Source organism: Oncorhynchus mykiss, chromosome 22 (genome assembly GCF_013265735.2).
Source record: "Oncorhynchus mykiss isolate Arlee chromosome 22, USDA_OmykA_1.1, whole genome shotgun sequence".
In the NCBI taxonomy this organism is placed as follows: Eukaryota; Metazoa; Chordata; class Actinopteri; order Salmoniformes; family Salmonidae; genus Oncorhynchus; species Oncorhynchus mykiss.
The window spans coordinates 24,121,645-24,398,786 of NC_048586.1; the positions used below are offsets into that span (position 1 = coordinate 24,121,645).

At 43.3% G+C, this 277,142-nt stretch overlaps 6 protein-coding genes across 13 annotated transcripts; 3 read left to right on the forward strand and 3 right to left on the reverse strand.

Moving 5' to 3' along the window:
- The first annotated feature begins 4,248 nt into the window (after nt 1-4,248).
- LOC110502026 (ubiquitin-conjugating enzyme E2 A) lies at nt 4,249-16,281 on the forward strand. Of its 4 annotated transcripts, XM_021579932.2 has the most exons (8): nt 7,426-7,667; nt 8,267-8,384; nt 8,492-8,535; nt 9,245-9,325; nt 15,021-15,046; nt 15,254-15,343; nt 15,436-15,524; nt 15,778-16,281. In XM_021579932.2, exons 1-8 carry the CDS (start codon nt 7,624-7,626, stop codon nt 15,904-15,906), a joined length of 621 nt encoding a protein of 206 aa, XP_021435607.2. In that variant the 5' UTR covers nt 7,426-7,623; the 3' UTR covers nt 15,907-16,281. The 4 variants fall into 4 exon arrangements, with proteins under 4 accessions (XP_021435611.1, XP_021435609.1, XP_021435608.1 ...); XM_021579936.2 differs by lacking the exons at nt 7,426-7,667; nt 8,267-8,384; nt 8,492-8,535 and adding an exon at nt 4,249-4,610; XM_021579934.2 differs by lacking the exons at nt 7,426-7,667; nt 8,267-8,384; nt 8,492-8,535 and adding an exon at nt 6,215-6,341.
- A 738-nt stretch (nt 16,282-17,019) lies between these two features.
- LOC110502019 (inhibitor of growth protein 1) lies at nt 17,020-19,953 on the reverse strand. Of its 3 annotated transcripts, none has more exons than XM_021579923.2 (4): nt 19,802-19,953; nt 19,349-19,513; nt 18,803-18,951; nt 17,020-18,628 (listed from the first exon to the last, which is right to left on the reverse strand). In XM_021579923.2, exons 2-4 carry the CDS (start codon nt 19,485-19,487, stop codon nt 17,993-17,995), a joined length of 924 nt encoding a protein of 307 aa, XP_021435598.1. In that variant the 5' UTR covers nt 19,488-19,513; nt 19,802-19,953; the 3' UTR covers nt 17,020-17,992. The 3 variants fall into 3 exon arrangements, with proteins under 3 accessions (XP_021435598.1, XP_036815463.1, XP_021435599.1); XM_036959568.1 differs by having other exon boundaries at nt 19,664-19,803; XM_021579924.2 differs by lacking the exon at nt 19,349-19,513 and having other exon boundaries at nt 19,802-19,926.
- A 240-nt stretch (nt 19,954-20,193) lies between these two features.
- naxd (NAD(P)HX dehydratase) lies at nt 20,194-26,342 on the reverse strand. Of its 3 annotated transcripts, XM_021579897.2 has the most exons (11): nt 24,721-25,882; nt 24,145-24,618; nt 23,781-23,928; nt 23,553-23,598; nt 23,379-23,467; nt 22,697-22,805; nt 22,546-22,596; nt 22,340-22,444; nt 22,158-22,278; nt 21,942-22,062; nt 20,194-21,575 (listed from the first exon to the last, which is right to left on the reverse strand). In XM_021579897.2, the coding sequence occupies exons 1-11, from the start codon at nt 25,220-25,222 to the stop codon at nt 21,425-21,427; spliced, it is 1,917 nt and encodes a 638-aa protein (XP_021435572.2). In that variant the 5' UTR covers nt 25,223-25,882; the 3' UTR covers nt 20,194-21,424. The 3 variants fall into 3 exon arrangements, with proteins under 3 accessions (XP_021435572.2, XP_021435576.1, XP_021435574.1); XM_021579901.2 differs by lacking the exons at nt 24,145-24,618; nt 24,721-25,882 and adding an exon at nt 26,213-26,342; XM_021579899.2 differs by lacking the exons at nt 24,145-24,618; nt 24,721-25,882 and adding an exon at nt 25,900-26,079.
- A 57-nt stretch (nt 26,343-26,399) lies between these two features.
- On the forward strand, nt 26,400-35,740 carry rab20 (RAB20, member RAS oncogene family). The gene is made up of 2 exons (XM_021579928.2): nt 26,400-26,884; nt 34,069-35,740. The coding sequence occupies exons 1-2, from the start codon at nt 26,695-26,697 to the stop codon at nt 34,668-34,670; spliced, it is 792 nt and encodes a 263-aa protein (XP_021435603.2). The 5' UTR covers nt 26,400-26,694; the 3' UTR covers nt 34,671-35,740.
- Nucleotides 35,741-36,348: 608 nt separating this feature from the next.
- Nucleotides 36,349-142,643, reverse strand: LOC110501998 (collagen alpha-2(IV) chain). Its single transcript, XM_021579872.2, has 47 exons — nt 142,453-142,643; nt 141,962-142,098; nt 141,814-141,865; nt 92,458-92,538; nt 60,357-60,491; nt 60,196-60,240; nt 59,913-60,029; nt 57,799-57,867; nt 57,683-57,718; nt 55,941-55,994; nt 55,804-55,839; nt 55,642-55,683; nt 55,424-55,495; nt 55,276-55,320; nt 54,506-54,553; nt 54,366-54,401; nt 54,157-54,201; nt 53,945-54,008; nt 53,602-53,712; nt 53,273-53,422; nt 53,066-53,137; nt 52,803-52,954; nt 52,547-52,619; nt 52,320-52,426; nt 51,913-52,096; nt 50,436-50,483; nt 48,722-48,796; nt 48,488-48,586; nt 48,053-48,274; nt 47,765-47,926; nt 47,498-47,668; nt 47,110-47,253; nt 46,852-46,977; nt 46,557-46,738; nt 46,354-46,417; nt 45,851-45,925; nt 45,536-45,643; nt 45,305-45,412; nt 44,982-45,179; nt 44,751-44,867; nt 44,448-44,609; nt 44,171-44,269; nt 43,893-44,039; nt 43,631-43,747; nt 38,818-39,009; nt 38,323-38,609; nt 36,349-38,195 (listed from the first exon to the last, which is right to left on the reverse strand). The coding sequence occupies exons 2-47, from the start codon at nt 142,027-142,029 to the stop codon at nt 37,941-37,943; spliced, it is 5,052 nt and encodes a 1,683-aa protein (XP_021435547.2). The 5' UTR covers nt 142,030-142,098; nt 142,453-142,643; the 3' UTR covers nt 36,349-37,940.
- A 43-nt stretch (nt 142,644-142,686) lies between these two features.
- LOC110501999 (collagen alpha-1(IV) chain) lies at nt 142,687-203,113 on the forward strand. Its single transcript, XM_021579873.2, has 48 exons — nt 142,687-142,968; nt 175,970-176,029; nt 178,821-178,910; nt 179,117-179,161; nt 179,355-179,399; nt 179,522-179,584; nt 179,734-179,787; nt 180,001-180,027; nt 180,184-180,258; nt 181,752-181,814; nt 181,968-182,003; nt 182,146-182,184; nt 182,429-182,524; nt 182,765-182,800; nt 182,919-182,978; nt 183,074-183,109; nt 183,275-183,319; nt 183,449-183,481; nt 185,174-185,234; nt 185,374-185,409; nt 185,549-185,695; nt 185,872-185,958; nt 186,099-186,182; nt 186,419-186,489; nt 186,912-187,103; nt 187,217-187,385; nt 187,503-187,595; nt 187,703-187,905; nt 187,988-188,420; nt 188,642-188,731; nt 188,834-188,986; nt 189,114-189,212; nt 196,272-196,361; nt 196,576-196,715; nt 196,911-197,037; nt 197,220-197,300; nt 197,469-197,567; nt 197,793-198,029; nt 198,125-198,258; nt 198,345-198,417; nt 198,509-198,580; nt 198,761-198,889; nt 199,108-199,206; nt 199,363-199,575; nt 199,660-199,837; nt 199,966-200,080; nt 200,206-200,378; nt 200,473-203,113. The coding sequence occupies exons 1-48, from the start codon at nt 142,897-142,899 to the stop codon at nt 200,552-200,554; spliced, it is 4,935 nt and encodes a 1,644-aa protein (XP_021435548.2). The 5' UTR covers nt 142,687-142,896; the 3' UTR covers nt 200,555-203,113.
- The last annotated feature ends 74,029 nt before the right edge of the window (nt 203,114-277,142 follow it).

A 277,142-nucleotide genomic window follows, 5' to 3' on the forward strand; every position in this document is an offset into this window, starting at 1 on the left:
TTTTAGAGAATTTGGCAGTACATTCAACTGGCCTCACAACCGCAGACCACGTGTAACCACGCCAGCCCAGGACCTCCACATCCGGCCTCTTCACCTGCGGATTGTCTGAGTCCAGCCACCCAGACAGTTGATGAAACTGGCTTTGCACAACTGAAGAATATCTGCGCAAACTGTCAGAAACTGATGCTCATCTGTGTGCTTGTCGTCCTCACCAGGGTGTTGACCTGTCTGCAGTTCGGCTTCGTGCCCAACTTCAGTGTGCAAATGCTCACCTTCGATGGCCACTGGCACGCTGGAGAAGTGTGCTCTTCACGGATGAATCACAGTTTCAACTGTACCGGGCAGATGGCAGACAGCGTGTATGGTGTTGTGTGGGCAAGCGGCTTACTGTTCAACATTGTGAACAATGCCCCATGGTGGTGGTGGGGTTATGGTATGGGAAAGCATAAGCAACGGACAACGAACACAATTACATTTTATTGATGGCACTTTGAATGCACAGAGATACTGTGACGAGATCCTGAGGCCCATTGTCGTGCCATTCATCCGCCGCCATCACCTCATTCAACATGATAATGCACTGCCCCATGTCGCAAGGATCTATACACAATTCCTGGAAGCTAAAATGTCCCAGTTCTTCCATTGCCTGCATGTTCACCATGTCACCTATTGAGCATGTTTGAGATGAATCGACATGTACGACGGCGTGTTCCAGTTCCTGCCAATATCCAACACCTTCGCACAGTCATTGAAGAGGAGTGGGACAACATTCCACAGGCCACAATCAACAGCCTGATCAACTCTATGTGAAGGAGTTGTCACACTGCATGAGGCAAATGGTGGTCACACCAGATACTGACTAGTTTTCTGATCTACACCCCTACCTTTTTTTTTAAGGTCTCTGTGATTTACATATCTGTATTCCCAGTCATGAGAAATCCATAGATTAGGACCTAATGAATATCTTTCAATTGACAGTTTTCCTTATATAATTCAGTAAAATCTATGAAATTGTTGCATGTTGCATTTATATTTTTGTTCAGTCTACAGTGCCTTGCGAAAGTATTCGGCCCCCTTGAACTTTGCGACCTGTTGCCACATTTCAGGATTCAAACATAAAGATGTAAAACTGTATTTTTTTGTGAAGAATCAACAACAAGTGGGACACAATCATGAAGTGGAACGACATTTATTGGATATTTAAAACTTTTTTAACAAATCAAAAACTGAAAAATTGGGCGTGCAAAATTATTCAGCCCCTTTACTTTCAGTGCAGCAAACTCTCTCCAGAAGTTCAGTGAGGATCTCTGAATGATCCAATGTTGACCTAAATGACTAATGAGGATAAATACAATCCACCTGTGTATAATCAAGTCTCCGTATAAATGCACCTGCACTGTGATAGTCTCAGAGGTCCGTTAAAAGCGCAGAGAGCATCATGAAGAACAAGGAACACACCAGGCAGGTCTGAGATACTGTTGTGAAGAAGTTTAAAGCCGGATTTGGATACAAAAAGATTTCCCAAGCTTTAAACATCCCAAGGAGCACTGTGCAAGCGATAATATTGAAATGGAAGGAGTATCAGACCACTGCAAATCTACCAAGACCTGGCCGTCCCTCTAAACTTTCAGCTCATACAAGGAGAAGACTGATCAGAGATGCAGCCAAGAGGCCCATGATCACTCTGGATGAACTGCAGAGATCTACAGCTGAGGTGGGAGACTCTGTCCATAGGACAACAATCAGTCGTATATTGCACAAATCTGGCCTTTATGGAAGAGTGGCAAGAAGAAAGCCATTTCTTAAAGATATCCATAAAAAGTGTCGTTTAAAGTTTGCCACAAGCCACCTGGGAGACACACCAAACATGTGGAAGAAGGTGCTCTGGTCAGATGAAACCAAAATTGAACTTTTTGGCAACAATGCAAAACGTTATGTTTGGCGTAAAAGCAACACAGCTCATCACCCTGAACACACCACTGTCAAACATGGTGGTGGCAGCATCATGGTTTGGGCCTGCTTTTCTTCAGCAGGGACAGGGAAGATGGTTCAAATTGATGGGAAGATGGATGGAGCCAAATACAGGACCATTCTGGAAGAAAACCTGATGGAGTCTGCAAAAGACCTGAGACTGGGACGGAGATTTGTCTTCCAACAAGACAATGATCCAAAACATAAAGCAAAATCTACAATGGAATGGTTCAAAAATAAACATATCCAGGTGTTAGAATGTAAAGTCCAGACCTGAATCCAATCGAGAATCTGTGGAAAGAACTGAAAACTGCTGTTCACAAATGCTCTCCATCCAACCTCACTGAGCTCGAGCTGTTTTGCAAGGAGGAATGGGAAAAATGTCAGTCTCTCGATGTGCAAAACTGATAGAGACATACCCCAAGCAACTTACAGCTGTAATCGCAGCAAAAGGTGGCGCTACAAAGTATTAACTTAAGGGGGCTGAATAATTTTGCATGCCCAATTTTTCAGTTTTTGATTTGTTAAAAAAGTTTGAAATATCCAATAAATGTCGTTCCACTTCATGATTGTGTCCCACTTGTTGTTGATTCTTCACAAGAAAATACAGTTTTATATCTTTATGTTTGAATCCTGAAATGTGGCAACAGGTCGCAAAGTTCAAGGGGGCCGAATACTTTCGCAAGGCACTGTAAAAGCAGTTTTTTTTAAGTGTGTAGCAACAGACGGAATATCCAGAGTTAGTCATCATTGTGATTGGGTATGGTAACTCTTACATCTATGGATAAGTAAAGATGTCAGGTAACGTGAGAGTTTATAAATTAATAAAATGTAGTGTTTCAACCTACTTTCTGATAGAGCGAGCAGTGATGAGTACAACATCTGTCACACTTAGTGCACTTTGTTTTATCATGTTAAATTGCATCTAAAGGCTTTAATGAAGTGGCGACTGCATTAATGTAGATTACAGTGCATTCGGAAAGTATTCAGACCCCTTGACTTTTTCTACATATGTTACAGCCTTATTCTAAAATGGATTAAATAAATCAAATAAAATAAATAAAAATCCTCATTAATCTACCCACCATGACAAAGCAAAAATATATATATATATATTTTTTTATAATTTCTTTAAAATAAAAAACAAAAATACCTTATTCACATAAGTATTCAGACCCTTTGCTATGAGACTCAAAATTGAGCTCAGGTGCATCCTGTTTCCATTGATCATCCTTGAGATGTTTCTACAACGTAATTGGAGTCCACCTGTGGTAAATTCAAAAAAATACACCTGTCTATATAAGGTCCCACAGTTGACAGTGCATGTCAGAGCAAAAACCATGACATGAGGTTGAAGGAATTGTCCATAGAGGTGTGAGATAGGATTGTGTCGAGGCACAGATCTGGGGAAGGGTACCAAAACATTTTTGCAGCATTGAAGGACCCCAAGAACACAGTGGCCTCCATAATTCTTAAATCGAATAAGTTTGGAACCACCAAAACTCTTTCTAAAGCTGGCTGCCTGGCTAAACTCAGCCATAGAGCAGAAGGGCCTTGGTCAGCGAGGTGACCAAGAACCTGATTGTCACTCTGACAGAGCTCAATAGTTTCTCTGTAGAGATGGAAGAACCTTTCAGAAGCACAATCATCTCTGCAGCACTCCAGCAATCAGGCCTTTATGGTAGAGTGGCCAGGCGGAAGCCACTACTCAGTAAAAGGCATATGAAAGCCTGCTTGGAGTTTGCCAAAAGGCACCTAAAGGACTCTGACCATGAGAAACAAGATTCTCTGGTCTGATGAAACAAAGATTGGAGGAAACCTGGCACCATCCCTACGGTGAAGCATGGTGGTGGTTTTCAGCGGCTGGGACTGGGAGACTAGTCAGGATTGAGAGAAAAATGAATGGAGCAAAGTACATTGAGATCCTTAATGAAAACCTGATTCATAGCGCTCAGGACCTCAGACTGGGGCGAGAAGGTTCACCTTCCAGCAGGACAACGACCCTAAGCACACAACCAAGTGTTAGATGAATTTAGTTATGTGTAATGTGTTCATTAACCAATTCAATTAAAACACTAGCGTTTATTCTCAAGAGCTCTGCTCAAAATACCATGTACATTAGTTTATATATCACACATAGCGTCATAGCGTCCTAAATGTCCCTCCTCTCCGACAAGGACATAGCTGCTTTCAAAAGTCCATTCCAACACACACATATTGCTTATCATATGCTACCACAAGTTGCATAATCTACTGCAAGCCTAACGGTTTGGGGAGACTTTCTTCCTGGTATCGGTTTCACAGTGGTCACAAGTTGTCTGTTAACACTTCCTCTTTGCCTATGTAGAACCATTCTTTATCAGACAGGATAGAATTATATTAGTTATAATTCTACGTTAAATGTATACATTATTTAGTCATTACTGATAAAAATATTTCAACACCAAGACAACGCAGGAGTGGCTTCGGGACAAGTATCTGAATGTCCTTGAGTGGCGCAGCCAGAGCCTGGACTTGAACCCGATTGAACCTTTCTGGAGAGACCTGAAAATAGCGGTGCAGTGACGCTCCCCATCCAACCGACAGAGCTTAATTAAGAGGATCTGCAGAGAAGAATGGGAGAAACTCCTCAAATACAGGTGATCCAAGCTTGTAGCGCCATACTCAAGAAAACACAAGGCTGTAATCGCTGCCAAAGGTGCTTCAACAAAGTACTGAGTAAAGGGTCTGAGTACTGTAAATGTGATATTTCAGTTGTTTTGTAAAAATGTCTAAATACCTGTTTTTGCTTTGTCGTGATGGGGTATTGTGTGTAGAATGATCAGGGGAAAAAACGATTTAATCAATTCTAGAACAAGCTGTAACGTGACAAAATTTGGACAAAGTCAAGGGAGTCTGAATACTTTCTGAATGCACTGTATGTCACCATAGACTGGGGTGGCGGGTAGCCAGGTGGTTAACCAAAAGGTTCCAAGATCAAATCCCCGAGCTGACAAGGTCAAAATCTGTCCTTCTGCCGCTAAACAAGGCAGTTAACCCACATTTCCTAGGCCGTCACTGAAAATAAGAATTTGATCTTAACTGACTTGCCTAGTTAAATATAGGTAATATACAAAAAATGTAAGTCTAGGACAGGAAGGAACGTTGACATTCTGCTATTTAGTGAGAGGCATGTCCTACACTACCCGTCTGAATTATTAGGAACACCTACACATTCAAGGATTTTTCTTTATTTTACTATTTTCTACATTGTAGAGTAATAGTGAAGACATCGCAATTATGAAATAGCACATATGGAATCATGTATACCAAAAAAGTGTGAAACAAATCCAAATATATTTTATATTTGAGATTCTTCAATTAGCCACCCTTTGCCTTGATGACAGCTTTGCACACGCTTTGCATTCTCTCAACCAGCTTCATGAGCTAGTCACCTGCAATGCATTTCAATTAACAGGTGTGTCTTGTTAATTTGTGGAATTTCTTTCCTTCTTAATGTGTTTGAGCCAATCAGTTGTATTTGGTAGAAGACCAAGTCCATGTTATGGCAAGAAAAGCTCAAATAAGCAAAGAGAAACAACAGTCCATTACTTTAAGTCATGGTCAGTCAATACAGAACATTTCAAAAGCTTTGAACGTTTCTTCAAGTGCAGTCGCAAACACCATCAAGTCCTATGATGAAACTGGCTCTCATGAGGACCGCCACAGGAATGGAAGACCCAGAGTTGCCTCTGTTGCAGAGGAGAAGTTCATTAGAGTTACCAGCCTCAGAAATTGCAGCCCAAATAAATGCTTCACAGAGTTCAAGTAACAGACACATCAACATCAACTGTTCAGAGGAGACTGTGTGCATCAGGCCGTCATGGTCGAATTGTTGCAAAGAAACCACTACTGAAGGACACCAATAAGAAGAGACTTGCTTGGGCCAAGAAACACGAGCAATGGACATTAGACCGGTGGAAATTTGTCCTTTGGTCTGAAGTCCAAATTGTAGATTTTTGGTTCCAACCGCCATGTCTTTGTGAGACGCGGTGTGGGTGAACGGATGATCTCCGCATGTGTATTTCCCACTGTAAAGCATGGTGGAGGAGGTGTTATGGTGTGGGGGTGTTTTGCTGGTGACACTGTGATTTATTTAGAATTCAATGCACACTTAACCAGCATGGCTACCACAGCATTCTGCAGTGATACACCATCCCATCTGGTTTGGGCTTAGTGGATCTATCATTTGTTTTTCAACAGGACAGTAACCCAAAACATCTCCAGGCTGTGTAAGAGCTATTTTACGAAGAAGGAGAGTGATGGAGTGATGCATCAGATGACCTGGCCTCCACAATCCCCCGACGTCAACCAAATTGAGTTGGTTTGTGGTAAGTCGGACCGCAGAGTGAAGTAAAAGCAGCCAACAAGTGCTCAGCATATGTGGGAACTCCTTCAAGACTATTGGAAAAGCATTCCAGGTGAAGCTGGTTGAGAGAATGCCAAGAGTGTGCAAAGCTGTCATCACGGCAATGGGTGGCTATATATTTGGATTTGTTTAACACTTTTTTGGTTAATACATGATTCCATGTGTTATTTCATAGCTTTGATGTCTTCACTATTATTCTACAATCTATAAAATAGTAAAAATAAATAAAAACCCTTGAATGAGTAGGTGTTCTAAAACGTTTGACCGGTAGTGTATTTTTATAGAAGAAACCAATTTTTATTAAAATAAATGTTATTTAACAAGTAATATTTGTTTCAGAATTATAGGGGTTAAAATTGACACCTGTTTTCAATACCTTACCTTGTGAGGATAGACCGACACAGCCTTTTTCTAGAAGAAAATATGAGATTGGAGAACACATTGGGAGGGCTCTTTGACCATTCCTCCATACAGAATATTTCCAGATCTTTGATATACATAGTCTCCCTTTTTGGACTGCCCTCTTCATTTCAAACCCCAGGTTTTGAATGGGGTTCGAAGTCCAGAGACAGATGGGCATTGCAAACTGTTGATTTTGTGGTCAATTATTATTTCATTGTAGATGTTAATGTGTGCTTGGGGTTATTGCCTTATTGGAAGATCCACTTGCGGCCAAGGCTCAGCCTCCTGCCAGAGGCAACCATGAATTTTGCAAAAATGTCCTAGTATTCCTCTCCGCTCCCTTTGTATCTGGAAAATGCCCACTATTTCACCTGTGCGAACACCCGTTTGTCACCTGTCTCCAAGACCGAGGTTCATAGCTGGAGTTTTTTTTTACATAACCGTACAAATGCTACCTTACTGTAACCACGCCCCCCGTCAAACACGGTCTCAAATAAAAAATAAGGTGAGACTAAGTCAATAGATACGTATTAAATCGTTTATCAATACAAATGTAATACAATAAAGTACAATTATATTAAAACCTAAATTATCGTACGTCTCGGTTTTCTTTAGAAGACTACGGAAACGAAGACGTCCCCTATTAGCTGAAGTGGTATCGCCTAATATTCCACTTACCAGCGGCTAGGGTAGGACTCGGAGGATATCGTTTCACCGAGGCGCCAGCGGAAAAAAAGAGAGCTGAATGTTGTTGTAAACCCGACATTAACTAGCTATATTATAAACACTTTTGTTGTAAATAAAGCAGTATATTTGTGTTACCGTTATATATTTAGTTTACGATGTCTACTCCGGCAAGAAGACGATTGATGAGAGATTTTAAACGGTGAGATGAACATTTTTCACGGATGGTGTTATTGATGTCTGAAGAAGCTAACTAGCAAAGCTAGTCAGCGAAGGTTACCAAGCAAGCTAGCAAACGTTAACCAGCAAGTCACACAGCCGTCTGTTTCCTGACATTTTGGGGTTTACCTAGTTTACAATTCTCAAATGTGTAATGTTGCGTTTGAAAATAGCTCATGCCGAGAAAGTCGTCGAACTCTAAAACAGTCGGCTACGTTAATTATTTAGCTTGCCAGCCAATACTTGGCTACAGATTAGCTAGCGAAGAAAACAACTTGCTCTCCCAATGCGAGTCACCATAGCTCACTCGCAAGCGAAACTGGGTTAGATTAACAATACGTCATAAGATTACTCGGGTTGGTTTTGCGATGTCCCGTGCTTGAATGCATAACGTTAACCGTTACGGTTTGTGACTGACGTTTAGTTTCTGCTATTGGATATTGGCGAACACACAATTGAATGTGCATCCCGCCACAATGCGGGGTGGAAACAGGGTTCCCCCCAAAAAGTGAACAAACTACCAAAATAAAATAAACACATTTTCTGTAAAAAATAAATAAAACAGATCTGTTCCCTACACAGGCTCAAGGGGAACCTGGTGAGGGCGGGTCTTCCGGTGCCAGTACCCCATGCAAGTTTTCAGATGTCAGTCTTAAGTCCAAACACAAAATGGCCAAATCTTTTACATCCTTACACTCAGGTGAAAGCTCTTACTGCGTATCTTACGTAACCAAGCTTCACATGCGTAGGTAATTGCTCTTTATCAAAAAACAACAGGCCCGACAGACGTTTTTCTTGTTCACCCAGGAGATCAGACGCTGTGCATCAACCACACCAGGAATTCAATTCAGGTATTCCACCTGAACATCTGTCGTCACCCCTGAGATGACTCGGTTGACAGGAGCTCTACTGCGAAGTTCAGAACACAAAAATTCTGTTGTCCGGTTTCTTTTTAGGCCCACAGCAATCTTCCTCTACTCTTCAGAAATACAATTAATCAAAATAAAACCACTACTGGTCACTCTCAGACTTTTCCAAGCGCGCCCTTCACCATTTGACACCTCAAATGGGTTTCTCACATATGCATCCTTGCTCAACAAATGCATCCCAACAAGAAGCGATTCATTATCATTCATACACGTATCCTCCAATCCAATTTTAGACAATTTCCTTTTCGTTCCAGTTTTCAATACTACTGTTGTCCATTCGGAACATTTGTTTTCAACCAAATTTGCTCAAAGTGCTGCTTGATTCAAACTCCGCATCCACTTCCGCCATCTTCCCACTTACGTCCCTTCTTTGAGGTTTATTGGCAGACCACACTCATAAGGTGTGTAACCACCACCTACTGTACAGGGTAGTACTTTGAGCTAGCTAAGTAGCATTAACACTTTTATGGGCTTCTGCATTGGTTGATAATATTGCAAGTAAGAGTGAGTTCAGTAATGTGTCGATTTGTAAAATAACTATCAGTTTGAAAGTAGGGTTAATAAGTATATATTAGCTAGGTAGCAAGCAATTTTGACACGGAACTAAAGTTGTTTTTCTCGGGCCCCATAGGTTACAAGAAGACCCTCCGGCTGGCGTCAGTGGTGCCCCTTCCGAAAACAACATAATGGTGTGGAATGCAGTCATATTTGGGTAAGATGGCGAAGCGCAAGCGGTCAGAGGTGCACATTCAGACTGTCACAGATTTTCTGTGGAATATTATTTATAACCCCATGCTCTGGCAGCAAATATTGCAGAGTTAGGGTTCAGAAACAGCCTTCTGTCTTGGTAGTTTCAAATCATATTTTATTGGTCGTAGACTTTACCGTGAAGTACTTATGAGCCCATTCCCAACAATGCGGAGTTAAAAGGTAAATAGTAATACAAATTGAGACACTACAGAGGGTAGTGCGAACGGCCCAGTACATCACTGGGGCTAAACTTCCTGTCATCCAGGTCCTCTATACTAGAGGTCGACCGATTATGATTTTTCAATGCCGATTATTGGTGGACCAAAAAAGCAGATACCGACTAATCGGACGATTTTTATATATATTTGTAATACTGACAATTACAACAATACTGAATGAACAATGAACCCTTTTATTTTAACTTAATATAATACATAAATAAATTATATTTAGTCTCAAATAAATAATGCAAAGAGAAGAAAGTAAAGTAAAAGTGCAATATGTGCCATGTAGAAAAAAAAGCTAACGTTTAAGTTCCTTGCTCAGAACATGAGAACATATGAAAGGTGGTTCAATATTCACAGTTAAGAAGTTTTAGGTTGTAATTATTATAGGAATTATGACGCGTTGACTATTTCTCTCTATACCATTTGTAGTTCATATACCTTTGACTATTGGATGTTCTTATTGGCACTTTAGTATTGACAGCCTAATCTCTGCAGTTGATCGGCTTGAATTCATAAACAGCGCTGTGCTTCAAGCATTGCTAAGAGCTGCTGGCAAACGCAGGAAAGTGCTGTTTGAATTAATGCTTACGAGCCTACTGCTGCCTACCACCGCTCAGATTGCTCTATCAAATATCAAATCATAGACCTAATTATAATAAACACACAGAAATACGAGCCTTTGGTCATTTAATATTGTCAAATCCGTAAACTATCATTTTGAAAACAAAGCGTTTATTCTTTCAGTGTAATAAGAAACCAATCCGTATTTTGTCGAACGGGTGGCAACCCTAAGTCTAAATATGCTGTTACATTGCACAACTTTCAATGTTATGTCATAATCATGTAAAATTCGGGCAAATTAGTTACGGCCTTTGTTAGGAAGAAGCACAGTTCGCAACGAGCCAGGTGGCCAAACTGTTGCATATACCCTGACTCTGCTTGCATTGAATGCAAGAGAAGTGACACAATTTCCCTAGTTAATATTGCCTAATAACATGCATTTATTTTAACTAAATATACAGGTTTAAAAAAATATACTTGTGTATTGATTTTAAGAAATGCATTGCTGTTTATGGTTTGGTACATTTGTGCAACGAATGTGCTTTTTTTGGGAATGAGCTTTTGTTAAATCATCACCCGTTTGGCAAAGTTGAAGTAGGCTGTGATTCGATGATAAATGAACATGCACCGCATTGATTATATGCAACGCAGGACAAGCTAGTTAACTACACATGGTTCAAATCAAATTTTATTTGTCACATACACATGGTTAGCAGATGTTATGCGAGTGTAGCGAAATGCTTGTGCTTCTAGTTCCGACAATGCAGTAATAACAAACAAGTAATCTAGCTAACAATTCCAAAACTACTACCTTATAGACACAAGTGTAAGGGGATAAAGAATATGTACATAAAGATATATGAATGAGTGATGGTACAGAGCGGCATAGGCAAGATACAGTAGATGGTATTGAGTGCAGTATATACATATGAGATGAGTATGTAAACAAAGTGGCATAGTTAAAGTGGCTAGTGATACATGTATTACATAAAGATGCAGTAGATGATATAGAGTACAGTATATACATATACATATGAGATGAATAATGTAGGGTATGTAAACATTATATTAGGTAGCATTGTTTAAAGTGGCTAGTGATATATTTTACATAATTTCCCATCAATTCCCATTATTAAAGTGGCTGGAGTTGAGTGGTGGCTGTTTTAACAGTCTGATGGCCTTGAGATAGAAGCTGTTTTTCAGTCTCTCGGTCCCAGCTTTGATGCACCTGTACTGACATCTCCTTCTGGATGATAGCGGGGTGAACAGGCAGTGGCTCGGGTGGTTGTTGTCCTTGATGATCTTTATGGCCTTCCTGTGACATCGGGTGGTGTAGATGTCCTGGAGGGCAGGTAGTTAGCCCCCGGTGATGCGTTGTGCAGACCTCACTACCCTCTGGAGAGCCTTACGGTTGTGGGCGGAGCAGTTGCCATACCAGGCGGTGATACAGCCCGACAGGATGCTCTCGATTGTGCATCTGTAGAAGTCTGAGTGCTTTTGGTGACAAGCCGAATTTCTTCAGCCTCCTGAGGTTGAAGAGGCGCTGCTGCGCCTTCTTCACGATGCTGTCTGTGTGGGTGGACCAATTCAGTTTGTCTGTGATGTGTACGCCGAGGAACTTAACTTACTACCCTCTCCACTACTGTTCCATCGATGTGGATAGGGGGGTGTTCCCTCTGCTGTTTCCTGAAGTCCACAATCATCTCCTTAGTTTTGTTGACGTTGAGTGTGAGGTTATTTTCCTGACACCACACTCCGAGGGCCCTCACCTCCTCCCTGTAGGCCTTCTCGTCGTTGTTGGTAATCAAGCCTACCACTGTTGTGTCGTCCGCAAACTTGATGATTGAGTTGGAGGCGTGCGTGGCCACGCAGTCGTGGGTGAACAGGGAGTACAGGAGAGGGCTCAGAACGCACCCTTGTGGGTCCCCAGTGTTGAGGATCAGCGGGGTGGAAATGTTGTTGCCTACCCTCACCACCTGGGGGCGGCCCGTCAGGGAGTCCAGTACCCAGTTGCACAGGGCGGGGTCGAGACCCAGGGTCTCAAGCTTGATGACGAGCTTGGGGGGCACTATGGTGGTAAATGCCGAGCTGTAGTCGATGAACAGCATTCTCACATAGGTATTCCTCTTGTCCAGATGGGTTAGGGCAGTGTGCAGTGTGGTTGAGATTGCATCGTCTGTGGACCTATTTGGGCGGTAAGCAAATTGGAGTGGGTCTAGGGTGTCAGGTAGGGTGGAGGTGATATGGTCCTTGACTAGTCTCTCAAAGCACTTCATGATGACGGAAGTGAGTGCTACGGGGCGGTAGACGTTTAGCTCAGTTACCTTAGCTTTCTTGGGAACAGGAACAATGGTGGCCCTCCTGAAGCATGTGGGAACAACAGACTGGGATAGGGATTGATTGAATATGTCCGTAAACACACCAGCCAGCTGGTCTGCGCATGCTCTGAGGGCGCGGCTGGGGATGCCGTCTGGGCCTGCAGCCTTGCGAGGGTTGACACGTTTAAATGTTTTCCTCACGTCGGCTGCAGTGAAGGAGAGTCTGCATGTTTTAGTTGCGGGCCATGTCAGTGGCACTGTATTGTCCTCAAAGCGGGCAAAAAGGTTATTTAGTCTGCCTGGGAGCAAGACATTCTGGTCTGTGATGGGGCTGGTTTTCTTTTTGTAATCCGTGATTGACTGTAGACCCTGCCACATACTTCTTGTGTCTGAGCCGTTGAATTGAGATTCTACTTTGTCTCTATACTGACGCTTAGCTTGTTTGATTGCCTTGCGGAGGGAATAGTTACACTGTTTGTATTCGGTCATGTTTCCGGTCACCTTGCCCTGGTTAAAAGCAGTGGTTCGGGCTTTCAGTTTCACACGAATGCTGCCATCAATCCACGGTTTCTGGTTTGGGAATGTTTTAATCGTTGCTATGGGAACGACATCTTCAACGCACGTTCTAATGAACTCGCTCACCGAATCAGCGTATTCGTCAATGTTGTTGTCTGACGCAATACGAAACATATCCCAGTCCACGTGATGGAAGCAGTCTTGGAGTGTGGAATCAGATTGGTCGGACCAGCGTTGAACAGACCTCAGCGCGGGAGCTTCTTGTTTTAGTTTCTGTCTGTAGGCGGGGATCAACAAAATGGAGTCGTGGTCAGCTTTTCCGAAAGGAGGGCGGGGCAGGGCCTTATATGCATCGCGGAAGTTAGAATAGCATTGATCCAAGGTTTTTGCAGCCCTGGTTGCGCAATCGATATGCTGATAAAATTTAGTCTTGTTTTCAGATTAGCCTTGTTAAAATCCCCAGCTACAATGAATGCAGCCTCCGGATAAATGGATTCCAGTTTGCAAAGAGTCAAATAAAGTTCGTTCAGCGCCATCGATGTGTCTTCTTGGGGGGAATATATACGGCTGTGATTATAATCTAAGAGAATTCCCTTGGTAGATAATGCGGTCGACATTTGATTGTGAGGAATTCTAAATCAGGTGAACAGAAGGACTTGAGTACCTGTATGTTGTTATGATCACACCACGTCACGTTAACCATGAAGCATACGCCCCCGCGCCTCTTCTTACCAGAAAGATGTTTGTTTGTCTGCGCGATGCGTGGAGAAACCAGCTGGCTGCACCGACTCCGATAGCGTCTCTCCAGTGAGCCATGTTTCCGTGAAGCAAAGAACGTTACAGTCTCTGATATCCTTCTGGAATGCTACCCTTGCTCGGATTTCATCAACCTTGTTGTCAAGAGACTGGACATTGGCGAGAAGAATGCTATGGAGTGGTGCACGATGTGCTCGTCTCCGGAGTCTGACCAGAAGACCGCTCCGTTTCCCCCTTCTACGAAGTCGTTTTTTTGGGTCGCCGGCTGGGATCCATTCCGTTGTCCTGGGTGAAAGGCAGAACACAGGATCCACTTCGCGAAAGTCATATTCTTGGTCGTACTGATGGTGAGTTGACGCTGCTCTTATGTTCAGTAGTTCTTCTCGACTGTATGTAATGAAACCTAAGATGACCTGGGGTACCAATGTAAGAAATAACACGTAAAAAAACAAAAGACTGCATAGTTTCCTAGGAACGCGAAGCGAGGCGGCCTTCTCTGTCGACGCCGGAAGTAAGAGGGAGTACGGTTGACGATATTACTAGGTTAACTAGTGATTATGTGAAGATTGATTTTTTTATAAGATAAGTTTAATGCTAGCTAGAAACTTACCTTGGCTCATTGCAGCCCCAAGGTCCTTTTGACGCTGCACTCGCGTAACAGGTGGTCAGCCTGCCACGCAGTTTCTTCGTGGAGTGCAATGTAATCGGCCATAATCGGCGTCCAAAAATGCTGATTACCGATTGTTATGAAAACTTGAAATCAGCCCTAATTAATCGTCCATGCCGAATAATCGGTCCACCTCTAGTGTGGAGTGCAATAGAGATTGCATCATCTGTGGATCTGTTTGGGCGGTATGCAGATTTGAAGGGGTCCAGGGTGGCTAGGGTGATGGTGTTGATGTGAGCCAGTACCAGCTTTTCAAGGGATTTCATGGCTACAGATGTGAGTGCTATGGGGCGATAGTCATTTAGACGGTTACCTTGGCATTCTTGGGTACAGGGACTATGGTGGTCTTAATGTGTAGGCATTACTGACTGGATCAGGGAGAGGTTGAACATGTCATTGTAGACACTTGCCAGCTGGTCAGCGTAGTTATTGGTAATTCTGTGAGATCAAGGTCATTTCAATACCTTTCTGGGCCAATGATACCAAAAATGTGAAGTGATTCATCTGCTCATCACAATGTTCCTCCTTCATCTGTTAACTTATTTACTGGGAAATGACACATTTTTCACACATACAGAGAAAACATTTAAACATATTTATTTCCCTTTACAGCCCAGAAGGGACACCTTTTGAGGACGGTGAGTACAGCACTGTGCACCCCATTCTTTATGTTTGCATACTCTACGGAGCTACGGGTTGTGTGTGACGTAATTGTTGATTTTATCAATTTCACATAAAGTAGGCTAAAGCAGTCAATCATCAACTTCCTGTTTTATCTACCGGCAGTGTTATGAACTAGAGCCATGGTTCTAATTCTTCTTTCCTCCCCATCTTTTATGTTCCAGGCACATTTAAGCTTACTGTTGAGTTCACAGAAGAATACCCTAACAAACCCCCCACAGTACGATTTGTGTCAAAGATGTTTCATCCAAATGGTATGTTGTCACAACGACAGTAGCAAAACAGCCTGATTATGGTTAGTACTGCAAAGGTTAATGGTATTTTAACCCTTCTGTTTTATTTACAGTGTATGCAGATGGCAGTATATGTCTAGACATTCTGCAGAATCGATGGAGTCCAACCTATGATGTGTCATCCATTCTTACCTCTATTCAGGTAGGCAAATATATCTTGTTTTCCATAATACATTTTATATGCCATGTATCCTCCCTTCCCTGTCAACATTTAGTCCTACTGTGACAAAGCAGAGATTATAAAACACAACAGATGTTAGACTTCCCATACTGAACATCCTGAAGTGTCATGGTGCATGCCCACTTTTATGTCTTGATCTCTGTGCTGTAGAAAGTCTGTCTCGTCTACTCAGTTGGCTCATTATTCATCACCTTGCTCCCTTCCCTTCTTCCAGTCTCTGCTAGACGAACCAAACCCCAACAGCCCAGCCAACAGTCAGGCGGCCCAGCTTTACCAAGAAAACAAGAGGGAGTACGAGAAGCGTGTGTCGGCCATTGTAGAACAGAGCTGGAGGGACAGTTGACCACATCCTCTCCCTTCTGGCCCTCTCTATCCCCAGCGCTGAGCTGTGTGTGATGCGAGTTTGAGTAGTACATCTTAATTTAGATTTTTTTTGTTTCTTCCTCCATTTTAATTTGACATTTATGCACTTTACCTGTCCCTTGTTGAACATTTTTTTCCCTAACACGCTTGGAGTGGCGTTTTTGTTATTTTTTCTGTCTCTCTCCTGTTTTGGCTTATCAGGGGACTTATGTGCTGAATCTTGTTTTTGTCGCCACCGTCTTCAATTGAGGACAATTTTTGGACGTCAATTACATGCCGCCTCCCTTCCCACACTGAAATAAATTAGTTGGACTGATGTGTAATGTTTGGAAGAAATATCAATTAATCATGTTAACCTGCTTGTAGGTCCTTTCTTTGGTGTGCTCCCCTTACCCTTTAATACATAAGCTCAATTTACAAAGCAGCATCTGAGCTATCAAGCTCATTACCTTTCTTTGGAAAATTGTTGCGTGTGTTCATCCTTAAACAACCTGATTCAGAACTAGACCCACATGCTTAACCCATGTCTTTGATGTGTTGTGAGCTCTGTTACATGCATGACAGTGATAGTGTGTTCTTGTTCTCTGTTCAGTAAGTACTCGTGTGTATATAGAACATCCTGATTGTACAGATTTTGCACTGGTTGTCCACCATGTCACTTTTTCAGCAATTGTAAATAAGTCGTCAAAGCTACCTTTACTATGACAGTAGTAATGTTTCTCTTGGCTGGTTAACCATGTGCTCCCTACCTTAGTCATCCATCACCTCTATATTTAGCTTTCGCTATCTGGTAAATACTGTGAAATCGGTAATCTCTTGCAATGCTGAGAAACTAGCTGCACACTTCCATCAGTTAATGCCTCTGCAGCATTGACATTTGACACCAACTTAATGAGAATATGGTTTATTGGCAAGGAATTCTTTAAACATCAAACTAATCGCAGACATGGCATGATGGTGTACACATGAGTTGTTGCTTTGCTATTTTTGACACAGTAAGCACAGACTAGGGACCAAAGGATTTCATGATATACAAGCCAAGGCCTTCAAGAATACTATCATTGGACCAGACACAATGAGCTCCAGGCCAAGATGCATTTAAATAACATTTTTTACTGGTGTCACAAGTGACTGTCCTCACAACTACAGGCCCCATGCCATCAGTCAAACATGAGTATTATCAATTTAACCATCTCAACAACTTTTGCTGCTAGAGCAGCCCTTACTAATGGCTCTTGTCACATCCCATGGTAAATACAGATGATGCAAAGACAATTCAACATAGGAAGCACATTGCATTCATATCTGTAAGCCACCTTGTAATATAGTACATGTCTAAAATGACTTTCAGCACGCAATCTTGGTTAAAATGTTTTATTTGTTCGTATGGAGCAATATGGCTAGTATGGTTGCATGCATGATACACTAGCGTCAATCATTGGTGTGGCTACAATAATCTGTATTACATATCTGCTCTAAACCAGTGGTACTGAACTAGGATGTCCATCTTACAGTACAGCCTTTACTAAAATGACAAGTCCCTCTTTCTAATTCTTCATTTGTACTTTTTAACCCCATTCTCTCCAACTTTGTGATATCCAATTGGTAGTTACAGTCTTGTCCCATTGCTGCAATTCCGTACAGACTCGGAAGAGGCGAAGGTTGAGAGCCATGCGTCCTCCAAAACACAACCCTGCCAAGCCACACTGCTTGCTTAACCCGGAAGCCAGCCGCACCAATGTGTCGGAGGAAACACCGTACAACTAGCGACAAGAGAGCGATGGGACAAGGACATCCCGGCCGGCCAAAGCCTCCCCCTAACCCGGAGAACCTGGGACAATTGTGTGCCGCCTCATGGGTCTCCTGGTCGCGGCTGGCTGCGACACAGCATGGGATTGAACCCGGGTCTGTAGTGACGCCTTAGACTGAAGTGCCACTAGGGAGGCCCCAATTCTTCATTTTCAAACAGCATTGATACTAATTGGGAGTAGAAAATACAATAACAAAAAACAACACTAACATGACCACAAACAACGTTCACTGGGCCAGGTAGAGCAGCTAGCTAGCTACCTGTTGTAGGCCCTCTCCTTCTTCACCCTCTCCAGGGCCTTGTCCATGATCTTCTCATTCTCACCCCTGCATTTGGGGCAGAACCACTTCCCCTTGGGCTTGTGATGTAGCCCCACACAGGAGAAGTGGAACCACTCAATGGGACACTCGTCGTTATCACAGCCAATCATCTCGCCGTAAGACACCTGTTCACACAGGCAGTAGGTGGGCTCATCTGGGTCGATGGGCAGGTCTGGGGGTGACACCTCCCTCTCTGATTTGCCCTTTGACCTCTTCTTCTTCTTGGACGATGACATTTTGGCCCTCTTTTCCCTGGCTGCCCCCATGCCTGCCTCATCACCATGATCCATGCCTCCATAGCTCTCCCGGTTCTCTCCGTTCTTCTGCCGCCGCGAACGTTTCCCGCCAGACTTTTCCCCTCCACCGACTGAGCCTGGCGTTGCCTCGTCACGCCTCTTGTCGTGGTGACCCACTTTGCCTGGTGTGGTTGTCACTGCTAACGTTGACATGGAGGCTGTAGTCGTCGTCATAGCAGTTGATGTGGGTACATGGATCTCTGGGATCTCCTGGGAGGTGTGGAGGAGCTCAGAATGCCAGTCCACCTGCCGGCTACGGTTCTCCACCAATTCCACCTGGGACAATACAGGGTTTATTTGTTTATACTGTGTGGGTTGTGATCAGTGGGGTAACATAGGTTGGTCAAGGAGAGTGACCAATGTGGGGCTACCTCATCTATATATTATTGTTATTTTCAAGCTGGACAGGAATTCAGCAAAGTATACAGGCAGCCAGCCACGTTTACCCACCATCTGCCCAGCAATCTGGATCTTCTCATCTCCTAGCTCCTGGCTGCTGATGAGCGCTCTCTGGATGGACAGCTGCATTCTGCGCCGCTGGAGAGGGTCAGACTCCCGACGGTAGCGTTCATAAGCATCATCCAGCTCCTGCAGGACATCTGAGAAAAACAAATTTTGCCAGCCTAGTTAAATAATGTTTTTTTTTATAAAATGTAACAAACATAGCACATTAGTAAAGTGAAAAACAATAGTTAATTAGGTAAACAATAGTTTTACTGTAGCTAGCTAAATACATGTACATACTTTGGAACAAATATAGTTCATAACTAAGTGACAATGTGAATAAAGGGTATCTACTACTATTCCAACTACATTACAGATGCATGCACAAGCTGGTACAGCTGAATGCCAGCAGTAGCCAGGTGCTTGCTACCTACTAAGTTACTGTAGCTAACGTAAGTTAGCTGGGCTACCAGTTTCGCTGGCTAACGTTAGCTAGCTACATTATGATTAGAGGTATGTATACAGTCGGTGGATGAAATGTGAACAAATTGCCTTGGTATTTTGCGTCAATTTCTTTCATAAGAGACACGCTCCTCTGTAGGTCGAATGGTAGTGACTCGACCAAGTCCAAATATTCTTCCACATAATTTGTAACGACGTGGACCGGGTCACCGTTTGCCGGATTTAGCATGTTCTTCTGTCGAAGTCCACACAAAGCTGTCCACAACGAAATGAGAGATATGTTATACAGAACATCCGAAACTCATAATCCTAAAGATATGCGTTGAACTTTTATTTAAAAAATATGTATCTAGCAAACTCCCTCAGCTTACTTTTGACACGCTAACGTTACTACTGTTAGCTTACCTAGCTTTCCCATAAACGAGCTAACAGCCTGGAAGCGAACTAACGACAGCTAAGCTAGCAGTGACGTTAGCCTTCAAACTAATTATTGTCTGAACACGAAAAATAAAGCTACGCAACTAGCGAGCAATTCTTACTCACCAGCAACTTTATATTTGCCGTTTAATGAACTTCATACAATGTATTCAATCCAACTGGAGAATCTTGTAACTCAACTATGTATTGATTGCGTCTGGTCCAACGTGGAGAACTGTACATGTGTATGCGCATGCGCATCATATCAGAAACAAATCTGCCATTGGTAATTTCCTTCAGTGAGTTTAGATCCTTTAGGCAGTCGTTCTAAAACATTTAATTAGGACAGTGATGCAGATCTAGTGAAAATGGTCCATGCTTGATGTTACAATTTAGCTAGTTACAGTTGCACATGTTCGTACTGTTTGAGCAAGACAGACATTGATTGATACGTTATAGACCAACTCTCTGCTACACTGTTAGGGAGACCGATGAAGAGTAAAGACATACAAAATAAGTGAACTCCAACATTTTAATATAGGGTGGTTGACAAAAACAGGAGACAACACATCACTTAGATTATATTATTGATGACAGTAAAGACAGGAATGTCATTATGGAATATATTTAACTGTCTGGAAACAAATCACAGATTCTAAATAATTGTATTCTCTAACTTTCACCAGGAATTGCTCAGTGTTACACAGTATGTGTACATTGGGTAGTCTGATATTAAGGTATGTAATCTCAGCTCACCCTCATGTGATCCATTAATTATGAAGTGCTGGCTTTCACACCTTTTTGAATAGCAAAGGAGACACTAAGAAAATAAGACTCCAGTGTAAAGGAGACATTTTTTGTCATTTTTTGTTTCAATGGGTCCAGTGTATGAGAGACAACATAGCCAGAATTAATCAAGGTCTATAGCTTATTGAGCACAAATAAACTATGAGTCATACCAGTGGGTAGTAGTTAATTAATGCATTTTTTTATTTAGTTTTTTCACTAAAGTACAGCACTGGGCCTTTACTAGTCCGCATTAGCGAACCGATATAGCCTTCTGTAGCGTGGGCAAAAAAAAGTGCAGCACTCCCAAACATCTTCCTGTGGCTATGCTAGAAGTGGTTTCATATGTTGGAGTCATTCTTTTTTATGTGAATTATTTCTTATTAACTCAATCCGATCGAGGGTTGTCAACAATGCAGCTTTTAAAGGCAATGTTACCGCGCTTGTGAATATTGCATTCATGGTAAAACGATGCAAATGTTGACTCAATCGGAAACTACCTTTAAATGGCACATTGTCGACAGGCGCGATCGGATTCACTTCCGGGCTTTAGCTTTTCTGTCTGAGGTAAAGACTAGCTACATTGATAGTTGGATTCCCATGGAAGAAAGGGTTGTTTGTGTGTATGAATGTAATACTTTATGTATACATGTACAGTAAAAGTACATGACCAAAAGTATGTGGACACCTGTTCGTCAAACTGAAATTTGATGAACCGACTTGTTGGAAGGGTGGCATCCTATGACGGTGCCACGCTCTTCAGTAAGGCCATTCTACTGCCAATGTTGGTCTATGGAGATTGCCTGGCTGTGTGCTCGATTTTATATACCAGTCAGCAACGGTGTTGCTGAAATAGCCAAATTCACTAATTTGAAGGGGTGTCCACATACCTTTGTATATATAGTGTATGTACAGTACATATGTTTGTGAGTTTATCTTGGACTCTGCTCCTATAGACTGTTCTCAGCTCTCAAATAGTTTTTTGAAGGCAGAGCTGATCTCCTGGATCATGTCTGTTGTGGTGGTGGCTCGGCCATGTTTGTGAAAGGCCTGTTTGTTACACTGTCTGGTCAGAGAACAGGCCCCAAAAGCTGCCACCACTGATGGGTTCACACTTAGGCAGAAGAAGAGATTGGAGAATACATAACAGTTAGATTAATGACGAATACACTTTAAAATTAGACCAACTAGGTTACATATGCTACAAAAACATTTTTTTTAAATTCAGGAAATTGAAAAAATTGCTTTCGTTTACAATTAACAAAACATACTATTTCAAAACTTCAGAGGCTATTTTGAATAAATGTTCTTGGTCCTAGAGTCAAATGTTTGGAGCACATTGATGAAAGTTACTGCTTTCAATACATGAAAATTGAATGACGAGGTTTTTCATCATACAGCGACGATATGTTATCATAAAGCTATATTCATTTTGGTCGTGTCAGTGTTTAATCACAAAATGATGAGATAAATATGGTACCTTTTGGTCATGTCTGCTGAGGAGGCGTATGCCCAGTGTGCCAGCACTCCCAGAGAGCCAGATAGGAGGTCTCCTTGCCCCCCACACCGCCGCCCGCTGCCCTCCTGTCTGCACAAGATCACTGGACACCACAGAAACACCGTCAGATTTTTTACAGGAATATTTGTGAGTGTAGCACTTACTTTGAGTGTAGCTGTGTTTGTTTATAACACTAACCCTTGTTACCGTCGGTGATTAGGTCTTCCTCCCCCTTGAGCACCACGGTCAGGTTGCCCATGGCAACACTGAGCTCCATGGCACTCCTCTGATGGTCACTGCTATCCAGAGGCTCATGGTACTGAAAACACAGAGGGTTAATAATGAACAAACACACACTGCGCTAGCACTGGCAGACTCACCATAGCCTCATACAACCGGGTGAACTCCATGTAGTTGGGAGTCAGGATGCCCTTCTGGTACCCTTGGATGACTGATGGCTGCTGAGCAACCAGCCACAGCCCATCCTATTGGTGGAACACACACAATCACTGAACATCCTTGTAATATATATATTTTTTTTTTATCTACTACCAAAGCAAAAATTGGTTGTGTGTACAGTACTTACTGCATCAATAACTATAGGGATATCTCTTGCTTTGGACTTCTCAATTACTTCCTAAAGAAAAAGACTCATAAGAACATTGGTAATATCATGTGGACTGTCTAATCTAAAATTGACTGTGTGTATATATATTTATATTCAGTGTCCCACGTGCCTTGGCGTTTTTCAGCAGCTTGTCGTCTCTGCCTAGCCCCGGTCCCACCACCAGGCTATGGAGTCTGGGGAGCCATTTCTCTATCTCCTCCACTGCATTGGGGCTGTCCCTATGTACACAGTTATCATCAACATCATATACACACTGTTTACAAACACTGAGTGTACAAAACATTAGGAACATCTGCCATTTCAATGACATAGCTTTCACAGGGATTCACCTGGTCAGTCTATGATCCCTTATTGATGTCACTTGTTATATCAACTTCAATCATTATAGATTAAGGAGGGAGACAGGCTAAATAAGTATTTTTAAGCCTTGACACCATTAAGACATGGATTGTGTGTGTGTGCCATTCAGATGAATGGGCAAGACAAAATATTGAAGTGGTAGCAGGTGCCAAGCACACCGGTTTGAGGGTGTCAAGAACTGCAATGTTGCTGGGTGTTTCACACTCAACAGTTTCCCCTCTATCAAGAATGGACAACCACCCAAAGAACATCCAGCCAACTTGATACAACTGTGGGAAGCATTGGAGTCAACATGGGCCAGCATTCCTGTGGAACGCTTTCGACACCTTGTAGAGTCCATGCCCAGGCGAATTGAGGCTGTTCTAAGAGCAAAAGGGGGTGCCACTCAATATTAGGAAGGTGTATACACTGGCTTTTAAGATGTAACTTACAGCACAGGATGAACTATGAGCTCCGGACTGTAGGATTTGATCACTATCGCTGCGTCTTTAGTGCAGAACACGTGTGACAGGTCGGCCCCCTAAGAAGTGACAGAGGTTTTATCATATTAATGTCTCCAGCAGAGAACAAATTACACAGAACCAATAAAGCTACTCTGTGCTTACCACTTTCAATGCAGAAATAGCGGCAAAGTACGGAGCTCCTGTATACCTTACCATGACAAGAACAATTGTCAGAAGGAAGGGTGGATGGAATGAAAGGACACAAAGAAGAGGAGAGAAAAATTGTAAATTACTTTGGTTACCTCACACAATATTGGTATAAGGCAGAAAACCTTCATTTAGAAATCAAAGTTGATGGTGGAGTTAGGTTGGGTCACTTGGGTGACTTACTCTTGACATCCCCCAATAATCCCAATCCGCCCGTCTTGGCCTTTGTGCTTTTTAGATGTCAATGGAGGGACTATATTTTTCACCAGTGGAAGGATATCATCCATGCCTGTGCGTGCGGCTGTCCCAAGGGAGAAGGAGCGCTCGATGACTGAGAAAGAAAAGAGAGAAGTATTCAGAGTTCTCCTTAAAATGTGTAGCTTCCCTGCACTAGCTGCTTGTGTGTTGTGTGTGCTTTTAGGCTTAGACATCTTTGTGCATCTGTTTCCGAATTATTCAGTTCTGTTTGACCTGCTTTTCGACAGGCAGTCTCACCAGGGCTGGCCATTGCTCAAACACAGGCCAACTGAGTGAGAGAAGTGAATACCTAAAGTCTGAGAACCTGCGTTGGACTGTGGCCGAGTGTGGTAGCTGGGCCACTCAGCCTGGGATTGGGGCGAGCGGACTCGGAGGTGACACGAACGACCACGCATCATATGGCTGGAGGCGGACATCGGCACACCGGGCTGCATGGTAGACTCCATGGTATTCCGAGCAGGTGGCATTGCTGTGGTTGCGGGGGCGACAGGGTTTCTGGTAGCGATGCTGGAGAACATCTGTCCCAACACCTGGAGCATGTGGAGCTCGCGGGCATGTTCAGCTTCTCGTCGCCGGTCCTCGACCTGCAGACGCTGCTCCTCCAACTGGTAGAAGCTCTGCTCGGCCTCAGCACTCTGCTCCAGGAATCGCTCCATCAGACTGTCCAGGGGCAGGTCGGCGTGCCGCTTCTTGGGCCGCTTGGGTCGGCTGGAAGACGGCCCACTAGCTGACTGGCTGCTGCTGGTCTGTCTGACTGTGGTGCCTGTGGAGGAAAGTGGATTAAGGTTTTGAGGGCTGTGACTGTGGTAGTATCTGCATACAATATGATAACAATGTAACAACATGCCATATAAATGGTACTTACCATTTCCCACGGTCACAGGGATAGGGATGGGAGGGTATTCCATCTTCACTTGGGTCTCTGGATAGGAGCATTCCCCTGTGCTCTCCAGGTATGGGTGCTGTGGAGGGTCTGTGTCCTCTTCCTCCTCTGTCCCATCCATGGTCTCATCCCCCACAGCCCCACTGTCTAGCAGCTCCTGGGGGTCAATCTGGGGACGGCTGCTCAGGATCCTCTCCATGGCATCGTAGAATTTGCAGATCTTGTGGTATTGTCCATTGTTCCTCAGGTTGCCCTCCTTGGCCAGGAGGAACTGCCTTTTCAGGCTTTTGATTCGCACCCTACACTGCTCTGGGGTTCTTTCGAACCCCATCTCTCCCAACCTTCGGGCGACGTCGCGGTAGACATGACTGTTTCTGAAGTTTCCATCCAACGCTGTCTGGATGTCCTGCTCGCCCCAGATGTTAAGCAAGGTTCTGGTCTCGACATCCGACCACAGAAAGCCCCGTGTTGAAATGGCGAGCATAATTAGGTGCGAGTTCAACGTGATTATTATTTTAAAGCATGAAGAAGTTTGAAAACCAAAAAAAGTTAGCTAGCAATTCTGCTAGTGAAATGTCCTAACGTTAGCTATCTAGCTAGCTAGCAACAGCCTGCATCAAACCTTGAAGCTCGACATTCAGACTGAGATTGATACCAGGTAACAATTTACCTAGACGTGGAAGAGGCACATTCAGCAGCCTGTTGTTGAGCCTGATGTTGAGTTTCAGACAATACACTTTCATATAATGGAGATTGGTGTGTCCCACAGTCTGCAAAGCTGAATGATTATAGATCCCTACCAGTACACCACAACACAAACGTCAGGGGCAGAATGTGTACTACATCACAGGGATAGACACCGAGGAGCTCTGCTGGGTCCTAAAGGAACTAAATTAATTCAGTGATTATTGTGATTTATACAATTATAGTGCCAGGGGTGTAATGTTAAAGTACAGTATTTGTTGTTTTTACTATACTTTCCTCGTTTAGATACAGAAGTGTTACAACAATCGTCAGCGCAACAGTACTGAGGCAAAATACAACCATCCAACTTCCATTTTGCATGATTCTGACATGCCCTTGCGAGCCTATTTAGTGCCACTAGATAAACAGTGGTATTAGGTGTGACAGACAGCGCGCACTCACACTGACGGGTCTTACCTAGGCACGAACTGTGCGTTACTGCTGAAAATAGGATAGAGAGACGGGTCACTGGGATCATGAAAGCTGCTAAAAGAGCCCAAACCAAAACAGGAAGTGGGTTGGCGAGGAGATATGACCAAACTCACCAAAGATTGTTCTATCTGTGATATGACACTGGAATCTGATTGGTTTTTTAAGCTCTTAAAGAAGCAGAGGTACTTTATGCAATTTAATATAGGGCAAAGTTCACAGTCCATTCTACATAGGATATTGAATGTCCTATTGAGTTGTAATTTGTTTACGTCATTGAAAAGTCGAATGTTACACTTACATTGTTACTAGCAGCTCATCACCTGTCTCGTCTAAATGCTAGCAATAAACAGGTTTGCTCGATTTGCTCTCCTGCGCGCAGTGGTGTTCATTTAAAAATAAATGATTTGCCCTCAAGGTGCGCAATGCGAGCTAAATCAAGTGCACCTCATGTATTGAACCTCCCCAAGTGTTTAAATCAACTTCCGGTTTCACCACAACTTTGAAATTCACTTTCAACAAGTGGACGAGAGAGGGAAGATCGGTGTTCTTCCGATTAGTCGTGCTTTTTGGTCGTATTGATAATCGCTTGAGTAATATCGAAGACCAAGGACGATGTATGTGTGTTTTAATCTGTTTATGTTAAGTAGCTATGTTTTTTAATGGCAATCTGTACCTACATTGCTCTTTATCCGTAAACTAAAGGAAAGTAAAGCAAAGTTAGTTTGGAGTGTGTCTGCTACACGGCTGAGGAAGGCTGTCAAGCGGCGCGGGGCAATAACCATGCCCGAGCTTTCCAAGATGAGGAAGCCCGATGTCAAGGTTGTCATTCTGGGTGACATGAACGTTGGGAAGACCTCACTGCTCCACAGGTACATGGATAGGAAGTTTAAAGACACCATGAGCACCGTCGGAGGGGCGTTTTTCCTCAAACAGTGGGGACCTTACAATATCTCAATTTGGGACACTGCTGGTAAGGTGTTCATTATTGACTGTTATGAGTAGGTCTCGTTTATCGTAGGTCTTACGTTATTTTCCTCATTGTTTTAATATCCACAGCCTGTTTGGAGTAGGGCCCCACACGTGTAATAATCAGTGTAGCCTGAGTAACCTTTGTCACTTTACAAGGGTCAGCTCTGTTGTTGATTTCCACTGTGTTTACCTGTGGAGAGTATGTGACTCCACCACCTGAGGGTTGCTTGGCAAGGACAGTCCCTTTCATGTGACTGTGGCCAGATCAGATTAGTGATCTGGCCTACCAGGTTAAATGGGCTACTGGACAAGAATTACAGATGTTGGACAAGTTGATTACTATTATGTTGGACTAGGTCATATGGTACAGATGCAGTTAAATTGCCATTAAATCATGGTCAATCTGAAATGGGTCTATTCTAATTCTACAAAACCCATCTCAAATTCTAGTTGGCACTGTGGATGAGGTCATGTCACATGATTTTTATATAGTGCTACACTAAAACTTTATGATGTTGCACATTTTCAAGGTTCAAGATGTTCAGGGACAATAACATCACATTATGTATCTCTATATTTATTCCATCCACCAAGGTTAAGGCTATATCCTTCTTAGACCAATATTGGACTAAAGGAGCCTAACATTACTCCTTAGTCCAAGGACCTTACATGTTCTGTTTAACCATTTTACATGTTCTGTTTAACCTTTTTTCTCACTGATATGAAAGATAAGCAACTTATGCTTCCAAAACCATGCCGCAAGTGATGCGCCGCAACGCTTAACAAAACACCTCCTGCAGAAGACTCCTTCAGTGACTCTTATGTGTAATGTAATCGAACTGAAAGTCATGATCAAGGGCTGTATCCTTCCAGATCTGGTGTTAGATATTGGGCTGGGGGCAATCCCCAACAGCCAACACTGTTGATTATTACCATATTTTTAAAAAACTGGTTGGTATAAGGGGTGATGAAAGGGAGACAATCAAGTCAACATAATGACGACGAATGTACAGTTGAAGTTGGAAGTTTACATACACTTAGATTGGAGTCATTGAAATGTGTTTTTCCACCACTCCACAAATTTCTTGTTAACAAACTACAGTTTTGGCAAGTCTGTTAGGACATCTACTTTGTGCATGACACAAGTAATTTTTCCAAAATTGTTTACAGACAGATTATTTCACTTATAAATCACTATCACAATTCCAGTGGGTCAGAAGTTTACATACACTAAGTTGACTGTGCCTTTAAACAGTCTGGAAAATTCCAGAAAATTATGTCATGGCTTTAGAAGCTACTGATGGGCTAATTAACATCATTTGAGTCAATTGGAGGTGTACCTGTGGATGTATTTCAAGGCCTTCCTTCAAACTCAGTGCCTCTTTGCTTGACATCATGGCAAAGTCAAAAGAAATCAGCCCAAAAAATTGTAGGTCTCCACAAGTCTGGTTCATCCTTGGGAGCAATTTCCAAATGCCTGAAGGTACCACGTTCATCTGTACAAACAATAGTACTCAAGTTTATACACCATGGGACCACGCAGCCGTCATACCGCTCAAGAAGGAGACGCGTTCTGTCTCCTAGAGATGAACGTACTTTGATGCGAAAAGTGCAAATCAATCCCAGAACAACAGCAAAGGACCTTGTGAAGATGCTGGAGGAAATGGGTACAAAAGTATCTATATCCACAGTAAAACAAGTCCTATATTGACATAACCTGAAAGGCCGTTCAGCAAGGAAGAAGCCACTGCTCCAAAACCGCCATAAAAAACCTGATTATGGTTTGCAACTGCACATGGGGACAATGTGCGGCCCTTGACCAGCACAAAAATATCCTGTGGCGTTCTGCATTAGCATCGACTAGCCCCCGTGATATGCAACTTTTCAGGGAAGTTAGGAACCAATATACACAGGCAGTTAGGAAAGCTAAGGCTAGCTTTTTCAAGCAGAAATTTGCATCCTGTAGCACAAACTCAAAAAAGTTCTGGGACACTAAAGTCCATGGAGAATAAGAGCACCTCCTCCCAGCTGCCCACTGCACTGAGGCTAGAAAACACTGTCACCACTGATAAATCCACTATAATAGAGAATTTCAATAAGCATTTTTCTACAGCTGGCCATGCTTTCTACCTGGCTGCCCCATCCCCGATCAACAGCCCTCCACCCCCCACAGCAACTCGCCCAAGCCTCCCCATTTCTCCTTCACCCAAATCTAGATAGCTGATGTTCTGAAAGAGCTACAAAATCTGGACCCCTACAAATCAGCTGGGCTAAACAATCTGGACCCTCTCTTTCTAAAATGATCTGCCGAAATTGTTGCAACCCCTATTACTAGCCTGTTCAATCATCTGAGATTCCTATAGGTTGGAAAGCTGCTGCGGTCATTCCCCTCTTCAAAGGGGGAGACACTCTAGATCCAAACTGCTACAGACCTATATCTATCCTACCCTGCCTTTCTAAGGTCTTCGAAAGCCAAGTTAACAAACAGATTACCGACCATTTCGAATCCCACCATACCTTCTTCGCTATGCAATCTAGTTTCAGAGCTGGTCATGGGTGCACCTCAGCCACGCTCAAGGTCCTGAACGATATCATAACCGACATCGATAAGAGACATTACTGTGCAGCCGTATTCATTGACCTGGCCAAGGCTTTCGACTCTGTCAATCACCACATTCTTATTGACAGCCTTGGTTTCTCAAATGATTGCCTCGTCTGGTTCACCAACTACTTCTCTGAGTTCAGTATGTCAAATTAGAGGGCCTGTTGTCCGGACCTCTGGCAGTCTCTATGGGGGTGCCACAGGGTTCAATTCTCAGGCCAACTCTCTTCTCTGTATACATCAATTATGTCGCTCTTACTGCTGGTGATTCTCTGATCCACCTCTACGCAGACAACACCATTCTGTATACCTCTGGCCCTTCTTTAGACACTGTGTTAACTAACCCCCAGACGAGCTTCAATGCCATACAACTCTCCTTCTGTGGCCTCCAACTGTTCTTAAATGCAAGTAAAACTAAATTCATGCTCTTCAACAGATCGCTGCCTGCACCTGCCCGCATCACTACTCTGGACGATTCTGACTTAGAATATGTGGACAACTACAAATACCTAGGTGTCTGGGTAGACTGTAAACTCTCCTTCCAGACTCGCATTAAGCGTCTCCAATCCAAAATTAAATCTAGAATCGACTTCCTATTACTCAACAAAGCATCCTTCACTCATGCTGCCAAACATACCCTCGTAAAACTGACCATCCTACCGATCCTTGACTTCGGCGATGTCATCTACAAAATAGCCTCCAACTCGCTACTCAACAAATTGGATGCAGTCTATCACAGTGCCATCCGTTTTGTCACCAAAGCCTCATATACTACCCACCACTGCGACCTGTACACTCTCATTGGCTGGCCCTCGCTTCATACTCGTCACCAAACCCACTGGCTCCAGGTCATCTACAAGTCTCTGCTAGGTAAAGCTCTGCCTTATCTCAGCTCACTGGTCAGCATAGCAGCACCCACCCGTAGCACGCACTTCAGCAGGTATATCTCACTGGTCACCCCCAAAGCCAATTCTTCCTTTGGCCGCCTTTCCTTCCAGACCTCTGCTGCCAATGACTGGAACTAACTGCAAAAATCACTGAAGCTGGAGACTCATATCTCTCTCACTAGCTTTAAGCACCAGCTGTCAGAGCAGCTCACAGATCACTGCACCTTTACATAGCCCATCTGTAAATAGCCCATCCAACTACCTACCTCATCCCCATACTGTATTTCTCTATGTCTCTTGCTCCTTTGCACCCCAGTATCTCTACTTGCACATTCATCTTCTGCACATCTACAATTCCAGTGTTTAATTGCTATATTGTAATTACTTCGCCACCATGGCCTATGTATTGCCTTACCTCCCTTATCCTACCTCATTTGCACATGCTGTATATATACTTTTTCTACTATATTATTGATTGTATGTTTGTTTATTCCATGTGTAACTCTGTGTTGTTGTATGTGTCAAACTGCTTTGCAAATGAGAATTTGTTCTCAACTAGCCGACCTGGTTAACTAAAGGTGAAATAAAATAAATGAAAAGATTGTACTTTTTGGAGAAATGTCCTCTGGTCTGATGAAACAAAAATATAACTGTTTGGCCATAATGAACATCGTTTGGAGGAAGAAGGGGGATGCTTGCAAGCCGAAGAACACCATCCCAACCGTGAAGCACGGGGGTGGCAGCATCATGTTGTGGGTGTGCTGCAGGAGGGACTAGTGCACTTCACAAAATAGATAGCATCATGAGGATGGGAAAATTATGTGGATATATTGAAGCAACATCTCAAGACATCAGTCAGGAAGTTAAAGCTTGGTCGCAAATGGGTCTTCCAAATGGACAATGACCCCAAGCATACTTCCAAAGTTGTGGCAAAATGGCTTAAGGACAACAAAGTCTAGGTATTGGAGTGGCCATTACAACGCCCTGACCTCAATCCTATAGAAAATGTGTGGGCAGAACTGAAAAAATTTGTGAGCAAGGAGGCCTACAAACCTGACTCCGTTACACCAGCTCTGTCAGGAGGAATGGGCTAAAATTCATACAACTTATTGTGGGAAGCTTGTGGAAGGCTACCTGAACCATTTGACCCAAGTTAAACAATTTATAGGCAATGCTATCAAATACTAATTGAGTGTATGTAAACTTCTGACCCACTGGGAATGTGTTGAAAGAAATAAAAGCTGAAATAAATCATTCTCTCTACTCTTATTCTGACATTTCACATTCTTAAAATAAAGTGGTGATCCTAACTGACCTAAAACAGGGAAGTTTTACCTGGATTAAATGTCAGGAATTGTGAAAAACTGAGTTTAAATGTATTTGGCTAAGGTGTATGTTAACTTCTGACTTCAAATGTAAATGCAATATTGCATTGACCAGAGTTTCAATTAATTAGGTTTTGGGTTATTAGACCTAATTTTCAGAAAGACACAGGCCTAGGCCTAATCTCGACATTCAGTGTTTTTGAAATTCTAATTGGCACACTTGTGGGGCTAAAGCCCTCGTCTCATTGGAGGTTGTAACCTGGAAGTAATGATATGCATTGTTTTGGTCATCTGTATCAAATGGGCACTTTCTGATACTCTATAATAACAGGTGAGATGAGAGGTTGGGATATATCAGTGCTTTGAACTTTGGTAAACATTTATCAAAATCAACTAAAATCACAGCAGCTGAAAGAAAGGTGAATTGGTTATATGACACAAGGAATATTATGACTATTAGAAAAAGCTACATTATTTTGGTTGACTTACTGTAAGAAACTGGTGACAGAATGCTAAAACGAGTGTGTTTGCTTTGCACACCATTGTCAAAAGCATGAAGGGGCTTAACTCCAGAAAGATAGAAAAACCCCTGAGTCACCAAAACACAATTTCCCGTCCCTGCTTCTTATCCCCATGACCTCTCAGCAGTATGCTGTTGCCTGCTATGTCCACATCACAGGTTAAAATAGGAAGTATTATGATTGCACAATCAAGTCCGAAGTTCTTGGGGAAGGTTATGAGCCTTGTAAGTGAATGATTTACAGTATATAGTAGGGCTCAGACATTGTTGTAATTTCCCCGAAATCCTCCAATTCCGGCCAGACATAATGCTATATACATCATGCTATACCCATACTGGTGTAACATCTGATTCTGCAATCATGGAAACCAGAGGTGTTTTTTTCCCCTGTATTGTAATTGAATGCAAGGAATGAATATCAGAAAAGTCTATAGTATCAGAAACTAAGCAAATGAAAGGGGAACAGAACAGAAAATACCATTGTCAATCAGCCACGGTATTGGTTCCTTATTTTCTATGGGAGTTTCAACTCTGATTTATTTCACTGCTTACTTGAATTCCTATGACTATTGGGGAGGGTTAGCTTTTTAGTAAACAGTAGCCTACATTGACCTAGGCCTACTTCCCAACACATACTACTTACATTGTCTCACTTCAACCAATGGCTGTTTCAGTGGTAGGTGGATCAACTTCCTATGGAAGTTATAGAGCCAAGAGCCGGTGGCTGCCGTCGTCTTTAGCCCTTAAGTCACATGACATGAAGACTCCGTCACGAGGAGGGGGTTTGGGGTGACCGCATATGCTTCAACCTCCCACCCATTTACTGGACCTAATATAACCCTGAAGTGTCGAGTCATCTCCCTAACTAGCACGTCTTCCTGACTGGCCCTCCTCCCTACAGATGTATCATCTCCTGTTTATGACACTGCCACATCCTGGCTGTTTCTGTGCAGAATAGGACCCTAGCCCTGCTGCCCCACAATGACTCTCTACCCTCAAACAAAATCTTCCTCAAACTCTGTTGATCCCAGGAAAATGGATGTGTCAGCATAAACTAGACTTTAGCTCAGCTCTCCTTATTTGGTGGGTTATGTATCAGGCAAGTTACTTCTGGATAGGAAGGCCTAAGGTTTGTAATTAGATATCTTACGACCTCTGAAACATTTCATTTGGACCTAGTTCAAAGGTTCCCGGGATTTCTGAACATATTTGGCTGATGATGTTCTAAACACTGGGAACAAAGAGCTCTCTCACACACTCCACACTTGCACAAAGGCTCCCAGATGAGATTGCTGTACTGAAACACACACACACACACACACACACACACACTGAAGAGCTTTTGCGTTATTCTACAACAATGGCTGCTTCTGTTTTTCGGCTACTGACTGTCTCGCTCTCTTTCTCTCGCTGTCTCTTTATATCTCCCTCCCTCTCCCTTTTGTAATATGTAGGCTATAGGCTACCTGTAGTTTGGAAGCCCTCCCTCTCCCTTTTGTAATATGTAGGCTATAGGCTACCTGTAGTTTGGAAGCCCTCCCTCTCCCTTTTGTAATATGTAGGCTATAGGCCTTTTTTGTCTGTGGTTAGTTTACCTTTTATAGCTCACTTGGGAGAGCATGGCGCCTGCAACGCTAAGATAGTGGGATTGATTCCCGGGACCACCCATATGTAAAAAGAAAATCATTTTTGTTAAAAGCATCTGCTAAATGGAATTTATTATTGTTATTAATTGGTGTTCATTGGTCTATATAAGAACATCATGAATCTATATCAACTATTATGTGTATGCATATACTCTCCTGTGTGTTTCTAACGTTTTCTGGTCATCCTTCCCTGTGTGTCCCCCAGGTCGGGAGCAGTTCCACGGGCTGGGCTCCATGTACTGCCGGGGCGCTGCTGCTGCCATCCTCACCTACGATGTGACCAACTGGCAGAGCCTGGCTGAGCTGGAGGAGCGCTTCCTGTCCCTCACCGACACGGCCAATAACGACTGCATCTACGCCATCGTGGGCAACAAGGCTGACCTCACAGACCCCCAGGCCCAGCTGCTAGCCAACCAGGATGGCCTGACAGCGGACCAAAGAGTGGGGGACTGGGAGAGGACTGGGGAGCCCAGGGTGCCTTCTGCTTGTCCCACCCCTCCAGCCTCCCCCATCTCCCTGTCAGGGGTGTCAGTCAACAAGCAGGTGAGCCGGGAGGACGCAGAGGCGTTGTATGGGAGGATCCTTAGATACAAGGGTCTGGAAGAGACGAACAGCCTGCCTGCGGACAAGATGTGCTTTGAGACTAGTGCCAAGACAGGCTACAACGTAGACGCTCTGTTTGAGACGCTGTTCGACATGGTGCTTCCCTCCGTCCTCAAGAAGAGGACTGAGAGAGAGGGATCGTCCACCGTGGACCTGGAAGAGTGCAAAGGGACAGGAAAACGGGCTAGGGCCGCCTGCTGCTAGGGATTAGGGGTAGGTGGGGAGGGATGGATAAACTGTTTGGGGGTTTTAGACTGACCGTAAAGAGAGGAGTTCATGTCATCTCTGTATTGGTCTCCCAGGACATTCTGAGAATTTTCAGCGGTGACTGTTTGATATACACACACCTGCACACACATTCTTTCAATCAAGCTGTCAATCAAATTAATAATTAAAACAAGTCATTTAATTATTATTTCAATGAGCCGGAAAGTACTATATTGGAGAGCTGGAGTAAGGCGTTCTTGGATTTTAAACATCTTCGAGAGGTTCTGTATGGACTTGAGTTCAGGCCAGAATTTCTGTATGTGTAGAGCAGATTAGCGTTTTATGTAATTAATCTTCTCGGCAGAGTGGTCACTAGCTGGCGCAGCCACAAAGTCATAAAATCAGATTTTTAAACTTAACCACACTGCTAAACATAACCTTAAATTAAGAGCAAAAAGCTATTTTTTTGTTTTCATGAATTTTTATGATATTGCCCATTTTGACTTTGCAGGTGGCCAATCTATTGGCTCTAGGGCAAGATGCATGACATGTCAACCTGGATATGGGAAATAGACTACTGGTTCACCTGTTTATAAATCAATCATTTAATTCTTGTTCATGTTTTGGAATGAGAATGTCACTGACTTTGTTTCCATCCACAGTTTTTATGCGAGTAAAGTCATTCTGTATCCCCAAAACAATCACGACAACTGTGAGGGAAACAGGACGTTTCGGTACAGTTTTATAAATGCCAACAGATTTGTTCGTTTGACATGGTGGCATCTTTCTGTCGGCGAAATTAATTGTGCGAGAAATGGAGTTGGAAATGCCTTTATGCGCAGATATTGTTACAATAACCAGCATATCGAAGTAAACTTGGAGTCACGCGATATGATGTGTGTGGTCCCCCAATACGACTCGGGATAAGATAAGTTATGACGAACTTTACAGGGTGGTGAAAGTGCATGGTGATGAGAGAGCTGGTCCTTTTCAATAAATATCAAGTGACGTGTGACGTGATTATCGATGCTTGACTGCCGTTTGACCAATAAAAATATCCATAATCTCATCACGTAGACTAAGCCTACCCACGCTGTCTCTGTGAGCTGTTGGTTAGAGCACACGTGCCAAGACCAGAGTAGCACATTTGCTATTTTAACGCAATAGTTTTTATGAAAACTTAAGCGAAAGTATATTTTGTGTGCACTACGTCATCACGCACAGATGTTTAATTTTTATCCGCAACAAATCTGTTTGGTAAAAGCACACCACGGGTGAGAAAGTATTCCGATTTTCTTTTCTTGGTTAGAATATTCACATGAGAATTTGTCATCAAATGGATGGAAACCTAGCTACATATGCCATTGTTCAACAGCAGTAATTGTTTGACTACCAGGGTGGCCACACTGAATCGTGTAAATGAATCCTATTTTAAAGATGTTTTAATGTGTTTAACAGTCAGGCTTTACATTTGCATCAGGTGTGTTCTGTTGCATGTTTTTTTTACTGATTCCCTTTTTCATGTAATTTGCACCAAATCTACACTACAATATGTGTAAGATACAAGTTCGATATTTTCAAATATACGATAAAAGATTATTCTCATTTAGGAATAGGGGGATATAGTGTGTTTGAGCTAAAGTGAGAATGTCAATGCATGTACCACCAGCAGAAGTATAACAAACACAACATTTAATTTTTTGTTATGACTCAATTACAATAGAATTCAATGGATTCATAGCACATCGAACTCATGGCCAATTTTACAAAATATATTTTTTGTTCTGAGAAACATAAAAATCAATTTCATTCAGTGGATATAAATATACGTAGGAAAGTAAATCAGTGCATTTTGTGACCAAAACAATATATGAATGTAAGATTAGGGTTATATATATTGATACATTGCTAACAAACAGTTTGCACTGTAAGGCCTCTTGATGCATAAATGTTATGTTACGTGAGAAGACTTGACGTAAAGCAGATTAATACTGAATGTTAAGAGCATTTCTTCTCACTTAAACCTCAACCAAACCTAATTTACAATTGGTAGAGGGTCAGTGTTAGTGTCGTGGCATTACTGTATACCTGAATAAAATGTAAGCGCACTTAAATCTAAACTGAAGCAGTGCAAGCAGTGCACACACACACAATCAATATTATCAATCATTAGCTTCATTGATAACTGAAGCAGTGTGTACACAGGCATCTTTGGTTCTTTCAGCTGTATGTTCTTGGTATGGTCAGTTAAACATGTTTGGTACAGTGCATTCGGATAGTATACTTTTTCCACATTTTGTTACAGTACAGCCTTATTCTAAAATGGATGAAATTGTCCCCCCATCAATCACACACAATACCCCATAATGACAAAGTGAAAACAGGTTATGAGTGTTTTTGTATTAAAAACAAAAAAACACATTTTACATTAGTATTCAGACCCTTTACTCAGTACAGCCTGGAGACACTACAAGCTTGTCACACCTGTAGTTGGGGAGTTTCTACAGACAATTCCTTTGACCTCATGGCTTGGTTTTTGCTCTGACATGCACTGTCAACAGTGGGGCCTTATATAGACAGGTGTGTTTCTTTCTAAATCCTGTCCAATCAATAGAATTTACCACATGTGGACTCCAATCAAGTTGTAGAAACAGGATGCACCTGAGCTCAATTTAGAGACTCATCGCAAAGGGTCTGGATACTTACGTAAATACGGTATTTCTGTTTTTTTGTGTGTTTTTTAATGCATTTGTAAAAAATAAAAAGTTAACTTTTTGCTTTGCCATTATGGGGTATTGTGTGTAGACAGGAATTTGTTTTATTTAATACAGTTTAGAATAAGGCTGTAACGTAACAATGTGGAAAAAGTGAAGGGGTCTGAATACTTTCTAAATGCACTGTATATAACATAGCTGAGGTAATAAGTTAGAGCACCATATCAAATAGGACAAACATTTTAAAAATAACATTAACATGTATATTTCATATCGCTGTTGACTTCATGCCGGGGATTCTTTTCCAATTATCACCACAGGACACCTGCTCTCCACTTGAAGCGTTCACACAGTCCTTCAGTCATCACAAGATGCTGATCTAAGGTCTGTTTTGTGTTCTCCCCATTATGGCTAAGGTTAAGATTTAGGGAGGGTGAGCTAATCCTAGATCTGTGCCTAAGTGTAATGTCTACCTGAATTGCGTTTGGTGGTGGGGGGGTACGGTCACAGGAAATTACATCACAGGGTCAAAGGGGACTAAGTGAGAGCCAGGTCACAGGTTCTTCATGCAGACCTGACAGCGGCTGATGCGTGAGAGGAACTGGCCTGCTTTCAGGGTCTCGGAGGCAGGCTCTGCCTGGAAGGACTGTTCGATGGAGGTCAGCCAGAAGCTGTGTTTGTTGGCGAAGTAATGGCAGGTGCCCTTGGCCCCGTTACACTCGATGAAGGGAGTGGTGCGGAAGTCCTCTAGACAGGAACCAGGGGACGACAGAGACTGACCACCGCCCTCGTCACCTGCTGCTGTGTGCTGTGGGGAGACGAGGGAGGGGAAGAGATTGCTTTCATATGTCCTGTGTTTTCAGATCAATAAAGATGAAAAGGAGACTAGAATAGGCCACTTTAGACTGTATTAGAACAGAAAGCAAGAGACTCACCATAAGGAAGGAGTAGCCAATCCACAAGCTGCGCCAGCCCACAGGGCATTGTGGGATGGTGATGTCCTGGCTGTGCACGGCGATGGCGACGGATGGCGCCTCGCACACAGAGCAGCGGCTGATGTAGGGTTTGATCTCTTCCTCTTCCACGGGCATCATGGGAAGGGGTGCGGTGGTGGACAGCCAATAGGACTTGTCATTGCGGCTGGCATAGTAGCAGACGTCTCCGGGATTGCAGTACAGGAAGGGCATGGTGTTGAAACGAGGGAGGCAGGAGCCTGCCAGACCTGGGATCAATAGAAACATTTAATTAATCAATACATGTATTCATATAAAAGGATGACACAGTGGTACAGGCAAAATTGAGAGAGCCTAATTGGTTCTATCTGCCAATGAAATATCAAATAAAATCTGAATAGATACAAGTATAAACTAATAATTGTGTGGTCTTTTTTACATTTCCTGTCTTTTAGGTTCTCATCTTCTCTGTCTCACCTAGGTCCTGGTTGTGGGCCTTCTCCTGGCCCTCAAAGTACAGTAGACTGTAGCCATCCCACAGCTTGGACATGCCCACGGGGCACATGGGGGTCTGCTCTGATTGGCTGTGCTTCACCAGCAGATATCCCACACTCACACTGCGTCCAGGCATGCCAGGCAACCCTGTAGTACCTGGGTTACCACGGTGTCCTAGGGGTCAGAGAGAGGTTAAAATGTGACTATTAAAACCTACCCAAACCAGAAACTGTGGATAGATGGCAGCATTCGCGCAAAACTGAAAGCGCCAACCACCGCATTTAACCATGGCAAGGTGACTGGGAATATGGCAGAATACAAACAGTGTAGTTATTCCCTCCGTAAGGCAATCAAACAGGCACAATGTCAGTACAGAGACAAAGTGGAGACGCAGACACGAGACGTATGTGGTAGGGTCTACAGACAATCACAAACTACAAACGGAAAACCAGCCACGTCGTGGACACCGACATCTTGCTTCCGGATAAGCTAAATATCTTTTCGCCCGCTTTGAGGATAACACAGTGCCACCGACGAGGCCAGCTACCAAAGACTGTGGGCACTCCTCTGTGGCTGACGTGAGTAAGACGTTTAAGCGAGTTAACCCTTGCAAGGCTGCCAGCCCAGACGATGTTCCTAGCCACGTTGCTCGGGTTGTTGTTGTCCTTAATGATCTTTTTTTTTTTTTTTTCTTTTTGGACATCGGGTGCTGTAGGTGTCCTGGAGGGTAGTTTGAACAGCATTCTTACATAAGTATTCTGTCATCATGAAGTGCTTTGAGAGACTAGTCAAGGATCATGTCATCTCTACCTTACCTGACACCCTAGACCCGCTTCAATTTGCTTACCGCCACAATAGATCTACAGACGATGCAATCGCCATCGTACTGCTCACTGCCCTATCCCATCTGGACAAGAGGAATACTTATGTAAGAATGCTGTTCATTGACTATAGCTCAGCATTCAACACCATAGTACCATCCAACCTCATCATTAAGCTCGGGGCCCAGGGTCTGAACCCTGCCCTGTGCAACTGGGTCCTGGGCTTGCTGACGGGTCGCCCCCAGGAGGTGAAGGTAGGAAACAACACCTCCACTTCGCTGATCCTCAACACAGAGGCCCCACAAGGGTGTGTGCTCAGCACCCTCCTATACTCCCTGTTCACCCATGACTGTGTGGCCACGCACACCTCAAACTCAATCATCAAGTTTGCAGACGACACAACAGTAGGCCTGATTACCAACAATGACGAGACAGCCTTCAGGGAGGAGGTGAAGGTCCTGGGAGTGTGGTGCCATAAAAATAACCTCACTTAACCTCTTCAAAACAAAGGAGCTGATTGTGAACCTCAGGAAAGAGCAGGGGATGCACACCCCTATCCACATTGACAGGACCACAGTGGAGAAGGTGGAAAGCTTCAAGTTCCTCGGCGTACACATCACTGACAAACTGAAGTGGTCCATCCACACAGACAGTGCTACTGCGCCTTCTTCAGGAGGCTGAAGAAATTTGTCTTGGCACCTAAGACACCTCACAAACTTTTAGAGATGCACAATTGAGAGCGTCCTGTCGATTTTTGAACCATTCCATTGTAGATTTTGCTTTATGTTTTGGATCATTGTCTTGTTGGAAGACAAATCTCCGTCTCAGTCTCAGGTCTTTTGCAGACTCCATCAGGTTTTCTTCCAGAATGGTCCTGTATTTGGCTCCATCCATCTTCCCATCAATTTTAACCATCTTCCCTGTCCCTGCTGAAGAAAAGCAGGCCCAAACCATGATGCTGCCACCACCATGTTTGACAGTGTTCAGGGTGATGAGCTGTGTTGCTTTTACGCCAAACATAACGTTTTGCATTGTTGCCAAAAAGTTCAATTTTGGTTTCATCTGACCAGAGCACCTTCTTCCACATGTTTGGTGTGTCTCCCAGGTGGCTTGTGGCAAACTTTAAACGACACTTTTATGGATATCTTTAAGAAATGGCTTTCTTCTTGCCACTCTTCCATAAAGGCCAGATTTGTGCAATATACGACTGATTGTTGTCCTATGGACAGAGTCTCCCACCTCAGCTGTATATCTCTGCAGTTCATCCAGAGTGATCATGGGCCTCTTGGCTGCATCTCTGATCAGTCTTCTCCTTGTATGAGCTGAAAGTTTAGAGGGACGGCCAGGTCTTGGTAGATTTGCAGTGGTCTGATACTTCTTCCATTTCAATATTATCGCTTGCACAGTGCTCCTTGGGATGTTTAAAGCTTGGGAAATCTTTTTGTATCCAAATCCGGCTTTAAACTTCTTCACAACAGTATCTCGGACCTGCCTGGTGTGTTCCTTGTTCTTCATGATGCTCTCTGCGCTTTTAACGGACCTCTGAGACTATCACAGTGCAGGTGCATTTATACGGAGACTTGATTACACACAGGTGGATTGTATTTATCATCATTAGTCATTTAGGTCAACATTGGATCATTCAGAGATCCTCACTGAACTTCTGGAGAGAGTTTGCTGCACTGAAAGTAAAGGGGCTGAATAATTTTGCACGCCCAATTTTTCAGTTTTTGCTTTGTTAAAAAAGTTTGAAATATCCAATAAATGTTGTTCCACTTCATGATTGTGTCCCACTTGTTGTTGATTCTTCACAAAAAAATACAGTTTTATATATTTTGTTTGAAGCCTGAAATGTGGCAAAAGGTCGCAAAGTTCAAGGGGGCCGAATACTTTCGCAAGGCACTGTATATATTCTTAATTCCATTCCTTTACTTTAGATGTGTGTATTGTTGTGAAATTGTTAGCTATTACTTATTACTGCACTGTTGGAGCTAGAAACACAAGCATTTTGCTACACCCGCAATAACATCTGCTAAACACGTGTACGTGACCAATAACATTTGATTGAAATGCCTCTGTGAATAAGAGAGAAATTGTGTGCAATTTATTCATATGGTTCTTTTTAATTTGTGAGTGGTTAAAATGAATTTAATATAACATGAAATAACACTTTCAGACAGTAGGGAACCGTGAGGGCCTTCTATGTATATATTGTTATTTTCATCTTTACAATCATTTTAATGATCTTCTGATTTAATCTCTTCTGTTTGTGATGGAAAGAGAAGGGTTAGGTTAATACTGAGGATAAAGAAATATCCAGCATTGTTCTTTGGTGGTCTCTGTGTAGAAAAGTCGAGCTGGCTCAACCAGCCAATGGCCTTCAGAAGCTGGACAGAAGTCCTCTGCCATTCAACTGTATTAGAACAGAATTTTGGAGTGACAGTGGAATTAACCAATCACATTTTGACTTGCAATAGGTAGCACAGATTTGTTTATTTTTAAAGTGAGCGCAAAAGCAAATAATCAGTGGTGCAAGCTGTAGTTTTCCCATAATGCAAGTAACATTACCTAGATTGTGTTGTGGTAATGTGACAATGGCCACAGCGTCTGCAGCAGCTGTTCCCAACTTTAATTTGGATGTTGTTGCTCAGTTATTAGCATCACCTTTTTCAAGATTATCTTTCAATCTTTCAAATGATCATCATCTGGTGAGTGGCACTGTTTTTTGTTGCAGCTTGCTTGCTGTTAGCTACAGTATCTCTTGGATAATAATGACTGAGAAATAATGACATTGGTGCATTTAAACTTTAGATCACCGGTTAGTGGGATGACCGTGATACAATATATGTATTTGCAATGGGAAGTAATAGATAAATAATAAATAAATAAAATGTATACTGTGTGTCACACGGCAACGTCTGTGCCGGTTCTGTCTCTGTGTGCAGCAGCCCGAAGTGCAGCCAGGCCTGTTTGATTCATTCATAATGCCATCAAAAGGAACTAGAACTAGAATGGTCTGACTACAGAAGATATCATGTCAGGTGCATTAAGTGAAGCTATGTTTTCTGTTATATCCTAGATGTCTTATTTTTTTTCTTCTTCTTCTTATTTTTTATTTTAATTTTACCCCTTTTTCTCCCCAATTTCGTGGTATCCAATTGTTGTAGTAGCTACTATCTTGTCTCATCGCTACAACTCCCGTACGGGCTCGGGAGAGACGAAGGTTGAAAGTCATGCGTCCTCCGATACACAACCCAACCAAGCCGCACTGCTTCTTTAACACAGCGCACATCCAACCCGGAAGCCAGCCACACCAATGCGCCGGAGGAAACACCGTGCACCTGGCCACCTTGGTTAGCGTACACTGCGCCCAGCCCGCCACAGGAGTCGCTGGTGCGCGATGAGACAAGGACACCCCTACCGATCAAGCCCTCCCTAACCCGGGCGACGCTAGGCCAATTGTGCGTCGCCCCACGGACCCTCGGTCGCGGCCGGTTACGACAGAGGCTGGGCGCGAACCCAGGGACTCTGATGGCACAGCTGGCGCTGCAGTACAGCGCCCTTAACCACTACGCCACCCGGGAGGCCCATATCCTAGATTTCTGATACAATGTATTGGAAGATTTTTGGTCCCTCTGAAGGCCTAAATCCTATAGTCACGGTTCGCCGATGCTTTCAGGTAAAACAAGAGAACTATGAGAACTGTCAATGGAATACAGGTTTTAATTCATTTCAGATCAGCCACCTAAAATCCTGGCCCCTTCAGCACTAAACTAATTACATAACTAATAATCCCTACAGACCATGGGTAATTTCTCTCATAAAACACCTGCGGCTCATTCAGACAAATAACACTCTGACCCAAACCCTGGTGGAAACTAGCTCCCTGCCTCACTCCCATTCTTAATCCCTTAATCCAGGCCTGATTGCTGTAATCCTTATATTCCCTGGCATGGCTGCCTTACTGTACCTACCTTCCATGCCCTGAAGACCAAGGTGGCCCCTCCCTCCGTCATTTCCACGGTACCCAGGGGTACCCGGTCTGCCACCCACCCCTGGCATCCCCCTCTGCCCCTGGGGGCCCAGGTAGCCTAAATGGGAAGGGGGGGGGAATTCAGTGAAGAAAGTCAGCCAACCCTACAGAAGCACTTGTATAAAGAACAACATTTGACATAGAGAAGTATTCAACAATATTGTTACACAATATAAGGTAGTTGTGCTGCTGGATCCTCCTACCTGGAGCTCCAGGGGGTCCTTTCGGGCCAGTCTCCCCTCGTACCCCCTCAGGTCCTCGGATGCCCTGAGGCCCTGGAGCACCCCTTTCTCCTGGTATCCTGGGGGGGACTGGGGCTGGGCCCTGGTTACCTGGGGCTCCCGGGTAACCTGCAGGACCAGACCAGGTCACACACATTTTGTACGTGTTAAACAGGCAACTTTAATAATAGTGTAGGTGATTTTCAGGTGAATTATAGTGAGATGCAGATTGATATCAAACCGAGGGAGATGATGTCTACCTATGAGTCCAGTATTTCCTTTTGGGCCAGAAGGACCTCGGTCTCCTTGGAAACCAAACCTACCAGGAATTCCCATCATCCCTTGCTCTCCCTTCACACCTTTGGGACAAAAACCATGGCTGTTACTAATTTTACTGTTTCAGTACAAAGTAACCAGCTCAATAATCCCTCCTTGCCAAATATGAAACAGACAGCGATCTACGATGGATAATAAAACTCAATTATGGATTGTATTTTGGAATTCCCACTCGGGCTACTATAATTCTATGATCTGTACCTTTCTTCCCAGACACTCCACTCTGTCCTTTGTAGCCTGATGGTCCCTGATCCCCCTGCTTTCCTTTCAGACCAGAGAATCCAGGGAAGCCATAGTGGCCAGCTAAACCCTTCTCTCCGTATGGAGAGGGCTCACCAGGATATCCACGGGGCCCAGGGAAACCTATGAAACAGAACAATCATTATTAGCACACCAAATACACACACCAAGGAAACACATCCCACACACCATGCACACCACATCCCAGAGGATAAATACTTAGTTAATCTACTGTAAATCCACGCATTCCCCATTCTACTATACCTGGCAGCCCTTTGGGTCCAGGGAAGCCAGGGTCTCCTGATGGTCCAGGTTTGTCTGAGGTGCCCTGTGGTCCTTGGGGGCCCTGAAACCCTGGGAGTCCCACCTGGCCCTGGTCACCTGAGTACAAGGGATAAAAAATAAAGGGGGAGGTCTTAAATACTTTGAAACACGAAATGTCCTCCAAAACTTGTAACAAAAAGATGCCATGTGTCTTTTGGAGCAATGACTAACCTGGTTGTCCTTGAACGCCCTTCAAACCCAGCGATCCTGGGGTCCCGACCTCTGAGTTGGGTATACCTGTCTCACCCCTCGTTCCCTTAGCACCAGGAACACCTGGGGTTCCCAAGTTATCCTGACCTGGAAGTCCAGGGATGCCCTTCTCACCCTTCAGTCCATCCAGTCCCAATATACCCTTCAGTCCAGGAAAACCTGCAGAAAGGAGCAGATCAAACACAATGATAAGGCAAAGGTGTTGTGTGTGCACACCCATGCTTTTGTGTGTGTGTGTGTGTGTGTGTGTGTGTGTGTGTGTGTGTGTGTGTGTGTGTGTGTACCTCTCTGTCCTGGGAAGCCTGGCCGTCCATTTGTGCCTGATTCTCCGGGGATCCCAGGCCATCCCTTCGTACCCTGGTTGCCTTGAAACCCTCCTTGACCATCAGATCCTGGAGACAGCAACCACAGTCAGACACAAACAACAGTCATATACAGGCAACAGTCAGACACAGGCAATGAATGACACTCATTTAAAAAATGTGACCAACATGGTAGGAAGTCAAGTCTCTTACCTAGAGGTCCTCCTATGCCAGGCTCTCCCAGCCCCCCTTTCATGCCATCAATACCATGGAAACCACCACCGCCCCTGTCTCCCGGATTCCCAATGTAGCCCTTCTGACCTTTAGGGAGAGACAGAGGGCATCAGGAACACTGCTACCATGTTAACGCATCTCAGACAGCATCTTAGTAAAACTAGACTCCTTTTCTTCATCTGTTCTGTTATCAATATGGTGGAGGCCTACCACCACCAGGTGCACTGTGTTTTCTCTCACCAGTCCACAGTTCCTAATGCAAATGAAGGAAGAAAGCCTCAATGAGTGACTCACCTGGAACCCCTGGGAAACCATCCTCCCCCCTCAGTCCTGTGGATCCAGGCATGTCGATTATGGGACCCTCCTCACCTGGAGAAGAAAACAATGAGGCGTATTTCAGCCAGTGCCTTTCACTACTCACTCTTCTATTTAAATGTTAAATAGTCCTGGGACTTTTGCTTCGAATCCAAGTGCTTAACAAAGACAAGCTTAAACTGATTTGAAACAGCTGGAAAGTGAAGTTTGGATGACTACTGGCGTCTACGGCAGTGGAGGCTGCTGAGGGGAGGACGGCTCATAATAATGGTTGGAACGGAGCGAATGGAATGTCATCAGAAACCATGTAGAAACCACGTAGAAACCACGTAGAAACCATGTGTTCGATACCATTTCACTTATTTTCCGCTACAGTAACTACCACTAGCCGTCCTCCCCAATTAAGGTGCCACCAACCTCCTGTGGTCTACGGTACTGTACTTATCCATCTGTGAGATTTGGGAAAGACAGGGGTGTCATACCTTTGACACCCTTCACTCCTGGATCTCCTAAAGATCCGTAGGCACCCGGGGTACCTTTCTCCCCCTAAGAAACAAACACAAGAAACACCACATTAGATCGGACAGAGATGTGTCTAACCTGTTTGTAGGACATGATTAGCAACAACAATAAAGGGGGCTGGCTGCAGCAGAGATACAATTGGAACCAGACTACATGGTCTCACCCTATGACCAGACATCCCAGGAAAGCCGCTGATTCCGTTTGATCCAGTCGGACCTGGCATTCCTTTTGGCCCTGGAAGTCCCTGCGCCCCTGGGTTGCCTGGGAAACCCTTCTCATCGCTGGGGTCTCCGGGAACGCCATGGTAGCCCTCCATACCCGGAACTCCGGGAAAACCTTTCGGACCTGTAGAAGAGAAGTGGGGAAGGTGAAGAAGGGATGAGAATGAGAGGAGTGAAATTAAAAGGAGAGAAGGATGAGAGTATGTGAATAAAGAAGAGCGGGAGGATATGAATCACCTCTGGGTCCAGTAAATCCGATTTGTCCTAGGGTTCCATCTTCTCCCTTGGTCCCCTTCATGTCATTGATGATCTGACGAGGGATGAGGGGTTTCTCGCCTGGCAGGCCACTCAGACCACGTTCACCTAGGAGACAGCTGGTTTAAGTGTGAGTGTCCAATCAGATAGAAGGATCTGATAAAGAGTAAGAGAAAGACAGGGAAAGAGAGTGGTAGAGCACAGAAAGACACATCATTCTAATTGACAGTTCAGTCTCACCCTTTGAACCATAGTCGCCCATGATTCCTTTCTGTCCAAATCCGCCAGGTATGCCATCCTCTCCCTTCTGTCCAGAGAAGCCCTTCAGGCCCGACTCACCGGGCATACCTCCAAACCCTGACATGCCACGAGAACCTTTGATACCTGGAACAGGAAGTGACATCACAGATCAGGAGGAACGTCCTTACAGCATGTGGCTATTATATATTTCAGCATTACTCACTGCAAAACTCCAGTGCGACATTGTATCCTCATATCAACTCTTCATCGGGAAATGACGTGGAATGTGATCAGAGTATGATCATACTGTATATGACCACGAACTCTATAATTAGAACATTGGACAGAACATGACTCCACTGAGTATAGTATGTGTATAGTAAGTCACCTTTGAACCCTGGCAGGCCAGAGTGTCCTGTAGGTCCTGGCTCTCCAGGGTCACCCAGGTGTCCGGTGTTTCCCTCAGCACCCAGACCTCCAAACTCCCCTGGTGTCCCCTTCAGTCCTATTGGCCCCGGGGCGCCAGGGTCGCCCTGATCACCCCTGCTTCCGCTCAAACCTGGAAGATACCAATACACAGTGTATTAGCTGTGAGTCAAAGAGTTCCTCTTCAAAGCAAATAAAAAAAGTTCAAAAAGAGAATTGTGTGTCTGACCTGGTTGTCCGATGCTTCCTGTTGGTCCATGGACTCCCGCCTGTCCGGGTACACCTTTCCAGCCGTACTTCCCAGCATCTCCCGGTCTTCCTTGCTCCCCTTGTAGACCTGAAGGACCCACGTCGCCCTTGAACCCAATCATCCCAGGCATGCCACCCATCCCTGAGAGAGACGGGCAGAGAGAGAAGCCATTACAATAGCTATACATTACCACTCTTGAAAAGGTGGAGACATTGTAGTTTATTGAATGTCAACTTCAGTACACTGGCACGTTATGGTAGTGCCCACCTGGGTAGCCCTCGTTTCCAGGCTCTCCGCTAAAACCTTTAGGTCCCTGCTCTCCAGGAAGACCCACTTCTCCAGTTTGTCCGGTTGACGCTCCCCAGATCTCTCCGTGTGGTCCCTTTTCCCCGGACTCCCCGTCCCGGCCCTGTTGGCCTGGCAGACCTTGATCTCCAGGTTTACCCTTGGCGCCGGGCTGACCCAAGTCTCCACGGGGGCCAGTGAAACCTGAGAGAGGACCAGACCATCAGAACTATCACCATCAGCTGGTAGGAGGTTAGAACCTGGACTAAGATGTAATAATTATTAAAGCACTATAGTACTCTATAGTGTATCCATTACAAGTGAGAGTAAATGTACCTGTGTAGAGGGATCGGATGTTATGTGTCTGTAACTAGAGCAAAAAGACTACTATTACAGCTAAAGCAGCAACATGATTACCTGGCTGTCCGGGAGACCCTCCTATGCCTTGCTCTCCTATCTCTCCTTTGGCCCCGTCATCTCCAAGTGGACCTGTGAATCCATTTTGACCTGGGATGCCTGAAGCACAGACAAAAGGACATACAGGAAGTTAATCATAAATGTGGATCTTGACAGGAAAAGACCATGCAGGGCATGTGACACATTTTCAGTTTTGTAATCTAAAGCTCAAACTGAACTTAAAGGAAATGTTACCTGGGAAACCCACTAACCCTTGGGGTCCTGGTGGTCCTGGCATACCGGGTGGTCCGGGTACGGCATCACAATCGCCTGAGTAAAAATAACACACAATGGACATATTTAGATTGTATCAATAATTACGATGAGAACGGTCCTCCTTTTATAACTGCTGTTTCACTACTGTCTAATGAAGCTCTACTCCACATCTCATACTGTACATATCTGTGGAAACTTCTGTGTGTTTGCCTGCTTGTTGCCTTGGTTCGGCGATACTGTTGCCCAGTGTGGATTGTGGATCAGAGCATAGCGAAGATAAAATAATTTATACATATTAGCCAATTAACCAAAGACAAGACTATGACGGGAGAAACCAGTTACAAAATAGTAGTGAACTTAACTCTTACTCTATACACAGTGAGCACGGTTACATGCACACAATAATACGGTTATTGTGAATAGTCAGATTAATATGCTAGTTTGATTTAAACATTTCATGCTTTGAAGAATGATTTCCCTACTAATCCTGTTTACATGGACACATCTGAAATCAGGCCACCTGATGGGACTTGAAATCAGGCTGCCTGATGGGACTTGAAATCAGGCCGCCTGATGGGACTTCAAATCAGGCTGCCTGATGGGACTTCAAATCAGGCTGCCTGATGGGACTTCAAATCAGGGCACCCGATGGGACTTCAAATCAGGCTACCCGATGGGACTTCAAATCAGGCTACCCGATGGGACTTCAAATCAGGCTACCTGATGGGACTTCAAATCAGGCTACCTGGTGGGACTTCAAATCAGGCTACCTGGTGGGACTTCAAATCAGGCTACCCGGTGGGACTTCAAATCAGGCTACCCGGTGGGACTTCAAATCAGGCTACCTAGTGGGACTTCAAACCAGGCCACCCGATGTGACTTCAAATCAGGCTACCCGGTGGGACTTCAAATCAGGCTACCTGGTGGGACTTCAAATCAGGCTACCTGGTGGGACTTCAAATCAGGCTACCTGGTGGGACTTCAAATCAGGCTACCTGGTGGGACTTCAAATCAGGCTACCTGGTGGGACTTCAAATCAGGCTACCTGGTGGGACTTCAAATCAGGCTACCTGGTGGGACTTCAAATCAGGCTACCCGGTGGGACTTCAAATCAGGCTACCTGGTGGGACTTCAAATCAGGCCACCTGGTGGGACTTTGATAAATGCAGAAAATCACCAATCAAAATAAACGTTCTACCACTGCGACCATGTTATTTTTGTGAAGCATATTTGATTCTGAGTTCGGACATACAGTATACAGTTTGTATGTGAAAACTATTTCTAAGATGAATACTTTTCTTTCTGAACTCACTTCATTTGCGCAAAAGAAGGAAGCTCGCACTGCTTGTGCAAGCACATGCGCAGAGCATATATGCACCATTGTTACTCTGATTAAGGCATTTACATGTCCTAATAATTTGAAAGATTGCCTAGAAAACCAGGTCTTTTTAATTGGCGTATCCTTACATTGATTATGACCTTATGCTGATTAAGTTAAGCCGAGTAAAGTGTTTACATGACTAATGCAATACTTGGCTTACTACCATAATCAGTTTAATATCAAATTATTTGTGTGCATGTAAACATACTCACTGACTGTAAACAAACCCAAGACAGAAAGGCTACGGAAGCAAAGCACCAGTAGAAAAGTAGAGAAAGGTTAATGTAATGAAAATGCTGTTACTCCAGCTACCTTTGTCATTCAGTCGTCCATCTCCTCTCGGACTACAGCCAGACACTCCTTTCAATGGCAATAAGAGCGATTGGAAAGAGAGAGGGAGAAAGAAAAAGAGAGACATTCAACATAAGGGTTAGAAAAGCTCAAGCATGATCTCATACAAGCACTGTTGGGGCTGGTTTGAGTGATGCAGACAGACTGCATCAGGGCTCATCTGGAGAGAGAGATGAGGAAAGTGGAAGCATCATTTCAATCATGGACACAAGCAGGGATGGGCAAAAATGTGAAAATACAATTACAAAATACCATAAATATTAATGTATCAAAATAAACTTAAAAATACATGTATTTTGTATTTTCAAATGCAGAAATACATTTGCAAGTAGTCGGCCCGAACAGCAACAACATTCTCAGTAATGGTAACAGAAACGTTTTACTTGCTATGACTGTGATGTGTTGTTGATTATCTACCTTAGAATGCACTGACTGTAAGTCACTCAGGATAAGAGTGTCTGCTATATAACCAAAATGTAAATATATGTGTGAATATGAACGTACCAAAATGAACTGCAAATCACACTGGGTATTATGATTGGCCTTGTTTCTGGGCAGAACTCATTACAATAATACTAAGCATGCTTTGCAATTGTTCATTTTTACATTCTGACTTACATTCTACGTTTATATTTAGTTAATTTAGCAGGTACTCTTATCACACCATAGTGCCATCAGACTTCTGATACCAATGCAGGGTGAAAGTTTAAAAAAAAAATGTTTTAACCTTTATTTTAACTAGGCAAGTCAGTTAAGAACAAATGACGGCCTACACCGAACGACACTGGGCCAATTGTGCGCAGCCCTATGGGACTACCAATCACGGCCAGATGTGATACAGCCTGGATTTGAACAAGGGACCGTAGTGACGCTTCTTGCACTGAGATGCAGTGCCTTAGACCACTGCACCACTCGGGAGCCCTAGTTCAGCCCAGTGTAATACAAATGACTCAAAATACTCAGAAGTAATTGAAATACATGTAACAGAAATCCTGCCCATCTCTGGACACACAACCCATTCATGACAAGGCCTTGGAGTCTACAACTATGGGGAAAGGGGATACCTAGTCACTTGCACGACTGAATGCAGTAAATCAGAGAGGTATCGAGGGCTGCATTAATCGATGTCATCGGCACCCGGGGAGCACTTGTTTTTTGGGGTCAACTGCCTTGCTCAAGGGCAGAACTTAATATTTTTTACAACTTGCCGGCTCGGGGATTCAAACCAGCGAACTTTTGGTTACTGGCCCAATGCTCTTAACCACTAGGATACCTGCCACCCCCTACTACAACTAGTCTTTCTGTTTTCCCCACAATTAACGGAGGAGGAGAGAGGGTAGATAGAGAAGAAAATAATGAGAAAGTTCAAGAGAGATAAGAGAGTGATTGGGAAAGACAGCGAGAGAAAGAGAGATAAAAGAGGGAGAGGGTAACACACCTGGATCTCCAGCTCGACCTTCGACACCAGCGTAACCCGGCTCCCCATCATCGCCTTGTAACCCTCTGACCCCTTTAGTGGCACCTAGAACCCGTCCCGGTTCTCCCATCTCTCCAAACAACCCAGGGAGACCCGACCGGCCAGGATAACCCTTTTCTCCAGTGAGTCCCTCAGGTGCGTCCCCCTAGAACAGAGAACACAGGACAGATAGCTCAGAACATATCCCTCCCTGTAATGCTAAAGATCTACACAGCTGCATTGGCTTGAACAGCTAATATTATAGACACATTATCAGGTAGAAAGTGTTTGAGGTGCTTGAACAGCAGGTTATCCATGAGAAAGTAGGTAGTGGGAAAGACAAGAATGGGTCTTTAGTGGGTATTATGTTGCACTAGTAGGCCACTTACTGAAAGACCACGGTTCCCAGGGAATCCATTGATCCCACTTGGCCCAGGGAAGCCCTGCAATCCTGGTTCACCAGTCGCACCCGGGTCTCCTGGGTCCCCAGCATATCCTGTATAGTTCACACACAAACGCACTCATTTACACATACACTTGCTTAATGGTGTCTCACACTCACCAATGTATAAAGGATATACAAGTGTGTGAAAAGAAAGAATAAGAAATGCTCCACCTTTCTCTTTGGCCCAAATTAACTCGCCCTTCCTGCCCTTTGGACCCGGTTGTCCTGTGGCACCAGGGAACCCCTATGGAGGAAAGAAATACGGGACAGGGGAATAGGGGAATAGGAAGCCAGTGAGAGAGAATTGGAGAGGGAAAAAAAATATTAAGAGAAATGTTTAAGATGAACGTTGCCCTACTGAAAGTGATGTGTGATATTTTTTACGAGGTAGACGTTGTCAAGCTGAGGTGGTTTTAGTTGTTCTTACAGGCAGTCCGATGACACCTCGGGGTCCTGGCTCGCCTGGATCGCCCTGCTGACCAAACTCGCCACTCATTCCAGGGTCGCCTTGGCTACCAGCAGGGCCAGGCAGGCCCGGAGGAGAGTGGACAATGTTGCACTCACACAACCCGTGATCACCTAAAACACATACACAACACAGATCAGCTGTACTGTAAGACATAACATGTGAGCATTCAGCGCACAAACGTACATCCCGGATTACATGTCTGAATAAACACACACTCTAACCTTTCAGTCCTTTTCTCCCCGCAGAGCCTGGCCGCCCTCTCGACCCAGCAAATCCCTTGTAGAAGTCCGCCCCTGCAGATATTTTGACACATACACATATTAAGAAACACATTTAAAACTCACAACAATTCCTTTAATATCATTCCATCATACTAAACAACCTTTTAATAAAATATCCATATGAATCTCTTTCATGTCCACACTCACATGATCCTGGTGGTCCAGGTGGGCCCCTCAACCCAGATATTCCGCCGATACCTGGGGGTCCGGGGCTGAGAGCAGGGATACCTGGCTCTCCAGGTGGGCCCGTCTCTCCCTTTACCCCCGGTTCCCCGAACGGACCCCACAGGTACTCCACTGTTGGCGCATGAGGGATAAGGGAGATAAAACAGTGCACAACTTGTTAACAATACAATTATAAGAATTGTTATTATACCATATTAACAAGTACAATAGATCTACATCACTGTAACTAGTGTAAAAAACCTTCTAACACTACTGGCCTCTGACTAGATAAGTAAGGGTTTGGTACTGACCTTGTATTTGACTATCACTCTTCCTAGCAGGAGGTCCAGCCCGGCCTGGCAGACCTTTCTCCCCCTGCAAACCCATCTCTCCCTGGGGTCCCAGCTGTCCAGGGGGACCAACTACATCCCCACCCCAACATGGACATCAATCAGTAGCAATATAAAAATCAGTATTATAACAATAAAACAGTAAGAAATATATTATAACAACTCTACAAGCTAGTCTTTAATGTTCAACATCATTTTCAATGAAAGGCTGACTACGTGGAGAAAGACGATACTATATATTGATAGTTGATAGATAGTTGATGCTGATAGAAAAGTGATTGATGAGTTGATTGGCTAATCATACCTCTGTTAGGCCCTCCTGAGGGACCTTCATAATAGATCAACTCCCCAGGTTCTCCGATGGCACCCTAAAAATAATCCCCATCTGTTAAAATCTACCACATGTATATAGCTTGCGTGTTCGGATTTGAATGAAAGTTTAGAATGGACCACTGTCCAAGATCAAGATCTGATAGTATCACAGTGTTTTGATGTGTGTATCAACTGTAGGATCACCTTTTGGCCATCTCTGCCCCTAAATCCTGGTTCTCCAAGGTCCCCCTAAAGGGAAAGATGGCGGGAGAGAGTTTATGAGAAAGGTGTCAAGCTCCATCAAGAGCACAAAATATACAACTGTAACATCTCTATTAGCCCACAAAGACCAACACATAATACTGACTGCAATAATATGGAGATCTTGGCATTGTTATGCCACACAAACATACCCTTAGTCCTTGCTCTCCATCCCGACCAGGGACACCCTGAAAGAACACACAAGGATATTCAACAAGCAGCAAAGAAGGGTTCAATAAGGTATAATAATGTATGTGTAATTTGTACAGTATAATGTTTGTGTGATACTAACCCTTTGCCCAGGCATCCCCATAATCCCAGTCTCTCCTTTGTTGTCAGCCTGATAAGTATTGATTCAATCGCATTTTATTTGTCACATACTTCGTAAACAACAAGTGTAGACTAACAGTGAAATGCTTACTTACGGACCCTTCCCAACAATGCAGAGAGAAAGAAAATAGAGAAATAATAGAAAAGTAATAACAGGTAATAATAAAATGTATAATAAATACACAATGAGTAACGATAACTTGGCTACACAGGGTACCAGTACCGTGTCTATGTGCAGGGGTACGAGGTTATTGAGGTAGATATGTACCTATAACTAGGAATAAAGTGACAACAGGATAGATAATAAACAGTAGCAGCAGCGTATGTGATGAGACAAAAAAGTTAGTGCAAAATGGGCCAATGCAGATAGTCCGGGTAGCTATGTAACTAACTATTTAGCAGCCTTATGACTTGGGAGTAGAAGCTGTTCAGGGCCCGGTTGGTTCCAGACTTGATGCATCGGTACCGCATGCCGTGCGGTAGCAAAGAGAAGAGTCTATGACTAGGGTGGCTGGAGTCTTTGACAATTTTTAGGGCCTTCCTCTGACAACGCCTGGTATAGAGGTCCTGGATGGCAGGGATTTTGGCCCCAGTGATGTACTGGGCCTTACACACTACCCTCTGTAGGGTCTGGTAGTCGGATGGCAAGCAGTTGCCATACCAAGCGATGATGCAGCCAGTCAAGATGGAACATGGTATTATAGAGACCACAGGAGAAGTGAGGTCACTTACCTCAACTCCAGTTTCACCTTTCAACCCTTTTTCACCCTTTCTGCCCTGGAGGAGACAAAGCAGAACATTGTTAGAGTGATTCAGTTCACACACAATCAAAATATTTATTGTTATTTTTCAACATATTAAAGTGTGGAGCTGTACTGACGTAGGGTCCGGTAAGTGGGCTGGTATGAGGATGGGTGGAGTTCCCTGGGGGACCTTGCTGTCCAGCCTCACCCTGTGGTGAGAGAGGGAAGTGCAGTGAGAATCATACAGCTGAGATGAGGACAGCATTGACAATCATTATTTTTTGAAGTCAAACACATTAAGTGCTGGGCAGTATAAAACTATTTGAAACATACAATTGTCCCTGCAGTCACATACCGCTTCTCCTTTGACCCCCTTCAACACTTTGGTCATGGTGCCCTGAGCAGAAAACACACCAGGTTAAAACCCATCTTTATTATTTAATTTTAATCTCATACACTAGCCATTTATTTTTATGAGAGATGAAACATAGTACAAATGTTGATGTGAGAACCTTACCTTTGGTCCAGGAAGGCCAGGGAACCCTAATGGGCCCTGAGTCAGGAAACAAACCAGAATAATGATTGGGTATCTATCTAGTACACAGAAGTGTGTATATGGTACAACACATTCATATGCACGCACACACCCCTAACCTGTGGTCCTGGTAGTCCTCTGTAGCCCGACCGACCTGGGTAACCTTGAGGACCCTGAGAGAGAGAAGGGAGGATGGAGAAAGATAGAATGTCAGAGTGCAATGTCATTTTTGATACGGAGTAGTTATATATATACACTGCTCAAAAAAATAAAGGGAACACTAAAATAACACATCCTAGATCTGAATGAATGAAATATTCTTATGAAATACTTTTTTCTTTACATAGTTGAATGTGCTGACAACAAAATCACACAAAAAATTATCAATGGAAATCAAATTTATCAACCCATGGAGGTCTGGATTTGGAGTCACACTCAAAATTAAAGTGGAAAACCACACTACAGGCTGATCCAACTTTGATGTAATGTCCTTAAAACAAGTCAAAATGAGGCTCAGTAGTGTGTGTGGCCTCCACGTGCCTGTATGACCTCCCTACAATGCCTGGGCATGCTCCTGATGAGGTGGAGGATGGTCTCCTAAGGGATCTTCTCCCAGACCTGGACTAAAGCATCCGCCAACTCCTGGACAGTCTGTGGTGCAACATGGCGTTGGTGGATGGAGTGAGACATGATGTCCCAGATGTGCTGAATTGGATTCAGGTCTGGGGAACGGGCGGGCCAGTCCATAGCATCAATGCCTTCCTCTTGCAGGAACTGCTGACACACTCCAGCCACATGAGGTCTAGCATTGTCTTGCATTTGGAGGAACCCAGGACCAACCGCACCAGCATATGGTCTCACAAGGGGTCTGAGGATCTCATCTCGGTACCTAATGACAGTCAGGCTACCTCTGGCGAGCACATGGAGGGCTGTGCGGCCCCCCAAAGAAATGCCACCCCACCCCACACCATGACTGACCCACCGCCAAACCGGTCATGCTGGAGGATGTTGCAGGCAGCAGAACGTTCTCCACGGCGTCTCCAGACTCTGTCACGTCTGTCACATGTGCTCAGTGTGAACCTGCTATCATCTGTGAAGAGCACAGGGCGCAAGTGGCGAATTTGCCAATCTTGGTGTTCTCTGGCAAATGCCAAACGTCCTGCACGGTGTTGGGCTGTAAGCACAACCCCCACCTGTGGACGTCGGGCCCTCATACCACCCTCATGGAGTCTGTTTCTGACCGTTTGAGCAGACACATGCACATTTGTGGCCTGCTGGAGGTCATTTTGCAGGTCTCTGGCAGTGCTCCTCCTGCTCCTCCTTGCACAAAGGCGGAGGTAGCGGTCCTGCTGCTGGGTTGTTGCCCTCCTACGGCCTCCTCCATGTCTCCTGATGTACTGGCCTGTCTCCTGGTAGCGCCTCCATGCTCTGGACACTACGCTGACAGACACAGCAAACCTTCTTGCCACAGCTCGCATTGATGTGCCATTCTGGATGAGCTGCACTACCTGAGCCACTTGTGTGGGTTGTAGACTCCGTAGGAAGCATAGGAACTGAGAAGTGGTCTGTGGTTACCACCTGCAGAACCACTCCTTTATTGGGGGTGTCTTGCTAATTGCCTATAATTTCCACCTGTTGTCTATTCCATTTGCACAACAGCATGTGAAATTTATTGTCAATCAGTGTTGCTTGCTAAGTGGACAGTTTGATTTCACAGAAGTGTGATTGACTTGGAGTTACATTGTGTTGTTTAAGTGTTCCCTTTATTTTTTTGAGCAGTGTATATATATAGTATAATGACGCTGGCTATCTTGTACCATAACTTCAGAGTGACAGGGAAAGGCGGCGGCGCCATACTTACAACAAATCCAGGATATCCGGGCTGTCCTGAATCTCCCTGTAGAAAAGACACACATTGATAATACTGTAGTACTGATAGCAGGTCTATCCCACAGTTCTCTAACCCTCTTCTCTTACCCTGAACCGCTCCATGAACACACTAAGCTCCAGAGTGTCTCCCTTCTGTCCCTTTCTGCCTGCCTGACCCTGTGGAGAGAGAGAGAGAGAGAGGAGAGAGAAATAAAGAGAGAGAGAGAGAGAGGAAGGGGTGGGGGTAAAAAATAAAATGAAGGAGACAGAGTTATTCAACGTCTCAGACTACAAGGTGGAATCCTTGATATCTCTACAAACGTCTCTGGTGACCTGTCTTTCAGGGCTCTGCCCACCTGTTTAGAACTACACCTTTTTAGCAGAGCTCAGTTTCAGCCTAGCTCAGTGCTTTCTGTGGTGGTGGGGCAGCCAGCGGAAAATACGGAGTGTAGGGGTTGGTAATGTTCTCTAGTTGCGCCGTGATTGGGTAATAATTGGGTAATATTCTCTAGTTACACAGTGATTGGCTCAGTGTTCTGTCACTCATGGGGACACTATGTCACCGCCAAATCTAAGGGAAGAGCTTGAAAATGCAAGCCCCTTGGGTGCTGCCATAGAGTTACATTAGAAGTACCCATCCAAGAAGGGTCAAGGTCATTGGCCACAGATAAAATTACGTCAAATCACATTATATCTACAGTAGCTTTGATTGGCAAGCTAGCAGTCATCATCATGAATCAAGTCGACAATCTACTGGCAAATGCTTTTTAATCCTTGTCATAAGAAGAGAAATGATGACGAGAAATGTTAGTTAAAACGTATCGGTGCTCATCAGCCATAAACATTGCACAACAAATTGGAATTCGCAAATTCAACAATTAGTGGTTTGGAAGGAATCAGTGGCTAACTGCAAGCATTGCAAAGCAATCACTAGCCTGCTATTCAGTGGAGTGGGTGTGTGGTCCCAAGTCTGGGTTTAAGGGTCTCTTTTCCAAGCTTAAGATAAACATTCAACTGCAGCCTTACTGTCTATCCAGCATGACTTCTGCCACGCTCAAAACAACTGGAAACTTGGAACTGGGAAATCTGACCTCGGTGAGTTCAAGACAACTGGGAACTCTGAAAAAAACTAGCTCCGACTGGGAGAAAATGTTTTGAATGGTCATCCAACTCGGAATTGCAAGTTGGGAACTCGGGGCCTCTTTCTACAGTTTCGACCTGAAGATCACTGACGTCATCATGTTTCCGCCTTGTTTTTTTCTGAGTTCCCAGTTGTCTTGAAAGCACCATAAATCCAGAGAATGACAGACTTTGATGACAAAGTTTGATGACAAAATGTGCCTATGAAGGACCGCCGCGCCACCTTCCTGTTCAAGTGAGCACAGCACAGCAAGGCGAGTCCAAAAATGTTTGGTACGCTGCTGCATAAATTATATAATATACCAGGGAGATATGTATACTGTAGCTAAGAAAGTAATACTAAGTGTATGTTGTGTAGTAAGATGTTAGTAGCCCAGGTGCCTCACCCTAATAATTTGGTCCCTTTTCCCTCTTAATTTCACCTACTGTTCTGACTTGGTGGTGCACATGTAGCCTATAGCCTGTTTTAGAGAAATGTAATAATCAAATATTGTAAGAGCTTTCATTGTCTGCTTATAAGCCTCCTTTATTTATCCTACGGTTCTGACTTGGTGTACAGGGAGAATACTGTAAGGACACCTCATGTTCTGAATTCAGTCGCTGTATATTTAAAAAATAATGAACAAATAGTTATATTGGCTATGTCCGTCCGAGCTCACTTAATCGAAATTACGGATTGCCTCTTATCCGCTCGTCGTCCCCTTATGCCATAGCTTGTACATCTCAATTGTCACTAGAAACCACATTAGTTTCAGCAAGTCAGCCATATCAGCTATGTTTTTTTAAATGCAGTAAATGAGGCTGAATGAACTGCCAGACAAGGCTCCGCTGATAGCCAGGTGTAGTAGTGGTAAGGTGTTGGGACTGCTGTTGGGACTCTGCTGTTGGGACAGCTTTATGTAGGCCCCAACAGTTTGTGGGCACTGTTTGTCACCATTATAGTGCAATTAATGTATTGTTTAGTGTTGTGTTGAGTAGTGGCTTTGCTGGCATACATGTAAAACATATTTTTTTTTTTTTGCCCACCAAGATGTACATACTAAAATCGCAACTGCTGGTGACATCACTGGGTTCATACGTACATTATACCCGGGCTGGCCATCGTAGCCTGGTTTCCCTGACAACCCTGAATCTCCGTGTGTTCCGTTGCACCCGTCTGCTCCAGGTTTCCCACGAGTCCCTGCCTGTCCTGGATGGCCCTGGAGATGATATGGAGGAGTTAATGACAAACCTTTACAACATCATTGCATGTTGTATTAAGACTACTTACAGTATTAACAAGACAACAATAGATTATTTATTGGCATGGGTGTGTCTGCTATTTATTTGTTCGGAGAAAAAAAATCCCAATATTATCCCACTTACAGGAATACCGTCAGATCCAGAAAACCCAGGAACACCAGTCATCCCCTGAGGAGAAATGAAAAACACTTATACAAGTCCATACCAACACTTGATGGGTGGACACACTACTAAGCCAGAGTCTGAGATCTCTAGTGAAGAATTCTCCAGTCAATGTTCCTCACCACAGAACCCTTGGGGCCGATGAAGCCTCCTCTGCCCCGGTCGCCCTTCTCTCCTTGGACTCCTTGTACTCCTGGATCCCCTAGGCCCCCTGGAGGCCCATGGGGTCCCTGCGGGCCAAGAGGACCAGGTTGGCCCTGAGGAGGAGGAGAGAGACATGTTAATCAACAGAAGAAAGGAGACATGAAACACATCAAGGGATGGAGAATGATAAATATTAGTGCTGAGCGATTAGTGCTTTTTGAGGTCGGTTCAGTTTTGGTTCGTTGTTAAAAAAATATTTTCGGTTTCAATATAAAAAAAAAAATGAAATGCTCTCTGCATTATGTGGGTTGAATGCTGTAACAACACTGAATAAAACAATTAATAAAAGTCCCATGATGGTAGTGACTGCCCATTAATGCTTATCACGTATTAACCATCATTTATTTAAGCCAGAGTCTGAGATCTCTAGTGAAGAATTCTCCAGTCAATGTTCCTCACCACAGAACCCTTGGGGCCGATGAAGCCTCCTCTGCCCCGGTCGCCCTTCTCTCCTTGGACTCCTTGCGGTCATCCCCCTCTTCAAAGGGGGGGACACTCTTGACCCAAACTGCTACAGACCTATATCTATCCTACCATGCCTTTCTAAGGTCTTCGAAAGCCAAGTCAACAAACAGATTACCGACCATTTTGAATCTCACCATACCTTCTCTGCTATGCAATCTGGTTTCAGAGCTGGTCATGGGTGCACCTCAGCCACGCTCAAGGTCCTAAACGATATCTTAACCGCCATCGATAAGAAACATTACTGTGCAGCCGTATTCATTGATCTGGCCAAGGCTTTCGACTCTGTCAATCACCACATCCTCATCGGCAGACTCAACAGCCTTGGTTTCTCAAATGATTGCCTCGCCTGGTTCACCAACTACTTCTCTGATAGAGTTCAGTGTGTCAAATCTGAGGGTCTGTTGTCCGGACCTCTGGCAGTCTCTATGGGGGTGCCACAGGGTTCAATTCTTGGACCGACTCTCTTCTCTGTATACATCAATGAGGTCGCTCTTGCTGCTGGTGAGTCTCTGATCCACCTCTACGCAGACGACACCATTCTGTATACTTCCGGCCCTTCTTTGGACACTGTGTTAACAACCCTCCAGGCAAGCTTCAATGCCATACAACTCTCCTTCCGTGGCCTCCAACTGCTCTTAAATACAAGTAAAACTAAATGCATGCTCTTCAACCGATCACTACCTGCACCTACCCGCCTGTCCAACATCACTACTCTGGACGGCTCTGACTTAGAATACGTGGACAACTACAAATACTTAGGTGTCTGGTTAGACTGTAAACTCTCCTTCCAGACCCATATCAAACATCTCCAATCCAAAGTTAAATCTAGAATTGGCTTCCTATTTCGCAACAAAGCATCCTTCACTCATGCTGCCAAACATACCCTTGTAAAACTGACCATCCTACCAATCCTCGACTTTGGCGATGTAATTTACAAAATAGCCTCCAATACCCTACTCAACAAACTGGATGCAGTCTATCACAGTGCAATCCGTTTTGTCACCAAAGCCCCATACACTACCCACCATTGCGACCTGTACGCTCTCGTTGGCTGGCCCTCGCTTCATACTCGTCGCCAAACCCACTGGCTCCATGTCATCTACAAGACCCTGCTAGGTAAAGTCCCCCCTTATCTCAGCTCGCTGGTCACCATAGCATCTCCCACCTGTAGCACACGCTCCAGCAGGTATATCTCTCTAGTCACCCCCAAAACCAATTCTTTCTTTGGCCGCCTCTCTTTCCAGTTCTCTGCTGCCAATGACTGGAACGAACTACAAAAATCTCTGAAACTGGAAACACTTATCTCCCTCACTAGCTTTAAGCACCAACTGTCAGAGCAGCTCACAGATTACTGCACCTGTACATAGCCCACATATAATTTAGCCCTATCAACTACCTCTTTCCCAACTGTATTTAATTTATTTATTTATTTTGCTCCTTTGCACCCCATTATTTTTATTTCTACTTTGCACATTCTTCCATTGCAAAACTACCATTCCAGTGTTTTACTTGCTATATTGTATTTACCTTGCCACCAAGGCCTTTTTTTGCCTTTACCTCCCTTCTCACCTCATTTGCTCACATTGTATATAGACTTGTTTATACTTTATTATTGACTGTATGTTTGTTTTACTCCATGTGTAACTCTGTGTTGTTGTATCTGTCGAACTGCTTTGCTTTATCTTGGCCAGGTCGCAATTGTAAATGAGAACTTGTTCTCAACTTGCCTACCTGGTTAAATAAAGGTAAAATAAAAATAAATAAAAAATGTACATTAATTTAATAAAATATTTGTTTTAGTTGATGACTTTATTACTTAATTCAAAGTCATCATCTCATCTCTATAGCGCTATTTTAGTAGTTCTTCAAAGTAAATAAGGCATACTTTTATGTTTGCTGAATACCAACTATGAATCACTTAGATCATGTCGATCCCGGGTTCTATCTTCTCTCCTCGTACAACCCGCTTCTCACCGCTTTCCTTCCATTGAAAATGAATGGGAAGCGGTGTTTCACTGTGTGGTGCACCCCGAGCGTACATGGGCCGTCTCCATGTCTGCTCCACACAAATTGGGCATGTTTAAGCAGGCGTGCAATGGATTATGGTCATTGTAGTTAATTACCACGTTTTCTGCACCTAACTATGTAGAATATTGGCCTGTTGGAAACGACAACTTCCTACTACATTTCACAGATCAGGCTTGATCTGATGTATCTTTACTGAAACTGCACATTGAGCTCACAGAAAAAAACTTGAACCAAATAGAATTAAAATGATTGAACTGACGGTCAAATAGTTGAACTGACGTCAGTGAATTAGTTGTTTAAAAACCAAAAAAATAAAAAAGTAAATGTACAGATAGATAGGGGCACATTCCAACGCATAATTTACAAATGAAGCATGTATGTTTAGTGAGATGTTCTCTTTATGTGTGTGAATTGGACCATTTTCCTGTCCTGCTAAGCTTTCAAAATGTAACGAGTACTTTTAGGTGTCAGGGAAAATGTAGTGGAGTAAAAAGTACATTATATTCTTTAGGAATGTAGTTAAGTAAAATTTGTGAAAGGATACCCAAAATAACTACTCAAGTAGTACTTTAAAGTATTTTTACTTAAGTATTTTACACCACTGGCACTTTAGACACACCGTTGTTGTAAAAAGAACATGGAAAGGCCATTCACTCCCCTTATAGGCCGGTAACAGGGCTTTAGTGTTGAATAGAGGTGAAAGCACCACAACAATGTCAAATGATATAAAACAACTACAGCAGCTAAACATGTTGCAGTGGTGGTGAGACTCCACCCGGTGGTGTTTTATGGTTTTATTACAACAACCTACATGGAGAAACAGTTTTTCCACTCTGGGGGAACAGTAAAGAAGCAGAGAGATGGATTCCAGGCAAGGGTCAGGGTGAGGGATATTAAATCCAATTGTTAGATGATAACACCAAAGATGGTGGATAAATGAAGATGTCTTACTCAGGCCGGTTACCAATGAAAAAAAGAGTCACAATTCCGGTCTACTTAAGGGGTGGCTCTCCCATAGACACCAATGCAATAGCAGCTGGATCTGGTCTACTTGGTTCATTGACTGTATATGAACCAGAAAAGACGAAGGAGTGGCATGTCTCACTTCCTCTTCCGTCTCTGCTAACAGCACCCTCCAAATCAAAATCAAACATGGATTTCCTGTTGTGTTCTCACTTTGTGTGAGCACAACTGTCTGTGTTTCACACCTGTTTGTCCTTACTAGTCAGTTGCTGTACGGGCACCAGAGACGGAAGAGGAAGCGAAACACCCCACCCGCTGTTTTTTTCCTGGTTCAATGCTGCCACAGACAGGAAGCAGACAAGAAGTAGAATGGAGTGTCTGCACGTAAACATGGACATCCATGTTTGGTTTTGATTTGGGGGGTGGGGTGGTAGCATCTAACAATTGGATTGAATTATTTCCTGGGCACCGCTTAGTGATGTAATGGACAACCTATCAAGAAGAACTGTCTACCGACTACGGATAAACACTGAGTGTACAAAACATTAAGGATGCCTGTTCTTTCCGTGACATAGATCATATACTGACCAGGTAAATCTGGTGAAAGCTATGATCCCTTATCGATGTCACTTGTTAAATCAGTGCAGACGAAGGGAAGGAGACAGATTAAAGAAGGATTTTTAGACCTTGAGACAATTGAGACATGGATTGGGTATGTGTGTCATTCAGAGGGTGAATGGGCAACACATTTAAGTGCTTTTGAATGGGGAATGGTACTAGGTGACAGGTGCACCGGTTTGTGTCAAGAACTGCAATGCTCATGGGTTTTTCACGCTCAACAGTTCCCCATGTGTATCAAGAATGGGTCACCACCCAAAGGACATCCAGGCAACTTGACACAACTGTGGGAAGCACTTTTAGTCGACATGGGTCAGTATCCCTGTGGAATGCTTTCGACACCTTGTAGAGGCCATGCCCCAAAGAATTGAGGCTGTTCTTGGGGGGGGGGGGTTGCAACTCGATAATGTACAGTGTACATTGAGGCGTAGAACACATGCTGCTACACAGTTACAGATTTGGTTGTGAGTTCTCTCGAACACATTCACTATGGAATGCAATTAGACCTCGTCTTATTAATAAATGAAATAAATAATAAAGAGGTCTATGTGTGGGCTAGCATACCTTCAGAGTGAACTGGAAACACCCAAAACCTTGTTTAGACTTTGTAGTATCAATGTATGTCCACCAGGGTGAGACGTGCATCTTCTTGAGTTTGTAAAGTTATGCATACTGAAAAACTGCTCTCTTCTACCATCCAGTGTTTAAGTGAGAGACAATTTTACTGTGAAAGAAAACTCAAATGTGTTCTACTCCTAGGAGTTATGCTATTTGAGAGTGACTATGTGAATGATGCATACCGTACTTTGTATCTGGTAACTCTGCCTGGGAGCACGCCAAACTCTGCATTTTTGAGTCTGATCTGTGATAACCACTCAGAACAAGTGCTTTCATGCAATGTACCTCTGAAACCTACTATTTCTCACACACACACACCTCTTTCTCTTTCTCTTTCACACACACACACACACACACACACACACACACACACACACACACACACACTTCCTTTAATCTCTCCATCATATACACAGAGCACACAGTCAGATAAGAGGCTGACTTGGGGCAGGATGTTCTGTCTGATGCAGAATGTTCTGTCTGGTGCACTGTGTTCTGTCTGATGCAGGGTGTTCTGTCTGATGCAGGGTGTTCTGTCTGAGGCAGTGTGTTCTGTCTGATGCACTGTGTTCTGTCTGGTGCACTGTGTTCTGTCTGGTGCACTGTGTTCTGTCTGGTGCACTGTGTTCTGTCTGATGCAGGGTGTTCTGTCTGATGCAGGGTGTTCTGTCTGGTGCACTGTGTTCTGTCTGATGCAGGATGTTCTGTCTGATGCAGGGTGTTCTGTCTGATGCAGGATGTTCTGTCTGATGCAGGGTGTTCTGTCTGATGCAGGGTGTTCTGTCTGATGCAGGGTGTTCTGTCTGATGCAGGGTGTTCTGTCTGATGCAGGGTGTTCTGTCTGGTGCACTGTGTTCTGTTTGATGCAGGGTATTCTGTCTGGTGCACTGTGTTCTGTCTGATGCAGGATGTTCTGTCTGCGGCACTGTGGTCTGTCTGATGCAGGGTGTTCTGTCTAATGCAGGGTGTTCTGTCTGATGCTGGATGTTCTGTCTGATGCAGGGTGTTCTGTCTGATGCAGGGTGTTCTGTCTGATGCAGGATGTTCTGTCTTCTGCAGGGTGTTCTGTTTGATGCACTATGTTCTGTCTGATGCAGGGTGTTCTGTTTGATGCACTGTGTTCTGTCTGATGCAGGGTGTTCTGTCTGATGCATTGTGTTCTGTCTGATGCAGGGTGTTCTGTCTGATGCAGGGTGTTCTGTCTGATGCAGGGTGTTCTGTCTGGTGCACTGTGTTCTGTCTGGTGCACTGTGTTCTGTCTGATGCAGGAGGTTCTGTCTGATGCACTGTGTTCTGTCTGATGCACTGTGTTCTGTCTGATGCAGGAGGTTCTGTCTGATGCACTGTGTTCTGTCTGATGCACTGTGTTCTGTCTGATGCAGGATGTTCTGTCTGATGCACTGTGTTCTGTCTGATGCACTGTGTTCTGTCTGATGCACTGTGTTCTGTCTGATGCAGGATGTTCTGTCTGATGCACTGTGTTCTGTCTGATGCAGGATGTTCTGTCTGATGCACTGTGTTCTGTCTGATGCAGGATGTTCTGTCTGATGCAGGGTGTTCTGGCTGATGACTGTTTAAAAAATAACAACAATAAAGTGTTCACAATGATACCCATGTCGGAGTTGAAAAAGGGAATCAGAGCGTTACTCAGACCAGCGTGTTTTGGTTGTTGGTTGTTTGAAACTACACAAAGTCTAATCTACCAACTAAATATAATGGTCTGATAAAGGTGCTCTGTGTGCAGAAAAAATATAAAACAGTGATAGAGATGGTAAAAGGAGTGGAAGAAGGTAGTGAGGACAGTAGTTATGTCCCCGTTTCTTTATCCCGCTCCACCTCTTCGCTGTCTCTCCCTCTCTCTCTTCCTGTACTGTAATCATTTTCTATTTTAATAATAAAACAATAGGACTCTAGTGATAGTCATGGCATACATGAAGAGACACACACACACACACACACACACACACACCTGCAGAGCCTAATTATTCTCAGTGATCAATTGATCTGATCCTGGGGATGCATGCTTCCCAGCCGAAAGAGTTAGTGCATACAGTGCATTTGGAAAGTATTCAGACCCCTTGACTTTTTCCACATTTTGTTACATTACAACCTTATTCGAAAATGTATGAAATAGTTTTTTCCCCCTCATCGATCTACACACAATACCCAATAATGACAAAGCAATAACAGTTTTTAGACATTTTTGCACAAAAAAAAGAAAGTGGAAATTCACATTTACATAAGTATTCAGACCCTTTGCTCAGTACTTTGTTGAAGAACCTTTAGCAGCGATTACAGCCTCAAGTATTCTTGGGTATGATGCTACAAGCTTGGCACACCTGTATTTGGGGAGTTTCTCCCATTCTTCCCTGCAGATCATCTTCAAGCTCTGTCAGGTTGGATTGGGACAATCGCTGCACAGCAAATTTCAGGTCTCTCCAGAGATGTTTGATCATGTTCAAGTCCGGACTCTGGCTGGGCCACTCAAGGACAATCAGAGACGTGTTCGGGAAGTCACTCCTGCATTGCCTTGGCTGTGGCTTATGGTAGTTGTCCTTTTGGAAGGTGAACCTTCACCCCAATCTGAGGTCCTGAGCGCTCTGGAGAAGGCTTTCATCAAGGATTTCTCTGTACTTTGCTCTGGTCATCTTTCCCTCGATCCTGACTAGTCTCCCAGTCCCTCCTGCTGAAAAACACAGCATGATGCTGCCACCACCATGCTTCACTGTAGGGATGGTGCCAGGTTTCCTTCAGATGTGACACTTCAGGCCAAAGAGTTCAATCTTAGTTTCATCAGAGAGTCTTTTAGGTGCCTTTTGGCAAACTCCAAGCGGGCTGTCATGTGCCTTTTACTGAGGAGTGGCTTCCACCTGGCCACTATACCATAAGGCCTGATTGGTGGAGTGCTGTCCTTCTATAAGGTTCTCCCATCTCCACAGAGGAACTCTGGAGCTCTGTCAGTGTGACCATTGGGTTCTTGGTCCCCTCCCTGACCAAAGCCCTTCTACCCCGATTGCTCAGTTTGGCCGGGCGGCCAGCTCTAGGAAGTCTTGGTGGTTCCAAACTTCTTCCATTTAAGAATGATCGAGGCTAGTTTGTTCTTGGGGACCATCAATGCTGCAGAAATGTTTTGGTAGCCTTCCCCAGATCTGTGCCTCAACACAATCCTGTTTCAGAGCTCTACGGACATTTCCTTCGACCTCATGGCTTGGTTTTTGCTATGACATGCACTGGCAACTGTGGGACCTTATATTGACAGGTGTCTGTCTGCCTTTCCAAATCATGTCGAATCAATAAAATGTACTACAGGTGGACTCCAAGTTGTAGAAATGTCTCAAGGATGATTTAAGGAAACAGAATGCACCTGAGCTCAATTTTGAGTCTCATAGAAAAGGATCTGAATAATTATGTAAATAAGGTATACCTGTTTTTTTTATACGTTTGCAAAAAAGTTTTTTCAAATGCTTTTGCCCCTCGTCATTATGGATTATCGTGTGTAGATTGATGAGGAAAAACATTTATTTAATCCATTTTAGAATAAGGGGTCTGAATACTTTACAAATGCACTGTATATTATGAGCACATTTTGTGACGTTTTTGTTCGTTTTGCACTCGGCTGTTTGGGCACAGAACATGTTCTTCTGGAGGCAAGCTGAAGTTCGGAGCCGAAGTCTACGCCCCGCTGTCGGTAATTGGTCAACAGTAGGGACTCTTCAATTACGTTATTGTTGTCATTCAACGACTAGTTATCGTGTACATTTTTAAATTACGAAGTCCTGCACCAAACTGCTTCTTGACACACTGCTCGCTTAACCTGGAAGCCAGCCGCAACAATGTGTTGGAGGAAACACCGTCCAACTGACGACCGAATTCAGCTTTCAGGCGCCAGGCCCGCCACAAGGAGTCACTAAAGCACGATGAGACAAGGAAATACCAGCCGGCCAAACCCTCCCCTAACCCAGGCAATGCTGGGCCAATTGTGCGCCGCCCCATGGGGCTCCAAGTCACGGCCGGCTGTGAAAGGGAAGGTATTTTAAGGGAGTATGCTAGCACACACGTTCGGTTCGCTTATTTTTTACCCCCTTTTTCATCATATCAAATTACGATCTTGTCTCATCGCTGCAACTCCCCAATGGGCTCGGAAAAGGCGAAGGTCGAGTCATGCGTCCTCCAAAACATGACCCGCCAAACTGCGCTCTTTAACATCCGCCCGCACCAATGTGTTAGAGGAAACACCGTTCAACTGACGACCTAGGTCAGCCTGCAGGTGCCCGGCCCGCCAAAAGGAGTCGCTAGAGGGCGGTGAGCCAAGTAAATCCCAACCCTAAACCTTATCCCCTAAACCTAAAATATACTTTTTCCTTGTGGGGACTGGTGAAATGTTCCTATTTGTCTGAATTTTCCTAGTTTTACTATCCTTGTGAGGATTTCTGTCACCACAAGGAGAGTAAAACCAAACACACACACACTTAATTCAGTCACAACACAATCATCGCCGGTCTCTCAGCTTGACAGTGTGTTTTGACAGTCTCCATGTCTTTCCCAAGGCCTGAGTGGGGTCATAAGGTCGTAACCTGTGAGGTTCGGTGTTGACCATGTTACTGAGAACCAACAAACACACAAACAACTCAAGTCCAAGGGATGTTTGTTCTGTGTACCGAGACAGTTGGGGCTATGGGCTAGGACAGGGGTTCACAAACTTTTTTCGTCCACAGACCCATTTTGATATCTGGTCTTAATGCAGACGAGAGCACTGCTGAATCCAGCTTCACACATATATGAGCTGGCAAAGGGTACCATGAGTTTTAATGCTCTGAGGGAGATGGCAGGGTATTATTCCCTCTGAGTCAGGAACCAAAACTCCTCCGTAGTGACCTGTGAATGCGTTGTCTGTAGTGTTCGGTCACATGACAGCTCGAAAGGCCCCACTTGACTGTTGCACTTTAATCCTTCCGATTCAAGCGCAACAGTCAAGTGTGGTCTTTTCCCACGATCGGGGCAATCTGGGCCCATTTAGAGTTTCAGGTTACAATGATTTTGAGATACGAAGGCGATATATTTTGTTTTTTTGGGGAGTATTTTGGAAATTCTCCCGCGACCCCATTTTCATACACTACATATACAAAAGTATGTGGACATCCCTTCAAGTTAGTGGATTTGGTTATTTCGCCACACCCGTTGTTGACTGGTGTATAAAATTGAGCACACAGCCATTCAATCTCCATAGACAAACATGGAGATTGCCTGTGCCTGTGGCACTGCCATAGGATGTCACCTTTCCAACAAGTCAGTTGGTAAAATTTCTGCCCTGCTTGAGCTGTCCCGGTCAAATGTAACTGCTGTTATTGTGTTATTGTAAAGTGGAAATGTCTAGGAGCAACAACGGCTCAGCTGTAAAGTGGTAGGCCACACAAGCTCACAGAATGGGACCGCCTTGTGTCCTCGGTAGCAACACTCACTACCGACTTCCAAACTGTAAGCAATGTCAGCACAATAACTGTTCGCCAGGAGCTTCATGAAATGGGTTTCCATGGCTTAGCAGCCACACACAAGCCAAGATCACCCTGTGCAATGCCAAGTGTCGGCTGTAGTGGTGTAAAGCTCACCGCCATTGGACTCGTGTTCTCTTGAGTGATGAATCACACTTCACTATCTGGCAGTCCGATGGATGAATCTGGGTTTGGCGGATGCCAGGACAACTCTATCCGTCCAAATGCATTGTGCCAACTGTAAAGTTAGGTGGAGGAGGAATATGGTCTGTGGCTGTTTTTCATGGTTTGGGCCTCTTAGTTCCAGTGAAGGGATGTCTTAACTCTATAGCATACAATGATATACTAGACGATTTTGTGCTTCCAACGTTGTGGCAACAGTTTGGGGAACGCCCTTTCCTATTTCAGCATAACAATGCCCCCATGTACAGAGTGAGGTCCATACAGAAATGGTTGTTGAGATCGGTGTGGAAGAACTTGACTGGCCTGCACAGAGCCCTGACCTCGACCACATCAAACAATTTTGGGATGAATTGGAACACCGACTGAGAGCCAGGCCTAATCGCCCAACATCAGTGCCCGACCTTACTAATGCTCTTGTGGCTGAATGGAAGCAAGTCCCCGCAGCAATGTTCCAATATCTAGTAGAAAGCCTTCCCGGATGAGTGGAGGCTATTATAGCAGCAAAGGGGGGATCAAGTCCATATTACTGCCCATCATTTAGGAATGAGATATTTGATGAGCAGGTGTCCACATACTTTTAGTCATGTAGTGTATCAAGTGACCCCACATTGGGTCGCGACCCCTTATTTGGGAACCTCTGGCCTAGGAGCTGGAGGGAGCAGAGAGAGCGTAAACAAAGTCAGACAACAATGTAAACAAACTCCCTAACCCCATTATCACAGAGTGATAAAGTGGCTCATTGTGGATTAGTCATTGTGGATTAGAGTCTGTCGTGTATCTGACCACCAAGTACTGCACTTGAGAGGGGGAGTGTGTGTGTGTGTGTGTGTGTGTGTGTGTGTGTGTGTGTGTGTGTCATCGATGCATGTGTATGCATTGTGTAGGAATTCGAAAACAACATGACCATAAACAGGTTTAATGGTTAGATGTCAAAGGTCAACATGAGCCCTAGTCAAGGGAAGTATAAAGCTTGGAATGTATTCTGGGGTGTTTTGGGTGAGACGGTTTTGGGGTACAAGGGTTGTTTTGACCGGGGGGGTCTCGGTCCTGTCCCAACGTCAACCGCTGTTCTCAATTAGAGACAGACAGATCGTCCTGACAAAACAACATGGGCCCTCTTCCCTTGAACAGGGCTGGTGACGTAAATCTCAATCACTCAGTTGTCATTTATACTGCAACACACAGGATGTAAACCATGGCTGCTTGGGGTGCAACCAATTCAACAGTTGGAATAGGAATTTGGAAAACAACAATAAAACAGAAGTGTTACACAACTGCTAGAAACAAAGTATTTCAAACAAACTAGAGATGATTTCAAAACCATACACCCATTGGATGAGTGCATTCTGGTTCAGTAAGAGGATGGTGTTCTTTTGTAGTTTTATGGGAGTAAAGAAACATAGCCTCGTCCGAGCCGGGAACAACCCATAGGGGCAGGAGTCTCCTGTTTCTGTAGAGTGAAGCAGCTCTTCCAGCTCGTCCTATCCAAGTACACCCTATACTAATTGGAGTTAAGATAAGATGGCGCCGGAGAAGAAGGCAGACATTTTACGTGCCCCCAACCTATTGGGTTTTTTTGTTGGTTAATTTGTATTGATTGTAATTATTTTTTAAACGTATTTTGTACATTATGCTGCCGCTACCGTCTCTTATGACCAAAAGTAACTTCTGGACATCAGGACTGCAATTACTCACCCCCGATTGGCAGAATCCTTTTTGTCCTTTAACGAGTCTGATGAGACCGATGCGAATGATATACTGCTTTCTCGGGAACAGGCCCAGATCCCCGTGATTTGCGTGAAGAGGAGGCGGAGAAAAAGGGTCCGGAGGTAGGGGCTGCCTTCTGAGAATTCATAGGCGATCGAATAAACCCACAATTCCTTCTATTCTGCTAGCAAAAGTGCAATCTTTGGAATAAAATAGATGACCTAGGCGGAAGATGAAACTACCAACGGGACATTCAAAACTGTAATATCTTATGCTGCCTGCTAATTTTTTGTGCGGGATTATTTGCTGTTGTTGCTCTGTTAGGGGTGCGTGTTTGCGCCACAGGGTTTTGTTTTCTCACGGTCGTTGTACCGTTTGGACCCTAATTTAGGAGTAGAGGTTTCTCCTCCGGGTGTGACGTTATTTCCCTGTGTGTGGCGAATTCGTTGGGGGTGTTTCCCCACTTGTTGTTGTTGTGTTGGGACTTTCAATAAACGATTGTGCTACTGCGACTTCCTTGCTCTCCTGCTCCTGACCCAGACACATACAGTGGGAAGAACAAGTATTTGATACACTGCCGATTTTGCAGGTTTTCCTACTTACAAAGCATGTAGAGGTCTGTCATTTTTATCATAGGTACACTTCAACTGTGAGAGACGGAATCTAAAACAAAAATCCAGAAAATCACATTGTATGATTTTAAAGTAATTAATTTGCATTTTATTGCATGACATAAGTATTTGATCAACTACCAACCAGTAAGAATTCCGGCTCTCACAGACCTGTTAGTTTTTCTTTAAGGAGCTCTCCTGTTCTCCACTCATTACCTGTATTAACTGCACCTGTTTGAACTCGTTACCTGTATAAAAGACACCTGTCCACACACTCAATCAAACAGACTCCAACCTCTCCACAATGGCCAAGACCTGAGAGCTGTGTAAGGACATCAGAGATAACATTGTAGACCTGCACAAGGCTGGGATGGGCTACAGGACAATAGGCAAGCAGCTTGGTGAGAAGGCAACAACTGTTGGCGCAATTATTAGAAAATGGAAGAAGTTCAAGATGGCGGTCAATCACCCTCGGTCTGGGGCTCCATGCAAGACCTCACCTCGTGGGGCATCAATGATCATGAGGAAGGTGAGGGATCAGCCCAGAACTACACGGCAGGACCTGGTCAATGACCTGAAGAGAGCTGGGACCACAGTCTCAAAGAAAACCATTAGTAACACACTACGCCGTCATGGATTAAAATCCTGCAGCGCATGCAAGGTCCCCCTGCTCAAGCCAGCGCATGTCCAGGCCCGTCTGAAGTTTACCAATGACCATCTGGATGATCCAGAGGAGGAATGGGAGAAGGTCATGTGGTCTGATGAGACAAAAATAGAGCTTTTTGGTCTAAACTCCACTCTCTGTGTTTGGAGGAAGAAGAAGGATGAGTACAACCCCAAGAACACCATCCCAACTGTGAAGCATGGAGGTGGAAACATCATTCTTTGGGGATGCTTTCCTGCGAAGGGGACAGAACGACTGCACCGTATTGAGGGGAGGATGGATGTGGCCATGTATCGCGAGATCTTGGCCAACAACCTCCTTCCCTCAGTAAGAGGATTGAAGATGCGTCGTGGCTGGGTCTTCCAGCATGACAACGACCCGAAACACACGGCCACTAAGGAGTGGCTCCGTAAGAAGCATCTCAAGGTCCTGGAGTGGCCTAGCCAGTCTCCAGACCTGAACCCAATAGAAAATCTTTGGAGGGAGCTGAAAGTCCGTATTGCCCAGGATCTGGAGAAGGTCTGTATGGAGGAGTGGGCCAAAATCCCTGCTGCAGTGTGTGCAAACCTGGTCAAGAACTACAGGAAACGTATGATCTCTGTAATTGCAAACAAAGGTCTCTGTACCAAATATACCAAATATTAGTTCTGCTTTTCTGATGTATCAAATACTTATGTCATGCAATAAAATGCAAATTAATTAATTAAAAATCATACAATGTGATTTTCTGGATTTTTGTTTTAGATTCCGTCTCTCACAGTTGAAGTGTACCTATGATAAAAAATTTGAGACCTCTACATGCTTTGTAAGTAGGAAAACCTGCAAAATCGGCAGTGTTTCAAATACTCGTTCTCCCCACTGTACATGTCTGGTGTGTGTGTCTGTGTGTGTGTGTGTGTGTCTGTGTAAGTGTACGGGTGTATGTATGTGTGTGTGTGTGTGTGTAAGAGATTACCGTCTAGTGCAGTGCAATGGTATATACACTGGGCTGTATCTTTCTGCATGGCTAAAACACAGAGCAGATAATTGCCAGTCGTTATGTGAAACTGATAAAGGTGGGGGGAGCTATTTATACAGGGTGTGCTTGTATGAATCAGGGGAGAACACCTTAACCAAAACAAGAGGAAATCATCACAGTGGACCTGAACAAACAGCACAATATCTGACAGTTATGTCTAAAGCAAATGAACCCCATGACCTTACTCCTACTCCCTTTCTCTTTCCCTCCTAACTCTCCTAACTCTCCTGCTCCTCCTTTTCCTCATTTGCCAATCTTCCTTTGTCCACCCTCCCCTACATTAACTCTCTATTCTCCTTCCCCCCTCTCATATCTCTTCTATCTATTCGCTGTCTGAATCCTAAATCTTCTATTGCAATTCACCTTTCTCCTCTTTCTCTGTTCCTTCTCCTCCTTACTCTAACACCATGTAACACATCTCCTGTCCTCTCACCCTTAGTGACCTAGTCCTCTCTGTTATATCTGAAGCCCAGCTCCTTCACAAATAGAGGGACACATAAAGTAGTAGTGAGGATGGATATCAGTCCCAGGCCAACCTCTTTAAGAAATACAATGAGAACAGCAGTAGAGAACTAATACCAAACAGTAAAGGCCAGCACATTGGCATACATACTGTAGCAGTGAGATGTTCCTCCACCACAGCTATGAGAGACAGAAAGAAAACATCTGGACTGTATTTTAAAAAGTAGAGTTATAAAGTGAATGAGCAGCCCAACCTGCTTAGAGCTATGAGACGGTTCAGATACAGAGGTGTTTGAAAGCAGCTTTAGTGTACCATAGACAGTATAGACTCTCAGAATATCCATTAAAATGATATAGACCCACTGTGGATTAGTACATACACAGCTAAAATTGCTATTTTAAACCCTGCCACACTAAACCACGTTAGTACACATGCATATCCCAAAAAGACTCACGCCTCTACAACTGCTTCCAGGTGGAAAGGGGTCTGCCCTCAATCATACTTAACAGATGTCAAAGGAAGGGCGAAAGAAAGAGAGATGACGGGAGAAGGGAAAAAAGAGTACAGGAAAAAGAAGGAAAGACAACGAGAGAGAAAGAGAGAGAAAGCATTGACTAGCCAGGACAACGGCAATAGAGAAAACAATATATATACAAAGCAAACATTTTACTTCATAGCTATCAGATAGCTAGCTATATGTGAATCGTTGTAATGTAGCTAAACAGATAGTATAACAGGCAAAAATGACCAAAAACCAATGTTATCCAAGGTAGATGTCAATTCTTCGTAGGTAGCTAGCTAACAATTCTTTGTGGCTATCTGGCTAGCTAACAGTAGTAGTTAGCTCTATTGACTTGACCTACGGGCTTACTACCTATGCGACCTACGGGCATTGTAGGCAGGTAACCATACCAAAATAAACAAAGCATGTATTTATTAACATATCAAGATAAAATATTGTAGTCAGGCAACATATGAGATGTGAATAGGCAACATTTCATTCTGAAGTTGGAGTGTATTTTCTCTCGCTTCAGTTCAAACAATGGCCGCCATTCATTTCAAGAAAAATGTCTTAATTTTATGTGGTTGTGTCCCATTTCATTGCATACTTTCCATTTAAGTTTGCATCAATGCATGCTTCAAAATATGTACAAATGGAGTACACATTCCAGAAGTGCCCTCCGTGCTCTGTTTCGCATTTTTCGATTTGGACTCATACTCCGATCCTCCCATGCTCCAATTTGCATGCTCGGAGCATTTTGAAAAACACCCCTTTTGAGCTTTGCTCACTCAGTCTTTGAAGGCTGGTTATGGATATAACAGAACTTCCAGCATGACAGAGATATCCGCTGCCCTGCACCTGCTGATTACTCCTCTGTCTTTTTCAATCCTCTTGTCTCCCTCCGTCTCATTTCATGAGAAATCAGGCCTAAAGGGACACAGCCAGCTGTCAATTAGGATACAAATCAAAAGAAAAAAAAGGAAGACAGGAAAAAAGAGAGGGATGGGCATGGTCTGTAAAGAATGGATGGGGGTCAATAGTTCATGACCTGACCTGCTGATTGGACCTTTCTTCTTTTTGCCCTCTTCAACTCTTTCAACTGCACCTCATCTGAATCACAATCTCTTTTTCTCTCTTTCTCTGTCTGGTATTGTTGTCACGCATTCACTACTGATCACTCCTCTCCTTGTGAGATACTGTACCTCTGTCCAATCTTCCCACTCTGTATTTCTATGCCTTGCTCTCTCTCTCTTTCTTGCCTCATCCCCCAAGTATTCTAATCAAAGTATTAGAAATAAAGGGAGAAAGAAAGAGAAACATGGATAAAGAAAGAGAGAGAGAGTAGAAGATATGAAGGGCAAGAATGTTTCTCCTATAAAGATGTCTCTTATTCCACACCACCACCATGGTCAAATGATCCTATGTCATATATTGTGATCCAACCAGGTGATGATGCTACAAAGAACCCCTGTGCCATTAACAGCGAGAATAGTTACATTCTGCCCATAACACAGCATATCAACACACACACAGGGTGATGATAACTGACCTTGGGTTTTATGATGTGATGATGCAAAGGTTCCAAATGAACAACGTTACACATTCCCAGTTACCTCACCATAGGGGCATTAGGGGGGGGGGGGGGCATTAGCACTGGTGTGTATGCTGTATGTGTGTATGAGAGAGAGAGAGAGAGAGAGAGACAGAGAGAGACCAGCCACGCAGGCTTCCCTTCCTACCCTTCCATACCACTGGTCCATGTTTAGAGCCCGGTGGTAGTGTATACTAAGAGAGAAAACGAGGCCTGGCTTTGATTAGTGTGTAACTCTGTAAACCCACAGCAGTAAACATGCTATGGTCCCAAAACAGACACCCCCTGAAACACATACACTGAAGTCTTCTCTGTACCCCCACCCAGAAACACAGGCCCAGGCCTGCCATGGGAACAGGACGAGCAAATTACCAGACACACAGACAGAGAGAGTAACTAAATAAAAACGTGAGTGAGATAGGGAGAGCGCTAGTGAGATGGAAAAAGAAAGAAGAGAGAGAGCAAGAGAGAGAGCGAGAGAGAGAGAGAGAGAGAGAGAGAGAGAGAGACGTTAAAAAACACCATTCCTTCCAGTTCTGGATTAGATCTACCATCCACTGTCTGCTTTCTGTCTCCAAGTATCAGATCGCCTCTCACTTCATCAGAATGGCATTAACCACACACACACACATACTGTCAGAGGTGAGGAGTGAGTGGTGTGTAAAGGTGTGTGTCGATGGGTTACTGACAGAACTCTTAACAGCACTGAAGCCTCTTCTCCCCTCTCTCATCTCTCTCCCTCTTGCAGCTGTTCTGTCTGCTTGAAGCAGAGCCTCAATGAAAGCTCATAAGCCTCTGCAATACTGTAATAGCTGTGCCGTGTGAAAGTAAAGATCAGGAGGGATCTCTATTGGAAGAGAGGGGACTGAATCTAACCCACTAACTGAACAAAGGCCTGGTCTAAGCTGGTCTAATGAGAGGAAGTCCACTTTACACCCAGTAATGAGAACCAGAGGCCCAGGTGTGACACACACAAACATACAGTACATACACACAGTGGCTCTGACATTCCTCAGACTTGGATCTCTCTCTCTCTCTCTCTCTCTCTCTCTCTCTCTCTCTCTCTCTCTCTCTCTCTCTCTCTCTCTCTCGCTCTCTCGCTCTCTCTCTCTCTCTCTCTCTCTCTCTCTCTCTCATTGTGTTTATTGGCAGCCATTATTTCTGTAGAAGAGCTGGAGCTCACATTTACCTTTTAAAGACAAAGACAAGGGGCCTCGGTGCATGACTAATTGCTTACATACTTGTGTGTGTATGTCTGTTTGGCCTACTTTATACAGAGATGTAATTGAAGTCACACACTCTTCTGTAAGTGCAGTGTATCATTCAGCATGCCCTCATCAGAGAGCTGCTCTGTGCATAGCTGACCAGGGCCCAGAGATGCCAAACTAGTTCTGGACAAGCTCCCAGACTATCACTTATAAACAGTCTGCCACTTCTAGTCCACAGGCCTGCTTCAGCACAAGGGCAAGACAGGGGGTTAAGATTTGTGTGTGTGTGTGTGTGTGTGTGTGTGTGTGTGTGTGTGTGTGTGTGTGTGTGTGTGTGTGTGTGTGTGTGTGTGTGTGTGTGTGTGTGTGTGTGAGAGAGAATGCTAGTTAGCTGCTAATGTGGCTATCATAAAGATCTACAAATGCCATGAGGATCTGGACGAGACTTCCAAATTGAGGCGAAGGTAATAATCGCTGGATTAACAATCTGTTAATGTTAGCTAATTAATAAATTGGCAAAACGTTTGTAAATAGACAATTCTGTGAACTGTATTGTGCAAGTAAAAAAATGGACACAAGACCTGTTAGCAAAGATGTCAGTTAGAGATCACGTGCAGGAGCTTGCAGGGAATTGTAGTCTTGCATGATGTCTACGTTTATCAGCATTTTTGAATCTGAGAATAAATAGAGCCAAATATATTGATAAAAATCACCTTGTCCGAGAGATTTATATGGTTATCAAAACTTCACGCCAGGGTGAGCCCACATAAAACACAGCCCTTCTTTGAATTGTTTCTAAAATTACCTATGAGAAAAATGAATGGTGAAAAAAAAAAAATCCCTGCTTGACCGCTAGGTTTTATGGGTATTATGATGCCTCCAATGAGGGGCATTATGTTAGTATAATTACCACTTAGTTATAATATTTAAATAATAATCTTATTAATTTTACATAAAAATATATGTCATGTGCAAAAATATTGAGGGAAAACTTGAATTTGCCATGTACAAACTTAAAGGTGTAATATGCAGGAATCGCTATGCCAGTTCCTGGTTGCTAAAATTTGAACAGTTCGCCTAATTTCAGTTTATGTGACAAAACAAGCAGTTATTGTGTAGAGAGAGATTCATTGGTCCATCTAAACCGCGGTGAAATATATTTTCCATAACCAAAAACATTGTATTTTCAGCTATTTGAAGCTCGTGTACAAAACCAAAAGACGCAAAAACAAAACTTAAGAACTGGAAGCATAGAAATAGCACCCATAGAACACATTTACCACTCCCTAGACTTGCTTTCAATGAGAATGATATACAGTGCCTTGCGAAAGTATTCGGCCCCCTTGAACTTTGCGACCTTTTGCCACATTTCAGGCTTCAAACATAAAGATATAAAACTGTATGTTTTTGTGAAGAATCAACAACAAGTGGGACACAATCATGAAGTGGAACGACATTTATTGGATATTTTAAACTTTTTTAACAAATCAAAAACTGAAAAATTGGGCGTGCAAAATTATTCAGCCCCCTTAAGTTAATACTTTGTAGCGCCACCTTTTGCTGCGATTACAGCTGTAAGTCGCTTGGGGTATGTCTCAATCAGTTTTGCACATCGAGAGACTGAAATTTTTTCCCATTCCTCCTTGCAAAACAGCTCGAGCTCAGTGAGGTTGGAAGGAGAGCATTTGTGAACAGCAGTTTTCAGTTCTTTCCACAGATTCTCGATTGGATTCAGGTCTGGACTTTGACTTGGCCATTCTAACACCTGGATATGTTTATTTTTGAACCATTCCATTGTAGATTTTGCTTTATGTTTTGGATCATTGTCTTGTTGGAAGACAAATCTCCGTCCCAGTCTCAGGTCTTTTGCAGACTCCATCAGGTTTTCTTCCAGAATGGTCCTGTATTTGGCTCCATCCATCTTCCCATCAATTTTAACCATCTTCCCTGTCCCTGCTGAAGAAAAGCAGGCCCAAACCATGATGCTGCCACCACCATGTTTGACAGTGGGGATGGTGTGTTCAGCTGTGTTGCTTTTACGCCAAACATAACGTTTTGCATTGTTGCCAAAAAGTTCAATTTTGGTTTCATCTGACCAGAGCACCTTCTTCCACATGTTTGGTGTGTCTCCCAGGTGGCTTGTGGCAAACTTTAAACGACACTTTTTATGGATATCTTTAAGAAATGGCTTTCTTCTTGCCACTCTTCCATAAAGGCCAGATTTGTGCAATATACGATTGTTGTCCTATGGACAGAGTCTCCCACCTCAGCTGTAGATCTCTGCAGTTCATCCAGAGTGATCATGGGCCTCTTGGCTGCATCTCTGATCAGTCTTCTCCTTGTATGAGCTGAAAGTTTAGAGGGACGGCCAGGTCTTGGTAGATTTGCAGTGGTCTGATACTCCTTCCATTTCAATATTATCGCTTGCACAGTGCTCCTTGGGATGTTTAAAGCTTGGGAAATCTTTTTGTATCCAAATCCGGCTTTAAACTTCTTCACAACAGTATCTCGGACCTGCCTGGTGTGTTCCTTGTTCTTCATGATGCTCTCTGCGCTTTTAACGGACCTCTGAGACTATCACAGTGCAGGTGCATTTATACGGAGACTTGAATACACACAGGTGGATTGTATTTATCATCATTAGTCATTTAGGTCAACATTGGATCATTCAGAGATCCTCACTGAACTTCTGGAGAGAGTTTGCTGCACTGAAAGTAAAGGGGCTGAATAATTTTGCACGCCCAATTTTTCAGTTTTTGCTTTGTTAAAAAAGTTTGAAATATCCAATAAATGTCGTTCCACTTCATGATTGTGTCCCACTTGTTGTTGATTCTTCACAAAAAAATACAGTTTTATATCTTTATGTTTGAAGCCTGAAATGTGGCAAAAGGTCGCAAAGTTCAATGGGGCCGAATACTTTCGCAAGGCACTGTATCTATTACTCACATTTCTATGATCATTTGGTCAGGGTGCCCAAAATGTATTTATTTCAGCTTGAAAATGAATGACATTTACTCTCACAGGATGCCAAAAATAACTATCTGAAAGCTACACCTTTGGATTGCCCAAACATGAGTTAATTTATCCATCAGTTGGGTTTTTATTCAATTTCATGCGGGGTTGACCCAGCAGATGGCTATTTTTTAAATGTAATCCATAGGTTATTTTCAGGAGGCATGGCTTTCAGTTAGGTATTTTTGGCCACCCACGAGGGTAAATATCATTCCTGTTCATCATGTTATTTTTCCCTTAAATATTTTTGCACAGTACATATTTGAATATACATTTAATAACATTATTATTTAAATATAATAACAAAGTAATTACTGTATACTAACATTGGAATACACATAGGCACTTGAAGAACTCAACTTGTGTAAGCCTCATTAAACTACAAAAGTGTCAGCGATCAACCTTAATATGTTTATAATACAACCGAAAGATGAGCCAGAATGACATGTTACGGGTGACCAAAAAGAACCATCTGAAAGCCACGCCCCTACTAAACCACACCTCCAGTCTTCTAATTTGACCCAGTGGATCATAGCTCAATAACCCAACTAAGTGACCCAACTGGCTGGGTCAAAAATAATCCAGTGTGTGTTCTGTCCACTATTTACCCAGTGCTGGGTTGTTTTTAACCCAGCATTTTTTAGAATGTGCTGAGAATGGAACGAGTTTCATGTAGAGAGTGAGATCTGTGGGGTGACTGATGGTGCAGTAGAAACCCTGAGGCTCTAATGGTTCTGTAACCTGAAGCTGTGGGTATTGTCTCTTGCCTGAGCCTCTCTGTATACTTAGAAAATTGACCTGTTTGTGATGGTATCAGGTTTCCACCCTACACTGCTTTCACCTATCCAACCTTTTCAGGTCTCAGATCCTTTTCAGCATTGCATCAAGTAAGTATGAGTGAGGGAGTAAGCAAGGGGTGAGGGAGGATGTATTTAGTAAGTACCAGGACCATGTGTTCTGTTGCTCTGCCTCTCACAGCCCTGACCCAGACTCAGAGGGGTTCTGGTGGAGTACAGCCCCTCTGTGCCCTGTCCCAGCCCCCATGTTTCTCTTGGACACACTCCCTGAAAATCAACATCCTCCTTGCCTCTCTCCATGGTGCCCAGGGGGATGTTGGGACTCAGTGTGCCCCTGAGGGGGTGAGGAGAGGAGGGGTCCCAAACTGGCTGGCCCGAGGAGAAATCAACCAGCATGAATAAATGTCTGGGGAAATAATGTTTTCATTTGAGAGTGTGTTTAGATCTCAGTGATCCAGCCAGCGAGAGGTTAGCAGATCAGCTTCCCGTCTTTCCCTCCCCATGGCTACATGGCCTAGTTCTGAAAACCCTCCCAGGACCTGTTTATATAAAAATGTTTGTGAAAGGATCACATGCAATATGGACAAACAAAGGAGGATATGATACAGTATATTATATGAATATGTTTGGCTGTTGAAAATGAAATAGTCTGGAAAACACAACAAAAACTGCATCCAGGGGGAAAGAAGGGGGACCAGTGAGAACATTTATGTCAACACCTATCCCCTCTGCTCTCATCCTCCTAAAACACACAGTTCTTCTGACTCATGATCCCGTGTCTCTCCCTGCAGAAAAAAACAGGGGGGTGAGAGGAGGAGGATAGACAATGTGTGTCATTTGTCATCACCCTCTCTGTTTCTCATGGAGGAGTGAAGGAGTGTTTAACACAGGGACAGTACATCTGTCCAGCTGCTGTGGGCCGTTTACATTAGCCTTAATGTGTTTAGACTCAGATCTCATTTCTACAGATGCATCACTGTGCAGCAATAGGGCGCACGTGCAAACACACTTAACTGAAAGGTCCCAGATAGAGAGGGCCCAGATAGAGAGGGCCCAGATAGAGAGGGCCCAGAGAGCGATGCAGAGATGAGATAGAGGGATGGAGAAATCTACACATGATGCAGTTGACCAAGAAACATTCTCCCTCATGGGGACATTTCCAACAGGTTGGGGTATAGAGGTTAGTGGTTGGGTTGGAGTTAGGTTTAGAGTTTGGGTTAGGGTTACAGGTTAAGGTTATGGTAGGGGTTAGGGAAAATAGGATTTAGAATGTAAATATATTTTAAGTCCCGACGAGGATAGAAGAACATAACATGTGCGCGTGTGCTAAGTCTCAAGGCTCTGGGGGATCTCAGGCTGAGAACAGCAGGGCTTGGCCCTCCAGTATCCCAGGGGTCTTTGGGAGCCTTACACCTGTGTGATTGTCTCACGCTGCTGGAATGAGACATCTGTGGTCTGAGGCCCAGACACATGTGTGTGAGAACTGGACCCAACTGCAGTGTGTGTGTTTAAGGGAATCGAATAGGGGCGTGTGGCCCCTAAAAGCCATTGTTACATTAATCAGCACCGTTCTAGGGCCATTTCAGCTCACGTCCTTCCATGCAGTCTAGCCCCCCAGGCCATCGTCTCCTTCTGTTTACCATAGTTCTCAAAAGACACACTCCATTTCCTCACATAGCCACAATATGGCATTAACTTCATATGACACCACAGAGGATAGAGTAACATATTAAAATGACAGTCTTAAAAGCCACATAATACTCCATAAATAATGGAATAAAATATGGGACAGAAGTTCTAGACTCAGGAATGCATTCATAAGGAATATTTCATGCATAGTTTAAGATGATGATACCATCATTAAATGGGCGTATTTGAGCGGTAACGACAAGGCGGGAGTATCCCAACGTTTTGCGTTGACTGACACATGGACAACAGCCAATTACATTATAGTCCATTATTGTCACGTTCGTATACATAATGAGCGGACCAAGGTGCAGCGTGAGTAGAGTTCCACATATTTATTAAAGTGAACCTTCAAAAAAACAACAAAGAATAAACGAACGTGCAATTCGTAGCGCACATAGCACTAAACCAAAACGAAACAATATCCCACAAACGCAAGTGGGAAAAGGACCACACTAAGTATGATCCCCAATTAGAGGCAACGATCATCAGCTGCCTCCAATTGGGAACCATACTCACACCAACATAGAAATACAAGACTAGAACACCCCCTAGTCACGCTCTGACCTATTGCAGGTCAGGGCGTGACAGTACCCCCCCCCCCCGACCGCAAAACCTGAACCTGGATGGGGAGGGTTAGGGTGGGCAACTAGCGTTGGTGGCGGGCCCGGTGCGGGACACATTCAAACCGCGGATCTGACCCTGAAGCCGGGCTGAAAGCCACTGGGCACCGGAGCAGAGGAAGGCTCTGGCCATGGAGCGGGACTGGACGCCGTGCCTGGACTGGGCAACGGCGCAGAGGAAGACTCCGGCCATGGAGCGGGACTGGCTAGCTCCTCTGAACATCAGTGTCCTGACGAGTGAGCGCATTTTCTATGCCCGGCGAAATCACGCCTCATTAGCTCATTGCTATGGATGTACCAAATAAACGTCACTAGAAAACATCTTAAACAAATGCAAATGCAGCTACTTTTCAGTTATTCTGGCTGCACTTTTTGACATGACTGTAAGTTAGCTGTAGTTGGCTAGCAAGCAAGCAAGGTATAAGAACTGGCAATGGAACATTTAGAACAAACGACTGGGTCACGTCCATAGATACAGAACAAACAAAAAGACTGAACGACTGGGTCCCGTCTCTGGCAACCGAACCGACAGAACTAACGACCAGCCGGCTTTAGTAGCAACCCTAGATTTGTGTCAGGACTTAATCTTGTGGAAAGATGAAATAGTATGAATAAATTCATCAAAATCATGTTTTTAATGAAAATATGTCATTCATTATTTGAATATGTTTGTAACCCGTTGTATAAAAGTGATAATGTCCTCAAAGCCAGGATTATCACTTAAATAACACCACAGATGATACGATTACAAATTGGAAAGACTAGAGAGGAGTGTAACACTTAAATACAGGCTCCATGACAAATTGATAAGATATGGTATGCATTCACATGGAATGATTTTGATGATGATACCAACCATCAAATACCTGAAGACTGCATCATTCGTAATGATGAGAGACTGAAATGGACCACAAGGGGGGATTAACCATCATTTTCAGATAATTGACATGGACAGCCAATCCCACTCCACTCAGAGATACCTCTATAATCCACCAGTCTGAAGAGCCTTTGCCAGCTGGCCTGTCTGAAGTGTCCATATGGGTCAAATGTTCCGATTCTGGAAAACTCATACTTTCCCAGGCTGGAGTAAAGCCGCCTCTCTCTCCCCAGCTGTGAAGGGCATTCCTAGACTGTTGCACACCGGACAAACGAGCCAATCAGGGCAGAAGTCCAAGCGTGGGCAGTAGAATGCGTTGAGAAGTTGACCCATCATGAAGTTGACCCATTATCAGGATTTGCTACACAAAGGCAATGTGATGGGGGATCCCTCTGCAGGTTAGGTGTCTTAAACTTAGCTTGGACAATGGGGAGATATGAAATTGAGGTTGAGCTGAGCACATGGAATATTCACTTCATAAAACACACACTGTGTATAGACCATTGACACAGACGCCTATAGTTGCTAACACACAACACTGTATGCAACACCACCACCAGTAACGTACCCTGCTCTACTGCTCTCTCTCACTGAGAGGTAAATTAGAGTGGAGTAACAGCAAGACTTATTGTTTCCTCTGCAGCCAGTAGGCCCCTGCCCCGCGCTCTAATTGGCCCATGCCCTGGGCTCCAACCAGCTCCAACAACAGGCCTCAACAGGGCTGACTGATGGAGAACATATGGGGTTGCCATGTTGACCCACCACTCTGGTCACATACCACAACAGACCCCAAAGACCCTTTCTCTACCTGGAGGACATTCTAGTACCTCATCAACACCACAGGAAGGACCTTTCACATTTAAGACACATGTAAAGCTAAATACCAGCGGATTAGGAGGAAATGTAGTTAACACTTTGACCTGTGTTGGGTGTGTGTGTGTTGGGTGTGTTCATAGAAAATCGGTCAGTGTTACCCAGTGTTTGATTTTTTTGTGTAACATTTCTAGTGTTGATTCAGGTGTTAAATTAACTCTGTAAGTGTTAAATGAACACTCATTGGTGTAAAAGAAACCCTGTGTTGGTGTTAATAACCAGTGTTAAACCAAAACCACGCCCATCATTATCATATTTCCCAGTATGCTCTATTGCAGGTAGATTTTTTGAATTGTTTGATTCAATATCTATGTTTTTGCATGTATATTGATTGAATAGTAAATGTTATGCTACTCAAATATACATAAACATTTTTCTAAACTAATCCAATCTGTTACTTTGATTTATTGCACCCTTTGCTGAATGCTTTAGGTAGTCTCATATCTTAGTCTTCCCAGACCGGCAGCATTCTGAATGCAGGTTGCAGGGGAATAAAAATAAATGGTTGGAAATGTCCACTCGGGATGGATTCCAATAGAAATGTCACATCACTTTGCAAGCCAGCATACTGTGACTTGCAGGTCTGACTTTCCCTGTAAACCATGAGTTTCAGGCCACTGTACTGTATTAGGCTAAAACTAGGCCTTCAAAATAAAGGCTTACAAAATATGTATTGTATTACAGAGATTTGTATTTGAATGATAATATATTTGCTTAGAACCTCACTTGATGAAGATCACTGGACAGAAAATGAATGAACACAACAACCATGTCTCTGTCACTAACAAATACAGTCATGAGTGGTAACTCTACAATTTACTCAAAAGGGAAGGCACTCTGGGAAATATGCAAATAATTAGTGTGTACAGTTAACATTGATAAGTGTGGACATGTACAAACACTGGACGAGAGTTCAATTAACAAAAAACCCAGCTGCTAGGTCAACCCAGCATGAGAGTAAAAATACCCAACTGATGGTTAAATGAACCAATGTTTGGGTAATCCCAACAACCCAACTTATTCACGCAACCCAGCTGACTGGGTCAAAATAACCCATTGGTTATTCTGTACAATATTTAGCCAGCACTGGGCTACCAAATAACCCAAATTGGTGTATAGGCCAATAGACAAGATGTCTAACCGGTCAGCGAATCAGTCCAGATCACATCCCACCTGATCCTGCTCTGGTTAGGGGTTTATCTCACTGTCTTAGGCTCAATACACTGTGTCAATCAAACAGTCGTCAAAAATAGTTTCTTTAGTTTTTGATGAAGTTCAATCTATGCTGACATTCTCTAATAACGCCTAATCAAAAGGTTCACCAAGGTTGTCCCTCCTGCATGCGTGCACACACACACGCACACACACACACACACACACACACACACACACACACACACACACACACACACACACACACACACACACCCACACACACACAAGTACTGTAAATAGAACAAGTGGCCTCTCAGATCTTCCCTCAGAGGGACAGGCCATGGCATTCCAGACTGTTCAAATATTCCATCCCTATGGAGACAGAGAAGTTGACGACGGGCGAGAGTACGGAATTTGGTATGTATATATGGCCCTTGTTTCATGGAACAAGGAAATCATGCCATTTATAGACACGCAAACACACACTGTAAACACCAAGGCATTTTTAACTCAAATGCCTTTAGTAAGTTGAACTCAAAGTCTTTGAAAAGCCATTATTACTTCAAATGTGTATGTGGTACTGACTCAAAACTAAACGAGAAGTCACATCAACTACATGTTTAAAAGTTATGATAACAAAGGTACTTTTTACCGAGCATACTCTACTGCAGGTTGATTTTTTAAAATAGTTTTTAATATCTGTGTTTTTGTATGTACATTAAGTGACTGATTCATCTTACGCAACACAAAGATAAACGACGTGTCCAAAGTCCTCAAGCTGGGCTAGCAGCTGGGTCTTTTTTTATGTAATCTGTATTTTCAGGAGGCATGGCTTATTTGGGGTGTGGTTTTCAGATAGATCTTATTGACCACCTGTGAGAGTAAATGTCATTCCTCTTCAACATGTTAAGTTTATATTTAGTTCTACACCTTCTGGAATATTATGATTATTTATTACATATTATATAAGGTATGCCTTATTGCGTCCCGAGAAAGGGATTTACAGAGGTTTTTAGGGAATTCATACATTTCTGTAAACCTCATCAAAGCAAAAATGTCATATCTTAACATGTGATAACTATACAACAGAACAGATGAACGGGCATGACATTTACTTTCGGGTGGCTAAAAAGAAAGCCACAGCCCTACTAATCCACGCTTCCAGTCTTTTGATCTGACCCGCTGGGTCATATCTCAATAACCCAGCACCCATAACCCAGCACAAGAACCCAACATTGCTCTTTTTAAAGTAAATAACCCAACTAAGTGACCCATGCCTGCAATCCAGCAGTTGGATCAACCAAACAACCCAGCATTTTTATTTTGTGTGGCGCTGGACTGCACTCGACTGGACTAGGGCCTCTGGCCTAGAGGCTTTTGGTTTAATTTGTCCTTCAAAAGTCAAAATACCTCTCAAATATCCCTACCTTGCAATCACCAACCTGCTATAGACACAAGTACATCATCTATTTTTGGGCTTGTCAAACCCTTCACATGCATTTGTCAACACTTTATAGTCTTATGGACACAAACACTTTTTGGACTGGCATTACAAGATACAACCCACAATAGCTGACTATGAAACAACTATGCGCTTGTATCAGTGCCTAGAGGAGTGTGATATTTTCTTGAACGCCCTCTGCGTATAAAACCCTCCACAGTCTGCTAGGGGGAGTGGGCGATAGGAGTAGAGAACAACCCTGCCAAATCACTTCTCTGCCCGATGCTAAACAGCCATGGAATTACCATCTCTGGAACAAAACTTTCCCTCACACAATCAACTCCTCTCTCTGCTCTCTGTCAGTCTCTCCTTCCTGAGAAACCACAGCCTCTGTTTTTCCTACAATAACGAGTTCTGGAGGAGATGTCAACACGCTGAAGGACCATGGCGTTTTGGGAGATTAGGGTTGTTAGATTAGGGTTGTTCCTCAGTGTAGTCATCACACAGATGTCAGACCGATGAATACGAGAAAGTGTTGGTCGATGCGCTTCTACAACTGCATTGCCACATCCACATGGTGTCGAGCAGCCGCAAACACAGAACAATGTATGAATATGATCGACCCCTGGGAGGTGTTGATATTTGCGAGGTCACCAGTTAAGCCGCAGACAACTGTCATCCATTCTGAAAAGACGTGGTCCAATCCAGGGGTTTATGAACCGCCAGCAAAAGAACGTGATGAGTCCACTGCTGCGTTATCTAACAACCCCGAGAGAGATAGATAGATGGAGGGAGAGGGATATAGGGAGAGAGATAGAAGATAGAAACAATAGATGGAGGTAGAGAGAGATAGACAGAGAGAAATAGATAGTTGGAGAGAGAGAGGAAGACAAAGAAAGACAGAGAGTGAGAGAAAGAGAAGGACAGACATCTGGGAGGAGAATCTTTTCTGTTTGGTTCATGGACTAATCCATCAACCTGACGAGCAGAATATGTGGATTTGGCTCATGGTCTAGAAAATGTAAGGTGCAAATAGGAAAGCAAAAAAAGAGTAAAACAAAAGACAAAACAAATTTAGAAAATAAACGAGGATTGTGAAAACAGACTATTGCCATTTTAGGATATTCAAACAAAATAGTAGGCCAAACCTGCTATCCCACCTCATATAAACATTAGAGGACTCAGCACGAGTGTTTATAATGTTAAACACAAATTAATAACTTACCAATCTACAGTATACACTTAGTACCTTTTTCTCTATCTAGATTCTAGAACGTTAAAGGGATCTTTGGCTGTCCCCATAGGACAACCCTTTGAAGAACTGTTTTTGGCTCCAGGTAGAACGCTTTTGGTTCCAGATAGAACCCTTTTGGGTTCCATGTAGAACCATTTCCACAGAGGCTTCTCCTATGGGGACAGCCGAAAAAACCCTTTTGGAACCTAAAGAGTGTAACTAGGTCTACTGAATGTGTGAATGTGAGGGTGTGAGAATAGGGAGTGATAGAGACCAGAGGATGTTTTTCTTTTGTTTGCTGCAACAAAGGTCAGGGGAACAACATTCCAAGATGCCAACTAGGGAGATATCCCCTCTTACAGCCTTGGGAGAGAGAGAGAGAGACAGCGAGCGAGAGAGTGAGAAAACATAGACGGTCTGACCCTCACTCACAAGGCCTTCGCATCCTTAAAGCTGTGGAATGTTCTTCCTGTCTCTCCCATCTACTCCTCCTTATGGGGTTTCCTTTAACCACAGTGACCGTAAAGGTCAGAGGCATACTGTAAAGTCGACCCGGTAAATTCCCAAGTCCCAACACAGCCGGGTCAGACTACAATTCCCTCAAGCCACATTCTTTTCTTTTTAAGAACTCACTAACAAAGCATTCTTCTTCTCACTGGCCCTGTGTTTTATGAACGGAATAACTTTGTCCTTGTGGTTTAACGTCACATAAAGGTTGAACTGGGGGGTTAACAGGGGGGTTAACAGTTCCTATGAGAATACTTTGAAGATGAGTGGAAAAGAACCAAACTGGGCACTGAGCACATTGTAGGAGATACTACACAGCCTTTGATCAGCAGATTTATGAGTGAAATCTTTGGTTTCAATAGTTAGCATTTCTTTGTCTGAGTTTAAGCATGCATGGTAACAAGGGCTCTGTTTGAATACAACTCTTCCCATATTATCAGTTAGACACTGTGTCGCCTGTGACTTTCTAGCTGGTCTCCATGGTAATCAACCACCCTCACTCCTAAGAGATAACACACACACAAACCGTCAAGGGGATATCAAAGCTCAATGCCAATAAGTGATTGGTTCCTCTTACAGATCCTCTCTCCTTATTGGTTTATTGTGAAGCCCCTCTGTCTCTCCCTCTTGGTCCATTATGTTATTATGAGCCTGGTGTTTAGCGTTTCACTTCCTCTCTGCCTTCACAACATCTGTCATGGATCTCCCCCACGCTCCTCCCCACCTCACCCCTATCTCCTCCCCACCTCACCCCCTATCTCCTCCCCACCTATCTCCTCCCCACCTCACCCCTTATCTCCTCCCCACCTCACCCCTATCTCCTCCCCACCTCACCCCCTATCTCCTCCCCACCTCACCCCTTATCTCCTCCCCACCTCACCCCTATCTCCTCCCCACCTCACCCCCTATCTCCTCCCCACCTATCTCCTCCCCACCTCACCCCCTATCTCCTCCCCACCTATCTCCTCCCCACCTCACCCCTTATCTCCTCCCCACCTCTCCCCCTATCTCCTCCCCACCTCACCCCCTATCTCCTCCCCACCTCACCCCCTATCTCCTCCCCACCTCACCCCCTATCTCCTCCCCACCTCACCCCCTATCTCCTCCCCACCTCACCCCCTATCTCCTCCCCACCTCACCCTCTATCTCCTCCCCATCTCACCCTCTATCTCCTCCCCACCTCACCCTCTATCTCCTCCCCACCTCACCCCCTATCTCCTCCCCACCTCTCTTCCTGTCCTCTGTTCCTGTCCTTCCTCTCCTCCATTTTACTAACAGGGCCCTGACCCTCTAGAGGATCCAGTTCGCCACCCACCCACCGCCTCTCTTTACTGTTAAGTTAATGGTGTGAGTTTCACCACTTTCCCTAACAGCATGTGTGGTGAGGTGATAAAGACGTGAGACAGAGGTTGGACAATAGCCCATTAGTAGATATACTGGGAGTCAAACAGTAATGGGTCTGAGTTCATGTGTTACGCAGATAGAGAGGTCCATATTGATGAAGGTCTGGTTGGGTGTTTCCACAGTGGCACTGTTATGGTGCTTTCATACCTCCTGAATAGCCAATGAATACCTTCATTATAGGTATAGAGTTGAGGAGAGTTGTGTAGAGATGGAGATAGAGCTGGGGGCACATAGTGTTGTATAGGGGTTAGACAGCCAAACAACGAAGAAAATATGACTTACCCTGGCGCCCTTCTCAGGGAAACATTTGCATCCCCCGCTGCAGTCTCTTCCTCCACATGGCCCATTGTGCTTCTTACCACCCTGGAGAACATAACACAGAGGACTGGGTTAGAGACAACAAAAAAATATAAAAAATATAAATATATAAAAATATAATAACTCACCACATGAGAGGAATACAGTAATGACCGCAAAATATACTGTATATCAAACCCAAGGAACAATTTGTTAATGTGTAGCTTAAAGGTGCTCTATGGTATATGGATGTGAATAGTTGAACAGGCATGTCATTTAATTGTTATACAGCAGTCTATATAGTCATAGGATCTGCTGTGCTGTGAATGTTGTATATATATAAATATTTATAAAATGCAGAACTGTCTGTGTGTGTATCGCGTGGTTGTACACTGTCTGTATAGACTAGTTGCTAATGACTGTCGGGTCATTGCATGACTGCGTATAATAGTCTGAGTGCTGTCTGGGATGTGTACTTTATAGTGGTCTGTGGGCTTTATAGTGGTTCATATGACTCATTTCAGCCATTAACCCCCCTGGACTTCCAGTCATTAACCCCCCTGGACGTCCAGCCATTAACCCCCCTGGACGTCCAGCCATTAACCCCCCTGGACTGATATCTTTATTCTGACAGTGAGAATGGGCTTGTGAAAAATCCCCAGACTCCCCGTAGAAACGTTAGGCTGCATACCAGTACTACTACAACAGGGCAGCCTGTGCAGGACTGGACACAAACACGGACAAAACTATGAGGTCAGTGTGGACATGTCACATGACACGATCAAAGACAGAAGTCCCGTAGCCTATGGTGGGTAATATTTATACATTACTAGCTCAAAACAATGAATCTGTTTAAAAAAAGTTAATTAGTGGGTGATGGTTATTTCAAACGAACTGTGGGGACAAAAAAGCACAGGCTACATTGCCCCATCCCCCACTAATCTGATTGTGGTAGTGGGGTGGTAGATGCCTAGTCTCCCTTATGGCTCAGCTCAGGACCCTACATAGTACGTACACCATAGACATACAGGAAAGTATTCAGACCCCTTAACTTTTCCACATTTTGTTACGTTACAGCCTTATTCTAAAATGGATTAAATCATTTCCCCCCCCATCAATTTACACACAATACAAAGCAAAAACAGGTTTTTAGTATTTTTGTATTAAAAACAAAAAACTGAAATATCAAATTTACATAAGTATTCAGACCCTTTACTCAGTACTTTGTTGAAGTGCCTTTGGCAGCGATTACAGCATCAAGTCTTCTCGGGTATAACGCTGCAAGCTTGGCACACCTGTATTTGGGGAGTTCTCCCATTCTACTCTGCAGATCCTCTCAAGCTCAGTCAGGTTGGATGGGGAGTGTCACTGCACAGCTATTTTCAGGTCTCTCCAGAGATGTTTGATCGGGTTCAAGTCCAGGCTCTGGCTGGGTCACTCAAGGACATTCAGAGACTTGTCCCGAAGCCACTCCTGCGTCGTCTTGGCTGTGTGCTTAGGGTTGTTGTCCTGTTGGAAGGTGAACCTTCGCCCCAATCCTGAGCGCTCTGGAGCAGGTTTTCATTAAGGATCTCTCAGTAATTCGCTCCGTTTATCTTTTCCTCGATCCTGACTAATCTCCCAGTCCCTGTTGCTGAAAAACATCCCCACAGCATGATGCTGCCACCAACATGCTTCACTGTAGGGATGGTGCCAGGTTTTCTCCAGACATGACGCTTGGCATTCAATCTTGGTTTAATCAGACCAGAGAATCTTGTTTCTCATGGTCTGAGAGTCTTTAGGTGCCTATTGGCAAACTCCAAGCGGGCTGTCATGTGTCTTTTACTGAGGAATGGCTTCCATCTGGCCACTCTACCATAAAAGCCTGATTGGTGGAGTGCTGTAAAGATGGTTGTCCTTCTGGAAGGTTCTCCCATCTCCACAGAGGTAGCTCTGTTAGACTGACCATCAGGTTCTTGGTCACCTCCCTTACCAAGGCCCTTCTCCCCCGATTGCTCAGTTTGGCCGGGCGGCCAGCTCTAGGAAGAGTCTTGGCGGTTCCAAACATCTTTCATTTAAGAATGATGGAGGCCACTGTGTTCTTGGGGACCTTCAATGCTGCAGACATTTTTTGGTACCCTTCCCCAGATCTGTGCCATGACGCAATCCTGTCTGGAGCTCTATGGACAATTCCATCGACCTCATGGCTTGGTTTTTGCTCTGACATGCACTGTCAACTGTGGGACCTTATATAGACAGGTGTGTGCATTTCCAAATCATGTCAAATCAATAGAATTTACCAATCAAGTTGTAGAAACATCTCAAGGATGATCAATGGAAACAGGATGCACCTGAGCTCAATTTGGAGTTTCATAGCAAAGGGTCTGAATACTTATGTAAATAAGGTATTTCTGTTTTTTTTTATACATTTTCAGAAAAGTCGAAAAACCTGTTTTCGCTTCCTCATTATGGGGTATTGTGTGTAGATTGCTCAGGATATTAAAAAAAAAATCTATTTTAGAGTAAGGCTGTAACGTATCAAAAATGTGGAAAAAGTTAAGGTGTCTGAATGCTTTCGGAAGGCACTGTATTTAATGGAAAAGAGATGTTTTATGTTTCTGGACGATGCACCATGCTGCCTTGTTGAAAACATGACCGAGTGGCGCAGGTTACTGTTCCATTTGAGAAGGGCGCTCCTCCCTCACCGCTTATGCCGTTTACGTCAAGGGCCATAGACTGGTGACCCGCAGCTCAGCATAATCCAATATGCCCATTGAGTCCATAGTGGACCATGCAAGGAGTCTCTAAGGCTGGTTTATCTTCTGACATCATTGGACTGTGTCCTCCTACACCCCCCACCTACACAGTTACACCAGGGCCTGCTTAGACAGCAATCGTCAGCCTCAATCCCTCAACCCACCTTTCAAAAAACTCCCAAAACGGTAAAAACGGTCACTTTATGTCCTCAGCAACACAAAGTGGCAGATCTAGACTGGCAAGAATTGTCCCTCATTACTGCGACACAACATGTTAGGCACAGATCTGACAAAGAGCACATTGAGACCCTCCCCGGGCGCACAAAGAGTCTTTCACCATGCAGACGACGTCCTTTCATGATCCCCTATCTGCCCCAACACAAAGGACCTTGTTCTCGTCCCCTATGGAATGCATGGGGCTCAATTTCCTCTCTAACTGGCTGTATCTATCTGAGGATCTGTGAATCTAAAGGAAACCCGTCTTTAGCAGACCATAGAGCTGCAGTAGAGCCATAGTGTAGGGAAGGAATAGCCCAGAATGAATAATTGCTGAATGGTAGGCCTACACCAAAGACTTGACTTGAGACAGTGTCATTCAAATCTATATTCCACCTGCTTTTAAAGATCAAAACTTAATCTGCACAGACATTACAGGACTGGACAGGTGAAAGCGTATCTGGTAGTCAACCAGCATCCTCCATATTGCTTCCATCCAACCTGTATTCTCGCACCAGTACAGGTGCAGCAGAGGATAAGGAGAGGAAGCCACGTCAGACTATTGGGATGGACCCTTGCTGAGATGTGACATCACAGAGGCATTGCGTGAATCGCCTGGACAGTGGACTGGAAACCCCACAAGCTACACAATAGGATACATCACTTCCGGACAGACACAAAGGACAAAGACGTTTCACCTCCAAAAACGGACAAAAACATAACATGTGCCTGTGGAATCCATTTGGGTTTGCTGTTTGGCCTAAAATAGTTGATGATTATTTCAGCTGAAGACAATGATATTGTGTTACAGTACATCCTGCCCCATCACAACAACCTGCACTTTCCGACGTCACCTTTTCCAGGCGCTACACTAATTACCTAAACATCCTTCATAGCATAGCGAGGGGGCGCTTAGGGGCGGCTTGGAGGCTTATAACATGGTCCTGTCCATGAAGTCAATGGTTAATCGAGTTAGTTAACAACTATTCACATCAAATGAAGACGTGATTTATTCATTATTCAATTCATTATTCATCGGGGCGGCAGGGTAGCCTAGTGGTTAGAGCGTTGGACTAGTAACCGGAAGGTTGCGAGTTCAAACCCCCGAGCTGACAAGGTACAAATCTGTCGTTCTGCCCCTGAACAGGCAGTTAACCCACTGTTCCCAGGCCGTCATTGAAAATAAGAATTTGTTCTTAACTGACTTGCCTGGTTAAATAAAGGTAAAATAAAAAATAAAATAAAATAAAATTTCATAGACTTGCAACTGGGTCAACCAAAGGAGGTCAAAGGTCAATTGAATTAATTAGTTCACAAGACACAAACCACAAAGGTATTTAATTTCCTCACCATTTGTTCTCTCTATCCTCACTCCTGTTCCTAGAGGAAGTACAGAGTGTGGAGGCTTTTGTCATAGCCCAGCACTAACACTTTTACTTCAGCTAGCTAAGCATGGTCTTGAGGATTAGTTAATTGGGTTGGGACAAAGGCCAGCATACACTGCAGCTGTCCAGAACCAGCGTTCCCAGCTCTCCAGAACCAGCGTTCCCAGCTGTCCAGAACCAGTGTTCCCAGACATGAAGCCAGACGTCCTCCTAGAATGTTGTCCCTGAACAGTTGATCAGACCAGACCACCCACGTACCCAACACACCAGCTGAGGCTTTGGCTCAGGGACAAGCATTTGGATTATTACCATTTATCTGACACCTACATTATTTAAAGCCATTGGGCCAGAGGACCAAGTCCCTGGTTCGTCAGTGACCTAATGAACAATGGAACCAAACTCAACACTATAGCAGTGTGCAGGACAGCCAGGGTGACAGAGGAAAGCTTCAGAAAGACTGCCTCACACGAAGATCCAAGATGGAGGACGGAATGGTAATCTGTATGACTCTATGTCTGTGGAGTGTAAAACAGAAAACTTCAGACCTCCTATGTTAATGTACAGTAAATCTCATATAAAAATTGACATGATGAATTGAGACAGGATCTGATCCGTCTTCTCCCCTATTCTGAATGAATTGGACAGTCTGGGACTGCTATAGTGAATGGCTGAGCTATAGTTTCAGTGCCTATCCTGTTTGTTTCTAGGAAACCCAACATGACAAGCACCAAAGGGAATCCAATAAGAGAGACTGTATAATCTGTAAAAACGTTTGTAGTTGTCTCTGTGACTGTCCAATGTTAATTATCTTTCATGTTTCATGCTCAGAACTGGCTAGACTCTGTTGTCCGCGAGACCCTTCATGGTCACAACCATCTACTCTCTGTGGGCTGTCTGATCAGAACACATGCATGAAAATTGGAACCATGTGAAGGGCAGGTCCGTGGCACTTAAATCCAGCACTCTATGGGACTATGTTTTGACCAGGGCGATATCTAAAAGTCTAAAGAGCATGACCGTGACAAAACACCAAAAGAAAAGAAAATGGAAAACGTTCCCATATTTCTGAATCCAGAATATTCCAGACAACATTGACCGCAACAATAAACAAACAGTCAGACATGCTGTCTTACATGGGAATGAGACAAAAAAAAAGAGAGTCTGGGATAAATTAGACAAGCATCACACACATGCACGCACATACACACACACACGGTCAAACTGTGATGTATTTATTTTTTGGGACATGCCTACGACTTCTTGTATAAAAACACGTCTGTCTAGTTGTGGAAGTGGTGCACATCGTAACTCACCCAGATAAGCGTTACGAGCAAAGTCAATAGCTTTGTTTCCTGTACAGTCGATCTTTCCCTGAAACAGGTACCAAGAATCTCTTCCCATTGAAACACACTTCAAAGACTGTGTAACACATGATGATTTACTTTGTCTGTGCCTAAGCTATCTCTTACCATACTAAGACTGGAGAGATGTGATGTAAGCTGAAGTCTACTTTAACAGGAAAAACTGGACAAAAAGTGAATTGATTTGCCACAGTTTTTGCAGTATTACTTTACTGCCTTTGTTGCAAACAGGATGTATGTTTTAGAATATTTTTTTGATGACAGCCTTCCTTCTTTTCACTCTGTAAATTAGGTTAGTATTGTGGAGTAACTAAAATGTTGTTAATCCAACCTCAGTTTTCTCCTATCACAGCCATTAAACTTTGTAACTGTTTTAAAGTCACAATTGTCCTCATGGTGAAATCCCTGAGCGGTTTCCTTCCTCTCCGGCAACTGAGTTAGGAAGGACGCCTGTATCCAAAGTGTAATTAATAACTTCACCATGCTCAAAGGGATATCCAATAGGTGCCCTTCTTCCCTAGGTATTGGAAAATCTCAATGATACTTGTGGTTGAAATTCAATGCTCAACTGAGGGATCTTGAGCTAATTGTATGTGTGGGGTACAGATATTAAGTAGTCATTCAAAAATCATGTTAAACATTATTATTGTACACAGAGTGAGTCCATGCAAGTTATTATGTGACTTCTTAAGCAACATTTTACTCCTCCACTTATTTAGGCTTGCCATTACAAAGGGGTTGAATATTTATTGACTCAAGAGCAGTGGTGTAAAGTACTTAAGTAAAAATACTTTAAAATATTAAAGTACTATTTATATTTTTGACTACTTTTACTTTTTACCCCATACATTTTCATTGACACCCAAAAGTACTCGTTAAAACTGCTCTTTTCCCCGTGACTGCAAGAATTGTTGTGCAATGACTTGAATGTAAGTTTCCCTCCATGTGGCATTCATAACTTGAATGTGCCTCGAGAGGAATATTTATCTCGTATAGAACATACAACAACCAGCTGACTAGGTAAATGGATAAACTATTCTACTGTGGGAATGTCAGATTTATCTATTCATTACTTGTTTTGTTTTCAGTTCCAACCCCGATAGTGGAGTCTACTCATGGATTCCAAGGAAAACCAGGCTTCCCCAAAAAATGTAACAAGAAAAAATACATATACACTGAACAAAAATATAAACGCGACATGCAACAATTTCAGCAATGTTACTGAATTACAGTCATATAAGGAAATCAGTCAATTGAAATACGTTCATTATGCCCTAATCTATGGATTTCACAACTGGGAACACTGATATGCATCTGCTGGTCACAGATACCTTAAAAAAAGATAGAGGCTTGGATCAGAAAACCAGTCAGTATCTGGTGTGACCAACATTTGCTTCATGCAGCGCGACACATTTCCTTTGCATAGAGTTGATCAGGCTGTTGATTGTGGCCTGTGGAATGTTGTCTCACTCCTCTTCAATGGATGTGTGAAGTTGCTGGATATTTGCGGGAACTCGAACACGCTGTCGTACACGTCAATCCAGAGCTCAATGGGTGAAATGTCTGGTGAGTATGCAGGTCATGGAAGAACTGGGACATTTTCAGCTTCCAGTAATTGTGTAGAGACCCTTGCGACATGGGGCCGTGCATTATCATGCAGAAAAATGAGGCGATGGCAGCGGATGAATGGCACGACAATGGGCCTCAGGATCTCGTCACGTTATCTCTGTGCATTCAAATTGCCATCTATAAAATGCAACTGTGTTTGTTGGCTGTAGCTCATACCATAACCACACCGTCACCATGGGGCAGTCTGTTCACAACGTTGACATCAGCAAACCGCTCGCACACACAATGCAATACACGCTGTCTGCCATCTGCCCGGTACAGTTGAAACCGAGATTCATCTCCAGCATGCCAGTGGCAAGCATTTGCACACTGAAGTTGATTACGACCCCGAACTGCAATCAGGACGACGAGCACACAGATGATCTTCCCTGAGACGGTTTCTGACCGTTTGCGCAGAAATTCTTTGGTTGTGCAAACCCACAGTTTCTTCAGCTGTCCGGAGGATTGATCTCAGATGATCCAACAGGTGAAGAAACCGGACGTGGAGGTCCTGGGCTGGAGTGGTTACACGTGGTCTGCGATTGTGAGGCCGGTTGGACGTACTTTCAAATTCTCTAAAACGACGTTGGAGGCGGCTTTTGGTAGATATAAAATAACATTAAATTCTCTGGCAACAGCTCTGGTGGACATTCATGTAGTCAGCGTTCCAATTGCATGCTCCCTCAAAACTTGAGACATATGTTGTGTGACAAAACTGCATATTTTAGAGTGTCCTTTTATTGTCCTCAGCACAAGGTGCACCTGAGTAATGATCATGCTGTTTAATCAGCTTCTTGATATGCTATACCTGTCAGCTGGATGGATTATCTTGGCGAAGGAGAAATGCTCACTAACAGAGATGTAAACAAATGAGTGCACCACATTTTTTGAGAAATACGCTTTTTGCGTGTATGCAAAATTTCTGGGATCTTTTTTTTCAGCTCATGAAAAATGGGACCAACACTTTAAATGTTGCGTTTATATTTTTGTTCAGTATAAAATAATGTATCTTTCCTCTCGCTGTGTTTCATAATTTTCCTTCAATTTGCAAAAGGCTAAATGTATTTCATCGGAGAAAGCATCCGAGCAAGCAAAACAGCGCCCCTCTCTTCCAATGTGTGTCGCCCTATCTGATGCTGTCTGGTCAAAAAGAGTATTATATTGTTGCCGCCCTCAGCATTGAATGCAAATGAAGCCAGTTAGCTTTTGGCCTCCCTTGATAAAAAAGATATAACATAAAACAGTGTCAAGGGAAGCCAGTGTAGATTTGGCCTCACACCAATTACATCACATCAAAAGAAAAAAGTAATTTATAGAAAAATGTACACTTGAATAATTGCATCTCGTGTCGTTGTCCTCCAGTGGCTAGCTAGCTAAAATGTTCCCTTTCCTAAATTAGCCATGGATGGAGATAAGGATTTGGACTTGGCTTTACTTAATTCTCTGTACAGGCCAATGACTAAAACGGCGATTATGATATAACCATAAATTCATGCATTGTGCCCCTGGACTGAGAGGATGGAAGTTCAATATATAGATAGATAGATAGTTAACTAGCTAGCCTGGCGTTTCTCTACAAGTAGTAAACATGTTTTTTCTACTTGCATGCGCACGCACGCACGCGCACGCGCACACACACACACACACACACGCACGCACACACACACACACCAATCAGTACCATGGACAGCTACGTCATACTGTATTTACTGTAGCTTACGTTGATTGGACTAAATTGTTTTTGGTATCTTTTAGTTGTCTCTGTATTAAACTAAGCAGCGGTGATTTGATGATGTTGAAATGTTGAAGTTGAAATGGTGCTGGAATAGTGGAGGCAGCTCCTGTTTTCTTTTTCGACTTGCGGTAACTCTCTGTGGTGCTAAATCAACAGTTGTTTAGTATTCAGAAAATGTCGGGAACATTAACTTGCTTGACCATGCTGTAGGTCATGTAACTGTTTGTTACAGTACATACAAAATGCTTTGTGGACTTCTTTGTGATGAAACACAGGTGTGGTTGAAATTATTATGCCACTGTGCCTTCTGGTGTTCTCAGGCTTAGGCCTACAGTATATCTCGGTGGCAAGGCATATGAACTAATAGGTTATAGCGCAAACAATGTAATTATCACAACACATAGGTTGTAATATGTATTTGTTGCCTGGCTTGGCTTCCCCAGTGATTTTACCCATGCACCGCTACTGAAACCCCAGTGAGGAACAGTGTTCCACTGTACAGCCCACGCTGTCCCAAAGCATCATGGGAGGTTTACAGCACCTCAGAGAAAACCAGACCTCTGTCCCCCGATGATGAGGTCCTCGTTGGATCAATGAAGACATACCCACGTACGTACGTCTCCCTGGCCCATACCCTAACCCTGCCGATGCACATCTGTGCACATATGCAGGGCACATCATTTCCTGTGACATTTTGTAATCCATATCAGGTCATTAATCTGTCCCACACTTATAGACTTTAGATAGAGACATATGGAGAAGAAACATAAAGATAGCTTTTTAATTTAGGGAATGACAGCTGGACTTTGGGGAGAGGACAATGACGGCATTTCTAATTAACTAATTGAATCTCCTGTTTCCACCTGTACTTTACCTTTTTCTAAATAGGGGTATGTCTCTGTGCCTTTTTTAGGATGACTCAAGGTGAAAGGGGTCCTTAACCACAGATCAAGGAAAATACCTCACATCCTAGCTATACCACGAGGGCGACCCTGTATCAGTGGTTAACTTCTACCGTCTAACTTCTAAGTCTCACAAAGTGGTAGTTACATATATTCACAGATCATGACCGCCATGTCAAAACAGTCATAGAGATCAATCAACCTGAAGTGAAGGATATGACCAATATTTCTTCAAAGATGGCTTCTCATCTTACACACATGAAACGAAATGGTGAAGTGGAGCACAAATACTGCTCTCTTTGTGACTCCCCATAGCTCCAGGAGATCAGATGAACCCAGATCACAGATCAGAGAGGACAGGAGGTCAGAATCACTGTTTGATCTGCGATCGTCTGATCACCACTGACACTGTGTTCAAAGGAAACACTAGAGCAAATAACAGTCAAATACTGCTTCACTAATAACTATTGATATTCTAATATCAGTACAATATAGAGGAAATACATCTGAAGTCAGACGCAGGCAAACTATAGCTTCTCTAAGTACACCAATCTCAGCCAATCTCAAACCAATCTCAGTGCCTTTGGTGTTGACGGTAACTGCATCTCCTGACTTTAAACCACAGGAACAGACTGTTTGGCGACTGTAGTTGTTCATGCTTTGTGGAGTACTGAACTGTGACTTTTAATCCCTGAACCTGGCCCAGAAGAATGTCTGATCTTACTCCACTCTACTGTTGAGTTATGGCAGGGGCTGAACAGGTTGTTGTCATGGTTAAATGCTCCAAAAGCGAAGGATAAAGTTTTAATGGGCCATCAACCTTCAGATCAACTCTACAAGAGTCATAATACACTTTCTACTGAACTGAAACCAGCACTATTAGTCTATAGACCAGTGGAAGCAAATTATAGCCCATAATATCAAAGATCCACCACCATATTTTACAGTAGGTATGGGGTTATTTTCTGCTTATTCATCCTTATTTCGACGCAAAACCCTCTACTGGTGTGCAGCGCCAAAGAGCTCTATTTTCATGTCATCCAACAAATGTAAATGCCTTAAGTTTGCTAAAACAGAATTGGAACTGGGATTGGAACCGATACTATGGTCAGATGACATGAAAATAGAGCTGGCTATGTGATCTGGGTATGAGATCTGGGTATGTGATCTGGCTATGTGAGCTGGGTATGTGATCTGGCTATGTGAGCTGGGTATGTGATCTGGCTATGTGATCTGGCAATGTGATCTGGCTATGTGAGCTGGGTATGTGATCTGGCTATGTGAGCTGGGTATGTGATCTGGCTATGTGATCTGGCAATGTGATCTGGCTATGTGATCTGGCTATGTGATCTGGCTATGTGATCTGGCTATGTGATCTGGGTATGTGAACAATAATGCAGGAATCAACGGGAGTGACGTTTCTTTCACTTAACTGATGTTCAGCGATTTATGTTTCTGGCTGAAGGAGACAAATTAAATCTCTTAAATGGAAACAGGAATGTGACCCACATGTTGATGTCCTAGTTCAGTACTGCTTACCAGCCATGACCAATTCATTGGTAAAATCAGTACACTCCAACAGAGACTGGGCTTGTGTCAGTCAGTCAATGACTGTGAACCAAACATTCAGGTCAATCAGATGAGGTTAGTTCCATGGGTCAGAGTCTCCTAATGCAAGAGAAAGTTAGATCACCTTCTTGAATGTCAAAGATTGGAATTAAAAACCACACAGACTCAAGCACTACCTCACAAATGGCCTGTAGGGCCTGACCAAAAGGCCAATGTTACTGTGAGAAATGCCAGTAATATTTTAGTGGGACAGAACTGTAGAGGAAGAAACAAGGTGGTATATTGTGTTTGATTCCAGACGTTATCTCTTACATCCCCATTGCTTCTCTTGGATGTGGCACGGGAATACACATACGGAAATACACACACAAGTATGTCTTACATTTAATGACCCATATGTTGCAGATAGGGGCATGTTATGTCTGAGTCTCTCTCTCTCTCTCTCTTTTTTCTCTCTCAGCCTCTGTCACTTTGTCCCTGTCTCTGTCTCTTTCACCTCTTAGCTAACTACCTCTCTCAAATAGTGCAGTGTATAAAGTCAGAAAATCTGCTGTCTCAGCCACTGCCTGTCACCAAGGAAGTACGTCAAGGCTCGATCCTAGGCCCCACGCTCTTCTCAATTTACATCAACAACATAGCTCTGGCAGTAGGAAGCTCTCTCATCCATTTATATGCAGATACAGTCTTATACTCAGCTGGCCCCTCCCCAGATGTTGTGCTAAATGCTCTTCAACAAAGCTTTCTTAGTGTCCAACAAGCTTTGTCTGCCCTTAACCTTGTTCTGAACACCTCCAAAACAAAGGTCATGTGATTTGGTAAGAAGAATGCCCCTCTCTCCCACAGGGGTTATTACTACCTCTGAGGGTTTAGAGCTTGAGGTAGTCACCTCATACAAGTACTTGGGAGTGTGGCTAGACAGTGCACTGTCCTTCTCTCAGCACATATAAAAAATGCAGGCTAAAGTTAAATCTAGACTTGGTTTCCACTATCGTAATCGCTCCTCTTTCACCCCAGCTGCCAAACCAACCCTGATTCAAATGACCATTCTACCCATGCTAGATTACGGAGACATAATTTATAGATCGGCAGGTAAGGGTGCTCTCAAGCGGCTAGATTTCCTTTACCATTCGGCCATCAGATTTGCCACTAATGCTCCTTATAGGACACATCACTGCACTCTATACTCCTCTGTAAACTGGTCATCTCTGTATACCCGTCGCTTTAACCCACTGGTTAATGCTTATTTATAAAACCCTCTTAGGCCTCACACCCCCCTATCTGAGATATCTACTGCAGCCCTCATCCTCCACATACCACACCCGTTCTGCCAGTCACATTCTGTTAAAGGTCCCCAAAGCACACACATCCCTGGGTCGCTCCTCTTTTCAGTTCGCTGCAGCTAGTGATTGGAATGAGCTGCAACAAGCACTCATACTGGACAGTTTTATCTCAATCTATTCATTCAAAGACGCAATCATGGACACTCTTAGTGACAGTTGTGGCTGCTTTGTGTGATGTATTGTTGTCTCTACCTTCTTGCCCTTTGTGCTGTTGTCTGTGCCCAATAATGTTTGTACCATGTTTTGTGCTGCTACCATGTTGTGTTGCTACCATGTTGTTGTCATGCTGCTGTCTTGCTATGTTGTTGTCTTAGGCCTCTCTTCATGTAGCGTTGTGTTGTCTCTCTTGTTGTGATGTGTGTTTTGTCCTATATTTATATTGTATTTATTTTGAATTTTTAATCCCAGGCCCCCGTCTCCTCAGGAGGCCTTTTGCTTTTTGGTAGGTCGTCATTGTAGATAGGAATTTGTTCTTAACTGACTTGCCTAGTTAAATAAAGCTTCAATAACAAAATAAAACATAAAAAGCGTATTTCTCTCTCCGAGTGTGTGTCCCATCCCAAGATCGTTTTAGATAATTTCCTTAATATATCCTCATGTGTGTTCATCTGAGGCCAAAGCAAATTATGGTTCCTGCAGTTCACAGACATGCCTACACAATTTGAGTAACACACACATAGCACAGTATATGTGGGCTGTAAAGCAGACTTACTGGACATGTCCTGCTGCTCAATGCTTACGTCTGTCTCTGTGATTCACATAAGGGTCGTCAACGTGAGCAAGACAAAGGAGCTGATTGTGGACTACAGGAAAAGGAGGGCCGAACACACCCAGGGTTGTAGTGGAGCGGGTTGAGAGCTTCAAGTTCCTTGGTGGCCACGTCATCAACAAACCATCATGGTCCAAACACACCAAGACAGTCGTGAAAAGTGCATGACAACACCTATTCCCCCTCAAGAGACTGAAAAAATTTGGCATGGGTCTTCAAATCCTCAAAAAGTAATTTAACTGCACCATCGAGAGCATCTTGACCGGTTGCATCACCGCCTGGAATGGCAAGCGCTGGGCATCCAACCTCAAGGCGCTACAGAGGGTAATGTGTACGGCCCAGTACATCACAGGGGCCAAGCTTCCTGCCACCTAGGACCTCTTATACCAGGCGGTGTCAGAGGAAGGTCCCAAAAAAATTATAAGACTCCAGTCACCCAAGTCATAGACTGTTCTCTCTACTACCACACGGCAAGCGTTATCGGAGCACCAAGTTTAGGTCCTAAAGGCTCCTTAACAGCTTCTACTCCCAAGCCATAAGACTGCTGAACAATTCATCAAATGGCCACCCGGACTATATACATTGACACCCCCTTGCTGCTACTCGCTGTTTATTATCTATGCATAGTCACTTTACCCCTACCTACATGTACACATAACTAGAACCCCACACATTGACTCAGTACTCAGTACCCCCTGTATATAGCCTCGTTATTATTATTTTATTGTATTACTTAAAAAAAAAATAATTAAACTTTAGTTTATTTAGTAAAGGGAAAGTACACTCTTAGAAAATATGTGTTTGATTTTTAACAAATCCATGTGTCTAGTTAGGGATGAAGTCAAAACCCTTGTCTTAATGCTCTGAAAAGTGAAGTAAGAACTGACAGCCTGGCGTGAGCCTCAGCCAGCCAGCAGGAGGAATACGAAACAATCCGAATGAGGTGACCATTTAAGGCTAATGCGGAGCAGACACGGCAACATTTTAGCCCTGATTTACAGAAATATAATTTGTCTCAGACAAGTTTTCAAGAAGTGAGGCTAGTTAGGCAAAAAATAAATGTTGCAGAAAAAGACAATAACACAAATGAAACTGTTGGATAGCCTAGCACTGATTCGATTCCAATATGAATTATGCATCACATTGTAAAACAGCATAATGTGACTTACAGGAAGGGTTGCAAAAGTCTGTTAACATTCCCAAGTTTTCCAGCATTCCCAGTTGGAAACTTCCTAGACGTGGGAGGGAATAGGCAGAAAATCTGGACTTCTTCAATCAGGGTTTCTGGGAACTTTACTGGAATTTTACAACCTCACTTGCAGGCTGATGTGGCCTATAAACCATGAGGTTGAGGCTACTCTATAAACTGGGCCTCACAATACGGCCATATAAGATATGTAATTGTCATAATAAGTAATTTAATTGACTGTCACTTCCAAATACAGTCATGGGTGGTAACTCTCCAATTCACTTGAAAAGGCAAGGAACACTGGGAAATGATACTGGAGGCGTGGCTTTCAGTGTGTAATTTTTGGCCACCCATGAGTGGAAGTGTTTTACCAGTTTAACTGTCTATGGTAGAGGTACATTTTGTACTTTAACAAGGATCATATCTAACAACAGTCTGTTCTCCTCCATCTCAAATATAACATTGTATGTGTAGGTTTTCCCTGGACTGCATACATAACTAGCACTAACATGTTTCAAAAAGTATATTTTCCATGTGTAGAATTTGTTTTGTGTAAGATTTTGTATATGAAGTGATAAATGAATTGAAAAAATTGACACAAAATGTGTTGGAACATTTGCAGGAGTCATGTTGTGCCAACACGGTGATTGGGTTAAAAGTAACAATGTGTTGTCCCTAACAAGACACACAGATGTGTTAAGAAGTACATATTTTATAAGAGCGTAGGGTAGGAGAATAGGGTGTAATAATGGCACCGGAGGGATGGCCACCATTTTACATGTTCAATTTTGTGTGTAGCGCTGATCATAACTTTTGTACATAATGTTTCGACCATCATTTAATTTGACCATAAAGAGCTACTGGACATCAAAACAATGATTACTAACCTCGATTTGGATGAAGACTTCTATTTCAATGAATCGGAGGTGGAGGACTTAACGCTCAACCCAGACCAGGCCCAAATCCCCATCACTCGGAGGAGACGGTAGCGGCAATATAGAGGTTGGCGTGCGGGATATCTAACAAGACTTTGACGGCAAGTGGATCATTTGCCATTACCCTACATTCTATTTGCGAACGTGCAATCATTGGAAAATGAACCGGATGAGCTCAGACTATCCTATCAACGTGATCTGAAGAACTGTAATATCCTATGTTCCGCAGAGTCATGGCTGAACAAGGACATGGAAAATATAAATCTAGCTGTTTTACTATTCATCGGCAGGACAGAACAGATGTGTTGTGTAAACTGAGGGGAGGGTGTATGTGTCTCTTTGTCAACAACAGTTGGTGCTCAATCTCTAATATTAAGGACGACTCAAGGTTCTGCTCGCCTGAGTAAGAAGACCTCATGATAAAATGTAGACCACACTATTTACCAAGAGAGTTTTCATCTATATTTCTTGTATCTGTCTATTTACCACTACAAACCGATGCTGGGACTAAGACAGCAATCAACGAGCTGTATAAGGCCATAAGCAACCAATAAAATGCTCATGTGGTGCTCCTAGTGGAAGGGGATTTTAATGCAGGGAAATTGAAATTTGTTTGACCTAATTTCAAGCAGCATGTCTCCTGTGGAACTAGAGGCAAAACAACTCTATATCATCTCTACACACAGAGACGCATTTTGGCAAAACTGACCATAACTCCATCCTCTTAATTCCTGCTTACACACAAAAACTCAAACAGGAAGTACCAGTAATGCACTCAATACAGAAGTGGTCCGAAGAAGCGGATGCTGAGCTACAGGACTGTTTCGCTAGAACAGATTGGAATATGTTCCAGGATTCATCTGATGGCATTGAGGAGTTTACCACATCAGTCACCGGCTTCATTAATAAGTGCATCAAGTTCCTCAGTGTCTACGTCACTAAGGATCTATCAAGGTCCAAATACACCAACACATTCCCCTCAGGTGACTGAACAGATTTGGCATGGGCTCTCAAAAAGTTCTACAGCTGCACCATTGCGAGCATCTTGACTGGATGCATCACTGCTTGGTATGGCAACTGCTCAGCATCCGACTGCAAGGCGCTACAGGGGTAGTGCTTACGGCCCAGTACATCACTGTGGCCGAGCTCCCTGCCATCCAGGACCTCTATACCAGGTGATGTTAGAGGATAGGCCATAAAAATTGTCAAAGACTCCAGCCACCCAAGTCACAGTCTGTTCGCTCTGCTACCGCACGGCAATCGGTACCGGGGTGCGGTACCCCAAAGCCATAAGAATAATGAACAGTCAATTAAACGGCTACCTGGACTTTATGCTACCTACATGTACATAGTACTTCAATCAATCACGTAACAAAACCTACATGTACATATTTCCTCAATCAATCACTCCAACTACCTCGTACCCCAGCACACTGACTCGGTACCGGTACTACCTATATCTATCCTGTATATAGCCTCATTATCGTAATTTTATTGTGTTACTATTTTCTTTTGATCTATTTGTTAATTTCCATACTTTTTTACTTTATTGTTGGGTAAGGGCTAATAAGTAAGCATTTCACGGTAAAGTCTATACTTGTTGTATTCGGTGGCGCATGTGACAAATAAAATTAGATTTTCATTTGAGTTCAATTGAGTGGTCTTATAACATTTTAGTAATGTCACTGTACACCAGTCAACAGTAGCTACTGTAAATGTAATTTCATAAACAAAGGCTTAAAATAACATCTGATACAAATCTGATGCTAGAGTCTATTCTCAATTGTGTTGAACACACACACGCATGCACGCGCACACACACACACACACACACAGACAGACACAGACACACACACACCAACAATGCAATACATCAAACATATTGATGTTTTTCTTGGCTAATGTTTTGTTATTGAATCATATCTTGAAGCAACAATGCAACTCCCATAAAAGCCCTCCATTACATAGATAAGGGGGGAATTTCTAAGGGCCACTCTCCACTAAGGGCCACTTCATGTTGACCATTTTGTCTCCTTCAGTCGCATTGTTGCCCATCTGTCTTCACTATCGGTCGTGTTCAGCACATTCAACTTCCTGCTCCATCACCATCCACTTCCTGTGGGACTCAGGAGTGTTAGATAGGAGTGTTAGATAGCCTAAGTCCAAAACACCTCAGAGACACTACACACAGTGTTGTGAAAGAAGATTGATGATTCATCAACAGATGGACCAATTAATAAATTATGTACAAATAGGGAGAGGGTGAGGAAGCCTGGAAATGAGTTACGGGTGAAGAGAGGGAGAGAGAGGGAATGTGAGTGACAGAAAATTCCATGAGCTCCAGTATGGGAACAGCTGTGGGACTGGACTGTGGGACTGGATTGTGATTTAATAGGTCCCCACGGACCATTCCTGGAAACCATTCAGAGCAGAAAAGTCTGAGAACGAGGATAGATGAAGCGAACGTAGAGAACGAGAGAGAGGGAGGGAATGGTGGGAGAAAATCATAGGAGAAGCGCAAGATAGTGGAACATTTTAATGTGAATAACTGATAATTGAAAAAGCAAATGAGCGAGACTGAGAGCAGAAAGAGTGTGTGAATGAGAGAAAATGATAAAAATGAGAGAAGAGAGAGAGCAAGAGTCCCTCACTGTGCTGTGACTGACTGTGCTCCAGAATAAACACAGGTCTGGTTTCTGCCCTGGGCTCTTCACAGCTCCAACCCTCCAACCCTCCACACTAAACCAGCTCTGGGTCACAAAGAGCCTCCACCTCCCAGGGGGCCGCGCTTCTAATCAGCACTTCCTGCTTTTGACTGAGGTAAATGGACGTGGTATTAGGCTCTCTGGTGTGCCTTCCTAGAGCTAAGGCACTAACAGGCAGTGGTGTAAAGTACTTAAGTAAAAATACTTGAGGGTACTACTTAAGTAGTTTTTTGGGGTATCTGTACTTTACTATTACATTTTTTGACAACTTTTACTTCACTACATTCCTAAAGAAAATAATGTACTTTTTTCTCCATACATTTTCCCTGACACCCAAAATTACTCATTACATTTTGACAGGAAAATGGTCCAATTCACATACTTATCAAGAAAACATCTCTGGTCACCCCTACTACGGATTCACTAAACACACATGCTTTGTTTCTAAATGAATGTCTGAGTGTTGGAGTGTGACCCCGGCTATCTGTAAATAAAAAATACATACAACAAATTGTGCTGTCTGCTTTGCATAATATAAGGAATTTGAACTTTTACTTTTGATACTTAAGTATATTTTAGCAAATCAGTTTACTTTTGATACTTAAGTATATTTAAAACCAAATACTATTACACTTTTACTCAAGTAGTATTTTACTGGGCGACTTTCACTTTTTCTTGAGTCGTTTTCTACTAAGATATCTTCATTTTTTTTCTCAAGTATGGCTATTGAGTACTTTTTCCACCACTGCTAATATGCTAACCTGTCTCTCTCTGTCACCTCAGCTGGCTAGCTTCTCACCCACCTAATCAGTTGATCAATGACATCCAGGTGGTGGGGATTCATTCAATAACAACACTAGGACCTGAGAGCCCTGGGAACTGTGTGTGCATGTGTGTTAGGGCTGTGACGGTCCTGGAGTTTTAGATGACGGTAATTGGCCAGCCAAATGATCGCGGTCACCATAATAATCATTTGAATAGCGAAAAACATTTTCTCCTCTCCTACACTCCTGACTGCATACATCTGCCATAGAAATAAAATGAATTGAAATGGCATCCCCATTCAAGTTAATTATGGCTTAATTGGTGGACTGGCAGCCATAGTCCCACTCTGTATTAGATAGAACGTCGCGGCCCCGCCCGCCTGTGGGGAAAACAACCTGTGGTTACCTAGGTTACCCCATTGGCTCACAGCAAAAACGTAACATTTTTCAGATGCTATTTGTTTTTGTCTGCTCGTTTTAGTCAATTATAAAACTACATTTAAGAAAAGTAAAAAAATATAACTTTTCAACATTGCCGGCTCCCGAGCGTTCTCACTACTTAGAAAATAACATATTGTAGGGCTTCCCTCGTTCTAGCTACCGACCAAAACATTGAGCTAGCCAAGATCAACACAAACAAACAGACTATACAGCTTCAAGTAGTGAGCGGAGTTACCAACGGACTATGCTAAACAATCTTTTCCTGCAGTGGGCTAAATCAGGGTAACACGGAGGGTTCCTTGGTAGTATACACCTCACACACATGGTTATGGGCTTATGAAAAAGAAGACAACTGTAGCATGTCAAATATAGGAGTTGAAATGTATTTTAGCTTGCATCCCAATATCACACTTTATATACATCACAGAGGACAGAATCACCAGATTTCCAGTGTTTTTATTTTATGAAAAATATTAATAACGTTCCACCCATGAGGCCACTAGGTAATTTGACTGCAGGAAAGGGCTACGTGTCGCCAGGTGTATGGTGCTTCCTCCGACACATTGGTGCGGCTGGCTTCCGGGTTAATTGGGTGTTGTGTCAAGAAGCAGTGCGGCTTGGTTGGGTTGTGTTTCGGAGGACGCACAGCTCTCGACCTTTGCCTCTCCCGAGTCCGTACGGGAGTTGCAGCCTATGAGACAAGACTGTAACTACCAATTGGATACCATGAAATTGGGGTAAAGAAAGAAAATTAAAACATTTAAATATATTTTTTAATACATTTAAAAAACAAAAAACAAATATTAAACAAAAAAAGAATGATAAAATCAATGAAAAAATTAAAACACGATTTTGCAACTTGTTAAGCAAATTTTTACTGCAGAACGTATTTAGGCTTGCCATAACAAAGGGGTTGAATATTTATTGTCTCAAGACATTTCAGATAATTAAATTGTAAATTAATTTAGAAAAACACAATTCCACTTTGACATTATGGAGTATTGTGTGTAGGCAAGTGACCAAAGAAATCCTAATTGAATCCATTTTAAATTCTGGCTGTAACAAAACACAATGTGGATAATCGGAAGGCACCGTGGACAGTAATTGTACCAGCCCCAGAGTGTGTGAGTGTGTTTGTGTGTGTGATTCCTGAGGCCTAAGAACCAGACAAGATAAGACAGAGGGAACTGGCAGCCATCTTGCCATTCAGCTCTTTGTGGTAGTGTCAGGAACACAGATTAATTGGCCTACTGTCAGGTGGCTCTCTACTAGACTGTGGTGAAGAAGGAGAGAGAGAGAGAGAAAAGGGGGAAGGAAAGACAGAAAGAGGATGTGGATTGGGCCGTGTTATCAGAGATAAAACAGACCTGGTGAGGGTTATGCCAAGAAACGGTGTATGAGTGTTTGTGTGTGTTTGAATGTGTTTGTGTGTCAGCGTTCTTGTTCTGATAAGACATGATTCTATCGAATCAGTTCACAGTACATCGTCACATGGAGTGAGATGGCCTATCTCCAAAGCTGAGTGGAACGGGTGAGAGAAACAGCCAACCAATCAACAACTGACCGCAACACTACTGCTTCACCCCCTCTTGTCTGCACATGGGGGGCTAGGGGAGGCTTGGCATGCACTTCTATCTTAAATACAAAGGTACTGAGAGAGGAGCGACTGAGGGTGTACTAAATAAAGGTTCTAATTTATTTCAAGGGATTTATGACTCTAGGTTAGTATAAAAAAAGGGCTTACTGTACATGCCAAAATGTCGCACTATCCCTTTAAGGTACTGTACTGTTCGTCATTCAGTTTTCAGCGCTAACAATCAGAACATGACTTCAGGGGATATGGAACATCACTCTGAATTCAAAACATCTGCAGATCATGCATAGGTTCAGTCTGAACTATGGAGTCAAACAAATGACAACCCCATATTCAGCATAGGACACCTGCAGACAGAAAAACACAGCATTCAGCAATGTCCAGGGCATGAGTGGGTGAGTGTGAGGTGTGTGTCCTACATCCAAACATAGCTGAAAAAATCCTTCCATCTGAGCTCATTCTCTTCAGTCATCCCCATTGAGGAGACACAGAAGACCAGACCTTGACGCGGAGGAGCGAGAGAGAGAGAGAGGACAGACAGACTCCCAGTTCTCCTGCCCCTCTGCCAAGACTGTACCAGTTTGAAAGATAAATGGAGGGAAACAGAGGAGCGAAAGACGACGGCATAAACAAGACTATAAAAGGAAGAAAGAGGGAGAGATGGAAAGGAGGGGAATTCTGCTCGGAAGCCCAGGAGGATTGGGGAGAATGAGGTCTTGGAATCTCTTCAGCTTAGCCTGAAGAGACCCCATAGTCTCTCTATCAATCACTGAGAGAGGGAGAGAAAAAGGGGAGAAGGGGAAAAAGAGGGGGGGGGGGGTGTACTGTATAAAGAGAGAGGAGGCGAGAAGGGGAAGAGAGAAAGAGGGAGATCGACCATGGAGCAATACACAGAGGAAAAAGAAAGGGAACATGGGAATGGTAGAGGGAGAGAATTTATTTTATAATTTTTTATTTCACCTTTATTTAATTAACCAGGTAGGCTAGTTGAGAACAAGTTCTCATTTACAACCGCGCCCTGGCCAAGATAAAGCACAGCAGTTCGACACATACAACAACACAGAGTTACACATGGAATAAACAAACGTACAGTCAATAATACAGTAGAAAAAAAGAACATCTATATACAGTGAGTGCAAATGAGGTAAGATAAGGGAGGTAAGGAAAGGAGGAGAGAAAGAAAAGAGATTGAGAAAAAGAGAGGGAGCTAGGAAGTCTGTAGAGATTGTAAAAAGAGACAGACCACACAGAATCCATCTCAATTTCTGTTTGACTAATCAAAAATAAAAGCAACTTATAACAGAATACAGCTAAAGATGTTCAACTAGATAGGAGGCAGCTATCAAAAACCATTAAGCTACCATATAATATAACTTAGATCCACATACATAAGCCAACCGCAGCTTATAAGTAGTTGGGTTGAGGTTTCCCAGGCTTGGGTAATCTAGTTTCCTATGGAAAAGTGAGTGTGATGTGTAAGAGCAGGGATGGGCAAAAATGTCAAAATACAATGATCAAATACAGACACATAATACCATAAAGATCAATGTATCAAAATAAACTACAAAATACTTTGTATTTTGTAATGTGTTTCATTAACATCTATATACATTTGCAAGTAGCAATGGACATTTGCTCTGGACCTCAGACTTGGTCAAAGGTTCACCTTTGTCCAACAGGACAACAACCCTAAGCACACAGCCATGACAACGCAGGAGTGGCTTCGGGACAAGTCCCTGAATGTCCTTGAGTGGCCCAGCCAGAGCCCGGACTTGAACTCGATCGAACATCTCTGGAGAGACCTAAAAATAGCCATGCAGCAACACTCCACATCCAACCTGACAGAGCTTGAGAGGATCTGCAGAGAACAATGGGAAAAACTCCCCCCATACAGGTGTGCCAAGCTTGTAGCGTCATACCCAAGAAGAATCGAGGCTGTAATTGCTGCCAAAGGTGCTTCAACAAAGTACTGAGTAAAGGGTCTGACTACTTATGGAAATGTGATATTTCCGGTTTTTATTTTTAATAAATTAGCAACAATTTCTAAAAACATGTTTTTCCATTGTCATTATGGGGTATTGCATGTATATTAACGAGGGGGAAAAAACAATTTAATACATTTTAGAATAAGTGTCACGAATCCCGCCGAAGATGGTGCCTCTTCCTGTTCGGGCGGCGCTCGCCGGCCTACTCGCTGCCATCGATTCCCTTTCCTTTTGTTTCTGTTAGTTTGGTCTAATTAGTTACACCTGTTTTGAGTTTAGTTTTGTTTGTAGGCTATGAAAGGGCACTAGGCCCGCTGGCTATTGTGCGGGCTTGTTCTCTGTTTTATGGTGTTGGTTTATTTTGTGGTCTCTATTTTTCCGGACAGTTTTAGTCCTGTTTGTTTGGACGGGTTGTTTCATGCGCCCTTGTGTTTTGCATGTCAGTTTTTCACTGTCATTGGAATAAAGATCAACGTACGGAACTAACCTGCTCTCTGCGCTTGACTCCTCCACCCACCATTCATAGAAGCCGTAACAATAAGGCTGTAGCGTAACAAAATGTAGAAAAAGCCAAGGGGTCTGAATACCTTCCGAATGCACTGTATAGGTCCTGGATGGCAGGAATCTTAGCCCCAGTGATGTACTGGACTGTACACACTATCCTTTGTAGCGCCTTACAGTCGGATGCCGAGCAGTTGCCATACCAGGCGGGGATGCAACAAGTCAGGATGATCTCAATGATGCCACTGTAGAACTTTTTGAGGATCTGGGGACCCATAGCTTAGTGATGAGCTTTGAGGGCACTATGGTGTTGAACACTGAGCTGTAGTCAATGAACAGCATTCTCACATAGGTGTCCCTTTTGTCCAGGTGGGAAAGGGCAGTGTGGAGTGCGATTGAGATTGTGTCATGTATGGATCTTTTAGGGTGGTATGCGAATTGGAGTGGGTCTTGAGTTTCCGGGATGATGGTGTTGATATGAGCCATGACCAGCATTTCAAAGCACTTCATGGCTACTGACGTGAGTGCTACGGGGCGCTAGTCATTTACGTAGGTTACCTTCGCTTTCTTGGGCACGGGGACTATGGTGGTCTGCTTGAAACATGTAGGTACTACAGACTCAATCAGGGAGAGGTTGAATATGTCAGTGAAAACACTTGCCAATTGGTATACACCTTCCTCTGAGTACACGTCCTGGTAATCTGTCTGGCCCCGCATGTTGACCTGTGTAAAGGTCTTGCTCACATAGGCTATGGAGCGCGTAATCACACAGTTGTCCGGACCAGCTGGTACTCTCATGCATGATTCAGTATTGCTTGCCTCGAAAAGAGCATGAAAGACATTTAGCTCTTCTGGTAGGCTCATGTCACTGGGCAGCTCGTAGTTGGGTTTCCCATCTCTGTGTAAGTGTGTGTGTGTGTGTGTGTGTGTGTGTGTGTGTGTGTGTGTGTGTGTGTGTGTGTGTGTGTGTGTGTGTGTGTGTGTGTGTGTGTGTGTGTGTGTGTGTGTGTGTGTGTGGAAGAGCAGTTATGGCCATTCGGATTAAGGTTTGGATACATACAGAATGGACACATCTACAGAGGGGCCTCCCAGGAAACACACACTTACCATTCACACCATAAACACTCCCCAGAGTCTCCTCTCCATAGGAGGTCAACAGGGAAACACACTGAACAGAGGACTTCCTTCATAATAATACTGTCCTTTCAAGAAGCAAAGAAATACATTGCACAGTACATACTGTATAACTTTGAGCTTTTACGGGGAAAAGAGAGACAAAACAGGACAAGACAGAAGAACAGGGGCTATACAGAGGGAGAGACATTTAGAAGAATGTACGGTTCTTCCTCAGCTCTTAAGGTTCTTTTGAGAACTGTTGCCCGATAAAGAACCTTTGAGGTAAGTGTGGGGTTCTTGACATGGCATCTACGGTTCTTCAGAATTCTAAAATATTCTTGAAATGCATGGAAGCCTGCAGATGTTTCCCTTTTGTAGCACACAGCAAATTTGCCAGTGTTAAACTTTGTTGATTTTTCAGTGTAACATTTTTAGTGTTGATTCAGGAGTTAACACTTTAATGAACTAAATTAACACTCAGTGGTGTAAAAGAACCACAGTCCATCATAATATTTCGCAGAATGTTCTATTGTAGGTTGATTTTTAGAATTGTTTATTTCAATATCTACATAATAATTCAATTTTCCTGTTGCTGCAGGATGTTTTCCTGGTGTAGTAAACTGGCTCAAATTACATCTATATTCTACTCAAATAACATACATTTTTGAAAACTATTCCAATCTGTTACTTGGACTAATTTGAACCTGTTAATGAAATGGTTGGTCCAGTTAAGTTGCTTTAGTCATTCTGAAAGCAGACTGCCAGAATAATGTGATTCATAGTCGTGATGGGTCGTTCACGAACGTTGGTGAACGTTGGGAGCTGGCTCACATATCAGAAGAGCCAAATCTATTTAGAAAAATATTTTAAAAATTAAGATATGAATAATAGAAGATTTAAATGAATATAATTAACTAATTCAAAGAACGAAAAAAAAAAAGAAATAATATAGGCCTAAATGCTCAAGTGCACACACATTCGTTCTGCCTGCCGTTCTGCTCAGACTAACAGCCTCATCTGTTGTTCCTGTCAATCAGACACGCAGTGTCAACCATTGAACCAAAGATGTGTGAGGGAGGGCTGAGCCAACTCACTCACAGTTACACAGTTAGCAGCCGAGGAGAGAAAGGAAGGACAGCTGTGAAAACAACAGCTGGAAAATGAGTCGTAAGCATAGTAGCATTTGGATGCATTTTAATAATGTAGACAATGTCAGAGCAGTGTAGAATTTGCCAAAACAAAATCTCATATAAAGCTGGTTCTACGCAGAACCTACACCGACATATGTGAACTGTGCACCCAACTGTGAAGATAGCTGTAGCAGAGCTTCGAGAAACTAGTATCCACTCAGTCAAGTAGGCCTACTCCGCAACCCACAGCAACACAGTCTTCTATAGACCAGTTTATACCAAAGTCTATGTCTGTAGCAATACAAGGCCAAATTGATATCAATAGACGAGAACAGCTCAAGGACAGAACTACATACATAAATAAGGTTCTTGAGAGCGATACCATAAGGGAACAATTTTAGGGTCTCTGAAGAACCATACATGGGATGGTTCTTTGAAGAACAATACATAAATCCAAAGCCAGCAATGTTTCGACTTTCCAGGACAGGAATTGAATAGACTTGCTACAGGGTTTTAAGCCTTATTTGCATATTTCCCAAGGTGCCTTTTGTGTTAATTTTAGTTGCCACTACTACCCATAAGTGTCTTTGCTAGTGACAGAGACATGGTTGTTGCATTCATTCACTTTCAGTGCTGTGACCTTCACCAAGTGAGACCCTAAGTGAATATGGTGACAGTTAAATTATTTAAGAGAACACAAAACATATTTCATGAGGCCTTCCTTGAGTGCCTAGATTTACCCTAATTTACCCTAACAACTAGTTTACAGCAGTGATGTTACATTTGATACCGGAGCTCCGGAGCATGTGTCAAAATTACTAAGCTGCAAACTTCGGAGCAGTGGGCCGATGCACGCATCACTTTATCGGAAGTATGTCATCAATGACATCCGAAGCTTTGTTGTGATCTAACAAATGCTTTTCAAACCACGTGTTTCAATTGCAAGATCCCACTGATTTTGCTGGGGTTCCAGTGCTTTCTTCCATTCCAAGCTGCTTTTAAACACCAGCCTCTACTGGACAGTGTACTTACAAATATAATTAGGATTTTGTACAAACATTTTCACCTGACTGGTAGTTTAATTGGTAGAGCAGGGGACTATGGAACAGTCAGGGGTATGAGGTAAAATCTTGTTGAAGGCACACTATTTTTAAAATTATTTTATGTGAAACCACACTTTCTGTTGTTGTTTATTTCGTATAGTATAAGCTTCTGTCTTAAGCATCATAAATAATGCCATAGATTCAGTTTTTGAAAACTAGGAAACTTGAATGCAAAAAAGGGAAGCTACAAACCTGGTATTCCAACTGATTGTAGACTACTAATGCCAAAAATTAACCGCTGCGCCAAGGAGTTTTGATGAAAACAGTGGGGGGAAAAAACGTCTATCTGATAATCACACACTGTTATCTATTACTGACTAGCAGATGTCACTTATTTGCATTCTGAACAGATAATGAATCTCAGAGTAATGAACTGATTTTCAGCCCAATTTGTCGAAAGCGCAGAAGCCTACAGAAAGCGCAGAAGCCTACAGAAAGCGCAGAAGCCTACAGAAAGTGCAGAAGCCTACAGAAAGCGCAGAAGCCTACAGAAAGCGTGGAAGCCTTTGGGAAGCCTTGTTTCCCATCACTAGATTATATGCCACTTCCGGCCTGCAAATCACATTATGGTGGCTTGCAAAGTGATGTGTAATTACTATTAGAATCGAGCCAGAGCGGAAATATCAAACATTTTGAATTTTTATTCATTCACAAACTGCATTCAGAATGACTGCTAAGGTTGGGAAGATTATGATATGAGCATCCTGGCATATATTATTTTATTATTAAATTATAGATTCTAACCTCCTGTACTCTACAGACGGGTCCATTTCAGCACTTAACCCCTTCTCTTAGAGCCCATATGTCACACCCTGACCATAGTTTGCTTTGTATGTTTCTATGTTTTGTTTGGTCAGGGTGTGATCTGAGTGGGCATTGTATGTTACATGTCTAGTTTGTCTACTTCTATGTTTGGCCTGATATGGTTCTCAATCAGAGGCAGGTGTTAGTCATTGTCTCTGACTGGGAACCATATTTAGGTAGCCTGTTTGGTGTTGGGTTTTTGTGGGTGATTGTTCCTGTGTTTGCACCAGATAGGGCTGTTTTAGGTTTTCACGTTTCTTGTTTTTGTTAGTCTGTTCATGTGAAGTGCTTTATTAAAGAACCATGAATAGAAACCACGCTGCGTTTTGGTCCGCCTCTCCTTCAACTCAAGAGAACAGTTACACCATACCCCTTTTGCTGTTCAGAGATCAGAAAATAATTGTTCGGTGAAATACATATACCAGAAGAGTCATCATATTCTTAACACCAATCAGTTCCCATAAGATCCAAAAATTATATAAGGCATTGGAGCTTTGGGAAGGTACAAGAGGTGGAAATGGAACCAGGCCCCAAAGACCACCCAACACCCAGGTGACCTTTCCCCCAAATGAGAGGAAAGGTCAGATGAGGTAAACCCAAGTCACATTATGCTGGCTTGCAAAGTGATGTGTAATTCATATTGGAATCCAGCCTGAGTGGGGATATCCAACATTTTGAATTGTATTAACTCTAGTTATCAACTCTATTTATTAACACTAACATTGGGGTTATTTTACACCACTGAGTGTTAATTTAACTCTTTACAGTGTTAATGTATCTCTTTGAATCAATACTAGAAATGCTAAACTGAAAAATCATCACAAGCCAATTTTCTGTGTGCTATGAAAGAATCACACACATCTGCAGGCTTCCATACATTTCAAGAACTGTAGATGCCACACCAATAACCCTACACTTAACTGAAAGGTTCTTTAGAGGTCTCCAATGAACCTTAAGAGCTGAGGAAGAACCATTTTATTCCGTGTGTGCTCAAAGTATGTGTGTGTCCAAACCCAAAGTATGTGTGTGTCCAAACCCAACGTGTGTGTGTGTCCAAACCCAAAGTGTGTGTGTCCAAACCCAAAGTGTGCGAGTCGGACCATTATGAAGGTTGTCACACAAGACTGAGGTTGAATATGAGGCATGAAGAGAAACGGGTATCCATGGCATCAGATACCCTGGAAATCTCACACCCATCTCTCTCTACTGTTCGGAGAATAAAAGCCCCACTCCCATCCATTCCCTTTATGGTCTAACACACAGTCACATGCTATGCATCTGCAGAATATGAACCTCTCACGCTACACAACACATCAAAGACATGAATACATAATGTACAGTGACATAAATATATAAATGAATCCACAATGCATGCCTGTGTTAAGGTCCAACAGGAGTTTTCTTACTGGTTTAGATCAGACATGTGTTTCCAACAGGATCTGCCTTTCACATATCTTGTCGTATATTACTGAGGTTTTTCTCAGAAATGTCTAAGTTAACAACATCTGTAGCTACAGGACTATGTCACTAGCTCACTAATCTAACACCCTGTACTAAACACCCTGAAATGAACCATGGTCCAGTTCCATTTTGGCCCCTGACCCCTTCTCTTAATGCTCAACTCCGTCTTTTTCCCCCAAATCCGTTTTGGACCACTGACTGTCCAAACAGCAAGTTACAAGTGACCAAATCAGATGTGTGTGTGGTCAGACAGCAGTCATTTACTGACAACGGTACGCTGGTTGTCATAGTAATGATGGGTGTGTGTGCAGTGATGTAGGCTGTTGGGGGTGGTGCTTGTGCTTCCTATCACTTCCTATCACTCAACATGATCCAACGTTTTTAAAAATATAATATTTGGCTAGCCACAGCAGTCAACTAGCTAGCTAGGTAGCTGTTTGGTGTCACATTCACTCATTTGATTGTAAACAATTAACAAGCTAATTAGCTACCACATGTTCTTGTCAAACTGTCAACAGAGTAGCAAGCAAGCAACAAGATATGCTGAATAAGAGTCTAAAAAACCCTTAAGGGCAAACAAATCAGATTTGACCGTTCAGATACAAGTCACATGGCCAGGAATTAGATTTATATCTGATTTCAAAACACCTATGAAGGTTGTTTGAAATGTGGCTTGAAATATCTGATTCCATGTGCTTTTTGGCTATTCAGATTGCAGGAAAAAGAACAGATTTGAAATAAGATGTGCAAATAAATAGGATTTTAATCACTTTAAACTGTCAATGTGGCTTTAGAGCCCTACCCTTTTTGCTGTTCACAGATAGGAAAGTAGTTGTTCAGTGAAATAAATATACCAGAAGAGTTCATCATATTCTTAACACCTAACAGTTCCCATCAGATTGAAAACAATTTAAGGCATTGGAGCTTTGGGAAGATGCATGAGGTGGAAATGGAATCAGGCCCCAAAGACCACCCAGTTGGCATCCCCCACATTTCCCATTCCTTTTTAGGAGATCCACTTTAGTTAATCTATCAGGTTGCTGTTCACATAATTTGTGATCAGGATATTTTTTCTCCATAGATGCTCCAAATCTAACTTCTCCAAGGATTAGGCAAACATGACCCACACTCACACACATGCAACCACTAATGTATGCACACTGTACACACTGTACACACACAGGGAAATAAATAGCTCAGCTAAGTAAATAATCTTCTAGCCACTTAAAGGTAACCACAGGTGTCCCATTGGCTTTAGATCTCCCTTCCATCACCCCCTTTCTCCTTCCCGCACTCTGTCTCATTCTCTCTCTCACTCTCCTTCACTTGCTCCCTTCTCTCACCAATGATCTACTTCAGCAGTTTTTATCATTAATCTGTGGCTGGCACAGTTGGGGTGTTTTTGGTGGTGATGGCATGTGTGTGTCCCAACATACTGTATGCCCTTTGCATGCACAGTTGATAGGCATTCCTTATGGTAAAACTACAAGTACAGTTGAGGGAGCGTGTGGAGGCACCCCTGTTTGACAGTGGAGGACCCAGATAAAACTAACCGAATTGGGCTGAAGATGGAGGGATGAAGAAGAAGGTATGAGCGGAGGGATTAGATGGGTAATAAAAGGAAAGGAAAGAGGCAGGGCAATATACCACTATATCAAACCAAAATTGACTCATTGACTAATGGATAAAGACTCTGAATTGACAGAGTACACAAGTTCAATTCAAAAATGACTTCACTACAATTCAAATGAGAAATGTCTCATGAGCATCCTCAAAAGGTCAACAGCTTTTCTAGAGGTAGTGTTATGCTATGGGGGAAGGTCTCCCAGCTACCACATTTGGTTCCTTGGAAGTTGTGGGAACATACCTTTTTGGTTTCCCATTGGTTCTGGGAAGGAAGCCAAGTTTTCTGACTGGTAAAATTGAAAGTTTGTTAAATGTTCTGAGAATGGAAGTGAATATTTTGCCAGTCCTGGGAATTTATTTTTGCCAGTCCTGGGTTTATTTAACGCTCTGAGAAAGAAAATTATAGGTTATGGAAAGGTTTTTTAATACCTTCCTTTTCAAAGGATACCCCATCTCACAGGAAACAAGCACCCATTAAGATCAGGTGTGACCAATTAGTTGGCCACACCTGAACACACTTAGTAAGAGAGAGAAAAGTGAGTTGTATTGATGCTGAGAACGGAATGTATATTTCAAATAACATTCTTAAAGTACTTAAAAAAAATGTAATACCCCTTTTTCTACCTATTTTTGTGGTATCCAATTGGTAGTTACATTCTTGTCCCATCATTGCAACTGCCGTACAAACTCGGGAGAGGCAAAGGTCGAGAGCCTCGCATTCTCCGAAACACAACCCAGCCAAGCTTGACACAATGCCCGCTTAACCCGGAAGCCAGCCGCACCAATGTGTCCGAGGAAAAACCTGGCGACTGTTTCAGCGTGCATTGTGCCCGACAGGAGTCGCTAGTGCGTGATGAGACAAGAACATGCCTCCCGGCCAAACCCTCCCCTGACCCAGATGACTCTGAGCCAATTGTGTGCCGCCCCATGGGTCTCCCGGTCACGGCCAGTTGCAACAGAGCCTGGACTCGAACCATGATCTTTGGTCTAATGCACTGAGATCACTGCGCCACATGGGAAGCCTAAAGTTCTTCAAACTATTTGAGAACATGACTCTAAATAGAAACATGAGAAAATCTGTAGGAAATGTTATGCTGAAGTACTGAAATTGCCACAGAAAAAAAGTTGCTGCTTAACGTTCTCTCAGCCAGTTGGAGAACGTTCCTAGAATGTTACCAAAATTTAAATTAAACATAACTACGTTTGAAATTTTAGAAAACGATCTGTTAAAGTAAGGAAATCCCCCCCCCAAAATATATAATTTTGTCAAGTTCCTTAAATGTCAAGAAACTATCCTGCACCATTCCCAGAAAGTTGTGGGAAGGATGTATGCAAAATAACCATAGGACAACCACGCTCTGACCAAGCTCTAAGAAACATATGCTTCTCAGAACATTATGTGCTAGCTGGGTAGTGTTAGGACATAGACGAACACACAATCCAGGATACACTTCCTCACCACATCCCCAGGTGGCAGCAACCTGGTCTAGGTTCTGAGCCAAAGCTTGATAAGCACATCAGACGCTGCCAATTAGGGTGATTGTCAGTCAGAGTCTATTTTTGAGACTCGAGTTTGGGCATGCCTTTGGAATTTTTCCATTTTGTACATATTTATGTTTCGTCACCATCTGAAGAAATAATAATCCTATTGGACTGGCCGACCATGAGGTCAAGACTGAGCTGGCCTTGAAGACGGCACTGGCCCCGAACTATGATTTCTCACATAAACATTCTTTACGTCACAGTCCATGTAACTTGGCCTAGGACCCCTAGACAAAGCGAATGCAACAATATCCATAGGCTAGTTATTGGGCTCAAAACAGTAGTGAGTGATATAAAAACCAATACAAAAGGAAAACAGCCAAGTCCGCCACAGAATTTCCTGACTCTGTCCATCTGTCCAGCCTCACTGTCTCATAAAGCGATCACCAAACAATGTCCTATTTTATGGAAAGCACCACAGCCGATGAAACAATGCTTAACTAAACAGAACACACATAATCACACAGACACACTCACACAGAGAGAGTACAACATTCCCTCAGCTTTGACTTTATGCCTTAATGGGAATCGTGCAAATGTGTGAGGCCTGGTATGTGTATGCACTTATGTGTGGAATGAAGTTATACTGATCCAGGAACAGACTTTGCCCAGAGAGGGTCAGGGAGGTTGGGAGGGTTACTGGGGTGAGGGCGGCACCTCTCAAATATGAGTGGGACCTCATTTAAGACCGCATGCTACATACACACACACACAAACAGGCTGCAGCTCAAACAGTGACCTAGGAGCCCCATTCCATTCCTCCACACATGGGCTTCTCATCTGAGGCTCCTAGCTGCTTCCTGATAACCAGTACAATGCCTACTTCCCCTAATTGTTACTGCAGGGTACTCTTTATAACACACGCATTATTTTGGATGTGGCGGCCATTTTCTTGGCCTTATCGCCACTAGACATCTCCCCCTCCTCGTACCGGACACAGGCCTTCCTCCCCCATTAAAGGGTAAGAAGCATGAGTTTTTACTCAGCAATGTAACGACAGTGTGGTCAAAGACTTAGTAACTTGTAGTAACGATCTGGTTATCTATAAGTAAGAACATAGCTATGTTTTGGGATTATTACATATTTATTAACTGATTTCTGGATATCTTCTAAACTACCCATAATGCACTATTCCTCAACGTCATACAGATAATCTACTCTGTGCTACCTACCCTTTAACAGAGCACTTAGGTGGGTCACTCACGTCCATGCCTGTCAACTCTTCGGGTGATCCAAAAACACATATGCGCATGGACTGTATGTCTGCACAGGCGCAAGCATGTACAAATATGATTGCATGGACGCTCACACACATACATACACTAGGGAATTCACACGCCTACAAACATTTCCCCTAGCATTCAATAAGGAGGACTTCCCACACATAAACAAAAATGGTCTTCTTACAATGCAATACATTTCTCCATTGACACAGGATATGGAATGCTGGACCTGAGTACTACTTTACAACTACAGTCTGCCTTCATTATATTACAGAAAAACTTGATCGACTTGAAATTAGTATTGAATGCAGGTGAAACTAAGTATATGTTGTTCTCCAGAGCACATAAAAATAACTCTGATTTAAACATATGTACTTTGGAGGGTGTCTATATTGACTGTGTCCCTGCTTATAAGAATCTGGGCATCTGGATAGATGAAAAGCTGTCTTTTAAAAAGCATATTGACGAGTTAGTTAAGAAGCTGATAATAAAAATGCTCTTCTTCTATAGAAATAGGTCCTGCCACTCGATAAATAGCACACTGTGCTTCATTACGGGCGACAGGTTCAGCATTCATCACTGCATTCTCTACCAGAAAGTTGGTTGGCCCTCTGTGATGTCATCACTGCATCCTCTACCAGAAAGTTGGTTGGCCCTCTGTGATGTTATCACTACATTCTCTACCAGGAAGTTGGTTGGCCCTCTTTGATGTGACGTAGGTTGATACATTGCTATGTTTTCATTTATAAAGCCCTTTTACAAAAAGTCCCACTGTACCTAACCTAACATCATTACTAAACTTTAGACATACGAGTTACCACACCCGTTCTCAGGGATGGCTAACTCTGAAAATGTATTTGGTCTCTACCAAGTTAGGTAAATCATCTTTTCGTTTTTTGAAAACTTATTTGTGGAAAAAAAAATAAAATAAAAAATAAAAATAAAAAAAATATATATATATATATATATATATATATATATATATATATATATATATATATATATATATATATATTTATTTTTTTCACCTTTATTTAACCAGGTAGGCTAGTTGAGAACAAGTTCTCATTTACAACTGTGACCTGGCCAAGATAAAGCAAAGCAGTGCGACACAAAGTTAGTTACACATGTAATAAACAAGTCAATAATACAATAGAAAAAGTCTATACACAGTGTGTGCAAATGGATAAGGGAGGTAAGGCAATAAATAGGCCATAAGGCAATAAATAGGCCATAGTGGCAAAATAATTACAATATAGCAATTAAACACAGGAGTGAAAGATGTGCAGAAGATGAATGCGCAAGTAGAGATACTGGGGTACAAAGGAGCAAAATAAATAAATAACAGTATGGGGATAAGGTAGTTGGATGGGCTATTTACAGATGGGCTATGTACAGGTGCAGTGATCTGTGAGCTGCTCTGACAGCTGGTGCGTAGAGTGTTGGAGGCTATTTTGTAAATTACATCGCCGAAGTCAAGGATCGGTAGGATAGTCCGTTTTATGAGGGTATGTTTGGCAGCATGAGTGAAGGATGCTTTGTTGCGAAATAGGAAGCCGATTCTAGATTTAATTTTGGATTGGAGATGCTTAATGTGAGTCTGGAAGGAGAGTTTACAGTATAACCAGACACCTAGGTATTTGTAGTTTGTCCACATATTCTAAGTCAGAACTGTCCAGAGTAGTGATGCTGGATGGGCAGGCAGGTGTGGTCAACGATTGGTTGAAGAGCATGCATTTCGTTTTATTTGCATTTAAGAACAGTTGGAGGCCACGGAAGGAGAGTTGAATAGCATTGAAGCTCGTCTGGAGGTTAGTTAATACAGTGTCCAAAGAAGGGCCAGAAGTATACAGAATGGTGTCGTCTGCGTAGAGGTGGAACAGAGAATCACCAGCAGCAAGGGCGACATCACTGATTTATACAGAGAAGAGAGTCGGCCCAATAATTGATCCCTGTGGCACCCCCATAGAGACTGCCAGAGGTCCGGACAACAGGCACTCCGATTTGACACACAACTCTGTCTGAGAAGTAGTTGGTGAACCAGGCGAGGCAGTCATTTGAGAAACCAAGGTTGTTGAGTCTGCCGATAAGAATATGGTGATTGACAGAGTCGAAAGTCTTGGCCAGGTCAATGAATACAGCTGAATAGTATTGTCTCGATTTGATGGCGGTTATGATATCGTTTAGGATCTTGAGCATGGCCGAGGTACACCCATGACCAGCTCGGAAACCAGATTGCATAGCAGAGAAGGTACGGTGGGATTTGAAATGGTCGGTGATCTGTTTGTTAACTTGGCTTTCAAAGACCTTAGAAAGGCTGGGTAGGATAGATATAGGTCTGTAGCAGTTTGGGTCTAGAGTGTCTCCCCCTTTGAAGAGGGGGATGACCGCGGCAGCTTTCCAATCTTTGGGGATCTCAGACGATACGAAAGAGAGGTTGAACAGGCTAGTAATAGGGGTTGCAACAATTTTAGCGGATCATTTTAGAAAGAGAGGGTCCAGATTGTCTAGCCCGGCTGATTTGGGTCCAGATTTTGCAGCTCTTTCAGAACATCAGCTATCTGGATTTGGGTGAAGGAGAAATGGGGGAGGCTTGGGCAAGTTGCTGTGGGGGGTGCAGGGCTGTTGACTGGGGTAGGGGTAGCAAGGTGGAAAGCATGGCCAGCCATAGAGAAATGCTTATTGAAATGTTCAAGTATTGTGGATTTATCGGTGGTGACAGTGTTTCCCAGCCACAGTGCAGTGGGCAGCTGGGAGGAGGTGCTCTTATTCTCCATGAACTTTACAGTGTCCCAGAACTTTCTGGAGTTTGTGCTACAGGATGCAAATGTCTGTTTGAGAAAGCTAGCCTTTGCTTTCCTAACTACCTGTGTATATTGGTTCCTAACTTCCCTGAAAAGTTGCATATCGCGGGGACTATTCGATACTAATGCAGAACGCCACAAGATGTTTTTGTGCTGATCAAGGGCAGTCAGGTCTGGAGTGAATCAAGGGCAGTCAGGTCTGGAGTGAATCAAGGGCAGTCAGGTCTGGAGTCAATCAAGGGCAGTCAGGTCTGGAGTGAATCAAGGGCAGTCAGGTCTGGAGTCAATCAAGGGCAGTCAGGTCTGGAGTCAATCAAGGGCAGTCAGGTCTGGAGTCAATCAAGGGCAGTCAGGTCTGGAGTCAATCTTCAAAATGTTTTGGAATGTGATGTTTTGGTTATTTTAGGCCAATTCAATACGCTGATTAAGGACCTTTTTACTAATGAATGTCTTTGTTTTATGACTGTGTTTTTCTTTCTGCTTGAATTTTGTATTTTTATTTTGGGGTGTGTATTTTCTGTCATTTATGTAATTCAGGGATAATCTGTAAAAGAGACCTTGGTCTCAGTATGACTCCCTGATAAAATAAAATAACCCAGCAGTCACAGTAGGCCAGACTCATCCTGGTCACTACCACGATCTTCTACTACATGGCCTAGTGGTCACTGTACCTCTTTTTTTGTTACTAGAATACTGCTTTAGGTCAGTTACTATTTTCCTCCTCGAGGACAACTGTTGATTTTGCAGCAGGAGTATTCACATACTACAAGCAGCACTAATGTTAATTGTTATGTAGTCCTGACCCCTCCTGTCTCAGCCTCCAGTATTTATGCTGCAGTAGTTTATGTGTCGGGGGGCTATGGTCAGTTTGTTATACCTGGAGTACTTCTCCTGTCCTATTCAGTGTCCTGTGTGAATTTAAGAGTGCTCTCTCTAATTCTCTCTTTCTCTCTTTCTCTCTCTCGGAGGACCTGAGCCCTAGGACCATGCCTCAGGACTACCTGACATGATGACTCCTTGCTGTCCCCAGTCCACCTGGCCGTGCTGCTGCTCCAGTTTCAACTGTTCTGCCTTATTATTATTCGACCATGCTGGTCATTTATGAACATTTGAACATCTTGGCCATGTTCTGTTATAATCTCCACCCGGCACAGCCAGAAGAGGTTTCTTCCTAGGTTTTGGCCTTTCTAGGGAGTTTTTCCTAGCCACCGTGCTTCTACACCTGCATTGCTTGCTGTTTGGGGTTTTAGGCTGGGTTTCTGTACAGCACTTTGAGATATCAGCTGATGTACGAAGGGCTATATAAATACATTTGATTTGATGTAGTTAAGAAGCCAATAATCACTAGAGCAGACTGTTTGCCAGGTTAAAGATTCTACACCCAGAAATATCCTGTTCCTCCGCCGACAGAACCCCTGATCAAACACGCTTCCCATCAACTCAGGCATCTGCTTCCCGCCAATATGAGACACATCTGGAAATGTATTCTCCAAATGGAGAATCACAAGACATTCCAAGGGTCCTACTCTGAATATCCTGTTAACATTACTGCCTCCAAACCTTTGCTTCCCTTTGCAGGTAGGTCAAATATAAAACCCCAGTGTGTGTGTGTGTGTGTGTGTGTGTGTGTGTGTGTGCATTTTCCCTCAACACATTAACCCCAAAAAAGTATAGCATTTCCATGGAGACCAAACAACAGGAAATCATAATGAAATATGATATCCCATTGCATTGTGGTCCATATGCCTGAGGCCTTGGCTTCTGGCACAGTAGGGTCAAACAGTCAAGACTAATGCACATGACCTTTCTCATGTACATAAGGGACTATAGCTCTCCTCATTACCACACCATATCTCAATTTGTGAGATAGAGAGCAGCCTTCTTCCCTATGCAGTCCCACATCTGTTTGGCTACAGAGGAACATAAATATAATGGTAATAGATGATTAAATCTCACAGGCAAACATCTTAACAAGGAGGCATTGGGGTAAAGCTGGGGGATTTCCGAATATACTAGAATATCGAGAGTGCAGCTGCTGTGATTCCTGGGAAAGAGTTGTACTGTAGGGGGAAAACATTGGTCAGGGAGATCAGATGGGAATGAGATACTAAACAGATGACATGCTATAGGACGTTCTATGGTCAGTTAATATGTCTAAGCATCTAATCCCTCTGTGCTGAATGACTACCGCCCTGTCGCCTTGACATCCTTAGTAATGAAATGCCTTGAGAAAATTGTGAAAAGTCATATTCTTAGCGTCACCGAGAAGCTCCTCAACCCATTTCAGTTTGCCTGTCAGTCCAGCAGAGGAGTTGATGATGCCATTCTTACTCTGCTCAACATGGTCTACAGAGGGTGCCAAATCCCATGTCAGGGTTTTGTTTGTTGACTTTTATTCTGCCTTCAACACAATCCAGCCTTACATTCTGGCACAGAGACTCATTCGGGACTTCTCCTAAGATGTGGGGCTGGTTTTGTGGCTGTTGGACTTTCTGAGCCAACGGTCACATCGGGTCAAAATAGGTCCCCACGTGTCAAACATGTTCAACACCAACACAGGCTCTCCTCAGGGATGTGTTTTGTCCCCACTCCTGCACATCCTGTACACTAACAGTTGTACTAGTTCCCATCCTGACAGACACCTCGTTAAGTTCGCTGATGACACTGCCTTGATCAGCCTGTTGCATGATGACGAGGAACACCATGGCCTGCTCCTTTTTTATTTTATTTTTTTATTTCACCTTTATTTAACCAGGTAGGCTAGTTGAGAACAAGTTATCATTTACAACTGCGACCTGGACAAGATAAAGCAAAGCAGTAAATTACTTTGACTTTGTAAATTACTTTGTAGAGTGTTGTGACGAATCACACTTGGTCCTCAATACCAATAAGATCAAAGAGATGTGCATAGACTTCAGGAAGCATACAACACCTACCTCTGCAACATCTATCAGAGGTCAGAACATAGAGATTGTAGAGGAATAAAAATATATGGGTGTCCTCTTGGACAATATGCTTCAGAGGAGTAAATGCACAGACCTGATCTAAAGAAAAGAGTCAACAGAGACTGTACTTTCTCAAAAAGCTGGGATCTTTTAATGTTAATTGTACTATACTGACTCTGTTTTACAAATCTTTCATTGAGAGTATTTTAACTTTTTGTATTGTTTGTTGGTTTGGCAATGCCACTGTCAGCCAGAGAAATATGGTGAGGATTATCACCACAGCAAGCAAGGTACTTGGAGTCAAACAGACAGGCCTGAATGAGATATTTAAGGTCAAGGCACTCTGCAAGGCTCACAAAATCATTTTAGACCCAAGCCACCCCCTGTATCCGGATATTCAACTACTCTCCTCTGGGCTCAGGTATAGGGAACCCCTCGGCATTTCAAGAACTTTGAACATTTCTCCAAATGCAGTCACAAAAACCCATCAAGCTCTATGATGAAACTGGCTCTCATGAGGACGCCACGTGAATGGAAGACCCAGAGTTACCTCTGCTGCAGAGGATAAGTTCGTTAGAGTTACCAGCCTCAGAAATTGCAGCCCAAATAAATAATTCACTGAGTTCAAGTAACAGAAACATCTCAACAGCAACTGTTAGAGGAGAATGCGTGAATGAGGCCTTTATGGTCGAATTGCTGAAAAGAAACCACTACCAAAGGACACCTAAAAGAAGAGGAGACTTGCTTGGGCCAAGAAACACGAGCAATGGACATTAGACTGGTGGAAATTTGTCCGTCGGTCTCAAATCCAAATTGGAGATTTTTGGGTCCAACCGCCATGTCTTTGTAAGACGCGGTGTGGGTGAACAGACGATCTCCGCATGTGTGTTTCCCACCGTAAATCATGAAGGAGGAGGTGTTATGGTGTGGGGGTGCTTTTCTGGTGACATTGTCTGTGATTTATTTAGAATTCAAGGGGTTATTAACCGTTATGGCTACCACAGCAGTCTGCAGCGATACACCATCCCATCTGGTTTGGGCTTAGTGGGACTGTCATTTGTTTTTCAACTGGACAATGACCCAACACACCTCCAGGCTGTGTAAGGGCTCTATGACCAAGAAGGAGAGTGATGGAGTGCTGCATTAGATGATGTGACTTCCACAATTTCCCGACCTCAACCAAATTGTGATGATTTGGGATGAGTCAAACCGCAGAGTGAAGGAAAAGCAGTCAACAAGTGCTCAGCATATGTGGGAACTCCTTCAAAATGGTTGGAAAAGTATTCCAGGTGAAGCTGGTTGAGAGAATGCCAAGAGTGTGCAAAAGTATCATCAAGGCTGTTGAATAATCTCAAATATAAAACATATTTGGATTTGTTTAACACTTTTTTTGTTTGCTACATGATTCCATGTATGTTATTTCATAGTTTTCATGTCTTCACTATTATTCTACAATGTAGAAAAGAGCAAAAAATAATAAAAAAACTTGAATGAGTAGGTGTTCTAAAACTTTTGACCAGTAGTGTATTTATATGATATCATCTACTTTGGCAAGGAATGAATAAATATGATTTTGATATGTATAACATGTATGCTATGTAAAAAGCTTAATAATATTCACCTGACTTACAATTCTAAAAGGGCACAGTAGCCACATTGACATTCACTGAATCTGAAAAAGTTCCATTGCTGAACTGAACACAGGGTAGTCTTGGATGCTGCCTGACCAAAAATATCCTGTGTTCTGTCCTTGTATCACTGGTATCAGAGGCTTGGCCAGAAGCAGCACAATACACAGAGGGCCTGAGCCATGTCACATGCTTTTCATCAGGCAAAATCTGATAAGAGACTAGGACAACAAGCCTCTTTATCTGGCCCAGAAAATCACTTTATGATATTCAATATCTTATTGTAGATCAGAACCTTCAGACCTCCTGACCATATCTGGCACGAACATTACTGATCAGGGGCAAACAGGACCACACTCAGTATCTGGATAATATGTGTGAAATGTTTGATAATAATATGATATGTGATATCAACAGATTGGTATTTTCTGGGTGACCTCAAGATTGACTGGCTTTCCTCAAGCTGCCTCAAGCTTCAAACTTACAGTGCCTGCAACCTGGTTCAGGTTATCAGTAAACCTACTAGGGTATTTACAAACAACACAGGAATGAAATCATCCACATGTGTGGATCACATCTTTACTAATGATGCAGAAATCTGCTCCAAAGCAGTATCCAAATCCATCGGATGCAGCTTTTGACGTGATCGATTATAATCTGCTGCTGGAAAAATGTGTTTTGGCTTTACTGTAGAAACAGAACAAAGGGTGTTCTTTAATGGAAGGCTCTCCAACATAATCCAGGCAGAGTCAGGCATTCCCCATGGCAGCTGTCTAGGCCTCTTACTTTTTTCAATCTTTCCTAATGACCTGCCACTGCCTCTAAGTAAAGCCTGGGTGTCTATGTGTGCTTATGACTCAACACTATACACGTCCACAGTACCACAGTAAATTAAATCACTGCAACACTTAACAAAGAGCTGCAGTCAGTTTCGGAATGGGTGGGAAGAAATAAGTCCGTTCTAAATATTTTTACAAAACTAAACATCGCATTTGGGACAAATCATTCACTAAACCCTAAACCTCAACTACATCTTGTAATGAATCATGTGGAAATTGATTAAGGTGAGGAGTCTAAACTGCTAATAGTAACCCTGGAGTGTAAACTGTCATGATCAAAATATATTGATGCAATGGTAGCTAAGATGGGGAAGGTTGTGTTCATAATAAAGCGCAGCTCTGTCTTCTTAACAACGCTATTAACAAGGCAGGTCCAACAGGCCTTAGTTTTGTTACACCTGGACTATTGTCCAGTCGTGTGGTCAGGTGCCACAAAGAGGGACTTAGGAAAAATACAATTGGCCCAGAATAGGGAAGAATGGCTGGCCCTTAAATGTATGCGGAGGGCTAACTTGTATTTGTGAGAAGTATTGACATGTTGAATGCACTGAGCAGTCTGTTTTAAACTACCAGCACACAGCTCAGACACCCACGCATACCCCACAAGACCTGCCACCAGAGGTCTCTTCACAAATCCAGAACAGACTATGGGAGGCGCACAGTACTATACTGAACAAAAATATAATTGCAACATGTAACGTGTTTGTTCCATGTTAAATTAACTGAAATAAAAGATCCCAGAAATGTTCCATATGCACAAAAAACGTATTTATCTCAAATTTTACAGAAATATTTGTTTACATTTCTTAGTGAGCATTTATCCTTCGCCAACATAATGCATCCACCTAACAGGTGTGGCATATCAAAAAGCTGATTAAACAGAATGATCCTTACACAGGAACACCTTGTGCTGGGGACAATAAAATACCACTTTAAAATGTGCAGTTTTGTCACACAACACAATGCCACAGATGTCTCAAGTTTTGAAGGAGCGTACGATTGGCATGCGGACTGCAGGAATGTCCACCAGAGCTGATGCCAGAACATTGAATGTTAATTTCTCTCCCATAAGCTGCCTCCAACGTTGTTTTAGAAAATATTGTGATACGTCCAACTGCCCTCACAACTGCAGACCACGTGTATGGCATCGTGTGGGCGAGCGGTTTGCTGATGTCAACGTTTTGAAAAGAGTGCCTCATGGTGGCAGTGGTGGTTATGGTATGGGCAGGCATAAGCTACAGAACACAATGAACACAATTGCATTTTAGAGAATGGCAATTTGAATGCACAGAGATACTAATTGTTGTGCCTTTCATCCGTCGCCATCACCTCATGTTTTCGCATGATAACGCACAGCCCCATGTCACAAGGTTCTGTACACAATTGCTGGAAGCTGAAAATGTCCAAGTTCTTCCATGGCCTGCATACTCACCAGACATGTCACACATGCTCATGTGTGGGATGCTTTGGATCGACATGTATGATGGTGTGTTCCAGTTCCAGACAGTATCCAGGAACTTTGCACAGCCATTTAAAAAGGAGTGGGAAAACATTCCATAGGCCATAATTAACAGCCTGATCAACTCTATGGCTGTTTCATTTGAGGACAAAAATGTTGACAGCTGTGCCATACAGGTGTGTATGGTAATTCCTGACTCATGGTGTATGAACTAATACACAAAACAAAGCTTGATTCAACAGTTGTTAATTCACGCTCATGATCGGTAATAGTTATTAATGAAAACACTAGACAGATATCCTAACTCTCCAAAATAATGTGTGTGTGTGTGTGTGTGTGTGTGTGTGTGTGTGTGTGTATATACACTGCTCAAAAAAATAAAGGGAACACTTAAACAACACAATGTAACTCCAAGTCAATCACACTTCTGTGAAATCAAACTGTCCACTTAGGAAGCAACACTGATTGACAATAAATTGTACATGCTGTTGTGCAAATGGAATAGACAACAGGTGGAAATTATAGGCAATTAGCAAGACACCCCCAATAAAGGAGTGGTTCTGCAGGTGGTGACCACAGACCGCTTCTCAGTTCCTATGCTTCCTGGCTGAGGTTTTGGTCACTGTTGAATGCTGGCGGTGCTTTCACTCTAGTGGTAGCATGAGACGGTGTCTACAACCCACACAAGTGGCTCAGGAAGTGCAGCTCATCCAGGATGGCACATCAATGCGAGCTGTGACAAGAAGGTTTGCTGTGTCTGTCAGCGTAGTGTCCAGAGCATGGAGGCGCTACCAGGAGACAGGCCAGTACATCAGGAGACGTGGAGGAGGCCGTAGGAGGGCCACAACCCAGCAGCAGGACCGCTACCTCCGCCTTTGTGCAAGGAGGAGCAGGAGGAGCACTGCCAGAGCCCTGCAAAATGACCTCCAGCAGGCCACAAATGTGCATGTGTCTGCTCAAACGGTCAGAAACAGACTCCATGAGGGTGGTATGAGGGCCCGACGTCCACAGTTTGGGGTTGTGCTTACAGCCCAACACCGTGCAGGACGTTTGGCATTTGCCAGACAACACCAAGATTGGCATATTCGCCACTGGCGCCCTGTGCTCTTCACAGATGAAAGCAGGTTCACACTGAGCATATGTGACAGACGTGGCAGAGTCTGGAGACGCCGTGGAGAACGTTCTGCTACCTGCAACATCCTCCAGCATGACCGGTTTGGCGGTAGGTCAGTCATGGTGTGGGGTGGCATTTCTTTGGGGGGGCCGCACAGCACTCCATGTGCTCGCCAGAGGTAGCCTGACTGCCATTAGGTACCGAGATGAGATCCTCAGACCCCTTGTGAGACCATATGCTGGTGCGGTTGGCCCTGGGTTCCTCCTAATGCAAGACAATGCTAGACCTCATGTGGCTGGAGTGTGTCAGCAGTTCCTGCAAGAGGAAGGCATTGATGCTATGGACTGGCCCGCCCGTTCCCCAGACCTGAATCCAATTGAGCACATCTGGGACATCATATCTCGCCTTATCCACCAACGCCACGTTGCACCACAGACTGTTCAGGAGTTGGCGGATGCTTTAGTCCAGGTCTGGGAGGAGATCCCTCAGGAGACCATCCGCCACCTCATCAGGAGCATGCCCAGGCGTTGTAGGGAGGTCATACAGGCACGTGGAGGCCACACACACTACTGAGCCTCATTTTGACTTGTTTTAAGGACATTACATCAAAGTTGGATCAGCCTGTAGTGTGGTTTTCCACGTTAATTTTGAGTGTGACTCCAAATCCATGGGTTGATAAATTTGATTTCCATTGATCATTTGTGTGTGATTTTGTTGTCAGCACATTCAACTACAGTGGGGCAAAAAAGTATTTAGTCAGCCACCAATTGTGCAAGTTCTACCACTTAAAAAGATGAGAGAGGCCTGTAATTTTTATCATAGTTACACTTCAACTATGACAGACAAAATGAGAAAAAAATTCAGAAAATCACATTGTAGGATTTTTTATGAATTTATTTGCAAATTATGGTGGAAAATAAGTATTTGGTCAATAACAAAAGTTTATCTCAATACTTGGTTATATACCCTTTGTTGGCAATGACAGAGGTCAAACGTTTTCTGTAAGTCTTCACAAGGTTTTCACACACTGTTGCTGGTATTTTTGCCCATTCCCCCATGCAGATCTCCTCTAGAGCAGTGATGTTTTGGGGCTGTTGCTGGGAAACACGGACTTTCAACTCCCTCCAAAGATTTTCTATGGGGTTGAGATCTGGAGACTGACTAGGCCACTCCAGGACCTTGAAATGCTTCTTACGAAGCCACTCCTTCGTTGCCCGGGTGGTGTGTTTGGGACCATTGTCATTTTGAAAGACCCAGCCACGTTTCATCTTCAATGCCCTTGCTGATGGAAGGAGGTTTTCACTCAAAATCTCACGATACATGGCCCCATTCATTCTTTCCTTTACACGGATCAGTCGTCCTGATCCCTTTGCAGAAAAACAGCCACAAAGCATGATGTTTCCTCCCCCATGCTTCACAGTTGGTATGGTGTTCTTTGGATGCAACTCAGCATTCTTGTCCTCCAAACATGACGAGTTGAGTTTTTACCAAAAGGTTATATTTTGGTTTCATCTGACCATATGACATTCTCCCAATCTTCTTCTGGATCATCCAAATGCTCTCTAGCAAACTTCAGACGGGCCTGGACATGTACTGGCTTAAGCAGGGGGACACGTCTGGCACCGCAGGATTTGAGTCCCTGACAGCGTAGTGTGTTACTGATGGTAGGCTTTGTTACTTTGGTCCCAGCTCTCTGCAGGTCATTCACTAGGTCCCCCCGTGTGGTTCTGGGATTTTTGCTCACCGTTCTTGTGATCATTTTGACCCCGTGGGGTGAGATCTTGCGTGGAGCCCCAGATCGAGGGAGATTATCAGTGGTCTTGTATGTCTTCCATTTCCTAATAATTGCTCCCACAGTTGATTTCTTCAAACCAAGCTGCTTACCTATTGCAGATTCAGTCTTCCCAGCCTGGTGCAGGTCTACAATTTTGTTTCTGGTGTCCTTTGACAGCTTTTTGGTCTTGCCCATAGTAGAGTTTGGAGTTTGACTGTTTGAGGTTGTGGACAGGTGTCTTTTATACTGATAACAAGTTCAAACAGGTGCCATTAACACAGGTAATGAGTGGAGGACAGAGGAGCCTCTTAAAGAAGAAGTTACAAGTCTGTGAGAGCCAGAAATCTTGCTTGTTTGTAAGTGACCAAATACTTATTTTCCACCAAAATTTGCATATAAATTCATTAAAAATCATACAATGTGATTTTTATGATTTTTTTTTCTCATTTTGTCTGTCATAGTTGAAGTGTACCTATGATGAAAATTACAGGCCTCTCTCATCTTTTTAAGTGGGAGAACTTGCACTATTGGTGGCTGACTAAATACTTTTTTGCCCCACTGTATTTGCTGAGCACTAGTTGACTGCTTTTCCTTCACTCTGTGGTCCAACTCATCCCAAACCATCTCAATTGGGTTGAGGTCGGGTGATTGTGGAGGCCAGGTCATCTGATGCAGCACTCCATCACTCTCCTTCTTGGTAAAATAGCTCTTACACAGCCTGGAGATGTTTTGGGTCATTGTCCTGTTGAAAAACAAATGATAGTCCCACTAAGCGCAAACCAGTCTGGATGGCGTATCGCTGCTGAATGCTGTGGTAGCCATGCTGGTTAAGTGTGCCTTGAATTCTAAATAAATCACAGACAGTGTCACCAGCAAAGCACCCCCACACCATCACACCTCCTCCTTCATGCTTCACGGTGAGAAACACACATGCGGAGATCATTCGTTCACCACCTCTGCGTCTCACAAAGACACGGCAGTTAGAACCAAAAATCTCACACTAGGACTCATCAGACCAAAGGACAGATTTCCACCGGTCTAATGTCCATTGCTCGTGTTTCTTTGCTCAAACAAGTCTCTTCTTATTATTGGTGTCCTTTAGTAGTGGTTTCTTTGCAGAAATTTGACCATGAAGGCCTGATTCACACAGTCTCCTCTGATCAGTTGATGTTGAGACGTGTCTGTTACTTGAACTCTGTGAAGCATTTAATTGGGCTGCAATTTCTGAGGCTGGTAAATCTAATGAACTTATCCTCTGCAGCAGAGGGTCTTCCTTTCCTGTGGCGGTTCTCATGAGAGTCAGTTTCATCATAGCGCTTGATGGTTTTTGCGACTGCACTTGAAGAAACTTTAATAGTTCTTGGCATTTTCCGCATTGACTGACCTTCATGTCTTAAAGTAATGATGGACTGTCTTTTCCCTTTCCTTATTTTAGCTGTTCTTGCCATAATACGGACTTGGTCTTTTACCAAATAGAGATATCTTCTGTATACCACCCGTACCTTGTCACAACACAACTGGGCTAATAAAAACAACTCTGAAAAAAATTAATAACAATGTGCACATTTTATGGACATTTTAAAAAGTGTGTAATTATTACATTTTTATGAATTTGATATTCAAAATGTTTCTGTTAAGTGAATATCTCAGAAATAAATTAGTGAGTTGTCATCACTGTGTATTTTTTTTAAACATTAAATAAGAACTTAACAAAAAAATTGCCCTGCCTCAACTATGTTTTTCACCTACTGTACCCATTGACTGTAATGCCATTTGAAAAAAAGATTTACTTCCTGAAGACCACTACAGTGGACAATTTTTGTTTTCGTAACATGTTTTTTTTCTCACCCCAAACACTTTGACTTGTGTTACTTAAAAACAGAAGTGGGGGGTGGTCTCAGGAGGTTATCAAATCTGACTTATCTATGTGGCCTTCTATGGAAATTGTCTTTTTGGGCCTCATTTTGAGCAGTCGAAACCGTGCGTCTAGACTGGAACCTGCCCCTTGGTTCATGCAGGAACCAATGGCATACTCGAGGGGGGCGTTCCTGCAAATGGAATGCCTATATGCAGGAACGCCCGCAATTGCGGGCTGCAACTATTACCTAGAAATGCTCGAGTTGAGCTGACACGCCCACTGCCCGTAGAAAATCTGCATCCATAACCGTAAATGTACATGTGCACACAACTGTCCCCTCAAAACATATTTATTAGCCGAATGTGTGCTTGGAACTTGAACCTATGCGCAATCGGCCTACTGTACCCTCTTACAGGCTGACCACACTGCTCGCGTTGCGTGCGCGAGAGTTGCAAAATACATTTTGAAATCTATGTTATTCAATTATTGCACCCACACTGCTCCCGTAACGAGTGTCTGCGTTGCCAAGGGATAAAATAGAAATCAGTTCTATTTCTGACGCAGATCGCGCTGCAAGTCCTGCCTCTACCATCTCCTCATTGGTTTATAGAAGCAGGTACCATCTCCTCATTGGTTGAAACTGAAAGACGAACAAGGTCAGTGGTGGTAATGCACCTAATTTATGAAAGTTGCCAACCGCAATATAAAGTCAAGAGAAGAAAAGGCCTGGAAGGAGGAGAGAAGACTAGAAATGATTCGGTTGATTGTTTTATGTATGGATTAATTGGCGGAGTAGAGGACCTTGTGCATTTCAGGTAAAATAACAACTCAATGTTTATATCCCAGGACAAATTAGCTAGTAACAGCTAGCTAGCTAAATAGGACAAATTAACTAGCAAGTGCAAGCTAACTAGCTAAATTGCAATAAATGTTTAATGCTTTTCGACCTGTCACCAAATGAATATAATTGGTTAAGAATTTGTTTTGATATTTTAACCTGCGTGTCGTGATCGCGTTTGGTATAGGGGTACAAAATAAATTTATGCACGATGGCGCATGCGCGCAGCCGGTTTCGGTTCCGTGTTATGCATATGCTAATAGCGCAATTTAAACCATTCAAATGTTAGGTCGACGACTTGTCAACAATACTCCCCCCATGATGAGTTGAAAATAAAACTTACTGCGTCAACTCCTGATGCTAGGATGGCCACAGAAAGACATAGAAACAGAAACCTACAAGAAAGGGGAGAGTATTACACATTTAATATACACTTTACACGGACAATTGCTTCACATAACCGGGCCCACTGAGCACACAATGTCACTTACTTCAGGCTCTTCAGTTCAATCCGGTGTCTTGTCTGCATTGTCCCGCTCATCCGAACTTCAAACTTCATTATTACTGCGCCTATCTTCTTCTCCAGGTGCGACTACCCTAATGCATATCGGGTGGGCCACGAACGAAACTGAGACAAAAAAAATGCAATTTATTTGTTGAACTGGACATTATAAAATTACATTTAGAATATAAAAATGTTTGACACCGTTCGCCCCACGCGTGCGTAAACGTTTGTGAAAGGTACCTATTTTTGGTGGACAATATCAATGAATTGATTTACACATGATATTCATATACAAATGGATGCAGTTAGAAATAGCCTTCAAGAATGGTTGGATTTGGAAAGCGACTTTGTAGGCTTTACGCCTGGGTTGTCATACCCCTATTCCCTAGGCTATTAACAATGGAAATGGCAAAACAACATAAGAACTCTAGTCTGTAGCTATTGAATGAGACAACAATTAGCACAAAAAGCACTTACAGTCGTTGTGTGCACTCTTCCTGGGACGTGTTGCGCTTTCGGGGAAGAGTCTCGCGGCAAGAACTCAAATCACCGCACAGTTGTCCCGGTCGCCCGCTCACCACACTATCCTCAAATATACAGACAAAATTACCAAAAGACTGAGGGCAGTCTTTATCCTGTCTTTATCCTAACAGTCAAAAGTTGAAGTGGTCCTTTGTAACAGGGCTGTGTCCGTGCGTATGGGTGAGGGTGGTCGTTAATAGGGGGTGGGGTGGACGAGAAACAAGAGCAAGTTGCATTGCTCAGAAGCTCACAACGTCTTGGGCAAAGATGCAGCCCAACGCACTGCACATGATCTGCTGGTGATCTACATTCCCCCTGAAGAACAATAACGTTTCAACAAGTGGTCTTTAGTGAGCATTCGGCACAGTTGTACATACGTTTCCATTGCACCCCATCTCAATGATGGTCCATAGTGGTACGCTGGTTCTGTTGGTGGCTGTATCCTACACGATATTTCGGACAGAGGCTAAGGTAAGGGCAATTTAACTAACTTTTTTAATTAACATGTACAAACTGTATTATGTTACTACTATCTATGTGTCAACTTGAGAAATAGGCTATAAATTGTGTGTTTAGAGTTTGTCGTTTAGTGAGGCACACTCATGGTGAGCTCCATGTCTCTCCAAGACTCAGCAGTGACCAGTGAGTGCGTGTGTTATGTTGTAAAATGTATTGAAACTTATCAATTTCTAATATTGCAATATATAGAGCTATGCAGTAGTTGTGAAAATAGCCAAACATTGTCATTTCCAAACTCAGGGTAGCAAATTATTAGGACATATCACCATTTATCAGGATCATATTGGACATCCAATGAATGCTTCAGAATTACAATTAAAAACATAGACAGATTTTCTTTGGATTTTTATGTAAAAAAACAAACACAATTTAAATACGTGCTCCGAATATATAAACATATTCATTATATTTTGGTTATTAAAATACTTACATTAGACATCATGATACTCTGAATGTAATTGATTCACTTTCACAATACATGCTGCTCTGACATATTCTGGCATCCTACCTCCAGAGCAAGGCAGCATGGTCAGTCACAGGGTTTAATGTGGGTCTGAGAATCTCTACAGAGACATTATTCTGTTAGGAACGTTCTGTTCTGTCTGTTTTTGACAGTAGCTTACATGCAGCTCAGTGACGAGTAAAACTGTATTTCATATTACAGTAAACCTAATGTAATATAAATACGGTATCATTATTTAGACATCAGTCACATTAAAATATCATTCAAAAGGTTCAATAAATAAGCAATAAAATCAGTCAAAGGATAAAAGGGGGAGAAGGGAAATCAATGCATATTTCTTGGATGTTTGCTTTCATTTCGCAGTGTGAGTGAATCTAGCTTGAGATTGGGGTTTTTGCTTGAGTGGTTGGTCTGGTTATATGGTTGACAGTCTGTCTGTGTCCTTTTGTTGGGGCAGGAGAAGGGGTGGGGTCTGGGCTCGCAGCAGTTGGGTAGGGTGGCAGTTAGTTTGGCCACTGCTGTATCCAGGGTTGGCGAAGGGGTTGATGCTGGGTCTGGTGTTGGGACTGGGCCCCCGAGAACCAGGATCCAGGAAAACAAGGGGCTGCTGCAGGTGCTGGGTCGGGATCTGGGTCTGTAGAGCAGGGGGAAGGACAACCTGAGGAGCAAACAGACACACAAGGAAGCCCTAGACCCGGAGATCAGTGGTGGCATTTCCCTTTGGCCTGCTCTCTCCGGGTGAAGGTCTGATGTTTGGTCTCATCTGGTGGTCTGGTGCTGGGACTGGTACTGGATATCGGGAACTGGGTTGGTGCTGGTATTGTGACTGGGCCTGCAGAGGGGAGGAAGAACAACCTGATGATTAAGCAGGCACACAAGGTAGCCTACAGGTCTGATGTTTGGTCCCTCCTCTGCACCTTGTCTGGTGGTCTGCTGCTGGGACAGGTACTGGAAACCGGGAACTGGGCAGAGGGGAGGAAGGTCAGTGTTGGCACTCCCCTGTGGTCTGCCTTCTCCGGGTGAAGGTTAGATGTTTGGTGCTCCGACTTGGCCTCCAGAGGGGAGGAAGGACAACCTGATGATCAAGCAAGCACACAAGGGAGCCCCTAGACCTGGAGGTCAGTGGTGGTACTCCCCTGTGGTCTGCTCCCTCTGGGTGAAGAATAGATGTTTGGTCCTTCCTCTGCGCCTCGTCTGGTGTTTTAGTGCTGGGACTGGTGCTGGATCTGCAGAGGCAAGGAAGGACAACCTCAGAGTGTGCAGACACACCTGGAAGCCAGTGACTCTGAGGTTAATGGAGGCAGTCCCCTGTGGGAACCCCCAAGGGGTGCTTGCTTTTTTGTTTTGTTGCCCAAGCCCTACACAGCGGATTCAAATAATCAACTAATCATCAAGCTTTGAGTATTTGAGTCTTCTGTGTTGTGCTAGGGCAAAAAAATGTAACGTGCACCTCTTGCGGTCCTGAAGACCGAGTTTGAGAAACACTGCTTTAAGGGTTTCCTTCCTCAGCGCCCTTGTTGTGGTGGTGTTCTCTGAGTCTGGTCTGGTATCTCCTTCTGTTGAACTGCTCCGGATGGTTGGCGGTTGTATGGTCCTGGTCTGGATGGTGGCCTGAGAAGGGCAGATGGGGAAGAGGGCTCTGGGCCAGGGGGTAGAGGAAGTAAAGCCAAGCCACGGCAGCGTGTGAATATGTACTGTATGTTCATTTGGTATACCTACTTCTGTATCTCTGTGCTTTTTTAATAGTTTGTAAATTAACTCTAAGCTTTCAGAAATGTATTGAACTATATAGAAGCCTGTGATCAGTTAATTTGTGTGTCAGTGTATATCTATATCAGCTGCAAGTGTCTGCACCATCCAACACTTCACTTCCCTACACTGACAGACAGCTCACATTGCATTTCTCTGTTACCTCTTAAATGTCCAGTGTGTCTTTTATCACAGCCTGGCTGTGCTCTGGTAATGTGTAGAGAATGCTGAACATGCAGCCCCCTCACCTCCCTTCCCATCCATAGGGACATGTCTATACATTTTCATTAGCTGGGAAGGCAGTGGTATATGGATGGTTAGGAGAGTATCACTGTCAAGACATAGACTGTTTGGATAGGTTGACTGGAGCCATAACTCCCCTATCTACTTGAAAGAAGGTTTAGAAAGGATAGAGGGCAGACATGTACATCAATTACAGTGTTATTAGTCTATTAGTACTTAAAGGGATACTTCAGGGTTCTGGCCCTTTATCTACTACCCCAGAGTCAGATGAACGCATCCAGTATGAAGTTAAAGGTAGTTTCATGAGCCAATGCTAACTAGTGTTAGCACAATTCCTGGATGTCTATGGTATCTGCTAGCATGCTAGCAGTTACCACAGACTTTCAGTCATTGAGCTACCGCTAGTTAGCAACTTCCTTCAAACTGAATGGAGAGACATAAAAATGGTGTCCATGAGTTCATCTGACTCTGGGGAAGTAAATAAAGGTCCTCATTGCCAACATCCTGAAGTATCCCTTTAACACTGCATTTACATTTTTGATAAGAAGAAATAAGTAAATCTGTCCCACAGATTGATCTCTGTGTGTGTGTGTGTGTTTGTAGCACGCGTGCATGTGGGTTTGTAGCAAGGTTATTATAATTTTGTGATTCAATATTTGTTTTTATTTCTATTAGTTAGATTTGTATTTTAAATGCAGTTGCAGTTAGTTTTCAGACTTAATTTACTAGTTTTTGTTTAGTTTCTTTGTGATACATATATTTAGATTGTTTTTAGTGTTGGGGACAGAAAATAGCTTATGCATGGGGGGGCTAGGAGTCATTTATGCGTTGTAGGCATATAGTTCATTTTTTGGGATGTCACTTCTTGCCACTTGCAGTCAGTTAAAGTAATAAGGTGATGGGCCAAGATCATAGACTTGGATAGATATAACATCTCTGTATCTGTGTCATAATGGCGTCTGGGGAGCCATTGAGGCCATCTCATCATGAAATAGTACATTTTCTTCTTCACAAGTAAAATTAATTGGCTGATCCCTCCTGATGACCCATCTGTCACCACTCATGCCAACCAGGTCATCAGGAGGGATCAGCCAATGATCAGCCAAAAACACAGACTTTTGGTCACTATAGGACTCCACACAACTCCATGGCCAGGACATAGGTTTGGTTAGGTTTAAATTATAAAGCAATCTTAATGTGACTTGGATTCAAAGGATAAGTGCCTAGACTGGTGCAAGAAATATGGTGCAAGGAAACTCTTTGCCCATGTTTACACCAATCCAATGCTTTTTAAAATGTTGGTAGTAGATGTAAGAATAATCAGGTTCAACAAATGAAGTCATGGCACATTTAACATGTTTCTGTAATATGAATCATGTATCACTGACTAACCTCTTCGGGTTAATAACAACAGCTGCAGCAAAAACATAATCAACACAACACTTCTTCACAAATCTATCAGTTGACAGCCAGCCAGCTTGTGTGTGTGTTTTCTGTTCAACCAAACAAGATTTTCTGGTTTATCTTCAAGCAGACCCTGAGTTCCAGAGAGGTGGTCCTTTGTTTTCTCAAGACTGATGACAGGCTGAATATTCCCTCCACGAACGCTTGGGATGACCTCAGACACAATATTTGGTGTGAATATTTGGTGCGAGGAAGCTATAATTCTGAATAACTGTGGTCGAGATGCTTGCTGAATTCAACGTGCTGGCATCTTGCGGGATTCCTGCTGCTTTCACGGCTGTACTCTCTGATTTGCTAAAGTACACAAGACTCTGCTTCCATCATCAGTGGCTCCATCTCTGTTGAGCAAAGTGCCAGAGACGCACTTGGGTCCATATGGCAAGCTGCTGCAGGGGTTGGATCGAAGTTGGCTGCCAGAGAATTCTGTATGCATGCGAAGCGCTCACACAGTGACTTCAGGAGGACCTGTGCCAACTGTTTTGCAACAGTAGATGACTGCAAGTGTGCCTCAAGGTTGAGAAGACACGGCACCACATCAGACAGATTGATGTTGGTCGGTGTGGATTGCGAACGGCTTCAGCAACTTCACAAGCTGCGCTAGCTTAGCCGAGTCGCTGGTCAGCAAGTTGGTCGGAGTGGATTGCGAACAGCTCTAGCAGCTTCTCAAGTTGCTCTAGCTTGGCCCAGTTGCGCTCTGTGCTCACCCTCTGATTTCTAGTGATAGTGATGCACAAGCTAGACCAATTTGAAACCACAGCATCTACTGATCACATCAAAAAATATACCTCCAATAGAGCATGTTGGGAAATATGATAATGGCTTAACTTTTGCTTTTGGCTTAACACTGGTTATTAACACTAACACATTGGTTATTTTACACAAATGAGTGTTAACTTACACTTACAGAGTTAATTTAACACCTGAAACTAAAAATGTTACACTGAAAACTTTCCCAGAAATACTCATGTTGGAATTCTGGTCTGTGATTGAGAACGACTGATAAACAGAGAAGAGAGGGAGGAAGAAGAGGATGAGGGGAGCTTGGAGAAAAACATGTATGCTAGAAGTTTCCTATGAGCCTAAAAAAATATCTAGAGAAATAATGAGTTAGCGCTGATGTACTTGCTAGTTAAGTGAATGAACCGTAAAACCACAACTAACCACAAGGCATACCATGCTAATATGGGCCTTTTTAAATCAGCGTGTGTGTAAGGGCGTTCGTCTGTAGGAGGAAGAGAAGCGGACCAAAGCGCAGCATGGTGGTTATTCATGTTTTAATAAATCACTACACATGAACAAACTAACAAAAACAAGAAATGTGAAAACGCAAAACAGTCCTATCCTGTGACAACAAACACAGTGACAGGAACAATCACCCACAAACACACAGTGAAACCCAGGCTACCTAAGTATGATTCTCAATCAGAGACAACTAATGACACCTGCCTCTGATTGAGAACCATACTAGGCCGAAAACATAGAAATGCCCCAAAACATAGAAAAACAAACATAGACTGCCCACCCAACTCACGCCCTGACCATACTAAATAAATACAAAACAACAGAAATAGAGGTCAGAACGTGACAGTGTGTGTGTGTTTGGAAGGAGGACAGTAGGACACCGTACATCTGGACAGACTACCCCCCAGAGATTTAGAGGGCTGAGGAGAGGTGGAAGAGGGAGAGGGGTGGCGAAAGGAAAGGGGAAGGAAAAGTGAACGTGGGTGTGAGAAAAAACATTTGGCAGAACGTTTTGTGTTCTGTTGAATTTGATAGTGTTGCAGATTGGATGACACCATGGGAATCGAGAAAGACAGAGCTAGAAAGAGTGAGGGAGAGAGTGAAGAGTTGCAACATTTTCTGCTCATCTGGATCTGCGGTATGGATTTACGTAAAGTGTTCCGACCCACCCGCGGGAGCTGTGTTTGGATCAACAGCAGGAAGCTTGTGATCCCGGCAGATGTCCTCTCCATATGCCCGTCGAGAATAACATAGTCAATAGATAAACAGATTTCTGTCTGAGGAACATTGGGCCTTTCAAAACAATTACGTATTTAGGATGCTCTATTTTGGGGTTGAAAAAAAGCGACCTGGCCTGAAATATTGTGCCATAAGTTTGTCTTTCTCTCACATGTGTGTCCTGCCTTTAGGTTAATGTAAGTCCTGTGATACTGGTCAGTGGCTTGGCTGTACTCCAGCTGTGTTCTTTATTTCCTGCGTGTGTTTATCGCTTGTTTCTTGAGAGGGAAAAGACCTTGCTACTTACGTGCCTCCGGTTTGGTCTCCCTCTCAATCAGTGGGGCTAACACACACGCATATACTTCCAAATCCTCTCTCCCTGGGCGGTCATGGTCAGTCAGGCCAGTGAGTCATCAGTCTCAGGAGGATGAACAGATTACTGGGTGGAAAAGATGTGTGTGTGTGTGGGATGGGGGGATTGGGAGAGTGGTGGGAATTGAAGATGAACTCCTCAGTGATTTCTAGTTTTTCCTCCTGTTTGGATCATGGTGTTCCCGAGGTCTTCCCAAGGGAGGAAGGCTGGAATGCCGAGAGGGAGGTAACGGCACTTACTGCTGTTTATCTTCCTGCTCCACCGTGTGTGTGTGTGTGTGTGTGTGTGTGTGTGTGTGTGTGTGATTGTTTGCTAATGTGGATTGTTGGTTGAGAAGATCAGGATTTTAGGTCACTGGGGAACTAACCTCCAACAGACAGTATTAATATTATTTGGGGAAGTTTTATTAGTCGTAATGTACGGGATACATATGCTATACACCGTCCAAAGAAATGCTTACACACAGGTCACAGAAACAGCATATGCCTGACACCTGACTCCCCCATTGTAAAAATGCCTACATTTGTAGGAGGTGTTCGTGTGTGTAGTGTATGTGTTTTCATAGGGATCCCTGGGTGGGCTACTCCCAAGTTAATGCTCCTCTGCCCTCATTCTTCGAGTGTGTCAGGTATGCCCCTCTGTGTGTGTTCCTTCTCTGTGCCAGGCAGGGAGAGGATTAGATGATGGATAAGCACAGCGAAACCCCTCTATTCAGCCTGGTTTAAAGCTCAGTCTGATCTGCCATGGTACCAATAAAGCACATCTAGTTTTTTTCCTCTGTCTCTCTCCCACACAGACTGACAATAGAAATACCTGCCTCTCTGTCTTCTCCCACATTATTAACTCTATACAGTTTATCAGTAATTTATTTAATATCACATATCCCAACTGCAGATCCACTCCATATGCAATTGGCCTTATCCATAGGATTCCATACTCAGTCTATAAGATCCACTATGCCAACAGAATGAAGGTCCACTCTGTTTACATGAGGCCTAGTCTGTAAGCTCAGCTATCCCAACAGAGTGGTTAGAGTGAACACGTCCCAAAGTATTGTGTTGACATTTATGGGTGAAGTGGGTGAAACCTAATCCTCAGCTGTAGTTAGTGTGTAACGATGTAATACATCCCCTCGTCTGACACTTGGGCAGCAGAAAGGGTGGGGGTGTAAGGAGAGAGGGAAGGAGTAGGGGGATGTAGGGGAAGAAAAGGGTAATTGAGAGAGAGAGACTTTAGTCAAGCTCTTTGGGTCTTGACCTAGTCTACTAGCCCCCCGGTCATCCCTCCCCCCTTGCCTCAGCCCTCTCTGGTGCTCTGCTGGTGATTATAAGGAGTCTGATGACTTAACTAGATCTGTTAAGCAATGTTCTGTGTTTTCACCTATTCTGCCACGCTCTGTCATTTTTAGACCCCATAGGTCACCCCAGCCTCTACTTACTAGAGCAGATATGGAGACCAGACCAGGATAAGGTTCAGGGGTCACAGTAACATCATTTATGAATCAGGCGGAATTGAAATGGATGTCTTAGAGTTACATGTGAGTAGCTCGGGAAGCTTTTGTTATTGGAGTCGGTGACCAGGTCAGTAAATGGAAAGCACTGTTTGTGTAATTGTGTGTGTGAGTGTGTCAGACGGATGGGTATTTGAACTGGCCTAAGAAGGGAACATTTGCTTAGTTTGTGTCCAGTCTCTAACACAACTTAGGACCTCTCCATGGCAACTATCAAAATTCACGTCGGTCATGAGCCATTCCTCTTTGATGTTCTGTTATAAATAATACTTTTTCAAATGTTACAGATAAACAGCACGTCTGTTTCTCCTCTGCCCCACATCTCCCATCAGTTTAGTTCATGACTGGCTTATTATCTATGTTGTGTGTTTCTAGAACACATTGGCTAGGTCTCAAGTCATTAACCTGTGACATTATTAAGTAGTTGTAACCTTTTCATGCTCTTTAGGGAATGTGAAGGTCATGGCTCATCATTAGGGATATTTCGCTGTTACCTTTCAACTTTCAAAATCACCAGGCAGATTCCCAGGCTCTATCTTTTTTTTGTAATTTAGCAGACACTTATACAGTGCATACATTTTCATTATTTTTTTGGACTGATCCCCCATGGGAATCAAACCCACAACCCTGGCGCTACACAGGACTAAATATCACCATACAAATTAAATCAAATGAATAGAAGCTTTCTGGCTGCACAGATTTGTAATGCCTGCCTTACACAGCACATACTGTTCTGTTGATGAATTGACAGCTGTCTGGATGTCTTTCTTGATATCTGTCCTTCATAAGCCAGCACTCTGTTTCTGTTTTGTTTTTGGCTTGTTTGTGCAGCTGTTTGTCTGTGAAGCTCAGAGAATGAAGTGAATAAGGAGGGAGTGATAACTTACATACATACACACACACACACACACACACACACATACACACAACCCCCTACGCCCCACACCCCCCACTGTGTAACTGGGCCACATGGTGAGCTCATGGGGTTAGCCCAGGGTTAGCGGTTTAGGTTCAAACGGGGAGGACCAGAGGTGAACCTCCTGACTTTCTGTCCCCTCTGAGAGAGATGTTTCCCCTGTCCCTCCCTTCCCCTCTGGGAGAGATGTTTCCCCCTGTCCCTCCCTTCCCCTCTGAGAGAGATGTTTCCCCCTGTCCCTCCCTTCCCCTCTGAGAGAGATAGTTTCCCCCTGTCCCTCCCTTCCCCTCTGAGAGAGATGTTTCCCCTTGTCCCTCCCTTCCCCTCTGAGAGAGATGTCCCCCCCTTCCCCTCTGAGAGAGATGTCCCGCCCCTTCCCCTCTGAGAGAGATGTTTCCCCCTGTCCCTCCCTTCCCCTCTGAGAGAGATGTTTCCCCCTGTCCCCCCCTTCCCCTCTGAGAGAGATGTTTCCCCCTGTCCCTCCCTTCCCCTCTGAGAGAGATGTTTCCCCCTGTCCCCCCCTTCCCCTCTGAGAGAGATGTCCCCCCCTTCCCCTCTGAGAGAGATGTCCCCCCCTTCCCCTCTGAGAGAGATGTCCCCCCCTTCCCCTCTGAGAGAGATGTCCCCCCCTTCCCTTCTGAGAGAGATGTTTCCCCCTGTCCCCCCTTCCCCTCTGAGAGAGATGTTTCCCCCTGTCCCCCCCTTCCCCTCTGAGAGAGATGTTTCCCCCTGTCCCCCCCTTCCCCTCTGAGAGAGATGTTTCCCCCTGTCCCTCCCTTCCCCTCTGAGAGAGATAATTTCCCCTTCCGTCACCCTCCATGACTGGGCCCCTTCAAATAGCTTTGTCCCTTCAATATAATTGTTATTACCATTAGTCCATTATGTTGCTTTGGGGGCCTTTGCCACGCCTAAAACACTTTTCCCTTAAAAAATAATGGGAAACGCTGTAAGTTGTGTGTTGAAGCTGAGGTGAGGTTGGATGGACATAGACACACCTAAAGTAGAAAAGAGTCTAATCATCTCCACGTTTTGTCAGTGTTATGTTTTTAAAGTGGTAGACATACTAACCACCCAGCCCATGTCTAGAAAAATAGAGCAACATTTATAATTTTGCTGTACAGAACATGTGGATACTGATACATGTTGAAAGGTCTGCTAGTGCAATATGGTTTAGTGGTCACCCCTCATATCCTCTCCCTTCTGTTGTCTGGACCATAAGGTCACACACTCAAGCCTGACTGGTATATGGTTACTGTACTTTGCAACACACACACACACACACACACACACACATACACACACACACACACACACACACACACACACACACACACACACACACACACACAGGTGTATAGTTACTTTACCATACATCAGAGATGTTATTAGTTCTTATGGAAGCATGGTGATTTGTGAGAGCAGATTCCTGTTATGGTCCTTCTCTCTGTCATGTGAGTGACTGTAGGCTCTAATTCACACGACCTGAGAACGCTGACGTAGCCATGACTGGTTCTTTATTCTGCTTTCCTTAAAGAACAGATGCTCGATTCATTTCTCTCAACGTTGCCCTACTTTTTGTTGTTGCCCCGTCGGCTTATTGGACTATTCATTTATTCAGCTTGATATGATTGTATTATATTGCAGATTTCCTGAGCGCTTTGTGGTGGCGTCTGACAAGCTAAGCCAGTCATATGATTGTATATACTTACTTTATATCTCAATCTCTGACCATGTACAGTATTGTCTTATAATACGCCCTCTATGCATTGTTGAGCCAGTGTGAAGGCAGATTTATCATTTTAACTGAACCTAGATCAGAGCCACTCATCAATCCCTGTCATCTCTATTCCCATCGCCTTCAACAAAGAACAGGCATGAGAACAGTGGTGCATGTCAGTTGTTGTGGGCTCTAATGTCATAATGTAGGGTTGTAGACTGGGTGTATGTGATCACTAGGGCCGGGACGATATACTAGGGCTGGGAATTGCCAGGGACCTCACAATACGATATTATCACGATACTTAGGTGCCAATCTCGCAGCTCACGATTCTGTATGTATTTTGATTTGATGTTCAAAACATATTGCTCTGTATGTCTGCTGCAGAGACACGAGAGAGCATGAGAATTTATTTTGATCAGTCATTGCAATAAAAGCAAGGTGTGGACTCGAGTCACATGACTTGGATTCGAGTCTGACTCGTGTCACTAATGTGATGACTTGACTTGATAGAAAATAAAACAACTTGAGACTTGACTTGAAGCCTTGCAAAAAAAAGCACTTGCAAAAAAAATAAATGGATTGGCTAGTGAAATGCACACTCTGCCCTCTGATTGGACCAGAAATCTATCAATCAACAAAGGTCTGGTGAACTACATTAGCGCAGTGAGAAGGTTTTGGGGGAGTCCTGTGAAAGTGAAGGGGAAAAGACATAAAAAATTCATACATCCAAGGTGTACAGTTCCTTCGGAAAGTACTCAGACCGCTTTACTTTGTCCACATTTTGTTACGTTACAACGTTATTCTAAAATGGATTACATTTTTCCCTCATCAATCTACAAACAATACCCCATAATGCAACGCTTGTCTGATGAAGAAGGAATGGACCAAAGCGCAGCGTGGTACGTGTTCATGATATTTATTGCAATCTGAACAATAGAACAAAAATAACAAAGCGAGAAACGAACAGTTCTGTAAGGTAATTAAAACTATACAGAAAACATAGAAATAAAGAAACTAGAATGCCCACCCTAGTCACAACCTGGCCTAACCAAAATAGAAAATAAAAACCTCTCTATGGCCATGGCGTGACAGTACCCCACCCCCAAAGGTGCGGACTCCGGCTGCAAAACCTGAACCTATAGGGGAGGGTCCGGGTGGGCCTCCGTAATGGCGGCAACTCTGGTGCGGGACATAGACCCCCCCCCCCCCCCTCCGCTTCTGGCTCCCCCCACTTTGGTGGCGCCTCTGGTGCAGGGACCCTCGCCGCCGACCCCGGACTGGGGACCCTCGCCCCGGACTGGGGACCCTCGTAGCGGGCCCCGGACTGGTCACCCTCGTTGCGGGCCCCGGACTGAGCACCCTCGTTGCAGGCCCCGGACTGGGCACCCATGTTGAATGCTCCGGACTGGAGACCGTCGCTGGAGGGAGGAGACGCAGAGACAGCCTGGTGCGTGGGGCTGCCACAGGGCCCACCAGGCTGGGGAGACCTACAGGTGGCCTGGTCCTTAGAGGAGGCACAGGAAGAACCGGGCTGTGGGGGAGCTCTAGTGCGCAGCCTTGGTGCCACTCCTCCAGGCTGAATGCCCACTTTAGCCCGGCACCTCCAGAGTGCAGGCACAGGTCGAACCGGGCTGTGGGGGAGCACTGGAGATCTGGTGCTTACCACTCGCACCTCTCCACTTGGCCGAATGCCCACTTTAGCCCACCGGAGACACAGTGCGCAGAGCCGGCGCAGGATACCCTGGGCCGAAACGGCGCACCGGAGACCAAGCACGCTGAGCTGCCACAATCTGCCCTGGCTGGATGCCCACTCTAGCGTGGAACTTGCGGAGGGCTGGCATATAGCGCACCGGGTTATAAGCATGCACTGGAGACACTGTGCGCTTTACCGCATAACACGGTGCCTGACCAGTACCACGCTCCCTCCGGTAAGCACAGGGAGTTGGCTCAGGTCTATAGCCTGACTCCGCCAATCTCCCCGTGTGCCTTTCCCCCCAAAATGTTGGGGCTGCCTCTCATGCCTGCTTCGCTGACTTGCCTCTCAGCTTTAGCTACCTCCAGTTCCTCTTTCGGACGGTGATATTCCCCAGCCTGTCTCTAGGGTCCCTCTCCGTCCAGGATTTCCCAAGTCCACGAATCCTGAACCCTCTGCTCCTCCTTACCCCACACTGCTTGGTCCGCTTGTGGTGGGTAATTCTGTAACGCTCTTCTGATGAAGAAGGAGTGGACCAAAGCACAGCGTTGGAAGGTGTTCATGATATTTATTGCAGTCTGAACACTAGCGAACACTGCAGTCTGAACACTAGCGAGAAATGAACAGTTCTGTAAGGTAACTATACAGAAAACATAGAAATAAGGAAACTAGAATGCCCATCCCAGTCACATCCTGGACTAACCAAAATAGAGAATAAAAACCTCTCTATGGCCAGGGCGTGACACATAATGACAAAGCAAAATCCGATTTTTAGATTTTTTTGCCAATATATATATATATATATATATAAACTGAAATATCACATTTACATAAGTATTCAGACCCTTTACTCAGTACTTTGTTGAAGCACATTGGCAACGGTTACATCCTCGAGTCTTCTTGGGTATGACGCTACAAGCTTGGCAAAGCTCTGGAGTATCTTCCATTCTTCTCTGCAGATCCTCTCAAGCTCTGTCAAGTTGGATGGGAAGCGTCACTGCACAGCTATTTTCAGGTCTCTCCAGAGATGTTTGAGCAGGTTCAAGTCCGGGCTCTGGCTGGGCCACTCAAGGACATTCAGAGACTTGCGTTGTCTTGGCTGTGTGCTTAGGGTCGTTGTCCTGTTGGAAGGTGAACCTTCGCCAAGTCTGAGTTCCTGAGCACTCCGGAGAAAGTTTTCCTCAAGGATATCTCTGTACTTGCTCCGTTCATCTTTGCCTCGATCTTGACTAATCTCCCAGTCCCTGCCAATGAAAAACATCCCCACAGCATGATGCTGCCACCGCCATGCTTCACTGTAAGGATGGTGCCAGGTTTCCTCCAGACGCTTGGCATTCAGGCCATAGAGCTCATTCTTGGTTTTATCAGACCAGAGAATCTTGTTTCTCATGGTCTGAGAGTTATTAGGTGCCTTTTGGCAAACTCCAAGCGGGCTGTCATGTGCCTTTTACTGAGGAGTGGCTTCTGTCTGGCCACTCTACCATAAAAGGCCTGATTGGTGGAGTGCTGCAGTGATGGTTGTTGTTCTGGAACTATTGATTTTTTTCCCCCCTTCACTAGACGATACAAGTATTGCGTATCAGTATCGTGGCAAGGAAACAAAACACAAAGTTAATTTGACTTATTTAGGAAAACAGCTTTTTGTTGGAAACAAACATCATTATGTTTCATCCAGACTAGAGCACCCAATATTTAATATACAGCAGGTATTTTTAAGGACCAAGAAGTTTGATCTGATTTGTGATTTCTTTTTTGCCATGGAAAAAAATACACAGCCCTAGTAATGACTACAGGTAAAGACAAACAGGGGAACTGGCAGCCCTGAGTAAGCATCTTAGAGATGTGGCTGATATGGTAATAGTTTTAATGGTAATCAGCTGTGCTGTTCTGTAGTGGTGGCTGGAGGGGTCTGGGAGAGATGGGGAAATGGAGGAAGTTATGAAGCATCTCTCTCTCTCTCGCCCTCTCTCTCCCTCCCGCCCTCTGTCTGTTTACACTACCACTCGCTTTCCTTAGAGGCTTTGTTTTGACCTTTTTGTTTCCATGTGGACCTGGTCCCATGTCAGAGGTGATTGCGTCAGGGTAATTCCTTCCATGGCAACAAACACCTTCCTTACATGACCAGAAAAAGCCCTTGGGTGTTTTGTTGGGAAATGGAACAATGTATGTGGGCAAACACACACACACACTTTTGGACAATGGAACTGCTCCTGTAGCTACGGTCCAAATGGCCTAGCAGACACCTGTATACTCCCATATGGAGTCACTGAGTCAGCCCATTAGTGTGTTCCTCTTTCTCCCTCTAAGTACCTCTCTGGCTTCAGTATAGTTCTTTGTTTCTATTTCAATAGATCTCCCAGATGGTTCCTTGGATAAATATTTAAACTGGTGGTTTCTTGGCCAGTCCTGGTCAACCACAAGGATTTCAGAAGTGTCTTAATGATGTTCTCATATTACCTTCTTGGACAATCCAAAACAGGGTCTGTTGAAGCCATAACTCCCATAAAAATGACATGTTTTTACTGTCAAATCCCTCTTGATTCCACATCTCACATATTGGCTAACTTCTGCAATCCAGGAGTAGCTAATACCAGAGGACTGTTGCCAAATCCTTTATTCTGTGGTGTATTTATTATGTCTTGCAATTGAAACCATTTACCGTTATAAGAACCAAACAGAAGCAAACTGAGAAAATGGAATGAAACGGAGGGAACTACCTGAATATGTCAAGTAGAAACTCTTGTTTTCGTTGCGAAACGTTTTCCATTTCGAGTAAACGGTTTAGATTAAACGTTTTGCAACAGAATCTGCGTAATGAATACACCTCTGGTGTGATCATTGAAAGTAAACATGGGTGTTGGTCTGACGTAACCTCTTGTCACACACTCGCTGACCTGAAGGCCCCGCCTCCTCCTCCTTGTTTGGGAGATGGGATACTTCCTGTATGGGATCAAAACACACATTATTTTTAAAATGTTTTGCTGAAAGAGACTGAGTGAGTGAGAGAGAACATGAGATACAGATTGTGTAAGAGAAAGGTAAAGTAATAGATTAATTCATGTGAGTGCTTGTTTGGTAGGGGGTCTCTCCCAAGTCACAAAGGTCACTGACACACACCCACACACTCCTCATGTGCTCCCTTTTCCAGATTCCAGAGCTTTCTAAAAGGAGAGTGATGCAGACCCTTCTCCTCTTTGCCAGCTTAAAAGCCAAGGATAAGGGCCCTTCCCACTTAAGAAAGAAGGGCTTTCTCCTTCCTTTAGTCCACATCCTACATTCTACAGTAGTATACAGTCACACAGGAAGACAAGCCAGAGACAGAGCAGGGGTACTCAGACTCTCTCAAGCCTGCAGTAGCTCAAAAAGAGGGTTGGCTCACTCAATAAAACAAAACAGCTCTCTCCCTCTCTCAATACCCTATTTGTTCATAGAGAGAAAGAGCAGACTCCAGAAATGCTGCTGCTCCTCCTAAGCCACCCACTTGCTCCTTCATAGACTCTATTTCAAGAGAAAGGGAGAGACAAAGAGAGACAGCGATTACAAGAGAGCGCAGAAGCAACAGTATCTCACCTTCACATCGCACACTGTAGGGAGAGTAATCGCCAGTTTGTAGGTCAAGTGCTGAGAGTCTCACTGGGGATGATGGTGCTTCAGCTTCAGCCTCTTCTGATTTACTGGTGTTTTATAGGTCACACAACTCTCCATTATTCAGAGAACAGCCTCACAACACTGAAAACATACACAGATGCTAGTGTGTGTGTGTGTGTGTGTGTTTTATTTGGCCAGTGCAACTTTTATATAGAAGTGTGTATCAGTTTTATGAGTAATTTATTTGAGAACAATGTGTGTGGGTGTGTGTTTGTGTATGTGTGTGCGTATTAGTTTGTGTTGTATTCCTGTAGGATTGTTAAGGAATGTTTATTATTTTATTGTGTGCAACAATAACCGCCCAAAAGTAATGATGCGTAGGCACACAAACAGACCTCTATACAGCATCCATCACGCACATACTAACACGGACAAGCGCGCACAAACACTTACACGTATAGGGCTGTGACGGTCATGGAATTTTGGATGACGGTTATTGGCCAGCCAAATGACCGCAGTCACCGTAATAACTGAGTAGAAGAAAAAAAAGATATATACACTATATTTGTTGTGAATATGTGCTTTCTGTTGATTCAACTCAACTGACATTACAAATAATACATTCTATAGATGCAGTAAAAAAGTAAATGGAACTCGACCAAAACAATGGAAATGTCATGGAAACGTGTGGGGGAAAGATGCATGTGGGGACCTTTATGGAAAATGTGTTTTTGGAACTCTTCATGTGACATTTTACATGTGAAAACAAAAATTAGTCGCTGTGATACACACACAGACAGTGCTTTTAACATAGTGTTTTCAACTTAAATATTTGACACACATGACTACATTGTGTATGTCTATTTATATTATTTCACCTGCATTTCTGCACGTTGGACTTCAAAGTAAATCTCAGCTTGTTAAGAATTCACAAGAAAAACTATATCACATTGATTCAGGACTAACATTGAAACAAGATAATATGCCCCACCAACATTAGACAACTATACAGATAACTTAAAAAAAAAAATGTTTAACCTTTATTCAACTAGGAAATGACAGCCTAGGAACAGTGGGTTAACTGCCTTGTTCAGGGACAGAATGACATATTTTTACCTTGTCAGCTCTGGGATTCGATCTTGCAACCTTTTGGTTACTAGTCCAACGCTCTAACCACTAGGCTGCCGCCCCGATAGCCACAAATTGCTGAAATAAGTCAATTTAAGTCAATGATGAGAGTAGTCAGATTAACTTATAACTAAAACAACAGCGCAGAAGAGTGCCATTTGTAATGAATGTGTAGGTGAATGCTACAACAAAGATCAGTGCACCTCAAATCCGAAGGATGTGAGTTCAAAAAGCTATAGTATATTAAGGATAACTTTTTTAATGTTTCACTATTTACATTTTGGACAGTCTGCAGCTCTTCAAAACTGGAATCCTACAGTACACAACACTTATTAGGATTGTATTGTAATGTTCATTACACGATCTTCTATGTATAACCAATAAGGATTTTCATGCAGAAGAGGCGAGTATAACACGTCTAAATTCCATACACAAAATGTTCATAGCGATAGCTCTCGAGAATCAAGGTGCCATCCCAGTAATGTTATTAGCCAACTAGTATAGCTAGGAGTCAGAAAGGCAAAGGGTTGAATGCATGCCAAAGCCAAGGTTATTTTCCATGAATGCAGTGCTAGGATTGTCAAAATAACACTTCTACGATCAATACATCTTTGTAGCCATAGCTCTCAAAAATCAAGGAGCCATCCCAATCTCCTCATTGCCCCCCCCCCCCCCCCCCAGCAAAATTAGCCTACATTTACAACTTCTAAATGTTATGCAAAGAAAACTGCCAAATATATCCAAATTGGACTTCAGTAACCACATTGTGGGACTGTTACAATACATAAATCATGACAAATTTGACGAACATCCACTTTGTTGGATCAGATTTGTTGAATATCCGGCATCCCTGTTCCATCCACACGGTCTGTGTTCCATTGACCTCATTACTGCATCTATTCATAGGTTGCACATCTGTCACTCGGTCGCACCATGTCTTTTTCGTTATGTGTCGGACCCCAGTAAGATTAGCTGTCGCCATTGTTATGAACGTTCTCAAGCCGCTCCCTGCCGGTAGCGCCATAGTGGTGCCCTAAAGTGGTGATAAGCCCAGTCATTCTGGACGAATACTAGCTACTATTTCATCTAAATTACACAGTCTGGAAATACAATGACATTGCCAAAGTAGTCAAATATTTAGTAGGAAATAACTTTGCCAGCTTTACCATATTGGTCAAATTTACTTTAGACAGATGGCAATGTTGTCATTAGCTAGCAAAGTTTGTCAAGAATAGCTAGCAATGCTAACGTTAGCTAGCCACAATCCGGTGGCCTCCCCTCGAGTTTAGATTGCTAACGTTATAACCTAAACTCACGTAAACTTGTACATCGCCTTGGTCCGTACAATTGCCCTTATTTTAGTGCCCCAAAAACGTAATACATCCAGATCAACTGTAATGTCAATACCATTGTAAAGCACAATTTCTCCCCTTTCCAACAGAATCAATTACATGACCTAAACGCTGCCCGTTTCTGCATAATTCAAGCAGGAAATGAGTCCCGCTGGGTCTCTGAACAGGCAGTGGCTCGGGTGGTTGTTGTCCTTGATGATCTTTATGGCCTTCCTGTGACATCGGTTGGTGTAGGTGTCCTGTAGGTGAAATTAGGTTTAAAACAGCAAAATAAAACTCTGGCCCATGCAAAATGTGTAGAATTACGGGAAATTAGCTTTTAAACTGCTAAATGTCCTCGCCACCAACAAGAGAGGTGTGAACAGTTGCGAGGGTTGCGAGGTGGGGGTTTATTACTACACTGATAAATGACATTATCCATCCGGATCTGCCACCTAGGAAATTTGTGTGACCAGAGCTTCTTAAATAGTTATTGTGTAGCCCTACGTTAGTGCCTTATTGCAAACAGGATGCATGTTTTGGAATATTTTTTATTCTGTACAGCCTTCCTTTTCATTATGTACAGTAATTTAGGTTGGTATTGTGGAGTAACTACAATGTTGTTGATCCATCCTCAGTTTTCTCCAATTACAGCCATTAAACTCTGTTTTAAAGTCCCCATTGGTGAGCCTGATGGGGAGTTTCAGCGATGAGACAAGATTAAATAATAATAATAAAATAAAGTCCCCATTGGCGTCATGGTGAAATCCCTGAGCTGTTTCCTTCCTCTCCAGCAACTGAGTTAGGAAGCCTGTATCTTTGTAGTGACTGGGTTTATTGATACACCATCCAAAGTGTAATAACTTCACCCTGCTCGAAGTGATATTCAATGTATTTTTTTAAAACCATCTACCAATAGGTGCCCTTCTTTGCAAGGCATTGGAAAACCTCCCTGGTCTTTGTGGTTGAATCTGTGTTAGAAATGTACTGCTCGACTGAGGGACCTTACAGATAATTGTATGTGTGGGGTACAGAGATTAAGTAGTCATTCACAATCATTTTAAACACTCTTATTGCACACAGAGTGAGTCCATGCAACTTATTATGTGACTTGTCAAACATATTTTAACTACTGAACTTATTTAGGCTTGCCATAACAAAGGGGTTGAATATTTATTGACTGAAGACATTTCAGCTTTTCATTTTTTTATACATTTGTAAAGCATAATTCTACTTTGACATTATGGTTTATTGTGTGTAGGCCAGTGACACAAAATCTAAATTTAATCCATTTTAAATTCCGTCTGTAACACAACAAAATGTGGAAAATGTAATTGGGTATGAATACTTTCTGAAGGCAGTATATACAGGGTCAGTTCCAATATCATATTTACAATGTGCAGGGATAATACTGGAGTGATAGAAGTAGAAACAGTGCCTTCGGAAAGTATGCAGACCCCTTGACTTTTTCCAAATTTTGTTAGGTTACAGCCTTATTCTAAAATTGATTAAATAGTTTAAATAGTTTTTCCCCCTCATCAATCTACACACAATACCCCATAATGACAAAGCAAAAACAGGGTTTTAGACAGTTTTTTGTTGTTGTGGTAATTTTTTTTTTTTTAATACACAACTGAAATATTACATTTACATAAGTATTCAGACCCTTTACTCAATACTTTGTTGAAGCACCTTTGGCAGAGATTACAGCTTCAAGTCTTCTTGGGTATGACGCTACAAGCTTGGCACACCTGTATTTGGGGAGCGTTGCTGAACAATTATTTTCAGGTCTCTCCAGAGATGTTTGATCGTGTTCAAGTGTGGCTGGGCCACTAAAGGACATTCAGAGACTTGTTCTGAAGCCACTCCAGCATTGTCTTGGCTGTGTGCTTAGGGTCATTGTTCGGTTGGAAGGAGAACCTTTGCCCCAGTCTGAAGTCCTGAGCGCTCAGAAGCAGGTTTTCATCAAGGCTCTCTCTGTACTTTGCTTTGGTCATCTTTCCCTCGATCCTGACTAGACTCCCAGTCCCTGCCGCTGAAAAACATCCCTACAGCATGATTCTGCCACCACCATGCTTCACTGTAAGGATGGTGCCAGGTTTCCTCCAGACGTGACGCTTGGCATTCAGGGCAAAGAGTTCAATCTTGGTCTCATCAGACCAGAGGATCTTGTTTCTCATGGTCTGAGAGTCTTTAGGTGCCTTTTGACAAACTCCAAGTCGGCTGTCATGTGCCTTTTACTGAGGAGTGTCTTCCGTCTGGTCACTCTACCGTAAAGGCCTGATTGGTGGTGCGGCAGAGATGGTTGTCCTTCTGGAAGGTTCTCCCATCTCCACAGAGGAACTCTAGAGCTCTGTCAGAGTGACTATTGGGTTCTTGGTCCCCTCCCTGACCAATGCCGTTCTCCCCTGATTGCTACAGGGTTCTTCCTTTAAAAGTTGTGGTGTACTGCAGCACAGCTTGCGGGTTGCCGCAGATTTCGTTATTTAAGTGTAAGCCATTGTTGCCAGAATGACGCAATTTACCACAATCTGCCACCATTTACCACAAACGGTCGCGCCATAAGCTCCAAACTTTTAAAGGAAGAACCACTGTAAGTTGGGCGGACAGCCAGCTCTATGAAGAGTCTTGGTGGTTCCAAACTTCTTCCTCTTAAGAATGATGGAGGCCGCTGTGTTCTTGGGGACCTTCAATGCTGCAGAAATGTTTTGGTACCCTTCCCCAGATCTGTGCCTCAACACAATCCTGTCTCGAAGCTCTGCGGACAATTCCTTCGAACTCATGGCTTGGTTTTTGCTCTGACGTGCACTGTCAACTGTGGGACCTTATATAGACAGGTGTGTGCCTTTCCAAATCATGTCCAATCAAAAGAGTTTACCACAGGTCGAATAAGGCTGTTGTTGTGGGGTCTGAAAACTTTCCGAAGGCGCTGTATGTAGAAGGGTAAAGTGACTAGTCATCAGGATGTATGAAAAACAGAGTAGTAGCAGTGTAAATTAATACGATTGTGTGTGTGTAGAGAGTCAGTATAAATGTGTGTGTGTGTGTGTGTTTCATTCACTCATGTTGATGATGGTGACCGCAAGTGTTCTGTAGTTACTACCATAACACCCTCAAATTATTCTCAATGAATTGCAATGGGTTTGTTTAATGGAATATGGGATTTTCATCAGCCACATTCTTTCTCTCTCGTGAGTCTGTTATGTAGGGAAATGTTCTAAAGTGGTCCATACTAGCTGCAGGTTTCCTGACATCTGGCAAACATATGAGGCTTCTTTATTCACACACTCACACTGATGGCTACACTGTGAGCGGGTCAGAAGGCCTGAGAATTTCTCTAAAACAATTGTCACATTTTCTCTAAGGAATGAGGGGGAATTTGGCATGTGATAATTCCTGGACTTGCCTCGGACAGTTGTGTGTGCGTGTGTGTGTGTGTGTTTCTACAGTATATTTGTCTCGTACACTAATGGTTCCTACAGTAGAGTGCTCCTACTTTATCTACCATGTCCAGTGACATGTTAAAGAGTCAATTTCCATGTCAATGCCATATGTTATCCTTCCTGTCCACAACTCTCTCATATGGGTTTTAACAATGGACATTGGATTGTTTTGTATCAGGGAATCTCCACATTCATTTTTACGAGCAGGTCATTATGAGTAGTTTGGCTTTGTTGTCAGTCACACATGTTTTGTTGTGGTGTTTACACATTGGGCCAGTAGTTATCCTGACCATGTGACCTGACCAGGGGAAACGCAGGGCCTTAGTTCTACCGGGTCTTCTTTGACCTGTGTCCCAGTCACATGTTAATATTGTGGTCATGCTCAGTCGGTCATGCGTGAACATAGTGGTGACTGCTTGGTGCGTTCATTAACCTGGCTGTGTGTGTGACTGGCAGGTGCATGTTTGACTGGCAGGTGTGCATGTGAAGCTGTTTCTGTGGTCATGTGTGTGACATGATTACACTTGTATTTTTTACATTGTGGCTCAGCGCTTATAATTATAGGACCAGTTACAGGCAGTAGACTATATATGTGTGTGTGTGTGTTTTTGATTCTTCATTATTTTTCTTTCATGTGGCAAGGTTTTTCAATGCATACTGCAGAAGCATCTGGTGTGTGGGTGTGTGCGTGATGGTCCAGGTTATAAGAACAGTACACAGCAAATCAACACTGAGATTGTTAAATTAACACTGGAAGTGTGAACCCGTATAGACACTGGGGAGTGTTACATCCATAGGTTATTTCCAGTAGGCGCGGCTTATTAGGGGTGTGGCTTTTATAATTATTTTTGAGCTACCTGTGAGAGTAAATGTCATTCCTGTTGATTTTGTTAAGTTTAACATATAAGTTTAACAATATAACATTAAATATTCTGATGTAATATTTTTCCAATTATTATTTGCAACAAAGTGGTTGCCATACCTTTGGGGACATCACATTGGGAGTTGCATAGGCTTTTCAGGACTGCATAAACTTCTGTAAGCTTCATTAAAGCTACGAAGGTGTCAGTGTTTGACCGTAACATGATAACAAGTCAACAGAATGGATGAACCGGAATGACGTTAGTTCTCATGGGTGGCCAAAAATGTCTTCCTGAAAGCCCCGCCCCTACTAAGCTAAGCCACCAATCTTCTGCTCTGACCCGCTGAGTCATATCTCAGCAAACCAACCCTGCTATTTTTAATTGAACACTGTTCAGTGTCTATACGGGTCAGCAGTTTCAGTGTTAATTTAACCCTAGAGAATTTGCTGTGTACATATTCCTGCAATGTAGATGAATACCTTCTGCCCCCTAGCCCAAGAGACATGTTTTACATTTAAATGGTGGGTTTCTTTCTGCTGTGTGTGTACTCTGTTTCTGCTCTATGTAAAGTCACTAAGGGAAACAGAAGGAAACAGGAGCTAGCTGTACAGTCCAGTGCACGTTTCCCATGTCTTTATTGAGTTTAACCAGAGGAAATGTAAGATTTATGTCTGTATTTAACAACTAATGTACGTCTTTAATCCTGGTTGCAATGCTACTTAGCCATATGATGTGTGACTCGTTTTCTGTGTATTGATTTCGGCAGAGAGAAGCCAGCCTCTGCACACTGTGCCAAGCCAAGCACTCGCACGCACAAGAATGACACAAATGGCACGGCACAAGACACACACTGTTTACTGAACCAGTAGTACCAGCCAGTAGCCTCGTCTTCCAAGTAAGGCAGTGAGATCCTGCTGCACTTGTTTTCTCTCCTCCTCTCCCCCTTTCCTCCTGCTCTCTTCTCTTCTTCCCGCCCAACTCCAGAGAAGGCTAGGAATGTCATGCTGCATATCCCAGCCAGTCAGAGTGGGTAAAGGAAATATTCTCCTCTCCTCCCAGGCTGTCTACAGTTTGTGGTTACAGACAGTGTGGTCAACACAGCTGATGGTTTGAAATCAGTTGTAGACAGTTGAATGGTGTTGGTTGGTTGTGGTAATTTTACAAGTATATGATCTCATCAATCATACGTCAATTGCAATGGGGAAAAATGACCATAAAAAGATATTAGAGTGAAAAGAGATGTTCTGGATATTCTTTCTGGACTTTTAATAAAAGTGGTTGGATTGGAGACAAAGCGTTGTTGGCGTGGGTTAGAATCAGAATGTTTGGAGCTGGTAACCTCAATAACCCCTTCTGTGGGCATTGTGTCTAGCACACACACACACCCACACAGCCTCCTTGATCTTCCTACTATCCCAAATCTGCTAGTCACCTGTGTGGAGAGGTGGAGCGTGCTGTACAGACCATAAAAACATCTCTGGAAAAGAGACATGGACCATAGCAGAGCACTGTTGGCATACCGAGCCACACCATTGGAGCATGTATTCTCTACAGCACAACTGCTAATAGGGAGACATCTTTGCACAAGCCTACCACAAACAACAACCAAACTGGATGCCTAGTGGCCGGATGTGCAGGCTTTCTGCAAAATGGATGAGGAAGGAAGGGGGAAGAAAGCAAAGGACTACAACCATCACCACCGCTCAAGATCACTACCAGAACTCACATCTGGACAGGAAGTTTGGATCACTACAGAACAAACTCCAGGATCAGTTCTGAGAACAGCCCCAACACGGAGATCCTATTTGGTAGAGACTGACATGGGCGTATTCAGGAGTAATAGAATTCACCTCTGTCCTACTGGTGATCCCCCAGTGCTTTCACTAGATCAGGCAGGGTTTCAAAAGCTCTAGAAAGGCTGGACTTGTAAAAACTTAAAAGAAACCTAAGTTCAGTATCCTCAGAAAAGGAACAGTTCACATGAGAACAGAACAGTGCTGAGCTAAAAGGAGGAGATGTAGCATGATGTACTACACTACCCATAATGCTCTGGAATGATATCCGGTGTTATTTTTAGGAAACTGTTTAGTAAGTTAACACTATGGTGTCCCGTCTCTATATTCTTACAGGATTCGGATATGTCGCAGCAGTGTGTAGAAGGGAGATTCCAGATGTGAGAAATGTGCAGGAAGTCTTGGTTAGAGGGAGTGTACAGTTGGGATAGAGATAGCACTGTGTGTGAACTCTGTGAGAAAGGGACAGATTTCTAGAGGCAGAACGTTTCCTATGCTGAGGCAGTGAAGAGAATAGAGGATAGCCCAAGGGTGAGAATTCGACTGGGAGCCCTCTAGTGAGTTGGCCTGATCAACTGCACTGAGCCGATGGAGCGGAAGTCACAGAAGATAGATGTGGTAGTTGCAGCAGCAGAGAAATATTTGGGTATGAGAGATTTTAATGCAGAATATCTACAATAAGATGGCCTGGTGTAGGATTGTTTAGGGCCAACGTAGTGGAATGGGGTGGTGGGTTTTTGGGGATAGTGTATAGGTGCACGGTTAGATGGTGGTGAAATTTTCTTTCCCCTTTTTTTTGTGACCAAAATGTGCTATCCACACTCCGACCTGTGAAAGGCAGCAATACGCAACACGGCGTCTAGTCTGCCGGAAATGCACACAAAGAAGAAAAAGGCATTATTGCATAACACTGAACATGTTAATTCCCTAACACTAACCGTCTAACAGTGTCAGCACTAAGCACAGTGTTAATTGAACACTCAAAAGTGTGGACCCATATAGACACTGGCCCAGTGTTAAATTTAACACTGGAGAATTTGCTGTGTGGAAAAGGAATCCACTTTGAATATTTCAGATATACCCAAGTGCATCCAGGCATTTGGTAGAGGTATCTTCAGTGATACAATATTTTGCAACGGTTATCATCCTAGCTGTGGGAAAAGGAGCCAGACTACATCAGAGGTCATTATGGCCCATTATAACATCTCACAACTCAGTAGAGACAGGGGGAACAAACCAGATAGTTGAGACAGGGGGAACAAACCAGATAGTTGCACAACCTTCCTGTAGTGGAATGGGGTGGTGGGTTTTTGGGGATAGTGTATAGGTGCACGGTTAGATGGTGGTGAAATTTTCTTTCCCCTTTTTTTTGTGACCAAAATGTGCTATCCACACTCCGACCTGTGAAAGGCAGCAATACGCAACACGGCGTCTAGTCTGCCGGAAATGCACACAAAGAAGAAAAAGGCATTATTGCATAACACTGAACATGTTAATTCCCTAACACTAACCGTCTAACAGTGTCAGCACTAAGCACAGTGTTAATTGAACACTCAAAAGTGTGGACCCATATAGACACTGGCCCAGTGTTAAATTTAACACTGGAGAATTTGCTGTGTGGAAAAGGAATCCACTTTGAATATTTCAGATATACCCAAGTGCATCCAGGCATTTGGTAGAGGTATCTTCAGTGATACAATATTTTGCAACGGTTATCATCCTAGCTGTGGGAAAAGGAGCCAGACTACATCAGAGGTCATTATGGCCCATTATAACATCTCACAACTCAGTAGAGACAGGGGGAACAAACCAGATAGTTGCACAACCTTCCTGTAACTCATTATCCTCTGTTTAAAGGGTATTTAGCGCAACAGGCTAATCTTGTGATGATCGAATGGTCCAATTGGATGCTCCATAGGTTGTGTGTTCAAACACAGTGTAAGCTGTCTACTTTGCTAATTCTAATAATACTGCAGTTGAAACTACAATGAATACACAAACCACCCCTGGGTCCGGAGAAAGGAGAGTTAAGTTATCTCCATGGTTTTCCCCTCAGTGAAATCTGTATCTGTGGGAAAGGAAGTAAGGAAGACCCCATCCCCTTCTCTGCCCTCGTCTCTCTCCTTTCCCCTTTTTCCTCCATCTTTCAGGAGAAAATGCTAATGTCAGTGCTTGTATGCATTCTGAGGCTGACCAGACACACACTCGGAGCAGGAAGACTTTTGTTTTAGTTTCTGAAAACAACAACAAGCAGTCTTCTTCCACATTCTGACTTCCTGATATGAGCAGTTGAGATAATACCCATAGCCATTCCTCTTCATTCCAGCTGAGGAGGTAAGGAGGAGAGCCATGTTTATGAATGAGTGAGATCTTATGTACTTTCTGTGGTAGGACAGAGGAAATACCTTCAAGCCAGACACAAAACATTGTTATGACTGTCTACCATTGTATCTCATTCAATAAAAAGCTAAGCAGTGGTCTGATTGTCTATACTGCAGGTTCACAATCACTGTGTGTGTGTGTGTGTTGTGTGTGCACATTAGAGGTCGACCGATTATGATTTTTCAACGCAGATACCGATTATTGGAGGACCAAAAAAGCCATTGCCGATTATAAATCGGCCAATTTTTATTTATTTATTTGTAATAATGACAATTACAACAATACTGAATGAACCCTTATTTTAACTTAATATAATACATCAATAAAATAAATTTAGCCTCAAATAAATAATGAAACATGTTCAATTTGGTTTAAATAATGCAAAAACAAAGTGTTGGAGAAGTAAATGTGCGATATGTGCCATGTAAGAAAGCTAACGGTTAAGTTCCTTGCTCAGAACATGAGAACATATGAAAGCTGGTGGTTCCTTTAACATGAGTCTTCAATATTCCCAGGTAAGACGTTTTAGGTTGTAGTTATTATAGGAATTATAGGACTATTTCCCTCAATACCATTTGTATTTCATTAACCTTTGACTATTGGATGTTCTTATAGGCACTTTAGTATTGCCAGTGTAACAGTATAGCTTCCGTCCCTCTCCTCCCTGGGCTCGAACCAGGAACACAACAACAACAGCCACCCTCGAAGCAGCGTTACCCATGTAGAGCAAGTAGCGTTTGAAACGCTATTTGCGGTGCTAACTAGCTAGCCTTTTCACTTCGGTTACACCAGCCTCATCTCGGGAGTTGATAGGCTTGAAGTTATAAACAGCGCAATGCTTGATGCACAACGCACGAAAGTGCTGTTTGAATGAATGTTTACATGCCTGCTTCTGCCTACCCACCACTCAGTCACATACTTAGATACTTGTATGCTCAGTCAGATTATATGCTACGCAGGACACGCTAAATAATATCTAGTAATATCATCAACCATGTGTAGTTAACTAGTGATTATGATTGATTTTTTTTTATACGATAAGTTTAATGCTAGCTAGCAACTTACCTTGGCTTACTGCATCCGCGTAACAGTCTCCTTGTGGAGTGCACAAGCACTAGTTAACTGTAAGGTTGCAAGATTGGATCCCCCGAGCTGACAAGGTGACGTTCTGCCCCTGAATGAGGCAGTTAACCCACCGTTCCTAGGCCGTCATTGAAAATAAGAATGTGTTCTTAACTGACTTGCCTAGTTAAATAAAGGTGCAAATATATATATATATACCGATTTCCGATTGTTATGAAAACTTAAAATCGGCCCTATTTAATCGGTCGACCTCTAATGCACATGCACTTCAGGCTATTGCAGCAACATTTTAGGGAGAGAGGTCTTGGAATGAGGGACTGATTCTCCCACATGCCATGCATGGGTTGAAGTCAGCCGCTGAGGGTTTTTGGGATAGACTGGGGGTTTGTGGGGTGCATCAATCAGTGGTGGGCAGCTATGAAGGCAATGTTGTGCTATACTACAGAAATGTGGCTGTAAGCTCCAAAGGTTGCTTCAGGACATTAGACATACCTGACCTATAGGTTAGATATGCATGTGTTGATGACGCGTCTGACACACCTATTTACAGTACACACTTATTTAGACACGCTCATAAACACTATACAGACCATTCAGGAAAGTGCCAGTAGGTTAACCTACAGTATCAAAGGTGAGCGCACCGCAGTTTCAAAGGCTTCAAGCCAAGTCATGTTTCTGCCCCCATCTGGTGAACAACAGTACTGCTTTCCTAACTCTCAGCTCACCATCATAGGACATGGCAGCAACCTTGTGAGCTATTAAAAGTGATACCAGCCAAAATGGTCTTTCCCACACAGGGAGGAAAAAGTCATGCTGCTTTTTCATAGCAAAATCACCATGGAAACAAACCCTTGCGATTGGACTCTTTTCCTAGTGTAGATGTTTTGACCAGATCTGTGTCTGATCACAGCTTGTTCCACTGCTTGTCTGTAACAGGGAGAAGGAGAACAGAGTGTAGATGGCATGTTACAGTAAAGGGCATATTTGTACAGAAATACCCTCAGAATTTCACAGTGAGAAGAACCCTGTTTGTCTTAGCCTTAGGATTTCAGGGAAAGTCTTGCTGCTAGGGGAGGGAAAACATGCTCTCTCTCTCTCTCTCTCTCTTTCTCTGTGTATGTCTCTCTAGCTAGGCCTCTACAGTAATTGAGTTGGAGAGTCCTTCAGAAAATCAGTCTTCCAGCATGTTTAGAGCTATTTTAGGGTTGTCTTGATTTGAGGCATATGGTCAGTCGGCCAGTCAATCAGGCGTGGTCACTGAGAAGTGATGATCAGGCTCTATGTGAACATCCATCCGCAGGTCTGTATGCTTATCTCTGCCAAGGTGATTATGGACATATACAGTTACGTAACTCTCTCGTACTCTCATCCTCTTTCATATAATGACTGTTTATATGGCTGTCAGACCCCCTAGTATCAATCCACTCTTCCCCCGGCCTCAGTCCTCTAATCTAGAGTCTAAACATTACCTCTCTCCTCAGTATAGGGAGTTTCTAAGAAGAGCTTTACTTTCTGAGTAGTGACATTAGACAAACCAATGATGACTTCAGACAAACTAGTAGGAAAGTGTTGAACTGGCTGAGCTCTTGGGATTGAGCCTACTGTGAGATTTATGGCCAAATGGTCGAATCCCCCCACTTGCATACACACAAAGCTTGTAGATATTTCTACCTCTGGTCCTATCACAGTCCCTTCCTTCTGAACTGACCTTCGCTCTCGCACTCTGAGCTCTGGTAATTGGTCTCTCTCCTCCTTTCTCCCTTTTTTTTACTCTTTCCTCTCCTTCTCTTTCCCTTCACTCATCTGCTGGCACTCTGAGATGCTATCTGTCGGTTTCTAAACAAATAATGGAGCCCATGGGCCCTGTGCAGCATGGCCATGGATTAAACACTCACGCCCACAATTACACACGCATACATACACTGACAAGCAAACACACGCACATGCAAAATTGCACATAAGCACCTGCAGGTCTTCTGGCAAAAATATACACAATACAAATCATTTTGGACAGATTTGACAGGCAGACACACAAGCATACAAATGATACACAACCACGCTTACACTGACTTGTGAGGTTTATGTTGAGGTGGTTATTGTACCTACACCAGACCCAGGCCATTGGCAGCGTCTGAATACCCCTACTTGGTTCTAAATAGTAGGCATTTTGGGTATATAGTATGTGAAATTTAGAAAATGTAGTATGCTTTACATGCTAGGATGTCACACTCATTTAGGCTTTTCACCTAATAGAATTCTGTACACACTATTGAGTAATAGAATCGTATTCCGAGACCCAGGTGTGTCGCACTGTACCAAAATGAACGAATGATGGGAATCAACGCAATTCCGCATTAGATGAGGCATTCTCAGTAGTCTCGTATGCTGTTAATTGTAGCTTACTACATTTGCTTTTACTAAACAATATGTTCTAAAAAAGTATGGAGTATGATTAGTACACAGTATGCAGTTTAAGTAAGTAGTAGGAAAGCCAGATTTTGGCCATGACCATTGTGTACTGGTTACTCAGAAACTCAATACCTTCCACTCAACACCCAGGAATCTCTCCCCACCACTGTAGGTTATTTTCTTTTGAAGTCTGTTTGGAATCTGAAATCTGTTTTGGAATCTGTTTAGTGTTTGAGTATGCAACCGTTCTGGGAAAATGGCTTCACTACAGCCAAGTCAAGACTCATACATCATCCTCACCTCCTACCCTGTACTTTCACAATCATTTCATTCCTCATCCTCTCTGTTCTCATCATTTTCACACTGATTTAATTCTGCTGTCATGGCCTATTGGTCCAGTATGTGAACTAGTGGAGAGAAACCCTCACACATACATACTCACACATGCACAGAGAGATGTTTTATACATTTTACTGCTCTCTGTTATTACTGATAGTCCCCATAGCCCTATAGACTTGGGAAACCAGGTGATAACGCCCTTTTACGATCCCTTTTTCACATAGGACCAGATACTCAACCACCCCACCCACTGGTTGAACCAACATGGCATAGATGTTGAATTGACGTCTGTGCCCTGTGGACAGTCTCTCTCTCTCTCTCTCTAGCAGCACAGGTCATTAACTACAAATCTGTTTTTGTATGGATGTCAGTTCAGTCTGCCTGCTATCTCGCCAATCTGGTGTTTTGGTTTAGTGAGATGCAAAACAGACTGAGAAAGAAAGCAAAAAGGGACATCTAAAAATAGTCTACTCTTGCTTTGATATCCTGTTACATCAGCATGTTGTGGTTAGAGAGTGTGTGATAGACATCGCAGAATGGCAGAGTGAGAACATAGACAGGAGATGACACACACACGTGTGGAAACATTACCACATCATGCGTGTCAGTGTGTTCTGGGTTAGAGGGTTGGGGGTATCTCAGTCATGCAAAGAGCCTGCTGGAATGTTTGATCAGAGAAAGAGGTTTTATCTAACAGGAGGATGGAGGGAAGGAGATAGAGAGAGAACAGAAAAGAGAGAGCATTGGAGGCGGAGGGAAACAGAGAGAACAACACATGGACATTGATCACTGAAATCACTGTCACAAATGTCAGTTTCAACTCTTCTTGGCTTACAGTATCTAACAATCATGGGGATTTGTCAAAATAATGACCAGTAAAAGGTCATGTACATCTGAAGCCATACTGGTGTGAGCTAGAAGATTTTACCATAACAAGTAACAAGTACGTAGATGGTTCATACAGTCGGTAATCTTGCTCTCGCAAGGCAGGCACTCACTCTACCATGTTAATTGACTATTCCTCCAGCACATTCGAAGGACATCTAGTCAAATCTCTATAAAAACAATAGGAAAGTTAGGTAACTGGTGTAAAATGGCTAGCTAGTTAGCGGTGCAAGCTAGTTACGTTTTAATCGGTGACGTCACTCGCTCTGAGTTTCCATTGCTTTGCACGGGCTGCGGCTTTTGTGGAGCGATAGGTGACAATTCTTTGTGGGTGACTGTTGTCGATGTGTTCAGAGGGTCCGTGGTTCAAATCCAGGTGTGAGCAAGGAGAGGGACGGAAGCAACACTGTTACAGAGTGAGGAAAAGAGAAAGAGCAAGAAAGAAGTGGCGAAAGAGAGATTGTATGAAGAAGAGAGGTGTGGCCTGCAGCAAGTCAACATGTACAGTGAATGCAGGTGGGGCCTGAAGTGACGATGAAGATAGCAGGATGGAGATCCAATCTGGTTTGAGTTTTAGAGGGTGACTGATACCCATGTTTACCAGGGTTCTCAGATCAGCAGCAGCAAGTACACATTGATCCACTTAGCCTGGACTTGAGTTGGAGTGGAGGCAGGGTGTGTGTGTGTGAGAGAGAGTGGGGAGTGAACGGGGAATTGTGAAAGGAAGTGAGGGTAGATGATGGAGAAATTTTTATTTACAATGACAGCCTACCCCGGCCAAACCCGGACGACGCTGGGCCAATTGTGCGCCGCCCTATGGGACTCCCAATCACGGCCGGATGTGACACAGCCTGGATTCAAACCAGGGACTGTAGTGATGCATCTTGCACTGAGATGTAGTGCCTTAGACCACTGTGCCACTCTGGAGCCCCTTGTATGTGTGTACTGTATGTTTGGGGTTCTACGACTGTGCTCTGTAGGGGTTACTTAGGGTTAGTCACACATGTATATGTGTGTGTGCTTCTTGGGAGTGTCACTCACATGGCGGTGTGCTCCTTAGCCCTGTCCTCAGTGTTAGCCCAGTCTCAGATATACTCCAGCCTGCTCTGCCTGACAGGGCTCTGGCAGCACGCCTCAAACGTGAGTGAAAGAACAGGTGGATAATGGAGGGAAGAGAGCAGAGATGGGGTACAGGCCAGTTCTCAGGCTCTAGTCCATGGCGAGAGTAAGAGGGAGAGAGGGCTGAGAGAGTAGTGAGGCCAGCTGGTAAACTGTCATGTGGGTAACTGCCTGGTAGGGTTGCTGTAGGAGAGCTGCCCCAAAGCTGCAAAGCAAATGACAACAGTTACCACCACTATTGCCTTTCTTATCATTTGATCTGATCAAATGAATGATTTTGGTTTATGTTGTGTGTGTGTTTATGTTAGTGTCAGTGTTCCCACTGGCAGGATAGCTAAATGCTGTAAAATAATGCAGAGAGCGTTGGAAAACTAGGGGTGATCAGATGGGGAGGATTATGTTGCCCTCTAGTGGTGTAAAATGGTCTCAGTCTCAGTCTATTGATCACTAATGCCGTTTACTGTAAAGTAGATTGATTGCTAATTTCTCTCTCTCTGTAGGGGTGTTCTGGGTCATCGTGCGGAGGAAAATGTGACTGCAGTGGAGTAAAAGGAGAAAAGGTAAGCATTCTGTCCATCACTCCATTGTCACATTGCTCTCTCACGCTCTTGTTTTCTTCACACCATATCTCTTTCACTAACTCACTCATCCTGAGATTCCCACCTACAAACTACAGATTCCACAATCCCTGTTAGGCACAAAGTGGCGAAAGGGACGTTTCTTATGGTACAGTATGTATACATTTTTGGATGTCCATCATTCATTTCGTATGATATGTTACGAATTACACTTAGCTAGGTGGCTAACCTCAGTTAGGTGGCTAACCTCAGTTAGGTGGAGTTAGGTGGCTAACCTCAGTTAGGTGGCTAACCTCAAACCTCAGCGAGGCTAGTAGTTACGGGTTAGGGTTAGAGGAAGGGTTAGCTAACATGCTAAGTAGTTGCAAAGTAGCTAAAAAGTAGTAAGTAGTTAAAGTTAAAATGCAGAAAAATTGAACATGCTACTTTTTGGGTTCCTAGATGTTTGCGTTCTCCCCATGTCATAGGCCACCATCCTCCCGACCTACTTAATTCCTTTAGTTTTTGGCGTAAGCAACCTCCTGCCTTATGTAACCATACCCAACTTAACATATTATACTCATTTGTGTGTCACAGCTGTACATTTACTATGCTAGGTATAGTCTGAGTCGAGGCAGGTCAGTCTAGTCCTTGGTGGAAAACGGCGAAACGGAAGACAGACACGGAGCAGGAATCAGGCGGAATTAGAGCATGTCCAGACATACAGCTGGGCTGAGGCCGCATTCCCACCGGACCGAACAATCTCCCACTCGCTTTTGAAAGAGTATCACACTGTTACAGTACATCCAGCAATCAGTGGTTTAAAATTGTGGTTAGAAGTTTCTAAGACACTTGAAGACAAAGTCTGCACACTGCCTGTCTTATCTCAAAGTAACAATGACACACTCAGTTCCATCTCCACCCTCTCAGGGATTCAAAAAAAAACTATTATGTAGCTGTTACTGCATGTATTGACTCACATTAGAGCCTAGCAACAGTGTCTTATCTACTCTGCATGTGTAGCCTTAAGCTCTCAAGATGACTCACTGTTTTAGAAACAGTAGCCACACAGACATACCACAGAGGAGCTGTGTGTTCTCTGGACCCAGGCCTTTACTGACTGTCTGACAGACTGAGCCTGGTGAAGTCATACCTCATGTCTGTCTGTCTTTTGAAAGGTGTTGAAGCCTGGCAAACCAACCGCTGTTTTAATTCTCCCTGCATAGTTTCGCTGTGATGATGTGACTTCCTGCCGCCCACGATCGGAGTTCTCTTCCCTTGGCGACTGGCCCGTGTCCTGGTTCTCATGGCCCAGAATTTAATGTTCAACTTCAAACCCCGTGTGAGCTTTAGAAATGGAGGGATATGGGAGAGAAAATAGAAAGGCAGGAGGTCAAGAGAGTAAGACAGTCAGAAACACCCACAGAAAAAAGGGCTCCAAAAAACACTGCTTTTCCACTCCTCACCCACCTCCTCTAGATCCCTCTCTCTCACTCTTGGCAGCAGAAAATGTACTTTTAACAAAAATATATATGCAACAATTTAAAAGATTATACTGTTACAATTCATATAAGGAAATAAGTCAATTAAAATCAATTCATGAGGCCCTAATCTATGGATTTCATATGACTGGGAATACATATATGTCACAGATACCTTAAAAAATAGGTATGGGCGTGGATCCGAAAACCAGTCACTACCTCGTGTGACTAACATTTGCCTCATGCAGCACGGCACATCTCCTTCACATAGAGTTGATCAGGCTGTTGATTGTAGCCTGTGTAATGTTGTCCCACTCCTCTTCAATGGCTGTGCGAAGTTGCTGGTTATTGGTTATTGGCGGGAACTGGAACACACTGTCATACACGTCGATCCAGAGCATCCTTAACATGCTCAATCGGTGGCAAATCTGGTTACTATACAGGCCATGGCAGAACTGTGACATTTTCAGCTTCCAGGAATTGTGTACATATCCTTGCAACATGGGGCCATGCTGAAACACTAGGTGATGGCAGAGGACGAATGGCACGACAATGGGACTCAGGATCTCGTCACGGTATTGCATTCAAATTGCCGTTGATAAAATGCCATTGTGTTTGGTGTCCGTAGCTTACGCCTGTCCATACCATAAACCCTACTGCCACCATGGTGCACTGTGTTCACAGCGTTGACATCAGCAAACTGCTCGCCCGCATAATGCCATACACCCATGGTCTGCGGTTGTAAGGCCGGTTGGGCGTACTGCTAAATAATCTAAAAGGACGTTGGAAGCGGCTTATAGTAGAGAAATTAAAATTTAATTTATCTAGCAACAGCTCTGGTGGACATTCCCGCAGTCAGCATTCCAATTGCACGCGCCATCAAAACTTGAGATATCTGTGGCGTTGTGTGATGATAAAAGCTTTTGGTGTGTATGGATAATTTCAGGGATCTTTTATTTCAGCTCATGAAACATGGGACCAACGCTTTACATGTTGCGTTTATATTTTTGTTCAGTGTTCAATGGGTGAGGGCAGACTACATGGCCCCGTGAAAGAACAGTAGCTTCATCTAGTGGCAGATAGAAGGAACACATGAAGCCATCACTACTGACAAGCTGCTGCTGTCTCATCAATCCCCTTCATATATTTTTCTAATCATAATTTGTTTAACCCCACTTGCCTGTAGGCACAGATCTAGGATCAGCTTACCTTACTTAAACCCTAAACTCAACCATGATTCTGAAAAACATAGATCAGCATCTATTCGGTTAACTTAATTCGAATCTGTTCAACCTGCTTTGTGTGTTCTGTAGGGTGAGCGGGGGTTTCCTGGTCTCCAAGGCAACATGGGGTTCCCGGGCATGCAGGGCAACGAGGGGCCCGCCGGGCCGATGGGCCCTAAGGTGAGTGTCAGCTCCAGACCACATCCCTTCAGAGTTTCCCCAACCCACCAGGAGACCTTACTTGGGACAGTATAATGTGATTTACTATGCTTATATTACATGCATGTATAACACATACGCATTCATCATTTTATTTACAAAAAAAATGTGTTATGTCACTTCCATGTTGTCTTAATGTCACATCCATGTCACTTGTCTCTTCCCAGGGAGAATATGGCGAGTCTGGAACTCCTGGAATGAAAGGAACACGTGTAAGTACAATAACGCTATCAGAGCAGACCTCTCCTAGTCTAGAAACCAGTTTTTACTTTCTTACAGCATATTGGCTTTTGTCTGGACTACCTTGAACAGCTTATAACTTCATATTACTGGATTTATGTGATTCTGCCTTCTTATTGGAATGCAATGGCTCAAATATAAAGACTGTGTTGTGATGTCTTGCAGGGATCTAATGGTTTGTCAGGCTTCCCAGGAAATCCAGGGCTACCGGTACGTTCTGTTAATTCCTGTAAACCATAACTTCACATGCAAGTAGTTTTGACTGTTTAGGCCATGTGTCCTACCTCACAAATGTCTTACCTGTCCTTGTGTGTACTGCCTCTCCCCCACAGGGTATCCCCGGACAAGACGGCCCCCCTGGATCGTCAGGTATCCCAGGGTGCAACGGAACAAAGGTGAGTCATTTGTTTGGTATCAACTCTCTGCTGTTACACACCTGTGTAGAAACTGACTTAATAATTCCTGTTATTTATGCACTTCTACCTAACCATGCTGTCTCAACCCTGTCTTCAGTGTGAACTGATGTCTCTTGTCTGTGTTCCAGGGAGATCGAGGGACAGATGGACAGCCTGGGTTCCCTGGTCTACAGGGTCCTCCTGTAAGCGCTCTGCCCCATCAACATTACCAACATGGTCACACAGTGTTTACTTCAACGCTGCCACAGACTTCACCTTAGACCAGTATTTCATACTAGACCTAAATCAATTAACGAAACAAAAGGCACTAGACTGAAAGATGTTATAACAAGCTCTTAATAAAATGTGTTTATCATTCAATCGGGCGAGATCTACAACTCTATCTCTCTCCTCAGGGTATCCCTGGGCTAATGGGAATGAAAGTAAGTTAAAACCGAGGACTTTTACATCCTAAATAAAGTATGTACATTTCAGTGTTGAAAGGTATGGAAGCATCATAAGACATCTACTAAAACATTGTTGATGGGCCCTGTGTGTAGTGTATCAGTCTCTAACCTGTCTCTGTCTGTCTCTCTCAGGGAGACCCAGGTGGTGTTTTAGGAATCATCCCACTGAAAGGAGATAAAGGATTCCCTGGAACACCTGGTTTACCGGTACGTACAGTGCCTTCAGAAAGTTTTCAGACCCCTTGACCTTTTCCACATTTTGTTAAGTTACAGCCTTAATCTAAAATTTATTAGATTGTTTTTCCCCTTATCAATCTACACACAATAGCCCATAATGACAAAGCAAAAACAGGATTTTATACATTTATAAAAAATCTAAAACTGAAATATCACATTTACATAAGTATTCAGACCCTTTACTCAGTACTTTGTTGAAGCACCTTTGCAATCAATTACAGCATCAAGTCTTATTGAGTATGACTCTACAAGCTTGGCACACCTGTATTTGGGGAGTTTCTCCCATTTTCCTCTGCAGATCCTCTCAAGCTCTGTCAGGTTGGATGGGGAGTGTTGCTGAACAGCTATTTTCAGGTCTCTCCAGAGATGTTTGATCATGTTCAAGTCCGGGCTCTGGCTGGGCCACTCAAGGACATTCAGAGACTTGTCCCGAAGCCAATCCTGGGTTGTCTTGGATGTGTGCTTAGGCTCATTGTACTGTTGGAAGGCGAACCTTCGCTCCAGTCTGATGTCCTGAGCGCTCTGGAGCAGGTTTTCATCAAGGATCTCTCTCTACTTTTCTCTGTTCATCTTTGCCTTGATCCTGAATCGTCTCCCAGTCCCTCCCACTGAAAAATATCCCCACAGCATGATGCTGCCACCACCGCACTTCACCGTAGGGATGGTGCCAGGATTCCTCTAGAAGTGACGTTTGGCATTCAGGACAAAGAGTTCAATCTTTGTTTCATCAGACCAGAGAATCTTGTTTCTCATTGTCTGAGAGTCTTTAGGTGCCTTTTGACAAACTCCAAGCTGGCTGTCATTTGCCTTTTATTGAGGAGTGTCTTCCGTCTGGCCACTCTACCATAAAGGACTGACTGGTGGAGTGCTGCAGAGATGGTTGTCCTCCTGGAAGTTTCTCCCATCTCCACAGAGGAACTCTGGAGCTCTGTCAGACTGACCATCGGGTTCTTGGTCACCTCTCTGACCAAGTGCCTTCTCCCTCGATTGCTCAGTTTAGCTGGGAGGCGGGCTCTAGGAAGAGTCCTGGTGGTTCCTAACTTGTGTTCTTGGGGACCTTCAGTAATGCAGAAATGTTTTGGTACGCAAGTTGCAGAAACATTGCAAGGATGATCAATGGAAACAGGATGCACCTGAGCTCAGATTCAAGTCTCATAGCAATGGGTCTGAATACTTATGTAAATAAGGTATTTCTGTCTTTTATAATTAATAAATGTGCAAACATTTCTAAAAACCTGTTTTCGCTTTGTCATAATGGGGTATTGTGTGTAGATTGCTGAGGATTTGTATTTATTTAGTTTATTTTAGAATAATGCTGTAACGTAACAAAATGTGGAATAAGTCAAGGGGTCTGAGTACTTCCCGAAGGCACTGTATGTGTGTGCGTGCTTGTGATTGTTTGTGTGCGCGCGTGCCTGACAACAACTTGTTTATACAGAATATTCATCCTTTCTTTCCTACAGGGACCTAATGGCCCCTCAGGACCCGAAGGCCCCCCAGGAAACCAGGGATCAGACGGACCCAGAGTGAGCGACCACTCTAACACTGGGCCAACACAGGATCACTTAGACTTGATACCCAATTCTATGATACCTTATTCTCACTACTTTTGTGAAGAATGTTAACATTCAGGATCATATTGTCTTTAGAACACAGACTATATTCCTCTTTCCCTTTAGGGTTTCCCTGGCATACCTGGCCCCCCAGGAGAAAAGGTAGGCTTGTTGTCAATTATCTTCTAATAATAGGCCAAAGTTTCCACCTATTGTACTCTATATTGTCGTTCATCCAATCAGATTGCTCTCATTTGTGATGTTCAATAAGTTGCCTCAGTAATGATGTTGGCCTTCTCTCCAGGGTGACCGGCTGTCATTCCAGAGTGAGAAGGGAGACAAGGTGAAACACGCACACGTTCATGTTCACAACAACTTTATAAAGAGTTAATAAGCAATTATTTAGCCATAATAAATCAGTTGTAAACAGTTCTAAAATCCTTCCTTCACCATTGAGGGACAGATTTGGTCCCTTTCTGCCTTTACCTCCTCTTCTTCCAGGACAAAGCCCTCTGCCTTTCCACTCTATATAGTTTTCTTTGTTCCCGTTTCTGATCCGTACCCTTGGTATTTCCCTCTCCTGATAGGGTGCACAAGGGCTCCGTGGTCCCCCTGGCCCCCCTGGACTCCCGTCACAGGAAGCGGGAGGAAATACCGTTACTCATTTCCTCCCTGGACCACCGGTACCCAGCTCTTTATAATCAATTATAATAATGGACGATGACAACTTACTTTGACCTAAGCCCTTGAATCCTTCATGGAGCATAGGCCACTGACGAATGTCCTCCATCTCATTCTGTTAACACATCTATGGGTATCAATGGATGGGTGGATGGATGGATGGATGGATGAATGGTTTGATGAATGGATGAAGGGAAAGTAGGTCTGCCTCCTTACTAAAGGTGTTTGTATCTGTCCTTCAGGGACAGAGAGGCGAGACAGGAGACAGAGGAGACAAAGTGAGTGTTTTAGTATTTTTCAACTTGTTCTTACATGAAATGACATTACAGTACATGAAGTAAATATTTTGATGGCCACTATGAGTAACATTGATGTAATTTCCATTTTTGTCTGCAGGGTTCTTGCATTCCCCATCTAAACGGGGTCAAGGGTGAACAAGGCCCACCAGGACCAAGGGTGAGTGAAGATGATCACATTTCAATATTTTATTGAAGAAAAACAACATTATTTGCTTTCATGGAAGAACTGAGTTTCTGTGTCTTGGATTTCAGGGAAAACCTGGCAAAGATGGCGACAATGGATTTAAGGTATATAGTCATACACGTATACACCTAGTCTCTCACTCCACCCTCTTGTATTTCTCTCTCTCTGTGTCACTGTCCTTCACTCGCTCTCTCTTGGGGTTTTGTCTCAGTAGTTCAGTTGTTTGATGTCTTTGTCCTGATCATTGTGATGTGCCTGTTGTCATACAGGGAGAGAGAGGCTTTCCTGGCGGCCCTGGATACCATGGAACACCGGTAACTACGCAACCATTTATACTGTACCTGTCAAAACATGTACACACCTGTCATATGCTTATTATAAATGATCTCTGATTTACCTTTCAGTTCTGAGGCTAATAAAATTGACATCTCTCTGTGTTCTAGGGTGAAAAGGGAGAGAAAGGACCTCCAGCATATGTAAGTACTGTCTCTGCATACTGTATACCAGTGGTTCCCAAACATGTTTGGCCCACGACCCCATTTTGATATCTGAAAATGATCATGACCCCACCCATGTGAAAACAAATGATGTAATTAACAGCCCATGTTTACTTTTTTAATTATGGCTAAGGCAGTCAATTGTAAAACATTCTAACAGTATTTCTGATCTGAGGAACTGATTGTCTTCTTAACTCACCATCATATACTTTGAAGGTGGGGCTATGACAGTCAATTGCATATTAGTCTGACATCATTTATTTTATCTCACCATCACTAATGAGATGGGTGTGCATGTCGCATCTGAGCTTCTCAAGGTCAGGGGGCGTGGTCGCACCTCATCTCTCCTGTCACATCCAACCTGGATCGCTATTTGTTTTTAATGCAGACGAGAGCACTGAATCAGCGTACCATGAGTTTTAATGCATCGTATTCCCTTTGAGTCAGGAACCAAAACGTCTCCATAGTGACCCGTGAATCTATTGCCTGCAGCATTCGGTCACATGACAGCTAGATCAGCTGTTCCATTTTACTTACCGGCATGTCAACTGAGCCAGGATCACCGTCAAACGGATTTAGCTGATTCTGTCACTCATCTGTACAATTTTGTTGTATTTCCCCTGCATGCTTGCATTCAGTTCGTTCAGTATCCCAAATACTGTATGTCGTTGCATAGGCAAAGATACACATTTTATTGTCATTACACAGAAAGACAACAAAGTCCATTTTTTCACATCCATTGCGAATGACTACAGTTCCTCTCTCAATTTGAAAAATCTTTCCAACACTCTCCCTCGATAACCATCAAGACTCAATATGAAATATAACATTGTCATTCTCTGATCCCATATCTCCATATAGTGGGTGTATCATACAATGCATCCATATGGTAGAGGGAGACCCATTCATTTTTTTTATTTAACCTTTATTGGCCTTCAAGGTAGGCCAGTTGAGAACATAACTAGAGTGAAGAGGCCTGCCTGCCGTCCCGTGATAGATGGAGCCCCATCTTTGCAAAAGCTCACCACTCTATCCCATGAAATCATTTTTTCGTCACTATAGCACTCTGCGTCTCGGCCCACACAGCTAACGTCCATTTGGAGAGCATATGGTGGGGAGTTTGAGTCATTCAGTCAGTTTCGTCTTGATTGCTAGCTTGATTGCTAGCATCAATTTTTAGTTTCATAGTGTTATCTTACAAATGTATTGATGTGAGTTTCTGTTCCTCTATCTATCAAAATATCTTCAATAGTGTGTGGTTTCATAGCATTGCAGGCTTAGCCATTCACTGTGGTAATGATTCAAGGGCAATGGTCAAGTGCTGCACTTTCCCACAATATAAGGGTGCTGTCTCATTGAATTTTTACTTTTAGATTTGAACAATTTTCATTTTTATATCAGGCAACCCCTAGTTTAGGAACCTCTGCTCTGTTCGCTTTCTCTGTAGAGGTGCTGAGACCATTAAGCACGTTTATCTAACTTTGGTATATTTAGGTGCAATTCCCTTTTTCTACCACCAGATGTCACCATACAATCTTTGAAAGTGAAATGAGACCAACAGAGTGCTGAGCATCAGCGTTATTCTTAAATAGTGTAGTAATATATGAGTCTGGTATGCAGGGTGATGGACATTTTGTATTTGTATACATTTTTGTTTTCTGTGATTTTAAGGTTGATAGTGCTCCTGGCTCTCCCGGCCCCCCTGGTCTCCCGGGCTTACAAGGAGAAAGAGGTACCGTGCACCCCACCACCACCCTTTTATAAAACTACACTGTTTATGTTATCACACCAGCATCCATAGAAGAATGCACACTAAGGTTCTATGTAGGCCTTATGTACCACCAACTGTCAATTTTTCCTCTGTCTGAAAGGTTTCCCTGGTCTTCAAGGAGACCTTGGTCCACCAGGTAAGAGAACAAAAACACACCCATCAAGTGATCAGTGCATTCTTTGAAACTTGGTCATATTTGACATCCTCTCTGTCATGTAGTGTGTTAGTTGACATCCTCAAACCTCACTGTGTGCCTCCTCTGTGGTGTATCTTAGGCAGTCTTATTGAAGGACCTCCCGGAGAGAAGGGCCAACCAGGAGAGATTGGTCAGAAGGGAGACAGGGGTGCAGATGGGGACTCTCTCACAGGAAAGCCTGGACAAGATGGATCCGTCGGACCCCCTGGTCCTCCTGGACCTCCTGGTAGGTACACTTTACACATGCATAGTGTGACCTTTGTCATTCTGGAGTCATGTAGCTGATTTATACATATAGCGCCGGAGTCTTTTAAGTGCCTGAGTGTTACCTGAGATGTCTCTCACTTTTACCACCTCTCTCTGTATGTGTGTGTGTGTGTGTGTGTTGTGCTTTCTGTATAGGTGATGAGCCATGTGATCCAGCCCTTGAGAAGGGACCACCCGGACCCCCCGGCCCACCAGGACTACAGGGGGAGTTGGGACAGAAAGGTAAGGAGAGGAGATGGTGAGACTTGGTCATTTCATATAGTGCAGTTGAGAAGTTGACTTTGTTAGCGAGTGATCTCATCCCACGCCGTCACCTACCTGTTATTTCTATACTGTAAACTTGTATTGCGTTGTACCTTCAGGTGATCAGGGAGACACGTGTGTGCAGTGTGAAGCCTTCGGGCCCCCTGGACTCCCTGGTCCACAGGGGCCTAAAGGACTGCAAGGTGAGGTGACCCACACTATTGAATGAATCATAAATTGAGATTACATGTACAGCATTGAAACCGTTTGGTGCCATTGATTTCAACAAGTGATTGGCGCTAAGATTGAGTTCCACATCTTCAGCCTGTATCTCAGGTTAAGATCCTGACCCAAGGGCCTATATTAATCCGCCTCCACACTCTTTCCTATGAGATGGTGTTGATGTGTTTGATTGAGAGGTGTGGTTCGTCTCCTGTAGGATATCCTGGAGCAGCAGGCACTAAAGGAGACACGGGCCTGCCTGGACCTACTGGGCCTGATGGAAGCCCCGTGAGTTATCTTCATCACATTACTCATTCCTCTAATAGAACATGATGACGACCATTACGGTGGAAATGTTGCGTCACTATAGCTCCATGAAGATCAAGATCCTTATTTGTGTGTAACAAGTAGTCAGAGGACGTTCACATTTCAAGTTGTATTAGTCGTATGTACAGGATACACCGTCCAACGAAATGCTGACTTCCAGGTACCTTCTCGACAATGCAACAGCAATTAGAAATAATAAAAGACAAGAATATGAACATAAAGTAAATGGCTGAGTAGAATAGACTAAATTTTTTTAGCATAAGTATAATACAGGAAGGCACAATTTATAGTGCAGTATTGACACGTCATTGCTATGTATGTTTGTCTAGTAGTTTTCTAATAAAATAGATTGTTGATTTGATCCTGCTGTCTCCTCTCCTCAGGGTAATTACGGTACTCCTGGGTTGATCGGGGCTCCAGGAGCCCATGGTGAGCCTGGCGATATCTACGTGGCTCCAGGGCTGAAGGGTGACAAAGGAGGGTCTGGCTTCGTGGGCACACGAGGACTGCCAGGTGTGGATGGACTGCCAGGGAAAGCTGGACTACCAGGCGTGCCCGGACCCAAAGGAGAACCTGTAAGTGTGTGCACACATGCGTGCGTGTGTTTCAGCCATCACTTTAAAGCTTGCAGCATCTCATGCAGTGATGTAGTCACTCATCCCTCTCTATCTCTGATCTCTGCCTACAGGCCCAAGATGGCATCAAGGGGGACCGTGGTCCAGATGGGGAACCTGGGATCACTGGACCCCCAGGAGAGAGGGGTCCTCCTGGTGTACCAGGGTTTGGCCGGCAGGGGGAGCCTGGAGAGAAGGGTACATCTGGCCAAGGAGGCCGACCTGGAATCCCTGGACAACCAGGTGGGTGTGCAGCTGCAGATGAAGCTATAGATGCATACATACATACATACATACATACATACATACATGTATAAGGAGCCTATGACCATGTGTATCTACTCTCTCCCTACGTGTCAGGAGTGAAAGGTGAACCAGGAAAAGGTGTGAGTTCACCTGGACCCCAGGGCACCCCTGGACCTCGAGGAGAATCTGGCATACGTGGACTACAAGGTGAGGAGCAGCTTTGTGTTTATATGTATTGGTATAGCTTGTGGTAGGCTATGGTCCTGCATGGCCCTGCACAGCTCATCATGAACATCTTCTCCATCCCTACCCAGGTGACCGAGGACCTCATGGAGACCCAGGAATTCCAGGATTCCCAGGACAGAAAGGTGACACAGGTGCACCTGGCATTGGATTCTCAGGACCACCTGGACCTAAAGGATATTCTGGAGCTCCAGGAGCCACTGGGTTGCCAGGAGAGCCTGGAAAACCTGGACAGGATGGTTTCTCTGGAATATCAGGCACACCTGGTCCAAAGGTGGGTGTTTTATATGTGTCTTTGCTTCACTTCCTGTTGTTTCAAACTCCACAACCAACCAATCTTCTACTGTCCTCTCTAGGGTGAGCCAGGTAGGGGTCTACCTGGACCTAAAGGTGCTCAGGGTCCTGCCGGAGTGACAGGTTTCCCTGGAGAGAAAGGCAACCTTGGTCTACCTGGAATTCCCGGACAAGAGGGACACACAGGACCACCTGGAGCTCAGGGCATCAAAGGTGACCACGGACCCCCTGGTCAGCATGGTGGCACTGGACCCCCTGGACCCCCTGGAGCAGGAGAACCTGGTGCCCCTGGACCCATGGGACCCCCTGGAGAGTCTGGCCTCTTCGGTCATGATGGTGTGAAGGGTGATAAGGGTTTGCCTGGCTCTCCTGGTCTGGACATGCCCGGCCCTCAGGGAGAGAAGGGAGACTCAGGATTACCTGGACTTTCTGGTTCTAAGGGGTTTCCAGGACGACCAGGCCCCGCCGGCAGAGATGGATTCCCTGGGGGGGCAGGTGAGACTGACATGCCTCAGAACAGTGTAGGAGGTCTGATGTAACTGAAGGACATTGACACTTGTTGACTGGACAAGTCTGTATTGATTGCTGTTGAATTGAAAGAGCATTTGGTGAAATTGAGAAGCTTTGACCTTCAATACTTTGTAAGCTCTGACCTTCAATACTCAGATCTTTTTCCATTTGATTATCATTTATTTGTTGATGTGTGTGTTTCCCAGGCCCCAAGGGAGAGATGGGAGTCATGGGAACACCTGGAACACCAGGATATCAGGGTCCTTCTGGGAACCCTGGAAGTCCAGGACTGAGAGGTGAGACAGTAGAACTACAGCATTTGCACTTCTAGAATACCAATCAGTGTGTTTTACACCACTATACTATTACATCTCTCACAACTAATTTCTTTCTCTCAGGTGACCCTGGTATCTCTGGGCCAAGAGGGGAGTTCGGTGAGAATGGACCCAAAGGAGAGAGGGGAGAGCCAGGTCTCCAGGGCCCTGCTGGCAACATGACTGACGTTGACATGGAGCACATGAAGGGCGAGAAAGGAGACCTCGGGGATCCAGGTATAGAACATGAACATGGCCCATCCTACTGCGCTGTATGTCTGTGTCAGATGATTAGTTCAAATGGTATTTTCAAACCGTCACTGTGAATAGTTTAGTTGTGCTAAATCCCACTTTTTCTCATTAGGTGACCCTGGATACACGGGAGAGAAGGGTTATCCAGGACAGCCTGGAGTACCTGGTATGCCAGGAAAGGATGGAGAGCCCGGTACACCTGGTCAGCCAGGTAAGTCACCTGCGTAGGCTTCGCACCACCCCTCGGTTTATCGGGAATGGTCCAAAATTGTATACTACCTAGTCTGAAAGTATGTATTTGTCTTGCACAATATACAGTATACACTGCCTTCTGAAATAATTCATGACTCTTGATTTATTCCACATTTTGTTGTTACAGCCCGAATTTAAAATGTATTTTTAAAAAAAATGTCTTACCCATCTACACACAATATCCCATAATGACAAAGTGAAAACATGTTTTTTTTTTTTTTACATTTTAGCAAATCTATTAAAAATGAAATACAGAAATATCTCATGTACATAAGTTTTCACACCCCTTTGCTATGACAAAATTGAGCTCAGGTGCATCAAATTTCCTTTGATCATCCTTGAGATGTCGCTACAACTTGGAGTCCACCTGGGGTGAATTAAAATGTTTGGACAGGATTTAGAAAGAAACACACCTGTCTATATAAGGTCCCACAGTTGACAGTGCATGTCAGAGCAGAAACTATACCAAGTCCAATAAACTGTCAGTATAGCGGCAAGATAGATGTGTGATTTAGTGTTAGTGTTTAACATTTCCAAGAGCACAGTGGTGTCCATGGGAAAAATATGGAACCACCCAGACTCTGCCTAGAGCAGTCTCTACTAGAGGTCGACCGATTATGATTTTTCAACGCCGATACCGATACCGGACCAAAAAAGCCGATACCGATTAATCGGACGATTTTTATTTATTTGTAATAATGACAATTACAACAATACTGAATGAACACTTATTTTAACTTAATATAATATAAAATCAATTTAGCCTCAAATAAATAATTAAACATGTTCAATTTGGTTTAAATAATGCAAAAACAAAGTGTTGGAGAAGTAAAAGTGCAATATTTTTTTTTTTTTTATTTTTTTTTATTTATTTTACCTTTATTTAACCAGGCAAGTCAGTTAAGAACACATTCTTATTTTCAATGACGGCCTGGGAACAGTGGGTTAACTGCCTGTTCATTTGCCATGTAAGAAAGCTCATGTTTAAGTTCCTTGCTCAGAACATGAGAACATATGAAAGCTGGTGGTTCCTTTTAACATGAGTCTTCAATATTCCCAGGTAAGAAGTTTTAGGTTGTAGTTATTATAGGAATTATAGGACTATTTCCCTCTATACCATTTGTATTTCATTAACCTTTGACTATTGGATGTTCTTATAGGCACTTTAGTATTGCCAGTGTAACAGTATAGCTTCCGTCCCTCTCCTCGATCCTCCCTGGGCTCGAACCAGCAACACAACGACAACAGCCACCATCGAAGCAGCGTTACCCATGCAGAGCAAGGGAAACAACCACTCCAAGGCTCAGAGCGAGCGAGTGACGTTTGAAATGCTATTAGCGCGCGCTAACTAGCTAGCCATTTCACATCGATTACACCAGCCTCATCTCGGGAGTTGATAAGCTTGAAGTCATAAAAGGCGCAATGCTTGACGGACAACGAAGAGCTGCTGGCAAAACGCACGAAAGTGCTGTTTGAATGAATGTTTACGCGCCTGCTTCTGCCTACCACCGCTCAGTCAGATACTTAGATAATTGTATGCTCAGTCAGATTATACGCAATGTATGACATGCTAGATAATATCTAGTAATATCATCAACCATGTATAGTTAACTAGTGATTATGATTGATTTTTAAAATTTTTATAAGATAAGTTTAATGCTAGCTAGCAACTTCCCTTGGATTACTGCATTCGCGTAACAGGCAGTCAGTCTCCTTGTGGAGTGCAACGAGAGGCAGGTGGTTATTGTGTTGGACTAGTTAATTGTAAGGTTATAAGATTGGATCCTCCGACCTGACAAGATGAAAATCTGTCGTTCTGCCCCTGAACGAGGCAGTTAACCCACTGTTCCTAGGCCGTCATTGAAAATAAGAATGTGTTCTTAACTGACTTGCCTAGTTAGATAAAGATTAAATAAAGCTGTAAACCACAAAAACAAAATATCGTCAAAATCGGTGTCCAAAAAAACCGATTTGCGATTGTTATAACTTGAAATTGGCCCTAATTAATCGGCCATTCCTATTAATCGGTCGACCTCTAGTCTCTACAGCACTTTATGGGAGAGTGGTCAGATGGAAGCCACTCCTGAGAAAAAAGGCATGACAGCGTGCCTGGAGTTTACAAAAAGGCATGTGAAAGACTCCGAGTCAAAAGATAATGTGGTCTGATGAGACCCAAATTGAAATCTTTGGTCTGAATGCAAAGCATTATATCTGGAGATAACCAGGCACAACTCATCACCGGTCTAACACACGCACGAGGAGGCTAAAACAGACTTTCCTCCGTCGCGACATCCCTCTAAGGCCCTTCTGCTAGCTTGCTAGCCCCGGCCTGCTAGCCAAGGCCTGCTAGCCAAGGCCTGCTAGCCCCGGCCAGCTAGCCCCGGCCTGCTAGCCGTCTGAATCGCCGTGTCTCCAGCCAGCTCAGCCACTCTGAACCACTATGATCACTCGGCTACGCATGCCTCTCCCTAATGTCAATATGCCTTGTCCATTGCTGTCCTGGTTAGTGATTGTCTTATTTCACTGTAGAGCCTCTAGCCCTGCTCAATATGCCTTAACCAACTATTTAGTTCCACCTCCCACATATGCGGTGACATCACCTTGTTTAAATGTCTCTAGAGACAATATTTCTCTCATCATTACTCAATGCCTAGGTTTACCTCCAATGTACTCTCTTCCTACCATATATTTGTCTGTACATTATGCCTTGAATCTATTCTATTGCGCCCAGAAACCTGATCCATTTACTCTCTGTTCCAAATGTAATAGACGACCAGTTCGTATAGTCTTTAGCCGTACCCTTATCCTACTCCTCCTCTGTTCCTCTGGTGATGTAGAGGTTAACCCAGGCCCTGCAGTGCCTAGCTCCACTCCTATTCCCCAGATGATTTAATTTGTTGACTTCTGTAACTTTAAAAGCCTTGGTTTCATGCATGTTAACATTAGAAGCCTCCTCCTTAAATTTGTTTTATTCACTGCTTTAGCACACTGCCAACCCGGATGTCCTAGCCGTGTCTGAATCCTGGCTTAGGAAGACCACCAAATCCCCAGAAATGTTCATCCCTAACTATAACATTTTCTGACAAGATAGAACTGCCAAAGGGGGCGGTGTTGCAATCTACTGCAGAGATAGTAAGACAGAGCTCTGCAGGCTATCCAGGTCTGTGCCCAAACAATTTGAGCTTCTACTTAAAAAAATCCACCTTTCCAGAAACAAGTCTCTCACCGTTGCCGCTTGTTATAGACCACCCTCTGCCCCCAGCTGTGCCCTGGACACCATATGTGAATTGATTGCCCCCAATCTATCTTCAGAGCTCGTGCTGCTAGGTGACCTAAACTGGGACATGCTTAACATCCCGGCCATCCTACAATCTAAGCTAGATGCCCTCAATCTCACACAAATTGTCAAGGAAACCCACCAGGTACAACCCCCAAATCCGTAAACACAGGCACCCTCATAGATATCATCCTGACCAACTTGCCCTCCAAATACACCTCTGCTGTTTTCAATCAGGATCTCAGCAATCACTGCCTCATTGCCTGCATCCGTAATGGGTCTGCGGTCAAACAACCACCCCTCATCACTGTCAAACGCTCCCTAAAACACATCAGCGAGCAGGCCTTTTTTTTGCCTGGTTATTCTTTAAAAGTGCCTTCCTCACCATGGCATGTCCATTTAAAAAAAATAGAACCAGGAACAGCTATAGCCTTTGGTTCTCTCCAGACCTGACTGCCCTTGACAGGCACAAAAACATCCTGTGGCGTTCTGCATTAGCATCGAATAGCCCCTGTGATATGCAACTTTTCAAGGAAGTTAGGAACCAATATACACAGGCAGTTAGGAAAGCTAAGGCTAGCTTTTTCAAGCAGAAATGTGCACAAACTCAAAAAAGTTCTGGGACGCTGTAAAGTCCATGGAGAATAAGAGCACCTCCTCCCAGCTGCCCACTGCACTGAGGCTAGGAAACACTGTCACCACCGATAAATCCACTATAATTGAGAATTGCAATAAGCATTTTTCTACGGCTGGCCATGCTTTCCACCTGGCTACCCCAACCCCGGTCAACAGCCCTGCACCCCCCATAGCAACTCGTCCAAGCCTCCCCCATTTCTCCTTCACCCAAATCCAGATAGTTGATGTTCTGAAAGAGCTGCAAAATCTGGACCCCTACAAATCACCCGACCTATATCGATACTAGCCTGTCTTTCTAAGGTCTTCGAAAGCCAAGTTAACAAACAGATTACCGACCATTTCGAGTACCTTTTCCGCTATGCAACCTGGTTTCAGAGCTGGACATGGCCACGCTCAGCCACGCTCAAGGTCCTAAACGATATCAAAACCGCCATCGATAAGAGACATTACTGTGCAGCCGTATTCATCGACTTGGCCAAGACTTTCGACTCTGTCAATCACCACATTCTTATCGGCAGACTCAACAGCTTTTGTTTCTCAAATGATTGCCTCGCCTGGTTCACCAACTACTTCTCTGATAGAGTTCAGTGTGTCAAATCGGAGCGCCTGTTGTCCAGACCTCTGGCAGTCTCAATGGGGGTGCCACAGGGTTAAATTCTTGGGGCCGACTCTCTTCTCTGTATACATCAATGATGTCGCTCTTGCTGCTGGTGATTCTCTTATGCAGACGACACCATTCTGTATACCTCTGGCCCTTCTTTGGACACTATGTTACTAACCTAATGCATGCTCTTCAACCGATCACTGCCCGCCTGTCCAGCATCACTACTCTGGACGGCTCCGACTTAGAATATGTGGACAACTACAAATACCTAGGTGTCTGGTTAGACTGTAAACTCTCCTTCCAGACTCTCATTAAGCATCTCCAATCCCAAATAAAAATCTAGAATTGGCCTCTTATTTCGCAACAAAGCATCCTTCACTCATGCTGCCAAACATACCCTCGTTAAACTGACCATCCTACCGATCCTCGACTTCGGCGATGTCGTTTACAAAATAGCCTCCAACACTCTACTCAACAAATTGGATGCAGTCTTTCACAGTGCTATCCGTTTTGTCACCAAAGCCCCATATACTACCCACCACTGCGACCTGTACGCTCTCGTTGGCTGGCACTCGCATCATACTCGTCGCCAAACCCACTGGCTCCAGGTCATCTACAAGTCTCTGCTAGGTAAAGCCCCGCCTTATCTCAGCTCACTGGTCCCCATAGCAGCACCCACCCATAGCACGCGCTTCAGCAGGTATATCTTTCTGTCACCCCCAAAGTCAATTCTTCCTTTGGCCGCCTTTCCAAAAATCTCTGAAGCTGGAGACTCATATCTCCCTCACTAGCTTTAAGCACCAGCTGTCAGAGCAGCTCACAGATCACTGCACCTGTACATAGCCCATCTGTAAATAGCCCATTCAACTACCTCATCACCATACTGTATTTATTTATTTATCTCGCTCCTTTGCATCTCAGTATCTCATCTTGCACTTTCATCTTCTGCACATCTACCATTCCAGTGTTTAATTGCTATATTGTAATTACTTCGCCACCATGGCCTATTTATTACCTTCCCTCATCCTACCTCATTTGCACACACTGTATAGACCTTTTCTACTGTATTATTGACTGTATGTTCGTTTATTCCATGTGTAACTCTGTGTTGTTGTATGTGTCGAACTGCTTTGCTTTATCTTGGCCATGTCGCAGTTGTAAATGAGAACTTGTTCTCAACTAGCCTACCTGGTTAAATAAAGGTGAAATAAAAATAAAAAACACCATCCCTATTGTGAAGCATGGTGGTGGCAGCATCATGCTATGGATATACTTTTCAGTGGCAGGGAATGGGAGACTGGTAAGGATAGAGGGAACAATGAATGGAGCCATATGCAGGTAAATAGTTGATGAGAACCTGCTTTGGTGTGCCAATAACCTTAGACTGGATAGATTTATGTTCGAACAGGACAATGACCCCAAGCATACAGCCAAAGCAATGCTGAAATGCCTTCAGAACAAGAATGTGAAAGTCCTTGAGAGACCCTGCCAAAGCCGATACTCAAATCCCATTGTAAATCTGAGGAAAGACTTGAAGTTCGCTGGGGAGGGGCGATGAACAGCAAACTTAATTAACAGAGCTTGAGATTCAGGAAGGAAGAATGGGAGAAAATCCCCAAAAATAGATACAGACATACCCAGACGACTCAAATCAGATACAGAAATACCCAAGACCATCAGAGTGCCTGGGTTCGCGCCCAGGCTCTGTCGTAACCGGCCGCGACCGGGAGGTCCGTGGGGCGACGCACAATTGGCCTAGCGTCGTCCGGGTTAGGGAGGGATTGGTCAGTAGGGATCTCCTTGTCTCATCGCGCACCAGCGACTCCTGTGGCGGGCCGGGCGCAGTGCGCGCCAGCCAATGTTGCCAGGTGCACGGTGTAGCCTCCGACACATTGGTGCGGCTGGCTTCCGGGTTGGATACGCGCTGTGTTAAGAAGCAGTACGGCTGGTTGGGTTGTGTGTCGGAGGACGCATGACATTCAGCCTTCGTCTTTCCCGAGCCCGTACGGGAGTTGTAGCAATGAGACAAGATAGTAGCTACTACAACAATTGGATTCCACGAAATTAGGGATAATTTTAATTAAAAAAATAAAAAAATAAAAAATACCTAAGACCACTCAAATCAGATACAGAAATACCCAAGACCACTCAAATCAGATACAGAAATACCCAAGACCACTCAAATCAGATACAGAAATACCCAAGACCACTCAAAGCTGTAATCGCCACCAGAGGTGGTTCTACAAAGTATTGGCGTGTGTCAATACTTATGTATTTAATTTAAAATAAATTTGCTAAAATTACTAGAAACATTCTCACTTTGTCATTATGGGGTACTGTGTGTAAATGGGTGAGGAAAAATAATCAATAATTTTTTACTTCTGGAATAAGTCAAGGGGTATGAATACTTTCTGAAGGCACTGTAGTTTGGGTATTGGGACACAGTCAATGTGGTGATACAATGAAATTATCTTTCAGACACTATGATTCTTGTTTCTCAGGTGATAAAGGGGAGACAGGTTTTCCCGGAGAGCCCGGCAGTATAGGATATCCTGGAAATAAAGGAGGCATTGGCGAAATGGGATATCCAGGTAAGAAAACAACACAATCCTTTCACTGAGAAGAACAGACATCATCCTTTAAATAGAACATCCACTCAGATCTGTTTGCTACGCCCACGAAAAAAGTGTCAATTGTGAAAGTGTCAAGTCTAAGGCTAAGATATGCTAACTGGCCTACTGGTCATGATGCGCTTCAGTTCTGGTTGAATTGGTTCTAACCGAGTTCTCCTGTATGGTTCCACAGGTTCTGTAGGTACGAAGGGTGATAAAGGCATTGTGGGCACACCGGGTCATCCAGGGTTCAGGGGTACAGAGGGGGTGAAGGGAGACAAGGGACAAACCGGTCTGCCAGGTGTTGGAGTACCAGGACCCTCTGGAGAGAAGGTAAGCTACTTACTACCACTTATTGTGTGTTTGTGTGTCTGCTACAGTACACATTTTTGTAATTAGATGCCACTAACGGTCTTTTTCTTTCAATAAATATTTATATGCTCTTCTTTTCTATTTGTTTTTCCCCTCCCTCTATCTCTCCATCCCTGTGTTTCTCTCACTCTCTTTCTCTCTCTCTTTCTCTCTCAGGGTCAGTTGGGTCTGCCTGGGTTCCCTGGTAACGCAGGAGAGAAGGGTCAGAAGGGAGGAATGGGAGTGCCCGGGATGCCAGGAACACCAGGAACCAAAGGAGACACTGGACACATTGGTTACCAAGGTGAGGCTCCATGTCCACAACTACTCCTGTTCGACCTGACTGATTGATTAGTTGGTTGATTTTATTTTGGGTTTAAAAGTAAGCATTATTTGGTACATAGAATTTTTGATAATCTCACAAACCCAGAGATGTGTCTTGTTGCTTGGCAACCTCTAAACCCAGGTGTGTGTTGTAATGTGCAGGTCAGCCGGGTCAGCCAGGAGAGAAAGGTATTGGTGGGCTTCCCGGGTCACCAGGAGAGCCAGGTCAAACAGGTCGACCAGGTAAGCACTCTAACAGATGGAACACAGTAACAATACATCAGGTTCCTTTCAGTACAATATGACAGCTAGTCAAGAAGCTTACCCCTGAATCATTTCCCAAGTGTACATACTGTAGCTACTATGCCCCAGCGGGTAGAGAGACACCCAGGTAACTGTATTGTTTCCTAGGTGAGCCTGGTCTGCAGGGTCCACCAGGTACAACCGGAGAGAAAGGAGCGTCAGGAGTGGACGGCATACCTGGATCATCAGGAGAGAGAGGAGACACAGGTGAGTTACCTCTCCTGACCTTGAAGATGATCGGGTGTGTTTATCATCTTCTAAACCGCTTGTAAACCACATGGTTTTATGATTTGTGCTATATTTCTATTAGAACCCCCACATTTGACTGTCTCCATATCAACTCATGTACTGTGGATCCAAACAGTTAATTGAGTGTGTTTCCAGTCATGGCCTAGAGTTTTAGCAACTCTGTTCTCTTTGTTTCTCCTACAGGTTTACCCGGCAGGGGCTTCTCAGGGACACCAGGGTCGTCTGGGGATAAAGGTGACAAAGGCTCTCCAGGTTTCCCAGGCTCTCCAGGTATCCCGGGTATCCCAGGGACCAGGGGAGACAAGGGTATTCCAGGCTTTGAGGGTTCCCATGGCCAGCCAGGAGAACGGGGTCTCCCAGGACCCGCCATGGCGGGGCCCAAAGGAGACCAAGGAGTGTCAGGAAAGCCTGGAGAACCAGGTACTGTATGCCACACACCTGAATCCTGCTGTAATGTACATTCGGATACATATGACCATCCTCTCATTATCCTCCTCTTCTCATCCCCATCTCAGGTACCAGTGGTGCTCCAGGTCCTGCTGGTGTTCCAGGCAGCGTGGGGGGGAAGGGAGACAAAGGGGACCAGGGTGAACCAGGAGTACATGGGGAGCAGGGTATCAAAGGAGATCAAGGATACCCTGGACTTTCTGTAGGTCACTTCCATGTCAGTCTAGTCTGTTTATCATGACACTTGACTAGTGTCCACCATCTGACTGGTATGTATATGTGTTACAGGGTCAAGCTGGCCTTCCAGGTGTTGATGGACTGAAGGGAGAGATGGGACTGCAGGGAGTGCCTGGTTTCCCAGGTGAGTGGTGCAGCTGATTTAGATGGTGTACACAGTGTGTGTATGAGTCAGTGGTTCTGTTGGTTTTGTGGCTAAATCTCCTCTCTTGCAGGGACAAAGGGTGAATTCGGAGTGGTTGGATTCAAAGGAGAGCTGGGGGACAGAGGATTCCCAGGAGACAAAGGTGAAAGGAAGAGAAACATAACCACCGTTAAACCGAATCACTTAGTGCGCTTGTTTCACTGAAAAGCTCTCCTGAGCTTATATAGCGTCGAACACCTATATTATTACTGTGCCAATGTTATGAGTATATGGATTCTAATATGTTTGATTACATGAAACGTCCTTCCCTTCCTCCTTTCAGGTAATGATGGTCCCCCTGGTCCTCCTGGCCCCCACATCTTCATCAAGGGAGACAGCGGCTTCCCTGGTAATCAGGGCCCTCAGGGGCCTGTGGGGCCCTCTGGTATCCCTGGGCTGAAAGGACAGCAAGGTGAGAGTCCGCACCTCTCTGATTCAGAGGGGTTGGGTTAAATGCGGGAGACACATATCATTTGCATGTATTTAGTCTGACTAGGTATCCCCTTTTTTCAAACCATCCTATCTACAATGAGCCAATCTATTATGACCAAACATCAGCTCTGATCACCCTGCAATATTGCACCCCTCTCATTCATTGTTCTCTTTCTCCCCCCCCCCTCTGTCTCCCAGGTGTGACAGGTATTCAGGGTATTAAAGGTGATGAGGGGAACCCAGGGTTTAATGGTCTCCCCGGCGCCAAGGGAGAACCAGGCTTGCTTGGTCCCTCAGGTGAGTCACACCCCCTTTGTCCAGTTAATAGCCACACTAAAAAGGTCACTACACTGCATGTAGAATAGAATGTCTGATCATTCTAGATGTACTATTTATATCTTGGGGTTATTTTCAGAAAACGTTCCATTTGACCTTTGTCTCTCCTACCTATAGGACCCAGAGGGTACCCTGGACCCCCAGGACCTGATGGTGTTCCGGGTCAGGTGGGTCCTCCTGGCCCCTCCTCCATGGAACATGGTTTCCTGGTAACCAGGCACAGCCAATCGGTGGAGGTTCCACATTGTCCTGAGGGAACGTCGGTGATCTATGATGGATATTCCCTACTCTACGTCCAGGGCAACGAGCGCTCCCACGGCCAGGACCTGGGTAAGCTAGAGAGGGAGGGGAGGTACTGTAGATGAGGCTACCTTGTGATTCAGATTAGCATCACACTAAACTACTTGTGTGTAGGTACGGCTGGTAGCTGTCTAAGGAAGTTCAGTCCCATGCCCTTCCTCTTCTGTAACATCAACAACGTCTGTAACTTTGCCTCCCGTAACGACTACTCCTATTGGCTCACCTCCCCTGAGCCCATGCCAATGAACATGGCCCCTATCACTGGCCAGAGCATCAAGCCCTTCATTAGCAGGTATGTGGGTTTCTTGTTTCTATATGTGGTGCATTTGGCCCTTGCAATGATGGCAGTATATGTTTGTGTACTCACCTGGGGTATGCGTGTGTGACTGTCTGTGTATTGACCTCAGTCTATGCCTCCAGGTGTTCAGTATGTGAGGCTCCTGCCATGGTGATAGCAGTGCACAGTCAGAACATCATGATCCCATCATGCCCCAATGGCTGGGACTCACTCTGGATTGGCTACTCCTTCGTCATGGTGAGAGAAATACAACTCGTATTGCAACGCCATACCTAGTGTACTTATCTGTACTTGCTTTGATGAACTTACCAATGTTTTTGTTTGCATATCCTTAACCCCCCCATGTCTCTCTCTCTGTGCAGCACACTAGTGCAGGTGCTGAGGGCTCTGGACAGGCACTGGCATCTCCTGGCTCCTGTCTAGAGGAGTTCCGTGGCGCTCCGTTCATCGAGTGTCACGGCCGTGGAACCTGCAACTACTACGCCAACTCCTACAGCTTCTGGCTGGCCACCATCGAGGACGAGGAGATGTTTACGTAAGTGTACTCCCTTCTCTCTTTTCCTCTCTCATCAGAGCTCTGACATGGTCTTGATTGAATGGAGGGATTGACTGATGTTGTCTGGTTCCAGGAAACCTGTGCCCACCACACAAAAGGCAGGAAATCTCCGGAGTAACATTAGCCGTTGCCAGGTGTGCATGAAGAGGACATAGGCTCTACCCCCTGACCTCTCTGTGACCCTTAACCACCCACCACAACCCCTGACCCCACCCAGTCCGACGGTCCGGGGCATGACTTCGTGTTATTGACCAAAGGATGGTGCTATTTCACTGCGTGTGTGAGAGGAACAGGCAGACACACTGTGAAACAGAACAACAAAAAAACACCCAGAAAGATTGATGAAAGAACAAAACACACTGTCAGAGGAGGCTGGTGGGAGTAGCTATAGGAGGACAGGCTCATTGGAATGGAATAATGGAATGGAGTAAAATATGTGTTTCATATATGTTTGATACCGTTCCATTTTAACCATTGCAATGAGTCACTCCTCGTATAGCTCCTCCTACCAGCCTTCTCTGACACACCAGAGACCAAACCATAAGATCAACTGGCCCTACGCTCCATCATGCAGAACACTTTACTAACATTTTCACAACGTTTCTCTAGCGAATGTCGCCCAGTTTACGACTGCACTGAGTACATCCCGCCCCCCTCCCCATTAGTAAACTGGCGTCCATTTTGAAAGGGGGTGTTTGTGTAAGTCAGGTGCTATTGAATCTAATCTACTTGCCTTATTCCAGTACATTATGTTTTGTATTTTCACTCAATGCCACTGACTTTCAGCTCTGAGTTAGTTATATATATTGTTATTGTTCCTCACTTTTACTTTTGTAATAACACAATACTAATGTAAGGATGGGAGTTACCACTGGTTACAGATGCTTGTCATGCTGAGACATCACTGTAAGTGAAGGGCTCTATTCAATCTGTCACGGAAGTTCATCGTTACAGCATGATTGAAAATTCAAAGCCAGTGTTCCCACATTAGCAGATACTGCATTCACAGTAAGCGCTGCATACGTCGGCTCAATCGGAAATGACCTTTACATTTATATCATGCAATCTGTAACGCTTCAGCGACGCAGATTGAATAGAGCCCTAGTGGTTGCTAGCATGCATGCATCGCGATGGTTCTGTTGTAAATATATGACTTTTCTTTTTCCTTCCTAAAATAACAGCCACCATAATCTCTTCAGGTATTTACGTTTTAATTTGTGTTATTTCAATTTGTATTTATTTGAGTAAATGTAAAGCTTGAGTGGATTTGAGTCGCCAAAGAACCATAATCAATGTCACTAAAGAAAGTACAGTATGGTATTCTGTTCCAACCTGACCTAGGCACTTATAGTTTTAATACTGGGTTTAATGTTACATGCTACAGTTAGCATACATCAGACCTGCCGCTATAGGCCAACACCTTCAGTGCCTTATCTGTCAGTATGCAGAACAGTAACATAGTGGTGGCAGCATCACTGATAGTGTGTTATTTCATTGGAGCGCATCACACACATCACATAAGGCTGCTGAGGGGAGGACCTCTCATAATAATTCATGTTAATGGAATGGTATCAAACACATGGAAAACATCTGTTCAATACCATTCCATTGATTACGTTCCAGCCATTACTACGAGCCTGTCCTCTTCAATGAAGGTGCCGCCCACATCACACACACTCGCGCATCCACACCCTGTCAGTACGAGGGGGAACATTGACACAGCTTGTCATCTGTAGTATGCAGAGGGTGTGTGTGTTGTCACAAGCCGAAAGAGTTTTCACACACGGACCTGTTGACAGAAGAAGTTCATGGCTTGTAGTTTGTGTGCAGAGCAATCCTTAAGACAGCGAGTCGTCAAACACTCGTCAGTTCACTTGGCCACTCAATCAACTCTGTGTGCATCAATAGTTCTGTGTGATGTACGTTTCCTGAATACGTCCTTCACATTATTTTGTGTGTTGAAGCTTATTAATCAAATGCTAGAACCCAAAGAAAGACATGTATACACACGCACACCTATGTGTACTCTTATTCTTACTCTGATATACTTGATCATGCCTCCTGCAATATTATTCCTGTGATAATTAGCTAGATATATTTAGATTTTCCATTTTGGTCAAAGACAGAGAAGGATATATTTATGACTAAGTGCTTTTACAGATTCCTGGGTATTTTGAATCTACTTTTCAAGCTCCCTTTTAAAATGTAAATTCCCTACTGCTCTGTTTGGCACTTGTCCCTAATCTACTACATCAATCCTACCCTGCTGCTCCCCCTTTTGTCTGAGGGTGAACGCAAAAACCCTAGAACCAAGACTCTCCTGTCCAAGCCCAGAATTAGTCGAGTACTAAAGAAATACTTTACACACTGAAGAAATAAAGTATCCAAACCTCACAAACTACTTGTAACCGGCAATCATTCATAGGTTTCCTCCAATCAAAGCATTCTGAAAGTAAAAGGCTCTTATCATTAGTAGACTGAACTCAAAATGTTTTTTTTTTAATGATTCTTCAGAAAATGCTCATTCATACATACAATTTTAGTAGCACTTGTTTAGGAATACGTTTGAGTTCAGTGGCAAATTTTGCTTGAGAGTTCTTGGTTGTAGTCCCTAGCTCATTATTAACCAACCGACCAAACGTTTTGCCAACTATTCTTCTCACCTCCCAGTCCCCATACTGTGTAAATCATACAATAAAATTATTTGTATAAAATATGGTGTGTAATCATAACCGTCTCCTATTGGTGGCAGCGGTGGGATACAGTCATTGTTGGGGAGCCCAACAGCCTAAATCAATCTCAATGTTTTCTGTCCATTGTGTTGTACATGTAAAAGCTCTGTGATATACTATAGTAGTAGTCTCGTCCACTACAGTTCAGTAGGAAGCCATATTCACTTCATTTCCACCCTGCCATTTTAGTCATTCAGCAGATGATATTACCCAGATTGAAGATGGTCGAGACTACAATGCAGCCGAGCCACCAATATCAAGTAGGCCCAACAATCAACTTGGATATTCACCTTGAGTGTGTTTCTCCCTGCTTCTAGTGGCAGAGTATGCACCACCACATCAGGGATGGCAGCCTCTACATCAGCACTTCTACTAGGCCCGAGGCCAACAAACCCACTCACCCCAGGCTGCTAAACATTAACGGATCAATGCACTCCGGGGAGAGAGGGAGCACAATAACCTCCCCTTCATCTCTCCGCCTCTTGTTTTTCATCCCTTACTGGAATCCTACCCCCTTGTTTCCTCTGCTGTCACTAGCAGCCCAATAAAAACATGTTGCACTTGACTAGGAAGTGTAAACAGAGACTGAGGTAACCCAGGTCGAGCAGAAAATATAGGCTCCTATTACGTCCTCATCCATAAGCAATGTCCAGTCCCTTAACTTAACCACTACCCATTGGATATAGCAGATCTGAAGGAACTTGATTGGCTACACCTAACCTTCCAGTAGACTAAGGGGAGCGTCCACCATATTGCTTACATTTATCCAGTTCGTTTCAGCTCTTCAAACATTGAAGGAGTAAGGGCAGATGCAAGGGGTTGTTTTTGTACTTGCCCTTCATGTCACCCCATCTGGTGACACATGGAAGTTCACTACTTAATATTTTTTTTAAATTATATATTTTTAAATTAACCTTTTATTTAACTACGCAAGTCAGTTAAGAACAAATTCTTATTTACAATGCCAGCCTAGGAACAGTGGGTTAACTGCCTTGTTCAGGGGCAGAACAACATATTTTTACCTTGTCAGCTCATTTGATCTAGCAACCTTTCGGTTACTGGCCCAACACTCTTACCACTAGACTACCGCTCTAACCACTAGCAGAAGTACAGTATACATTTAGTATCATAAATTATATACGCCTAAAAGTATAGTTTTGTTGATTTCCACTGGTGACACTTACAGTGGGGCAAAAAAGTATTTAGTCAGCCACCAATTGTGCAAGTTCTCCCACTTAAAAAGTTGAGAGAGGCCTGTAATTTTCATCATAGGTTCACTTCAACTATGACAGACAAAATTAGGGGAAAAAATCCAGAAAATCACATTGTAGGATTTTTAATGAATTTATTTGCAAATTATGGTGGAAAATAAGTATTTGGTCAATAACAAAAGTTCTCAATACTTTGTTATATACCCTTTGTTGGCAATGACAGAGGTCAAACGTTTTCTGTAAGTCTTCACAAGGTTTTCACACACTTGCTGGTATTTTGGCCCATTCCTCCATGCAGATCTCCTCTAGAGCAGTGATGTTTTGGGGCTGTTGCTGGGCAACACGGACTTTCAACTCCCTCCAAAGATTTTCTATGGGGTTGAGATCTGGAGACTGACTAGGCCACTCCAGGACCTTGAAATTCTTCTTACGAAGCCACTCCTTTGTTGCCCGGGTGGTGTGTTTGGGATCATTGTCATGCTGAAAGACCCAGCCACGTTTCATCTTCAATGCCCTTGCTGATGGAAGGAGGTTTTCACTCAAAATCTCATGATACATGGCCCCATTCATTCTTTCCTTTACACGGATCAGTCGTCCTGGTCCCTTTGCAGAAAAACAGCCCCAAAGCATGATGTTTCCACCCCCATGCTTCACAGTAGGTATGGTGTTCTTTGGATGCAACTCAGCATTCTTTGTCCTCCAACAACGAAGAGTTGAGTTTTTACCAAAAAGTTATATTTTGGTTTCATCTGACCATATGACATTCTCCCAATCTTCTTCTGGATCATCCAAATGCTCTCTAGCAAACTTCAGACGGGCCTGGACATGTACTGGCTTAAGCAGGGGGACACGTCTGGCACTACAGGATTTGAGTCCCTGGCGGCGTAGTGTGTTACTGATGGTAGGCTTTGTTACTTTGGTCCCAGCTCTCTGCAGGTCATTCACTAGGTCCCCCCGTGTGGTTCTGGGATTTTTGCTCACCGTTCTTGTGATCATTTCGACCCATTGGGTGAGATCTTGCATGGAGCCCCAGATCGAGGGAGATTATCAGTGGTCTTGTATGTCTTCCATTTCCTAATAATTGCTCCCACAGTTGATTTCTTCAAACCAAGCTGCTTACCTATTGCAGATTCAGTCTTCCCAGCCTGGTGCAGGTCTACAATTTTGTTTCTGGTGTCCTTTGACAGCTCTTTGGTCTTGCCCATAGTGGAGTTTGGAGTGTGACTGTTTGAGGTTGTGGACAGGTGTCTTTTATACTGATAACAAGTTCAAACAAGTGCCATTAATACAGGTAACGAGTGGAGGACAGAGCAGCCTCTTAAAGAAGAAGTTACAGGTCTGTGAGAGCCAGAAATCTTGCTTGTTTGTAGGTGACCAAATACTTATTTTCCACCATAATTTGCAAATAAATTCATAAAAAATCCTACAATGTGATTTTCTGGTTTTTGTTTTCTCATTTTGTCTGTCATAGTTGAAGTGTACATATGATGAAAATTACAGGCCTCTCTCATCTTTTTAAGTGGGAGAACTTGCACAATTGGTGGCTGACTAAAATACTTTTTTGCCCCACTGTATGTAGGTGTCATAAGCATCCATAAAATAACTATATGTCACAAGTGTAAATATATGGGTCATGACAGTTTTTTCAAATCATATGAGCAATTCTTTTTGTTGTTGCTTTATCTGAGATGCAAAACCAGACAAGATAAAGCGTACCTATCTATATAATGAATATTAACTGGGTGGGTTGAGATTATTGAATATAAAAGCACTAAACCTCTCTCTAAAAGCTTCACTTATACAAATGTTTTACTTGAACCCTAAATGGTTCTCAAATAGATTACTAAGAAAAGTTATCCATTGTTTAAACATTTTTGTGGGGGGGGGTTCCAGATGGTTAAGGGGTAGCTCTCGGGGAACTGTTCGGAGGATCTTGGAGGGCTGGTGGCCTGGCGGTTGGGAGCTTGGGTCGGTGGCTGGTAGATCGCTGGTTCAGGTTCCCGTTTTTGTGGGAAATCTGTCGACATGCCCTTGAGCAAGGCGTCGCCCTGGTTGCTTCTGTGGGTCGCTCTGAATGGGAGTCTGTTAGATGACTGAATGTCATGTAAATGTTAAGCGGCTTCACTGCAAGTAGATTGTATGTTTTAATATTATTATTTTTTTTAAATCAAGATTTAATGTTGCTAAAATGCTGTCAGTTCCACTGATTTAACACTATCAATAAGTAAAATCATCAAAAACTCAAATGTACTGTTATGCCAGACAATAACCAGGTGTTGTCAAGGGAATTCAAGCTGTTATATATCAAGGCATAATGGTTGGGATTCAATCCGATCACGGGTTTTTGCCTATGCTGCTTTTAAAGACAATGCTGTCGTCTTGATGAAGAATGTATAAACAGTCAAATGCTGCAGATTTCGGCTCAATCTGAGATGACCTTTAAATGGCGAATTGTCGACAGACGCGATCAGATCCTGGCCTTCGAGTTCATAACATATAAAATATATATTTAGGTAATACAACCCTTACCCTTCACCCTTAAAGTCATTTAACTCTATCAAGAAGTAATATCATAATGCTCAGATGTAGTATAGTAACTGATATGTAGATGGTCTCTAATGTAAATGTACTGCCAAAGAAGAACCTGAGGTAATCAAGGGAATTCATGCTGTCACATTTAAAGGCATTTGGAGTACAGTACAACAAAACATATTTAGGAAATACATTCCTTACCCTATACCTTTAATCCTTGAAATCCTTTAACGCTATCAATAAGTCATATCAAAAACGATATATATTACAAGTAGCAATGCATATGTCGATGCTTTCTAATGTAAATGTACTCTGATTCCAGAGTAGAGTGGAAGGTCTTACAAGAATCCTAACGACCCACGACAGGCTTCAGCTCATCTCGGGGGACAAAAAAGACACACACACACCATGAATCTCTCTCCCATCAGATCATTGAGTCCCAGCCACACTCATCCTCATAGTTGCTGCAAAATAAGTTGAGCTTGTCCGTCTCCGGCCTGGTGACCCACTGACAATCGTTGTCCGTCTCCGGCCTGGTGACCCACTGACAATCGTTGTCCGTCTCCGGCCTGGTGACCCACTGACAATCGTTGTCCGTCTCCATTGCCCCAGTCGTCCCATATTTCTCAATTCTGAACCCGTGATCCGGGGCCCAGTCCTGATAGCCACTATCCACTCCACTCACCCAGAACCAGGGTGCAGGTGTAGCGCAGGACCAGCCAGACGTGGTCGGTGGAGGCCCTCCTAGCTCTCTGTGGGACCCTTTGGGAGTGGACAGAGACCAGGTCAACATGCTTCTCCCTGCAGTCATCCAGGGCTTCACCCCACGTCTTGTTCTCTTTGAAGCTTGTCTGGGGAAAGAAGAGGGATTCAGTGAATTTAACACTTCCAAGACAGAAAGAAAACATACAGATTTTATATTTTTACTCACAAATATCCTTTTTGTAATCATTTTGAGGAGAAATATTGATAGCGTTGGTAAATTTGTATGAATAATCCTTATTGTCATATTTTTCATATCTATCATATAGTCTATCAACTCTTCTGCACCTATAGACCTATGTCAGCTAATCACATTAGTAAAGATCAGCTCAACACTGTGGCAGGAAAAGATCATCATAGCAGAAAAAAACTGTGTTTTCAATCACATGGCACATCCTTCCATCTTCCTTCATATTCAAACAAGGACAAAGCAGTCTTCCTGTTGCCATCAATGTCTGGTGTTCCCTGCTGCCAGTTGGTGAATAAGGTGTTCCTCTGATCAGACCATCCCCAGTTGCCTCTGGAAAGGCCGACCCATTTCACCCTGGAAGAAGTTTCTCATATTCTCATCAATGTTCCTCATGCTAGCCAGGTCAGTGTGATTCTCTCTGCAGTAACTGAGCTGCTTCCCAGGTCTTCCACTCCTCTACTAGGATGTATTTATAATTTGACCCTTTTGATTTGTTTGTTCTCCGTACCTCCAGTTCCTAAACTCAGCCTCTCCCACTCCATAAAAACATGAATCAACCAGAGACCACTGCTAGCTATCATACAGCCCAAGCCTCGCCTGTATAACCACTGTCTAAAGTTTTGATTAGCCTGTCTATATCCTCCATGTTGTGTATGGTGGCCAGGTCAGTGTAGTGCTCTCTGCAGTAATGCAGGGCTTCAACAAAGTGAAACTCATGACTGAGACCTTAAGAAAGCAGCCAAACTCCTGTGTAAATAAATATATAAATATTGTGAGCTCAGATGGAATGTATTACACACATTCAGACAGACAGACGGACGGACGCAGGCACGCACTGACCTGAGCTTAGAATGATCGCACAGGCCAACCACTCCATCTCTGAAAAAAGTTGAGGTAAGGGCAAAAACAATGATTTCGTATACATTTGATAAACAATATTTTTTTCCCAAGTTGCCTTTAACATTATTTTCTATACATTTTGTGGTACTGTACCTATTTTAGCCATCTGTGATCAAAACATGTAATTAACTCTAATAAATTGTTCCAGCATAATATGCTATATTATGGCAGTTCTATGTGTGTTGGGTCAGTGGTTTGTTTTATAGTTAATACAACACAAAGAACTTATATAACACCCAGTATGACTGAAAGTAGAGCTCACCTGTTGTTACCAGTGTGTCCCTCTCCCAGCCTGTTCTGGTCCTCCTGTATCTCAGTTATATCCTGCACCGATATATGACCATCCTGCAGTTCCTGTTCATGACCTCTCTGGATCTATGTGATGTTCTGTTGAGTGACGTTAGATGTTTGATGTTATCTATTTGGGATGCTGTTGTTGATGCTACAATGTCTGTGTGATGTTATTAATTCCTTCTGAGCAGCAACCAACTGTACAACATGCAAACATGATGTTCCTATTTTTTCCCTGGAAAGACGAAATGTGCATGGGCCTTACTGCATGTCTCACCGACAGTAGAATACAGACAGTTGTGTTGTAAGGCATCTCTATGATAAACTAGCCAGGACACCGGGATGTCCCGGATGGGGTAAGAGCCTTGGGCAGCCTCACGTAGCCATAACATTGTCCTTCTGTCTTCACAGTCTCATGTATGACAGGAATAGATTCACCCCATCTCACACACGCGCATGCACTTGTGTGTGTGTGTGTGTGTTTTTCTGTGCGTGTCTGCATGCACATACACAGTGGACCAAACACTTAACCCCTCCAGGCCCTGATAATACTGCTCTGTTTATTAGGTCATGAACCCTCACCTCTTCCTTTCCCTCTTTTCCCTGTCTTATACCTTCCTTCACTTCTCAGGCCTCACATAAGGCAGCAGCCCTCCCTCCTGGTGTGTGTGTGTGTGTGTGTGTGTGTGTGTGTGTGTGTGTGTGTGTGTGTGTGTGTGTGTGTGTGTGTGTGTGTGTGAAAGAGAGAGATCTTCTGCCATATTGCTTACACCAATCCAATTCCTTTAGATCTCTGAACACTGAAGGAGTAGGGTCAGATAAAATGTGTTGTTTTTGTGTTCTGCCTACATGTTTATCCAAACTATATCTTACAGTTCAGGTACACAGCTCCCCAACTGGAAATTACATTTAAGCAAAATGACCTTTAAAAAACGGATTAAACAACAACTCATGGAACGGCAGAGACAGTGAGGCGACACAGACACAAACACACATCCAAACACACTCTAAAACACACATCCAAACACACTCTAACACACACATCCAAACACACTCTAACACACACATCCAAACACACACATCCAAACACTCTAACACACACATCCAAACACACTCTAACACACACATCCAAGCACACTCTAACACACACATCCAAACACACTCTAACACACACATCATTATTTGTTGTATTGTTTGTATTATTTTTGTTGTTGTATTGTTTGGATATCATTGTATTTTAAATGTGTGTGACTCCCTGGCTATTAGTGTATCAGTGTTTGTTGTCATGTTTTGTGTTTTTTGTGGACCCCAGGAAGAGTAGCTGCTGTTTCTGTAAAAGCTAATGGGGATCCAAATGAACAAAAAAACTGGTGATAGACGGAAGTTTACTCCCTCAAATCAGCAGAAGTACAGTATACATACAGTATCATCAATGGAGATTGTTTTAGGTGTACAGTATATCTGTTATCAATTAAATTCAATCTGTTACATTTAATTACATTTGGAGTATATAACACTTAAAATACTATTTAGAAAATTCATTTCTTACCCTCCACTTAATCCTTAAAGTCATTTCATGCGATCAGTAAGTAATATCATCAAAAACTCCAGAAAATCTATAGCAAGTAGCAGCTTTTTGTAAATGTATTGTGATTCCAGAGTAGAGTGGGAGGTCTAACAAGAATCCAAATTACCCACGACATGCTAAACCCATGGCCAGGGGCCCAGTCCTGGTGCCCACTGCCCACTCACTGCCCATTATTAGTGGTGGCAGGTAGCCTAGTGATTAGAGCGTTGGGCCAGTAACCTGAAAGGTTGCTTGATTGAATATCCGAGCTGATAAGGTAAAAATATGTTGTTCTACCCCTGAATAAGGCAGTTAACCCACTGTTCCCCGGTAGGCTGTCATTGTAAATAAGAATTTGTTCTTAACCGACTTGCCTAGTTAAATAAAGGTCAAATCAAAATGACCCAGCCAGACGTGGTGGGTGGAGGCCCGTATAGCTCTCTGTTGGACCCAGTCCTGGATCCTCTGGGAGTGGACAGACCGGCCTCTGGAAAGGCTGATCCATTTCCACACTCCTGGAAAAATCCTCCCCACCTTCGTATTCCCATCCTGGTACATCATGTTAGTCGGTGTGATGCTGCGTCCCAGGATGTTTCTGGATATACTAGGATGTATTTATCTTCGGACCCTTTTGCTTTGGTCATTTCTTTCAGAGACAACAATGGTTGACAAGCTGGACAGGGTATGATACCTGTTATTTCATTGTCAAACGAACAACTGATTAATATCTCCGAAATAGTCTATGAAATAATCTAATCTAATCTTTAATTTGCTGATTTAAATTGGTTCACTGTATGACTGGGGCAATCACCATCAAAGCAAACTGAATTATACTGCCCACTGCACAGCAAATTGGCCAGTGCTACCTAGTGTTGATTTTTCAGTGTAACAGTTCTAGTTTTGATTCAGGAGATAAATGAACTCTCTAGGAGTGAGATTTAAACTCAGTGGTGTAAAATAACCCCAGCGTTGGTGTTAATAACACTAACAAAGTGTAACAGCGTCAGCACTAAGCACAGTGTTAATTTAACACTTAAAAGTGTGGACCTGTATAAACACTGGCCCAGTGTTCAATTTAACACTGTCAGTGTTGATTTAACACTGGACAATTTGCTATGTATGTGAAGCTCTGTTGAGTGACGTTAACACAGAATACTATGCCCACCAACATTAGACAACTATACAGAAAACCCCTTGATTTTGCTGAAATAAGTCAATTAAATCAATTATGAGAGACTAGTCAGACTAACCAGTGCAGATGGCACTCTTTCACTAAGTGCAGAGATGTATTACAGGTAATGAATGTTTAGGGGAATGCTACAGACTTTATTGAGCTGACGAAAGATCAGCGTTTCTCAGATTCAGATATTGTGAGTTCCAGGGGCGGTCAGTGCCATTTTAGATGAGGGAGGCCAATTGTTTTTCATGATCAAATTCTATTGATTGATTTCTATTACAGCATATTGGACGACTGTTATTCATATTCCATTCACCCAGTTAAATGTAACAGTGTTTGGTTTAGGCTACTACATGTTACTACATGATACAACCTAGCCTATGAATGTAAGTTTACAATGTAGGTGCACACAGGTCGAGAGACAAATTTGATGTGACAGACAATGACATTCAATACCGCCTTGCACACTCTTGCCTGCATCTAGCTGATATTTGCTTTAATCCTTAGTCCAACAGTTGCAAAAATAGTTTCTATTGAACAAAATCAGGTATGTTTATCACCATTTTGTTCCATTTGTTTCAGGTTTAAGAAACGTTTTTTAACAGAATCAGCGGAATGAATACACCCCTGATCACACCTAAACACAGTTGACAGTTTCATAGCAGCCACGTTGTATTCCATCTCACATCTAGGTTATACACTCTCCTCCTTTCAGCTCTTCCCTTCACTTGTGGACTTCAATGCACAACACATCAGCTGTAAGTGACCAGGTGAAAAAACCTTTCCAAGTCAAACCACTACACACAGCCTACATCATTGTTACCATATTAGCTAAAGTAATGTCATAGTCAGCATAGCTAATATAACTAACGTGTTAGTAAACCCGCTACAATCATGAAGTAATGTTATTTTGTACAGTCAGTAAGCAGATACACCGGCGGGCCCCGGTGTCAATAAATTTGTAAAACCAAAAGCTTACCTTGACTTGGAAGAGTTCCAGTGTTGTGTTTGATAGTCATAGCCAGCTAGCTAACATATCATCCCTCTGTTTGAGCAGGGTGTTTCAGTAGGCTAAACTAGCTTGCTGCATTTGCTAGCTAAGTAAGTGAATCTGAAAGTGAAAGAAATTATGAAATTGCTATCTCTATTCCCTCTTGTTCTCCATCATTTAGGAATAAATTAATTTGTTCAAAACTATTTTCTTTCTTTCTCTTTGAGTCAACTACTCACCACATTTTATGCACTGCAGTGCTAGCTAGCTGTAGCTTATACTTTAAGTACTATATTAATTCTCTGATCCTTTGATTTGATGGACAACATGTCAGTTCATGCTGCAAGAGCTCTGATAGTTTGGAGGACGTCCTCTGGAAGCTGTCATAATTAAGCTGTCATAACTACTGTGTAAGTCTATGGAAGGGGGTGAGAACCATGAGCCTCCTAGGTTTTGTATTGAAGTCAATGTACTCAGAGGAGGACGAAAGCTAGCAGTCCTCCGGCTACACCATGGTGCTACCCTACAGAGTGCTGTTGAGGCTACTGTAGACCTTCTTTGCAAAATAGTGTGTCATAATCAATCATTTGGTTACATGTGATTATATTTAGTATATTTTAATCTTAAAAGGATAACTTTCTAAATTTTTGAAACATTTTGTTTTCATGAAAGTCACTGAGGAGGTTGGTCCTCCCCTTCCTCCTTCTGCGGAGCCTCCACTGGTGAGTTCAAATTCCAGGTGAGGTCATATTTTAGCTGAACAGTGATACACATGAAATTGCACATTGTAAAACATGTGATCACATATGAAGTGTTTCAAAAACCCATGTTCACATCTGAAATGTCACATGTGAAGTGTTCCAAAAACAAGTTTTGAAATCATGTGGTTCAACATATGATAAATTGAAACTACACTGTTACAGCATCCGGATGCTTCCCACGTGAAACAGTTCGAAACACTTTGTGCATATATTATGATGACATTTTGTGACATTGTTGTTCGTTTTGGTCTTTGGGAAGGTTTTTTTGGGCTGTTCGTGCAGACAAAAATGTTTCTTGAGGCAAGCTGAAGTTCGGTTGCAGAAGTCTACCCCTCTTCGTCGGTGATTGGTCAACAGTAAATGTTTTTTGGGATACTAGATCCGATACTGGCACAAACTGAAATAGCGGAAACAACTTTTAATGTATTTCTACAACTGAACTGTAGTTTGTCAGTAAATATACAACAATTAACTGTATTCAGGAAGTACACAACAATCTAAATATAATTAAATACATTTTTCACCAGAAATGTAGGAAATGGAATCTGGTTTACATCCTTAATTGACTGGAACTTAAATGGAATTGACCTCAACATTGGTTACCCCACTTGGGACACAACCACAACTAAGATTTGAACTCACAACCTATTAAATGACAGCAACCTGCATTTCATTCTTTGCCAACAGGGCTGCAAAACTTGTACTTTTAGTGTTTAATGCTGGGTTTCTGTATAAGAACTCTGCTGATGTAAAAAGGGCTTCATGGCCTCCTGGGTGGCGCAGTGGTCTAGGGCACTGCATCACAGCCACCAGAGACTCTGGGTTCGTGCCAAGGTTCTGTCACAGCCAGCTGCGCCATGGGGCGACACACAATTGGTCTAGCGTCGTCCGGGTTAGGGAGGGTTTGGCCGGTAGGGAAATCCTTGTCTAAATGCGCACTAGCGACTCCTGTGGCGGGCCAGGCGCAGTGCGCACTAATCAGGTCGCCACGGGAGTTGTAGCGATGAGAAAAGATAGTAACTGCTAACAATTGGATACTACGAAAAGGGGTTAAATTCTAAAAAAAAAAACTTAAAAAAAAGTTTCAGAAATACATTTGATTGATTGATTGATTGATTGTGGCAATGACTGAGATCGGCCACAGATTTATTGGCAATAATACATACAATAATCGTACAATTATCTGACAATACCATTTAAAAGTAACAGTGCACCGGCACAATTGACGTTAAGTCCTAGATTCAATCAGATCAAGCACAAACACGCGATAGCCGATACCTGCAGAGCTGGTGTTTTAGGGTGTCAGAGGTCTGACGACACTCAAATTGAGAATAATTAAAGAAAATAAGGAGGATTTCTATTAGTCTTATCGAGGTGTAGATTACATATCACATTCAAGTGTTCCAACTTGAAAACAAGGCTGTATGGGATTTCTCTTAATGCAGCTCCGTGCAGCCAATGGCAATTTCCGCTTCAGGTGTAATGGCAGGAGATGCTTGTGGATTTGACAGCTCTAACACAGTTCTACTCTGACAAAACAACCCCTTGGAAATGATAGAATATAGCCTCAAGTGTGCATAAATGCTCTCCGGATTTGAACGTGAAACTTGTTGGTTTGGAGTGCATTAATGTCTCAGCAATGCCACCAGATATTTGTTTCCAAGAACGTACAGTACCAGTCAAAAGTTTGAACACAATTACTAATTCAAGGGTTTTTCTTTATTTGGACTATTTTCTACATTGTAGAATAATAGTGAAGACATCAAATCTATGAAATAACACATGGAATAATGTAGTAACCAAAAAGGTGTTATACAAAACAAAATATATTTTATATTTGAGATTCTTCAAAGCAGCCACCCTTTGTCTTGATGACAGCTTTGCACACTCTTGGTATTCTCTATACCAGCTTCATGAAGTAGTCACCTGGAATGCATTTCAATTAATAGGTGTGCCTTGTTAAAAGTTAATTTGTTGAATTTATTTCCTTTTTAATGCGTTTTAGCTAATCAGTTGTGTTGTGACAAGGCAGGGGTGGTATACAGAAGATGGCCCTATTTGGTAAAAGGCTAAGTCCATATTATGGTAATAACAGCTCAAATAATCATAGATTTGATGTCTTCACCATTATTCTACAATGTAGAAAATAGTCAAAATAAAGAAAATAATAAAAATAGAGAAAAACAATTGAATTAGTAGGTGTGTCCAAAAGCTCTTTCTTGCCCTTCATTTGGCAAATCTGACCATAATTATATCCTCCTGATTCCTGTTTACAAGCAAAAATGAAAACGGCAAGCACCAGTGACTCGGTCAATAAAAAGTGGTCAGATGAAGCAGATGCTAAGCTACAGGACTGTTTTGCTAGCACACACTGGTATATGTTCCGGGATTCTTCCGATGGCATTGTGGAGCACACCACATCAGTCACTGGCTTCATCAATAAGTGCATCGATGACATCATCCCGACAGTACCTGTACATACATACCCCAACCAGAAGCCATGGATTACAGGCAACATCCTCACTGAGCTAAAGGGTAGAGCTGCCGCTTTCAAGGAGCGCAAAGCTAATAAGAAATCCCACTGTGCCCTCAGACGAACCATCAAACAGGCAAAGCGCCAATACAGGACTAAAATCGAATCGTACTACACCGGCTTCGACACGCGACGGATGTGGCAGGGCTGGCAAACTATTACATACTACAGAGGGACACAGCCGCGAGCTGCCCAGTGACACAAGCCTACCAGATGAGTTAAATTACTTCTATGCTCGCTTCGAGGCAAGTAACACTGAAACATGCATGAGCGCATCAGCTTTTCCGGACGACTGTGAGATCATGCTCTCCACAGCCGATGTGAGTAAGACCTTTAAACAGGTCAACATTCACAAAGCTGCAGGGCCAGACAGATTACAAGGACGTATACTCCAAGCATGCGCTGATCAACTGACAATTGTCTTCACTGACATGTTCAACCTCTCCCTGTCTGTAATACATTGATATTTGACCAGTTGAAAAATAATTTTATTGAAATAGATGACACGATTGAAGAGAAACGCACAGCTCTGCAAGGAACTGTTAATGATGACTACTTATTCCAGTTATTAAGAAGCACTCACCCATTAAGAAAATGACTGTAAAAACAGTTAAATCCCCTTGGATTGATGAGGAATTGAAAAATTGTTTGGTTGAGAAGGATGAGGCAAAAGGTATGTCAATTACATCTGGCAGCCCAAATGACTGGCAAATGTACTGCAAATTAAGAAATCATGTGAATAAACTAAATAAAAATAAACTACATTATGAAACAAATATAAATTATATAAAGAATGATAGTTAAAAGCTTTGGGGCACCTTAAATTACATTTTGGGGAAAAAAGCCAACTCGGCTCCTTCATTCATTGAATCAGGATGGCTCATTCATCACAAAGCCCACTGATATTGCAAACTACTTTAATTAATACATTTTTCATTGGCAAGATCAACAAACTTAGGGATGACATGCCAGCAACAAACACTGACATCACACATCCAAGTATATGGGGCCAAATTATGAAAGACAAGAATTGTACTTTTTAATTCCGTAAAGTCAGTGTGGAAGAGGTGAAGAAGTGATTGTTGGTAGACAACAATAATAACTCACTGGGGTCTGACAATCTGGATGGAAATTTTCTGAGGATGATAACAGACGATATTGCCACTCCTATTTGCCACATCTACAATTTAAGCCTACTAGAGCCCTCAGGCCTGGAGGGAAGCTAAAGTCATTCCGCTACCCAAGATTAGTAAAGCCTCCTTTACTGGCTCAAATAGCCAAACAATCAGCCTGTTACCAACAGTAAACTTCTGGAAAAAATTGTGTTTGACCAAATACAATGCTATTTGACAGTAAACAACTTGACAACAGAATTTCAGCATGCTTATAAGGAAGGACACTTACACAAATGATTGGTTGAGAAATTGATGATAACATGATTGTGGGGGCTGTCTTGTTAGACTTCAGTACAGCTTTTGACAGTATCGATCATAGTCTGCTGCTGGTTAAACATATGTGTTATGGCTTTACACCCCCTACTACAGTGCCTTTCGAAAATATTCGGCCCCCTTGAACTTTGCGACCTTTTGCCACATTTCAGGCTTCAAACATAAAGATATAAAACTGCATTTTTTTGTGAAGAATCAACAACAAGTGGGACACAATCGTGAAGTGGAACGACATTTATTGGATATATCAAACTTTTTTTAACAAATCAAAAACTGAAAAATTGGGCGTGCAAAATTATTCAGCCCCTTTACTTTCAGTGCAGCAAACTCTCTCCAGAAGTTCAGTGAGGATCTCTGAATGATCCAATGTTGACCTAAATGACTAATGATGATAAGTACAATCCACCTGTGTGTAATCAAGTCTCCGTATAAATGCACATGCACTGTGATAGTCTCAGAGGTCCGTTAAAAGCGCAGAGAGCATCATGAAGAACAAGGAACACACCAGGCAGGTCCGAGATACTGTTGTGAAGAAGTTTAAAGCCGGATTTGGATACAAAAAGATTTCCCAAGCTTTAAACATCCCAAGGAGCACTGTGCAAGCGATAATATTGAAATGGAAGGAGTATCAGACCACTGCAAATCTACCAAGACCTGGCCGTCCCTCTAAACTTTCAGCTCATACAAGGAGAAGACTGATCAGAGATGCAGCCAAGAGGCCCATGATCACTCTGGATGAACTGCAGAGATCTACAGCTGAGGTGGGAGACTCTGTCCATAGGACAACAATCAGTCGTATATTGCACAAATCTGGCCTTTATGGAAGAGTGGCAAGAAGAAAGCCATTTCTTAAAGATATCCATAAAAAGTGTTGTTTAAAGTTTGCCACAAGCCACCTGGGAGACACACCAAACATGTGGAAGAAGGTGCTCTGGTCAGATGAAACCAAAATTGCACTTTTTGGCAACAATGCAAAACGTTATGTTTGGCGTAAAAGCAACACAGCTCATCACCCTGAACACACCATCCCCACTGTCAAACATGGTGGTGGCAGCATCATGGTTTGGGCCTGCTTTTCTTCAGCAGGGACAGGGAAGATGGTTAAAATTGATGGGAAGATGGATGGAGCCAAATACAGGACCATTCTGGAAGAACTCCTGATGGAGTCTGCAAAAGACCTGAGACTGGGACGGAGATTTGTCTTCCAACAAGACAATGATCCAAAACATAAAGCAAAATCTACAATGGAATGGTTCAAAAATAAACATATCCAGGTGTTAGAATGGCCAAGTCAAAGTCCAGACCTGAATCCAATCGAGAATCTGTGGAAAGAACTGAAAACTGCTGTTCACAAATGCTCTCCCTCCAACCTCACTGAGCTCGAGCTGTTTTGCAAGGAGGAATGGAAAAAAATGTCAGTCTCTCGATGTGCAAAACTGATAGAGACATACCCCAAGCGACTTACAGCTGTAATCGAAGAAAAAGGTGGCGCTACAAAGTATTAACTTAAGGGGGCTGAATAATTTTGCACTCCCAATTTTTCAGTTTTTGATTTGTTAAAAAAGTTTGAAATATCCAATAAATGTCGTTCCACTTCATGATTGTGTCCCACTTGTTGTTGATTCTTCACAAAAAAATACAGTTTTATATCTTTATGTTTGAAGCCTGAAATGTGGCAAAAGGTCGCAAAGTTCAAGGGGGCCGAATACTTTCGCACCTTCTTCCACATGTTTGGTGTGTCTCCCAGGTGGCTTGTGGCAAACTTTAAACAACACTTTTTATGGATATCTTTAAGAAATGGCTTTCTTCTTGCCACTCTTCCATAAAGGCCAGATTTGTGCAATACACGACTGATTGTTGTCCTATGGACAGAGTCTCCCACCTCAGCTGTAGATCTCTGCAGTTCATCCAGAGTGATCATGGTCCTCTTGGCTGCATCTCTGATCAGTCTTTTCCTTGTATGAGCTGAAAGTTTAGAGGGTCTTGGTAGATTTGCAGTGGTCTGATACTCCTTCCATTTCAATATTATCGCTTGCACAGTGCTCCTTGGGATGTTTAAAGCTTGGGAAATCTTTTTGTATCCAAATCCGGCTTTAAACTTCTTCACAACAGTATCTCGGACCTGCCTGGTGTGTTCCTTGTTCTTCATGATGCTCTCTGCGCTTTTAACGGACCTCTGAGACTATCACAGTGCAGGTGCATTTATACGGAGACTTGATTACACACAGGTGGATTGTATTCATCATCATTAGTCATTTAGGTCAACATTGGATCATTCAGAGATCCTCACTGAACTTCTGGAGAGAGTTTGCTGCACTGAAAGTAAAGGGGCTGAATAATTTTGCACGCCCAATTTTTCAGTTTTTGATTTGTTAAAAAAGTTTGAAATATCCAATAAATGTCGTTCCACTTCATGATTGTGTCCCACTTGTTGTTGATTCTTCACAAAAAAATACAGTTTTATATCTTTATGTTTGAAGCCTGAAATGTGGCAAATGGTCGCAAAGTTCAAGGGGGCCGAATACTTTCGCAAGGCACTGTATAATGTTTACATACCCTACATTACTCATCTCATATGTATATACTGTACTCTACACCATCTACTGCATCTTGCCTATGCCATTCGGCCATTGCTCATTCATATATTTGTATGTACATTTTCTTATTCATTCCTTTACACTTGCACTTGTAAGGTAGTTGTTGTGAAATTGTTATTTTAGATTACTGCATGGTCGGAACTCGAAGCACAAGCATTTCGCTACACTCGCATTAACATCTGCTAACCATGTGTATGTGACAAATACAATTTGATTTGATTTGATTTAGAATTTTGCTAGCTAAGCTAGCTAGCTATCCCAGAAGTTGCTAATAACATTTGTATCAAATATATTTGCAAACATTTTTGATCCTGCTCGTTTGATCCTGATCTAATTTCAAATGCTCACACAGACTTTTTCCCACTCGGGTCATACGAATAATGCCTTATTACCAACGCGGTATTGTACAGCTTTGACAGTGATCATAATGGTGGCACTTGGCTTACACGTGCAAATTCAGCACACACAATACCCCCACACATAAGCACAGTACAGTTGTACAGTTGAGACAAAGAAATCAATAAATGTCTGATTACATAATACAGTATAAGGTAACTATAATGCCTAATGTCAGTGCAGTGGATGTGCATTAGCCTTTTCAAAATGTAGTATGTTGGAGCATTTTGTAACACAACTCTCTGACAACTGATCAGGGTGTTTATGAATGGTAGGCTATATGTGTGCTGGGTTCAACCATAAACCACAAACAAATAGATTAACCACACAGGTAAACAGACAGACAAGAGTCATAACCAGGTGAGCTTGGTGCAGTACTTGAAGCCCATTACAGCTTTCTCCTGCCCTCTCGCTCACCCGCTCATCCCCCTCTCAGTCCATCAATCACAACTGAGTTGCCAAACCGGTACAGAATGATGATAATTAATAAATCATAGAATAGCTCTGGAATAACTCCTATAGTTATTGATTATGGCTAGTTTCACATCGCCTTCTTGAACAGAATATTCAAGGAAAATATATTAAAAACAGACAGGGTTCTCTGTCAGAATATGGAATGATTTATTTACTTTATATGTTTATCTGTGATGTGGTCGTTTCCTCCCACTGAAGATTCCCCATAGAGGCATCATCCAATCAGCATCCGATTCACACCTGGACCAATCACATCCTTAGTCTCACCTCAACCAATCAAATCCTTATTTACACATAGACAAGCCTGAGCCACCTGCTCACACCACAGCCCTGCCAGGTACATGAGCCCTCTGTTATGACGTAATACAAACAGATACACCCCAGCCAGGCACTGTGACATCCAACTCAAGGGTTAACTTCTTATGGCTGCAGGGACAGTACTGAGTAGCTTGGATGAAAGGTGCCCAGAGGTGCCCAGAGTAAACGGCCTGCTCCTCATTCCCAGTTGTGAATATATGCATATTATTATTAGTATTGGATAGAAAACACTCAGAAGTTTCTAAAACTGTTTGAATGATGTCTGTGAGTATAACAGAAATCATATGGCAGGCAAAAACCTGAGAAGAAATCCAAACAGGAAGTGAGAAATGTGAGGTTGGTCGATTTTCAACCCAGGCCCTATTAAATTCACAGTGGGATATGGATGAGGTTGCACTTCCTAGGGTTTCCACTAGATGTCAACTGTCTTCAGAAACTTGAATGAGGCTTCTACTGTGTTGTGGGGCTGAATGAGAGGGGAATGAGTCAGGTTACTGGCTGAGAGCCATTTCCTGGTCACTCGCATTTCACATGATATCGACCTGCGTTCCATTGCTCCTCTACACACAAAGGAATTCTCCGGTTGGAACTTTATTGAAGATTTATGATAACAACACCCTAAAGATTGATTCTATACTTAGTTTGAAATGTTTCTAAGACCTGTAATATAACTTTTTGAAGTTTTTGTCCGAAGTTATGCCTGACCTGCACGAGCGTTTGGATGTTTGCACCTAACGCGCTAACAAAAGTAGCTATTTGGACATAAATAATGGACATTATCAAAAACAAATCAAGCATTTATTGTGGAACTGCGATTCCTTGGAGTGCATTCTGATGAAGATCATCAAAGGTAAGGGAATATTTATAATGTAATTTCTGATTTCTGTTGGCTCCAACGTGGCGGAAAATTTTATTTGTTTTCTGAGCACCGTCTCAGATTATTGTATGGTTTGTTTTTTCCGTAATTTTTTTTTTTAATCTGACAAAGCGGTTGCATTAAGGAGAGGTATATCTATATTTCCATGTCTAACACTTGAATTTTCATCGACATTTATAATGAGTATTTCTGTAAAATATGTGGCTCTCTGCAATATCACCGGATGTTTTTGGAACTAGTGAACGTAACGTGACAATGTAAACTCAGATTTTTTTATCAAACAAAACATACATGTATAGTGTAACATGAAGTCCTATGAGTGTCATCTGATGAAGATCATAAAAGGTTAGTGGTTCATTTTATCTCTATTTGTGCTTTTTGTGACTCCTCTCTTTGCCTGGAAAAATGGCTGAGTTTTTCTTTGGCTTGGTGGTGACCTAACATAATTGTTTGTGGAGCTTTCGCTGTAAACCATTTTTTAAATCAGACACTGTGGTGGGTAACAAGATTACCTTTAAAACGGTATAAGATACATGTATATTTGAGGAATTTCAATTATGAGATTTCTGTTGTTTTGAATTTGGCTCCCTGCACTTTCACTGACTGTTGTCATGTCGATCCCGTTAACGGGATTGCAGCCCTAAGAATGAACTGTAGCCCAAAATCTATGTTGGTGTATATTAATGTACTGTGCACTAGTGTGTTACTTTATATAATGGTGTTAAATGGTGACGATAATGATTCCATCTGTAGAACTTGGCTCTCATGTGAACAACGATCACAATCTAAATATGATCGGACATCCGACAATGTATTCAGATAAAGCCAAACATGGTCCCTCTTCCTATTTCTAGTCCTCCTCCTCTTCCTCCCCCTCTTCCTGTCCCTCGTCTTTACACTCCAACTCACTCCTCCAAAACCGAAAGAACGGAAACAGCTCTCACAGGGGAGGGGAAAAAAGCAGAATGGAGCAGTTGGACGGATGAATGAAGAACAGAGCGCCCACACAGTGAAGAGGAGGAGTGGAGAGGAAGAGAGGATGAGAGGACGCCACGGCAACAGAGAGAGTGTGGGTGCAGGGAGATGTGTGGGAGTGATGCGGGCTGCATTCCAACAATGCTCTCTGTCTCTCCATCTTTTTTTGGCTCTGCATCTCATTCATGTGTCCTTCTGTCTTCAAATCACTTCCTCTTGTCTCGTTTCCTTTTGATATCTTTATCTGCAATGACTTTAATGTAGAATTTATGCAAAAATATTGAATCCTCACATACCACACATCAAATTATCGTGTTAAATAAACACTGACCGTGTTAAATTGAACACTGGGCCAGTGTCTATACGTGTCCACACTTTTGAGTGTTGAATTAACACTGCACTTAGTGCTGATGCTGTTCCACTTTGTCAGTGTTAGGTAATTAACACTTTTATATAGAATTTCTAACAATAGGAGCGGACTACAGTAGGTGACAAATCTGTCAATGTACCCATGAGCAAGAAACTTATCCCTAATGGCTGCTGTAGGTCGCTCTGGATAAGACCGTCTGCTAAATGACTAAAATGTAAATATATATAGTTTACACAAATGGTGTTATGCAATAACACCTTATATAGTAGGTCCTGAACAATTCCAATGTAAAAAAGCCTTTCGAGTGACTAATATCACCCATAATATTTTTGGGCGATATACATTTTCTGGGTAGAACAATTACTTTTTCTCTCATGGCTAACAACCAGGAAGCTTGAAAAGACAGGCTGAGTGGGTAGGAAGCTTATATTCATGAACGCCTTGACTGACAGCTCTTTGAAATGCCTATTTCAGGAACCTTGGATGCAGTGAGCAGTGTTGAAACAAAAGCAGCTCAAACAAAGTTGACGATACACAAAACAACTCAAACAACATTGAAATTGCATCCATGTCAATTTTGCATCAATGTAATATATTTCTCATCTGATGTGGTTCACAGCAGCACTGAAGGATGTGTTGACATTATAACTGTGTCAGAGTATTGAACGACCCTTCCCCCCATTTTGTTCCATTCTGGCTGAAGCACTAGCTACCCAGCAACAAGGTAACACCAGACACATATGAAAGGGACTTCAAGTAAGTAAGTATCTTTGTCATAGATGAATAGTTTAAACTTGTAATTACATTTGCTGACACCCTACAATCAGATTTTGCCACCAGTAGAGTAGCTTTCTAGCTATATTTTTATTTTATTTTTATTTTTATTTAACCTTTATTTAACTAGGCAAGTCAGTTAAGAACAAATTCTTATTTACAATGACGGCCTAACAAAAGGCAAAAGGCCTCCTGCGGGGATGGGGGCTGGTATTAAAAATAAAAATAAATGAAATAAAAACATAGAACATAACACACATCACGGCAAGAGAGACAACACAACTCTACATAAAGAGAGACCTAAGACAACAACATAGCATGGCAGCAACACATGACAACACAGCCTGGTAGCAACACAACATGAAAACAACATGGTAGCAACACAGAATGGCAGCAGCAGCATAACATGGTAGCAGCACAAAACATGGTACAAACATTATTGGGCACAGACAACAGCACAAAGGACAAGAAGGTAAAGACAACAATAAATCATGCAAAGCAGCCACAACTGCCAGTAAGTGTCCATGATTGAGTCTTTAAATGAAGAGATGGAGATAAAACTGTCCAGTTTGAGTGATTGTTGCAGCTCGTTCCAGTCGCTAGCTGCAGCAAACTGAAAAGACGAACGACCCAGTGATGTGTGTGCTTTGGGGACCTTTAACAGAATGTGACTGTCAGAACGGGTGTTGTATGTGGAGGATGAAGGCTGCAGTATATATCTCAGATAGGGGGAAGTGAAGCCTAAGAGGGTTTTATAAATAAGCATCAACTAGTGTATCTTGTAACGGGTATACAGAGATGACCAGTTTACCAAAGAATATAGAGTGCAGTGATGTCCTATAAGGAGCATTGGTGGCAAATCTGATGGCTGAATGGTAAAGGAAATCTAGCTGCTCAAGAGCACCCTTACCTGCTGATCTATAAATTACATCTCCGTAATCTAGCACAGGTAGGATGGTCATCTGAATCAGGGTTAGTTTGGCAGCTGGGGTGAAAGAGGAGCAATTACGATAGTGGAAACCAAGTCTAGATTTAACTTTAGGCTGCAGCTTGGATATGTGCTCAGAGAAGGACAGTGTACCGTCTAGCCATACTCCCAATTACTTGTATGAGGTGACTACCTCAAGCTCCAAACCCTCAGAAGTTGTAATCACACCTGTGGGGAGAGGGGCAGTCTTCTTACCAAACCACATGACATTTGTTTTGGAGGTGTTCAGAACAAGGTTAAGGGCAGAGGAAACTTGTTGGACAATCAGAACGCTTTGTTGTAGAGCGTTTAACACAAAATCTGGGGAGGGGCCAGCTGAGTATAAGACTGTATTATCTGCATATAAATGGATGAGAGAGCTTCCTACTGCCTGAGCTATGTTGTTGATGTAAATTGAGAAGAGCGTGGAGCCTAGGATCGAGCCTTGGTGACAGGCAGAGGCTGAGACAGCAGATTTTCTCTTTGAGAGAGGTAGTTAGCAAACCAGGCCGAAGATCTCTCAGAGACACCAATACCCCTTTGCCGAACCACAAGAATGGAATGGTCTACCGTATCAAAAGCTTTGGCCAACTCAATAAAAATAGCAGCACAACATTGCTCAGAATCAAGGGCAATGGTGACATCATTGAGGACCTTAAGGTTGCAGTGACACATCCATAACCTGAGCGGAAACCAGATTGAATACCAGAGAGAATACTATAGACATCAAGAAAGCCAGTTAGTTGATTATTGACAAGTTTTTCCAACACTTTTGATAAATTGGGCAAAATAGAAGTAGGCCTATAACAGTTAGGATCAGCTTGATCTCACCCTTTAAATAAAGGATGGACCGTGGCTGCCTTCCAAGCAATGGGAACCTCCCCAGAGAGGAGATAGGTTTGGCGATAATAGGAGTAGCAACCTTAAAGAAGAAATGGTCTAATCCATCTGACCCAGATGTTTTTTTGGGGTCAAGTTTAAGGACTCAGTGACCACCTGCAGGGAGAAACTTTATAGCGAGGCAGAGGAAAAAGAGGGAGGAGCATCGGGGCTAGTCGCATTAGAAGGGGTGGGAGATGAGGAAATAATGGAAAGACAAGGAGGCATCGCTGAGTCAAATAGGAATCCATACTTAATGAAGTGGTGATTAAAAATTTCAGTTATGTGCTTCTTGTCAGTAAAACCACATCATCAACTTTAAGGGACATGGGAAGCTGTGAGGAGGGTTTATTCTCCAGGTCTTTAATCGTTTTTCCAGAACTTCTTGGGGTTAGACCCACAGAGAGAACTGCTTCTTAAAGTAACAAACTTTGGCCTTCCGGATAGCCTGAGTGCACTTATTTCTCATTTGCCTGAACAAGTGTCAATCAGCCAATCAGTGTGTCGAGCCTTTTGCCAAATGGAATTCTTGGGGTGGAGTAACTCTGCAAGATCACGGTCAAACCAGCACCTGAATCTGTTTTTATTCAAATTTTCTTTATGGGGGTGTATTTGTTAACAATATCATTGAAAATATTAAAAAATAATGTCCAAGTCTCTTCGACAGAGGAGATCAAGCTGATTTTATACCAATTTACAGAGGCCAGGTCATGAAGGAAGGCTTGCTCATTAAAGTTTTTTTAGCAAACGTCTATGACAAATCAGGTCTTTTCACTGAACAGCCATTACGAACACAGGCTGTAAAACATTGATCACTAAGGTCATTACAGAAAACACCAGACTGATACCTATCAGGATTATTTGTGAGGATTACACAGAGGAGAGTAGCCTTTTCTGGGCTACCTTGTAGGATTGGTAACAATCTGAGAAAGACTGAGGGAGTCCCATTGGTTTAGGACTTGGTCAGGTGGTTTATGCACGTCCCAGTTTAGGTTACCTAGCAGGACAAATAAGGAAGGGGCCAGGAGAGAGTGTTAATGTGCAGAAAACCCAGGCTTTTACGAGAGCAGAAATCAGTGAAACAGATATCAGAACAAGTCAGAATTGGGGCTAGCAACAGTAGATGAGCCAGGCCAGGGTGTACATGCACATTTCCAGATATCATCAACAGCTCTGCAGTGTTTATTTATGACATTTGAATGTGCATTAGATGGCAAAAATATCCTACTATGCAGCAATTTAATCAGGCAACGTGAATACAAAGCTGTCGAGAGGTAGTTAGAATAGGATGGGAGGCCAAAAGTCTGTGTAACCAATAGAGAGTCAGAATCCCAAGTGTGGGAACAAACATAGTCTGTCCCACGGTTGGGTAAACAAGAACGTTCATAGTCAGCAAAGCATGCTGGAGTCATGAGGCAAATAGCAAAATAGCAAAATGCACAAGAAAATAATATGACGACTTGGGGCTAGCCATTGTATGTTCAGAGTCACTCTCCCCAACAGTGCCGTGTGCTGGAGGTGAGTGAAACCTCAGGAGAGAGAGGCGAGTGTGGTGGGGGTTCCTGTACCAGACAGGGGGAGACAACCAGGGCAGACGGTGAACAGATCGCCAGGTGGAATCCAAGCAGCAGTGCAGCAGGCAACGAGAGAAGGAGTCACACCCACTTGGGAGAAGCTTTTATTTCTGGAGGCAGATATCTTGTAGAAAATGCCAGTAGATGGTCTCTGAACAGCAGGAGGGGGCTTCAAGGCCTCTGGATTTGGGTGGGGTAGCCTGCCATTTGTTGGGCTCAAAGGCTTCGACACCGCTCACTTCACACCTCAGTGCTAACTGAAGTTGTATCAGGGTCTGTCTGGTCTGTCTCAGTTCCAGGTTGGATGGTGTATTAATCCTTACAGATCATTTTGTCCAAAATTAGGTTGTAGGTTTGGAGTTTTGATCTGGACTATAGGTTATGCTGTAGAAGCTAGCATCCTGTTTAGCTACCCTGCCAAAAAAATCTGAGTTTATCTAACTCCAAATCTATATTTTTGAAAAAAACATGTTGAAAAATGTGAGACCTCACATGCGGCTGTGTCTCTCTCTCTCACCACCACACCCTTCCGCAAATTTGCCTTCTGCAATGTTGGTTACAAGGAGGTACTTATTTTAATTACAGTGGCTTGCGAAAGTATTTACCCCCTTGGCATTTTTTCTATTTTGTTGCCTTACAACCTGGAATTAAAATAGATTTTTGGGGGGTTTGCATCATTTGGTTTACACAACATGCCTACCACTTTTAAAATGCAAAATATTTTATTGTGAAACAAACAAGAAATAAGACAAAAGATTTGAAAACTTGAACGTGCATTCACCCCCCAAAGTCAATACTTTGTAGAGCCACCTTTTGCAGCATTTACAACTGCAAGTCTCTTGACGTATGTCTCTATAAGTTTGGCACATCTAGCCACTGGGATTTTTTTCCATTTCCATTTTTTCCATTCCATGGGGCAAAACTGCCCCAGCTCCTTCAAGTTGGATGGGTTCCTCTGATGTACCGCAATTTTAAGTTATACCACAGATTCGCAATTGGTTTGAGGTCTGGGCTTTGACTAGGCCATTCCAAGACATTTAGATGTTTCCCCTTAAACCACTTGAGTGTTGCTTTAGCAGTATGCTTAGGGTCATTGTCCTGCTGGAAGGTGAACCTCCGTCCCAGTCTCAAATCTCTGGATTTTAATTTCCCTGTATTTAGCGCCATCCATCCTTCCTTCAATTCTGACCAGTTTCCCAGTCCCTGTCGATGAAAAACATCCCCATGGCATGATGCTGCCACCAACATGCTTCACTGTAAGGATGGTGTTCTCGGGGTGATGAAAGGTGTTGGGTTTGCGCCAGACATAGCGCTTTCCTTGATGGCCAAAAAGCTCATTTTAGTCTCATCTGACCAGAGTACCTTCTTCCATACGTTTGGGGAGTCTCCCACGTGCCTTTTGGCAAACACCAAATGTGTTTGCTTATTTTTTTCTTAAAACAATGGATTTTTTCTGGCCACTCTTCTGTAAATCCCAGCTCTGTGGAGTGTACGGCTTAACGTTGTCCTAGCTTTGCAGCTCCTTCAGTGTTAACTTTGGTCTCTTTGTTGTCTCTCTGATTAATGCCCTCCTTGCCTGGTCCGTGAGTTTTGGTGGGCGGCCTCTCTTGGCAGTTTTGTTGTGGTTTACATATTCTTTCCATTTTTTAACAATTGATTTAATGGTGCTCAGTGGGATGTTCAAAGTTTCTGATATTTTTTTATAACCCAACCCTGATCTGTACTTCTCCAGAACTTTGTCCCTGACCTGTTTAGAGAGATCTTTGGTTTTCATGGTGCCGCTTGCTTGGTAGTGCCCCTTGCTTAGTGGTGTTGCAGACTCTGGGGCCTTTCAGAATAGGTGTATATATACTGAAATCATGTGACAGATCATGTGACACTTAAATAAAGTCCACCTGTGTGCAATCTAACTAATTATGTGATTTCTGAAGGTAATTGGTTGCACCAGATCTTATTTAGGGACTTCATAGCAATGGGGGTGAATACATATGCACGCACAACTTTTTTAATTTCACTTCACCAATTTGGACAATTTTGTTTATGTCCATTACATGAAATCCAAATAAAAATACATTTAAATTACAGTTTGTAATGCAACAAAATAGGAAAAACGCTAAGAGGGATGAATACTTTTGTAAGGCACTGTAGGTAAGAGAATATCTTACCATTGGTGTATTAAAATGAGAGTTAGGGTGATGTCAACCTATCTCTTCAATAATCCCACCTCCAGAATCCAAGTGTGTGATATAGAGGAGGGGATCAGTAACTTTTGGTGAAACACAATAAATCATCACAAATCCACTTTGAGTTACTTTCACCAACAGTCCCCAACCTCTTCTCCACCCAACCTGCCACCACCTATTGGTCAGCTAGAATACAATGTTTCAGCCCCGTGTAACAGACTCAGAGCATACCCCCTTCCCGACACAGAATCCAAGGTAGTAACAGTACAGCTTCACAATGAATGCAACCAGGACTATGACACACCTGAAGTCAGCGGCTAGGAGGGTCCTGGATGAAGACAACGTCTGGACTGGGGCACGGAAATGGCTGGTCCAGTTAAGATCGGAGGCGGAGTCCAATCCTCCCCAACACCATCACGCTGGGGAACAAAAAAGGCTCCGTCCGCTACTACGGCATGCTCAAACTGTGTAGGAACTGCGGCCAACTGGGCCATCTGGCTGCCATCTACACAGCCATCATCTGTGAGCTCTGTAAAGACAACCATCCCACCTCAGACTGTACCTGCACATGCCCCTGCAACCTGTGAGGGAAGGGAGCCACTTATTCAGAATTTGCCCCAGTTCCTATGCCGGCAGGGCAAGGGTGAACACCACCAACCCCAAACCCACTAACCCAAATCCCAAACCCACCACCCCCCTCCACCAGACAACAACCAGACCCAGACCTTTCCACAGGCATCCCCCATCCCACACCAACTGCCCTTGACCCCCCTACCATTACCCCTACTGCCTCTGACCCCTCCCCCCTAATCCTTAGTGACCCAGTTCCACCCCCAATAGGCCTCTCTGCCCCTGATTCTGCACAGCAGCAAATCAGCCAGCCTCAATCCAGACCCCCCGGACCCTCCGAACTGCCTTCACTCCACCCAGCATCCTCCATTCTATAGCTATGTCAGTACAGAGGGACACCAAGCAGTCAGTGGGGAGATATGCCAAGACCTGTGAACAGCCAAGCACCAAGCACCACCCAACAACACAAACGACCCGCTAGAGGCCCTCATCCAAATTTGCAATGAAATGATCAGAAAGACACACTCCAGATGAATGTTCATGGTTGCCTCTCGACTAGGGAATCAATCCATTGACGGCACAAGGTACATACAGAGAAATTCCCCCACAGAGGCATTCAAACTGAACCAACTGTTGGTGAGTGCTCCGAGGCAGGTCTGGGCCCTGTTTGTTCCCTCTAGCCTTGTCGCCGCTTCACACCTTCTACAGCACCAGCCAATGCCAGTGGACATACTCTCCACCGCTCCCTTCTCCATCTCTCTCCTTCTTCCTCCCTCTGAGTGAATTCTTGCTCCTCGGGTGGTCCTTCCTACCCTCTGCAGATCCAGTACCAGTCCTTGCACCAGCATCCACCCAGTACCCGATTTCCAGCACCAGATGTCCCAGCACCAGCTCACCAGATGAGGTGCGGAGGAAGGACCAAGGATCAGACCTTCACCCAGAGCGAGCAGGACACAGAGGAGGACCACCATTGACCACTCCGTCGAGGACTCCCTTGTGTTTCTGCTTGCTCCTCAGGTTCTTTCCTCCCATCTACAGACCCAGATCCCGACCCAGGACCTATAGCAGCCCCAGTTCCCGATTCCTGTTTCCCGGTTCATGTTGTTCCACAGTCCCAGCACCAGACCAAGCACCAACCCCTAGTTTCCAGCCCAATCCCAGTACCAGCACAACTTCCAGTCCCAAACCCAACACCAACCCAGGTTTCTCCCGGTCCCAGATCCAACACCAGCAACAACCATGAACACAGCCCCAACCAACCACAACTGCCACCTCCATACAGCAACTTTAACTTTAACATGGAACAACCATTTCAGTAACGTGTGCAATAAAGCTAACCAACTGCTTGGATTAGTTTAGAAAAATGTACGTTATTTATCTTTATAAGATAAATGTAAGATTAATCAATCAATCGATGTACATAAAAAAACACAGGTATTTAAAACAATCCTAAATATGTTTGGAAATAAGATAATGTTGGGCGTGGTTTTGATGGGAATGTTTAAGTCCCCACAGAGTAAAACAAACACAATCACACTCTCAACACTGGGGTTCTGTAACACTCGTCTGATGAAGAAGGAATGGACCAAAGCGCAGCACGTGTTCATGATATTTATTTAAATCTGAACACTAGAACAAAAATAATAAAGCGAGAAACAAACAGTTCTGTAAGGTAACTAAACTATGCAAAAAAACAACTACCCACAAACCCAGGTGGGAAAAAGGCTACCTAAGTATGATTCTCAATCAGAGACGAGGATAGAACCACACCCAGCCAGACACAAAGAAATGGAAAACATAGAAATAAATAAACTAGAATGCCCACCCTAGTCACAACCTGGCCTAACCAAAATAGAGAATAAAAGCCTCTCTATGGCCAGGGTGTGACAGGTTCAGTTACACCAATGTGTGTTAATTTCACTGCTAGAGTGTTAATTTAACTCCTCAATCGCCACTAGAAATTATACATCACTAGGTAACACTGGACAATATTCCTTCACCTCGTGTCGTTGCCTGTACTTCTAACAACACATAGAGAGGTATGGGATACCTAGTCAGTTGCACAACTGAATGCATTCAACAGAAATGTGTCGTCCGCATTTAACCCAACCACTCTGAATCAGAGAGGCGTGTGGGCTGTCATTGGTGCATGGTGAGCGGTTGTTGTCAGGGGTTAACTGCCTTGCTCAAGGGCAGAACAGCAGAGTTTTCCACCTTGCTGGCTCTAGGATTCAAACCAGTGATCTTTCAGTTACATCACTCAATGCCCTTAACCGCTATGCTACCTGCCACCGAGGGAGAGGGAGAGAGACAGGGGGACTTTCAATGAAATATAGGATTTCATTTCAAAATGTGTCCTTTGTATCTGCCTTCCAAAAGCAAAATACTGGAAGAAATGCATGAGGGTCTGCCTGGTCCTGCTGGAGTGTCACTACCATCAGATGGCTGAGCAGCCCTGACATCTCTCTCTCTCTATCCCTCTCTTTCTCACACACACAGCACAATTAAGAGTGGAAAAACTGCCAAGCCAGAAAATAACACAATCTGGTTGAAAAATATATTTTGTACAAGACTCTTTGACTGTCATTCTATGTCATAGTAAAAAATGAAGCACATTTCCAATATCTTATAATCTAACAATCATTTAAGTGCGGAAGTGAAGAGTCATCCTTTCCAAGAACAATCAGATCTCTCTCTACGGAAAGTACAGACAGACAGGGGTCTAGGGAAACCTACCAGGCCTTGGGGCAATGATGTTGACAATTTCTATAGCTACACAAGGTGTGTATGTGTGAGTTTGTGTTTACCCAGACACATTGAGGGGGGTTTAACAGGGAGTTGAGTACCTGAATTGAATGGATTGTATGTTGAAAAACAGGGACGACTCTGCTTCTTATTTGGACAAGGATCGGACAAGTCTAAAGACTGGGAGGTGAGGAATGTTTCTGTCTGTTTGTGTGTGTATTTGTGGTGGTATGTGGTGATTGGGGGAGGGGGGGGGCATAGTAAAATTTGTCTCAGTTCAGAGAGGCATCATGGGAAGTGGTCATTTGGTATTACCAAAAAAATCTCAGGCAGGTGAGTTAAGGTCATGAAACAAGGGGTTGTATATAGAACATAGAAAATAAACTGTATACAGTAGCATGTAACCCTATAGTAACCCTTCAGTAACCCTATAGTAACCCTTCAGTAACCCTACAGTAACTCTATAGTAACCCTACAGTAACCCTATAGTAACCCTTCAGTAACCCTATAGTAACCCTACAGTAACCCTATAGTAACCCTATAGTAACCCTATAGTAGCCCTACAGTAACCCTACAGTAACCCTATAGTAACCCTACAGTAACCCTATAGTAACCCTACAGTAACCCTACAGTAACCCTACAGTAACCCTTCAGTAACCCTATAGTAACCCTACAGTAACCCTATAGTAACCCTATAGTAACCCTATAGTAGCCCTACAGTAACCCTATAGTAACCCTACAGTAACCCTATAGTAACCCTACAGTAACCCTATAGTAACCCTACAGTAACCCTACAGTAACCTTATAGTAACCCTACAGTAACCCTATAGTAACCCTATAGTAACCATACAGTAACCCTACAGTAACCCTATAGTAACCCTACAGTAACCCTATAGTAACCCTACAGTAACCCTACAGTAACCCTACAGTAACCCTATAGTAACCCTACAGTAACCCTACAGTAACCCTACAGTAACCATACATTAACCCTATAGTAACCCTATAGTAACCCTATAGTAACCCTACAGTAACCCTACAGTAACCCTATAGTAACCCTACAGTAACCCTATAGTAACCCTACAGTAACCCTATAGTAACCCTACAGTAACCCTATAGTAACCCTACAGTAACCCTACAGTAACCTTATTGTAACCCTACAGTATAACCCTACAGTAACCCTATAGTAACCATACAGTAACCCTACAGTAACCCTATAGTAACCCTACAGTAACCCTATAGTAACCCTACAGTAACCCTATAGTAACCATACAGTAACCCTACAGTAACCCTATAGTAACCCTACAGTAACCCTACAGTAACCTTATAGTAACCCTACAGTAACCCTATAGTAACCCTACAGTAACCCTATAGTAACCCTACAGTAACCCTACAGTAACCTTATAGTAACCCTACAGTAACCCTATAGTAACCCTACAGTAACCCTATAGTAACCCTACAGTAACCCTGATTCAATATCATGCTCTCATATACTCCTTGTGCTTGTTGTTGTAGGGACCACAGTCGACTTCAGGTCTCAGGCAGGGTGACACCACTACACCAGGCCATAATTTCATACGAGCCTGTCATTTACAAAGCATCTGTCAAATATAGATGGACATAAAATGACGTAAAATAATATATGGGCTTTCTGTTCCACATGGTCTATACTGAGATTAAAACCCCCTCTGACACTCCCTTGGGTGAAAAAGATCAAACTGAGGGGAAGCCAGTGGGGTGCTATAATGTAGCTTTAAAGTCCAGACTGTCAGAAATGCTAATAGGTTCATCTCATTACAAGCATTTCGCTACCCTCGCATTAACATCTGCTAACCATGTGTATGTGACCAATAAAATGTTATTTTATTTGATATCTGCTTGATTAGTATGTACAGGATGTGGGGGAGGAACTCTTGTTTATGGACGTTTTGTCAGTCAGGAAATAATCTACACACACACACACACACACACACACACACACACACACACACACACACACACACACACACACACACACACACACACACACACACACACACACACACACACACACACACACACACACCTCTTGAGTTGTGGACAAAGCTCCTGTGAAGGATAATGAAGGACTATACAATGAGCTGATGAGCTGGGCCTAAGACTAATACACTGTGGATCAATGGTATGGAGGATGGTGGATATGTTTTGTATGTGCAAAGCATCTTAGTGATATAAGCAGTGTTGAGAGACGTTGGGGTAATTTCAGGACAAAATGTCTGTTTGTATTTGTGTGTGTATTTTCAGCTGAACTGAAGTCACATCTGCAAGTTTGAGAAAGAGAAGCAGACATATTAGGATCTCTCCTATTTAGACTTGATGGGTCTTCAACCAGTAAGACATCACAAGACCTGTACTGCTTTTTACAACACAGAGCCATTTTAATGGATATTATAATCATTAAGATGTTTGGGAAGAAAGGAATGCTCAGCTCCATGCGTTGTAGCGTACACTACTGTTCAAAAGTTTGGGGTCACTTAGAAATGTCCTTGTTTTTGAAAGAAAAGCTATTTTTTTGTCCATTAAAATAACATTAAATTGATCAGAATTACAGTGTAGACATTTTTAATGTTGTAAATGACTATTGTAGCTGGAAAGGGCTGATTTCTTATGGAATATCTACATAGGCGTACAGAAGCCCATTATCAGCAACTATCACTCCTGTGTTCCAATGGCACGTTGTGTTAGCTAATCCATTTTAAAAGGCTAATTGATCATTAGACAACCCTTTTGCAATTATTTTAGCACAGCTGAAAATTGTAACTTTCTTCTGAAACTCGTCAGTCTATTCTTGTTCTGAGAAATGAAAGCTATTCCATGTGAGAAATTGCCAAGAAACTGAAGATCTCACACAATGCTGTGTACTACTCCCTTCACAGAACAGCTCAAACTGGCTCTGACCAGAAGATAAAGAGGAGTGGGAGGCCCCGGTGCACAATTGAACAAGAGGACAAGTACATTAGAGTGTCTAATTTGAGAAACAGATGCCTCACAAGTCCTCAACTGGCAGCTTCATTAACTAGTACCCGCAAAACACCAGTCTCAATGTCAACAGTGAAGAGGCGACTCCGGGATGCTGGCCTTCTAGGCAGAGTTCCTCTGTCCAGTGTCTGTGTTCTTTTGCCCATCTTAATCTTTTATTTTTATTGGCCAGTTTGAGATATGGCTTTTCTTTGTATCTCCACCTAGAAGGCCAACATCCCAGAGTCGCCTCTTCACTGTTGAAGTTGAGACTGGAGACTCAGTAAATAACCTCTTACTGGGTTTCATGCTAAATTACACCAGTTAATATCACGGGCCGGCTTCATGCATATCTTATCTAACTAAAATCCACTGCATGGCGTACTAGTCATTTGCATGTTGAGTGAAGTCATCATTTAGCCCTCTCTGTCCATACAGGCAAGCACCATTAACCAAAACCCAAAGCTTTTCTCCCCAAAAGCAAGATCAATTACACAACATGACAGCCGCTAGGTAGCTAGAACGCTAACAGCCAACCAGCCATAGCTAGCTACTGTCTGCACAGGCCTAGAATGGAGTGTAACCAATGTCAGGGTACCATTAAAGAAAGGGAATGGAAACTAACCAGTTGTGTTATTACCAGTCATACTTCTCCAGATTTAGAGTGAATGTTGACTATCAGGGAACTACTAGGACCTAATGACTATTCACATTCAGATAGACAAATGTAATAGTATATGATCATGTTACAGAATGTTAATAATATGTCAGTTACTGCTGCATTTACAGAAAACATACAGAGATAATGGCTAGCAGAAAGGTTCCTGTCTTTTACTGTTACAGTGTATATACAATAACAAGCACTCTTTTGCTGTTGGGCTGTTATGACCTGACTGAGTGGTAAAGTATTCAGACTAAGGTCTATTCTACTTGGAGTTCAAAGGTCATAAAAACAACTCTGGGGTGAATGGATTTTGATCCCATTACTGAGGGAACTGAGAGACAAACAACCGTGAAAACTAGTATTCTGCTTACCATTACTATGACCACGAGTTTAAATAATTCACAAAGATTTTATGTCTATTGTTTAACTGTAAATAGCAGAGAGTATAATATACTGTAATGGTTCTGGCTGTGTGTGTATTGATGTTTGCATGTTTGTGAGTTAGGCTATGTTAGTTTTTGTGTGGGTGGTAGAACTGAAGAACTGTACAGCAATCCTCCAGTGGTAAATCAACACTAACCAGGTTTCCATCCAACCTTTTAATGCGAGTGAAATGTACGAGGATAAATAATGTCACAATTGACTTGCTGCTGATTAAAGGCTGTGCGTGATCACGTAATACACATTAAATTAACTTTTGCAATTAAATTCTCATGTCTATATAAAAAAAATACAGAAAAGCCTGGGTCCACACAAACTGCATTTTCAACTCTACTGATGGTTTTGTCCCCCCAAAATGGTCTTATGCCAACTCTGGTATTGGTATCTGTGCTCTAGTCAACAGATTGCATATACAGTGCGGATAGGCCTATAGCCTACATGATGAGATTATTATGGACAAGGAGAGATTATTTGTATTTATCAAACGGCAGCCAAGCATCGATCATCATGTGACCAGAACAAGACCCTCAATATTTATTGGAAAGGAGTATCAAGCGCATCACCTTGCACTTTCACCACCCTGTGAAGTTCATCATTACTTATTTAATCTGCAGCCTAATAAAAGCCTGATGGAAACAGCACATTTGTGACTCGTTTCAGGAAACTAGGTGTGTGTTGTGCGTCACTAATTCACAGAAGAGGCATTTGAATGTAAACTTGTTTTTTTTCACATACTGGTCAGTATGTGTAGGTAATCCTTTCTAACGCAAATTTTGAAAGATATCACGTAGTAGAACTGCAAAAGTGTTGATCTCCACTTTCTGGAGGACCGAGTTTTGAAATCATTGGAATGTCCAGTGGGAATTTGATTGATTTGTTTGATTGCAAATATGCAGAGGGAATCGAAAAGAGAACAAACAGAAGGCTGTTGAAGAAAACACCTGTCTCTGGATTACATCTTCAAACTAAGGGCAACCATGGCATCTGTGACAGAGAGGGAGAAGTGTCCATCCATGTAAGATCGTCTAGCTAGCTACATTTTCAAAAATGATACGTTTCTAATTTTGTCAGAAATTCGTTTTCATTTCTAGTTAAAGCATACTGTTAGCTAGCTAACATTCATTGGCTGGCTCGCTGGCTACCGTTACGTGTACTGAATGATCTGTGTAGTATTATTATTTGTATCTCTGTACCATTTGCATTGCTTGTTATAGCCTAATGTTAGCTAGCTAGCAGATTCATGCAGTAGTAGAATGCCCTGCTTTTAATTTTTTTTTTACCTTTATTTAACTAGGCAAGTCAGTTAAAAACAAATTCTTATTTTCAATGACGGCCAAGGAACAGTGGGTTAACTGCCTGTTCAGGGGCAGAACGACAGATTTGTACCTTGTCAGCTCGGGGGTTTAAACTTGCAACCTTCCGGTTACTAGTCCAACGCTCTAACCAACGCTCTAACCACTAGGCTACCCTGCCGCCCACACTCACTACTGTAAGCTATTTTGGCTCGCCATTAAATTGGAAATAATGATCTTGTGAGTTTATTTTCCTGTAATAATGAAGACAAATGAGCTAAAGTGAAGACGTTGTCAGCTACAGTTGAAATCGGAAGTTTACCTACACTTAGGTTGGAGTAATTAAAACTTGTTTTTCAACCACTCCACAATTTCTTGTTAACAAACTATAGTTTTGGCAAGTCGGTTAGGACATCTACTTGGTGCATGACACAAGTAATTTTTCCAACAATTGTTTACAGACAGATTATTCCACTTACAATTCACTGTATCACAATTCCAGTGGTCAGAAGTTTACATACACTAAGTTGACTGTGCCTTTAAACAGCTTGGAAAATTCCATAAAATTATATCATGGCTTTAGAAGCTTCTGATAGGCTAATTGACATAATTTGATTAAATTGGAGGTGTACCTGTGGATGTATTTCAAGGCCTACCTTCATACTCAGTGCCTCTTTGCTGGACATCATGGGAAAATTAAAAGAAATCAGCCAAGACCTCAGAAGAAAATGTAGACCTCCACAAGTCTGGTTCATCGTTGGGAGCAATTTCCAAACGCCTGAAGGTTCCATGTTCATCTGTACAAACAATAGTACGCAAGTATAAACACCATAGGACCTCACAGTCGCCATACCGCTCAGGAAGGAGATGCGTCCTGTCTCCTAGAGATACAGTAAACGTACCTTGGTGCGAAGAGTGAAAATCAATCCCAGAACAAAAGCAAAGGACCTTGTGAAGATGCTGGAGGAAACAGGTACAAAAGTATCTACATCCACAGTTAAACGAGTCCTATATGAGTCCCTTAACCCGAAAGGCCGCTCAGCAAGGAAGAAGCCACTGCTGAAAAACAGCCATAAAAATGCCAGACTACAGTTTGCAACTGCACATGGGGACAAAGATCGTACTTTTTGGAGAAATGTCCTCTGGTCTGATGAAACAAAAATAGAACTGTTTGGCCATAATGACCATCGTTTGGAGGAAAAAGGGGGATGCTTGCAAGGCGAAGAACATCATCCCAACCGTGAAGCATGGGGTGGCAGCATCATGTTGTGGTGGTGCTTTGCTGCAGGAGGGACTGGTGCACTTCACAAAATAGATGGCATCACGAGGGAGGAAACTATGTGGATATATTGAAGCAACATCTCAAGACATCAGTCAGGAAGTTAAAGCTTGGTCACAAATATGTCTTCCAAATGGACAATGACCTCAAGCATAATTCCAAAGTTCTGGCAAAATGGCTTAAGGACAACAAAGTCAAGCTATTGGAGTGGCCATCACAAAGCCCTGACCTCAATCCCATAGAGCATTTGTTGGCAGAAATGAAAAAGTGTGTGTGAGCAAGGAGGCCTACAAACCTGACTCAGTTACACCAGCTCTGTCAAGAGGAACCGGCCAAAATTCCCCCAACTTATTGTGGGAAGCTTGTGGAAGGCTACCCGAAACGTTTGACCAAAGTTAAACAATTTAAAGGCAATGCTACCAAATACTAATTGAGTGTATGTAAACTTCTGACCCACTGGGAATGTGATGAAAGAAATTAAAGCTGAAATAAATCATTCTCTCTACTATTATTCTGACATTTCACATTCTTAAAATCAAGTGGTGATCCCAACTGACCTAAGACAGGGATTAGTTTAAATGTATTTGGCTAAAGTGTATGTAAACTTCCGACATCAACTGTATATGATATGGTCAGTATTTGAAATGGCTAGCCATCGAACTTAACATTAGCTAACTAACAAGCTAGAAACAAATCAAAATAATGTTTAAAAAGTTACTTTTAGTTGCCTAGTTTGCTAGATTGACATATACTAAATTCATTTTTAAACGGGTGGATTTATTGGTGTTAAAATACACAAGTTATGCTATTTTGGACCACCAGGCTGCTGTTGTCATGCAACCTGTAGTTTGTGTTTATACTTTTTCATAACGACAATGGCAAGTTTGATGTCGGACGACAATAGAATGTTCATGATGTCACTGCGACAACTGTTGATAGATGTAGTATAAACCAGCCTTTAGTCTTGAAATCTTTGCTTGTTTAGTACATGGCCTTACATGTGAATCCTTGAAGAGTTGCGTGGGGAAAAGGCTTAAGAGGGTGTGAACGATGCTGAATAGGTGTAGACAAAGAAGAGCTCTCCGGTAGGCTTACCAAAACATTCAAGTCCCTACTTTTATCCAATGTAAAAATCCACAATTTCAAATTTTGCTACATATGACCAAATAAAGCCGGTCGGTCACATTTGTCAGTAAACTTTCCAAATGTCGACAAAACAAAATACACTAGACAAGTTGGATGTTTTTGTGTCTGTAACGAGTGCGCTGAGATTCAGAAGCAAGTACAGGGAGTGCGTATTATAATAAATAAACAAAACAAAGACGAAACACAAACAATGCACCGACATGAAACAGAGTGACTAACACCTGAGGAAAGAATCAAGGGAGTGACATATATAGGGAAGATAATCAAGGAGGTGATGGAGTCCAGGTAAGTGTCATGAAGAGCTGGTGCGCTTGACGATGGTGACTGGTGACAGTGTCAGTAAAATGAATTATGCGATAAATGGCGGTGGACTCAAAGTAAACTTGGAGTTATGTGATGACATGTCCTATGATCATCTCACTAGGACTTGGGAAAGCATGCAGTTTATTAGGCTACAGGGTAGTGAAAGTGCAAGGTGATGAGCTTGATGCTCTTTGATGAGCTTGGAAATCAGGACGTCTGTCCGGGACCTATTGCATAACACCATTGGTGCAAACTTTCTACACCTCCTTGTGTTAAAAATACTGCAGCAGGTGTTATTGCATAACCCTGAAAGTAGTAATTCCCTAACACTAACAAACTGTCATAGTGTCTGCACTAAGCATAGTGTTAATTTAAAGCTCAAAAGTGTGGACCCATATAGACTCTGGCCCAGTGTCAAATTTAAAAGGTCCTTAACAGTCATTATGATTCCCATGTAAAATAGCCTTATGTCTTGACTAAAATATCACCCATAATATTTGGGATAGAAATGCAAAACATTTGAGAAAAAAGTACTTTTAGTCAAGACAAGGAAACAGTAAACAAGGAAATAGTACTGTTTGTCCATTTTGAGATGCCATAGTATACACTTCCTCAAAATAGAATGAATCTAAGATAACTCAAGAAAACTGTCATTAATGTTGATGTTTATTGCCAAGGAGATCTTAGTGACACAATTTGACATCTAACTAAGATGTTTGGTGCAGTATTTGTCAATTCAAAAATGTGCATGAAAATGAGTCGTCTCTCGTTGAATGACAACAAAGACTTGATTGAAGAAATCCGACTGTTGACCCATCAACAACGAATGGGAGTGGACTTCGGCTACCGACATCGGCTTGCCTCAATATTTTTATGGGTGTAGCCGAACAGTCGGAAAAAACCTTACTGAAGTCCAAAACGTACAAAGACGTCACAAAATGTAAACTTTAACCAAACTGTTTCTGCTGGGAAGCATGCAGACGCCTTTAGGGTGATGTCACCCGATCCCCTTAATAATCCCACCTCCTGAATCCAAGTGTTCGAAAATGGGGAAGGGGACAAATAACTGTATGATCATACTTGATCAATGTAGAAGCAACTTTCATTTGTCATACTTTGGTCATGATACTTTCATCTGGTTTCATTCAAATATCATCGAATTTCATGAAAAACATGATATTGACTGTTCATGATCTTTAAGAGGTTAAGTACAACCAAATAAAATGACCTTTTACGTAGGAGCATGTGGAAATAAAGACTATATTATTGCAATAACCTTAACCCTTGTCAAGAGACACCAACCTGTTTGTGAAACGGTTAAAAACACCAAGTGAGATGTTATTGCATAACACTAAAAGTGTTTATTCCCTAACACTGACAAAGTGTAACAGCATCAGCACCAAGTGCAGTGTTCATTTAAATTTCATGAAATTGGATGATATTTGGATGAAAGCAGATCAAAGTATGATGACCAATGTATGAAAAATTATTGTTGCTTCTACATTGATAAAGTTTGATGATATTGTTACTGGTCCCCTCCCCCATGTCAAACACTTGGATTCAGGAGGCGGGATTATTAAGCAGATAGGTTGACGTCACCCTAACTCATTTTAATACACCAATGGTAACATGGTATTCTCTTACCTAATTTAAATAAGTACCACCCTGTAACCAACATCGTAAAATGTGTGTTTGCTGTGAGGCGTGGTTTATATAGTTAAATAGCTACTCTACTGGTGTCAGAATTTGACTGTAGGGTGTCTGTAAATATAATTACAAGTTTACACTATTTATCTATGGCAAAGGTACTTATACTGTAGGCCTCCCCTTTCATCTGAGTGTGGAATTTGAGTCTGGAGTCGAAGTCTGGAGCTTGTTACTGGCTAGGTAGGTTTTCATGGAACAAAAGAGGGGGAAGGGTTGTTAGTGTTGTTGTGAACTGCATCACAAGACAAATGCCAAACTAGGGATATATAAACAAATTTACATTCATTTCAATATATTTTGAGTTGATTTCTGTATCGCCAAATTGGCTTGATGATTTTACTGCAACACTGCTCACTGCATCCAATTTTCTTGACGTATGTGTTTCAGTCAAAGCTCCCTGCCCACTCAGCCTGTCTTTTCAATCTTCTTGGTAATTAGCCATTAGAGAAAAAGTACGTTTCTCTACCCACAAATAATTATGGGTGATATTTTAGTCACTCAAATGTGTTAAATGTTACACTGTCAGTGTTGATTTAACACTGGAGAATTTGCTGTGTGGACTTAGCACTTCACAATGGCATAAGCTGCTCAGTGAGTCAGACTTAGCCCAGCTAACATGCTTCCTTTATCCCCTTACCCACTCGGGCTTATTTAACTATAGCCCTGAGCCCGTTGTCCAGCACTGCCCAGCGCTCATTCTGATTGGGCTCGTTCCTCTGGACAGGGTTGGGATGAACCTCAGACGACCTCACTCAGCTGGAAACAGACTGGCACATACTGGCATAATGGGTAGCCTACCTTATCTGACCCCTTGAATCAGAGACACAGAGGAATCTTTCTAGACCTTTATGTAGATTGCTGTAGACAATGGAGAAACGGAAGTGGATATAATGAAAAAAAGGTAACAGAGGGTACATAGAGAGGTATAGAGAAGCATTCTCTTCTTTCTAGCTTTTTTTTCTCTCATTTTCTGTCTCTACATCTGACACAAATGCTTTCCCTTTGCTAATTTCATCAATAAAGAGACAATAGGCTAAATTTGTTTTTATGACAGCATGTGAGGGCGGATGTAAGATGCCAGTTTGTGTGTAAGATACGACAGGTCTAATTTTGGCTAACACCTACCATGTGGTCATTCCTCATTAACTTCAAACACATATGGCACATTTGAAAACAACATTTCCGTATTTCACACACACATACACATGCACGCACACGCACGCACGCCAACTGATAGTGTTTGAGAAAGATTGGATTTTATCAGGACAGACCAGTTAATCAAGCTAATGAGAGGGAAGGTAAACAGAAACGCTGCCAACCAGAGAAGGACAGAGAGAGGGAGAGGGAGAGAGAGATGAAGAAACATTTGGTCACATTGAATATAGAAAAGGTTTACAAGTATGTTTTGTCTTAACCAAAGCAAAGTTATCTCTGTCTCACAGTCTTAAATAAAGATTGAAATCAAAAAGTGTAACATTTTTGTAATGTGTGCACATTTTAATGGAATTCTATGGAGCTTTTATCTATTTTCACTGGAGGTGGTCTTTAAATACCCCTCCCCTATTACTGTATTCTTCAATGTATCCTGAACGGTCTCCAGGGAATTATAGAAGGCACACGTATCAATAATATGGATTTATCACCCTAAAGCTAATTCTCATTTTCCATAATCACCTGGGATGAATGAAGGTAAAAGAACACTCAATATTCCACCTCACCATGGGAATACCATTACTCTAGTAGGCTAGCCACTGTAGCACAAAACAACAATATCAACAATAACACAACCTAATCTAAGGGGCATACAAAAATGGTTTCAATTCTATTCTACAGGGACCCTGTGCAATATCCTGAACCCATATAAAATATTCAATTAGTTCTTGCTTGTAGGTTGAACTTTTTGTAAATCATACAACCTACCCACTCCACTCCACTCCCCTAAATTCTCATGTAAGGCCCTTGGGGAGGGGCAGTCCCAGAGATGTATTGGCTTTAATCAACAGCTTGGCTTTAATCAACACTGTGGCGATGATGAATGCAATCGCGGCACATTTGCATATTTACCGAAAAAGGGAAATTGCCCTTAGAAAGGGACAACCGTCCTAAAACAAAAGCTTTTGCGGGCTACTTTTGAGAAAGCCTTGTTCATTAGCTGCAAAGCCTAGAGCTCTAGCACACAAGGCTATAGGAGTAGGGCATCAAACGCTCAGGATGCTGCACAAACTATGGAGGCTCTAGTCTAGAGCACCTGGTTAAATTGTGTTTGAGAGCATTTTTAAACTATCTAAATGGTTAAATGAGTGAGAAATAGATGTTATTGTTGCAACAGTTTGTGAGTGGGCAACATATACTATCATCTGAAATTAACATAATATATTTTGCCATATTAAATGATTGTATGTTGCGCTAATTTGCCTAATGTGGACAGTTTGTGCTACTTACTATCTTATACAAATTACCATTTTCCCCCCACAAAATTGAGTGGAATCACACATCCTTTTAACCTCAGATTGGTAATGTCACGATGACACACTGTAAAATGGATTGTTTAAAACAGATCAAAATCTTTGGTTTGGTTGATTTTGTTACGTGCTGGGATGTGCAGGATTTAGGATGCAGAGTTAATGAAAATCCCGCCTATCTCCCGCTAATTTCATATACTGAAACGCCTATCACTTATGCATGTGGAACTGTCAAATGAAGCACAATGCTGAAAATCTATCCACATAAACTAGTCTCGCCATCGTTCTTTGACGAACACAGAAGGTTGTATATTGAATTCAACAGGAGAAAACAGAGAGAGGAGAGAGAGACAGTTCCTTAATGTAGCCATTGGCTGTATTATACAGCCAAAACATTAAGGAACTGGCTCTCTCCTTCGCTCTCTGTTTTCTTCTATTGAACTATATGTAGCCTAATATTGAAACACTTAGCTACGTTTAGCTAAGTGGGCAGGGGGGAACATTGACATGCACTAATTCGAAATATGGAATTAGGCTGTTATAAGGTATTATGTAAGCCAATGGTCATGGTTATTCAGAAAGTTTCATCTTTGGGTCTATAATAAACCATGTATAAGGCATTTATAAATTGTGTGTTCAACATTTATTAATCATTACTCCCACGGCAATCATTAGTATTGTTGTATCACTAATCCTGCTATTTATACTTTATAAATACTTTATAAATGTTTTGAGTGACCAGTATAATTTCTCACAAAAAGATGGGCATGCCTTTGGTAGACATTCTTGCAGTACCTGGTAAAATAACAAGCAAACAACACAGGATGTTAATGGAAATATATATACATGTGTGAATAACTAGCTTACTAACATTTAATGAGTAATGTTTAATAAATAGTGAGCAAATGGTTTTTAAATACCTAATAAATGCCTCATAAATGGTCTATTATGTACCCTTAAAATAAGGATGTTGCTGGGCCCAGTACAGGTATTGTGGTCCCCTGGTCTTCTGGTCCCTGTGATGCTAGAGAACATAATCTCATGTGAAATGAATGTTCATAAATGTGGCAACTTTGGGATGCAACATTTCAACATGTGATACCATGACAACATTTGAACACACGTGAAAGCCCAGGTGTCAAATGTAATATAAAATATTTTACAGATGGTCCCTTGCAGGTTTTGTCTAGTTCCCACTTTGTTCTAGGGACACCCCAAAGACGTTTTTAGGATGTTCTTAGAAAGTTGCGTCATGGTCCCCTGGAGGTTTTTTTCTAGTTGAGGTGAAACTACTGAATTTGTACAGCTAAATGCAGGTGTTAATGTTGGCAATATTTTGACTGTAAGTTATTGCAACTTTTATAATAATTTACAGACAAGTAGTTTCCAGTTAAGAAATAACAAATATACAGCAACAAGTCACCATTAAGTTACAGGAAAATGCACAATTAACACTTCACATTGCAGCTCATTACTGACACGTTCTCTTACAACATTTGCAAAACAGACAGTGCCAAAGGAGGGGCTCTATGTACATCGACATAACCATCAAACACTTCAACTGTTACAACACTTCCACTGAGAGATTGCACAAATGGCATGCCCCCCAAAATTTTAATGAGCCCCACCAGTACATTATCCCCACCTAACAAAGCGCATTGATGATTGTACTTTATTTTCAAAGTATTGGGGAGAAAAATGTCCCATTGTACAGTGCATCTACAAGGTACCGAACTGTACCATGTGAGTTCATATGTGTTCATAAGTGTACCTTTGACCTTGTTGTACCCCAGGTAACAACACTGTATCCTAACCATACACTTTTTTTTGGGGGGGGGGGGGGGGGGGGGGGGGGGGGGATATAGTATGAATAAGTATGAACCTGGTGGCACTGCAGAAACATTGATACACTCCCAACCAAGAGGTTGCAAGTTTTACGCCGGTTTTACGTTGATGTTAGGTTGGTGGTGATAACTGGATTTTTAAAAACTTGATTATGGGCAGCTTTAGGCAAAGTGCACATATGTCTTTCACGCTCACAGTTCTGGTGGTGTAGCTGCACTGTAGTAGGACATTCCAAGTGTGAGTGAGTCCCAAGTGTGGTCACAGTATGAAATGTTACAAGCTTTTTTTGTATACTAATTGAAATAGTAATACAGCAGCATAGTGTCATTTTATAGAAATAAAACCTTCATGTTGCTGTATATATTTACAAACTTTTTCTCTGCTACTTTAGGCAAACGGCAAAAATATATACTTGCCAATCTCCATTATGTCCACAGACCTGGTAGCACAGCAGGAACTTCCGTTAGCTAACAGCCAAGAGCTTGTGAGTTTGAGTCCCAGATAATCAGCATACAGCATCATACCCCCTTTTGTTGCCAGTAACCTACAGGATGCTTGCTGCCACTAGCAATCTTGCCATCAATCAAATTGTATTTGTCACACACTCCGAATACAACAGGTGTAGTAGACCTTACTGTGAAATGCTTACTTAACCAACAATGCAGTTCAAGAAAGAGTTAGAAAAATATTTACTAAATGAACGAAGGCAAAAATAGTAAAATAAAAATAAAAAGTAACACAATAAAAATAACGAGGCTATATACAGGGTGTACCGGTACTGAGTCAATGTGCGGGGGTACAGGTTAGTCGAGTTATTTTGTACATGTAGGTATGGGTAAAGTGACTATGCATAGATAATAAACAGCGAGTAGTAGCAGTGTAAAAACAAAGGGAGGGGGGGCATGTCAATGTAAAAAGTCCAGGTGGCCTTTTGATTCATTGTTCAGCAGTCTTATGGCTTGGGGGTAGAAGCTGTTAAGGAGCCGTTTGGTCCTAGACTTGGCACTTCGGTGCCGCTTGCCGTGCGGTAGCAGAGAACAGTCTATGACTTGGGTGAGTGGAGTCCCTGACAATTTTTGGGGCCTTCCTCTGACACGCCTAGTATATAGGTCCTGGATGGTAGGAAGCTTGGCCCCAGTGATGTACTGGGCTGTACGCACTAACCTCTGTAGCGCCTTATGTTCAGATGCCGAGCAGTTGCCATACCACGCCATGATTCCATCTGGTCAGGATGCTCTTTTCAGTCTTTTCAGTCTCCTGAGTGGGGAAAGGTGTTGTCGTGCCCTCTTCACGACTGTCTTGGTGTGTTTGGACCATGATAGTTTGTTGTTGATGTGGACACCAAGGAACTTGAAACTATCGATCCGCTCCACTACAGCCCCGTCGATGTTAATGGAGACCTGTTCGGCCCGCCTTTTCCTGTAGTCCACGATCCGCTCCTTTGTCTTGCTCACGTTGAGGGAGAGGTTGTTGTCCTGGCACCACACTGCCAGGTCTCTGACCTCCTTCCTATAGGCTGTCTCATCGTTGTCGGTGGTCAAATCAAATCAAATCAAAGTTTATTTGTCACGGGCACCGAATACAACCTTACAGTGAAATACTTACTTACAGGCTCTAACCAATAGTGCAAAAAAAATATTAGGTGAACAATAGGTAAGTAAAGAAATAAAAACAACAGTAAAAAGACAGTGAAAAATAACAGTAGCGAGGCTATATACGGTAGCGAGGCTATAAAAGTAGCGAGGCTACATACAGACACCAGTTAGTCGGACTGATTGAGGTAGTATGTACATGTAGATATAGTTAAAGTGACTATGCATATATGATGAACAGAGAGTAGCAGTAGCGTAAAAGAGGGGTTGGCGGGTGGTGGGTGGCCGGTCACAATTCAGATTGCCCGGTTAGCCAATGTGTGGGAGCACTGGTTGGTCAGGCCAATGGAGGTAGTATGTACATTAATGTATAGTTAAAGTGACTATGCATATATGATAAACAGTGAGTAGCAGCAGCGTAAAAGAGGGGTTGGGGGGAGCACACAGTGCAAATAGTCCGGGTAGCCATTTGATTACCTGTTCATGAGTCTTATGGCTTGGGGGTATAAATAGTTGAGAAGCCTTTTTTGTCCTAGACTTGGCACTCCGGTACCGCTTGCCATGCGGTAGTAGAGAGAACAGTCTATGACTGGGGTGGCTGGGGTCTTTGACAATTTTTAGGGCCTTCATCTGACACCGCCTGATGTAGAGGTCCTGGATGGCAGGTAGCTTAGCCCCACTGGTGTACTGGGCCGTAGGCACTATCCTCTGTAGTGCCTTGCTGTCGGAGGCCAAGAAATTGCCGTACCAGGCAGTGATGCAACCATGCTCTCGATGTTGCAGCTGTAGAACCTTTTGAGGATCTCAGGACCCATGCCACATCTTTTTCGTTTCCTGATGGGAATAGGCTTTGTTGTGCCCTCTTCCCGACTGTCATGGTGTGTTTGGACCATTCTAGTTTGTTGGTGATGTGGACACCAAGGAACTTGAAGCTCTCAACCTGCTCCACTACAGCCCCGTCGAAGACAATGGGGGCGTGCTCGGTCCTCCTTTTCCTGTAGTCAATAATCATCTCCTTAGTTTTGGTTACGTTGAGGGATAGGTTGTTATTCTGGCACCACCCGGCCAGGTCTCTGACCTCCTCCCTATAGGCTGTCTTGTCATTGTCGAAAAACTTAATGATGGTGTTGGAGTCGTGCCTGGCCATGCAGTCATGGATGAACAGGGAGTACAGGAGGGGACTGAGCATGCACCCCTGGGGAGCTTCAGTGTTGAGGATCAGCGTGGCAAATGTGTTGCTACCTACCCTCACCACCTGGGGGCAGTCCGTCAGGAAGTCCAGGATCCAGTTGCAGAGGGAGGTGTTTAGTCCCAGGATCCTTAGCTTAGTGATTAGCTTTGAGGGTACTATGGTGTTAAACGCTGAGCTGTAGTCAATGAATAGAATTCTCAAATAGGTGTTACTTTTGTCCAGGTGGTAAAGGGCAGTGTGGAGTGCAATAGAGATTGCATCATCTGTGGATCTGTTGGGGCGGTATGCAAATTGGAGTGGGTCTAGGGTTTCTGGGATAATGGTGTTGATGTGAGCCATTACCAGCCTTTCAAAGCATTTCATGGCTACGGACGTGAGTGTTTGTAGTCATTTAGGCAGGTTGCCTTCGTGTTCTTGGGCACAGGGACTATGGTGGTCTGCTTGAAACATGTCGGTATTAGACTCAATCAGGGACGTGTTGAAAATGTCAGTGGTCACCTGCCAGTTGGTCAGCACATGCCCGGAGCACACGTCATGGTAATCAGTCTGGCCCCGCAGCCTTGTGAATGTTGACCTGTTTAAAGGTCTTACTCACGTCGGCTATGGAGAGCGGGATCACACAATCGTCCGGAACAGCTGATGCTCTCATGTATGCCTCAGTGTGGATTGCCTCGAAGCAAGCATAGAAGTGATTTAGCTCGTCTGGTAGGCTTGTGTCACTGGGCAGCTCGTGGCTGTGCTTCCCTTTGTAGTCTGTAATAGTTTGCAAGCCCTGCTACATAAGATGAGCGTCGGAGCCGTGTAGTATGATTCAATCCTTATCCTGTATTGATGCTTTGCCTGTTTGATGGTTCGTTGCAGGGCATAGAAAGATTTCTTATAAGCTTCCGAGTTAGAGTCCCGCACCTTGAAAGCGGCAGCTCTACCCTTTAGCTCAGTGTGAATGTTGCCTGGAATCCATGGCTTCTGGTTGGGGTATGTATGTACAGTCACTGTGGGGACGACGTCCTCAATACACTTATTAATAAAGCCAGTGACTGATGTGGTGAACTCCTCAATGCCACCAGAAGAATCCCAGAACATGTTCCAGTCTGTGATAGCAAAATAGACCTGTAGTTTAGCATCTGCTTCATCTGACCACTTTTTTATGGACCGAGTCACTGGTGCTCCCTGCTTTAATTTTTGCTTGTAAGCAGGACTCAGGAGGATAGAGTTGTGGTCGGATTTACCAAATGGAGGGAGAGGGAGAGCATTGTACGCATCTCTGTGTGTGGAGTACACGTGATCTATAATTTTTTCCCCCCTGGTTGCACATTTAACATATTGATAGAAATTAGGTAGAACTGGGTAGAACTGATTTAAGTTTCCCTGTACTAAAGTCTCCGGCCACTAGGAGCGCCGCCTCTGGGTGAGCTTATTTCCTTATACAGCTGACTGAGTGCGGTCTTAGTGCCAGCATCTGTTTGTGGTGGTAAATAAACAGCCACGAAAAGTATAGCTGAAAACTCTCTAGGCAAGTAGTGTGGCCTGCAATTTATCACAATGTACTCTACTTCAGGCGAGCAAAATCTAGAGACTTCCTTAGATTCCGTGCACCAGCTGTTGTTTACAAATATGCACAGACTCCCCCCCCCCCCCCCCCCCCCCCCGTGTGTTGTTCTATCTTTCCGGTGCAGAGTATTTCCCGCTAGCTGAATATCCATGTCGTCATTCAGCCACAATTCCGTGAAACATAGGATATTACAGTTTTTGGTGTCCCGTTCAGGGCTACAACTGTTGTGTCATCAGCAAACTTAATAATGATGGTGTTGGAGTCGTCTTTGGCCATGAAGTCGTGAGGGAACAGGGAGTACAGGAGGGGACTGAGCACGCACCCCTGCATTCACTTACTTACTTATTGACAACATGCTGATTGGCAGCATACTGTAACAGTGGCAGCCTATCAGAAGATTACAGGTGTGGCTTATTCCAGGCTTTTAGCTAGCTCTTTTTGGTTTCCCATAGAAGGGAATGTAATCCCAGTTAATGTGCTCTGTTCATAAACTTTGACCTCCTGAAGCTAGGGGGCACAAATAACGTTCCCAAAGGGGGAAGGGGGCAAAAATAACGTTCCCAAAGTAAACGGCCTATTTCTCAGGACCAGATGCTAGAATATGCATATAATTGACAGATTAGGATAGAAAACACTCGAAAGTTTCCAAAACTGTCAAAATATTGTCTGTGAGTATAACAGAACTGATATTGCAGGCGAAACCCTGAGTAAAATCAAACCAGGAGGTGGCTTCTATTTTGAAAACTCCATGTTCCATATCCTCCCATTGCTCCAATTAAAGGGATATCAACCAGATTCCATTTCCTATTGCTTCCTCAAGGTGTCAACAGTCTTCAGACATAGTTTCAGGCTTTTATTTTGAAGAATGAGCGTGAGTGACCACATTGCGTAAGTGGATAGGTGGGGGCTCTCAGAGTGAATTGTGCGCAAAAGAGAAAGGCGGTCATTGTTACTCCCGGACCTAGTGAAAAGCCAACTGTCCCGGGTGATCTATTATCGTATAGATATTTGAAAAACACCCTGAGGATTGATTATAAAAAACGTCTGACATGTTTCTGTGGACATTATGGATATAATTTGGAATTTTTTCTGCGCTGTCGTGACCGCTCTTTCCGGTGGATTCCTGGGCATAACGCACCAAACTAACGGATGTATTTGTATATAAAAATATCTTTATGGAACAAAAGGAACATTTGTTGTCTAACTGGGAGTCTCGTGAGTGAAAACATCCGAAGATCATCAAAGGTAAACGATTAATTTGATTGCTTTTCTGATTTTCGTGACCAAGTTACCTGATGCTAAGTGTACTTGTTTTGTCGAGCGATCGATAAACTTACACAAACGCTTGTATTGCTTTCACTGTAAAGCATAATTTCAAAATCTGAGACGACAGGTGGATTAACAAAAGGCTAAGCTGTGTTTTGCAATATTGCACTTGTGATTTCATGAAAGGAATATTTTCTAGAAATATTATTTGACTGTGGCGCTATGCTATTCAGCGTTGCTGATGACAATTATCCCGGATCCGGTATGGGTGGTTCAGAGAGGTTAAGCTTGGACATTGTCAGTTCTGCAGTGTTGTTAAAGACTGAAGAAAGTGCATGTGATACCAAAGAACCTTAAGATATTTCATTTATAGATAGTCCCCATGTCACACCCTGATCTGTTTCACCTGTCCTTGTGATTGTCTCTACCCCCTCAATGTCAACAAAAAAAGGAGATGATTGTGGACTTCAGGAAACAGCAGAGGGAGCACCCCCCTAGACACATCGATGAGATCGCAGTGGAGAAGGTGGTAAGCTTCAAGTTCCCCGGTGTACACATCACTGACAAACTGAAGTGGTCCATCCACACAGACAGTGTGGTGAAAAAGACGCAACAGTTGAAGAAATTTGTCTTGGCACCTAAAACCCCACAAACTTTTGCAGATGCACAATTGAGAGCATCCTGTCGGGATGTATCACCGCCTGATATGGCAACTGCACCGCCTGCAACCTCAGGTCTCTCCAGAGGGTGGTGTGGTCTGCCCAATGAATCACGGGGGCAAACTACCTGCCCTCCAGGACACGTACAGCTCTCAAAGTCACAGGAAGGCTAAAAAGATCATCAAGGACAACAACCACCCGAGCCACTGCCTGTTCACCGCGCTATCATCCAGAAGGCGAGGTCAGTACAGGTGCATCAAAGCTGGGACCGAGAGACTGAAAAACAGCTTCCATCTCAAGGCCATCAGACTGTTAAATAGCCATCACTAGCACATTAGATACTGCTGCCTATATACATAGACTTGAAATCACTGGCCACTTTAAGAAATGGAACACTAGTCACATTAATAATGTTTACATATCTTGCATTACTCATCTCGTATGTATATACTGTATTCTATTCCACTGTATCTTAGTCTATGCCGCTCTGACATTGCACGTCAATATATTTTCATATTCTTGATTCCATTCCTTTACTTAGATTTGTGTGTATTGGGTATATGTTGGGAAATTGTTCGATATTACTTGTTAGATATTACCGCACTGTCGGAGCTAGAAACACAAGCATTTTGCTACACCTGCAATAACATCTGCTAAACACGTGTATGTGACCAATAAATTTGATTTGATTTTGAAACTGACTCAGGCTCCATGAATTGATGAGGAATTGAAAAATTGTATGGTTGAAAAAGATGGGGAAAAAGGAGTGGCTAATAAGTCTGGCTGTACATCTGATTGGCTGTTGACGAAACTCAACAAAAAGAAGAAGAAACTGTATTATGAAGCCAAAATCAATGATATAAAGAATGATGTAAAAAAACATTGGAGTACTGTAAATTAAATTATGGGCAGAAAGGCAAATTCAACTCCATCCTTCATCAAATCAGATGGCTTATTCATCACAAAACCATTTGATATTGACAATTATTGGCAAAGTGGGCAAAGTTAGGCAGGAAATGCCAATAACGAACAGTGAGCCATCGTATTCATGCATAAAAAGCTAATAATAAAATACCAAAATACCAACGACCAGGCCCACAGTCCCAGCACCACACCCAGCACCAACCCCTGGTTTTCCAGCGCTTGTACCAGCACGATTTCCAACCCAGCCCCAGGTTTTCTTCCTGGTCCCAGCCCCAACACCAGCACCAACCCTGGACACAGCACCGACAAACCACAACTGCCACATTCATCCAGCAACTGCCAGCTCAGACCCCCCCTCAACACAACAACACACAAACCACTCCAACAGACCAACCATGACTGACTGACTAACTAACTAACTATCATTGACAGACTGATGATTATTAAATGTTATTTGATTGAATGCATTTCTTGTTTTTGGTATTAATTTGTTAATTTTATTTTTATTAACTTATGTTGGATTGATTTGTTGTTTGAATTGTTTATTATTTTGATAGTTTTTTAATTATGTAATTAATTTGACAAAAAATTCAACTGTTTATGACAATACATTAAATGTATCAAAAAGCCTTACTTTGATGGCCATGTTCTACCGCCAACACAGTAGTGTAAAGAACCTGTTGGTTTACAAACCACATCGGGTCTGTAAATCACATTATGTTGGATTACAAAGTGATGTGTAGTTCCTACTGGAATCTAGCCAGAGTTAGGACAGCCAACAGTTGGAATTTTTATTGACCTGCATCCTGCACATGACATGACTGTTAGAAATATTGGTTAAAGGAGACTACCCAAACCATTTAAACTGGAACAACCATTTGAGTAATGGGTGCAATAAATCTAACTGAAACTGATCTTTGTGTAGCATAATTTTAATCAATCAATAAATGTACACGCAAAAACATAGGTATTAAATACAATCCTAAAAAAAATCTAGCTTTAGTAGCGCATGCTGAGAAATAAGATAATGATGGGTGTCGTTTTGATGGAACGTTTTACTGTCCACTTAGTAAAACTGACACACTCTCATACTCAACACTGGTTATTAACACCAACAACCAGGTTATTGTACACCACTAAGAGTTAATTTAACTCCTGAATCAACACTAGAAATACTAAACTGAAAAATCTACATAAAGTAACACTAACCAATTTGTTGTGCACTTGTTAAATCTCCCTCTGTATAACTGACTCAACAGAGACTTACAATAATGTATGTTCCTTCCTTTATAGAATGGAGGAGGATTATTCGTAATGAATAATACCGAGCAGGGCCTGTTCCAGGCATAAGCGACTGTTTAGGGCCCTAGGGGCCCCCACCCAATTATTAAAAAATATTTAGGAACTCATTCGGGGTCTAAACTTACTGTAGAGAGTTACAATAGTAGAATATATGGCAAAATGTGTCGAATTGCAGGAAATTAGATACAAATTTGCAAAAATGTATCTCTGAACTATGGCAGCATGTTAGCTGTAAAACTACAAATGTTTCTTTCTGCCCCATGGCAAAATTAGTAGAATTGCATGAAATGAGTTACAAAACTGCAAAATCTTCTCTTTGCCCTATGGCAAATGTGTAGAATTGTAGCAAACTTGATTTGAAACGGCATCATTTTCTCTGTGTCTCATGAGAAAATGTCTAGTATTTATTGCATATTAACTCTAACCACACACTTATCTATGACCGTTGCATTGATGTTAGACGAGGACACTGAAGGTGAGGTCTGAGGCTGAGACTCTTACACCATGACTCAGTATCAGGGCCGGCCACTAACATGTTTTACCTGTAAGGTGAGGGGTCCCACAACAAAATTTTGCTTAGGGCCCACAAAAGGATAGGGCCGGCCCTGATACTGAGTCATGGTGTAAGAGTCTCAGCCTCAGACCTCACCTTCAGTGTCCTCGTCTGACATCAATGCAACGGTCATAGATAAGTGTGTGGTCTGGTCTGGAGTTGATATGAGGGTTCTAATAGGTCTAATATCATGAGGGGAGATGTGATTGTCCCTGTTACTCATGGATCAAATGTAATACAGCAAACATAGAACATAGAAGTTTGGAGCATTACACATTGACGAAGTGGTAGTGAAAATAGACAGTGGCTGAGGTTCCAAAGGTAACCGTGCTGTTCTGCCGCCTGTCCCGCCCCCCTGGAAGCCTCTCCTCCAGCGAGGAAAATCTGTATCAAGTTCTGCGCATGTGTTTCTTTACCTCTACACACACATGTTTGTGGTAAGTTTTATGAGTGAAACGTTTATACAGCATCTGCATGCCAACCATTTGATCTCAAACTGTAGCATACCTGTGTTTTGTTTAAATCAATGCAAATATTTTGCCTTATGGCGGCCATGTTGAGTTTTGGCCGCATGAGAGTAAAATAGGGGGTTGCATTCACATGTGCTTGCATGTGTGTGTGCACGTTTGTGTGTCTATGCAATTGCATTGGAGGATATGCATACTGTATTTGTTAGTGAATGTTCTTCATTCAGCATCTCAGACAATGGAACTCAGTTTGACTTGGTGCCTTGAGAGAAAAACAGAGATGTTGTGAACAATAAAAAAGAGAGAGAGAAAAAGAGAGAGATGAGAGAAGCCAGACAGCTAAGTTATGCATGTGGCGTGATTAACCAATCAAGTATTTTAATTGAATGCTTCGTGTTAATGACTGTCTGTCTGAGAGGAACAGATAGGGCCCATGGGTAGGAGAGGGGACACTCCCTCTAAAACTCAGTTAATCACATAGTTAAAGACATGCCCCGGACCTTTGGCGCCTACTAAGTATTTTTTAAAGGCTGAATGTGTCAATGTGTAGTTCATACATGCATAATCTATGAGCAGAATTACTGTTTAACCTCAATTATGAACTCCCTTGTTTGAAAGCGACTGTTTTTCTGGAAGCTATGCTGTGCCATTTTCCCTACATTTTCCACCATGTGGTCCAGCCCCCAAGTAATTCGTGTTCTAACCAATGATCTTCAGCCTCTCGCCATTTGAGTGATAGCAAGACGCACACACAGTGCCATGGTGGTGGAAGCATCGTGCTGTGGGGATGTTTTTCAGTGGCAGGGACTGGGAGATTAGGAGACTAGTCAGGATCGAGGTAAAGATGAACGGAGCATCATCTGCTGGACTGTTCATTAATCACGGTACTCCATTTTGTTAATTTTTTTCTTTATCTGTCGGCCCCAGCCTTGAACTCAGGCCCTGTGTGTAGTTAACTGACCCTCCCTGCCCATTCATCGCCATTTTACCTGTTGTTGTTGTCTTAGCTGATTAGCTGTTGTCTTACCTGTTGTTGTCTTAGCTAGCTCCCCAAATCACCACCTGTGATTGCTTTATGCCTCACTTTATGTCTCTCTCAAATGTCAATATGCCTTGTATATTGTTGTTTAGGATAGTTATCATTGTTTTAGTTTCCTGCGGAGCCCCTAGTCCCACTCAAAATGTCTCAGATACCTTCTTTGTCCCACCTCCCACACATGCGGTGACCTCACCCAGCATAACTAGTACTTCCAGAGATGCAACCTCTCTTATCGTCACAAAATGCCTGGGTTTACCTCCACTGTACCCGCACCCCACCATACCCATGTCTGTACATTATGCCCTGAATCTATTCTACCACGCCCAGAATTCTGCTCCTTTTATTCTCTGTCCCCAACGCACTAGACGACCACTTTTCATAGCCTTTAGCCGTACCCTCATCCTACTCCTCCTCTCTTACTCGGGTGATGTGGAGGTTAACCCAGGCCCTGCGTGTCCCCAGGCACTCTCATTTGTTGACCTCTGTAACCGAAAAAGCCTTGGTTTCATGCATGTTAACATCAGCAGCCTCCTCTCTAAGTTTTTTAAAACTCACTGCGTAAGCACACTCCGCCAACCCTGGTGTCCTTGCCGTGTCCGAATCCTGGCTTAGGAAGGCCACCAAAAATTCTGTGATTTCCATCCCCAACTACAACATTTTCCGTCAAGATAGAACTGCCAAAGGGGGAGGAGTTGCAATCTACTGCAGAGATAGCTTGCAAAGTTATGTTATACTTTCCAGGTCTATGCCCAAACAGTTCGAGCTTCTAATTAAAACAATGAATCTCTCCAGAAATAAGTTTCTCACTCTTGACGCCTGTTATAGACCCCCCTCAGCTCCCAGCTGTGCCCTGGATGCCATATGTGAATTGATTGCCCCTCATCTATCTTCAGAGTTCGTTCTGTTAGGTGACCTAAACTGGGATGTGCTTAACACCCAGGCAGTCCTACAATCTAAGCTAGATGCCCTCAATCTCACACAAATGATCAATGAACCCACCAGGTAAAACCCAACATCCATAAACATGGGTACCCTCATAGATATTATCCTGACCAATTTGCCCTCCAAATACACCTCTGCTGTTTTTAATCAGGATCTCAGCGATCACTGACTAATTGCCTGCATCCGCTCATCACTGTCAAATGCTCCCTAAAATACTTCTGCGAGCAGGCCTGTCTAATCAACCTGGCCCGGGTATCCTGGAAGGATATTGACCTCATCCCATCAGTAGAGGATGTCTGGTCGTTCTTTAAAAGTAATTTCCTCACCATTTTAAATAAGCATGCCCCTTTCAAAAAATGCAGTCCTAAGAACAGATATAGCCCTTGGTTCACTCCAGACCTGACTGCCCTCGACAAGCACAAAAACATCCTGTGGCGGACTGCAATAGCAACGAATAGTCCCCGCGATATGCAACTGTTCAGGGAAGTCAGGAACCAATACACGCAGTCGGTTAGGAAAGCAAAGCTTTTTCAAACAGAAATTTGCATCCTGTAGCTCTAACTCCAAAAAGTTTTGGGACACTGTAAAGTCCATGGAGAACAAGAGTACCTCCTCCCAGCTGCCCACTGCACTGAGGCTAGGTAACACTGTCACCACCGATAAATCCACAATAATCGAGAATTTCAACAAGCATTCCTCTATGGCTGGCCATGCTTTCCTCCTGGCTACCCCATCCCCGGCCAACAGCTCCGCACCCCCCGCAGCTACTTGCCCAAGCCTCCAAATCCAGACAGCTGATGTTCTGAAAGAGCTGCAAAACTTGGACCCGTACAAATCAGCTGGGCTAGACAATCTGGACCCTCTCTTTCTAAAATTATCCGCCGCCATTGTTGCAACCCCTATTACAAGTCTGTTCAACCTCTCTTTCGTATCATCCGAGATCCCTAAAGATTGGAAAGCTGCCGCAGTCATCCCCCTCTTCAAAGGGGGTGACACTCTAGACCCAAACTGTTACAGACCTATATCCATCCTGCTGTGACTTTCTAAAGTCTTCGAAAGCCAAGTTATAACAGATTACTGACCATTTAGAATCCCACCGTGCCTTCTCCGCTGTGCAATCCGGTTTCCAAGCTGGTCACGGGTGCACCACAGCCATGCTTAAGGTACTAAACGATATCATAACCGCCATCGATAAAAGATTGTAATGTGCAGCCGTCTCCATCGACCTGCTCAAGGCTTTCGACTCTGTCAACCACTGTATTCTTATCTGCAGACTCAACAGCCTTGGTTTCTCGAATGACTGCCTCGCCTGGTTCACCAATTACTTCTCAGACAGAGTTCAGTGTGTCAAATCGGAGGGCCTGTTGTCCGGACCTCTGGCAGTCTCTATGGGGGTACCACAGGGTTCAATTCTTGGGCCGACTCTTTTCTCTGTATATATCAACAATGTCGCTCCTGCTGCGGGTGATGCCCTGATCCACCTCTACGCAGACGACACCATTCTGTATACATCTGGCCCTTCTTTGGACACTGTGTTAACAAACCTCCAATCGAGCTTCAATGCCATACAACACTCCTTCCGTGGCCTCCAACTGCTCTTAAACGCTAGTAAAACTAAATGCATGCTTTTCAACAGTTCGCTGCCCGCACCCGCCCGCCCAACTAGCATCACAACTCTGGACGGTTCTGACTTAGAATATGTGGAAAACTACAAATACCTAGGTGTCTGGCTAGACTGTAAACTCTCCTTCCAGACTCACATTAAATCTAGAATTGGCTTTCTATTCCACAACAAAACCTCACTCACTCACTCACTCACTCACTCACTCACTCACATACCCTAGTAAAACTGACTATCCTACCGATTCTCAACTTCGGCGATGTCATTTACAAAATAGCCTCTAACACTCTACTCAGCAAACTGGATGCAGTCTATCACAGTGCCATCCGTTTTGTCACCAAAGCCCCATATACCCCCCACCACTGCGACCTGTATGCTCTATTTGGCTGGCCCTCGCTGCATATTCGTTGCCAGACCCACTGGCTCCAGGACATCTATAAGTCTCTGCTAGGTAAAGCTCCGCCTTATCACAGCTCACTGGTCACGATAACAAAACCCACCCGTAGCACGCGCTCCAGCAGGTATATCTCACTGGTCATCCCCAAAGCCCTCTTTTGGCCGCCTTTCCTTCCAGGTCTCTGGTGTCAATGACTGGAACGAATTGCAAAAATCTCTGAAGCTGGAGACTTATATTTTCCTCACTAACTTTAAACATCAGCTATCCGAGCAGATAACCGATCACTGCAGCTGTACATAGCCCATCTGTAAATAGCCCATCCAATCTACCTACCTCATCCCCATATTGTTTTTATTTACTTCTCTGCTCTTTTGCACACCAGTATTTCTACTTGCACATCATCATCTGCAGATCTATCACTCCAGTGTTAATTTTCTAAATTGTAATTACTTGCTACTATGGCCTATTTATTGCCTTACCTCCTCACGCCATTCGCACACACTGTATATAAACTTTATTTTTTCTATTGTCTTTTTGACTGTACGCTTGTTTATTCCATGTGAAACTCTGTGTTGTTGTTTGTGTCGCACTGCTTTGCTTTATATTGGCCAGGTCACAGTTGTTAATGAGAACTTGTTCTCAACTAGCCTACCTGGTTAAATAAAGGTGAAATAAAAATATTTAAAAAACAGAGAGATCCTTGATAAAAACCTGCTCCAGAGTGCTCAAGACCTTAGACTGGGGTGCAGATTCACCTTCCAACAGGAAAACCACCCTAAACACACTGCAAAGACAAAACAGGAATGGCTTCGGGACAAGTCTGAATGTCCTGGAGTGGCTCAGCCAGAACCCAGACCTGAACCTGATCAAACATCTTTGGAGAGACCTGAAAATAGCTGTGCAGAAACGCTCTCCATCCATCATGAAAGAGCTCCCCAAATACTGGTTTGCCAAGCTTGCAGCGTCATACCCAAGAAGACTTGAGGCTGTAATCGCTGTCAAAGGTGCTTCAACAAGTACTGAGTTAAGGGTCTGAATAGTTATGAAAATGTGATATTTCTGTTTTTAATTTTTAATAAATGATCAAAAATGTCTAAAAACCTATTTTTGCTCTGTCATTATGGGGTATTGTGTGTAGATTGATGAGGGGGAAGACACAATTTAATAAATTTTAGAATAAGGCTGTAACCTAACAAATTTGAAAAAAGTCACAGGGTCTGAATACGTTCCGAAGGCACCGTATGTGACTTAGTATGCCATTTTCGGGGACCACTTTTGATCTCTTTAATGGACTTTGCTGAGTTTCTTAGTGTGCAATGCAATTTTGCTCGGCATTTGCTTTTGTAACAGTGGACTCATTAGTGTGTTATTGGCTTATCTGATGCATCTCTGCAATTAAACCACATGAGGAAAGAGAGGGGCTGATTCCCTCTCTCAGACAGTAGCCATCTATTCCATTAGAATCAGTTGCTCTCTAAGGGTAGACATCTGCATTGGGGAGTTCATCCCCTACTCCATTTACAAGTAATACCATACAATATGATGTTTTTGTAGTCCATTTCCATGGACAGTGTGCTCATATATTTATGATACAATTCCATATGTCTTCTTTCATATCATGTTTTAATTGTTTTTTATATATACATTATTCAATACCACAATGGTCCTGGTATTATGTTATTTAGAAATATATACATTATTCAATGCCACAATGGTCCTGGTATTATGTTATATAGAAATATATACATTATTCAATGCCACAATGGTCCTGACATTATGTTATTTAGAAATATATGCATTATTCAATACCGCAATGCCCCTGGCATTATGTTATCTTATGCCAAAGCATTGGGACGGCACCTTGTGTGAATGGAGGCTGTAAAAACAGAGACTCTAAAAACATTTTGTGTGATTAAAGGGATACTTTGGGATTTTGGTAATTGTCTCTTTTATCTACTTCCTCAGAGCCAGATTAACTCATGGTTACCATTTTTATGCCTCTGCGTGCAGTTTTAAGGAAGTTACTAACTAGCGTTAGCGCAATGCCATCGTATGGGCTTCAGCGTTGAAGGAAGTTACTAACTAGCGTTAGCACAATGCCATCATATGGGCCCCAGCGTTGAAGGAAGTTACTAACTAGCGTTAGCGCAATGCCATCCTATGGGCCCCAGCGTTGAAGGAAGTTACTAACTAGCGTTAGCGCAATGCCATCCTATGGGCCCCAGCGTTGAAGGAAGTTACTAACTAGCGTTAGCGCAATGCCATCCTATGGGCCCCAGCGTTGAAGGAAGTTACTAACTAGCGTTAGCACAATGCCATCGTATGGGCCCCAGCGGTCGATCTCATTGAGCAAGTCTCCACTCTCTCTTTGCTTTTGCTCTGCGGGCGAAGGTTGTGTTTCACATGTGTTTTTGACTGTGGGTTCTAGTGCTAGCTGGTTTAGAGTTACCTGGTTGGGCTCTGGCTTGCTGCTTTGCCGACCGTGTTGGTTTCTGTGTGGATTTATCTGTTTTATTGGATCTAAATTTCTCTCGTGCAGCTGTCCAATGGCTCCTCTCTGTTCCTCCTGTTTACGCTCCGCCCTGGCGTAATATGGTTTCCCTCTCCCTGTTATTTCCAGACAAAATACTACTCCCCCCGTTGCCGCCTGAATAATAATTATGGTCTCTCCTCTGATGTACTTATCCCTGCCCACTCATCATGCATCCTACGTAGACGCTGCTACCTGCATCGTGGCTCCCATCGCAACTGGTCAGTCAACTATACTAGTGGTAGCAACATTAACTCTCTCTGGTCTCACTCTGGCCCTGCCAACGCCCCCTTCAATAAACCACTATCCATAAACTCCCCCCTCCTCAACATTTGATCAATGAACAACAAAGCCCCCATGTTCAATGAACTAATATCTGAAAAACAAGATAGACTTCCTCCTCCTAACTGAAACTTGGCAACAACCTGGTGATTTCTATTCTCTTAACCAAGCTACTCCCGCTGATTATGGATACCTGTGTCACCTCCGCTCCACTGGCCATGGTGGCAGCCTCACTGTACTGTAGAACTCCAAAATCTAAATAACTGAACTGTCCTCCCTACTGTCTCCTCATTTGAATACATTGCCTACAAATCCTCTTGCTCCATGGCCATTATCCTTGTGTACCATCCTCCTCAAGCTAATGAATCATTCCTGTCTGAACTATCTGAACTAGTCACCATTGCTGTCCCACTCTCCCCCCGCTTACTGTTGCTTGGCGATATGAATATTCATGTTGACTCGAACTCAAAACTTGCCTCTGATTTCATTGCTGTTTGGGACTGTTTCGATATTAACCAACACGTCAATTTTCCAACTCACATCGAGGGACACATACTTGACCTTGTATGCTCTGTTGCCTCAACCTAACTCATATTTGCCCTACCATGTTCCCATTGTCTGACCACTGTCACGCCCCAACTCATCTGATGAACTAGCTGCCAAACGAACTGCTCTATCTGTCTCCCTGAACTCTCTGGCCCCTCTCCAAACTAAACCTATCCTTCTCCTTCCACTGGTTTACCCCTGAGCTCAGTGCTACAAGTTCCACCTACTTCTCGAAAATCATCAACAGCTCCAATAAGAACTCCAGGACTCTGTTCTCCACTGTCAGCAAACTACATCAGCCTCTTGACGACACCTTCTCTACTTCCTGCACTGAACTCTGCAACTCCTTCCTTTGGTTTTTTCAAGGATGAGATCACCAAAATAAACTCATTATTGACTGACCAAGCTCCCAACCGTCACCCTTGAAACCTGTCTCTATATTTCTACCTCTCAGACCTTTTTCTCCTCTACCAACCCACACACGCAATTCCATACACTGATGCATCACACTCTTTCTGATCCACCGCTCTCTTTATTCATGTGTCTGTTCAGTCTGATGTATTGTTTTGACTCCTGTTTTTTTTCTCTACAATTGTAAAGCGACTTCAGGTCCTTGAAAAACTATATAATTCCCATATATTATTATTATTATTATCATCATCATGTAAACTAGCCTACTCGCACAGCCTACACACACTGTATCTGTGAGCTGTTGGCTAGAGCGCGTGTGCCAAGACCAGAGTAGCACATTTACTATTTAATGCAACTGTTTTTGGCAAAACTATTGGTAGAGTTGAAACTGCAATGGAAACCCATTGAACTATAGATTTTCATTTGGTACATAAAAACTCATGCGAAGAAGTACATTTTGTGTGCACTACTTCATCATGCACTGATTTTTTCTGAAACAAGTCAGTTTGGTGGGAACACCACTGGTGGGAAAATGTGCATATTTTCTGTATTGCCAGTTGAGAATATTTGCATGAAAATCTGTCGCCAGTTGGATGGAAACCTAGCTATAGAGACATAAAAATAGTATCCACAAGTTCATCTGACTCTGGGGAAGTAGATAAAGGACCTCATTGCCAAAATATCCCTTTAATGTCTCATGTTTTCTACTGCAATAAAGTTGTTATTAGTCAGGCTACATTTTATTGAGCGGCCCATGTTGTTCAGGCCAACGATGAGACAGTGATGATATTTATTAGGAGTGTAGCAGGCTGGAGAGAGTGGAACATGGGGAGGTATGTGAAGAAACATGAGAGAGAGAGAGAACGAGAGAGAGAGAGAATGTTGTTATTCTGTTGTTTAATCTGTCTTGTGCATAGCAGTCAGGTGAATCTCAGAGGATCAGACTAACCATCAGCTGCTTTCACCTGCGCGAAAGCATTCCACAGGGATGCTGGCCCATGTTGACGCCAATGCGTCCCACAGTTGTGTCAAGTTGGCTGGATGTCCTTTGGGTGGTGGACCATTCTTGATACACACAGGAAACTGTTGAGCATGAAAATCACAGCAGTGTTGCAGTTCTTGACACACTCAAACCTGTGTGCCTGGCACCTACTACCATACCCCTTTCAAAGGGACTTAAATCTTTTGTCTTGTCGTTTCACCCTCTGAGTGGCACAGATACACAATCCATATCTCAATTGTCTCAAGGCTTGAAAATCCTCCCCTGTTCCACCACCTCTGAGTGAGAGGAGAGGCACTCTCACACCCCTGGTTATGCATCACTACAGACCCTGGTTCGATTTCAGGCTGTATCAAAACCTGGCCGTGACTGGGAGTCTCATAGGGTGGCTGTAACGCTTGTCGTCTGGAGAAAGAGAGGAAGACCAAGGTGCAGCGTGGTAAGTGATCATTATTATCATTAAGTATGATTCTCAATCAGAGACAACGATCGACAGCTGCCTCTGATTGAGAACTATACCAGGCCAAACACAGAAATACAACATAAGAAAAGAACATAGACTACCCACCCCAACTCACGCCCTGACCAAACTAACACAAAGACATAAAAAAGGAGCTAAGGTCAGAATGTGACAGTACCCCCCCAAAGGTGCGGACTCCGGCCGCAAATCCTGAACCTATAGGGGAGGGTCTGGGTGGGCGCCTGTCCGCGTTGGCGGCTCTGGCGCGGGATGTGGACCCCACTCCACCATAGTCTTGGCCCACTTTAGTGGCGCCTTTGGAGCGGCGACCGGGTTGTGGTGGAGCACGCAGCCTTGGCACCACTCCTCCAGGCTGGATGACCACTTTAGCCCGGACAATCCAGAGTGCAGGCACAGGTTGAACCGAGCTGTGGGTGAGCACTGGAGATCTGGTGCATACTACTCGCACCTCTCCCTTAGGCTCAATGCCCACATTCTAGGCTATGAGCGCGTACTGGTGACACTGTGCGCTCCAACGCATAACACGGTGCCTGCCCGGTCGCTCTCTCACCACGGTAAGCACGGGGAGTTGGCTCAGGTCTCCTACCTGACTTTGCCAATCTTTGCCAAAGTTCTTTGGGGCTGCCTCTCGTGCCTGTTGCGCTGCCGTGTTCTTGTCGCCAACTCCATTCTCCTGTAACCCTCCTCGCACTGCTCCAGAGAGTCCCAGGCGGGCTCCGGCACTCTCCCTGGGTCGACCGACCACCTTTCTACCTCCTCCCAAGTTGTCACATAGTCCAGATCTCGCTGCCTCTCATTACCACGCTGCTTGGTCCTTTCTTGGTGGGGTGATTCTGTAACGCTTGTCGTCTGGAGAAAGAGAGGAGGACCAAGGTGCAGCGTGGTAAATGTTCATTATTTTAATAAAACAACTGAACACTGAACAAACACAACAAAAACGACAGACGAACCGTCCTGTAAGGTGACGAAAAACACTAAACAGAAAATAATCACCCACAACCAAAATGGGGAAAACAGGCTACCTAAGTATGATTCTCAATCAGAGACAATGATTGACAGCTGCCTCTGATTGAGAACCATACAGGGCCAAACACAGAAATACAACATAAAAAAAGAACATAGACTACCCACCCCAACTCACGCCCTGACCAAACTAACACAAAGACATAAAAAAGGAACCATTTTTTTATTTTACCTTTATTTAACTAGGCAAGTCAGTGAAGAACACATACTTATTTTCAATGACGGCCTAGAAACAGTGGGTTAACTGCCTGTTCAGGGGCAGAATGACAGATTTGTACCTTGTCAGCTCAGGGGTTCCAACTTGCAACCTTCCAGTTACTAGTCCAACGCTCTAACCACTAGTCTACCCTGCTGCCCCAACTAAGGTCAGAACGTGACAGTGGCATCGTCCAGGTTAGGGTTTGGCCGGGGTAGGCCATCATTGTAAATAAGAACTTGTTCTTAACTGACTTGCCTAGTTAAATAAATGTTAAATTAAAAGAAACAAAGAAACATAAGCAAATGTGTGTACATTACACACTTTAAGGAAAAAACACATGGATTTCACGCGAACATGTGATCATGTGACGTTAATGTGATAACGTGACAATGCGAAGCAACATCTGAAAACATAAAACTTCACGTGACCACGTGAGAACGTGATCTCGTGAAATGAATTTGAAATAAATGTGACAACAATGGGATGCAAAATTTCAACATGTGATAACATGAAACTACACAACAACATTTGAGCACATGAAAACATGATCTTGTGAAGACAATGTGACATCATGGGATACATATTTTTCCATTTGATGCCATGAAATTACATATGACAACATTTGAGCACATGTAAAAGTTCAGGTGTCAAATATAATTTTGAATATTTTACCTTAAAAAGGTATAATTGACATGAATTCAAATTAAACAGTCATGTCCCTCTGCAGGTTTTGTTCCAGGGATGTACCCAATTATGTTTTTAGGACGTTCTCTGAACATTGTGTCATGGTCACCTGGAGGTTTTTGTCTAGTTGAGGTGAAAATGCGGTAAATGTACAAGTTCTGTATTTTTACAGCTAAATTAAGGTGTTGATGGATAGTATGCAGCTGTATTCTGATTACTCAGGACTAAACTTCAATTTGGATTTGAACTGACAACCTCTTTCTTGCTAGCAACCGGAAATTCCTGCTGTGACACCAAGTCTTCAGGCATAATGGAGATTCGCAGTACCAGTACAGTACCAGTCAAAAGTTTGAACACACCTACTCATTCAAGGGTTTTTCTTTATTTGTACTATGTTTTACATTGTAGAATAATAGTGAATACATCAACACTATGAAATAACACATATGGAATAATGTAGTCACCAAAAAAAGTGTTAAACAAATCAAAATATATTTTCTATTTGAGATTATTTTCTATTTGAAATTCTTCAAATAGACACCCTTTGCCTTGATGACAGCTTTGCACACTCTTGGCATTCTCTCAACCAGCTTCATGGTTACCTGGAAAGCATTTCAATTAACAGGTGTGCCTTCTTAAAAGTTCATTTGTGGAATTTCGTTCCTTCTTAATTTAATGCATTTGAGCCAATCAGTTGTGTTGTGACAAGGTAGATATATACAGAATATTTGGTAAAAGACCAAGTCCATATTATGGCATGAACAGCTCAAATAAGCAAAGAGAAACAACAGTCCGTCATTACTTTAAGACATGAAGGTCAGTCAATCTGGAAAATCTCAAGAACTTTTAAAGTTTCTTCAAGTGCAGTTGCATAAACCAAGTGGTATGATGAAACTGGCTCCCATGAGGACCGCCACAGGAAAGGAAAACCCAGAATTACCTCTGCTGCAGAGGATAAGTTCATTAGAGTTACCAGCCTCAGAAATTGCAGCCCAAATAAAGGCTTGACAGAGTTCAAGTAACAGACACATCTCAACATCAACTGTTCAGAGGAGACTGCGTGACTCAGGCCTTCATGGCCGAATTGCTGCAAAGAAACAACTACTAAAGAACATCAATAATAAGAAGAGACTTGCTTGGGCCAAGATACATGAGCATTGAGCATTAAACCGGTGGAAATTTGTCCTTTGGTCTGGAGTCCAAATTGGAGATTTTTGGTTCCAACCGCCATGTCTTTGTGAGACGCAGTGTGGTTGAACAGATTATCTCCTCCTGTGTGTTTCCCACCATAAAGCAAGGAGGAGGAGGTGTTATGGTGTGGGGGTGCTTTGCTGGTGACACTGTCAGTGATTTATTTAGAATTCAAGGCACACTTAACCAGCATGGCTACCACAGCATTCTGCAGCAATACGCCATCCAATCAATCTGGTTTGGGCATAAAGGGACTATTATTTGTTTTTCAACAGGACAATGACCCAACACATCTCCAGGCTGTGTAAGGGCTGTTTTACCAAGAAGGAACATGCTACTGTGTTGTTCCCTGGTTTACAAAAAGTTCAAAGGTACACTTCACAAGTACATATATGAACTCACATGGTACAGTTCAGTAGGTATAATGGGATATTTTTTTACCTAATATTTTTAATATAAGGTACAATCATCACTAGGTAGGTAATGTACTGGTGTACATTAGTATATTAGTATATTTGGGTGTGTGGTCAAATGTGCATATTTGTGCCAACCGTCCATGGAAGTGTTATAGCGGTTTAAGTGTTTGATGGATATGCCAATGCAAAATGAGCTCCTCTATTGATGCTGTCTGTTTTATAAACTTTGTCAAAGAATGGTTCAGTAGTGAGTTGTACTGTAAAGACATTGCTGTGCATTTTCCAATTATTTAATGGCAACCTGTCATTTCATAACTGGAAACTACTTGTCAGTCAGTTACTGTCAAAACGTTGCAAATAACCTACAGGGTACTTGATGCCACTAGCAATCCTTGGCAGTAGCAATGTTATCTTTGATACCGGAGCTACAATGCATGCGTCGAAATTGCTAAGCAGTTTACTTTGAAACAGTGTGCCTGTATCCCTTAATCAGAAGCATGTGATCAATGACGTCCAAAGCTTCATTTTGTCAAACAATCACCTGATTGGTTTGGTATTGGGTAGAAGACAAAAAGGAAAGTATTCAGACCACTTCACCTTTTAAACATTTTGTTATGTTACAGCCTTATTCTAAAATGGATTATAAATATACACTACCGTTCAAAAGTTTGGGGTCACTTAGAAATGTCCTTGTTTTTGAAAGAAAAGCACACAAGTCTGTTTCTCAAACTAGACACTCCAATGTACCTCTTGCTCAGTTGTGCACCGGGGCCTCCCACTCCTCTTTCTATTCTGGTTAGAGACAGTTTGCGCTGTTCTGTGAAGGGAGTAGTACACAGCATTGTACCAGATCTTCAGTTTCTTGGCAATTTCTCACATGGAATAGCCTTTATTTCAGAGAACAAGAATAGACTGACGCGTTTCAGAAGAAAGTTATTTGTTTCTGGCCATTTTGAGCCTGTAATCAAACACACAAATGCTGATGCTCCATATACTCAACTCGTCGAAAGAAGGCCAGTTTTATTGCTTCTTTAATCAGAACATCTGTTTTCAGCTGTGCTAACATTGTTGCAAACAAGGTTTTCTAATGATCAATTAGCCTTTTAAAATGATACACTTGGATTAGCTAACACAACGTGCCATTGGAACACAGGAGTGGTGGTTGCTGATAATGGGCCTCTGTACACCTATGTAGATATTCTATAAAATAATCTGCAGTTTCCAGCTACAATAGTCATTTACAACATTAACAATGTCTACACTGTATTTCTGATAAATTTAAAGTTATTTTAATGGACAAAAAGTTAGCTTTTCTTTCAAAAACAAGGACATTTCTAAGTCAAATCAAATCAAATGTTATTTGTCACATACACATGGTTAGCAGATGTTAATGCGAGTGTAGCGAAATGCTTGTGCTTCTAGTTCCGACAATGCAGTAATAACCAACGAGTAATCTAACCTAATAATTCCACAACTACGACCTTATACACACAAGTGTAAAGGGATAAAGAATATGTACATAAAGATATATGAATGAGTGATGGTACAGAATGGCATAGGCAAGATGCAGTAGATGGTATCAAGTACAGTATATACATATGAGATGAGTAATGTAGGGTATGTAAACATTATATTAAGTGGCATTGTTTAAAGTGGCTAGTGATACATTTTTTACATCAATTTCCATTATTAAAGTGGCTGGAGTTGAGTCAGTATGTTGGCAGCAGCCACTCAATGTTAGTGGTGGCTGTTTAACAGTCTGATGGCCTTGAGATAGAAGCTGTTTTTCAGTCTCTCTGTCCCTGCTTTGATGCACCTGTACTGACCTCGCCTTCTGGATGATAGCGGGATGAACAGGCAGTGGCTCGGGTGGTTGATGTCCTTGATGATCTTTATGGCCTTTCTGTGACATTGGTTGGTGTAGGTGTCCTGGAGGGCAGGTAGTTTGCCTCCGGTGATGCGTTGTGCAGACCTCAGTACCCTCTGGAGAGCCTTACGGTTGTGGGAGGAGCAGTTGCTGTACCAGGTGGTAATACATCCCGACAGGATGCTCTCGGTTCTGCATCTGTAGAAGTTTGTGAGTGCTTTTGGTGACAAGCCGAATTTCTTCAGCCTCCTGAAGTTGAAGAAGCGCTGCTGCGCCTTCTTCACAACGCTGTCTGTGTGGGGGGACCAATTCAGTTGGTCCGTGATGTGTACACCGAAGAACTTAAACCTTACTACCCTCTCCACTGCTGTCCTGTTGATGTGGATAGGGGGGTGCTCCCTCTGCTGTTTCCTGAAGTCCACAATCATCTCCTTTGATTTGTTGACGTTGAGTGTGAGGTTACTTGCCTGACACCACACTCCGAGGGCACTCACCTCCCCCCTGTAGGCCGTCTCGTCGTTGTTGGTAATCAAGCCTACCACTGTAGTGTCGTCCACAAACTTGATGATTGAGTTGGAGGCGTGCATGGCCATGCAGTCGTGGGTGAACAGGGAGTACAGGAGAGGGCTCAGAACGCACCCTTGTGGGGCCCCAGTGTTGAGGATCAGCGGGGTGGAGATGTTGTTACCTACCCTCGCCACTTGGAGATGGCCTGTCAGGAAGTTCAGTACCCAGACAGGGTCTCGAGCCTGATGACGAGTTTGGAGGGTACTATTGTGTTAAATGCTGAGCTGTAGTCGATGAACAGCATTCTCACATAGGTATTCCTCTTGTCCAGATGGGTTAGGGCAGTGTTCAGTGTGGTTGTGATTGCGTCGTCTGTGGACCTATTGGGGCGCTAAGCAAATTGGAGTGGGTCTAGGGTGTCAGGTAGGGTGGAGGTGATATGGTCCTTTGACTAGTCTCTCAAAGCACTTCATGATGACGGAAGTATGGTGCTGGGCGGTAGTCGTTTAGCTCAGTTACCTTAGCTTTCTTGGGAACAGGAACAATGGTAGCTCTCTTGAAGCATGTGGGAACAGCAGACTGGGAAAAGGATTGATTGAATATGTCCGTAAACACACCAGCCAGCTGGTCTGCGCATGCTCTGAGGACTCGGCTGGGGATGCCGTCTGGGCCTGCAGCCTTGCGAGGGTTAACACTTTTAAATGTTTTACTCACGTCGGCTGCAGTGAAGGAGAGTCCGCAGGTTTTGGTAGCGGGCCGTGTCAGTGGCACTGTAAAGTTATTTAGTCTGTCTGGGAGCAAGACATCCTGGTCCGCGACGGGGCTGGCTTTCTTTTTGTAATGCGTGATTGACTGTAGACCCTGCCACATACCTCTTGCGTCTGAGCCGTTGAATTGCGACTCTACTTTGTCTCTATATTGACGCTTAGCTTGTTTGATTTCCTTGCGGAGGGAATAGCTACACTGTTTGTATTCGGTCATGTTTCCGGTCACCTTGCCCTGGTTAAAAGCAATGGTTCTCACTTTCAATGCTGCTATCAATCCACGGTTTCTGGTTTGGAAATGGTTTAATCGTTGCTGTGGGTATAACATCGTCAATGCACTTTCTAATGAACTCGCTCACCGAATCAGCGTATTCGTCAATGTTGTTGTTGGACGCAATGCGGAACATATCCCAATCCACGTGATCGAAGCAGTCTTGAATCGTGGAATCAGATTGGTCGGACCAGCGTTGAACAGACCTGAGCGCAGGAGCTTCTTGTTTTAGTCTCTGTCTGTAGGCTGGAAGCAACAAAATGGAGTCGTGGTCAGCTTTTCCGAAAGGAGGGCGGGGGAGGGCCTTATATGCATCGCAAATTTAGAATAACAATGATCCAGGGTTTTACCTGCCCTGGTTGCGCAATCGATATGCTGATAGAATTTAGGGAGTCTTGTTTTCAGATTAGCCTTGGTAAAATCCCCAGCTGCAATGAATGCAGCCTCAGGATATGTGGTTTCCAGTTTACATAGAGTCAAATAAAGTTTGTTCAGGGCCATCGATGTGTCTGCTTGGGGGGGAATATATACGGCTGTGATTATAATCGAAGAGAATTCCCTTGGTAGATAATGTGGTCGACATTTGTTTGTGAGGAATTCAAAGTCAGGTGAACAGAAGGACTTGAGTTCCTGTATGTTGTTATGATCACACCACGTCTCGTTAATCATAAGGCATACCCCCCCCCCGCCCCTCTTCTTACCAGAAAGAGGCTTGTTTCTGTCTGCGATATGCTTGAAGAAACCAGCTGGCTGCACCGACCCCGAGTCTCTCGAGTGAGCCATGTTTCCGTGAAGCAAAGAACGTTACAGTCTCTGATGTCTCTCTGGAATGCTACCCTTGCTCGGATTTCATCAACCTTGTTGTCAAGAGACTGGACATTGGCGAGTAGTATACTAGGGAGTGGTGCGCAATGTGCCCATCTCCGGAGCCTGACCAGAAGACCACTTCGTTTGCCACTTTTACGGCGTCGTTGTTTTGGGTCGCCGGCTGGGATCCGATCCAGTAATATTCCTGGCCGTAATGATGGTGAGTTGACGTTGCTCTTATATTCATTAGTTCCTCCCGACTGTATGTAATGAAACCTAAGATTACCTGGGGTACCAATGTAAGAAATAACACTGAAAAAAACAAAATACTGCATAGTTTCCTAGGAATGCAAAGCGAGGCGGCCATCTCTATCGGCGCCGGAAGTAAGTTACACCTAACTTTTGAACGGTAGTGTATATATCTCATCAATGTACACATAATACCCCATAATGACAAAGCGAAAACAGGAAAACAATTTTTGGGGCAAATGTATTAAAAAGAAAAACAGAAATAGCTTATTTACATGCATCCTGTTTCCATTGATCATCCCTGAGATGTTTCTACAACTTGATTGGAGTCACACCTGTCTATATAAGGTCCCACAGTTGACAGTGCATCTCAGAGCAAAACCCAAGCCATGAGGTTGAAGGAATTGTCCGTAGAGACAGGATTGTGCTGAGACACAGATCTGGGGAAGGGTACCAAAACATTTATGCATCATTTAAGGTACCAAAGAACACAGTGGCCTCCATCTTTCTGAAATGGAAGAAGTTTGGAACCCCAAAGACTCTTCCTAGAGCTGGTTGCCCGCCTACACTAAGCAAACGGGGGAGAAGGGCCTTGGTCAGGGAGGTGACCAAGATCCCGATGGTCAATTTGACCAAGATCCAGAGTTCCTCTGTGGGGATGGGAGAACCTTCCAGAAGGAAAACCATCTCTGCAGCACTCCACCAATCAGGCCTTTATGGTAGAGTGGAAAGACGGTAGCCACTCCTCAACAAAAGGCACATGACAGCCCGCTTGGAGTTTGCCAAAAGGCACCTAAAGACTCTCAGACCATGAGAAACAAGATTCTCTGGTCTGATGAAACCAAGATTGAACTCTTTGGCCTGAATGCCAAGTGTAACGTCTGGAGGAAACCTGGCATCATCTCTATGTCATGCTATGGGGATGTTTTTATGCGCCAGGGACTGGGAGATTAGTCAGGACTGAGGGAAAGATTAACGGAGCAAAGTACAGAGAGATCCTTGATGAAAACCTTGTCCAGAGCACTCAAGTTCACCTTCCAACAGGACAACAACCCTAAGCACACAGCCAAGACAATGCAGGAGTGGCTTCGGGACAAGTCTCTTAATGTCGTTGAGTGGCCCAGCCAGAGCCGGGACTTGAAGCTTACATTTCTGGAGAGAAAATAGCTGTGCAGCGACGCTACCCATCCAGCCTGACGGTGCTTGAGAAGATCTGCAGAGAAGAATGGGAGAACTCCCCAAATACAGGTGTGTCAAGCTTGTAGCGTCATACCCAATAAATATTAAGGCTTTAATTGCTCCCAAAGGTGCTTCAACAAAGTACTGAGTAAAGGGTCTCAATACTTATGTAAATGTGATATTTCTGTTTTTCTTATTTAGAAATTAGCAAAACAATTCTAAAAACCTATTTTGCTTTTTCATTATAAGGTATTGTATGTAGATTAACGGGGAAAAAATGATGAAAAAACATGACAAAATATGGAAAAAGTAAAGGGGACTGAATATGTCCAAATGTACTGTACACCTACAGTACAGTTAATCGCACAATGATTGACTTGATTCTGGGGAACTTTTAGCAAAGTGCAGAAATGTATTATTGCCATTAAATCGGTGGCCGATCTCTGTCGTGGCCACAGACCTGTGGCAAAACATGAAATTCAGGTTGCTGTCATCTATGAGGTTGTGAGTTCAAATAGCACATGGGGTTGCATTCCAAGTAGGCTAACAAAAGTTGGGAGCAATTCCTTTTAAGTTACAGTCAATTCAGAAAATAAACCAAATTCCAAATGTTCCAATATTGAAAATAACTGATTTAGAATTGGAATTTCTGTGTACTTTCTGAATACAGTTCGTTGTTGTATGTACTGAGAAAATACAGCTCAGATGTAAAAATATATGTAATATTGTTTACATGATTCTTTCCGTAACTCAGTAGCCGGTAACTTACTATAAAATTACAGGAACATTTATTTTACAGTTTGTGCCATTAGCACATCTAAAGTAATCTATAAGTTTAAATGCAATTGCAAATGAGACATGCCAAGTTAATTTGCAGGACGGGCCAAAAAATACCCAAGTGCATTGTGATTGACAGTAAATATATAGAAAAAACACATATACAGTATCCTATTACTGTAGACATGTACAGTATAATGACTGTAAAATTTACAACAAAATTGACAGCAATGACTAACAGTGTAGTTTCATGTTATCACATGTTGAAGTACTGTACATGATTTCACATTTGGAAAATCACATTGTGAAATTTCACCTGTGAAATAATCTGAAAACTTTTTTTGGAACATGTTGTGTGACATTTCACATGTGAATACGTGTTTTTGGAACACTTCACGTGACATTTCACATGTGAAAACGTTTTGTGATCATGTGAAACTTCATGTGAAATATCATCACATGTGAAGTGTTCTAAAAACACATGGTTTCACATCTCTCCTCTGTATACTGTCTCCATCTCTATTTCTCCCCTATAACCCTCACCATGTCTCTCTCCTTCAACTGTATGCTTTCCGCTTACCAAGTCCAAATGATACATCCATCCGACCATTCTTCCATCCGTCCCTCCATCCGTCCCTCCATCGGTCCGTTGTGGTTCTATGAAAAGGCAGGGACACATGAGCAAGAGTCAGTCTCTAGCCCTGTGACCGCCACCATCCAAACCTCCATCTTTGTGCTGCTAACCTAATGAACTTTGAACTTTAAGAGGCCATGACCCCATGATCCCAGACCCAATGGCATTTAACCCTCTGCTGTTGTTGTTTTTAATCCACAAGGCCACCAAGACAAGCCATTCTGTCTTGCAGTGTTGCCGAAATGTGCTGCTATGCGTTGCATAAAATACCATTCTGTGTCAAAAACAAAAGAAACAAGCCAACAGAGATTTGATGGATGCAGTCGATTTCAGTTTTGGCTGTGGCTACATTCATATACTTAGAGAATCATTTTTTGTCAAATTATTTTACTGCTTGACTTGCAAAACCATAGGCATCAAGGAGCACAGTTCGAGGCAGATAGTTACCAATCTATGGCGCTGAGTGCAAAATCTCACAGCAACAATGAGGTG

Bases quoted from the DNA above. Each gene is read 5' to 3' on its own strand.
- LOC110502026 (XM_021579932.2), top strand. From the start codon at position 7,624: ATGTCTACTCCGGCAAGAAGACGATTGATGAGAGATTTTAAACG. The intron at 9,326-15,020 runs GTAAGATGGCGA...TTCCCTTTACAG, and splicing joins TGGAATGCAGTCATATTTGG to CCCAGAAGGGACACCTTTTG. The intron at 15,047-15,253 runs GTGAGTACAGCA...TTTATGTTCCAG, and splicing joins AGGGACACCTTTTGAGGACG to GCACATTTAAGCTTACTGTT.
- LOC110502019 (XM_036959568.1), bottom strand. The intron at 18,952-19,348 runs GCAATTTGTTCA...TGTTTTTCTCAG, and splicing joins AATTGACGCAAAATACCAAG to ATGTCCTGCAGGAGCTGGAT. The intron at 18,629-18,802 runs GTGGGTAAACGT...GTATTGTCCCAG, and splicing joins TCCAGATTGCTGGGCAGATG to GTGGAATTGGTGGAGAACCG.
- naxd (XM_021579897.2), bottom strand. From the start codon at position 25,222: ATGCTCGCCATTTCAACACGGGGCTTTCTGTGGTCGGATGTCGAGACC. The intron at 22,279-22,339 runs GTGAGTCTGCCA...CTGTGTTTTCAG, and splicing joins CCCGGTTGTATGAGGCTATG to TACCATGAGCCTCTGGATAG. The intron at 21,576-21,941 runs GTACCATATTTA...CTTCTGCCTAAG, and splicing joins TCAGCAGACATGACCAAAAG to TGTGAACCCATCAGTGGTGG.
- rab20 (XM_021579928.2), top strand. From the start codon at position 26,695: ATGCCCGAGCTTTCCAAGATGAGGAAGCCCGATGTCAAGGTTGTCATT. The intron at 26,885-34,068 runs GTAAGGTGTTCA...TGTGTCCCCCAG, and splicing joins CTCAATTTGGGACACTGCTG to GTCGGGAGCAGTTCCACGGG.
- LOC110501998 (XM_021579872.2), bottom strand. From the start codon at position 142,029: ATGAAGTTTGAAGTTCGGATGAGCGGGACAATGCAGACAAGACACCGG. The intron at 53,138-53,272 runs GTGAGTGTGGAC...AAATATCTGCAG, and splicing joins ACCTGGACCACCAGGATCAT to GGGCGGACTTCTACAAGGGA. The intron at 46,418-46,556 runs GTGAGACCATGT...TTTGTTTCTTAG, and splicing joins CTGGGATGTCTGGTCATAGG to GGGGAGAAAGGTACCCCGGG.
- LOC110501999 (XM_021579873.2), top strand. From the start codon at position 142,897: ATGATGGTCCATAGTGGTACGCTGGTTCTGTTGGTGGCTGTATCCTAC. The intron at 198,259-198,344 runs GTAGGTCACTTC...TATGTGTTACAG, and splicing joins AAGGATACCCTGGACTTTCT to GGTCAAGCTGGCCTTCCAGG. The intron at 200,081-200,205 runs GTGAGAGAAATA...CTCTCTGTGCAG, and splicing joins TTGGCTACTCCTTCGTCATG to CACACTAGTGCAGGTGCTGA.